The sequence below is a fragment of the Triturus cristatus genome, chromosome 8, assembly GCF_964204655.1.
Source record: "Triturus cristatus chromosome 8, aTriCri1.1, whole genome shotgun sequence".
Lineage (NCBI taxonomy): Eukaryota > Metazoa > Chordata > Amphibia > Caudata > Salamandridae > Triturus > Triturus cristatus.
Genome location: NC_140591.1, coordinates 319104948 through 319393305, shown reverse-complemented (window position 1 = coordinate 319393305; position 288358 = coordinate 319104948). Strand labels below are relative to the sequence as shown.

Here is a 288358-nt window from a genome sequence, read left to right as displayed (position 1 = left end):
AAATAACAGTTCACCATCATGATGATTTTTTAGAATGTCTGTAGGAATTGTCCCTGCAACAAGCTCCTCTAATTCTACACGTAACCTAGCCACATCAATTGCCTGTGAATCTTTATCCCTCTTTTGAAGGACTTTCATCCAATCATTCAAATCTTCAGCTGTTATTTCAGTAGTTTTTCTCACTGGAACCACTTTCTTCTGCGGTTCTAAAATCGGCATCCCTGAACAACTAGCTTCACTAGCATCCAATCTCGAATTAGATTGTACCTCTAATCCTTCACTACATGTATCATGTCTGGATTGTCTCAGATCACTACTTTCTGTCCTTTTCCCTGAATCTCCTGAGGGACCAGCCAAACTTGTTATCTTATTCCCAACATATGGAATCACCAAACCATTCTCACCTGTCCTCTGTTTATCAAAAACAGGCATAACCGGACCTATGGTTACAGGCACCGTAACAGCTTCCAGATTCTTTGTCAGCTCTCTAATCTTTTCAGTCAGCTCTGATGTAGTTCTGGCTAATTCTCTCGTATTCTCGTCACCACGTTGATTCTCTCTCTCCCTGAAAGGATTACCACTTCTTAACTCAGGTGTCACATTTTCTGTTTCAATAATACGCAATGTATCTCTTATCGGAGAAACAACTGGTGTGCTCTCCTCTGGTTCTGGTCTATATGGAGGTGGTCTCTTGTAAATCATGTCATTCAAGACCTCATCCTCATACTCATTAACTCCATATCTTCTCACTTATGCCTCAGGAACCCTTTCTGTACCTTTCCTTTCTTCCCTTTCGTCAACTGTTCTCATAGGATATAATCCCTCTGACATACTAGCATCTCGCCATCTCTTCATTCGATCATTATGAGTTTCACGATCATGCCTTCTTCCAAACATGTATCTGTAATTTCCTCCAGACCTCTGCTTTTCTCGCTCATGTACTTCCTCTTCCCATTCTACTAAAGCCTCAAACTGTGTCGGCCTTGGTCTTGGGTCGAGACACAACATCTTTTCCCGTAAATTTTTCAACATGGCCAGATTAAATGAACCATGTTCTGGGAATGCTAGAACACCATCTTCCTTTGTATACCTTACCCAATTCTCCAACCATATACAGGTATGATACCCATATCTTGCAGCCATGAAGGATGCAGGCGTTTTCGTTGGAGGTAACAATTCACCTTCTCTTGTTTTAACATCTTTATCCTTGTCAAACCATCTTTTAATTTTTCCGAACAAGGATTTCTTCTTTTTCTCTTCTTGGTAATACATTTTAGCGTTTACCAAAACTTTCTAATCCTTTCCGTAATACAACTGTACAGTACGATATTTCATCCAATAACAGCGCGACTCACACCAGCGCACCAATCCTGGAGCGTTTACGTCACTCTGTACCTCTTCCAATCCTTGCGCGGCTCACACCAACGCACGAATCACAGCGCGAGCACTGTACTGATCTAGTATCCAATCAGAGCGCGGTCTGTTTACGTCAGCAGTCGCTGCAGTCGCTCCTACTCCTGTCTCCTGTCACTCGTCTACCCCTCCTTTACAAAATTTCTCAGTAGACTTCGTGTCAAATTCTACAAAATCTATTAGTTACAACATATAAACATCTCCATTGTCTGCTTCGCTAACCATAGAATAGTAAAGAAAATCTATTTCACAAGAATCCCGTCTTTCACTCACTTCTGTTCCAGTACGGAATTAATACTCTCGTTGACACAGTAGCACATCCCTCTACTCTGCCCTTCTAACATGCATTCATTAACTGTTTCCTCTAGGACTGATCCAAAGAGTTTTACAACCAACTAAATGCTCGTACATTCACGCACATTCATACAAGAAAATGTAGTACATACACACAGAATCCTTCCCGAGAACAGCGAACAATCTGTCCCGCTACAGAATTATAATACACGTTAACCAAGCAGCTTTCCTCTGCCCAGTCCTTCAAACAAGCTCAGAGAATACCTATTACTTCTCCCGCGATAAGCTTTAACGGTGGACCTTACGGATCCCTGGGACTTAAGACCAGAGTTTCACAGATAACCTTCGCTACCATACGCACTCCTTTTATACCAGAAATATTTCTAATAGTAACATACGACGATGTCACTGATTCCGAACCCAGACAATGTGACGCGCAACTTCAATTGTCACACGTTTTTCCTGCATACGTACAGGACCAACAATCCCGTCTTTCCCGAGAGCAGTATATACTTCCCTCTGCCCTACTACGGAACTGCTACCAGCTCCCAAGTTCCAGAAGCACTACATATAACTCAATACGACAACTTCAACATATAGTATTAGTACATATACCATCATCAATCAATAATCAATAAATCAAAGCCAATGTACAAGCAATCTAATCAAATCAAGACAATAATCAATAACCATCAAATTCTGCTACCAGGAAATTGTTGCAGATTGGGGTGTACAAATTCTTCCTACTTCCACGGATAGAGTAATTTCACAGTTACACGCACATACACTCATCATACACTTGGGCCCATTTTACTAACATACACTCGAATACTCTATCAGCACTAAACCTGTGGAAGAAAAGACTCCTAAACACCCTGCATCTACACTGAGGTCGATAAGACCTAATTGTTACTGTCCTGAGTCATGATCTAAACAATCTATACAATAATAATCAAAATAGAGTACTCAATAATTGACAAGAAATAACCACCAACACTGTATTTAAAATTATGATACTTTATCTAAAATTAGTCAAAGAAATTCAATCAGAGTAAACCATTATTCTCATAATTACCTATTCTAGCTAAATGTCAGAATGGGTCAGGACAGGTCTCTCAGTAGAAGTCTCCCAAGTCGCCGTCCTTACAGCATCGATCCTCACCAACGCAGGTTCGGAAAGAAGTGGCCTCAAAATCCCGAATGCAATGAAAAACAGACCCTCTCTAGTCTAGTATATTTATAATGAAAATTACAAAATAATAGCAACATAAAATGTCCTGAATTTCCGTTGAGCCGCTGAGCAGAGCGAGCAGGAAAGGATGTAGCATCGCTACATTTGGAAAATCTCCGCTCAGAAAAATCACAAAAATAAAAAGACGGAAGAAGGAAACTCTAGGTTTACAAATGTTTCTTTTTTATTCACATTTCCTCGGAACCAGCGCTGCAATCACAAAGTTCATTGTGGCTCCCTTGTCCTCCAAGGACATTTGGACATTCGCCCAGAGCTGCTGTCCTCACGGAAATTTTTAAACCAGGCGAAGACTGTGGTCAGATGACTCTCGACCATGTTCAGCAAGGCCTTCTCATCAAAGTTCGACTACTCGAATGCAGGCTTTAAACGGCAGCCATTTTTAATAGGCCAAAACGTACCATCTTAATTAAAAGAGACAAAAACAACGTTACCACAGCATAGTGATTAAACAGTGTTAACCCCACTAATACCCTTATGTGTATGTAATTATCTAGCCTTTGCAACACAGAAAAGCATTAGTACACGACATTTCAAAAGCATTTTGTGCTTTAAAACAAACAGCACTCAGCAACATTTATTTAATAAAACATGCACATTATTATTAAGCAACATGAATGCATCCCCACGTGTAGTTTTCTCTTGTTAATTCGTATTGATTAATCAGAACATTTACACAAAACAAATAATTAATAATTACAAATTAATATTTTTAATTATCGACAAATAGACAAACCAGAGCTTAAAAACCCAATAGATTTTCAACAGAAAACTCTGCTCCAGCAGGGGCAGACTGCATTTATGGTAGTAGCGTGGCATATAATGTGGTGCAACAAAAGCAATCAACTGAACTCCCAACTCCCAGTGTTGCAGAGCAAAATCTGGCTGCCCAAACAAATAACAGTGTCACACCTAAGGGGACCTCCAAGCATCCCACCATGACCTCTGAGAGTGGTAAAAAATGGGAGTGGAGTGGCTGCGCACCAGTACAGAGATAGTACATGTGCTAGCAGAGTGACTCAAAGTAAAGAATCGGTATGACCTCCTTTTTTCCCCCATGGCTAGGAACGTGAGGATGAAGCCATCCGTGAGTGTCTCTCCAAGCACCTCACCTATGTGTGATCCCAGATGTGTAAAGTGGATAAGACATAATATATGGGGGGAAGCAGGGTGACCAAGGCCCCTCTCATGTGATGGCCCCCCAAACGTGCACCCCTCCAGGCAGCAGCTCCCCCTTCACTATGCCCCAACCCCCATCCCAAGGGTAGGTGGGGGCATACACTCAAGTCCAATTCAAATAATGTAATCTGCAGTTTGCGGCGTCACAATGGGGAGACAGTTGAGGCAGCACTGCGGTCTGAGACACTTGACCCAGACTCAGATGGCGCTACGTCTGCAGAGTTGGGGGGTCTTCTCTACCCACATATTGGTGGCCGCTGAGAGTGCTTGTCTCTGTTCCTTGCAGGCCTGAGCCTAGGAAGGTGTGCCAGATGATGAGATCCTGTAGCCCTCTCACCAGCAACCTACCCTCCCACATTGGGGGGGTGGCTGGTCTCCTGCATGTCTCAGGTGTTCTGGGTACTCGTGATTCATACCTATGTTGCTCCACCCCGTCCCAAGTGGGACTTACATCCTTTACATCATTACTGGTGTGGCTTTCTATGACTTTCAATTTGGTCGGGAATAATAGCGAGCAGGTAAGGCGGGCTGATCGCAGTTTCTTCTTCACAAGAACAAGGCCCTGGGGCGCTGAACAGCCAGTGTGAAGTCTGGAAAGGTGAGTATGCATGCATAGTCATTGACGAGGGTCCCGACTCTCCGAGCGGCCTGTAGTATGGTTTGCCTGTCTAGGAAGTTCATCAGCATGGTCACCACAGGCCTCAGTGGGGTGCCCGGGGGGGGCGCGCCTAGCTGGCACCCGGTGGGCCCATTCCAACAGAAAGAAGGGCGACAAGCCCGCAGGCAACACAACAGTGGCCAACCAGGTTTCGAAGATGATGACAGGATCCGTTCCTTTGGGAAAGCCCACAAGGCAGATATTGCTATGTCGCGAGCTCCCTTTCACGTCTTCGCCCTGTGCTTGAGAGCATGAACTCTTGCCATAAGGTCCCCGACCTTCCCCTCCAGCTCCACTGTGGCTGGCTCCAGTGTTTGTAGGGCAGGTTAGGATTGTATTACTCAGGCTGGCAGCTTCCGTTGGTTGTCACACAAACGGCTCAATTCAACTGCCACTGTGTCCACTCAGCCTCCCACATCTTGCCTGGTGGCAGAAATGGCTGCTAGGATCTTGTCAAGCTTGGCATCTGTGGGTTCCGCCGGGCCACCTATCAGTGACATGTTGGCTTGTGCTGGCTCTCAGCAGCATCCACTATCATCTCAGGTGCTCCAGGAGGTGGACTCCTGCCACCCCTTGCTGCCCCATGCACTGGGCCTGAAGTAGCCTGATTTAAGCAAGCCCCAATTCTGAGGGTAGGTGCCACAAGCACTGACAGTTTGGGCCCTCTGGCACAGTAGTTATCTGGGAAGATACGTACAACTTGGGCTCCACAGTTCGTCGAGTGAGACGACGCCTTAATTTCTCCTGGACCTGCATTGGCCCCAGGTCAAACTGCGCAAGTCTCTGGGTGACCAGGGGTGGTGGGTTGAGGGGGCAGTCCTATCAGATGAGGTGTGGAACTTGAAGGGGAGCGAGACCCCTCATTCTGTGTCACAGTCTGTCCCTGTAGCATGTCATGTCTGCCTTTCAGACTTGTTTCAGCCTGTGGGGGGGGGGGGGGATTCCCATCTCCCTACTCCATCATTCAGTGCCATTGGACCACACCCCCCAGGTCGACCAATGTGGCGGAGGAAGCAGCAGATGGACCTCAATCGCCGGGCAACCCTTGGTGGGGGGGCTGAGTGGTCCTGTCAGATCGAGTGTGGAGCTTGCTGGAAGGGCAGTCCCACTTTTCCGTATTGCAGTCTGCCCCCCTCAGTGTGCCCACCTTATAAATTTATTCCAGCACATGAAGGGTCTTCCATCCCCCCATGCTGTCCCTCGAAGCTGCTGTATTGCACCCCCAGGTGCCAATGGGGGTGGCCCATCGACCAATGCAGGGGGACCGCTATCCCTTGACAACTCCCGCCACTCACCAAGATTGTGCCTTACCTCTGTTTTGCGGCTGTCGGCGTGGTCCCTCAGTGATGTGTGCCGCTCTCCAACCAGCCAAGTGTCCGCGAGTGCTAGCCAGGCAGAGCTTTGTCCGCTGGAGTCATAGTCACCCTCCATGACTCTCGCATGGGCTATGGATTCTTCCGTTTGGCTTCTGTAGCAGTGGCAAGCCTCACTGCCTGCCTCGTCATCTGGGAGCCTCTCACTTTGGTCCCTCCACCTATCTGAAGGTGCATGGTGGGGGTGCGCTGCTTGTGCTCCCTCAGAGGGGTCTACCTTCTGAGCTCTATGCGGCGCCGAGCTAAGGCACATCTGTCATCTTGCCCACACCCCTGTAGGAATTCATTATATTCAAAGAAACTCACTGACCAACGGGATTGACTAGGCAGAAGTGGTGGAGCCCTGTGTTTCCTTCTCTTCTCCCATTCCCATTCCCATTTCTGTTTCTACCCTCATATTCCAGTATATGTGGTCATGTGTGAGGGTGGTTAGAGACGGAAAAAGGCATTGTGCTGACTGGATCCTGAGCACATGGTTGGCATAATCTGACAGATTGTAGAGCCCAGGTTATCATGCAATCTGAGATAGATTTAGGCACTACTCTGCTTCAGATCTTGAAAGCCATAACTACATTACAACAAGCAATGTGTGTAGCCACAACAGCTAATAAAATGCTTCATTCAGAATTAATCACAAGGAAGCAATTGATAAAGAAAAGAGTTTCTATTTACAACAGTAAGTCCCTTTCCCACAGATTCTAAGAACTCTGATTTCTAGGCACGGACATCTTCCTTAAGAGATAAAAAGTATTTTCAGATTCCTGTTCTGCATGGACTCCAATGAAACCCTTAGCAACTCCAAAAGAAATTATGCGGGGAGCCAAAGAAACTTGTACTAATATTTAACCAGTTATATTTTATGTGCAAGCCTATGATCTTCCTAGATGATTAAAGCAAGCTAACCTTTGTTTTATCATATCAGAGTAGAAATGCGGCCAATTGGAGTATGAGAAATGATTCTTTGCTGTGTAATGCTTTGCAAGATCAGATGTGGAAATATATGATAGAAAGTCACATGCTACTTCTTTACATAACGAGTTGCTAAACTTCAAACAAGGTTATCAAAAGCTATTGAGTTATATTACCTCATTCAATTGTTTGGTAGTTGAGGCTGATTGGCCAGAAACAAACAAGCAGCATTATTTTATTAAGGTCTTTGAAGTCATTTGTAGATGTCTAGGAACAGATGGCTACTCCGCTTGTTAAGTGTGATGAGCTCATAGAGTTAGAGGCACTGTTGGATCACTGTGTATCTCAACGTCATTCAGAAAAGACTAAACATCTAGTAGTACAGCATTAGGTAGAAGAAAACAGAATTATGGGAGCACCTAAACTAATGTAATTAGGAATTACAAGGGGTCCCATATCTAAAGAAGATATTTTTTTATTGCATCGCATATGATCAGGATATGTTGTAAATGATTGTAAAGGTAAACCACGGCATTATGGGTCAGATGTTAATAATTAACTCAGTTCCCAAATGGGTTATTCATGCCATGGAGTCAGCTTTGGCACACATGAAAATTCCCATGAAGCTGATTCTTTGAGAAGAAAAAAGTTGTTTCAGGACTTTTAAATTCTAGAAATTGTATGGTTATTAATCCTTACAGATTCCAGTCATTAAGAAAAAGATTCCTGAGGATGTTAAGGCAGTAGAAGGGTATGACATAGCTTCAGGGCAGGGAGATTTCATACACACTTGAATTATCTGGTTTGTTTAGGAAATAATCAAGAGAAAATTCCTTTGACTGATATTCCTCACTTTAAGGCGATGCTAGGTATACCATGGCTGGCCATACATAAACCTTGCACTAATTGGGCCCCCAGAACATGCAATCGAATTCCGACTGTTGTCAGAATAGTTGTATGCTGTATGTCCATAGAGAGAAATGGGTATTTTGCAGCTATTGGGTGTGCTAGCTCTTTACCTCTTTGTCATCAAGAATTCAGTGATGTTTTTGATAATGGCAAATGTGTTAACCATATACAGAAACTGAGAATAAGTGGAAGTATTCATAAGAGATAGAGCTGAATCAAAAATGTTTGGTGGCATTGGATTGGTGGTGAAAAAAAATGGAGGCTGGAACTGGAGAACACTTTTTGGAGAGTTACCGGAAAAAGAGAGAGAACCGGATGCTAACATGGAGGGCTGGTTGTAAAATGGCTGAAAGAGAGCTGAAGATGCATATAAATTATTTGGAAGTACTAACAGGCTCTTTTGCGATAAGAAGCTCATCATGACATCAGGTGAATTGTTGTATCTTACTGACGATGGACTATATGTAGAAATGTGAACAAGTTGGGGGGTATTTAAAGACCCGGGAAAATTTAGCAAGATAATTCTGGGAGTTTTGTTTGATTCTGGGAGTTTTGTTTGGAAATGAGACTTGCAGTTCAAGTACAGCATTTTCCAGGGATAAGGAATGTGGAGTTAGACTGGAATTTGAGATTTTCAAGGAACTCAAGTGAATGGATGCTGAATACAGAGTAATTTTGATGTTAGAGAAGATATGGAGTCTGTTCAACATGGACCTTTTTGTGAACAGATTGAATACTCAAGTGTGATACTGGATACTGGAGGAAGAAGCTTACCTGGTACCTTCCATGCAGGACTTTAAGATCCAGCAGTAAATCTCTTCTAACACCCTTTAAAATTTGTACCACTAGAATGGGGGGGGGGGGATCTTTCTCCTTTCTCGCACCTGCCCGCTGTAATAAATTACCATTACACCTATGTGTCATCTCAGATCACAATTGTTTCCGAAGGGAACTAAAAACCTGGTTATTCGATTCTTAGTCAGCCTCTGCCTAAACTAGCTTTTGAGCCTCCGCAAAGCGCTATGAGACTTTCAGGTGATATGTTGCACTAAATAAATACCCATGATTTGATTTGATTTATATTTGTCAGTTGGAGACCAGATCCAGAGGCAAGAGGGGTGGATGCATTTTTGTAGCATTGAAGAGAAGGGATCAATTATGCTTTCCCACCTTTTGCAATGATTCCCCGGGTTTCGTTGAAAGAAAGGAGAGAGTGAACATTGTGTTAATAGCCCCAGTTTAGCAGACCAAGGCTTAGTTTCCAGATTTGGTGTGCTTGTTAATAGAAGATCGGGTGATGTTACCTTATATTCCTGATCTATAGCAGAATGTAACTGATCAATGGCATAACCTAGTGATGAACGCTCATGGCAGGGAAGATTTTGATGGAGTCTGATGGATATCAGGTTTATCTTCAGAGCTCATCAAGGGGCCCTGGGCACTTAGTACATCGAAGATATGTAAGTTGGCTTGAAAACAATGGGTTTGTTGGTGTTCTGAGAGGGGTTTTGTTGGAAGGTGGGTTATTGGTAGGGGCAAATGTCGGTCTGCCACTAGCAATAAGGCCACCAACACATAATAGAACCCAGCATAGGTCTTAGAAAATTATTCCCATGCTCAACCCTTGGTAACGTGGCTGCGAGCAGACAGGCTTAACTTCAAAGACAGGTATGTAAAGCATTCAAAAACACCATTTCAGTAAATAATTAAGACACAACACAAAATAAAAATCCAACACCAATTTATAAAAATATGTAATATTTTTATCTTTTAAATGACACCAAAACGAAAAAAATCCCCTGTAGGGAACCAGAGTTATGAATTTTTAAAGATTAGTCACTTTCTAGTGCTTAGAAACCAACAGTGCCACTTTTAGTCATTTCGTTTTCTCTGACAGGGACACACCTTTAGAAGCAGTTATGGAGAATACCTCACCACTGTGCAGTGCTGCCTTCTCCAGCAGGCAGGTCCAGTTAGAACTCCTTCCTGAAGTTCTGTTTGCGGGTCCCAAAGTATCCAACACACAGTCCAAGGTTCTGGAATCTCCAAGAGGGTCCTTGAAAGTGTGAAACTTCAATTCCGCAATCCACTTGAACAAAACCCTTTCAAATCCACTGGTACTCCAGGCTGGGGATTTTTTGTGGGGATGTCCAGGTGAGCTCTGTTAACCTGTAGCTTGCAGGGAGTCTACTTCTTAGTCCTTTTGTAGCAAGGTAATCCACAGGGCTGCACTTTTCAGATGGCGCAGTTTTCAGAGTTCAGGCCTTAGAAGTCTTTGCACAGCAGAACTTCGCAGCAGGGCACGTCTTGCTTCAAGTAAGTTTCAAGCAGCAGATCTGGAGGGCTCGGCCCCTCTCAGATACTTATTTACAATTCTCTGGGTCAAGCCACAGGTCACTTCTGACCAATGAAAGCAGGGTAACTCCTCATAGTTATGACCACATCCGGCAGAGTGTGGCATTATGTTGTCCCAGAGTGCATCTTTCTTCCAAATCCATAATGGCTGATTTTCCAGCAAGGAGGTAAGAGCTGGCTAAACACACCCCCTGGGATGGCTTATTTCCATGGACTCTCCCCCTACCATCTGCACATACCTTCCATAAGCCTAGCCCTGACTCTGGGTCAAGAGTGTCAAAGTGAAACTGAAACCCAGGCCTCCCCTCTGCCTTTGAAGAGCATAGTTTACGACTCCACCTCCTGGCCTGGCATACATTATAGACCAGCACACTGCCCTCCCAGCAGAGTGGTTCTTTATCACCTCTTCAAAGCAGCCTGGCTAATCCACTTATCTCTGACCAATCAGGGCAGACCACTGGAAGGCTGAATTTGGACTACAAACAAGAAAGTCTTATAACTTCTTGTATGTACACGTTAGCAGAAATTCAACAATATAATATTGTTGGATTTACTACTACCATTCTGGGAAGTCTTTGAATGGTCCGGCTAGTCCTCTCCTCTCAATATTTATTAATCAATAACTTCCTACCATGTTAACCTATGGGCCATGGGGTTTGCAATGGGGAAAATGACTTGTGTCAGTTTTCTAGCACCAGGGCTTATAAAAACATATTTTATAAGTATTTCCCTAATCTCTACAGGACCCCCACCCCCTGTGCAACTAAGGGAGACTTTAGGGGTTCTGAATCTGCAGAAATATTGCAGATCTTCCTTAACCAGGTTTTTTAGCATCAAAGTCGAATTTGAGCAGCTCTTTACTTTTTAAAAGCAGTCCTGGCAACCAGGGCTGGTTTTAAACTGACCCCAGGCTTCAGCAGAGCACACATGCAAGAGCAGAAAAGCTGCTGGCCTCTAAACTGCCGTGCCCCAGGATACTGGGGACCTCTAGGTAGTTTCAATCCCCTGCCATATTATATATAAATCTAATGTGTTCCTTTCAGCTTGGCACTGGCCCTGGGCCTGGTTAGGCAGAGCCCAGGGTCAGTCAGAGTCAGTTACCACCAGTTCGAGTCAGCAAAAAGTTGGGGGGTGCCCAGGGCACAGGATGACTTTGCAACATAGCCCCCCCCCCCCCAAACGAAAGGTGATGGGTTACTAACCTACACCCTGGTAGTCATCATCAGCTAAGTGGAAAAACCTGGAAAGTCCATCTGCATTGGCATGGGCAACCCCAGGTCTGTGCTCCACTGTAAAGTCCATTCCCTGTAGGGAAATGGACCACCTTAACAGCTTGGGATTCTCCCCTCTCATCTGCATGAGCCACCTGAGAGGTCTGTGGTCAGTTTGAACACGAAAGTGAGTCCCAAACAAATAGGGTCTGAACTTTTTCAGTGACCACACCACAGCAAAAGCCTCTCTCTAAATGGCACTCCACCTCTGCTCTCTGGGAAGAAGCTTCCTACTAATAAAGGCAACTGGCTGATCAAGGCCCCCTTCATTTAGCTGTGACAACACTGCCCCAATCCCTTGCTCTGAAGCATCTGTCTGAACTACAAATTCTTTTGTATAGTCAGGGGCCAGTAACACTGGTGCTGAATACATAGCAGCTTTCAGAGTGTCAAAAGCCTTCTGACACTCTGGGGTCCAAATCACCTTTTTGGGCCTCTTTTTAAAAGTCAGTTCTGTTAGGGGCCCCACAATGGTCCCATAATTTTGAACAAACCTTCTATAGTACCCTGTCAGTCCAAGGAATGCCCTGACCTGAGTCTGGGTAACAGGAGCTGTCCAATCCAAAATAGTTTGGATTTTAGCTTGGAGAGGCTGTACATGGCCCCCACCTACCAGGTGGCCCAGGTACACCACAGAACTCTGCCCTATTTGGCACTTGCTTGCCGTAATAGTCAGGCCTGCTTGCTGCATGGCCTGAAGCACTTCCCTTAGGTGGTTTAAGTGATCCCCCCAGGTAGAACTGTATACAGCTATATCATCCAGGTAAGCTGCACTGAACTGTTCCAACCCAGACAAGACCCTGTTCACCAACCTTTGGAAGGTGGCAGGTGCATTCTTTAATCCAAAGGGCATTACCTTGAACTGATAATGTCCCTCTGGGGTGGAGAATGCTGACCTCTCCTTTGCTCCATCAGTGAGGGCAATCTGCCAGTAACCTGAAGTCAAATCAAACGTACTCAGGTACTTAGCAGCCCCTAACCTATCAATGAGCTCATCAGCTCTAGGTATAGGGTGAGCGTCAGTCTTTGTGACTGCATTCAAACCTCTGTAGTCCACACAGAACCTGAACTCCTTGGGTCCCCCCTGAGGATTAGGTTTAGGTACCAGTACCACTGGACTGGCCCATGGACTCTCAAACGGTTCAATTACCCCCAGTTCCAGCATCTTAGCAACCTCAGCTTTAATGCTGGCTCTGACATGATCAGACAACCTGTACAGTTTATTTTTGACAGGTAGGCTGTCACCAGTGTCAATGTGGTGCACACACCACTCAGTGATGCCTGGGGTCAAAGAGAACAGGCCAGCAAACTGCTCCAGCACCTGCTTACAGTCTCTGTGCTGCTGGTCTGTCAATTTGGGAGAGAGTACAACTCCCTCCACTGACCCATCTTGCACATAAGTGGAGAGGAGGTCGGGTACAGGCTCAGTTTCCTCCTCCACACCCTCATCAGTGACCAGTAACATGGTCATGTCTGCCCTGTCATGGTGGGGTTTCAATCTATTCACATGCAGGACCCTGTGAGGGTTCCTGGGGGTGCCAAGGTCAACCAAATAAGTAACCTCACCCTTCTTTTCTAAGATTGGATAGGGCCCACTCCACTTGTCATGGAGGGCCCTGGGAGCCACAGGCTCCAACACCCACACCAATTGTCCTGGACTATACTCAGGCATAGTAGCCTTTTGATCATACCAGTGCTTCATGAGCTCCTGGCTGGCCTCCAGTTTCCTGTTTGCCTTGTACATGTACTCTGCCATTCTAGATCTCAGGCCTAGCACATAATCAAGCACATTGTCCTTTGCTTCCTTAAGAGGCTTCTCCAAAGACTCTCTTAGCAGGCTCAATGGCCCCCTCACAGGGTGTCCAAACACCAACTCAAAGGGACTGAAACCAACCCCTTTCTGTGGCACCTCCCTGTAGGCAAACAGTAAGCATGGGAGGAGAACATCCCATCTCCTCCTGAGTTTCTCTGACAACCCATTTATCATGCCCTTCAGGGTTTTGTTGAATCTCTCAACAAGACCATTTCCTTGTGGGTGATAGGGGGTGGTGAACTTGTAGTTGACACCACATTCATCCCACATAGCAGTCAGATAGCTGGACAGGAAGTTCGTGCCCCTATCTGACACCACCTCTTTTGGAAAACCCACTCTGGTGAACACACCAATCAGTGCTCTAGCCACAGCAGGAGCATCAATGGTTCTAAGAGGTATGGCTTCAGGGTATCTAGTGGCGTGGTCAACTACCACTAAGATATACCTATTCCCTGATGCAGTAGGTGGGTCCAGTGGACCAACAATGTCCATCCCCACCCTTTCAAAAGGAACCCCAACCACTGGCAGTGGTATTAGGGGAGCCTTTGTCTTGCCCCCTGCCTTGCCACTGGCCTGACAGGTGACACAGGAGCTGCAAAACTCCTTTACCTTTTCAGACATAAGGGGCCAGTAGAAATGGTTCACCAACCGGTTCCATGTCTTTGTCTGTCCCAAATGTCCTGCCAAGGGGATATCGTGACTCAAAGTCAGGATGAACTCTCTGTACTTCTGGGGCACCACCAACCTCCTGGTGGCCCCCTCCTTGAGGTTTCTGGCCTCAGTATAAAGCAGTCCATCTTCCCAGTAGAGTCTATGAAACCCACTGTCATCCCCCTCCTCTTGCTTAGAAGCAATCCGCCTCAAGCTCTCAAGGGTGGGACAGTCACGCTGTCCCTGACTGAACTCCTCTCTGGAGGGTCCACCTGCTCCTGTCAGTTCTGCCAAATCTGACAGCTCTGGCAGGGATGGAGTCCCTCCCTCAGAGGCCAGATCCTCCCCATCAGGGTTAGATTCTTTCTGCACCTCTGGAGTTCCCTGGGCTGGCTCACCAGGCCCAGTGCCCTTGTCCTTGGATGCTTGGCCCTTTGTTCCAGGGTCCTAGTGTCCAGCCCCTCCCTTCTGGCTAGTCTGTGACCTAGTCACAGCACATACCCACTCAGGGAGCTCCAATATTTTCATATGGAGTCCTCTCTCCACCTCTGACCACACAGAGGCTTCAAGATCATTGCCCAGTAAACACTGGACTGGGAGCACCTTTGACACAGCTACCTTCATAGGGCCTGTCACACCTCCCCATTCCAAATCCACCACAGCCATAGGATGGAGTTTGGTAGTGCTGTCTGCATATGTCACCTGGTGAAACTCACCAGGTAACAACCTCTCTGGAGGCACCAGTTCATCCAGGACCATAGTTACACTAGCCCCAGTGTCTCTAATAGCCTCAACGTCAGCCCCATTCACTTTAGGCCTCTGCCTGTACTTGTCCATGTTTGGAGGTAAGGCAGCAAGGGTTGCAATATTCACCCCACCCAGGGACACTAAGGTTGCTTCCACCACCTGACTACCCCTCTCTGGGGCACCACTCTCCACCCCTACACTGACACTGGCAATCCCTGTGGATGGCCCCTTAGGGGGGAGCTTCTTGGCGCAGACAGCATCTCCCTGTTTGTGCCCTGGCTGGTTACAGTCAAAGCACTTACCCACCTTTGAGGGATCAAAGAACCTACCAGGCTTTCCCTGATACCCCCTCCCTTTCAATTTGGGTTGGCTCGGGGCCCCCCCTCCTTGTGCAGGTTTTTGTGGGTCTTTGGAGGACTCTTGGTTTTGACCTTCCTTTCCCTGGGCTTTCCCCTGGGGAGGGACCTGTCCTCCTTTCTTCTGGTCACCCCCCTGGTGCTGAATGGAAACCCGGGTTCTCACCCACTCATCAGCTGCTTCTCCCAGCTCTCTGGGGTCTGTCAGCTTAGAGTCCACTAGATACTGGCGTAACTTCTCTTCTGCGCAATGAGTCAAAATATGTTCTTTCAAAAACAAATTATACAATCCCTCATATGAGCCAACTGTGTTGCCAACAATCCAGCCTTCCAGTGCCTTCACTGAAATGTCCACAAAGTCTACCCAAGACTTTGAACTCAATTTCTGGGTGCCTCTAAACTTCACCCTGTACTGCTCTGGAGTCAGACCAAATCTATTGACTAAGCATGCCTTCATCTGCTGGTATGATTCTGCATCCTCTCCCTTCAGGGTCAGGAGCCTATCCCTCCCAGCTACTGGAATCAACTCCCACAGGAGTGCACCCCAATACCTAGAGTGGACCCTACTCATTTTAAGGGCCCTCTCAAAAGCTGCTAGCCACTTGTCAATGTCATCCCCCTCAGTGTACTTAGGTACTATGCCCTTGGGAAGTTTAGGTTCAAATCTACCACCCCTGGACATCTCAACATCCTCTTCACTTTCGCTACCACCATTCCTCTTCTCCTCCTCCCTCTCCCATCTTCTCTTAGCCAGTTCGAATTTCTCCTTCTCCAAGGCAATCAGCTCTAATTGAGCCTGAAGCTGTCTCTCTGCAAGGGACAGTAGTGGTACCTGAGTAAGGGACCCTTCCCCACTCCCACCACCACCTTGATTCACCTGGCTAACACTAGTCACAATGGGAAAGGTCTCATCCTCACCTCTCTCTCGGGTGAGGTTGGGGGGAACATCCTCCCACCCCCCTTGCGTCTCCTCAGCTACCCCAGCCCAGGCCATTAGGGACTTAAGCAACGCTGTCTCTTCTTAATCTTGTTGGAAGCAGGCAGCCCCCTAAGCCTACACTGTACCCTAAGATCACCCACTGCGAACTGGGACAGTTTAGCCAGGTCCAGCTCCATGGTTCCCTAGATTTGGGTCACAAAAAACTAGGCACAACAGACTTAAAACAATTTGGAAAAATCAAAACAATGGATTAAAAACAGTTTAGTCCAAATTCCAAAAATCAAACTCAAAAGTTTTGTTCTAAGACAATTTAGAGGATTTTTATAATCTTAAATCATTCACTGAAAGGTGTACTTTTTAAATGCAAGTCCACATCCACACCGCTGAACACCAAATGTTGGAAGGTGGGTTATTGGTAGAGGCAAATGTCGGTCTGCCACTAGCAATAAGGCCACCAACACATAATAGGACCCAGCATAGGTCTTAGAAAATTATTCCCATGCTCAACCCTTGGTAACGTGGCTGCGAGCAGACAGGCTTAACTTCAAAGACAGGTATGTAAAGCATTCAAAAACACCATTTCAGTAAATAATTAAGACACAACACAAAATAAAAATCCAACACCAATTTATAAAAATATGTAATATTTTTATCTTTTAAATGACACCAAAACAAAACAAAAAAAATCCCCTGTAGGGAACCAGAGTTATGAATTTTTAAAGATTAGTCACTTTCTAGTGCTTAGAAACCAACAGTGCCCCTTTTAGTCATTTCGTTTTCTCTGACAGGGACACACCTTTAGAAGTGGTTCTGGAGAATACCTCACCACTGTGCAGTGCTGCCTTCTCCAGCAGGCAGGTCCAGTTAGAACTCCTTCCTGAAGTTCTGCTTGCGGGTCCCAAAGTATCCAACACACAGTCCAAGGTTCTGGAATCTCCAAGAGGGTCCTTGAAAGTGTGAAACTTCAATTCCGCAATCCACTTGAACAAAACCCTTTCAAATCCACTGGTACTCCAGGCTGGGGATTCTTTGTGGGGATGTCCAGGTGAGCTCTGTTAACCTGTAGCTTGCAGGGAGTCTACTTCTTAGTCCTTTTGTAGCAAGGTAATCCACAGGGCTGCAGTTTTCAGATGGCGCAGTTTTCAGAGGTCAGGCCTTAGAAGTCTTTGCACAGCAGAACTTCGCAGCAGGGCACGTCTTGCTTCAAGTAAGTTTCAAGCAGCAGATCTGGAGGGCTCTGCCCCTCTCAGATACTTATTTACAATTCTCTGGGTCAAGCCACAGGTCACTTCTGACCAATGAAAGCAGGGTAACTCCTCATAGTTATGACCACATACGGCAGAGTGTGGCATTATGTTGTCCCAGAGTGCATCTTTCTTCCAAATCCATAATGGCTGATTTTCCAGCAAGGAGGTAAGAGCTGGCTAAACACACCCCCTGGGATGGCTTATTTCCATGGACTCTCCCCCTACCATCTGCACATACCTTCCTTAAGCATAGCCCTGACTCTGGGTCAAGAGTGTCAATCAAAGTGAAACTGAAACCCAGGCCTCCCCTCTGCCTTTGAAGAGCATAGTTTACGACTCCACCTCCTGGCCTGGCATACATTATAGACCAGCACACTGCCCTCCCAGCAGAGTGGTTCTTTATCACCTCTTCAAAGCAGCCTGGCTAATCCACTTATCTCTGACCAATCAGGGCAGAGCACTGGAAGGCTGAATTTGGACTACAAACAAGAAAGTCTTATAACTTCTTGTATGTACACGTTAGCAGAAATTCAACAATATAATATTGTTGGATTTACTACTACCATTCTGGGAAGTCTTTGAATGGTCCGGCTAGTCCTCTCCTCTCAATATTTATTAATCAATAACTTCCTACCATGTTAACCTATGGGCCATGGTGTTTGCAATGGGGAAAATGACTTGGGTCAGTTTTCTAGCACCAGGGCTTATAAAAACATATTTTATAAGTATTTCCCTAATCTCTACAGGACCCCCACCCCCTGTGCAACTAAGGGAGACTTTAGGGGTTCTGAATCTGCAGAAATATTGCAGATCTTCCTTAACCAGGTTTTTTAGCATCAAAGTCGAATTTGAGCAGCTCTTTACTTTTTAAAAGCAGTCCTGGCAACCAGGGCTGGTTTTAAACTGACCCCAGGCTTCAGCAGAGCACACATGCAAGTGCAGAAAAGCTGCTGGCCTCTAAACTGCCGTGCCCCAGGATACTGGGGACCTCTAGGTAGTTTCAATCCCCTGCCATATTATATATAAATCTAATGTGTTCCTTTCAGCTTGGCACTGGCCCTGGGCCTGGTTAGGCAGAGCCCAGGGTCAGTCAGAGTCAGTTACCACCAGTTCCAGTCAGCAAAAAGTTGGGGGGTGCCCAGGGCACAGGATGACTTTGCAACAGGTTTGCGTCCTGTTTGAGCTCCTGTACTTTAGAGTGTTACGTTTCTAAATGATAATTTTAAGAAATGTTTATTCTATAGCAAAGTAAACCTTTACAGATCAGCCATTTTGGCAGATCATGCTTTCCTGGATAGGATACTAGTTGGACAGAGGTCTACTTGTCTGTAACACACATTACCAACAAAACCAAGGTGACCTGGTACCAGTCTGCCTCTTTAAAAAATGAAATGAATCCTCCTAAAAAGCAGCTTCAGAATTGCTTTTCAAGCCCTCGCACTCCTATATCTGATGGTGGCAATGCCCTACTCCAGGGCCTCCCAACTCCACAATGGCCCCACTTAAGGGCATACAACATACTGCAGCACACCTCATAAAGGGCCTGAAGAAATAGAACCAGATCAATCCCACCCAGATGGAAATCTACTGGCTCCTCTTGCCAGCCTGCACCAACTTCAAAAGCAGCCGCATCATCCACAAAACCATCATGACGGACAACATCCATCCCTGAATGAATGAATGAATGAAGTGAGTCTTGTCATGCGCGGACTTAGCCCAATGGGCGTCAAGGCGCCTAAATAAAATAAAGCAGCATGCAGATCAAATCAGTAATCTCTTAATGGTAAGCCTTGGTAAAATACCACGTCTTAAGGGCCTTTTTAAACAAATCAATTGAAGGGAGTATTTTAAACTCAATTGGAAGAGAATTCCAGAGCTTCGGGGCAGCAACAGAAAAAGCTCTCGCTCCCCATCTAGCTAGTCTAGTGCGAGGCACTACCAATTGAGATAAGCTAGCAGATCGAAGAGATCTGGTGGGGATATAGCGAATGAGCAAAGACCCAAGTGCATCCTCAGAGCCAGCCACGAGGGCCCTGTATGTAAGACAAAGAATCTTAAAAGATATTCTATACTGAACAGGGAGCCAGTGAAGATCTCTCCTAGCAGTCGTGGCTGAAGATGCCAAAGGAAGGGCCAAAACAAAACGTGCTGCAGCATTCTGCACAATTTGTAGTCGATGGATAAGGCCCTTATTGGACTCCACATATAAGGAATTACAATAATCAAGCCTGGAGCCCACAAGGGCGACTGCAACCTGCTTTCGAGCATGAGGTGAGAGATAATCCCGAATCCTATTCAGAATCCTGATAACACCCCAGCAAGTGGCCATTGTCCTATTTACTTGGGGCACCATAGAGAGTGAGGTGTCAAAAACAACGCCGAGATTTCTGGCTGATTGGGAGGGGGTGGGGCAAATGCCAAGAGATGAAGGCCACCATTCACCCGACCAAACGTCTCAGTCTTTCCCAAAGACCAAGACCTCTGTTTTATCACCATTTAGCTTTAGGGAGTTGGTGATCATCCAGTCTGCTACCAGCTGCATACAGGACCTAAAGCTAATGGCGGATGTATGGACAGAGGAATGAGCCAGTGACACCATAATCTGGGTGTCGTCGGCGTAAGACACCACCTCCATCCCCTGCGATTTTACTAGTCTGGCAAGGGGGGCCACATAGATGTTAAACAGGGTCGGACTCAAAGCCGACCCCTGTGGCACCCCACATTGCAATGACTTGGCAGGGGAGAGAATGTTTCCGAGCTTCACTCTCTGTTCTCTACCCAAAAGGAAAGAGTTGAGAAGATCCAAGGCCGATCCAGTGACCCCTGCCTCCCTAAGCCGAGATGTTAAAATGGAAGGAGACAGGGTATCAAATGCGGCTGTAAGATCTAAAAGGACCAGTATTGTGGTTTGGCCACGATCTACTTTGCGTCGAATGTTATCTACCACAACAGTGAGTGCGGATTCAGTACTATGGTACTTTCTGAATCCGTGCTGTGTGTTATCGAGGTACTCACTGGTCTCAAGAAAGGTAGAGAGATAGGAGTTAAGATGGGCCTCTAGTATTTTTGCAGGGGCAGGAAGTAGAGAAATAGGCCTGAAATTTTTGAGAAGGCCAGGATCCAAAGAAGGCTTCTTAAGGAGAGGCTTTACAATAGCCCTCTTCCAAACGGAAGGAAAAGAACCCTGAACTATGGCCATATTCATAACTTCCAGCATAAGAGGAAGAATGCTATTTCTGCATTCCTTCAATATTTTTAGCGGTAGCGGGTCAGTAGGGGAGGAAGATTTAGTCCTATCAAGTAGGAGATTCAATCCTTCCAAAGACAAAGAGGGAAATTGCCTAAATAATTTGGAAGGTCCTTCACCCAAAGTTTCCAAGCCAGCTAAAACAGAAGGAATGTCCTTATCCAAAGAGTGGCATTGGATTTCTAAGGCAGTATGGATATCCGAGATTTTACTGTAGAAGAAGTCAGAGATGTTATTACATAGAACCTGTGAGCTGACTACCGGATCGGGGAGCTGAAGAGAGCAGAGTGAGTCAGCGATCTTAAAAAGTTCTCCAGATGAGGTTAAGGAACCTGTAAGACTGGAGAAGTACTTCTTCTTTTCCTCCACAACTCTCAATTTGTAGTCCCGAAGCGCAGTTTTATGCGCCTCGCGATCTTTCGGGTCCCAAGACTTCCTCCAACATCTCTCGCTACTCCTACATCTCTGCCTGAGATGTCTCAGATGTTCTGAAAACCAAGGTGCTGTGGGTTTCTGTCTAGCTACATATCGAAAGGAGGCGGGGGCAAGCTTTTCCACTACGTTAATAGTAGCGTCCATAAGTTCTGGAGCTGCCTCATCCGCATCCTTCAAGGAAAAAGACTCGGAAATCCGGATATTAGAAACAATGGTATCATCAGTGATGTTTCTAAAGTTTCTCCTAGAAATAAATGGAGTATCGATACGATTAGCTGAGGACAGAGTGGGGAGAGCAAGTTCGAATGGTACTGCAAGATGATCTGTCCAAGTCAAAGGCAGAGGCAGACCGACAGATATCCTAGAATCACTGGAGAATATTCCATCAAGAATATGGCCTGCAATATGCGTTGGGCTATTCACCAACTGCACGAGATCACACGCTCCAAGTGACTCGGTCAGTGTCAGAGTATCCTTTGCGTTAGTTTCATCAAGATGGAAATTGAAATCCCCCAAGATGGAAAGATCTGGTTTTCCAAAATAAGGTTCTAGGATTCTGATGAGATCTGATGGAAAACTAGCCCTAGGGCCGGGTGGCCTATAGATAAGTATCCCAGTAAAAGAGACAGAGGGAGTACAAAGAATGCAAAAATAAAATGCCTCAAAACAGTCTCCAGGCATTGATAGAGATTTAATAGTGCAAGTGAGAGAGGATTTAAACAAAACAGCTATTCCTCCACCTCTACGCAGAGCTCTATCCTGCCTATGGAGAGAATAGCCCTCAGGGATGGCCAAAAGTAGGTCATGTCCGGAGGAATCCGAAGCCCAAGTCTCTGTGATAAAGACCCAATCTGGCTGTCTATCTTCCACCAATTCGTGGAAGTCAATATTATGTTTAATCAACGATGAGAGTTGATTAAAAAGCCGTTTTTAGGCCGCAAAGCGGAAAGGCGCCCTGGGCACGGGTGAGATCTAGTGGCACTAAGAGCAGGGCAAGGAAAGGGAACCCTACATGTCATGCATCGCTGGGAGTATAAGATACCTTCAGGAGAAAAACGATGAGAACATCGCTGCAAAGGTGGTCTGTATGTAAAAAGTTCCAACCGGGAATATTGTCTAAGTACTCCCTGCAGAGGAAAGGAAGTTCTCACCGGGTCACGTCCGTCCTGCAGCGCGTCCTCAGAGCGGACGGGTGCAGACGGGCTGAACTCAGGCATAACTCCGGCGGAAGTCCGGCAATTCCGCTGCGCGATGACGCTGCGCGTGGGCATGGCTGCTATTTATGCTGGTCACGCCTCCTAAATGAGGACTAGACCACGGACTATCTCCCCCCTCACCCAATATGGCCACCAATCGAGACAGTGGCGAGGGACCCGCAAAATGTGGTGCTTTCAGATTACCGTGCAAGTTAGAAGGACAGCAGGCAGGTATGCGTGGCCGGCAGGATTTAAAAACAGGGGCAGAATGGTTTTAACAGAAATGAACCAAAGTGACAAAACGGGAAAATATTTAAAATCAGCAAGAGCTGGCCAATAAGCAGAGCACTGCAAAGAAATGCGCAAAGCTGAATAGGAGCTCGCGAGTGGTTTGCCTGCTATTTATGCTGGTCACGCCTCCTAAATGAGGACTAGACCACGGAGTATCTCCCCCCTCACCCAATATGGCCGCCAATCGAGACAGTGGCGAGGGACCCGCAAAATGCGGTGCTTTCAGATTACCGTGCAAGTTAGAAGGACAGCAGGCAGGTATGCGTGGCCGGCAGGATTTAAAAACAGGGGCAGAATGGTTTTAACAGAAATGAACCAAAATGACAAAACGGGAAAATATTTAAAATCAGCAAGAGCTGGCCAATAAGCAGAGCACTGCAAAGAAATGCGCAAAGCTGAATGCCTACCTGACTGACAAGCTCAACATCTCCAGTGCCTTTCATCTGGTGATACAAACGACATTCATCTTCTACCTTATGCAAGACCTTTGCCTGGGGCTCTGTCCTGTAACTTTGTGAGAGGGCAAAAAATGGCTATTATAGACCTCGATAGCAGGTTACAAGCTACATCGTCCTTCAGACCAGTAGCACAGAGTGCTAGTGCCTTGAGGGCAACCCTTCATTCCTGCACTCCCCACGAGAAAGGCTGCTGACAATCCAGGAGTTTACAACATGCTGACCCAAGCATCAGAAATTGTTATTATCCTCTTAAAATAGAGACAACGATTTTTTGAAAAGTGAGTGATCTAACCTCCTTACTCACCCAGGTTGCAAATAAATTATTTTGCTAGGGAAAGTATCCATGTGAACTTCTGCTAGCCTGGCAACCTTCAGAGCAACTTGCCAGTGAACTGGTTTTAGCATATTTTTCTGTGTGTGTTTTTTAAGTGATGAGAAAAAATGAAATCACTCCATGGATGATGCATGGAAATACAATGCTGAAAGTTAGCATTTGTGTATGAATTCAGAACATATGGTGTGTTTACTTACGAAACACTGGTCTTGCTAATAACACAATTTAAATGCATTACATGCATGACTGTATCTCCATAACATACATGTAAAAAGCTGGTAGTGCTATGAAGAACATCATCTGAATAGCTGTATGTCATGTGTGATACCTTCTCAAAATGTCAAGTGCCAAGGTCTAACTTCAGTGAGCAGAGTGTCCATTTTCATGCAAAAGCATTGGAAATCCTCTGAGTTCACTGTCATGGTGACATGTTGATGAAATCTGTGAGGCAGGTGGAGTTCCTTATTTGATTAGTCATGGTATTTTGCTTGCTCTCATTCACTGCTATTGCTGTCCTACATTTCTAGTTGCAGATTTCCAGATTAGGATTTTCTGGGAAGCTATTCATCTTTTGGTAGTGTTCTCAGCAGGGGTGTTGTATTGAACTATGTTGTTATTCTTGTCTGTAGTGGTGTTTATGTTCCTTCTTATCTATTGGATAACCTTCCATCAGATTGACTGATATAAATAGTGGTACGGAGTTCTGAGTTGGAGTATTGGTATCTTTAGATCACATCTGTTGAGGGGGGAAGTACTGACATCTTCTGTGGTCCTGTGTGAACTATGCCGTGGTTTTCTCAGGTGCCGAATTAGTGACTATTTTCTGCAGGAAGCTCAAGATGTCTGAGGTGTGTACGATGTTCGTTTTCTTTAAGGTAAGTTTGAAAATTGGTGTTCTTTGTCTAGCCTAGAACATGTAGACAAAGCTAACTTTAAACACTAGTCTCATTGTGAGAACTTAGGTTGTTGGTTGACTGGGGTGCGAGTCCTGGTCAAGCAACAGCCACAGCCCCTCTCAGGGTGAACCACAAAAAGTCACTAAATTAACCTGTGCTTAACTCTGGGTAGCTTGGCACACAGAGCAGTTAGGCTTAACTTCGAGGCAATGTAATAAGTATTTCTGCAGCACAAAAACAGTAATAAAGTATCAACACAACACAAGAAAAATCCCAAACCAATTTAGAAACCTAGAGTCAATTTTAATAAATTATTTGACACCAAAACAACAAAAATCCAATCAGTAGACCCAGAGTTATGAATTTTTTCGCTACGGAGAAGAATGTGAATAGGCAATCCGATCGGCGATGCACCTCGGGAGGATAAGCGAGCAGGTTGGTCCCAGTCTTCTCCCGGTTCTCAGAGCACACTTTTTGGCCAAATTTGGTCTAAAGCCTCAGTTTTGGAAATTGGCCACTTGAGCACCACAACTAAGGGCCCAGGTGGTTCTGGTGGGACACCTCTTGGGGATTCAGGACTCACTCAGGCTGGGTCAAGGTGCGGGTTCATGATTATGGGAGCCTTTTATGTCCCTGTGGCTCTGAACAGGAGGCCAGAAAACTAGCCCTTTGAGTCACTTCTGATAGTCCTGTGTGTAGGTGAATATGCAGGGCTCAACAGCAGGTTGGCAACTGAGGGTTCAAGGCAGGCTCCAGGCAATGAAGCAGTCCTTCCAGGTTCAGCAGGAATCTGGCATAGTGCACAGCAGGTCACAGCAGCAGGCAGTCCTCTGAGAGTCCTTCCGCAGGTCCAATAGTGAACTTAAGAGTGGGTCTGAAGGTCCTATTTTTATACCCTGGTGCCCTTTTCCTGTAAGTTGGGGGAAGCTTCAAGAAAGGTTCTTTAAAGTTCATGGAATTTTTTGACTCCCCAGCTCTTCTTCCAAGCTGCCTGCAGTGACAATACACGGTCGTTAAGCCTTTTGTGTGGAGATGGGACACAGCATATGCATGTGTAAGTAGGGCTGAGCTCAGCTCTGCCCCCCTGCCCACCTTCCTGCAAATTGTTGGCCCATTTAGGCACACCTAGTCCCTCTACTGTGTGACTGTCTGAGAGGAATTCACAAAGTATGACTGTCAGCTATACCCAGTCATGCGATCCAAGACAGGGTGCAGACACAAAAAGCTATGGGCAGGAAAATGCTAAATTTCTAAAAGTGGCATTTTCAAAATTGTAATGAAAAACATGACTTATCTACCAGCTTCCAATTGGAAATGATGTGTATTAAATGTAATAGGGAATCTCCAATATCACCATATGGGGTGGTAGGCCGTAAAGTAGTGCAAAACAAATTGAGACGTTTTTCACTACCAGGACATGTAAAACTCAATAGTACATGTCCAACATTTAATTACATAGGGCCTTGCCCTATGGGCTACCTAGGGCCTGCCTTAGGGGTGACAGATGTAAAATAAGGGAAGTTTAAGGATTGACAAGGGTGTTTAAATGCCAAGTTGACATGGCAGTTTAAAACTGCATTCAGGCTGCAGTGACAGGCCTGGGACAAGTTTTAGAGTGCTACTTAAGTGGATGGCACAATAAGTGCTGCAGGCCCACTGTTAGAATTCAATTTACAGGCCTTGGGAATATGATATACCACTCTCCAAGGGACTTACAAGTAAATTAAATATATTGAACAGGTGTAAGCCAGTTGTACCATGTTTTACGGAGGACGCACAAGCATTTCAGCACTGGTTAGCAGTGGTAAAGTGCAGAGCGCAAAAGTGAACAAAAAGGAATTCAGCAAAAATTTGAGGGTTAAAGGTGACCCTGCAGAGAGGGCCAGGTCCAACACTCGTGCATCTAAAATCCCAAATGAAGCTGTGCAATAATCAAGAGCCATGTCATAGAACATTGAAATCATCTAACTCAAAAATAATTCATGAGATTTTTCGATCTAACAAAACCCCAACATCCTTCAACATACTTGTGATCGCCAACTTAAGAAAGAGGAATAATGGGCACAAAGAGTAGCATCCATTGAGAAAACATCATTGAGAATATGATAACTTCAACAATAATGAATTTATGACTAAGACGCCACTCAAAGATAATCTGCACAGCTGCAGGTCAGCGTCTAAAAGCCAAAGTCAAATTGTTGATCTCATTAAATTGTACAGTCTAGATATTTTGCTCCTAACAGAGACTTGGCTCAATGAACCCTCCCTGCCAGAGATTCTCCTCCTAATCCCTACAAGATTCTCCATCTTGTGCCTAGATTCCATGGATAAAACAAGTGGTGCGTGGTCTTAAGCCACAAAAAACAATTACATGTAAGAAACTTAGAGCCCTATGTATAAAAGCATTTATGGGGTCGAAATGCCCGATTCATGGACTCACAGACATGGTAGTTTGCTGACCTCAGCAGGCCACCATCCCAGTGATGGCAGCAATTCAGAATGGCTTGCAAATTGCGACATACCTCATTAATATTCACATGGTAGGTCTATTTGCAAACCCATTAGGAATTGCTATTTAGGACATCTTTATTTTGTACATTAGGAATTGCGATTTCTTACTGAATCGCAATCCCTAAATCTGCACATATGGCCCCAACTAAAGAACAATCACACTCCTTCCAAAGTCTCTCTGTTGAAATTAAAAATGAGAAAAATAACTTCATTAAAATGTATATTATTTACCATTCCTAGGAAACAATGCGGAACAGTTCATCGAGATTATGACATACAAATGATCACCTCTGAGAATTATGCATTCTTAGGTGATTATAATCTGCACTAGAGAGGCGAAAACAAATGACCCAGTGGTCACACAACTATCACCTTTCCTCACGAGTAATAATTTGATTACATTACCTAAACCCCACCAATGTGAAAAGGGTCACTTTGGACCTGGTCATACCTCTAGCAGGTCTGATCAAGTCTGAATTCCTTTTTCAGTGGACTGATCTGATCATTACCTAATTTACTTCACTCTTCTATCATCCAAGATTTGTAGGAGGAGGCAATCAATGAGACCTAACACATAGGTTAAAGAACTCAACAATATAAATTGTGACACTTTAGAAAGATCTATCAGCCACTCACAAAAAAAAAACTAATTTGAGAAAGATATCAATGACATCAAGGCACAATATCTGGACACATTGTCGAACACTCAAGGCATGTCTACTCTGTTCAAATTTTAAAAAGTTTGAAAGCCAAAGATCAACAAAGTACTTCTCTATAGAAATTGATGACAACAAAAAAAATCCTGAGATTGTCGGAAGAATTATGGAAACAGAACCTCACTCTGAGTAATCTGGACGATTTGAGAACAAAAAGGAAACAGTATAAACATCTGATCTTTGAGTTTAAATCATCCATGGTAAGAAAAGTAATCCCCACAGCTAAAATCACCCCAGAAAAGAGTCTGATGTGGTAATAAGGCACTCCATGCTCTCTAACCAACTGCAGGTCTCTTCTCCCAAGCAGTGATGCAAGGTATCCACAAACTTCTTTGTTAAAAAGGTGAACAAGGGCGATCTTTCACTAGCTCCCATACTAAAACAGAAGGCTACATTCACTGACAGATAGAAAAACAAATCGGTTGACTCTTGCCTGAATTTCAGACACATCCCAGTTACGAAAATCATGCAAACCATCATGAAAACCAGACCATCTTTACATTTCTTGGAACCCATTAAAATATCCACCTTGAAATAAATCTAACATTCTACTGTTTCCTATTGGACGAGGTCGACCATTACCTCTCTCTCGCAAGGGAAAGTTCCTGACTCCTTCAAAACCAGCCAACAAGCTCCTTTACTGAAGAAAATTGGAGCGTTTACAGAGGATCTTAACAACTACCACCAGGTTTCAAATCTGCATTTTGAGGGGAATAGTGTTTAAAAGCCGTCTGGTGATATACCTCAACTTAAATCTCAAGGATACCAACGTAACGACTGATTATCATTCAGGCTTCAGGAGTCGATGCAGCATGTAATCTGCTATTTTAAATATCATACCTGATGCCCTGAGAATTATAGACTCCTGTCTTATCCTTCTTGACCTCGCCACAGTGTTTATTATAGTCAACCATGACATGCTTCTGGAAATCCTGACCATCACCATTTCTAGTGAACAGAGGCCAAATAATAAAAATGGGGAACACCCTCTGTGACACCTGCAAGTTAGGGCAAGGATCCCACGAGGCTCTGTCCTCTCCCCAGCACTTGTTTATCTTGTACATCGAGCCTCTATCTAATTACCTGAAAAACACCACTATCTCATTCCACTCCTACGCTGATGATACTCAGCTTTAGGTGAAAATTTCCTCTCTAAGTGACATTTCTTCAGTAGCCACAACACTTAAACAAATTCAAATATGGATGATATACCACAATCTCAGTCTTAAACCACTTACAACAGAATACCTGCTACTCACCCACATGAACAATGGCACAGAAATGTTGCTCCTATAGCTCACACCCCAGAAATTGTAAACAGTGCAAGTTCACTTGACTTTGTACTAGGCAGAAACGTAGACCCGAGTCCAGACCAATAGTCACTCTCTGGCAATGGGGGCACAACCTCAAGTGAAACCAATATGAGGCATTGGGCACCTCATCCCACAGACGGATCTCAATCGATAACTCAGCCACAAGAGCTGTTGAGACTGGATTATGGCAATTTCATTTTCTGCCGTATTCCCAAAATCCACATGGCACATCTTCAAGCAACTCTCCACGCAGAGGCGAGACTCATCACAACCCCACTAGCCCATCCATTTTATATCCACAGAAGGTATCCTAAATGCCCCAGTTAATGGCATAGCTTTTAATTATTACTTTTCTTCCTAAGTAAGTAATGCTTTATTGTTCTGCTAATTTCAGTTTCAGTAAACCGAGGTCTACTCTTTATTATGAAATGTACACCTTAATAGACATGATTACTTGTATTTGTTTTAATTACCTTAAACAGTAAAATTCTTGTTTTCTCAAAATAGGAGTAAAATAATTTAGGTATATGATTTCAATTTGTCAAAATGATTTAATTAACAAAGGTGTGGTGCCTCAGTGAACAAATGCACCCTGGTCTGACAACTGATTTTGACCCCAAGGTCATAGTTTCAAATGCATGGGCTCCATTCATGCTTTCATCTTTTCGATACTCATAAAACAAGTACCATGAGTTTAGATAAAAATAAACATCCTTCATCTGTCAATAGTGCCAAAAGACCTCATAGTCATTAAAAAAGATTTTTTTTTTTATGTTGACGCAATTTTCATCATGAGTTGCAGTGGTGCTATATCAGTGCCAATTATATGTATTAGCGTGCTTTTGGTGTGACTGACTGCCCTATCTACATCACACTTTCATATGCAAAACCAACTGATTTATTAAGGGTTTTTATAAAGCATGAACAAGGCCAATAAGGTGTCGAACGTTGTACAGATAGAAAGTGGACAAGTTGCACGATGCTGTGATTGAAAGAAAACTATATTTTACTCTGATTTCTGGCCTAATTAATTATTTGAATTAGAAATGTTAGCACGAGTCATGATTTATGTTAATATCTCCTTTCTTACTTGGGTACTGTGTAGGGTACTTAAGCGAGTTAAAAACTTTTATAACAAAAGAAAGACTTGTAAAAAGCTCTAGAATTTGTGGCAATTAGTGCATTACTGGAGACTACAACTACATGTATGTTCTACAATAGCTGGGGAAATTGCCTATGTGCACATAAGGGGATCTTTATCAGATATCACTTTTGAGGAAGTCTGACACATCTAGAACATGTATGAGTATGTCTGATAACCGGCCTGCTTCAGTCTTGTATTGTAAAATGCTCACTCTGTTGATAGTGACTGAATTCTGCTATTAAATGGCAGAAACGTAGCTGCAGAACCCACTTCTGAGGCCCAGAACTTGGAGGGGGCACCTCAGGCAAGGGTAGTACTCAGAAGACAGAGTCCAGCAGCACCAGAAAATCTCCACGACGTCTTTTGTGTCCCTGATTATTCAGAAACAGGAGGCAAGCTAACAAGCCCTTTGAGATCACTTTGTAGGGAAGACAGAGTCCAGGTCTCTTTCTAGTGGAGTCAAAGAGCAGCAGGGCAACAAGCAGGAGAGCAAACCAGTTGATTCCTTTGAGTAGTTCCGCAGTTCTTTTGACAGAGATTCTGTGTGAATCCAGAGGTGTCTGATTTGAGAGGGTCAGAGACCCAGTACTTATACCCAAATGTGCCTTTGATGTAGGGGAAATTTCAAAGAGTGGTTTTGAAGTGCACAAGCACCCCTTTCAAGCCGGTCCTGTCTTCCAGGTAATCTACGGTGATCACCAGCCATTTGTGTGGAGAGTCAGGTTATTACTCTTTGATGCCCCAGTGTGAGTCCCCTTTCCTTCCGTCTGCCCAGGCCGATCATCGGAATGCCGATTTATGCAGAGGGGTGTTTAGCCACCCCTGGCCTTCCTGGGTTTATGGCGGTCTGGGAGGAATGAACTAATGGGATCATCACAATCATAGCAACATTTTTTAGAACAGTCTTCCAGCTACCATCTTCCACGTCACCGGCACAATTCAGGCTGGAACTGGGCATCTGTAAACAATCACTGGGCAGAATGACGAATTTCCTAATGTGCTGCCACAAGCTGAGGTCATCAAAAGAGGGCACCTTAGCGGAACACCTATGCTCCAATCTGAATACAAAACGATGGCAAGCGGGGCATCGCTATCTGTCAAGCGGGCTAAAAACACTAGGTCGGAGCGATGTATGGGACCTACACGTTAGCCAAAAATAAGCGCAATAAAGCTCTCCTCAATGGAAGACAAGGCAAGTCTTGCAAGAAGAAGCCATGGTTGGATGACCCTCACTTCATACGATCAGCTGACACCTCAGAGCTACTTAACTTGTACTTTCAATGCACGCACTAAACGCTGTTTTTTAAAACTAAGATTGGGGGTGATCAACTTGTCCTGCCATCTTCCCAAATGGAAAAGAGAACAAGCCCTGGAGCCATGTCGATTGTGTGGCAACCATAGGGAAGACATAATTCATGTTCTGTGCCTGTGTCCAAGCCTCCTGAAAGAAAGAAGGTCCTTCCTACGGAGGGCCTGGAACAACAAGGAAGCTAGATCGTGCAGATCTGCAGTATTGGCCTGCTTCAACCCACGGAATACACACTTAAACTGCCCACTGGTGAGGTTTATGGACTGCGCAGTAAAAAAAACCTAGGGGAGTTGAGATGTTGATCTCTACCTCAGCTAGAGGCGCAGATCCATGGACCTCCACAACCACGGGAAATGTTGCCTTCCGGGCACCCTGATATACGAAAATCCGTAAGAATTGTCAAAGCACAACTGATACAAAAAAGGCTTGTGCGCACAGGCTGGACACCTTTGGGTCTCAAAACACAACCTTGGACACAATTGCCTTGAAGGGATCGTCTTCAAAGGCACCTGCGGTGCAGCGCACCAACAAGAGAGCTCGGACATGTGGAGGGCCGGGTGCTTTTTATCACTGGAACCAGGGTTCTACTTTAACCAAACCTAATAAGTGTCATATTTTTATCAATTTAATAAGTGTCATAATTTTATCTCATGTACCTTGTAAAGGTTTCTTTTTATATCATGCAATAAAGATTACTTACTTACTTAGATCTGTCACCCCGTCCAGATGGGTATTGGAGACAGGCAGGAGGTCACATGGAGCAAAGTTAAGAGTAGAAAATGCCAACTGTCTGAAAGCATTTAATTTACTGGCCCTGGGCACCTGTAGTGCATGTTCCTAGGGACTTATAAGTACATTTAATATGCCAATTGGGTATGATCCAGTGTTAGCATGTTTTAGGGTTAACAGCTCAAGCACTTTAGCACTGATTAGCAGCGCAAAGGTGTGTGGAATCCTAGAGCCAGCAAAAATGGGTAAAGAAATTGGAGGGAGGCAGGTGAAAAAAGTTGGGGGAAGACCATCCAAAGTCTGTGCGGTCTAACAGCTGTGTTTTTTAGAACATAGAGAACACTGGAGTTGTACAGAATGCCCAGCCCCTATTCATCTAATTGAGTGATGATACGCACACATTCAAGAATAAAGGCCCATTGAATGCCAGTCAGTTGATTTAACCGCAGCCGACTCAAATGTATATCACATTCATCAACGTTTTTGATTAAGAATTTAAATGCACACAATTGGGTTTCTGTCATTCACACACTGATGTCGGAAGTCGTGTAATACTCAATGAGCTAGCTATCTCAGACGTAAAACACCGCGAATTAACCTACTAATAGTTATACATAATAGATGTGTACTTCACTGGAAGTAAATCTGCTTTTTGAACAGTAGAAAGGGTCTAACTTATTACATAGCGTACGCTGCCGCATGTATCTAGTCTCGTCGCTCTGAACAGGCTTTGTTTAATTTTTACTGAAAAACGTAAGCTAAATGTTACAAAAGATGTAAATAACGAATAGTTAACTCACTGAATTTTCTAGCCAGTTGAAGCAGTCAGACCCGATTGAAATGTGCAATTCCGTGTAGCATGACATGTGTCAGGTGCGCAGATGTCTCTTCCTGACAACGACCAGGCAGGCTGTAACCATGGTGGCTTCTTTCTTAGAAGACCATGCTCCACAACAAAGACATTCTTGTGAGGGGCAGGACTGATCATAATTTATGTCCTCCCACATTCACTACTTAACGTGTTTTAGTTTTGTACTATTACCCCTTTAATAAACAGTGCGGGGTTCACACTCGTGACTAACGAAAGGGAAGCTGCAGCCTCTCCGGGTGTAAGACCACATTTTCGAGGGCACCGGACGTGCAACGCGCTGCATGCTGTGGAGGCAACCCTCCCCGCAGGGTGGGAGATACGCCACAAATGGCAGGCAACGGCCGGCTGCTTCTGTTATATAATCTCTTTAATGGGAGGGGAGAGGATGCTGCGTGATATCACGGAGCAGAGGGGCGTACGTGTGTTGTTTGTTGGCCGGGGTGCGTTTGGAGCGGCTGACAGGACCCCTTTCCCTGACGAAAGCACGCGCGCTCTTTCTGGTTTCCATGGAGACGCCCAGGAGCTCGCGCTGCAGCTTCCATTGAGCCGAGGAGCAGCATCATCATCATCAGCACCAGCAGCTGCAGCAGGGCGAGCTGTCCGCGCGCCGCTTCAACGGCCGCGCTAGGCGGCAAATAAACGGCAGCTGCGCGAGGCGCGGGCCATGGATCTGCAGGACTGCGGCCCTGAGAACTCGGAGGCGCCAACCGGCAAAATGAACCGCACCGCCTTCAAGCTCTTCGTCAAGCGCAAGTCGGGCAGCGCCATGCCAAGCATCTTCGGGGTGCGCAGCAAAGGCGAGGCGGCCAAAGGCAAAAGTCTGCCCAGAAGCCAAACGCACGACGGGCTGGCCGCTGAGGCCGCAGCGGTGTTGGAGAGCAGTAAAAAGGAGGAGAGCTCCCATACCGAGACGTCTCCTGGCGTTAGCGACGACCCCAAGCCCGTCCCTGCACCCAAAACATATGGCTTTTTCTCCCTGCTACGAAAGGGCGGCGGCGGGGGAAAGGGTGAGCCGGGCCCCCAGCAGCCGCCATCGCAGAGTAAGGATGGTAAACAAAGGCGTGGGGGGTTGCGGGGACTTCTAAGCGGCATGCAGCGCTGGCGGCGGGGCTCCGAACCGCCCCCGGTGGAGCCGCTTAGCGCTTCTCTGACCGCCAGTATGGAGCGTATCCCTGAGGAGCCCCCTCCGCCTCCCCCCGAGGAAGAGCCCCGGGAGGCTGAGGACGACGAGTCCCCGCTCTCTTCGCTGCACATTGAGGATATTATCCAGGAAGCGGAGGGCCGCGCAGGCGAGGAGGAGGATGATGAGACGCTTTGCCAGGGCCTCGAAGACGAGGAGGCGCCGCTGGAGGAGCTACCGGGCCCCACGGAGGATGAGGGCGTACTGGAGGAGCTCCCCGCGGAAGAGCCTCCGCCGCCTCCTGTGCACACCCTGGTGCCCCTGGCCGCCCTGGAGCCGCCTCACGCCGAACTGACTGTGGAGCGCGCTGGGCTACTGTTCACAGACGCGGCTTCGCTCAAAAGCTTCGACTCGCTGACTGGCTGCGGGGACATCACTGCGGAGCCCGAGGAGGAGCGGCCGGGAGAGCCCGAGGTGGAGGTCGTGGAGGAAGAAGAGCCCCCACCACAGGAGCCCGCTGCCCCTGAGCCTGCTCCGGCCGACCGGCCGCTGCCCCTGCTCATCTACCAGGGTGGCGGCGAGGAGATGGCCAGTCCCGAGGGCGTCGACGACCCCGAATTGCAGGACTTTTGGGAGGGGCTGCCCAGGCCACAGGAGCACGAGGCACCTGTCATTGACAGCCCCCCTCTTTCAACCGAGGACAGGCCGTCCCCCAGGGGCTCCCCCAGCCCTACAGAGGATCCACAAACCCCAGAGCTGGTCAGCCCTATTCGCCTGGAGGAGGAGAGGGTGTCAAGGGGGAGCTGCAGCGGGGAGGCCCTTTATGACCTCTCCCCGGAGCCCATGGAACAACGTGCGCTGCCTGAGAATACCTCCGCCCCAGTGACCCTTACCAAACCCCTGTCACCGGTCACAGCCACTTGCCCCCAAAAAGCCACAACGGGAGGGGGTGCCAAAGACTCCAGGATCCCCATCAGCCGCAAACACCTCCCCGTGCAGTGCCCGCAGCCCGGCCAACAGCCAACCAGTAAAAGTGAGATCCCCAGAACAAAAATCCCCGTATCCAAGGTGCTGGTGCGTAGGGTCAGTAATAAAGTCATAACTGGCACAACGTATAAGACTTCAACTCTCCAGGACACTGGTAAAAAGTAGACCTAAGGTCACATTTGACTGCTGTGCAGAACCATCAGATAAGAAAGAGCTACTCTTGAAAAGTATGCTCCACGAAGGGTCTGGTAACTAAAACGGAAAGCATGTTTTGGGACCCACAGATTTGTCTTGTCCTAAACTTAAATATGAGCAGCTAAGCACTTTTCTTTCTGAAAGCACTGAACCTTTTGAGATCACATTCACAGACCTATGCCAGAATGACCAATATGCTGGTTTATCTAGAACTCACCAATTGTATTCCAGTTTAAAGTTACACCAGGTCAGTTGCATAGACTTGTTCTGTTTTTTTGTTTGTTGAACCTCAACTGTTTACAGGCTCTAACAAACTCTAAAACAAGATTGTCCAGCGGACAACTGCCAAGTGTTTGCACTCTGCAAAGAGAGGTTGGGTTATCGAACCGTGTGATGTTTTTTGAGCAGGGAATAGTTGGCAAAGATTCAGATCCATAAGTTTAATATTTGTCCAGACTTCCTAATACGGATCAGGGAAGCATTACCACTTTCAAACGTATTTCGTCAGTAGTTTTATACAGACACTTTTCCAGCATAATTTGCAGTAGAAGCACTGTTTACATGTTGCCACTTTGTATGGAAAAAATATAACCTTGTACGACTGGAATCCAACTCACTTTTAAATGGTGTTCTTAAAGCTGTTTGAAAATTTGTTATAGTGTGACATCACTAATGCACTCCTCTCTGCCACACGATTTACGTTCATTTTTTTTCACTTTATTTTGTAGAGATTTGTGATCAGACCCACTCGTGTATTTTTTTAAAGTAATAATATTAATTAAAACACAGAATATGCAAGAAGGATTTTAATAAGAACAATAAACTAAGTCTGATTCATTGCTTGTGGACCACAGCAGATGTCAGCTATACTTGATAACCATTCTTTATCATTTTATTTGCACTTCACTTTAAAGCTATCCAGTATAAAGGTACATGCATGTTGTGACGGGAAGAGTATGTGATGTAAGAGGTGAGAGTTGAAGTGAACGTTTATTAGATCGTCTCTGTACTGTTCATGTCCAATATCCATAGTCTACACAAAATTATCACTTATTCCGAGGACACGGGTTTCATGGTGTATAGTGAGCCACATAGTTTTAAATCCTTGTGCAACACAATTTTTCACATTGCAACCTTTTTTATAATTTTTTTTCCCTTTCTTGTGATAGATGGCTTGTAACTCCACTTTTGTACTTTTAAAATGGGTTATATTTGTGTAACCTGATTAATGACGTGCAGCAAACGATCACCTACCAACAACTTCTTCACTGAATGTACATCAAATGGAAGAGGCACCTCAGTAGGGTAAATTGAATTAGACCCAGTCTTTACTTGTATCAACAGTCCAAAGAAGAAACAATTACTGTGTAGTCTTGGTTGTGTCAAATTAGAAAGTTTTCATTCAGTTTCCTCATAAACGTAAGTTTTTCATCAAAAATGGCTTTTAAACCAATTTATCCAAAGATTATTAAATATTGGAAAGAAACAGCCAGTGTATTTTTGTTTCTTCTTGCAGAACTCCTTCTGGGCTGTAAACCAGAATAATGTAAAATTGATACATTTGAAAACAAATTACATTAAAACATTTATTCACCACATGATAAAACACAATGTGCCGTAACCTATGATGACAGAAAAAGCTCGCCATAGGTTATGATACGTTGTGGCTCATTATGTGGTGAATACATTTTTTTTAATGTATATTTGATTTTAAAGTGATAACATTTGTAGAATTATGGTTTACAGCTCTGAAGAGGTTGAAAGTTTAGCAAGCAGTAACGAAACACGCCAGCTGTTCTTTCTTTTCTCCCCCCCCCCCCCTCCTCTTGATATTTAACAATCTAGAAGTGACAATTGGGTGTAGTTGAATTCACTCTACAGAAGTGCCTCCCATAAGATGTGTATGATTGATTTGCAAGCTTTTGGGCGGCTGGCTCATAGGGGTGGGCACTCTTTGATACACATACTGTAGACCTAGGAAATGCAGAATTTAACCTACAGCTGTCACAGTAAATTCTCTACTGAACCCATCCTTTGTCGGTTTACCTTCATGTAGGTATTGGGTATCATTTCATTTGTGTACAGTTAGACTCTTCATTGTACTCTGAAACATATGTATGCTTTGTAAGGCATAATTCAGTGTTATGGCATAGGTAGGCAGTTGGCTCTTTTCCTCAGGAAACACAATCAAGCAGCACTATTTCTCATCTAGGTTAAAGTTAGGGGTTTGTATCCTGGAATGTCCTTTTAGAAAGGGAATGTGTGTGCATTTACAGAACAGATCAATAATTCTTACAAGGTATTGTCCTATTTTGTGATTCTGATTACATGTTCATATATATTTTGGCAGTCCTGCTGCATTTGATTGAGGAAACCAGATAAAAGATTAATTCTGATTCATGTAGCTTACTGCAACCAGTTGAGTAACCATGTGTTTTATTTCGCTGTGAAGTCTTTGGTGACAATGTTCTGGAATACAACTATATTTTTCATAGAGATGCCATCAGTACATTCCATGTTTTTTCCCCTGCCATTCGTTTAGTGTTGTTTCACATCTGCACCCTACTTGCGTTCCTGTGTTGTAATTGAATATAGAGGTGTGGCGCATAGTTTCACAATTTAAAGTTATAGAACTATGGTATTACTGAAAGTGGTGGCACACAGAAAATGCTCTTGATAGCTAATAATTTGTTGAATTTTACTGCATGAAAGCACATAGCATCTGACCGAATTGAAAAAAAATAATTTGATGAAACTGTTTCAAGTGATTATACTCCTGCAAACTATGTAGATATGTCTATGGGCTTATCAGTCGTGTATTTATGACAGGCTTTGGCTATGCCAGTTGCCTAATGGCTGTTCTTTAGAAACAGTGCTTTGGGCTGGGGCTCATTTCACTTCAAGCCCACCATAAAAGTGATTGGGCAGATGCACACGGAGCAAACATTCTTAATTTGTCCTAAATCAAGCCTGCTTATTAATTTGTCATTTTATAATTTTTTCTTGGCAGTTGCTGCTCAAAAACTCGATGCTCCATATTTTATTCCATGTAAAATGTGAATATTTTAGGCAAATGGGTACATTTAAGGACATTGACTTGGACAGAGACTTTATGCTGGTAATCATCCCATGTATTACATATTTCTTTTTCAGTTCTTGTAACAATACTTTTGGACTTTGCTTTTAACTCTGATTTGATATGAACTGCTTTCATTTAGTACACATTGTAATTTCGCAGTGTTTTTGTTACTTTTTCAAGGTGTAAGATTTATTTCTTTAGGATTTGAATTTGTCAGTACAGTGTAACACTGCCACTTTTTTCACTTTCGGACTGGAAAAATAGCATTTACTGCAAAAGACGTGGTATGCGGTCAGAGATCCAAGGTATGTGTTGGAGGCACATACTATTCCTGTGCTTAAGCCTTTTGAGCAACTACGTAAGAGGAAACCCTGATGTGAAAAGAACAGAACTAGTAAAATGTGTTCATAATATTTCAGACAAGATATCCCCTGTATGAGTAACGATTTATCATGGATCCATTAAATAATCTAGGCAGGAAAACTTTGTAACAAACCAATTCTTATTACAGATTGATGTGATCTATCCAGTAACAATCTGACATACCCCACTACAGCTTTTGTAACCAAACATGTAACTCTTTACATATTTATACAATTGTGAATAGGATCATGACAAATACAATTTGTTTTTATTGTGATGATCATTTAACCCTGAATGTTTACTTTCACTAGCGAATTGGGAACAATGGAAACCATAAATGGTCTGCTCTTGAAGAGCTACTTGTAGGATAAGCAGTGATATTGTTACAAACAATTTCCCAATGAAGTCCAGAAATTGGTTCTCATGAAACATACAGTTGTCCTTTTGTCAGTAATATGAATTTCTTTTATGTTCCTTAATTGGAACATCTTACTCATCTATATCTAATGTTTGACTTGGATGTAATGTCTGAGATGATACAGATTAACCATGCATAGCATACATGATTTTGTGTATGCATAGTGTGTACACCCGTGCATGTATGTTTGTGTATGTCTATGTACATATGTTTATTATATTTATGCTTGCATGTGTGCATATTTCTGTATATAGTGTAAAAATCTATTGTAGCACAGATTGCAAAATGTTGCTTCTAGAAAATGAGGAATTCCTAGCCGAACATCAGCTCCCCTACATTTGAACGTAAGTCGGAGAAGATGGAATTGAAGAGATAAGCATGTACAATGTTCTAATGTATTTAGAGACCTTTAATTTGGTTAAATCTAGACTGTGCTGTCTGCCTCTTGAGCAGTGGATTGGAATAATTATAAAGTACTGATCTAAAGATAGTTGAATTTTACTTATGTGCCTGGCGAGACTTCTGAAAGGCATTTTGTATGGTTAATGGCTAAACAGATGTATGTAGAGTGGCAGCACTTGCCAATAATTAAATTCCTAAGTTCAAAGGCAGAACTCCTGACTGCTTTTGATTTAGTGGTAGCCTAAAATCTTTGTTTTTGTCCTACTTCAGTTTCTCCGGTACAAGCTCTCAAATCCCTAAATCAGTTTTTCTTTAACTTTTTTTTCTTTATGTACATCTATTTTCTTTAAAAATTGCTCTATCCAAGAGATGAGGTCTTGATGGGTTGTCGTCCATAAGGCTCCTCCATGGCAGATGTATGCATGTCGAGTAAGACTTAACATTTCCTGCATAGATTGACTAACCGACTGCCAGATCACATTAAAATGCATTAGTTACCTGAAATTACCCAAAGTGGTTTCACTCTTTGTATCATACATTGGGGCTGATTCATCAAATCGTGTAAGTAAGGGTTTCACTGTTACAAAAGTACAGTTTTATATATTTTTGCAAGCCATTTGAGACTTGGACCCAAAATGTCCAACTCCCCACTAGTAAAAGTACAGAGAGGTTTTAGTCCTTTACTGTTTGCACTAAATGTATATTAATATTCCCAGTATATGTTTTGGATCCAATTCACAAGGGCATGTAAAAGGACGTACAGTGGTACTATTTTATGTACTCTAAAATGCCTTTGTGAAGAGGCCCCTTTTTTGTTCTACTGGATTTCAGTATACAATATTCAAGCTAAAGTGCTACATGTATTAACTGCTGAGACTAGGATTGTCAATCATGTTGCCCCGTTTGCATTCTGTAGGGATGGTTATGAGTGACACTTTAAATTATGACCCCTGTGCAAACACCAGTTTGCGCAGGGATCGCAATTATGAGTGTTGCGATATTTATTATATCTGATAGTTAGTTACTTAGTGCTATAAAGTCCACTTCCTTAAATACCGGCAGGCCAATCCTCTCAATCTAAAGAGTAAAAAAAAAAGAGACCTGGAAAATACAGGAAGCTGTAAGCACCAAAAGCTGCATGTTCTGGTCCATTCCCAGGGCAAAATTCGAAATATGCGATTGTTATCGCACTTGATAAAATTACATTTTGAGTATTATCTGATTGTTTAATTATCCCGTTCAACCCTGGGATATCCTTAATCGAGCACTAAACATTCAGTTGTAGAGAATATGCAAACTACTTTCACACACAACTGTGACGTGCTGGAGGCAGGAGCAAAGGAGTAAATGAGGTGATCTTTTTAGTACAGTAATGTGCTAGTTCATTATTAATCTTTTGAGCCAATGAGTAATAAAACATTTTGTCCCTTTGCTTTCCCTTTACCCTAGTCTACTGCTCTGCCCATAAGTCACATGAGGGCCAATCACTAGGATTCTTGACTAGCTCCTCTGTAATAATGCCTTATTACAGAAATATATAATTTGGCACACCATAATATATAGCAAATGTGAAAATTGTGATTAACTAAGTTTTGTACGTGTAATTAAAAATATGATTATCGGAATGGGACAGGGTGAATATATATCCCTCACTAAGACAACCTTAAAGTTCCCTCACATTACAAAATTAAAATATTTAGTTACCTAAATCAACTGCAATAAACATGCATAGGCACTCCCATCCAAGCAACACAAAGACTGCCAGGCCCTCCCAGTCTACATTTCCCTCTAAATATACAACAAAGTTATGTAACTCAAATGGGTAAATACAAATGGTAATGTTAAAAAAATCCGCATAGTACATAATTCTGAAATCCAAAAGGAGGATTGCACTTGCTGTATAACAACTACCTTACAGATTCACCCGACTGTTCTTTCTCTGCTCTCTTAACAAGTCCTATTCTCAACAACCTCTCATTGGTTGCCAACATACTACCACCACAACCCCAGGCTGCTGCCTACCGCATCTTCAATCTGCTATCTTTCTGAGACATCTTGAACCATTTAACAAGCTTTGACCAGTTTTTGATATACCTTGATTAATACCTAGGGGGTCAATTGGCTCCACCATTACTGGTCTAGCAGCCAAAATAATTTGCGTTCTACTTTTATGGAGAAATAATATTTAACCCCTTCCCCGCTCATGACGGAACCGTTCCGTCATGAGCCACGGTTGCCGTGTGCTCATGACGGAACGGTTCCGTCATGACACGCCCGTTGGCGGCCGCTCCGCCTACGCGGCGCTGTTTCCCCGCCTGTGCGGGGGGACAACGCAAATGGGCGGAGTCATGACGGAACCGTTCCGTCATGAGCACAGGTCAACCGTGGCTCATGACGGAGCGGCTCCGTCATGAGCACAGGCCCGCCGCGCTGCCCCCCTGGCCCCCCCAGCGCTGCAGCGGAATGTCCGCAGCAGCGAAGGGGTTAAAGAGCAGACTTTGTTGAACTTGGGCACATTATTCATCAAACTCCTATGAAAAAGCCTCCGTTTAAGACCATTGGCGCCCCAATGTCAGATAAGATTAGAACTGGACCTTTCCCACTTACAATAATCAAATCTAATTAATTATTTCTGTGACTGTTTGGCGAGAAATACAAATACTTTGAAATGTATAATAAAAGAAGATCTAGTTTTATCACTAGGCAAAGGACACATGATGACCTACAAGGAGCTGAAAAATGTGCTAATATGTAGTAACCTCCCATTAATATTGACACTTGCAACAACTATGAAGCAGGCTTAGATATCCTTAGCAAGGAAAAATACAAAATTGTCATTCTATATTCTGTATTTAAAAATCTAATTGTATACAAAAAACACATTATATGGGAAGTTTGTATAAACTGAAATAACACAACTTTTTTGATTCGACCGTTGATCCGAAACTTCAAAAAGCATTTTTTAGGGTCTGACTATTCTACAAACCACTTCAATACAAGTGGTAGAAAGTGTCGTCTGTGTAAAATTAAGGAGGAATCTCTTGAGCACAATCTATGTCTCTGTCCTCAACTGCTGGATCGTGAGAGAAATTATTTCAGACCAATATTGTGGGAAAATGGAGTATGGACAGTTAAAGATGCCACCCTCTTGTGTTTTAGTGGCCTGACAAACAAGTTTATCATTTGTTCAGGAAAATCTTTAGCTGCCAGTTGTTTACAGAACAATTGATGTAGATATGTTAATCTGACCTGAACTACAGGGTTAGGTATATATAATGTGTTTTCAAACAATCAAACAGATGGTTTTTTTTTATCTCTCAAAGTTTTAATACTTATCTTTTATAAATGTATTTTTTGATATGGGCATTATTCTTCTACTGTACTTGGTTTCAGTTAACCTACACAATAATCTATTACTTACATATCTGTCCATACTACAATTACTAGTACCCCTTGCTTCTTCACTATCATTGTAGAAATTCAACTTCCTATCACAATGCCTACCCAGTTGAACCTTGGACGAATCACCCGATCTCACCCAGCGTTTCTCATCCAAAATCTGAACTCCACCTCTACAGTCACTTGTTGATTTAAACTCCTCAATTATTTTGAAAGTTATACATTACATTCTTGTCTACGCGTTAAATAACTACTCTTCACTGCTTCTCTCACGTCTATCTTCCTGTCAACCTCTACTTGATTAGCCCCATTAACCAACATATTTGTTTTCTGTTTGACATTAGACTGAGGATTAACTAGCAATGTAAATACATGCCTAATTTTATGCTTTGCCAAAAACCTTTCATCAAGTTGCCCATATTATATCAATCCATCATTTTTAGTTACTTAGTAATTGAATTCCTCATTACTGAAAAAACTAAATAAAGACCCATTCCTTCTTTCATCTCCACATTTTTGTTGTAACACTTCATGAGCAGTAATGTGTGCATTCTCAATAATTGTTGCCTTGTTAAATCAAACGTTTTAAGAATTGACACTCCAACAATGGGACGACTTTCACTTGCTTAAAGCCTTCCTTATGCTGGTCTTCCACAATGAACTAACACTTTCTTTCAGGAGATGTGATCTCTGAGACTCTGTTATGTTAATTTTCAACAAATGTGGCATAGTACTTGATCGGGCCCAGAAAAGAACCCAATTGGTTTATATGGACTATGTGTTACTTTGATTGCTCTTACTAGGTCTTCCTTCACTTTTATTCCCTCTTTCAAGAAGAATTATTTAGAAAATCCTCTCAATAAAAACCTACTTTTTTATTTATTCAAAATAAGAACTAATTCATTCAGTGTCTTCATGGCTGTACATAACCTGTGGTGTTCTTTGCCAACTTGTTACCATCTCTAGATACTATCTGAATGTGCCCATTGTTCTGAAAACGGCAGCATTCCTCTGTACGTTGCTCCCACACATACAATACCCATTGTAACTTTCTTTCACATTTGTTTCCTTCAGTTAACCAACTTGTTTCTTTTCCCCATTTATTTCTACCAATTTCTTTTTTCCCCTTTGGTTTTATTGGCACCTTTCACCATACTGACCTCACAGTAATGTGTACTGTCTTCCTCTTCGTGTCCATACATCTGTTGAATTAATTTATTGCTTTTGCAATAGCAACCACCCCACAGAAGTAGGATTTCATCTTGTAAATAACATTTCCAGTTCTTTTTATGGTCATTTATAACACTGAGCGATGGGTTATCTTAGTTTTTTACCATCTCCCCCAGTGTGTCTCCTTAAATAAATAAAATATATATATATATATATATATATCTCATGCAAAAAAGAAGCAGAGAACTCTGGGTACTTCCCAAGTTTAGGTGGAGAGCAGCTCCTGTATAGAGCATACTCCAACATTAGCGACGCTTAAGTCTGCTCACTTCAAATGTTGCTTTTCTTCATTCCAGGTTGGCTTGGGTTTTTTTTTCTTTTTTTTTACTAATCCAAAGCTGTAAAAGTGTACCTGGAGGGGTAAGACTTTTGCCACTTTACAGATCGGCATGGATGGCACTGTGCTAATCATATGTTTAAAAACAGACCAGTGAGGTGAGCATAATCCGATGTGCCGCTGATGTACGTTGCTCTATACTGGAGCTGCTCTTCACCTAAACTTGGGAACTACCCAGAGTTCTCTGCTTCATTTTTGCATAATATATGCAGCACTCTAAGCATGAAAGGGTAATGTTTTGATATATATATATATATATATATATATATATATATATATATCTCTATCAATCAATCAAATTTTTAGACTTTAAACATGCAGATCAGAGCATCTTACTGCTTCCTGGTACACATCTACTATAAAAACATTGGGTGCGTCTGTCTCAGCAAAAAATGCTGTGGAATATCAACCCATATTTCCCAGGGACTTGTGAAGCATGGGTTTCATCGTCATGAACGCACTAAACCTCTGCAGGTCTTTACCATTGTCAGGGCCACTAGGAATTTGCAGCAGCAGAGGACCAAAGTATGCAGCAGGGTTATCTAAATATGCTTCAAGAAAAGGCAAATTATGTGGAGAATTCTGTGGCAGTATTATTTTCCTAGATGTGAGCTTGCAACTTTTTTCTTTAAAATTTGTCAATTATCTACCAAGTGTAGCAAATCCTTGTTTAAGCAGTAAGTGCCCCAGTCACATAATTTGTATAAGTCCACTAACATTGTTCATTATTTTATCAACAATATTTTAATGAAATATAAAATCTTTATCATTGCCCTTTGTTAGCTGTACCTGGATAGACCAGCTTCCCAATCATGGACAGTGGGAGTCCCTGCAAGCACCCCACATGGTATTCCAACCACATCATTAACTGCCCGTAGCTATCACGCCAGAATCCATTGCCATCCCTGCTGAGCCAAATCCCAAGGTATTTTACCGGGTTATCAGCCCACTTAATCAGACATTCAAAAGTGAACTCCTCTGTCATATCAGTTTAGGGAAAGAGGGTAGACTGACCAATTCAATGTGACTCCAGAGTGGCCTCCAAATCTGGTGTGCTCCCTGATTGTTCGCTGTTACACCTGGCACCATTGGCGTGGGTCTGCCATTTTTTTTTTGCTGTTGTCTCTGATGTTTTTGCTGGTTTTAGATGCTTTGGGCACTGTGCCACTGCTATCCAGTGCCACAGTGCAAGTGCTTCCTATGGTAAATTGATGTATGGATTAGTGACTCCATGATTGGCTTATTTGGTTTACTTCTCAGACCCTAGTACAGTGCACTGCGGGTGCCCAGGGCTTGTAAATCAAATGCTGCTGGTGGGCTTGCAGCACTGGTTGTGCCACCCACCAAAGCAGCCTGTAAAGTACATCTCAGGCCTGCCATTGCAGAGCCTGTGTGCAGTCTGGTGCTGCCATGCTGACTGGCCAAGTGCACCCACTTGCCAGTCCCTAAACCTTCCAGTCTCTTCATATCAGACACCCCTAAGGTAGACCCACGGGCAGGGTGCATTGTAAGTAAAAGGTAGGACATGCCCTGATGTGTGTGGCATGCCCTAATAGTGAATTACAGCCATTTTCGTTTTTCACTATTGCAAGGATACCTGTTCCCCATAGGCCAGAATGGGCAGTTTGATTATAATACCGTATAATCCTAACTGACCCAGGGAACTAAGTAGAAATTCGAGTTTAGTATGCCTGAACTCAGAATGATATAATACATCTTTTAGTGAAGTTTGTTTTAACATTCTGTGTTTGAAAATGTCACTTTTAGAAAGTAGGTAATTTCTTGCCTAACTATCCAAGCCTGCCTCTGTTAGGTTGTGTATTCCATGTCTGGAGTTTGAGTGACAGGGGCTGGGGCATTCCAGGAGACAGGGTGAGTCAGCACAGGGCTGAATAGAGCTATCTGCGTGGAGAGTGGTGGGAGGAGTTGCACCTGGGCCCTGAATAGGGCTGTGCCTGCCTTCCACAATGCTGGCTCCACCTCCTGTGGTGCGTCTGATGTCCCTGGCCCACACTGTCAAAGTAAAGGAGGAGTCTTGTCAACAAACTGCTCCAGGACTGACCAGAACTGGTTTGGACTAGGCAAAGGCCTCTCTGCCTTCAGAGAACAAAGACAATATGAGTATAAATACTGGGGCCCAGACCCCAAGACTTTAGATCACTTCTGGGAAACAAGAAGAACCTTTGCTGAGGAGAGGAACCAGGGAGAGAGACTGCAGGAGGAGACTGTCCCTATCCTGTGTGCTGTTTGAGGATTGGCCTGCAGTGGTTACCTGATTGCCAAAGAAAGGAGAAAGACTTTGTGCTACTGTCATCAACTTGTAAGAAGATCTCCAAGGGCTTGAACTAGAGCTTGCCTCCTGCCTGAAGTCTCAGGGATACAAGACTTCACCAACCAGCTCCCCTGAGTTCCCTTGCTGGGAATCTGAAGTACCTGCTGTTGAGCTGGGCCTTCTGAGAGACTGCGTGTTGCTGGGAGCTGGAAGCGTGACTCAAGACGAAGAAGCGTGTCGCCTCCGCAGCAGTTGTCGTTGCATCACCGAGAAAGCGCGCCGCCAAGCATCAAACCCACAATGCACCCCTACTTGGTCTCCTGCATCTATCAATTCCTCCCTCCTTGCAGCAGATAGTACAAATGTGATTAATACCTCCACCCAGACAAGTCTGTCTGAAACTGTCCTTCATCACTACTCCATCAAAAAACAAAAAAACTGATGAACCGAAGATCTGTTGAAACTACAACCGGATCTACAACCACCTATTTCTCATCATGATCATGGAAAGGAAGATAAGGCCACTTCAAAGGTACATTGAACTAAATGGGCTCCTGCGTGACGATCATTCTATATTTGCACCCACCTGGCACCCTAAATCCATTTAGGCCAAAATAAGAGAGGGAGAGGCTGAGGTCAGCATTTCCTTGGACGAAGACAAACAGCCCCTGGACTCTTCGATGGCTCTATATCCTACACAACTGTTGTTGGCACAGTACTGGTGGAAACTAGAACAATGATTAGGAATATCTAGATCTGTACTGTTTTGGATACAGTATTTTCTTCTCCAATTATATCCAAAAATTCAGGATGGGATCAGTTGAGTTCACTTGCCCAGCGTCCTGTGGTGTTCCACAGGAGCATTCCTCTCTTGCTGATTCAGTATTTATGTTCACCCCATGGCCCAGCTTTTCGACCAACACAGCAGATCATCTTCCAAATGTACGCTGATGACCCTCAGATTCATTTCTGGCCAGCCAAACACCTGAATAACCTCATGTTATACTCCGATTGCGTCGTTTACTGGAGAAAGAAGAGTATCACATGCCTAAACAAAGTGAGATCTTTGTAAAGGGTAGAACTGAGCCTGGCCCTCTACCATTGACTGGCACCCTAAATCAACTACCTAAAACACCATGAACATACCAATGCCTGTTGACTATGTTAATCTCTCTCCTGCTCAATCACAGTTGTCAAAGGCATCAGCCTTCAGATTTCCATTCTCCATACCACTTCTTCAAACTGATCACAGAGTGGAGCTGACTGGGGCCCTTGAAATGGCACCTTGGAACTATTGCAATGTCATCTATGTGGCCTCTAAGAAATATATTGCAGATCTACAAAGGTTATAGAGGAAAGCAGCCAGACTGCCTACTCTCCTCAAGGGAGACCACCTCTTGTCTGCACTTAAGGCTCTCTATTGGAAACCTCTAAGCATCTTATGCCCATCGGATCCTGCTTCAATCATTTAAATGATTGCAATACAAGGGAAGAAAGCTAGGAGTCCAGGCCCCAGACTGGAATGCCATCAACCCTTTCTTGTGATCCGATCCCAACTGTTCACAATGCAAGAAACTCCTGAAGATCTAACTATTAAGACTTGGAGGCATATTAGCAAGGGCCTTATCGCCGCTTTAGCGGCCCTTTTTGCCGATAAAGCGGCGATATTTTTATCGCCTTATTAGCAAGCCAGTGCTAACATGCGTTAGTGCCAGCTTTCCGACGTTATCTGATGGTTTTCCAACGCCTTGCATGCCAGCGATAATTATCGCTAATGACATGCAAGGTAGACGTTCCTTACAAATAGCACACGGAAAAGGTCGCTAAAACATCTTCGCTCCATTAGCAAAGATGTCCCGCGATAACAAAAGTCGCACTAAACCCAGATCATCGCAGGAATTGAATGCCTGATACAAACCTGACTAAGGCATACTTAACATGGGAGGTGGATTATAGGGTCAAGGCCACATGCTCGTATTGGCAAGCTTATCGCCTTTTCGCTGGTCTTTCAGCGATGTCGATCCATTTCCCCGCTATCGCTGGATTTTATATCGCCATTGCGCTAAGCGTTGTTAATACAGCGCTATCATGGCGCTATAATCCAGTGATAGCCGGCGATAGTAAATAACGTGCTAAGCACGTGCAGCGATAATTATCGCTCCGTCTTGATAATATGCCCTTTGGTTTCTAAGAGAACATATCACATTTCAAGGCTTACAATCAAATGACATGGGCCGTTACCCCTTTGTTTAGACTTTATTCTGCCCTTAATTATAGCCTCTGTATTCCGCTGTGTATTGTCAGTTCTTCTGGCTGTCTGAAGTAACTGAAAGATAACACACAATATACAGCACTCGTAAATAAGTGGGAAAGCCAAAACAAGCAATTTGTTAACATACAGTGGTAACATGGGCAGATGCATCATACTATTAGTTTGGATTGCAGCCAAGAAACTTTCCATATATTAGGACACAAAGATGAAGGCTACGATGCAAGAGAATCCATCATAATGGAAAAACTATGGATATTAATACTGTAGCAAAATTAGGCAAGGGGAAGGCACTCCCATGCAGTTACATTGACTGCTATGGAGTCAGTCCACCCCAAGAAATAGCTACCTAGGAACAGTGCAGGAAATGAGGGGGGTCCAGTTAGACCTGGATCTGGCAGCTGCTATTGAGTTGGATCAGGGTTCTGGGCTGGCAACAATAAAATATGCTGAATGTGACCCAATGTAATCCCGACACAGGGACACATTCAGCTGTGCCTGCACGTTGTCTGCTTTCTGCTCCCAGCAGCAATCTGCAGGTGGTGAAGGAGCTTTCTAATTTTCATTTCCAAGTGGCCTCAAAACAAAGGACTGATAACAAGGCCATCAGTCTGCCCATTGTTCGAGTATCATCTTGGCTGGGTGATATCTGGAGCCTAGCACATAGATGCAAGTGCAATGGAGGAAACCAAAAGCACATAGCTTCTTATCACTTGGCAAGTACTTAAGAGAAACTATGATATGAAGACAGGTTTTTTACTTTGTTCAATCCCTGTATGTAAGAAATACAACTGTCAGTTGTAGCTATATGAGTCATTAAACACACATTTAAATAGAGCTTACTAATTAAATTCTAAAATACATGGGATTCTGCAGTCCCTGTATAAAAACCCATCTCTAATTTGTTTATAATTCACGACTTGTGACGCATCCAGTTGCCAATTATAAGGAAAAGACATAAGAACTCCACTGTAATAAGTTATTGCAGTCAAGTTCTGACATCAAAATGCCTGCTGCCAGACCCAGTAGCCAAGGTGAAAGGCAAGTTAGGTCATGGAGTAGCTGTTCTAAGCAATGAAAATGTGCATTGCTTTTCTTCTCTATTTTTCTGGCTTACAGTGACAAGCAGAAAGGACATGTTTATTTTTTGAACTCCTTAGATAATTATAGAAAAGTTAGAATCTTTCAATATGTGTCTACACTTTCCGAGCTACTGCAGCTTTTTTTTTTTTTTTTAAACTGACTTGTCTTGGACTGCCTCTAATATCTTTTTGCAGAAAATATCTAAAAGGTTTTTGATATGTTTAATTTTGCATTAGTTTCCGTTTTTATTCTTTATGTTTACAAACATGCTCTTTCATATGAAAGAGCTACTTACTAAGGCTTTAAGTGGTTTGTGTGAAAGGTGGTGTGACCATGTAGTACATGGGATAAAGTACCCCCTACCGTACACGATAAGGATATTACAAGTCACCTTGGAGTTCGATAACCTCATAAAGAAACTCGCCCTTTGATTTTGGTCCTCTATATGGTTATGGAACTCCTCAGTGACATGCAATATCCTTATGTACGGCAGGGGGTACTTTGTCCCTTATGTAGCACTACTCCTCCCAGTGTAGAGTGTCAGTGTGCTTAACATCACACATACATAAATCATTCAGTTGTGTAAATCAATGTACAGAAAATGTTACATAGGCTAATGAAAAACTAGGATGTTAACCTTCTGTATTGATGACCAAATGGATGCCATGTTTCCAGAATCAGAGCTGCTGAGTTTGAAATCTGTCTTAGAAAGCAGGCTGAAGTAAATAAACATTGCGAAAATAATGCAGATATGAAACCACATGTATCAAAAAGATGGTCAGGAAACTAAGGGACTTTAGTCATTAATGGCATTATACAATCTCTAAGGGGCTACCAAAATAGTTAGTGGGAGTGCCTACCTTCAACATCCCCTTTCGACATCTGTTTGCTCAGGCTATCCATCTTCTCGGTTGCTTAATACCTTCTTAATTTTTAAACAGTAGCATTTTGGTAGACCTAAATGATTTTAAAATGTGTTTTAAAGCACAGGAGTTGTTTTTTTTGGGAGGTGTAGTAAGCTATTTGAAAGATGTGTCCTCCTGTAGACAATGAGACACACTGAGTAAGTTGCTATTAATATATTTTTTACTTCTCCCACTTCCTTTTACAAGGAGTTCCACCTCCCTACATGAACATGTTTGCTTCAAAATCATTTTTTTGTAAGTAAATGATAAAAACCTGTTTAATGATAGTCATTGTTGTAGGCAAAAATACCTCCTCAATTTCAATATTCAAAGGTATTTACACAAATAATTCAGAGGTAATTTTTAGAAGCTGAGATGAAAACTATTCCCATGTACCCGTGCAGGTGCTTGCATAGGAAAGTCAACAATTCTAAATCTGTTTCTCCTGGTGCAGGCACATTCTGATGGATACATCTGCCAGTGGATTCCTCACCTTGTGAATATCCCCTGCGCCAGCATTCCACGGATTTTTTTTTCCCCAGCACTCCACGTCGACGACGTCACAATTCATCGGCTCCGCTCGCGCGCAACTCCGTATGACATCACCGGAGCCATAAGAGGCCCACGTCGGCGTGATGACGTCAGTTCCCTTTTTTCCGCGCCGTCGACGCGCAACGGTTTTTGCCAGTACTCCTGCTACTTTGTAGTTGTAAGGTGTTTCTGTGGCAAAATTCTGTAATGTCTGCGACGAGGAAGTCGGGCTTTAAGCCCTGTAGGGAATGCGGTGGACATCTGTCCATGACGGACCCACATGAGGACTGTTTGAGGTCCCTTTCGTCGGACCACGATGTCGAAGACTGTGCATGCTGTAGGAGGATGAATCCTAAAGCATTAAAGGAAAGAAAAGCCAAGCTGTTTATGGCGAAGATCGGTAAGGAGAAGAGTGGGAGAAAGAAAGAGAAATCGAGGGCGGAGTCGTCGACTTCGAGGTTGTCGAATTCAAGGAGACATCATAAAAAAAGAAAACACTCTTCACGAAGCCGGTCCCCGAAGAGCAGGAAGTCGAGGTCGACTTCACCTCGGCGTCATTGGAGTAAGGACATTTCACCTTCTCCTTCTCCCTCTAAGACTCCGGGAGGTTCTCCGTCTCCGAAGCGGGCGCCAGAGCGTTCACCGGTGCAGTCCCCGGCGCCGTCTCCGGATCGGGTGGAGTCGCATGTTTCGGATCAGGAACGGGAGGAAGAGCCGACTCCGGCGCTTGAAGAATCTATGGCTCCGGTGGAGGACACTACGGCGCCGCAGCCAAATACTCCACAGAGGGATGCAGGTTCAGTGTCTTATCCTCAGTTTCCTGCTCCAGGTACTGATTCTACTCAGTTCTTAAATGCCATGTATGGTATTTTTAATTGGGCGGCATTCCCATCCGGAGCACCAACTGGTCCCGTGGGTCCCATGGCTTATACGTTGGGGGTGCCGCAGCATTATGCTCAGGCCCCCTTCATGCCCTTTCTGCCGATGGCGCCTTCGTGGCAGTTTCCGGCGCCGTCTGGGGATCCGTCACGGCTTCGGATGGATCGACCTGCTTCAGAGCCTTCCTCGACGCTGATGCTGACTCCATCGGCGCCGCGTCCGGCGCCGCCGACTCCGTCTATGGTGCCGCCGACTCCAACACCTCTGGCTCCACCGACGCGGCATACGACGTCGTCGACGCCGGCTCCCGGATTCGATCGAGAAGGGAGGCCCAAAGGGTGTTGGAAGAAGGAAGGTACAGAGAAGAGGTAGAGGAAGGTGAGGTGGGCACATCCTCTGATGATTTTGAGGGCATACAAGAGGCTAGTGGCCTAGACACCACCCCAGAATGGGAGCACACATCGGCAAGATCCTTTCCACCACAAGAACTGACTCCCTACCATACTGTTATCAAAAAGGCTGCAGAGTTGTTAGATTTACAGTTTCCCTCGGCAGAGTATAAATCGAACTTGTTGACAGAGGTTCTGCACTCTCCTACTTCCACTTCAGAGCCTTTACTGCCCTTTAATGAGGCCATCTTGGAGCCTGTTTTGGAGGTTTGGCGGAAACCACTTTCTTCTCCGGCGGTTTCCAGACAGGTGGCAAGAAGGTATAGGGTGGCGCCTGGGGATCCGGATTTTCTATCTATACACCGGTCTCCAGAGAGCCTAGTTGTGCAGGCATCCTGCTCGAAGCATGCTTCGGGGGCTTTCCCTCAGTCTCCCGCAAATAGGGAGTCTAAGAAGGTGGACCAGGCTGCTAAAAAGACTTTCTCTTCGGGGAGTATGGCATTAAAGTCTTCCAATGCCACGTGCTTGCTGGGGCGTTACGTGCACGCATTGATGGACTCAATGAATACTTTGGCCCCTAAGCTGCCGGAGGGCGATAAGGCGTCTTTCTTGGAGGTGGTTTCGGACACTCAGGCCGCAGCCAGACAGGTGATCCAGTCGGGATTGGATACGACGGATTCGGTGGCAAGGATTATGGGCTCGTCCATAGCTGCAAGAAGGCAGGCATGGCTCCGTTCGTCGGGATTCTCCGCGGATGTTCAAGCCACATTAGTGGATTTGCCATTTGATGGACAGAAGTTGTTTGGTGAAAAGGCAGATTACTGGCAGTAACTCCTGGTAAGGATGGCCGGCCAGCTTTTCAAAAACAGGGTTTTCCTTCTCGTTACATTTACCATTTAAGTCCTGATAATGTCCCATTAGTGAGGATTAACGACGTTGGTGACAGAATTATTCCCAACGCGGACTGCAGGCCAGCACTGATCTTGGCTGCACATGAGGGGTTGGCGTCTGCCCACGCCGGTGTGTTAGCTACAATATCTCTGCTACAACAACGTTACTGGTGGTTTGGTTTATATAAACAAGCGCGTGCTTATGTTCTTGATTGTGACATTTGCCAACAGATTAAACCTTCTACTGTTGCGCGGCCACCACAGACACAGCTGTACATCTCTAATAAGCCATTTGGTTGTGTTTATTTAGATCACTGCGGTCCTTTTTCCTCTGATACTGCGTACAAGTACATCTTGGTTGCAGTGGATTCGTGCACACGTTTTCTATGGGTATGGCCACAAAGGAGTGCTGACTCGCGGACTGTCATCAGGGATTTGCGTGTCTTTGTGGGAACTTTTGCGTGTGGTACCTTCCATTCTGATCAGGGCCCTGCGTTCGCCTCTAAGGCTTACAAGGAGGCTATGAGAAATTTGGGGGTCCTAGTCAAATTTTCGTCCCCCTACCGACCTGAGGGTAATAGTGTGGTGGAGCGAATGAACCGTGACTTAAAGCAATCATTGACAGCACGTGTTTTAGGCACAGGCCGGAACTGGCTAGCCCATTTGTATAACGTGCAACGTGCACTTAATAATCTCCCTAGAAGGTCTCTGGGTGGGCGGACCCCGTACATGATGCTCTTCGGAATCAGAATGTTTGTCCCAGACCTTGATGGTCTAGACATTGCGGCGTCGACCGCACCCTTTGACGTAGATGATCACTGTGCTGTTTTGCAGACTCTACAAGAAGCCAGAGACACTCTTTCGAAGGAACATTTGCCCTCCACATCTGAAGCTGAAGTTCAGGTTCCGGTAGTCGGCTGGCTACCCCGAGTTGGAGACCTGGTCCGTGAGAAGGTGGAGAACAAGAAGGAGTTTGGCCCCTCTTATCGTGCACCAGTTCCAGTGCTTGGAGTGCAGGGTACAAGGACAGTCGTTTTACCTCCACTTCCTGGTCGCAAAGAAAACAGGTACATCTCTATTGACAATGTCAAACTTCAGCGAGTGGCCGATACTTCTTAGTATGACTCCAGCAGTTTCCTGCCAGACGATGCAAAGAAATTCAATGTTGGCTCTTGCTTCTAACACCTTGCCTGAGGTTGCCATCGAGATGCAATCTGTTACTGATCCCTTGTTGATACCATCGGCTGGTGGTTTGCCCGAAGAGACTGAGTATGCTTATCCTACACGTGGTCCCTCGCCTGTTTTACAATCTACAGCACTTGGCCAGTCCCGTTTTTCCTTTGACACTAACTCGTTACCCTCAAGCCCCCCATCAAACATTGCTGTTTTTTTCAGCTGGTTTAAGAGACATTTTTTGATTACCCCTTGGACATACATCTGGTTGATGCTTTTTACTATTTTTTTGTTTATGTCAATTGGATTTGTAATAGTTTTTTTCCGTCTTGTGGATGGCCACTATCTGAGTGAGAGATCGACAATTAGACTTATCAATGGAACTTTGGCCCCCCACTCCTCGTCCCACATCATGAAAAGGGACCAGACTTTTGTGAATATTACTGCCTGGCCCGTCTTGGATGGAATCGCATGGGATGCTGTTAAATTCCAAATTCATGGGCCTACAGAGGTCATTAATGTACCTAATGTATTTCGTGTTTCTATGGGTGATGTGGTTAGGCAGAACATACGTTCTGATGATTGGGATGTACACGCCATTGAATCACTGTTTTCTGATTTGAAATATTATGCCGCTTTTGATGCTGAAGATTTATATGAAAATGCGGCTAATTATGCGGAACAGTATTGTTTTCAACATTATGGCAATCACTTCCTGCATAAAGCAAATACATTTAGAAATTTTGTAAATTTTACCCAATGGGAACACTGTCCTACTCCCGCATTCGGAAGTTCACAAACACTAGTTAACAAGTATTCTTATTTTACCGATTTCAGTGTTTCCAACCCGGCAGCGTTTTATTTTAAGGTGCTGCCTGAGTCTGCCGCAAAGGTTCGACTGACACACACAAAGTTGCTTTATTCCAAGTCCTTTATGGACGAGTTGTCAATCAAAGGTTATGATCTATGGAAGGCTACTATTGATCTAAAATCGGTTTGGGGTTCCAGACCGTGGCAGGTTCAGGGTACAGAGGCTTTACATCGTGCCTGTCTTATACCAAATCATATTTTGTTTCTAAATTCATCTATCTTCCAGACCACCTGTTTTGGATTGGCTACTTCTAAACAATTAAAGTCCCCTTCAGTGCCGGATTTGGGCGCTTATCCCAATTGGGATAACCACACAGATCTATCCCTTACTGCTTTGCAATCCTTAGTTTCAAATACATCTTTTAATATTTCGAAATTTAATAGTGAGGGTTGGTTAGTTTGGCAAAGCAGTTCAGACACCTGTCAACGTCGTTTTCTGGGACTGAAACCGGGGTATACTCGGGAACGCGTAGACCCTCGGTTTGAGTCGTCACATACTGTAACTACATACTCTGTGGGCAAGTTATGTCAATCTTGGCTGCGACATTCCACCTTGGCGTCTGTCAAAGTTCATTTATCACAATTACATGACAAAATAGATTTGAATGATTTTGTTAAGGGTCCTGTGGGTGGCAGAACCAAAAGGTGGGCGTATGCTATTTACAACGAAGTCTGGAAGTTGTCGCAGATTGAGGCGGCTTCCAGATTGAGAGCTATTGACCAAGCAAACATGGAGAAGGTTTTAGCCGTTATAGATAATAGCATTAGCACTCTCTCTTCTAGGATTTATACATTAGATAATATTGTTTCTTCTGTTGTTGATATTGTGCATGATGATATGTCTGTGTTATATCATGGTCAAAACCAGTTGCGTTCTGTTATGCAGTTTGCATGGACATTGCAGACGTTAAAGGCAGGGAGAGTCCCTTGGGACTATCTGAACACTACATCGTTATTCCTTCCCTTTAACCTTACTGACAAGCAGCAATTTATGTCCATGAAGGATGCTACATATTCATTGTTACATATTGAAAAGTTAGAACCGTTGCCTTTTTCTGTCGCGGAGATCAATTCAGCTACGTGGTTAGTACACGGATTGATAACTCTCCCTTTCGCACTTTTTAAGTTTTCGTCTTGTATGAAACATTATGCTTTGGGTAGATATGAACCGCTGGGTACCGCTTTCATACATGAGGTTTGGTCCCTCCCCTTTACGTATAGATGTACGAGGGATGGAACTGAGGTTTATTTGAAAGGCGAGGAATGTACCACGACACCAGACCATTCCTTGGTATGTAGGCACATACAGTTACACGGCGCATGCAATGTACAAGCACCGAACTTGGCCTGCGTCCTACGAGGTATCCCAGTGCCTGTGATTACGCCTTCTTTCACGCTGCTTGCAAACGGTAGTTATTTAATTTTGAATAATGAAGCTTGCTGCGGGATGTTAGTGGGAATCCCGTACATAGTAACTGTCTCGCAGAAAGTTGTCTGCTGCAATAATGTTCTCTTTCCACCCCCGCATGGGCGGCTGGATGTTTCTATCTGGCCTTCGATTCCAACCTTGAAAGCAGAGTTCAACAAGTTGAGCAGAATAAGAGCTCTATTGTCCCAAAAAGAGGTGCCATTGACTTCCTCTCGTGAAACATTTGTCCTTCACGTTGCTAATACGCGCACTGAGGTACAGGCGCTTCTGAATACTGACCTCCCCCTACATTTCGGCACTTTGATCCAAACTATTTTTAATGCCTCGTCCACGACCGGCCTGGCTCATTTTTTTAAACTTGTGGGCTCGGGTCTCGTGACCTCTTTCAAAACTATTTTTGGTGTGATTCCGGCATTTTTTCATTCACTTTTCTCGAGCATCTTTGGAGGTGTTCCGCTGCTTCTGGCGCTGGTGGCAGGTGTGCTGCTTTTACTTTTCATACTACGGAATGGCTGCTCCTTCTGTGCCACACGAGCGCCTGTCCCGCCTGCATCTTCTTCGTGATAGGATGCTTGACTTTTATGGAACTCTGCCGTTGGCGACCTTAAGCCTGGCATATGGATTATCCTTCAGGTATTCCTACTTCACCTGCGTGCAGCCTGTATTTCACTGCCTGGATTGTCCCTTTGAATGGCCTTTGGATTTGTGCTTGACCAACCTGGTGTCTCCGGTGCCGGATTTCGATCGACTGATGAGGCCCTTAGTGTCTCACGAGTTGGCCTGTTCTGGTGTCCGGATTATGGCCTGTGGTGCGGCGCATGGTATCCTGGGTAATTGGGACATCTCAACAGCTGCCTACAACTTCTTGGCTATGAGCTATTTGGAGGAACATTCCGGGTGCCCTCTGATCGTGCTAGAGGCTCCGATGGTTGAAGAACACGTATGTTCCTTTTCGTTGATGGATTGGATGGCTGAGACTTTCAGTGGACCTGCAAACGATTTTTTGTTGGAAGCAGTGGCCACATATGCTGCCTATACATTCATGGATTAACTGGACAGTCGTCCTTTGCGCCTGTGCTACTGGACAGCACCCTAGCGCAACATTTCTTCTTTTCTTTCTCTTTTTTTCCTGATGGTCGTTTTGAGTTTTTTTTTTACTTCCATTTTTTTATTAAACAACACTGGTTTATATTTTTGTAGTTTCGGACTTTGGCGCATTCTGAAACTCTGCATTGGTTACGCCTTGTTCTGCTCTGACGACACTGAACTCTGCGTTCTCTCTTTTCTTGCCTATTAAATAGTGCTTCGATCAAGGGGGCGTGTAGTGAGTTCTTCCTGAATACGCACATACATTGTTAAGTTAGCATAACCACGTTAGATGTTAGAATGCCATCTTTCTGCTTTTGCACACGACACTGCGTTTACATGTTATTTCTTAAATAAACTGCTGACTCGAGACTTGCTTCACACGAGAGCAATCTGTTGTTACCATCCCAAGCTCTGCGCAGCGACCTTGGTCTGTACATGGTGTGACAAACAGTCTGGATTATTACACAATGCATGTTTTCCACTCTAGGTTGATCGACCCACTATTTAGCCATAACACACGCGCAGCTGCACATACCTGAAAGTTGGTGCTTTTAATATCACAGACATCATGTTTATTATTCAGACCGAAGACGAGCCTTCCTGCGAGAAGACTCCTGATGCTCCTGTGATGTGATTTCACTAAGCTGATCTTTGAGGTATGGGGTCCCCTATTCAAGCCTAAGAGACCTTCTATTAGCATAATAATAATATTAGCTTCTTAGTAAAGGGAAGGTGGTAGTATCCACTGTCATTATAATATGATTACCCCGTTTATATTCTATGGTATTGTAACTATGTTGCTGGTTTTGATAGTAATCATTTGTCTGCTTGTATTAGCCAAAGTACTGCATCTTAGGACACGTGGTCTATAAAAATAAACTCTTTTTATTTACACCGTGTCTCTGTTGATTATTGTTGTGGACTGATGTGAGAATAATATACGAACAGGTATTTCCGATTCCCACCATTCCTGAGTATGTACTGAGTCGCGTGTTCTGGGTTGTCTTTTCATTGGGACCGCCGAGCTAAATCTCGGATAACGAATGGGACACTTATGCTAGCCGGATACTGGGTTCTGGGTTCTGAGGTGAGTTTCTGGTACACCACAATTCACTGAGGTCCTGGGGTTCTAAGCATAGTTCTGTGTATAAGCAGAATCCCTGCAACACTGCTCTACAAAGATTTAAAGACAGCAGATTAACAGCAAAGTTATTGGGTCTGCAAGCTCCTGCAAAGGGTTCTGTTTTTAGAAAATTTATGGGCTTTGGAAGGTCATCTTTTCGCTCCTACCGACTGCCTCAGCAGCAACAGCAGCAGCAGCAACAACAGCAGAATCCCCTCTATAAATCCTATAGAGGGAGACAAAGGGGTCGGAGAGGTTCTGGACGCAACCCCTCTGCTTCTTCCTCCTCCTCTGCTCCAAATGAGGCTTCAGGGAAGCAGCCCTAGATCCCCCATCCCGGATCATGTAAGACCTTTGGGGGGTCAGGTGTCCTACTTTCTACGGGGTTGGAAATCTGTTACGACAGACCTTTGGGTTTTGAACCTCGTAGAGACTGGGTACGCCCTTCCCTTTCAGGAGTTTCCTCCCCCTTACCCTCCTTGCCAAGGTTACTTCTCAGAGGACCATCTGCTTCTCCTTCAGAAAGAGGTTCTAGCCTTGCTTCAAAAGGGTGCAATAGAGGTGGTTCCGGAGCAGGAGAGGGGTCAGGGATGCTACTCCCGGTATTTCCTGATTCCCAAAAAGGATGGCAGATTGCGTCAGATACTGGACCTCAGAATCTTGAACTTTTACCTGAAACAGGAGAAATTCAAGATGCTGACCCTTGCGCAGGTTCTTCCAGCGTTGCAGCAAGGAGACTGGATGGTGTCGCTCGACTTGCAGGACGTGTCCTTCCATATCCCAATCCTGAAGTCGCACAGGAAGTATCTCCGTTTTACGGTTGGGTCGCAACATTACCAGTTTGCGGTCCTCCTGGTTGGTCTTACTACCGCACCTCGAGTCTTCACAAAGGTGATGGCAGTGGTGGCTGCTCATCTCAGGAGGTCGGGGATTCCAGTTTTCCCCTACCTGGACGACTGGCTTCTGAAGGCAGAGTCCCCAGAGATAGTGCAACATCATCTGCAGGTAACATCTCAGCTGTTATTCGACTTGGGTTTTTCGATCAATGTGCCCAAGTCTCACCTGGTGCCCTCTCAACGCAACCTGTTTATAGGGGCGGTACTGGACACTACTGTGTGTCGAGCATTTCCTCCTCCACACAGAATTCTCGACATTCAGGAGATGGTCCCTTTATTCCACAATAAAGCGGTTGTTCCAGTTCTGAAGGTCCTTCGCCTGCTCGGTCTGTTCGCTTCCTGCATTCTGTTGGTCGACCATGCACGCTGGCACATGAGGGCGCTCCAGTGGTGCCTCCGCAAGCAGTGGTATCAGCACAACGGGGATCTCAGGGAGTCGATCAAGATCTCCAGAGAAGCTGCAGCGGATCTATCTTGGTGGAGCGTGGAGGGTAATCTGTCGCAAGGAAAGCCCTTCCATCTGCCTCCATCGGTGGCCACAGTAATAACGGATGCCTCCACTTTAGGGTGGGGTGCTCATCTGGGGGATCTGGAGATCAAGGGTCTTTGGTCTCCAGAGGAAAGGTTGCTTCACATCAACCTTCTGGAGTTGCGGGCGATTCATTTGGCGCTCAAGGCCTTCCTCCCTTCCCTTCGCGGTCAGTCTGTTCAAGTCCTGACGGACAACACTACCGCGATGTGGTATATAAACAAACCGGGAGGAGTGGGGTCTCTCTGTCTCTGCAGAGAGGCCCTGCGTCTATGGTCCAGGCCTCAGGACCATCAGATTTGTCTGATGGCAAATCATCTGGCCGGGGTGTTGAACGTACGTGCGGACAGTCTGTCGGCAGTTCTCCGCTGACCACGAGTGGAGGCTCCATCCGGAGGTGGTTCGTCATGTCTTTCGGACGTGGGGGACACCTCGGGTGGACCTGTTTGCCACCCACGAGAACGCGCACTGCCCGTCATTGTGCAGTCTCCAGTTTCCGTTGCAGGGGGCATTGGGGGACGCGTTTCAGTTGAGTTGGGGCTTGCGACTCCTTTACGCGTTTCCTCCCATACCCTTGATTCCTCGGGTTCTGAGGAAGATTCGCCAAGACCGGGCCCAAGTCATATTGATCGCCCCGGATTGGCCAAGAAGGGTGTGGTACACAGATCTTCTCCACCTCTCCTTATGCCCTCCGCTCCGTCTCCCTCTGAGGGCAGACCTCCTCTCGCAGTCGGAGGGGCAGGTTCTACACCCCCACCTCCAGAGCTTACACCTTCATGCCTGGAGATTGAACGGGGCAACCTGAGTTCTTTCTCTCTCCCACCTGATGTGGTGGACGTTATTTTATCGGCCAGGCGACACTCCACCAAGTCCATTTACTCCTACAGGTGGTCTAAATTTGTAAAGTGGTGTGGAGAGAGGTCCATTGACCCTTTAAAAGCCCATCTTTCTAATGTGCTCCAGTTTACTCTTTCCTTGGCTCAGCAGGTCTGTGCTGTGGCCACGGTCAAGGGCTATCTTTCGGCCTTATCGGATTTCCAATGGCTTCCCGATCAACCGTCACTGTTTAAATCTTCAGTTGTGCTGAGGTTTATCAAGGTCCTTACAAACATGTTTCCTCCTACTCCCTTTGTAATGCCACAGTGGGACCTCAATCTAGTCTTAACTTTTCTGATGGGGTCCCCATTTGAGCCTCTACATAGCTGTCCTTTGAGGCTGTTGTCCTTTAAGGTGGTTTTTCTTGTAGCCATAACCTCGGCAATGAGGGTGAGTGAGCTCCAAGCTCTTAGTTCTAGACCCCCTTTTCTTACATTACATGCTGAAAGGATGGTTCTTAGGACCAGGGCTGCCTTCCTGCCAAAAGTTGTTACTCCGTTCAATTTGGGGCAGTCTATTACTCTCCCTGTTTTTTATCCACCTCCTCATCCTTCCAAAGAGGAGGATAGACTCCATCACCTGGACCCGAAGAGGGCTGTGAGTTTTTATCTGGACAGGACTAAAGACTTTCGTCTAGATGATCAACTCTTCATTGTCTACGTTGGTCATTCGAAGGGTAGAGCGGTGCACAAGCGCACACTACCGAGATGGATCAGCCTTGCCATCAAGATCTGCTACGCCCTGGCTGGTAAGACTCCTCCTGAGGGCATTAGAGCTCATTCGACTAGAGCAAAACCATCTACATCTGCTTTGGTCCGGGGTGTTCCTGTGGCAGATATTTGTAAAGCTGCGACTTGGGCCTCCCTCCATACTTTCGCAAAGCATTATTGCTTGGACTCCGAGATGAGGAGGGAGGGCCACTTCGCGCGCTCTGTGTTGCAGGACTTTCTGGTATAGGAAGGTGGACACCCTCCTCCGGTAGTGGGGACTGCTGTGAGAATCTATTCACAAGGTGAGGAATCCACTGGCAGATGTATCCATCAGAAGAACAAGTTACTTACCTTCGGTAACGCTTTTTCTGGTAGATACAGTATCTGCCTGTGGATTCCTCACTGGCCCACCCGCCTCCCCGTTGTCCACCTTTGTATACCATGAAATAGGTCTTGTTTGAAATGCTTGTACATTTGTTGGAAATGCTTCTTTATTTAGCATCCTTTTCCTTTGTATACTGTGTATATGTGTTGGTATACTGTATACTGTGTATACTTTGAGTTTGTCGTTGGTTCACCTGTTCGCCTCGAAGGCACGGAAAAAATGGGTGGAACTGACGTCATCACGCCGACGTGGGCCTCTTATGGTTCCGGTGACGTCATACGGAGTCGCGAGCGGAGCCGATGTATTGTGACGTCGCCCACGTCAACGTGGAGTTCTGGGGAAGAAAAATTCTGTGGAATGCTGGTGCAGGGGATATTCACAAGGTGAGGAATCCACAGGCAGATGCTGTATCCACCAGAAAAAGCGTTACCGAAGGTAAGTAACTTGTTCTTCTGTGAGTAAGGTGAAAACAAGTTCTTTCTTAGAACTCCTTCATCTCCACAGGCATCTGTTAGGGGGAAGAAAGCATGTATTGATACTGTAATTAGCCTTGTCTCAGGTACTAGCCATAAATCTCTTGGGTAGATATCAGTCACTTAGGTGCTAATCAAAATGCAGCATTTTGGTAGTGTTCAATTGTCTGATTTGCAAACTGATTTATTAGTCATTCTATAGGACTTATTGACTTAATCGCTTAATTAGAACAAAGTATATAATGTATGAAACAAAATAGTCATGACAAATGTAAGTCAAAATATGCAAACAAATTAACTATTTGGGCTCTAATCATTTTGGTAAATAGGAACATGCAATACAACTGTACATCCATAACGTATAGTGATTTTTCACTAGTTCATTTTTGAAAAAGCACTGCTAGCTGGTAATTCAGTATATGGTATTTTACATTTTGTTAAAGTCTCCGAGGTGGCAAAGGCAATCAGTGCATCAGTTCAGCAGGGATGGTCAGTTCTGCCACTAAAATGAAAAACAAATATATATTCAGATGAATGTTAGTTATGGCCGTTCACGTTCATACAGTGAAACTTGCTTTTCAGTGGGCATTGGCCCTAATGGTGTATAGAGGTGTACTTGACATTTAGTCTTCTTCGGGCCATCTTCAGCCTTCGTAAGGGGTCGTTAAAGGTAGTGGCAGGATGTGCAGACCATAGATTTGATTTAGATGCTGTGGATCTCTTTGAGTCAAGAGTGACTTGTAGGTCAGGTTGACTTTTTAGTTTAACTTCTTTCCACTCATGATTCAGTGGTTGACTATATAATGGTTTTAAATTTTTATTGATGTGTAGTAGAGTTTTAGGTGTGGAGCTTATTTCACGTTGTATCTGTCCCCTTTACCCAGCTTTTTAAGACAAGCTTATAAAAAAGCCATCGGGACGGCAAAACTCAACAGATGATGGACGTTTGGATTAAATTGCTTTATGCTGGTAAACAAAAAAACTAAATCTTTCTGGGCCAAAATTAACAAACTGGCAAATGGTCGCTACGGGCACAACAACGTTGGCATTATGGACTCTGTCTGGACGTCAAACATAGTCGCAGCTTACAATCAGGCCGACCAGGACCAGCCTCTGATAATGAAAGCTGAGGCCCTCCAGCAACCCGACCAGAGCACTCAATCTATAGAGGCATTCCATCTCATGGTTAACCACACGCAGGTCACAGAGATCCTGAAAAGGCTTAGGTCCGAGGGGGCTCCTGGTTCTAATGGCTTTCTAAACATGTTGTTTAAAAAGAACCCCCCTCTGGGCAAACCAACTTACACCACTATTTAATTACGCCTTGCTACCAAATACCATCCCAGATTTTTGGCGAGGCAGCATATTTCAACCAATATGCAAATCAGGTGAACACTCAAACTCTCCTACCTACAGATTAATAACCCTGATTGACATAGAAGCCAAGATATATGCTTCCAACTTGCTCATCTGAGTCAATTAGTCAAACATCATTCTGAAAACAGAAAACGGCTTTAGTAAAGGAATGAGCACATTAACCAATCTGTTGGCTGTAACTTTATTTGCTGATCAAGTCATTTCCAAATCCAGCAAACTCTATACCTGCTTCATCGATCTAAAGGCAGCTTTCGACAAAGTCCCGAGGGCTAAGCTGTGGGAAAAAATGTCACGCTGGGTGGCGCCGGTGAAAATGCTGGCGGCCATTGTCAACCTTCACACTAACACTTGGGTACAAGTGAAGATTGGCGGTGGGCAAAGAACCACCCAGAAAATTGCAACCAAGATGGGCCTAAAACAGGTGTGTGCTGGCCCCCTCTCTATTTAACATCTACATGACTGATCTTGATAGCCACCTGGCCCAAGTGTTGAGCGACTCCCCAAGGCAGAGCTAGAAACAACTAAGAAGTCTGCAATATGCCGATGACATTGTCTTACTCAGAAAGACACCTTTTGACCTGCAGCATTTGATAGGCCAACTACTGGGGTACACAACCAACCTACGGATGGATCTCAATTTCAGCAAAACCAAGGTATTCTACTTTTTGAGCTCACACAACAAATGCAGCCCAAATCCTCCTGGCAGGCCAAGGGTAATCCCCTAGAACTGGTGAAGCCCTACAAGTATCTCGGAGTCCATCTGGACTCCCATTTAACCTTCAAAACGCCTCTTCAATGAAGAAGTGCCATTGCTAATAATCTGCTGTTTGCATTTAAAGCTATTCAACAGAAGATGCAAAACACTCCTTCAGGTCGTGGGTGCTAAATTCATGCCCTCAGTATCTTGCAGCTCGGAATAGTTCAAAGGGAAAGATGACAATCGAGTGTCTTCAAAAAACTCTTTATAATTGCACAGTATGTCTCACAAGCCCATATTGGACTATGGCCTGTACCACCAGGTCCCAGGAAGGAACGGGGCCTTAGTCTATCTGTGTTGGAGGCTGTGGTCAGCATAAGTGAACTCGCTCGCGCATCAGTGCTGGCTAGAAATAGAAAAACAAGTCCTCGAAGAGAAATCACTCTTTCCAACAATACAGCAGTCAATCAAAGCACTGCAACTAGTGAAAGCCTGGCACACCCCAATGGAATATGCTGCCTTTAAAAAGCATCACCAACAGAGCAGCCAAGCTCACATCACACATCACAGACACGGCTGCATTTGCTTGTAAACAGCCTCCGTGGTCAGTCATGCCATCATATGCGGCCTAGGACCCCCAGTTCTACTTGTCTTCCCACTTTTCCTGTGCCAGAAAACATGACTTTATGCTGATCCATCTTGGCGTCTTTCCATCTAAGGACTTTGCACCCTTGTGCAAGCAGTCCTGGCCCTGCGGATACGCCAACAAAACGCTGCTATTAAATCTCAGGCAAAAACTCTTACACCCATCTTTAAGACCCTTGTAAGTCAGGCCATGCCCTCAGCTGTCATAGCATTACTAAGAGGGGATCAGGTGCAACTACCTGCAAGGCTGTGAAGTTCCTTAATATTTCCTCATAGAAGCTAGAAGATCTTAGTTCTTGATCCCACATGCATCAGCATCTTCATTACCCATCAGAGGACCCTCTGCACCATAACCCCAACATCGCTCAGCAGCAACAGTCCACCCCTTTTGATTCCCCATCGTTGATTTGACGTGCTTCACGATTTTGATCAACTACCAGAGGTACTCCTGCACCATAACTCCAACATCGCCCACCAGCAACAGTCCACCATTTTGATTCACCATCAGAGGGTCTTCTCTACCATAATTACAATATCACCTAGCTGCAGAAGTCCACCATCTTGATTCACCATCAGAGGGCCTCCTTGGCATAATTTAATCATCGCAGCAGCAACAGCCCCTCAAAGAAGACGCCTGGCACAACCATCATACCAAGCTGCGAGTCCTCAAGCTAGCCTGAACACTGCCCAGCAGTAACAGTCCTGCAACAAGGGGTCCCTGCTTGGCAATCATGCCAAGCGGTAAGGCCCCTCAAGTTAGTCTCTGAGAGACTGAAAGACCTCCGCACTAAAAAATGCAATGCTCCACCAATTTGAACGGCCACCTGAGGGACGCTTTTCAGCAGAGCATCAGCATGAAATCGTCATCTTTTAGGTTTAACTCTCCGGAATTCTGGCTTCAACCCTTTGTCAAGGATGGAGAGTTTCACCAACTTAATTGGACATCTGCGTGCCTCTACTTGTCAGAACTTAAGCATCGCTCCGGCATCATCTCAGCCCGGCTTGAACTTGCCTTGAGATGGCACAATCTCCCAAATGCACAAAGCATCAAGCACTTTATTCTTTCAGACTGACTCTCCCAAATCCAGGCTTTTATCCTCCATCAAGGATGGAGAGTCTCTTCAACCTGATTAGCTATTTGATGGACAGTAATAGAACCAGAATGCTCAGTTGGCAGCAACTCAGCCCAGCTTCAACTCGACTTGAGACGGCTCCTCCTAAATCTCGGACTGGCAAGCACTACCACATCAATGCATAAAGCATCATGCACTTTCTTTCTTGGGACCTTTTCCCTATATCCTGGTTTTAATCCTCTATCGAGGAAGGAATTAGGTTTTCACTTTTTCTTTGTCTGCCCACAGACACAAATGTATACCCTTCTGAGAATGTTAAAATATATGTGTTGTCACTCTGGCAACTACGATATTGTTTGGTTAAGCACCAGTGTGCAATGTTTAATTCAGGTTTTTATCTCTTTATTGATAATTTGGCTATGTACCTCGAAGGTGAATTGATGCCCTTCTTTTTAGAATGGTATACTCACGTGATGTCAGACTGGCAACCGAGCTATAGTCAAACTGGACTGGCCCCAGTATCTAATGCACCACACACGCCTTTTTTTATTGATTGTTTGATAATGTACATTGAAAAGATTTTAATTAATCTACCAATAATAGGATTTACTTACGTTATCTGTCCCTTTTACCCAAGCCTATTAAGATTTGCTTTCCTTGCACTTTGACCATTTTTTTTCTATATATTTTTTTTATGGGGATACCCATGTATTGGCTCATTTTCTTTTCTTTTTTTTACCACTCACTTACCTTCTTTTAGCATTTTAATTTCTTCTCTCTTCCCCTGCTCTGTTCTCCAGTCTGTTTATCTCCAAACCTTCCTGTCTTCCTTTCAGGATGTTTGTGCCTCTTGCCCTACATGGTTTGTTGTTGCTCCTTCCATCTATGAAGTCTAATCCAGTATCAGCTTCTCCATACTAACATTTACCACTGGCCTCCTGTGTGCTAGTCTTGATGCGCTATTGCACTATTTTCCTCCTTTCGTACAACCGTTACTCCTCCTGCATTTTTGGCTTTCTTTTTTTTAACTTTGAGAAAGCACTTGCAGACCCTTGTCTTTATTTGAGCAGTTGTTGGTCCCTCACATGTTTCCTATGTTTCAAATTTATTTGTATCCCAAAACATTGTGAGGAACCTTTTTACTTATTATTTTCTTGCTTGTTTTTTGTTTACCTGTTTTCTTTTTGGTTTCAGGATTTAGCTGTGTTAATATAAGTAGTAAAGTGCGCTGAACTGCATATTCACAGAATTCATGTTATTATCATTTGTGGTTTAAGGAGTAAGTGCAGTTAAATGCTCAGGAAAATGGGCAGCATGGAGATTCATTTAGGACTCCAAACATGGCTTGACATGTTGGAGAATACGGGACCCATTCTGAGAGGTTTGGATTGACTGTAGAGGAACAGCGTGACCCAGTCAAAGTTAATGATTCCTACTACAGCAGAAAGATAAAGAAACAGGCATACCTGGAATTATGCTGGCTAAACACTATACTGACATCTGGAAGTCCCAGCAGGCATGTCTTGCTTAAGTTTCCTCGAGTGCATTTGCCCAAATTTTGAGAGTTGTTCCTGTGCTGTGCCATGGCTGGAAGCCAGGTTGCAGAATGAAGGGGTATTTGTCTTCTGCAGAATCTCCATGCAAGTGCTGTGCTTAATCTGTTTCAGTGTCAGCACCACATTTGCTTGACATGCATGCACCGTGATACTTTTGTTGAGGAGTGTTTACTCCTAATATTTGGCATCCTCATTACCCTTTTCTGATTTCTTTGTCTTTCTTGTTAAGCAGAGGTTTGGAGGGCAATCATATCATGAGGTATGATCATGTACATTTTACCTGACAACTTACTCCAGTTTCTATAGTTTCTCCAAATTTTCTTTGAGGAGGTTGTTTTATTCTTTACAGTTAAGAAGCAAAATCTTAGTTTGTCTTTCCATGTAAAATGTTTTTTAGAGATCTTGAGCCAGAAAAAAAATGTACTATGTGTACGCCAAAGCACTTGAACTGTATGCCACAACATTTTCAATTTTAGTTTTTTTCAAATGAAGTAAATTGTATTTATTTTTGTGGGTGTAAAAATAAATTGTTTCAGGTTGTATGAATGAAACTGTCATTAGATTGTATTTAGCAGATGGGGATTATAATTGCACGGCAGTAGGAATAGTAGTGTTGTCTCGAGTAGCTCACTTTTTACTAACGTCAGTATATACCCACTTGAATTATTATTGAATATAAACAAACTTGCATGTGTATCGAAGTTTGCCATTTGGATAACAGGAGAGGACACTTTGTCAACCAAATCTTTTTCTTTTTCTTGAAATTTCCGTCCACATTAGTTTCAAGCAAATTTAGTGTTGTTCTTTATTTTGAAAATCAAAACAATTTTAGCCACATGTTTGTGCTGGGTACTACCCTCTAAAGGATACCATTGGATATAGAGAGAGTGAGTTGGGGAATAGTTGCTTCATCTGTAAGGCTACCTCCTTGAGTGCAGATTTCTAGTTCATTATAAGGCTGATGATGCACATAGGTACATTTGTAGCTAATTGAGGTAGACGAAGTCAAGTGAAGTACAAAAGGTATTTAAACTGGTGTGGCAACAGTAACCACGTTCAATTTGCATAACTCCACAAATTCATGTTACATTTGTATCATAAAGAAACCCTGAGACACATTACAGCAGCATGGAATGTAGTAATACCCTTTTCTTTTATATTAGATGCTTCAGTTCTTGACCTAAGCCCAGAATGGAGATGCACATGTTCTGTACTTTTTTTGTATCTGCAAAGAGCATGTTCACATCTTGGGCTATGTTGTTGCTGACTAACCACTTTTATTGTTACCCACCTCAGTGGTACTCATTTTATCTTCATTGGAATGATGAAAGGCTGTGTTTAAATATGATTTTAGCACTTGAGAACTTACAAAGGTATTGATCTCTTTGAGAACTATAGAACCATTTGGAAAGGAAGTGGCCTATTCTTTCGTGAAGTGGCGCATTGTTAAGATGAACCTCAAGTGCAGAAACAATAGATGTGCTTTTGGTCCATTTAAACACATTAAATGCCAAATTTATGTTCTTTTTATTGCATCAGCGTTTTCAAACTGCTATTTTTCACTGAAAAGGCTTGCTTCTTTTATTATCCAGACATTTAAATGTATCAAATATATTCTACAACTTTGATGTAAGGCAAAAAAGTGCTGAGCCTTATTTGCAATTTTTTTAAAAAAATGTATGCGTGTAATTTATCTTAATTTATCAGTGTGAATCACAATTTAAAACGTTGAAGTTTCCATTGTACACATTGTGGCCAGTAGGCCATTCTTCTTCTCTTTAAAAAAAATAAATATATTGTGACAGTTAAACTTGTTCTCGTTGTAAAAAATGCACTTGCCAAACAACAGCTTAATTTTACCATTACATTGACGTGAAGATTGTGCTTTATTCTTCTATGTTGATATTTGTAGCAGAAAATTCAGAAATATTATTTTTATAACCGACCCAACATGAATCTTTAAAAATACCTAACATAGTTTCTACAGTTGACCTTTTATACAATGTTCAGCTTTATTTTCCTGGGTCTCCTGATGAAATTTACAGTATTTACCAGTCTCCGAAGTTTGTACTTGTTTATTTAGGCACTGTGTCAATTTCTTGGAGTGTGATGTATTACTCCATAGTATGCTTTTTTATTGTGAATCTTTGTGCACGCATATTGTTTGTCACCATAATCATGAACGTAAAAATAACACTTATGTTAACTTGTTCAAACTTGCAGTCATTTTGTGGCATAGATAATGTAGTATATCCAATAAATATGATTCATTCTTATTGATTGTTAACTTGACTGCATTGATTCACATGTACTTTCTCGAATATATGGGCAAGATCTAATTTTTTCTTAGCATGAACAATGGATACAAACAAAGTTTAGAAGCGTGAGCTACTTGATCCTTTGAAGAGGCTAATGATTTATTTCATGAGTTATATATGCTTATTGAAATGTACTGAATACACAAGGAATACGGCCTCTACTTTTTATGAATTTGAAAAGGTGCATAAGTACGGTTTGTGAATGTTAAAAAAAACAGATGGCGCAACCCACAACCCCCTTAGGAATTGGATTACAAACAAGACCGATACAAAGGGTGTTTCTTGGAGTATTTAATCTGGTTTAAAAAACAAACATTATGTAACTAAAAAATATGTATATATCATGGCCTAATCTTAGAGTAGAAAAAACATGGTATATCCATTGTTAAAGTTATATGATGGGACAATAGTCCACCCCATACAGGAAAAAAATAGAAATACATACAGCAAGTTGAAATAGTAGTGGGATTGATTTCAACCAGTGAGTAATCTGAATACATACAAGAATCCTTAGAGAAGAGTTTTTGTCAAGTTATACATATGAAAGTATTTATGGATAACTATAAATAAGTTGGATGATTTTTACCAAGGAGTTTTAAATTACATGAAGAAGAGTGGTCTTTGACATCACTCAGAACCCCAGTGTTGCGATATTTTGATGAATACTTCTAACAGAAGATTCCTCACCTTGCAAGACTGTATCTGGAAACAATTTCAAACGCTCATGCGCAGTGGCAACACATGCTGTGTACCTCCGTTCTGGCTCTGTACTGCCTCCAGACATGACAACAACCCTGTGCGTTAACTACAGTTTCTCTTTTTCTGTGCCAAAGATGTGAACCTGGAACTCCGCTCTCACCAATTTCAGTTTTTGCTGAATTCTCAAATTATTTTGAAAAAAAAAATATTTTTATTTGCAGTTTTTGTTTTCAGTATATACAAATGGTTGTATAACAACTGGATTATACATACAATCGTACATTGTCAATACAAATTGTATAAAACATCTCAGACTGTCATGGAACTTCCGCCATTGTAGAAGAGATTTCACCCCCTCAATCTCAGATAATCGGGTACCGCTAACAAACTTTAAACATAACCGGCTTCTAGCGACTTCTCCGTGCCCTGTATTTCACACTTAGGCACTCACCATCTGTGCCCATACCCCGGAGTGTAGATCAGGCACCTTACAGTGTAACAATCTATTCAGCTTGTATTGAGTATTATAGGTTAGCGCAAGTCAGTCAGTCAGTCATAGTACTTTATTTCGATAAATCAATATCATAAAAAGACAAGGGAACAAAATATGTACACTCAAGCAAAAAATACAATTGATACCAAATAAGTATTTGTCTTATATACATTCAATCATAATATACACATAAATAATACTAAAATAGATACATATGATAAAATTCAATCCTAAATATACGTTAAAAAGAGGTCAGTTAAGATAAAATAAACTGTACAAAGCGTTTACATAAAATCAATTAAAAGTCTTTCTTAGAGTGATCACTAACCATGGGCAAAATACAGTTCCACGCGTTTAGGGACCATAGTTCGGAGTGATGTCAATCGACATCCTTTTCTTGACTCTGATAGCCCCCACTAAAAAGTTAGCAACGTGGAAGGTTATCCTTGGTGTCTGTAATAACTGTAAAAATAGGAGTGCGGGCTTAACCTGTATGAACCCAGCCTCTTTAAGGATTGGAAGCAAGTATTTCCTTCTTAATGCCATGAAATGCTCACAGAACATCAAAAAGTGCAAAGTGTTCTGGGTCGAGAAGTTGTCACAGTTACATGGCAGTGCGTTTTCGGGAGAACACCAGGTTGGAAAGTGACCCAAAGATAAGTGGATCAGGTTTAGCCGAAAACGGGTTAAGAGAAAGCGATGATAAGGCAGGTTAACGATGGTTAAATATGGTTCCGGGCCAACGCGGGTGCTCAGAATAATGCCCGCCCTTACCATAGGTTTCTCCAATTCTGTTTGTTCCCTGTCTAATCGTAACATATCTCCCATCAGGCCTTTGATCTGGACTAGGTCTTTTGCAATTATTGTAGACGGAGATGAGTAAAGGTCTGATCTCCCTATCTTGGAGAGACTGTTTTTAATATAGGCTAGCCACGGTATTTTGTATGCTCTATCTAACTGCATGCAATCTTTTAAGATGGTGTGGTTGAGCGGAATTTCCTGGTTCAGCCAGATCCTCAACCAAGCCAGAACAGGGGCCATTTTAATCTGGTCAGAGATATGACCCATGCCAAGTTCAGAGTGTACAATGTAAGTAGGAGTTGACTGGGGGACGGAAAGGACTGATCTTAAAAATTTATTTTCAGTGATCTGAATGCTTTCCGTTGGACAATAACCCCAAATGGCACTGCCATATGTTGTGACAGCGAAACTTTTGGCTTCATAAATTTTTAACAGAGTAACTATCGGTCTTGCTCCTAATTTTTTTATAAAACTCTGGAGGGCGGAAGAAGATCTGGCAAGAGCAATATTTCTATTTTTTATATTCGGCCCCCAGGTGCCTTTCTCGTCAAACGTTATCCCTAGATATTGAAAGGTGGCTACTCTACAAAGCTCTTGTTTCCCACAGGAGAATGTTTTTGTTGGCCTGTTATTCGTACCCCTGCCCATGATCATGATTTGAGATTTTTTAACGTTGATCTTTAGGTCCAGGGAACTCATAAATGCCTCAAAAGCATTCAATAGCCTTTGGAGGCCCATACCAGTACGAGAGAGCAAAACGGCGTCATCCGCGTATAGGAGAACTGGAATACCAAGTTCACCTATACGTGGGACATCGAGAGTTGCCGCTTTGAGGGAGGGTTCCAAGGCATTTATGTAGATTGTAAACAGGAGGGGTGCCAAGATGCATCCCTGCCTCACCCCTCTTTCTGACTTAAAGTGGTTGGTACATCGCCCTTCCGAGGTTACTCTGACCGCAGCTGTTAGGTTAGAGTGGAGGTCAGCTAGAAGACAAACTAGAGCCCTGTCCAGTCCTAAGTTAAGCAGGATATTCCACAATTTGGAGCGATTAACAAGATCGAAGGCAGACGAGAGGTCCATGAACCCCAGGTACATGAGCCCCTCTCTAGCCTTCGTATATTTTTCGACCAATAGGTGTAAGTTAAGACTTTGATCGATTGTACTCCTTTTGGGTCTAAAACCGTACTGGACGATAGATAGTACCCCTTTCTCAGTTATCCATTCATTCAGCCTAGAGAGGATAACCCTACCCAAAATCTTCACCGATGAGTCGATTAAAGATATCGGTCTGTAACAGGATGGATCTTGCCTGTTACCCTTTTTAAAGACCGGTATGATGATCGATTTTTTCCATGAGTCCGGAATTTTATCGGTGTTAAGAACATTAAAGACGTTACATAGGATTTTAGACCAAAATTTAGGTGCATGTTTAAAAACACCCCCTGGAACCCCATCAGGGCCTGGGGCTTTATTTTTCGGGGACAAGTCAATTGCCCGTTCCACTTCTGCCGGTGCAAAAATCACAATTTGCTTGGCGGGACACAGAACCCCTCCTTCCACTCCTAAGGGGGCAACGATGATGTCAGTGCCAATGGGATCTGTGTAGATCTCACTAAAGTGTTTAATCCATCCCTCATCGGGGATGTTAGCCTCAAGAGGGGTATGTGGGTCCTCCGAAAAAAGTGGCTGATTTATAGTGTTCCAAAAAAGGCCACTATTTTTTAGTGTTAATGGGTCCAGTAGCTGCGCTAAAGCATTGTCTTTTAGAACCCTCTTTCTCTCTAGAATAGTTTTCTTATATATAGACCTCCGCACGAATTTTGGGAGTAGCCTTAAGGGCTTTTAATAAGTCCCCATGCGCATTAGAACATTTCTTGTCAAACCATCTTTTTCCCACGGACACCATCGGGCTAGGTTTTTTCTGGAGACTACGGTCAATTTCTATGCAAATGTTGTCAAAGGCTGCTATGACCTCATTGCATTCAATTCTATTTGTTAAACAAATTGCCACTTCGTCCTCGGTCCTATGCAACACCTCCTTTAAGAAACTTTCAGGAACTATTTTTGCCCATTTTAACCTGCGATTTTGATCTTTTGCCACAAGATTTGCTCCCCCTCTACCTTTAGCTGATTTAAGGGAGAATACGTTGGCAAACAATAACTCTAGAAGAACAGGATTATGGTCACTAAAAACTGATACCTCCGTATAATATTTAATAACATTACACAGCAAACAAGAAGTCAAAAATATATAGTCTATGATGGTACCCTTGTCATTTCCTTTAAAAGAAGGGGTTCTGTTGTTTCCATCCCCACAGGCTGATTCATATAAATTCCATCTAGCTAGAAAAACTTCTAGAAGTTCACCACGCCTGGTATGCTCAAAATGCACTAGGGAGGAGAAGGGGGGGGACATCAACATCCTGACTAGTACATGATAAAGGGCATGGATGTATGTTGAAATCCCCTAATAATATTAATTCATATGTATGGGCATTAGTACTATAGGCTGACCTAAATGTATCCAGTACATCAAGATTATGACTGGTGCAATCATTGGCATTAGAATTATAAAAATTAACGAAGAGAATCTTAGCCTTATCATTCGAAGCAAGTTCAACGATCAGACAATTTTCAGAGCCAGATAAACGTTGGGTAAGTATCCCTTTTATGTCTAGTTTAAATAAAGTTAACAGGCCCCCCTTGGGTCGTCCAGCCACGCTACTAATAGCTGGAATGCAGAAGCAGCTGTAACCATCCAGGGAAAAGCTATTCGTCAGATCCCATGTCTCTTGTAGCGCAATAATGTCAAATGCTTTAAGTGACGATAGCCATTCCGGGTTCCCCATTTTGTTCTTTATACCAGCAATGTTCCAAGTGGCAATTTTAAGAAATGGAGCTGATAACTCGGGTGGCTTCCTGGTTGCATCAGGGAGTCAATCATTTTCCTCCAATGAGGACAAAGCGGAGTAACGATTAGAAATGGGAAAAATGTGATCCCACTGCCTGTTAGCTGGCTGATGGCCATAAAAATCCCCATCATTTAAATGCATAGGAACTCTCAGTGGCATGTTAATAGGACAGCCAAGCCCTCCCCTAGTGATGTCATTTCTATGATGCTCGGGCGATTGGGGCCGTCGCTGCTGGGTGCTGGTCAGATGACTATAAAAATATCCAAGAGGTCTAACAGCAACTGAGTTATCCTGGTTGGGTAAAGAGGCGGCTCTTAAGAGGACGGTAGCCACATGTTGAGGGTATTTGAAGTTGATTATAATACAATCCCCTCTTGTGGTTTTCCTTCCACACCCAATCCAGCCTACTCTACGAGTAGATATTATATCGTTTGAAAGAGCCAGCGTAAAACCACAATTTTTATTCAGCCAGGCAAGTGATTTATTTTTTAAGGCAACGTGGGTTTCCTGCCTAGAATTCGACATACAGGAGTCAACCTCAGGGACATTGATCAGTACCACTGTGTAAGGAACACACTGTGGTGGGAGGTTAACAGCATTGTTTCTCCTGTATTTAATGAACCCCGGAGCTTCACCCTCGACTAAGTTCATCTGTGTATTCTGTGTATTCTGAGGACGTTTTTGTGCTAAATGTGGTTGTCGTGAAGTAGGTACTGAAACTAATGGGATAGCCCCTGGTGGATGTGGTGATAAAGTGGGTGGCAAGGCAATTACAGGCCGACATGTCTGACTACTACCCCCAGAGCCCCCAGGACCTCCCTCGCAGGTGTTAGCAGTGGGGTGAAAGATGGATTCCGATGAGCTGTGGCCCAAGGGGCCGGACAGGTCGGGTTGGGGGTTATCAAAGAAGGAAGTCGGGTCAGGTGGGAATCCAAAAGACCTTTCAGTCTGTTTACCTCTGACGAGACTAGGTCTAACTTCTCCAACAAAGGTCTAAGCATTGACTCTAGTTTAGACTCTAAAATAGAAGCCAAGAGATCTGTAAAGGCCGGGTGGAGAGTACTCCCCTCAGCTTTATTAGTGACCTCTGGGGTATCGTTTGGTGACTCAGATGTAACCCTCCTACTTGATTGTGCTGAGCCTTGTTTTTTGGGCTTTCGGATTACCACCCTCTTTGCTGGAGCCTTCCTACAAGCACGCACCCTTCTGTGCATGGGAGATGGAGATGGAATGTCCTTTGAACAAGATGCTAGACACTGGGAGGAAATTGAGTCATTTAAAGTTACATGCTCATTCATACTTTCAACGTTTACCAAGTCGTTTGTTATATCTATATCAACGATGTTAATATTATCGCAGCTACTTTCTAAAACAGGAGGTCTAGTGTTAGAAGTGGTAGACCTTGTTGGTGACGTTTCTGGGCTCAATCTGCCCAGAGAGAGTCTCCTGTCTTTGTTAATCTTGTTTTCCACTTTCACAAGATAATTGTCCATAGTCCTGTTATCACTTGTGGCAGGTAATTTGGTAGACCTGAGCTTCGACATCAAGGCAAGCAACTGTTAAAACTTACAAGTAAATAAAATGACAGGGTCTTCACCTGGTGTTCAGAACTATCATACAGTCAGCATACCCAACTACGAACTATCTGAACCACAACAATACCAATGTTCAATAGGGTAGCCTACTTACAAGTCCAGAACCCAGTGACCTTGGACAGGATCCGTGGCCCAGCCCGGCCTCTTCCGGCCCCGGACGGCCACAGACGGTCCCGCCCTTGTCCCGGGCTTCTCCCGGAGCTGCCCGCGCGCGGACCTGTGACGCGGAGGTTAGGCTGTGATTTTGTAGCGCCTCCAGGCGCAGGTGGCGAGTAGTGGGCGGGAACTTCCTCCCCCTGGAGCAGAGGATGCCGGGAGATGTAGTCCCCCATTCCAGCCGCGGCCGCGAGGACACCAAGCGCGGCGGCGGGAGGGAGACACCAGCAAAGGAGAGCCCACGGCAGCGATCCGCCAGCAGAGCAGGGAACAGGGAACACACGCAAGCCTCTCCACAGGCAGGTAAGTGTTTGTGAGACCCCCGCTCCACCGAGGTTAGGCTGTGATTTTGTAGCGCCTCCAGGCGCAGGTGGTGAGTAGTGGGCGGGAACTTCCTCCCCCTGGAGCAGAGGATGCCGGGAGATGTAGTCCCCCGTTCCAGCCGCGGCCGCGGTCGCGAGGACACCAAGCGCGGCAGCGGGAGGGAGACACCAGCAAAGGAGAGCCCACGGCAGCGATCCGCCAGCAGAGCAGGAAACAGGGAACACACGCAAGCCTCTCCACAGGCAGGTAAGTGTTTGTGAGACCATCAATCAGAGGGTAGTGGTCCAGCCATCCCCCCCCCTAATTCTCAAATACTTTAAACACAATTTTGGCAGTGTGTAGAGATGGTGCCCGAGAAAACAAAAGGCTTCAAATTGTGTTGTGTGTGTTGGAAGCAGATGTTGGTGATGAACCCACACAAAGTCTGCTTATAGTGCCATTGAACCAAGCATGACTCAAGTCGTGTAACTTGTGTTCCCTGATGCTCCTAAAGGCCATTAGGGACAGAAAGACCAAGCTCTACACCACAGAATACAAAAAGTGAGGCAAGTTTCAGTTGAAACCACCCTCATCAGGTAGGTCTAAAGTGTAGTTAAAAGGCATGTTTAAGGACAAGTCTAGGAAGAAACACAAGAAGTGTGACTGAAGCTCCTTGATGTTCAGGTGCTCTCAATCCAGGGGGAGACTGCGCACTCTCGGCACCTGACTGCGACCTCTGGCAGACTAGAACCCCAGTGTCCGACCCTGGTCCATTTGTGACTTTGGAGACAATTCACCCTGCTTTCCCTTGGACATCGCTGACTCACATAAGGCTATGGCCTACAAGGGAAGCCATGCTGAAGATATTTAACTTCCTTACATCTCCCTCTGGTGTGCCTTCAAGGCCCATGGAATCATTGGGGCTTCTAGTCAGACTTCCGGTGGCCAGTTCTCTCCTGGCTTTCACTGGCACCATTTGATGTAGACCACTCCACCGATGGTGCTGGGCCATGCTTCCACTTTTATGCCACAGACCCCACCCATCTTCTCCTCTATCACTGCCTGGTGCAATTCATCCAAATTTGTCACATTCTGATCTCCGATTCAAAACTGCCTTTGGCTAGAGTTCATCTGTGCTGAGGTACACATTTACCCAAAAAATGACGAGGACTATGGCTTCTGACATCTTCGAAGGCAAGCAACATGTTCCACATAATGAGGAATGCAAAAAGAACAATTGATGGACACAATGTCATACATTCACCCCAGTACAGAGATCTGGGCATAAAGCCATCGTTTTTTTGCTCCCCATGCCATTCCAGTTTGGACCCAGCCATATGCAAATCAGTCATGACCCTGTGCCCAATGGGAACAGTCCAGCCCGAACTGCCAGGCTAGGTCCTCCCTGGACTGGAAACTAGCATCCTAGGATCGGTTTCGGGGTTTCACCCCTCTTCAGCCAGGATAGCTTGATTCCAGTGACACGGAGAGCACGGGACCCACATCTGGGCATACCCGTCCCACTCGGGGTGACAAATGCAAAAAGCACAATTGATGGATAGAATGCAGAACAATGTCATACATTCACCCCAGTACAGAGATCTGGACCTAAATCCATCATTTTTTTGCTCACCATGACATTCCAGTTTGGACCCAGCCATAAGCAAACCGGTCTTGACCCTGTGCCCAATGGGAACAGTCCTCACATAATGAGGAGGCAAATGATTTGCTTCCACATTATACAGATGCTGGCCTATATCTGGATTTGCAAAATGCCATTGGCTTCGATACATTGCCAGAGTCTGGCTTCATCAGTTTTTATATTCTGGAACAGATACTACGGGCTTTGAACACTAGTGTCATCCTCAAAACACATGTATGGATGCGTTCATTTGGATTCTCAGGAGACATCCAGATTTTCCTGATGTATATGCCATTTGATGTCTTGGGCTCTTTGGTGAGAAGACTGATGTGGCCTTAGAAAAACGTACATACACCTGAGCTGTACCAGACTGAGTGGATTATATTTCCCTGCTCCCTAGTCCCTTCAATAATACATTCAGAAGATACTTGAGGGGTCTCGTGAATCACCAGTGACAACTCTCTCAGTCGGTACAGCAACCCATGCTGGCTTTTCGTGGTGGCAAAGGTTGGGGAGTTTGCAAAGGATGAGACCAGCAAAAGCATCAACTCTCTTTATCGTCCTCTTCACTTGGAACTGTAACCAAACCTCTTCAGTTCACCCTCTAATCTAACATTGAGACTGGTGGGCAGCAGAATCCAACATTTTCTGTCATTGTGCTCCTTCAAATCTGGCCAGTGGGTCCTTCAAATTATGCAAGTTGGTTGCAGCTTCCCTTTCTGAATGCACCTCCCCCACATTCCCCCAGTTTTTCTGTTCCCAAGAAGGGTGTGGGACTAAGACCGATTCCAGACCCTAGACTCTCGAACTCCTTCCTCAAGAGAACATTTTTCAAAATGATCATGCTTGCTCAAGTTCTGCAGATCTTTTACCATACGGACTGTATGGTATCCCTGGGCCTGTATGATACATATTTTTATATACCAGTCCTGCACATTTTCCCAGTTCAGGTATACACGCAGTTCTGTTACTCGCCTGCCGGCTGTGTAAGGCCGGTTGGCCACAGCTGGTTTTGAGCCACTTTAAACAGTGTCGTCTTTGTTGTCCTCCCTGAGATTATCCATCAACATGACCAAATCTCATATTCATCTTTGGTCTTGACTTTATGAATCCTCCTAATCAGTCCCTATTTTCAATCAAGAAGGCCTATGGTATTATCCTTAACCAAGTGTCAAAAAATATTCCTGAGCTTAATTAATATTCTTAAAACAAAAACAAAGGATTATTGTATTATATCAATCTAACGATCTATTTAAAAAACTCTGTTTCTTATATATGCACTAAGTAAACCTTTTCGGGAAACTTATTGATTAAAATCAAAATCATTTATTACATATTATAAAAAATCATTTATACAATGTATCTATACCTCCCAAAATGGGTTACACTCTATAATGATCACAAAAGGAAACGAATCCTCATAATTAAAAAACATCAGAGTTAAAAGTCGACGCGGCGTTTCGGTGATATTCTTAATCTTTCCACCTTCTTCAGGACTAAAACAATTTTTATCAAATCTAAAATAAAAGAAAATTTTTCTATTTTTACAGACTTATCAAAAAAAGTGCAATTATACAGTGCTATTAATATTCTATACAGTACTCATTTTCATTGGTTACATATTTCTCTACATATCAACAACATCCTCTTAGCTGCTTTCAATAACTACTCAGAAAAGACACTTGGCTTTATACTGTCTTATTGTTCTTGACAGTCTTATCTCTAATGAACGCTATTAAATTGTACGAGCATTTCTCCTGTTTAAGATAATAGTACTTTCAATATAGTAAGTAAAAACGCATACCTCGTCTTTAGATTGAATAGACATTCAATGGAGGATGACCTTCCAAATTAGAATTTTCTGCCTGCTGGTTATTCAGCCTATAGTATAAAGAGGTACCATTCTTTAATATACCATCTAATGACACTACTTTTTGTTATTTGTTACACATTAGAGGGGCAATGCCGACATACCTTGTTAAAAATTGAGGTAATATATTTAATCCGCAAAAGCCACCGTAAATGTATTCATTTATAGAGTAAAGACCACCTTTGATCATTTGAGAACTTGTTCTTCTAAAAGAAACATTGTTAGACCTGTCAGCCCTTTGGCAGTTCCCTCCTCATTTTATTATTTTTTGTCCCTTCCCCTTCTCATTTTTTTTCTGTCTTCTACCAACTTTTTGGGTGCTGATGTAGAGGTTCTGGGCGCCTCCTCCTCACTACCTGCGGGAGAGGCGCAAGTTGCTCCACTGAGGAAACTAGATAAGGGAGGTTAGATTCACAAAATGGTGGCTCCAAATGTCACCTCAGCACCTGGACCATGACTGCCATGAGAGGTTCCGGAACCTTCTGGGCCCCTCTGGCAAGTCAGGCCCAAGGTGATAAATAGAGGTGACAGGAGGGCGGCCATTTTAGAATAGAGCTGAGCGGCCGGTTAGCCAGGAGTAAGGCACCTGAGTGGGGAGGTGGCAGCACTGGTCAGGGATTGACAGGTCTCAGGGTCTGCACGGTTCCCCTCGCCAGTGACATCACCCCCAACCTTTTGACCGGTCCCTGAGTGCCGCCAGTGACTTGAGACACTCGTATTTAGAGAGGCCTCGAGGAGGAGTGAACCCCTGACCTCTTGGTTTTGGGAGAGGGCCATTGCTGGGGGCTAGTGACTTATAACTCCGCTGTCGCCTGGGATTGTCATCTTCACAGACACAGGGGAAAGATGTGTATGCCCATGCCCTGAGAGTCCCGTCAGCTTCCGCCCTGGTGCCGTGAGAGAACCGGCACCGTGTTACTTCAATCTCCCCTCCCTCCACGAGTTTTGCCTTCAAACCCTGGCCGCCACCCCTATTGCTAGGACAAGAAATTACCTGCTGGTCTTCGGCCGTAGCTGCCGACAGCGAGTGGCCTGAGGAGAGGGATCGGCCCTGGGCGTGTGGCGGCAGGAAGTGCAGGCAGGGCGGCCGTGAAGCCGCTGCCCGAGTCACCTGAGAAGGGGCCGGAGCGCCGCCCCCTGGTTGTACGAGAGCGGAGGCCGCGCCCACACCAGACGCGCTGTTCCGGGTTTGGAGCCGCAGGAGTTGTGGGCTGGCCGACAACGTAGCCTCCCGGTCAGGTGACCGGTGGGGAGGAGGAGGTTCTGCCTCTGAGGAGGGGGAGTGCCCTCCGTCGACGAAGGAGGAAGGTTTCCGTCAGGGAAGGGAAGTGCCTGTGGGGGAAACCCTTGTGTGAGGTGGCCCCGTGTAAGTGAATTTTCATCCCTATTGCTGTGTGAGGATTTCCCCGTGATACCCCCTTCCGGCTCCATGACAAAAACGAAGGAACACATCTCGCAACATCGCGAGCTTCAGGAGGAGGACATCAGATGGACAGTAAGCAGGGGATTGCAGCGCGGTAGAAGGGAGAGTGAACTGAGCGCTGGGGAACTTGTTGTCAAGGCTTATAAAGGGGAAGACCATCAGAGTTTGTTGCATTTATTGGCAGTATAGCACCACCATGTGCGTGACCAGAGTGAGGTGAAAGGTGGGACACCTGTCTGTTGCGGGTGGTGGTAGGTCAAGCTCCAGTATCAGAAAACGCTGAGGTTTAAAGTGTCACGGGGGTGGTGTAGATTCAGTGACTAAACACTCTAACAGTTACCTGGATGGAAGTAACCCCTTGATTGCCAACAGTATTTTCCATGTCCCGATAAGTTGTATATGTCAGGGGCAGAGGGGAATGGCAATCTAAGGGTCAGGAAACCTCATTCCCAGGGCAGCCAGTTAACAGATGAATCCCCTCTAGATTAAGGATTACCCTGTGGGTGAATCGGGGAGTGTTTACCGAGCGTGGACTGCAAGGGGTTAGACGTCCCTCCAGAGTCCAGGTGCTATGCACAACCCACATGGAGAGTGTTAGTGATGTGCCAAGCAAGAAGTAATATTCCAGGTCGGAAGTTGTTCAAGTAATATCTGGAAATGCTATTCTGAAATGTAACAGTGTGTTAATTTTAAAAAAAACGTTTGATGAAAAGTTTCTCTTGAACTGTAAGGTCCGGTTTTGCCTCCAGATATAGGGGAACGTTCATCTGACAATGTAATGAAATGTTTCAGGTTGTAGTGTCAAATTGAATACCCGATTTTAATAAGAAAGAAAAGGGATAACGTTTTATAGTAAACCTTACATTTAATCTGTGTAGTGTCCTTTTTGAGTGGTGCTGCGCTAGATTGTGAGCTGGGAAGGATGCAAGCATGAGATGCCAGGTGGAGATGAAAGCCTGTTGACCTGAGCCAAGCTACCCCTAGGACGTAGGTCCAACAAGTTGGTGCTCAACGGTGGGATACTGAATCTGTGCTTGCATCCGCTCATTAGCAGTTTTGCGCGCGCCACAACCTACACTTGATTGTTTTTACTGGAGTTTTCTCCAGAGTGCCTCCCTAATTGGAATTTAGTTTTTAAAATTATTCTGTCTAGTGGTGTATTTCCTCTTAAAGGAAAGTTCTCCTTTTGTAAGCTTCTGTTCTGCAGGGGTGGGTCCCACCTGGTAGGATGGAGTTTGAGTTGGGTAGGCTGGAAGAATATACAGTAACTCAACTAAAAGAATTCTGCCAGGAGAGGGAGGTGTTTTTCAAGCAAGGGGCAAAGAAAATAGAACTCCAAACTAGCTTGAGAGCCTGGGTCATGGCCCACCCTAGCGGGAAACGGGAGGAGGGACCAGAACTGGACACCACAGAGGAACCAGAATTAATTTCCCCCCTGAGAGTGGACACATGGATGCAGGACCTAGTGCCCCTTCAAGGGCAGGTAGTAGCGCCTCGGGGGCAAGCCTGTCATCAGCTGACTTAGTTGACAGGAGGGAGGAGAGGCAGTTTAAAATGGAACTGGCCCGTTTGGAGAAAGAGAGGGAGGAGAGGAGGTTTCTTCATGAGCTCCACTTAAAGGAGTTGGAACTCAAAGCCCTACAGTTTGGAACCCCCAGCAGTCCCGTTGGTGGCAGCGTACCTAGAGAGGTCCCCAGGGAGCCCAGACCCTACCTGCCAAAAGATGTAGTCGCCAGCTATGGTGTCGGGGATGACATCGTTAAATGGCTGTCTGCCTATGAGGTCTCCTTAAGAGCCCATGGGGTCCCCGAAGCTCAGTGGGGGGGTGGTCTATATAGGTATATGCCTCCGGTGGGGAGGGATGCCTTGTTAGCTTTGGAACAGCAAGATCAGACCAATTACCCCATCATGAAGGTCGCCCTAGTTAGGAAATTTGGGTTGACCCCTGAAAAATTCAGGCAGAGGTTTCGGGGCAGTCAAAAGTTGGCCACCCAGAATTGGGTAGACTTCTTGGACTACGCCAAGAAGTCCTTAGAGGGCTGGGTGCAGGGCAGTGAGGTAAAGGACTACGAGGGATTGTATAATCTGATTTTAAAGGAGCACCTCCTCGAGAAAAGTTTTCCGGAGCTGCGTCAGCACCTGGTGGACAGCAAGCTTACTAATCCTAGGAAGCTTGCAGAGGAGGCGGATATTTGGGCAAGTACCCGGGTATCCTCAAAAGGGACTGGAGGGAATTTCCAAGGGGCTGGACAGGGCGCCCCCCAGAAGAAAGAGGGGGGAGACAAAAAGAAGGAGTTTTCCAAAGGCCCCCAAAAGAGTTCACAAGGGAAGGGAGTAGGATTCCCTCCTAAGGTTGGCCCTCACAAACCCCCTTATCCTGACCGTGGTCAGCAGCCTAGGGTTGTCCGATGTTATGAGTGTGGTGAGGTTGGGCACTATAAGGGGGATGCCAAGTGTCCCAAGAGACCACACCCTCCCATTGGAGGAAAGACCCCTGGGGTGGCGAGTGTAGTGCTTGGGGAGGAGTTGCCCCTAGATAAGGGAGGTGAGTGGGCAGGGTTAACCTTAGTGTCCTTAGGGGATTGTGAGATGGTTCCTAAGACCCAGGTGCCCTCGAATACTACTAAGTACAGGCAATGGGTCACCATCAATGCCCAGAGGGTGGAGGCTCTGAGGGACACAGGAGCCAGCATGACTATGGTAAGGAGTCAGCTGGGGTCCCCAGAGCAGGTGGTTCCCAATGTAGTCCACCCGGTTGTGATGGCTGACAACCGAGAGGGTCACTATCCGGTGGCCCAGATTCCCTTTGAGTGGGGAGGGGTTGCAGGCCCTCTACGAGTTGCGATAAGCCCTGCCATGCCGGTCGACTGCCTGTTGGGAAATGACCTTGAACACTCGGCGTGGAAGGAGGTCGAGTTCAGGGCCCACATGGAAATGTTGGGGACCCCTGCGTGGACGTGTGCCAACACCCGGTCCGTGACTGCCCGAAGAGGGAGTTCACAGAGGTTGGAGCCTGGGACAAAGGCCCAACCAGCTGCCGGAAAGGGTAAACGGGGACGGGGGAAGCCTGCCCCGGCATCGGAACCTCCAAAGGCGGATGGGGTGACTGTGGTGGTCCCGGAGTCTACGGAGGGGGATGTAACTTCCCTGGAGGGCTTACCTACCCCTGCAGACTGGCAGGTGGAGGGAGGACCTACTAGGGAGGAGTTTTGTCGGGCCCAAAAGGAGTGCCCCACCCTTGAGGGTTTACGGCGGCAGGCCGAAGCCCAGGCAGCGGGTAACGATTCGGGGAACTTCCACATTTATTGGGAAGATGGACTCCTTTATAGCGAACCCAAGGCTCCGGTGCATGGTTCATCCCGGGCCTTGGTGGTTCCCCAGCGTTACCAAGCCTTCCTATTGGGATTGGCTCACAAAATACCCTTGGCAGGACACTTGGGACAAGACAAGACCTTTGCTCGACTTGTCCCTCATTTCTACTGGCCTCAGATGAGGATTACGTCCGATACTTTTTGCAGGACGTGTGTAACCTGCCAAGCTAGTGGGAAAACAGGGGTGAAGCTGAAGGCTCCCCTGGAACCACTGCCTGTCGTTGGCACCCCCTTTGAAAGGGTGGGCATCGACATTGTTGGGCCATTGGATCCACCAACGTCTGCCGGTCACAGGTTTATTCTGGTTCTGGTGGATCATGCCACTCGGTACCCAGAGGCTATTCCTCTGAGGACCATTACTGCACCTGCAGTGGCACGGGCTCTTATGGGAATTTTCACCCGGATGGGATTCCCCAAGGAAGTTGTGTCGGACAGAGGTACCAACTTCATGTCGGCATATATGCGGGCTATGTGGAAAGAGTGTGGAGTCACTTACCGGTTCTCCACCCCTTATCACCCCCAGACCAATGGTCTGGTGGAGAGGTTTAACAAAACCTTAAAGGGCATGATCAGGAGTCTGCCCGAGAGCCTGCGGAGGAAATGGGACGTCCTCCTACCTTGTTTGCTGTTCTCTTACAGAGAGGTACCACAGAAGGGAGTGGGCTTCAGCCCCTTCGAGCTGCTGTATGGACACCCTGTGCGCGGACCTCTCAGCCTGGTGAAGGATGGATGGGAAAAGACTCCCAGAAAACTTCCCCCGGATGTGGTGAGCTACATGCTGGCCTTTCGTAGCCAAATGGCTAGGTTGTGGAAGCAGGCTTCTGAAAACCTAGAAGCCAGCCAGACGGTCATGAAGGAATGGTATGACCGAAACGCTCACCCGGTGGAGCTGGAGCCTGGCCAGAAGGTGTGGGTGATGGAACCTGGAGAGCTTAGCGCCCTCCAGGATCGCTGGTCAGGCCCCTTTGAGGTGGTTGAGAAGAAGGGCAAAGTCACCTACGTGGTAGATCTTGCAGCATGTAAAGAAACTTGGGGAGGATCATCATTTTATATAAGGCGACTCTTCCTAGCGGATTCAATGGGAGGGCCTGCCACCGGAGCATATCTGATCTGGCTTTGTTTACTACTGGAGCCACATTGAGTGCCCAGCAGAGTTCCGGGAGGAGGGTGACCCAGATCCCCAGGTACTTAAAGGAGAGTCTCCGGAGGGGAATATCTGATTGCCAGTCGAAACATTCCCGCGACGGGTGTAGCGGGACTAGAACAGATTTTTTGGGGTTCAGATGGAGACCCGACGCCTGGCCAAACCGATGGAGGATCTGGCGGACCCGGGGCCCCGAGGTCGCTGGGTCAGAAAGATAGAGGAGGACATCGTCCGCGTAGAGGGCAATCTTATCGGGGGCCACAGCCGGCCATTCCCATCCGCGAAGAACGGGATCCGCGCGAATCAGCATCGCCAGGGGTTCCATGGCCAACGCAAAAAGAAGGGGCGAGAGCGGACAACCCTGGCGCGTCCCCCGACCTATGGGAAACGGGCGAGAGAGAGCCCCGTTGACCAACACCCGGGCCCGCGGGTGCGCGTACAGGACCGCTACCATGGCACGGAACCGGGGGCCGAAACCCATGCGTTCCAGGACGTCGGCCAAGTACGCCCACCCCACGGAGTCGAAGGCCTTTTCAAAGTCAACCAGGAGGAGGGCCAGATAGGGGGAAAGGCGGCCGCGGTGCGCCATCGCAAGATGCAGGCGCCGCAGGCAGTGTCTGGTCCCCCGCTCCGGCATAAAGCCGCATTGATCCGGGTGGACCAAGGAGGCAAGCGACGGGCGCAACCGCTGTGCCAGGACCGTAGCATAGATTTTGAGTTCGGTGTTAATAAGGGATATCGGCCGATAGTCGGAGCAGGACCGCGAGGGAGGCTGAGTCTTGGGGAGGGCAACTATGGTTGCCGTATCCGTCTCGGGCCGGAACGAGCCCGTTTCCACCACGGCTGCGAAGAGGTCCCGAAGCCTCGGGGCCAGCATCTCACGATAGTGAGCGTAGTACTCCTGGGGGAACCCGTCGGGACCCGGGGTCTTCCCAGGCGCCAAGCGGCCAATGGCCTCCTCGATCTCCTGCAGCTCGATCGGCGAATCAAGGGTCTCGGAAACCTCAGATTGCAACCGCGTAAGTGTCACCGAGGTCGTCCCCAGCAATTCCTCAAGGGAGAGCGTGGACGGCCTGTGGCGGTATAGCTGGGAGTAATAGTCAGCGAACGCCTGGGCTATCGCCACCGAGGCTGTGTGAGTACCACCCGCTGGGTCCGCGATGGCCGGAATGATCCTTCCCGCCCGGGGATAGGTCGCCAGTCGGTGGAGAAGAGTGCCGTTTTTGTCTCCCCACCCGTAGACCCGGGCCACCGAGGAGCGCCATAGAATCTTCGCCGCCTCCAGGGAATGGAGGCGAATCTCTTCCCGCAGGAAGGCCAATCGACGAGATCGGACGGCGTCGTCCAATTCCCCCAGACCGCGCTCTAATTCCAAGGCCTGGGCTTCGCAGTCCGCGAGCTTCTGGGATTGGGCCCTCCGTTGGCGCTGCAGATGCCCCTTAGCGGCGCCCCGGACAGTCGCCTTGCCGGCCTCCCACAAGACGGCAGGGGAGATGACAGAGCCCTCGTTATGGGAGTAGTAGTCGGCGATTTCGCCCCCGACCACCTTCCGGAAAGCCTTGTCGTGGAGGAACCAGGCGTTCAGGCGCCACATCGGACGGGCAGAGAGGGGTGGGGGACCAAGGGCGAGGAGGACAGGCGAGTGGTCCGAAAGGCCCCTCGGAAGAATGCGTACATCTCGCACCCCCGCGCAGTCGGTGGATGGTACGAAGATGAGGTCGATCCGGGCATGGGAGTGATGGGCCGCCGATGTGTGGGTGTATTGGCGTGCCTGCGGGTGCCAGATCCGCCAGACATCGCAGAGGCCTTGCGATTCAGCCCAGGTTGAGAGCTGTTTTGCGCGGGCGGCGCGGGACAGGGAGACCGGGCCCGTCGAGTCCAGGTGAGGCGAGTAGACGGCGTTGAAATCTCCGCCGAGAATGAGGGAGCCCGCCGGGAGTGTCGGGAGGAGACCCGCTGCGTGGGAGAGGGCCGACTGCAAGAGGGATGGCGCTGCATAAAGGGACATCAGGGTAAGGGGTCGCCCCTCCAGACTGCCAGAAACCACCACTACCATACCTTGAGGGTCCAAATGCACCCGGGACAGGACAAAGGGGAAGGACTTGCGGAGCAAAATGGCCACCCCTCGGGATCCCCGTGCAAAACCGGAATGCCATACCCTGTCATAACCGTAGCGGCCAAGGAAGGGGCAGTTGTTACCCAACAGGTGAGTCTCCTGGAGGAGGAGTACATCGATCTCAGCGCGTTGCGCGTATTTGAGGACCGCCATACGTTTAAAACGGTCCAGAAGACCATTGACGTTCCAGGATAGTATGCGCATGGCGGCCCTAGGGACAGGCGGGTCAACCATGGTCTAGGACAGGAGAGGGGGCCAGTAGGGGCGCGACTGAGCAGGTCCCCAGAGAGGAAGGACAACGGGACAGCGGGCAGGAGAGCAAGCCAAACAGCACATGATGCCTTAGTACAACAATTAAGAGGGAGTCATCCCCCACCAACAAAGTCTTCCCAACGGGGAAGAAACAACCCCAAACCAACCCCAAACCCCCCCCCCCACCCTACACTTCGAAAACGGAAGCATCTGTCGCCCGAACCAAATGAAAGAACCACCAAGCTAAAACGCTTGGGCGTGAGTGCTAGTGGACCCCTGATACCGATAAATTCAAACCTGAGTTACCTGCCCTGGCCAAGAGCAACACTGATAACGGAGCATCCCACCCCCGCCCAGGCATCCCCAGCCCCCCTCCCCCAAAAGAAGCAAAGAAAGTCAAATGGTGGGGCTGCGAGAGAGGTCCGAAGAGTCCACCAATTCGACAGGCTGAGTTGCAGGGCCCGTGGGCCGGGGCGGCACGGTCCGCCGTCCATCTGCCCCGGGACTGGCGTGTGCGGCCGAGGAGGCAAAGGAGGCTCTCGACCCCCGGCGTGACCTTCTCCCAGAGCGCGTGTTGATCACCTCCTCAGCTGTGCGCTCCCGGGGTAACGTGCGATGCCGCCGACGGGTCCTCGATGTCCGGGGCCTTCCTCGTCCCCCCCGCATACCCGCAGGCGAGCCGCGTCCAGAGCACTGCAGGGGGTGCTCCTCCGTCAACCAGGCCCAGGCCGCCCGCGGGGTATCGAAGAACAGAGTCTTGTGCTGGAAGACGACCCGGAGGCGGGCCGGGAACTGGAGCTGATATTGGAGTCCCAGAGAGCGCATCTTTTGTTTCACCTCCGTGTAGGAGCGGCGTTGCTCTTGGACTTCGCGGGTGTAGTCCGGAAAGATCATGATTTTGTGGTTCTGGTAATGGAGGGCGCCCTGGCAGCGGGCCTCGCGGAGGATGGCGTCCCGGTCGCGGAAGTTCAGAAGTTTGAGGATGAACGGCCGGGGGGGCGCACCAGGGGGCCTGGGGGCCAGGGAGCGGTGGGCTCTCTCCACCACGAACGAGGGAGATAGGCTGTCCGCCGGCATCCAGGACCGGAACCATCGCTCCATGAAGTCGTCCGCTCGGCCCGATTCAACTCCCTCCGGAAATCCCACTAAGCGCAGATTGTTGCGCCGGGCGCGATTTTCTGCATCTTCGACCCGGCGGTGTAATTCCTTAGAGTGGGTGGTCAACTCCCGAACCTGGTCCTGTAGGTGGCGGATGTCGTCCTCGGCGGTGGAGATCCGGGACTCGGCCTCGGAAATGCGGGCGGTGGCATTCCGCAGATCCTGTCGGAGAAGAGCAACGTCCACTTTGACCTCTCCCACCATGCCCTCGAGGGAGGCGCGGGAGGAGTTGATGGCCTGCAGGATGGCAGCAAGGTCCGTGGCAGGGGCCGGGGCCGGCGCGGCCACGGAGCCGGGCCCCCTGTCGGAGGTCGTAAATTTGTCCATCCTGGTTTGGGTGGCCCCGGACGCTGGCTTGCCGGCTTTGTCTTTACCCATATCTGCGGCGGCCGTCCGTGAATCGGGGCAACGAGCGAACGTCACACCCGCAGAGCGTCAGGGGGTGTTCGAGCGGACAGGAACCCAGCAGGGGGGCGGCGGGGGGAACCCGTGGCCGGAAAGGGCCCGACGCGGCCAGCCCCAGCGGTCAGTCCCCGGCGGGCTCCCCAGCGGGGCAGCGAGTCCGATCCCCCGCCTCAGTCGTGGCCGCGAGCCTCTCCCAGCGAAGCAAGGTCCAGCAGCGCAGCCCACAGTCTCCGGGCAGCGGGTCGTTCCTCAAGGGCACCGCCGCCGGGAATCGCCAGGGCCAGCCCCCCGGAGCATAGCCCACCTCTCCAGGGGGGACACCGCGCCCGAGCGGTCCCACCGCCACCTCCAAGGGGGGGCACGGTGTCGCCTGTTGACTTGCGTGGTCCGGGGCCCCAAACGAGGATGAGGGGGGGGGGGTAAACAGCAGCTACACCCCCCCGACCGCCGATGTGCGGCCCGAAGCAGCGAGGACCCCTCCACCCCCGGGACCGGAGGCCAGACTCTGAGCCACGGGGCCGGGGCAGCGCCGCAGCCAGGAGGAGAGGTTGTAGAGAGGGAGGGGGGGGGGAGCAGGGGTACAGGTCTCCCCGGCCGCCGACGCACGGCCCGATGGGGGGGTCTCCCCTCCGCCCCCGACCCCCGCAGCCGCCCCGGTAAAGCGATCCTCCGCCGCCGCACTCACCGCCTGTTCCTGCTCTCAGGCTCCGCTCGGGGGGGGGTCCCAGCATAACATGTCAGGGGGCCTCGGGCTGCAGCTACGAGGTAGGACAGCACCCCGTCAGTGTCTTCAGCCTCCACGGCAGCTGCGCGGCCGCCGCGTCCTCGTCACAGGCCGGATCAGGCCTGCGCCCCTCGTGGGCGCCGCGGGCTGGATTTGCTGCCCGGCCGGATCGCGGTTCCACAGTCGTCCGCGTCCGACGCCGGCCGGGCTTCACGTCGTCCAGGCAGGCCCCCGGTGGTCACAGCGTGTCAAGAGCCGGCATGGGGCAGCAGGGCAGCCTTACACACCCCAGCGCCCAGGTCGTGGCCGGCCAGGGCAGTCCAGGAGGGGATTAGGCGGATTTGCGGGGACCGGCGTCGGGAGCCTCACGAGAAGGCGTCCATGACAGGCAGGCGCCACCTAGCGCTCCCTACGTGGTAGATCTTAAGACCCCCAGGCAGCCCCATCGGGTGCTCCATGTCAACCGCCTCAAGCCTCACCAAGAAAGACCCGAGGTCACTTTAATGATGGTAACTGATGGGTCAGAGGAAGAGGAAAGTGAACCTCTTCCTGATCTTTTTGCGTCCCAAGAGAAGGATGGGTCGGTGGAGGGAGTGATCCTTTCACCATCCCTTACTCCCGAACAGCGGAGAGACTGCCGCCGAGTTTTGGAGCAGTTTGCTTCCTTGTTCTCACTTATCCCGGGAAGGACTCATCTGTGTACCCATGACGTGGACACAGGGGACAGCCCACCTGTGAAGTCCAAGTCTTACCGGTTGTCAGATAAGGTGAAGGCTAGCATCCATGGAGAAGTCACCAAGATGCTAGACCTGGGAGTGATTGAACCTTCAAACAGTCCCTGGTCCAGTCCGGTGGTACTGGTACCCAAAGCTGCCCCGCCGGGCACTACCCCAGAACTCCGGTTTTGTGTGGATTACAGGGGACTGAATTCTGTGACAAAGACAGATGCTCATCCCATCCCGAGGGCGGATGAGCTCATTGACCGGTTGGGAGCTGCCCAATATCTCAGTACCTTTGACCTTACATCCGGGTACTGGCAGATTTCTCTGACAGATGGAGCCAAGGAAAGGTCAGCCTTCTCCACACCTGAGGGTCACTACCAGCTCTGTGTGATGCCCTTTGGGCTCAAGAACGCCCCTGCTACGTTCCAGCTGTTGGTGAACCAGGTCCTCTCTGGGATGGAGGCCTTTTCGGTTGCGTACCTGGATGACATTGCTGTCTTCAGCCGCAGCTGGGAGGACCATTTGTGTCACCTTCAGGCTGTCCTTCAGGCTTTGCAGCAGGCGGGTCTGACGATCAAGGCCAGTAAGTGCCAGATCGGGCAGGGGTCGGTAGTGTACCTCGGTCACTTGGTGGGTCGGGGCAAGGTGCAACCCCTCCAAGCAAAGATCGAAACCATCATGGCCTGGGAACCCCCCAAGACTCAGACAGAGGTCCGAGCCTTCTTGGGCCTCACTGGCTACTACCGACGCTTCGTCAAGGGATACGGTACTATCGTGGCCCCCTTGACTGAGCTCACTTCTAAAAAGCACCCTCGACGGGTAATCTGGACCGAGGGATGTCAACAAGCCTTTGACACCTTGAAAAAGGCAATGTGTGTGGCACCTGTTCTCAGGGCCCCTGATTTCACCAAGGAGTTCATCGTCCAAACAGATGCGTCGGAGCATGGTATCGGGGTAGTGCTGTCGCAACTTAATGACGAGGGTCTAGACCAACCGGTGGTTTTCCTGTCTAGGAAACTACTCCCCCGGGAACAGAGGTGGAGTGCAATTGAGAGGGAGGCTTTTGCGGTGGTGTGGGCTCTGAAGAAGCTGCGGCCATACCTGTTTGGCTCGCACTGCCTGGTTCAGACCGACCACCGGCCCCTCGGGTGGCTGATGCAAATGAGGGGCATCCAATGCCAATGCTGCTCCAATACAACGCCATCTTATTCAAGACCATCAGCCAGAAAATCTCAGAATTCCAACATGAGACAATGAGAAGCCACAGACCCCTGTCATTTCAGTCCAACTTCCATTCGGTCTCACCTTGTCCAAATTCTTAAATCAGTGGTAATCCATAACTTCCGACTAATGGGTGTTAAGGGTTTTTCAGCATGCAAAACAGTGTCACTGGTGGGAGCTAAAGGACCAGCAACTGCAAAGTGTCTTCCAATCTTGGGGTTAGATTTGTTCGCTACATCCCTCAACAAAAAATGAAAATTCTTTGCTAGTAGAGTTCCTCAACTGGGATCTTGGGGAGATGCATTCAACTTCTCATGGGAAGGGATGTTTGCTTACGCATTTCCCCCATTCCATCCCACCCCAATGATTCTCCTAAAAATGAAAAGGGAGCCGAGCCAGCTCATTCTCATTGCCCCAGCATAGGCGAGACAATATTGGTACACCGAACTGCATCACCTATCAGAGTGCTCTCCCATTCGCTTTCATCCGACAGAGGATCTACTCTCCATGAACCAGGGCCAAGTGGTTCATCCACAGATTCGCACTGTTCATTTATCAGCCTGTCTCCTCACCACGCTGAGTTCCGAGCCCTAACAATCTCTGGGGAATGCAAGCCAATACTTCACAAAGCGCGAAATGGAAGAGGTTATGGGCATGGTGTGCTTCACAGTCGTATCATACGTTTTCCTGCACACCGGAGCAGCTGTTACCTTATCTACTGCATCTTGCTAAATTAATTCATAAAGGTACACTTGGCTTCCATTTCTAGATACAGATGTTATCCTGGCCACCTGTCCTTGTGGTCCAACCGACTTATTAAGTAATTTATGAAGGGTCTTTTCAGGGCTTACACATTGTTAGACCTGTCAGCCCTTTGGGTGGTCCCTCCTCAAGTCGAGTGAGGGCGCCGACGGAGGTCGTGGAGAGGCACCGGAGGTCGAGTAAGGAGTCACCCGAGGTCGAGTGAGGGCGCCGACGGAAGTCGTGGAGAGGCGCCGGAGGTCGAGTCGGGAATCACCTGAGGTCGAGGTGAGGCGTCGACGGGGGAGTGAAGTCCGCCCACCGGAGTCGCCGGAGACTGAGGTGCCCGGTTTCCAACATAAAATTGGTGTTCAGCGGTGGGATAGAGCTGTGCTTGCGTCTACTCGACAATAACTTTGGGTAGTCCATAGGCCTACACCGGGAGTTTTCTCCAAGCGGACTTCCTAATTTTGAGTTTTGTTTTTTCCAAATTTACTTCTGGTGGTGGGAGGAGGTATTACAAAAGGTACCCCCCTGCATAGCTTCTGTAAGCAACTGTCTTCTATCCTGAGTGGGCAAAATGGAGTTTGTATTGGAAGATGTGGAAACTTACACTGTGGCCCAACTCAGAGAGTTTTGTGAGCGAGAGGGGGTGTTTTGTCCCCAAGGTGCAAAGAAGGGTGAGCTCCAGACCAGCTTAAGGGCTTGGGGGGAGGCACGACGAGAAAGTAAGGTTGAGAAGGAGGACAGGAATGGAGAGCCTGACAGCGAGGGGGCTGGTTTGTACCAACCTGAGGTGGGGAACCTAGTAGAGGGGCCCAGAACACTTTCAAGGAAGGGCAGCAGTGTCTCTAGCAACGGCTTATTAGAAGCAGAATTCACTGACCGGAGGGAGAAAAGACAGCTCACATGGGAATTGGCGAAGCTGGAGAACGAAAAGGAGGAACGGAGGATGGCTCACAAGTTGAGGCTCAGGGAGATAGATCTCCAGATCCTACGGGTCGGGGCACACCCTGTTCCTAATGGTGGCAGCGAAGAAAGAGAAATCACCAGGGAACCCAAACCCTATTTGCCGAAAGACATAGTAGCCAGCTATAGTGCGGGAGATGATATCGCCAAGTGGCTAGCGGCCTATGAGATCTCATTAAGAGTCCATGGGGTTCCAGAGAAATATTGGGGAGGGGGATTGTATAAATACATGCCTCCAGCTGGCAGGGATACATTATTGGCCCTGGAGCAGGATGAGCAGACCCACTACCCCACCATGAAAGTGGCGCTCGTAAGGAAGTTTGGACTAACACCCGAGAAGTACAGACAGAAGTTCCGGGGTAGCCACAAACTGGGCACACAGAATTGGGTGGATTTCCTGGACTATGCAAAGAAGGCACTAGAGGGTTGGATTCAGGGCAGTGAGGTGAGGGACTACGAGGGGTTGTTTGATTTGATGTTGAAGGAACACCTGCTCGAAAAATGTTTCCCTGAACTGCGTCAACACCTGGTGGATAGCAAGCTGACCAATCCCCGGAAGCTTGCTGAGGAGGCGGACATTTGGGCTAGTACCCGGGTGTCCACAAGGGGGACTGGAGGGGACTCTCAAAAGACCGGACAGGGCACCCCCCAGAAGAAAGAGGGAGGGGAAAAGAAAACGGAGTTCTCTAAAGGCCCCCAAAATAGTTCCCAAGGGAAGGGAACAGGATTCACCCCTAGGGCTAACCCACCCAGAAACCCTAATCCTGGCCAGAGTCAGCAGCCAAGGGTTGTCCATTGCTACGAGTGCGGTGGTGTCGGACACTATAAGGGAGATGTGAAGTGCCCGAAAAGACCAGCCCCTCCCATTGGAGGAAAGACCCCCGGAGTAGCTAGTGTAGTGCTTGGGGAGGAGATGCCTTTAGATAAGGGAAGGGAGTGGGCGGGTGTCACTTTAGTGTCCCTGGGAGAACGGGAGATGGTTCCTAAGATCCAGGTGCCCGCAAATACCACAAAGTATGGGCAATGGGTCACCATCAATGGCCAAAGAGGGGAGGCTCTGAGAGACACAGGAGCCAGTATGACTATGGTACGCAGCCAACTGGTGTCTCCAGAGCAGGTGATTCCCCATGTACTCCACCCTGCCGCGATGGCTGACGGCAGAATGGGCCACTATCCGGTGGCCGAGGTTCCATTTGAATGGGAAGGGGTTGCAGGTTTGCTTCGAGTTGCCGTAAGCCCTGCCGTGCCAGTCGATTGTCTGCTGGGGAATGACATGGAGCATAATGCTTGGAAGGAGGTGGAATACCGGACTCATGCTGAGATGCTGGGTACACCTGACTGGGCCTGTGTCAGCACAGGGTCTGCGACTACCCGGATGGGGAGTTCGTTTAGGCGGGAGCCTGGAATAAAGGCACCGCCGGCTGCCAACCAAGGGAAGAACCGAGGGCAGGAGGAGCCTGCCTCGGCATCCGCGCCCCGTGTGACGGATAGGCCACCGGAGGTGGTGGACCAGGAGTCCGCGGAGGGGGATGTTACCGAACTGGAGAACCTACCCATCCCGGCCGAGTGGCACGTGGAGGGAGGGCCGACCATGGAGGAATTCTGCAAGGGCCAGAGGGAGTGTCCTACCATTGAGGGACTGAGGCGACAGGCCGAAGCCCAGGCAGCAGGGAACGTTGAGGGGAACTACAATATTTACTGGGAGGATGGCCTCCTCTACAGTGAACCCAAGGCACCCATGTACGGATCGTCACGGGCCTTGGTTGTCCCTCAACGTTATCGAGCCTTCCTCCTGGAATTGGCTCATGAAATCCCCTTGGCAGGACACCTGGGGCAAGACAAAACCTTTGCCCGGCTTGTCCCACACTTTTATTGGCCTCAGATGAAAGTGTCGTCCGACACCTACTGCCGGACGTGTATGTCTTGTCAAGCCAGTGGGAAAACAGGGGTGAAGCTGAAAGCTCCCCTGGAACCACTTCCTGTCGTTAGCACCCCCTTTGAGAGGGTGGGCATCGACATTGTGGGTCCGTTAGATCCGCCTACTACAGCTGGTCACAGGTTTATCCTGGTTCTGGTGGATCATGCCACACGGTACCCAGAGGCTATACCTCTGAGGAACATTACTGCACCTGTTGTGGCTAGGGCCCTGATGGGAATCTTTACCCGAGTGGGTTTTCCCAAGGAAGTTGTGTCTGACAGGGGGACCAACTTCATGTCAGCATACATGCGGGCCATGTGGAAGGAGTGTGGAGTGACCTACCGGTTCACCACTCCTTACCATCCCCAGACCAATGGTGTGGTGGAGAGGTTCAATAAAACCTTGAAAGGCATGATCAGAAGTCTGCCTGAAAGCCTGCGGAGGAAATGGGACGTCCTCCTACCCTGTCTATTGTTTTCTTACAGGGAAGTGCCACAGAAGGGAGTGGGCTTCAGCCCCTTCGAGCTTTTGTATGGGCACCCTGTGCGTGGACCTCTCGGCCTGGTGAGAGACGGATGGGAAAGAACTCCCAGAAAGCTTCCCCAGGACGTGGTGAGCTATATGCTGGCCTTCCGGAGCCAAATGGCTAAGTTGTGGAAGCAAGCTTCTGACAACTTGGAAGCCAGCCAAGCAGTGATGAAGGCGTGGTATGACCACAATGCTCACCCGGTGGAGTTGGAGCCTGGCCAGAAGGTGTGGGTGATCGAACCAGGAGAGCTTAGCGCCCTCCAGGATCGCTGGTCAGGACCCTTTGAGGTGTTGGAGAAGAAGGGTAAGGCTACCTACTTGGTGGATCTGAAGACCCCTCATCAGCCCCTACGGGTGCTGCATGCCAACCGCCTCAAACCCCACCATGAGAGGCCCGAAGTCATATTGTTAATGATGACTGATGGAGCAGAGGACGTGGAAAGCGAGCCTCTTCCCGACTTATTTGCGTCTCAAGAGAAGGATGGGTTGGTGGAGGGAGTGATTATCTCCCCGTCCCTAACTCCTGAACAGCAGGAGGACAGCCGCCAGGTCCTGGGGCAGTACTCTTCGTTGTTCTCCCTTGTTCCGGGTAGGACTCACCTGTGCATCCATGACGTGGACACAGGAGACAGCCCACCTGTGAAGTCAAAGATCTACCGGATGACAGACAAGGTGAAGGCCAGCATTCACAGTGAAGTCACCAAGATGCTGGAGCTAGGAGTGATTGAACCTTCCAGCAGCCCCTGGTCCAGTCCGGTGGTATTAGTACCAAAATCTGCACCACCGGGAGCCCAACCGGAACTGAGGTTCTGTGTAGACTACCGTGGACTGAACTCAGTAACCAAGACTGATGCTCATCCGATTCCAAGAGCGGATGAATTGATTGACCGGCTGGGAGCTGCCCAATATCTGAGTACCTTTGACCTTACTTCCGGGTACTGGCAGATCTCTCTGACTGATGGAGCTAAGGAAAGGTCAGCCTTCTCCACGCCCAAGGGCCACTACCAGTTCTGCGTGATGCCCTTTGGGCTCAAGAACGCACCTGCCACGTTTCAGCGTCTGGTGAACCAGATCCTCACTGGAATGGAGAGTTTCTCTGTTGCTTATCTGGACGACATTGCCGTCTTCAGTAACAGCTGGGAGGATCACTTGCGTCACCTGCAAGCTGTTCTCCAGGCCCTGAAACACGCTGGTTTAACGCCAGTAAATGCCAGATCGGGCAGGGGTCGGTAGTGTACCTTGGACACTTGGTGGGTAGGGGAGCGGTGCAACCCCTCCAGGCGAAAATCGAGGCTATCATGGAGTGGGAACCCCCCAAGACTCAGACTGAGGTCCGAGCTTTTCTGGGCCTCACAGGATATTACCGCCGCTTCGTGAAGGGGTACGGGACCATTGTGGCCCCCCTCACGGAGCTTACGTCCAAGAAGCAACCTCGACGGGTAGTCTGGACGGAGGCTTGTCAGCAGGCCTTTGTGAAACTGAAGCAAGCCATGTGCGAGGCCCCGGTCTTAAGGGCCCCAGACTTTTCCAAGGAGTTCATTGTCCAGACGGATGCATCGGAACATGGCATTGGGGCAGTGTTATCGCAACTCAATGAAGAGGGTCTGGATCAACCCGTGGTCTTCCTATCCCGGAGACTACTTCCCAGGGAACAGAAGTGGAGTGCAATAGAGCGTGAAGCCTTTGCCGTGGTATGGGCTCTGAAGAAGTTGCGGCCATACCTGTTTGGCTCGCACTTCCTAGTTCAGACCGACCACAGACCCCTTTGTTGGCTGATGCAGAGGAAGGGGGAGAATCCCAAGTTGTTGAGGTGGTCTATCTCCCTACAGGGAATGGACTTTCAGGTGGAACATCGGCCTGGAGTGGACCACGCCAATGCAGACGGTCTCTCAAGGTATTTCCGCCTTAGTGATGAGAACTCCCAAGGGGTTGGGTAGCTCTCCCCACTTTCAGCTGGGGGGGACGCGTGTTAGACCTGTCAGCCCTTTGGGTGGTCCCTCCTCAACATTATTTATTTTGTCCCACCTTTGCCTCAAACCCTGTTATAATTTTTCCTTTTTGGGAACCACCAGATTTTTTAGTGTTGATGCAGGGTCAGGGAGCCATTTTCCCTCCCCTGGGACTTCTGTCTGAGGGCCTGAGACACAAAATGGTGGCCACTCATTGTCACCTGTGACATCATCAGAACCCACTGGAGATTTCTAGAACCTTCTGTAACTTTCTAGAACCCTGTGACAGAGGGAGGCAGTTTAGAATGTTGGGAGGCCATCTCAGAGTGGCAGTTGGCAACTGACTGGAGAAGAGAGAGGACAGAGATAGAAGGAGGTCGGAGTAAGGCAGCAGAGGTGGAAACCAGTGCTTGGAGTGGGGTCCAGAAACCCACCCTTGATGCTAGTCTCTACTGACCAAGCCCAACCTAAAGCCCTGTGTGGGATCAAGATCAGAAGAACCATCTTAAAGGACTGAATATTTGGAACAGGCCTTAAAGAAGAAGAACAGCAAGCTCCTGACCTGTTCAGCAGTGTCCTCCTGGAGTCCTGACGTCGAGAAGCCTAGAGACCTGTGGCCTGAGGTGGAGAAGCGGCGCTGACAGAAAGCAGACGTCGTACCCGGAGCCGCCAGAGGTCGAGTGAGGGCGCCGACGGAGGTCGTGGAGAGGCACCGGAGGTCGAGTAAGGAGTCACCCGAGGTCGAGTGAGGGCGCCGACGGAAGTCGTGGAGAGGCGCCGGAGGTCGAGTCGGGAATCACCTGAGGTCGAGGTGAGGCGTCGACGGGGGAGTGAAGTCCGCCCACCGGAGCCGCCGGAGACTGAGGTGAAGCGCACCGGAGGTCGGGAGTGCAGATCACACTCCGGAGTCGCCGGAGACTGAGGTGAAGAGCGCCGGAGGTCGGGAGTGGAGATCGCACTCCGGAGACACCCGGAAGCGGGGAGACCGTGTCCCTGCGACGCCGGAAGGCAACACCGAGTCGAGACCGCCCAGCGACATCGAGTCGAGACCGTCCAGCGACACCGAGTCGAGACCGCCCAGCGACAGTGAGTCGAGGCCGCCCGACGACATCGATCCGAGGCCGCCTCACGGCATCGACACGGTGCCGAGCGGAGCCGATCATCGTGAAAAGGGCAGTAAGTGGTAGAGGGGGCGTCTAAGGCCCTGTGGAGCCCTAAAAGACCATTCTAGGGGCTAAAGGGGTGCTAGAACCAGCCTGAGAGTGCCAGGGGTGAACTGAGACTGGTACAGTGACCTACATTAAGAGCTGTGTAGTTTGGAGGGCCAGATCTTTAGGTTACTCTTGTTCTGCCTCAGCTTAGGTCCAGCCTTGACCAATCTAGGTGGGACACCCCCATGCCATCCCAATGTCCTTAAGTTGTGTATGGGCAAAGTAAGACCAAGTGACCTCATGTAAATGATTTGAATTGTCACTGTCATTGATTGTGTTACCTTATTTATTGAAGGTGCTCTATTTATTGTCATCCACTAATTTATTCCTGCACTGTATTTATTGTCTGACTGTATTTATTTGCCATCCGTATTTATTGTATCTCTATTTATTCCTTGCTTATTTATGACCTGAACCTATTTATTGAAATCCCGAAGTAGTGTTATTTATTTGACCTGCTCTTTTGAAGGAAAATCTTATTGTCTTGTATTTATGTAATGAATCCTGCAACTAAGAGAAAATAAGATAAAGACATATATACTTTCAACTTGACTTGCATTATTTTTACGGTGTAGTGTCGTTTTTGGAATGGATGAACGCATGGTTATTGTGAGGGTGTGACGTACGCTTAACACGGTGCCTGAACCCCAACCGCTCGAGCCAAGCTACCATTGTGCTGGGAACCTGGTGACTGCTAACCCGGTTGCCCGGTTTCCAACATAAAACTATTAAGCCTTTGCCAGTGCTTTGACAGTGAAACACTGTATTATCATCATGAGGTCTCCCTTTCAGCCTATTAAGTGTGGGCTGAAATTCCTTACTTGGAATATGGCGTTTCTGTTAGCCATCACATCTGCAAGACGTATTAGTGAAATTCAGGCTTTCACCATTATGGAGCCTTGCCTTCAATTCTTGGAGGGCAGAGTCTAATACTGCACACTAATCCTTCATTCATACCCTAGGTGCCTTCAACATTTCACCTTAATGAACCAGTGATTCTGCCTTTGTTCTTTCCTTCTTCAACAGCAGAAAGAGCTTTGCATTTGCTGGATGTTAAGCGTTGTTTGAAATTCTATTTACAAAGAACAAGAACTTTCCATAAGTCAAATCAGTTGCTCATATCTTTTTCTGCCCCTATAAAAGGACAGGCGTGGGCTAGGATTGCTCATTGGGTCTCCTCAGCTAACTGATGTGAAGGGAAAGGGCTGCCCCTGGTCCCTCGCTACAGGAAAGCAAGCATAGGCGGCAGAACTGTTGCTTATCTTGCCCCAAAATATTGGAACTCCTTGCCGGAGGCCCTGCGCAAATGCCCCAGCCTGCTCCTCTTCAGGAAACTCCTGACGACTGAACTATTCCGGGACTGATTTATGCATGTCCTGTACCTTCTCTGTCTTATAGCGTGGAGATACCCCTATGGGGGTGATTCCAGCGCTCTATAAATCCTATACATAAACATAAACTCTTTTGCCATGAAGTCAGGATGTCCACAGCCTGCAAAGGTAAAGGCTCTTTCTACTCGGAAAGTTGCAACCTCCTCAGCCTGGTTTGCAGGAGTGTCTTTACTGGACACCTGCAGGGTGGCGACATGGTTAAACCCCCACACCTTTGTAAAGTATTACTGCCTTAATGGATGGAGTAAAGCAGATGTAGCAGTCGGTCAGACTGCTCTACGAAGACTCTTTGCATAAGGTAGGCTACTGTTCCGTTTTATCTTCTATTATACTATTTAATAATTTGATTATGCTGAACATAAGTCTCTTTTGATTTTTTAAATGCAATTTAACAGAAATTCTACTGAATACTTGTATTCAGTGGTATGTCATGATGGGATGGTTCGCCTGTCCACCATTATTGTTGTTGGATACTGCTTGCTAGTCTGATTCAAGCATGTGAGTCTATAAAAGATACAATATTGGAGAAAAACATGTTACTTACCTGTATACTGTGGTTCTACAGTATTGATATCTTTTATAGATTCACATGTGACCCTACCTGGTCAGGCTCACCTTTTGTTAGCTCTATTGTAGTTAGTTTACACTTGTGCTTGAAATCTGAGGTATGGTGACTCTACAAGTGATGAGTGATTCAGGGTCTCAGCTCTGATTGGCTGAAGTTTGGATGTTTTAAAAGAATGTAAACAGGTTACAAAACTATATTGTCGTTCAATTAGGTCATTGCTAATGCTTTAACACTACTATTATTACTGTTACCGTGAAACGTACAACATGACGATGGGGAAGATTCAAGCATGTGAATCTATAAAAGATATCAATACTGGGGAACCACAGTGTACAGGTAAATAACTTGTTTTTTCCTTGGCATAAAGGATCTTCCAGTGTTCTTTCATGCTCAATCCACTAAAGCAAAGGCCACAACTACTAGTTTAGCTTTAGCTGTTTTGGTTTTGTACATCTGCTAAGCAGACACATGGGCACCTGTCCATACCTTTTCCAGCTCTACTGCATCAATTCACAAGTCTGCAGAGTGCACCATTTTGCTGTTCGCCCAACTTGACTCGAGTGTAAAATCCACTCTCAAGACATTGCTGGAGAGTGGCAATTGCTTTAATTTCAATGCGCGCGGTGAGGAGCATATGGTAGAATTATCCATCAGAAGAATAAGTTACTTACTTCTAACACTTTTTCTGGTAGATACCCAGTCTAACCGCTGATTTCTCACTGTCTCCTTGCCTCTCTGTAAAGTGCCTTTTCAGTTGTTAATAAAGTTCCAATTTAGCTCTTTCTCACTGCCAGTTATAAATGAATTCTCTTAACAAAACTCTACATTCGTGGGCACAGAATGTCTGTAATTAAACTGATGTCAGCACGTGGGGGAACACTTTGTGACTCTGTCTGCATGTACAGAGGTAGTAAACCGTGACAATGAAGGTCGATGGTGCTACCTAGCTGCATGCAAACGATCTCCATTCTGGCGCCTTGAGAGATTACAAGGTGAAGAATCTGCTTCTAAGTAGAGTATCCACGAGAAAAGCATTACCAAAATTAAAACATTTTGGAGCTATTGCTGCTCATCAATGGTTTTAATGACCCATCAACAAATATGGTGTTAAATTTCAATAGTCCTTGAGAGAAACCAAACGCAGCAGCTCTTGCGTTACCATAGAAACACTGCCATGAGAGACATCGGTAAAATAAAATTCAGAGATATTTACATTGTGTCACCAATTATGATTTTCAGTCGTGTACTAATCAGGAAACCTTAAAGGTGTATTTACCAGAGCATAATATTTGTCTTTTTTTTCTAAAGTATCAGCTGATTGCTTCCACATTATCAGATGGCATATCAAGTGTTCTCTGTAACTCCATGGATGTGGGCTCTAATAATAGGAGCATAACAGAACAGTACTCGTACGGTGCCTATCGGGTGCAGACCAAATTATAACAAAAGTCACTTATAATAATGTTAATCAGGTAAGGCAGTCTATTCTACTTTTTCTGATATCTGAGAATCAAAAAGTTATATTACAGAATTCTAATTTCCATCTGACTTAATTACTACCCACATAAAGGGAGAGTTTATATACCAGATTGGTCGGAACAATCATAGATACAATTTAGGACCATAACCGACCCATAGGCACCCCATTGGAAACCTTAGAGAAGCCAATCACTGCATACTGTAATAACTGAGATTCATGTGACTGCACAGTATTCTGTCATTGTCACTGCCATTACTTTGTTCATTTCAGAATTATCCTTTCTAAATCCCAAATTGCGTGGAGGATTTAACTTTAGGATTTTCAGAACAATCAGTAAATTCCTTTAAAAATGATGTTGGTAAATATTTTACCTGAGAGAGTCAGGTCAAGTCAAGAAAGCTTTATTCGACGATTGTCATAAAAGCATACAAATACCATACATTTACAAAACAATACATTTTAAAATATTTTAGGATAGTTTAAAACAATAAATAAATAGAGATATTTACAGAATAATTGAGCAATTCACGGGAAGGAAAATTAATCAAGACAACATTTTGCTCCTAATCACCCATGCCCTGCCAAGAAACTTTGCAACAGATATATAAACAAGTGAAGTTTCAGCAGACCGTAAAATACGAACTGCCACCTTGGTATTTCTAGTACCCAAGGTCCGGCACATTGGTTTAAGCCAGGTCTGTCGAGGAATTATGTAGGAAGGGCATTGGAACAGAAAGTGATTAACAGATTCAATAGATGCAGTACAACCGGGACAATTAAGCACATTTTCTGTGGACCATCTAGATGTGAACTCTCTTACTGGGAGACTACCAACTCTGAACTGAAAATAAAGCTTCCTGTCCAAAGGATTGGTAATATCATCCCAAAAGGGTGCCAAGGAGATGGTGTCCTTAAAGTCCAAGAAGATGCCTGATAGTGAAAGCGGTGCTGTAGATCTGAAAACTCGGGAAGCTACCATTTCCCAGTACAAAGCCTTCAGGACTTGTTTAGTGGGGAAGCAAGCATTTTGAGGATCCTCCCACAGGTTTTTTAGGCCCAGGTCCCGAAGCGACTCATAGATCCTACGGAGCCACTTGACCTTTCGGCAAATGTCCAGTTTGATAATGTCCATGAGGCCAAGAGCAAAAAGCCTAAGTTCGGGGGTGACCCATAAACGCCGCCAGTATAGAATAGGGCGGAATGAGGCAATTAATGCTATCGGTCTCATACCAAGGTCATAGAACAAGGGACAAAGGGGAGTACTCTGAGGTAGTCTAGTTAGATTTCGAAAGAAATTATTTTCAGAGGAAGATAATTTATGTACATTTTCAAATCCCCACAGCTCAACTCCATAAAGTGCAGCTCCAACCACTTTGGCATCATACACCCGAAGTGCAGGATCAATAGGTTTGGTCAAAGATTTAGCATGTTCTTTGCTTAAAGCACCAGAGAGTTGGGAGTGCTTAAGAGATGCCAGGTTTACCTGCTTTTTCCAACCCAGATCATGCTGAATACAAATGCCCAGATAAGTAAAATCTTGGACCTGGTCCAGTAACAAATTATTCATAAATATCTTACATTTAGTAGAGTTTGGCTGATTAAAAGACATGAATTTGGATTTTAAAACATTAATTTCGAGCCCACGGGCTAGACAGAACTCCTCGAACAAACCTAAGGACCTCTGTAGGCCGCTCGGGGTTTTAGAAATTATAAGGCAATCGTCGGCGAACATTAAAATAGGGATTTTCGCACCTGCCAGAGAAGGGGCATCCACTTTCGCGTCTATTAATAGTTTTGCTACGTCATTGATATACAGAGAAAATAAGGTTGGCGCAAGGACGCAGCCCTGCCTGACCCCCTTTTGGATAGGGAACTGCCTGGTCACTTGTCCAACACCACCCCATCTAATCTGCGCAAAATTGTCTACATGGAGTCTGGCAATTAGAGAAACTAGAACAGCTGGCATCCCCAAGTTGTCTAGGACAACCCATAGGGTTTTCCGAGGGACTAAATCAAAGGCTGCCCTAAGATCAATAAAGGCGGCATATAGGCTGCCTCCCCCCAAGTAAACCACCTTCCAATAGAGCATAGCAAAATGCAGCACCTGATCGATGGTGCTTATTCTTGCTCTAAAGCCGGCTTGTAGATGGGAAAGGATTGCATTGTCTAGGGCCCAATCCAACACTTTGTTCAGAATCAACCTGCCTAAGATCTTTTGTGTGGTATCAATCAGGCTGATTGGACGATAGTTTACAGGGAGAGACTTGTCCCCCTTCTTGAACACTGGAATAATTTCTGCTCCTTTCCAGGACGTGGGAACCGGGGCGCCTCTAGCAATCAAGTTGGCTAAAATTAAAATATAGTTACCCCATGACTCGCTTTTACAGAAAAAAAGAGAGAGTTGCCTTTGACAGGTTGATCTCAAAATGAATATAAAAGATGTAGAACAGGGGTCTCCAACCTCTTCTACAGTGTGAGCTACATTTGATCAATGAAAATCTTTCTGAGCTACTAACAAACATAACAACTATTACAGTAGATATCACATCAGACATGATCATCATATTATTATTGCCGAGTTTGCATACTTTGATTCAACTCATGCGGTCCTACACTTGAGATACCTGGTCTTTTTTCTCAGCCAGAGCTTGTGTATAAATATATATATACACACACACACTCTCACACTCTGACTAACAGTGCCAGGGCCCATCGCAGCAGGGGGCTTTGCTGCCTGGTGATTTGTTATGTAGCAGGCTTCATGCTGTCAGTCTCATTGTGTGTGTCTGAGCATTGAATCTTGCCATTGGTCAGGCTGGCATCTTCTACAAGGGTCTGCAATTCACTTGTGATCCCTCTGCACAAGGCAGCACTGTTGCTCCAGATCCTTTGAATCACATTCTAGGCTAGACTCCGTATCGAAGAGCTACTTTCTAGCAGTTGGCTAGCTACTGGTAGCGCCCGAGCTACCCATTGGAGACCCCTGATGTAGAATATTATAGTCTGATTTGTCATTTAATATTGACATCAAATGTGAAAGGTTTAATTAAATTCAATGATTCCCTTCTGAAGTTCGATGTAAGATGTTTTTAGCACTTGTTGATTCCATTTAGAAAGCGTTACAAACTCTTTCATTTCTAAGTCAGTATGTTCTTCAAGATCAATTCTGGTTTGTGTTTTAGTCATTAGCACCTGATATGAGTTTGATGGCCAAAGTGGAATTCGATTGGCGGCTTCAATCCATGCGTAATTGGTGAAAACTATTGCAAATAATCAGAGTTCGCCATTAATTGACAACTTTTGTTAACGCCATCGCCTGACAGATAAGACATAGAATATTTATCCTTGGAAGGAAGTGGTAATATGCAGAGTCACTAGATGCAAGCAATTAAAGTAGGATTTATTTTAAACAATTGGATTTCCAGCAAGATAACAGTTACGAAGACAAACCACTGTGCCTGATGTAAGAGACCTTCCTCAAGGTTGGTTTCAAGTGCACAGTCAAGTATGTTTGTTGGACATGGAATCCTCATTGTCCTAATACTATTGTAATTCCTCAGGCAACCATCATTATAATTCTGAATACAATGTATATCATAACATAAATGCGAGAAAAGGGTTTGAATCAATGCGGTATGCGATGGCGACTGCTCTTGTGTACGTAAGTGTGAGAAGGTTCTTAGTGAAATACGGTGCTACAAGCGGGGGTAAAACCCTGAACTCCTAAACAGACAAAAGGTCAACCTACTCGATATTTATTGCATACGATTTGATCATTTGTGATCAACATGAATAGAGATCAAGTAGCGGAAGAGCTCTTCCAGAATCTAGCGAAAGGCGACACAGTGGCAGCAAGTATTAAGAACACAAATCAAACACAAAACGAGGGATTGAGAGAAAAATGTATTACGTTAGAAAAACTAAAAAAGAATGAGAATAGTAAATGGTGGGACGGTATCACCCTTAAGCAGTACCTCAGACTAGACAGAATACCAAGGGTATTACGCGCTCAAATCTTCCCCACTTTTGATGAGCTGGACGAGGGGCTTTTAAAACTCTGGGAAGAAGCACTTACCTCTAATCAAAAACACTGATAGGCATACTCATTGAGAACACAGAACGCAAGGTGACAGCCCTCCAGATAGAAATCAGCAAGTTAGAGGTAGAAATCAGAGATCTTGGCCTACCAGAATCCACTGAAAAGAATTACGACATTCTCACTGAAGTGCTTGTAAAGCACCAGGAGGACATAGAACAGCGTAAAGCCCGGAAACTAAAGAGGGATGAGATCGATTACAGAAAGGGGAGGGTCTTTATATTTGCTAAAATGTACGACCAAATCCTGATAAGTGATCAGTACAAGAACAGAACAGGCAGACAGCAAACGATCTCTATCTCCGCAAGTTCCACCTCCCTGAGTTTCCCAGTATCCAGTGACAGTGAGTTTGAAAATGCAGCCTGCATATCTAACCTTGACAGGTCAGAGAACTCTTTTTTAAGAGAGGTCCAGCGCATCAAGAAAGGCAACAGGGTACAGCCCACCCATGGAGAACAACAAAGAAAACCCTTAGGGGCAAGAGAGCAGGGCACAAATGATATCAGGATGAATCTCAGGTCAGGGGACAAGAACAAGAAGAATTGATAGACACACAACGTACGGGGTGGACATTATCAATCTCTCATCACTTACACTTACAGATAATATGGTATCACTGCTAAAAAAAGGTTTAGGCTATTGCCCAATTGAGAAAGGGGATGCGTGCAAAGCAAAGATAGACCTTTTCAAGTTTACCAGGAATTGGAAATTGAAGAAAATGTTTGTAAACAATCCTATTGAGAATAAAAACCCTAAAAACATCCCTGTGTGTGGTGTATCAGATGTACTCAGTATACACAATATTTTCAGCACCCAGCTATTACTTTCCATCACCAATCAGGAGGATACACCGCAGGACATGAGCCAGCTCCTTATGGAATTAAACATAGTCACAGACTACTCCATAGCCAGCAGACTTAAATCCAAATCCAGGTGGACGCCTGTCCTACCTGGGGGTAACACCATAGACACTTTCCATAGATTGGTCTTAAGAGACATTGACAAATATGAAGCTAAGATGAGACCAGGCAGGAGACTTACCAAAGACAATCTTATACAGGGCGAACGCCAGGCCTTGTCACTCCTCTCTGCAGATAACTCCATCATCATCAGGGAAGCAGATAAGAGGGGAAACATTGTAATCATGAATAAGCAGGACTACAATAGTGAGGTGTTAAGCCAACTGGGGGACATTACATGCTATGAGGCCCTCACCTCAAACCCCATTGGGCCTCTCACCATTCTTATCAACAAGCATCTCAGGACATGGCACACAGAGGGGCTCCTTAGCGAAGATGAACACCTGTATCCGAAAGTGCAGAGACCTAGATTTCCCGTACTGTATACTCTACCAAAGGTTCATAAGAACCTTTCCTTTCCACCAGGTAGACCCATCGTGTCATGCATAGGGGGTCCTTCAGAGAGACTAGCAAAATACGTGGACATGTTCCTACAGCCCATGGTAAAAAATCTCCCTGCGTACATAAGGGACACCAAACACATCCTTAGTCTACTCACTGATCTTACCTGGCAGAATTACATCATCTTAGCTACACTAGATGTGGTCTCCCTTTACACCAACATCAATCCATAAATTGGCTTACAGGCCATGGAGTGGCATTTCAGTAAGAAACCGGCAACACAATGGCAACATACAAGAATGCTTCTATCCATACCAGAAATCATTCTGGATAACAATTGCTTCATATTTGAGGGCAAGTGGTATAAGCAAACACGAGGAGTGGCTATGGGCTCCAAATTTTCGCCTTCATTTCCTAACCTCTTTATGGGGTATTTTGAAGCTAACTGGATCTGGAGTGACAGGGGCAGACTGTTTAATGAATACATTGTATACTGGGGTCGTTACATAAACAACTGTTTACTACTCTGGTCAGGGACATAAGACACACTACAGGAATTCTATGAGTACCTGGACACCAACACAGTGGGAGTAAAATTCACCCATCACCACAGTAATACAAACATAGTCTTTTTAGACGTTGAACTATACGTCCAAGAGGGGTTCATACACAGCAAGCTCTACCGCAAATGTACAGCATGCAATGCAGTGTTTGCATGCTACTAGCGCTCACCCTCCTCATCAAATTGAGGCCATCCCTTATGGAGAGTTCACCAGAGCCAGGAGGAACTGTAGTGAGGTTAAGGTGTTTATCTCCTGCCTACACTCCATGAATACTAGGTTCAGAGCCAGAGGCTATCATCGAGCATCCCTAGACAAGGTGGAAAAACGTATCATGAAACTCCCACGAGCACAGACACTCAAAGAGAAAGAAACCAGGAACCCACCTACACAACCCTTCAGACTCATCACCAATCATAATGAAATGTCAAACATGCTCTCTAAAAGCATGCACAAGCACTGGAAGATTTTAACAGCAGACAAGTCTCTAGATGCCTTTAACACACACAGACCTCTCATCACATACAGAAGAGGTAGAACATTAAGAACCATTTTGAGTCCGACTGGCCCCACTACCACCAAAGAACATGACTGGCTCACACAACGCACATTGGGTTTCCATAAATGTGGAAGTTGCATTGTTTGTAAGTGGGCCATGCATAATGTCACGGGATTCCATGGCCCGGACAGAAGGGAATATAAGATAGAACAGAACATCAATTGCATGACACGCTACGTTGTATATATAATTGAGTGAAAATGTCAGAAGCAATACGTGGGTAGTACAATTTGCATACTCAAAGATCGCATCAGCGAACACACACGGGCAGTCAAACAAGGGGATGTGAGATACCCCATGGCAACTCATGCCATAAGTTGCAAAGCTCAATGTTCTTACAAACAGTTTTCTTTTTTTGGAATAGAACATGTCCAACCTAACCAAAGAGGTGGAGACAGGGAACTCCTACTACGCTGCGTAGAGGTCACTTGGATCATGAGACTGAAATCTGTTGAGCTCGGTCTTAACACAGACCATGAATTACAATTTTTTCTAGGGGACTGATAGAAGAGCTCAGAACCAAGATCACTGGTTAATCTTCATCATTTGTCAGTCTTCAGCCCTGGAGCTCACGAAAGGCATATCTCAATGTAATCGCACATTTGTCAACATTAGGAGCTACTGTACAATTTTGAACATACAGGTTGGGTTATTCTGATGGTAGACCCACATTACATCCCTGAGCCATTGTGTAAATAACGCGCTGACATGACTGATTTATTGACCATTACACATCAGGACATCTATGTGTTTAAATGCTGTAATGCTTGAAAACAAGAACTGCCATTTTCTCCTGGTAATTGCATATGTTAACATCGCGATTATGTATAACTTGAATTTGTATCTGTAACACATACTAATATGTTGTTTTCTCCTGACTCTAACGTAAGAGAATATTCTCACAACAGCAATTTAATACTATATACAAACATGTAGCAATCCTTGTCTTACTATTATGTCACCGTATTTTCCATCTTTTTTTCACCAGCTCTCTTGCGCATGTCACATAAGCAATAACACACATACACTTGTGTTTTTTAGGGAAACCCCCATTTTCCGTCGTACCACACTCGTGCAAACTACTCACTTCATTTCCGAACTCAGGTTTACGTTACAGCCCTTTTTAGCTGTTCTCTTTTTAAGGCGGGCCGACGACGTAACCACACTTCTGGTTATCGCCCTAGATCTCCAAAACCAGCAGCGCACTCGCTGCCTCACACAGAGTGCCAGGAGGTAAGGATAATTATCTACTGCCCTCCTTAGCCCCTTCACGCTTGCCCTACCGCATCAATTCTTATACCCACTCTCTTTTCTTTAGGATCACGTACCCTGGATAGAGCCCTTCAAAGCTCTTGTTCACTCGTACGCTGTTATTTCTGAGGCTACGTGTTCCGAGGTAAAGAATTGTTTCCTCATACTACTCTTGACGCACCATCCACCAATGCCCTGATTCTACTCACAGCCCGTAGTTAGCGGCTTTGTCTGTATTCTACTCACAGCCCATATTAAGTGGCCTTTATCTATATTCCCGATTTACTTCTAATACAAGATGCCACCTACGCCTGTCATTATTCTTGATAGATTTTAATATAGCATATATTTAATCTTGGCTTTAGCTTTTTAATACTTATGCCTGTACTAGACGACCTACATATAGCACGACTCTAGGTCAGTGACCTTCCTTATAAATCAGTTCTATTTATTTCTGTCCCAAGGGGTGGACTTACCCCCTAATCGCGGAATCTTATTTTGGTTCTATCTCCCTTTCCCAGCTGTAAGGATGCTGTAGACAGGCACCCTACTACACATCCTGTTTCCGATTTTTTTTGCTTCCTCTTTGTTAACAGTGATGCTCCACCGGACACGTAACCGGGTCCATTGATCGTTTTTTACTTACCACTTCTTGGAATACCACCCATAAACCAGCTGGGACGGAAGCACAACCGGTGGAGAAGTAAACCTCCCACTTCGTTTTTTATAACCGGGTGTTTGCGGTGTCGCAGCATTCAAGTCCACTGCTCAGATGGAAAATGTATCCACCCTTTACGTACTCTTGTCTTTACAGATCATCCGACTTTCAGCTATATTGCCTGAAAGTTATGATTACACATTCTGGAGATTAGCTTTCATGACCCTGCTGCATATCAGAGACACTCTCTTCTCTGCACTTTTGTTTGTCTTTTCTCCCTCCATTCTTTTGTTAGATAGTGTTCTGTTTTCTATTTCTGTCAGGTGTCTTCTGCTGTTTTAAAAAACATTATGAGACAAATTTTAGATGCCACTCAACATCATGTTGAGATACTGCAATTACTGTACGTTATGACCCTATGATTTTCTAACATTGTATGATGTTACTGTTTAAATGAGAACAATGTCTAGACTATGCTAGTCATGCTCCGTGGGTTTTTTCGTAGAAATTTCGTAGACGTTGTACTGTATAACCGACATCAATATAATATGCGCGCACAGAACTTATGTACTAATCCTTAATGTTTTTTGACACCCTCTCACACCATGGGATTTTACCCCACCTGTAGGACCTCCTATCTATAGTGACTAAGTACACTATTATGGGTATGTCACCTTGGGTGTTTTTGCACTAAGTCACTTGCCACCAAATATCTGCACACACTATGTAATGCTCCGTAGTGTCTGATACTATAACATTGTACATCCTTTAGCCCTGAGGAAGTCGTGGGTTTGCCACCCTGACGAAACACGTGTTGGCTTGGCAACCGATCTTCATTTAAACACAAAGAACACGCGACATCTGGAGTGTTCTTCTTATATATTATCTGTTTAACTGTATTCGTTGTGGTTTTTCCAATATTTCATGATTTCAGAGATGATTTCAGAGATTCTGAATTTGCTCTGCATATTACTACCATGTGTGCACAGGCCTTTTGTATATCATAACATAATAAGGCTCAATTTATACAGTTATATAAGAAAATATAAAATAAAGTATGTTTCATTAATGAACTCCGCAATATGAAATATCTATATACATATCAAAAATACACCAAATTTTTATACCATCTTTTCATTCATACCACTCATAACCCATACTCTTCCACAATATCAGAGCTCTGAGACATCTGTATTCTCCAATCTAGTTGATACATGTCATTTCTAAACTAGAAATATAATTACACAGACTGATCACAATTAACATAAACAAATTTAATAAAATATTCTAGATAGTGAACATGTAAGAAAATCTGTATTATTCCATTGCAGAGTCCTGATTGTCGTACCAATTAGATTGTTCCTCGGCATTAAGGAGAATTTGAAAAAATATTGTTTTAAAAAAATAAAAAATAATAATATAAATGTGCAAAATGTTCTTTTTGTTTATCTGTTCAAGTATTTTAGTTTTTAGAAAGAGTCACAGGTAGCAGCTGCAATCAGGAATTGCGCTGCCAGCCATTGAATTGAAAAGCAACATCTGTCCCTCTTGGTGTTATGTTCCGCTCATTGTAAGGTAATATGTCAGCACTAGTGGGTGATTAATTTCTTTTAGCCATCATTTGTATTACAGTAGAGGTCCTTCTGACTGTTCCATTTCCTGTACCACACTAAAGGTCCTTCTGATCGTTTACTATCTTCTCCACACACTTTTTACCTTTGTTTGTTACATATATTTTTCAGAGCTTTCAAGGAGCAGTTGCTGTTTATCGCTGAAAGCCTCTCAGAATCATAAAAGTGTCTGCCTTCTTGCTAGTTGGATGATGGCCCCATTGTCAACCCGTGCTCTAGATACAATGGAAAGATGGGTAAAGTTAGATGGGTATGTTAAATGGTGTTTGTGGATTTTTACTAGCACAGCATTATCCTTTGTCATACAGAACTTTGAAAGAGATGGTCAGTTCATCATAAAAAGAGCGTGTTCAAGGTAAAAAAACAATGAGCTCTGTTGATTTGCTTTGGTCAGTCTCACATCTCTAGCCATAACATAGAACTCAGCTGCAAACCTGGAAATCTGGTGCTTTTAATATTGCATGCATGTTAACACACTTAGAGAAACGCTTCCCAGGATAGAAGAGCTGTGCTTGTCCGGAGATGTAAATTCCTGCATCTGAACTCGGAGATATGGGGTCCCCCTGACAAAGCCTGGAGATCTTCTATAATTATAGTAAACTAGCTTCTAGCACGGGGAGGGTGGCGAGGCGCTATAGTCCTGTTCCCACCGTCATTATAATATGATTTCCCCTTTTGTTCTATATGGAATTGTAACAATACTGATTTGTTTGATCTTATGCATATTGTTGCTAGTACTGACACATGGACTGCATTATAGAGCACGTTAGTTAAAATAAAGATTTTAACCTATTCTATGGCTCTATTTACTCATGTTGTGGACAAGTACGAGAGGTTGAACGAAAGAGTGTTCTTGTTCCCACGTATCCTGAGAGGGACGGAGTAGCATGTTCTAGGATGTCTAATCATTGGTAGCTTCGCTGTAGTACGGAGAACAAATGAGACACTATAGCTAGTCGGATTGGGACACTGGGCACTGAGGTGGGTATTTTGGTACACCACTACACACTGAGGTCCTGGTTTCCTGCGCATAATTCTGTATATGTGCAGAATCCCTGCAACTTGGCGCACCTAACGTGTGGTCTGGTTCTTATAAGCGAGACACTTTAGTAGTTCTTGTGCTTGTCCATGATACCCTCGCTTCTGTTTACCGGTAAACAGCTGTGATGGCATAACCTACCCATATTGACTATTTATAGGTTAAATTTCAAGCTTGATACATTAAATGGTTTAATAGTTCTTTTTGAATTATTACCCTATTGTGCTGCCACGCTATAAGTTGTTCTTTTTTTCTACTCGATATGGCTGTGGTAGATATTGTGGCGCATAGCCGTGGGGTGCTCCGTCATTATTTGGCTACTTTTAGAGTGCCCGACGCGGGTATCTCACTCATTTTTGTGGTAGGGACTAATCCAGCTCACCACTTTGAGGTGTTTTATTCTTTGGTAACCTTTCCAGCAGTGAACGGAGATGATAATTTGTTCCATACATACACTCCTACTGCAATACCTATAGCGTATCGGCCATATACGACCCTTGAAGTTCCGGTTTCAGCATTGGCAACACCATATTTGGTTTAATGGAGCCCTACCCCACACCATGACCCCGGTCCAGTTATGCCCTTTATCGATTCCAGGGGCCACATGGCCAGTTTTGGCTGGGTACCCACCACATCCACATTATCTAGCAGTCCCTGTAGACGAGTTGCATGTCTTACACACCTCCTTGATCGAGGTGCACAGGGCTCTAGTATAATACTTCTCACGCAATCTACAGGTGGGAGCACCTGGGGTTGCTGGAACTGTGGGACTAACTATTAGTCCGGTAATGGTTAATTCAGTTATGTGCAAGCGTCCCCAGAATAAGGAAGATTTACCTTACTTTCAGAGAAATTTGACCCGCTGGAAGCAGTATTTCCGAATACAACTCCTGTGGAGAAACACAGGATTCTTACTATTAGTTTGCAGAAAGACTTAATACCCGAAGTAACTGATTGTGAAAATTGGGGTAAAGTGTTCGCGGCAGAGTATGCGAAATGTTTTTGCACACCATCGATGACTGGGCTCCCCTCCGTAATTAAGCGGGTTCAGGATGAACACGGACCAGAGGCGGCTGTGGAGTTGGGGATGAGGTTGATTGGAGGGTTTGACGTAGTTGCTGATCTAATCCTTGCTAATGTCAAGGGAGATGCAGTTAACTTTCAAGTGTCTAATGCTTTACGCCTTGTCCGGGATGAGGAGAAACCCCGTGAATTACCAAAAATTCTTGCAGAAGCTTATAGGACAATAGGGCGCAATAGTTTAGGTGTTAAGCCTTTCGCTAGAATAGCAGCGCAACAGCAAAGACAGATGGCGCAATCTGCTAAAGACGTGTGTCCGAACTTTCCTAAATAGAATTGAAAAAATAAGAAACAGGGGAAGCAACAACAAACACAAGGGTCGCGTGCAGCATCACCAGTTCCCGAAACCTCTGAGCGCACTTATGATCTGCGCGACCGCGCGAGAATTAGGTCTCCTGACAGGTTTCAGGTTCCTGATCAGCATTCTCCTCGTTCTTCATAGGCAACATCAGGCTCACAAGCCGGTGGAGGGGAACGCCAGGATCGCGGCAAAGGTTGAGGTGCCCCGCAAGGTCGTGAGCCTCGTCAGACTGAAAGCAAAGGGAAACAGGACGCTTTTCCTCGTCCGCGGCCGCCTTTTCAGAAAGAGAAAGTTGCAGCTTTAACAGCAAGATATGCCTCAGACGGTGAGAACACGGCTCCAGAACCTAACATGGGCTGTAACGCATGCTGGACAGCGCAGTGGAGGTTACAATAGTGCGGCAAGCACTGCGTCCATTTCTGGAGGCAACAGCAACTGAAACATTCATCACAGTTGAAACGGCTGACACACGAGTGGCTCCCCCTGATAGACTATATGATATAGGTCTTCTAATTGAAGGTGACATACAACGTGTAATAAAAGGGATTTTTGGGGAAAATCTGACTTCTTCGTATGACATACTGTGGCAGAGAAAGATTGGCCGCCGCCTTTTGTTCTAGCGCTCCCAGGGATGAGGAGGTTATACTCCCCAGTTTTTCACAGAACGTCTCCAAGAAGCAAGCAATGGCTTTTGCAGAAGAGTGGGCTTTGGTGCTTGCACCGGCTCAGTACTGTACTTAGGTGGACTGGGATAAAGATTCTCCCCCTCTTGAGATACCATTCCGGTCTATGCCACAGCCACAACCCCAATCTCTTCAATATCCTCTCCGGCCGGAGGCAAAAACTTCTGTTGCAAATATTCTGGATCATCTAGAGTATCAAGGAGTAATTGAGTCATCTGTGTCACCGATGAATAATCCTCTATTTACAGTATCAAAATCCAATGGGTCGTACTACTTAGTTTTGGATTACCGACATTTGAACTCACACTCGGACTTGTGCGGGGCAGAATTACCATAGTTCTGCGTTAGTCGACAGTCTTGTTCATAAAAAATATAAAACTACACTAGACATTTCGAATGGCTTTTTCACACACAATCTATCACCTGAAAGCAGTCAATGGACCGTCTTTACAGCAGGCGGAAAACAAAAAAAGTTTACGCATTTGGCAATGGGCTACAAAACTAGCCCTTGTGTTTTCGCCGCCCGTATTGTCTTTTTGTTAGACAGCATAGACGAAGACACATACTCGTACGTTGATGATATCTATCTAACTGACGATGAGTTATGGCTGCATCTTTGTCGCGTGGATCGCATCATAGTTTTGTTTGCGGACCACGGTTATAAATTTAACTTTGCAAAATCACACATTGCGGAGTACACAGCATTGTTTTTGGGCTACGAGCTCAATAATGAGGGAAGAGGCTTAGCGCCTCACTTCTTGGAAAAATACGCACGTTTGTGCCCTCCGACTACACTGAAAAAATTACAGTCTTTGCTGGGTTTTTTTAATTTCGGTCGAACATACATTCCCGATTATGCCCAGCATATCAAGCCTTTGTATGCTTTGATACAACCTACCTTTTCAAAAGCCTGCTCGCTTCCGGAATATTCCACTTTACTGCAATCTTTGCAGTCTGATCTTATTGCATCAAAGTTCTTGTTGACTGATGACAACTATACAAACCTTGTGATACGAATCGTGCCAGGTGCAGTCGGTTTCACTTACTTAACGCTTAATGAAGGAGACACAGTACCTATTGCTTACAAGTCGCATTTGTACACTTCGGCAGAATTACGTTTTTCCCCTATTGAAAAAGTTTTGACAGCAGTCCAAATGGCGATCCTAAAGGAAGGCACACTGACACAAGGGAAACAAATTTTGGTTGTAACACCATGTCCAGCACTGGAAGCGGTGACAAAGGCAAGTGTAACAAACTCTAAGGCTTTACATCCTCGATGGATACAATGGGCCACATCGTTGACATCTCTTGATGTCACGTTTATTTTTGGCTCATCATTGCGTACACAGGAGTTTTTACAGTATTAATTTGTTCATCCTCCTCCACTGTCAATGCGCCCCTTTGAGCAGTACCAATGTATCATCTATACCAACGGTTCGGCGCAACCAGCAACTGGGTCAAAGCATTCTTACTCAGCTGCTTGTGCTATAGTGGCAGGTACCGTGGTGAATGGAGAGTTTAAGTCGAATGTTGTGCATACTCAGGCACTAGGTGACGGTACCGCCCAATTAGCTGAGCTGCGCTTTGGTACTAGCTCTGGAGTTTGCAGATCCAAATGTGACTACATTAATTGTAAGCGATTCCTACTACTGTGTTCAGTCTTTTAATCACAACTTATTCTGTTGGTCTCAAAATGACTATTGTGATTCAAAAGGCAGCGCAATTAAACATAAAATGCTTTGGGGTTGAGTCGCAGATCTTAAAGACCGTCTGCCTCTCACACAGGTAATTCATACTCTTGGTCATCAGCACGTAGGAGTATATGCAGTTGGCAACAGTTTGGTGGATGAAGCTGCCAAATCAGCAGTAGCCACGTGTTCTTTAGCCGCAGTTACAGGATCCATGAATAAGGTTGATAATTACATTTTGGCAGCAATAGCTGCTACCGAGAGGGGTGATAATTACCCGCAGGGTTTCCCCTCTAAATACTCTTATCATTTAAGTCCCGATAATGTTCCTTAACAATTAACAATTAACAAAGTTGGTGACATGTTGATACCCAACGTGGACCGCAGACCTTCACTGATAACAGCCGCACACAAAGGCATGGCTTCGGCACATGCTGGAGTGTCTGCTACTGTTTCTATCTTGCAGCAGCGTTACTGGTGGCGCGGCTTATATAAACAAACCCGTAATTACGTACTATCTTGTGACATTTGTCAGCAGATTAAACCATCCACGGCAATTTGCCCACCACAAACACCGCTATGCATTTTTAATAAACCTTTCGGTTGTGTTTATTTAGATCACTGCGGTCCTTTTTCTTCAAATACTGCCTATAAATTCATCTTAGTTGCAGTTGATTCGTGCACACGGTTTCTATGGGTTTGGCCACAACGCAGTGCTGACGCCCGAACTGTCATCAGGAATTTGCGTGTCTTTGAGGAAATTTTTGCATGTGGCACCTTCCATTCAGACCAGAGTCCAGCGTTCGCCTCTAAGGCGTACAAAGATACCATGAAGTCTTTGGGGGTGCAGGTCAAATTTTCGTCTCCATAGACGCCTGAGGGCGATTCGGTTGTGGAGCGAATGAACCGTGACTTAAAGCAATCCTTGATAGTTAGGGTTATAGGGCCTGGCAGGAACTGGTTCGCCCATTTGTATAGCGTACAACGTGCACTAAATAATCTCCCTAGAAGATCTCTGGGTGGGCGGACGCCATACGAAATGCTCTTCGACATGAAAATGTTTGTGCCAGACCTTGATGGTCTAGACATGGCGGCATCAGACGCATCCTTTGACGTAGATAATCATTCTGCTGTATTACAGAAACTACACGAGACCCGTGACAGTCTTGCAAAGGAACATTTACCCACACCCACTTATGCTGCACTGCAGATTCCGATAGTCGGTGGGCTACCCAAAATCGGTGACCTGGTCCGAGAGAAGGTAGAGAACAAGAAAGAGTTTGGCCCCTCTTATCGTGCACCGGTTCCAGTGCTTGGATTGAAGGGTACTCGAACAGTCATTTTACCACCACTTCCTGGTTGAAAAGAAAACTGATACATCTCAGTGGACAATGTCAAGCTACAACATCTGGCCGACCCTGAATAGCATCACACCAGCAAACTCTGCAACAACTGTACAGAGAGATCCTGCTTTGCCCGCTACTAACAACATGCAGGAAGACACCGCCATTGAGCTGGACTCTGTTACCAATCCTTTGCTGCTCCAGCCTGCTTCAACTCAAAATGAAGAAACTGAATATGCTTATCCAATTACAGTGTCATTACCTGGTTTATGACCTGAAGCCATTAATGAATCACACTTTTCCTTTGATTCGCATTCCACATCATCAAAGGACCCTTCCAAATTTTCAATTTTTGTTGCCTGGTTTAAACAAACTTATTTGGTTCCGCCTTGGACATACATCCATCTGGTTGGTGCTCATCGCATTTTTTTGTTTATGTCCATTGGCTTTGTGACATTCTTTTTCCTTCTCATCAGTGGTCACTACCTTCCTGAACGCTTTGCTGTTAAACTGGTAGATGGAACTTTGACTCCGCACTCTTCTTCTCACATCATGAAAAGAGACCTGACTTTTGTGAACATCACTGCCTGGCCAGTTACAGACGGCATAGTTTGGGATGCTGTAGAATTTCAAATCCATGGCCCTACGGAAAACATTAATGTGCCAAATGTACTTCGTGTTTCAATGAGTGATGTAGTGAAACATAACATACGGTCTGATGATTGGGATGTGCAAGCTGTGCAATCCTTGTTTTCAGACTTGAAATACTATGCCGCTTTTAATCATTTAGAAATCGGTTTATTGAGTTTACAGGTGGAATCACACATTACATCATATTTAATCAGGGAGCATCGTTACATACATCACTCGCCAAGTGTCAGTGCACAGCGCATGTAGTCCGGTTGCGCTACATGACCTGAATAGTAAGCGGCTGCGTCCAAATATACCACCCGTGAGGTGCTGGGCAACTCTGCTCGCCATGCGTGATGCTGTGGCCGCAGCCCTGGTGGAAAGCATCCGCTCACCATCTCCTGTATCAGTTACGTGCAAATCCCGGTGCATCCCCAAACAGTTATACAAACAGTGCTAAACTCCCCGCTCAGTGGCCGGGTAGCTGTCTCCCCGACAGCCTAGCAACCAAAACAACTTCCAACAGCAGCTCGCAAGCCCTAGTCTAAACGGCCCCTCCCTTCTGATCCCCGTCCCCGTCAGATTCCAAACTCTCCAGCCCCCCCCGTCAGGACTAATTCAAGCCCTAAAATTCGGTCCGCAACATGCACTGGCCTCACTTCTAAGCCTGCCACACCCGCCAGCGCAGCATCTCCACCAGGCTGGCCGCTCCCCATTACCTAGCGCGGCTCCGACATCACCTCCCTGCCATCACCCGGGGTCACCTCCTCCGAATGCAGCAAAGTCTGCAGCATCTCCCCCCATTGGGATGCGATGGGCGTCACTCTCAGGCCCAGAGTCTCCTCCCACCGAAGTGCCACCTCCTCCGCCTTTGCCCACGCCAGTAAAGAGCTACGCCATGCTCGCACATGCGGCGCCGCGTCTGCCTTCCAGCGTTTGGTGATAAGTCGCTTAGCCACTATGATTCCCAGATCGAGAAATCGGGAGGCCACCTTAGCCGGGGATGGCCGGTGAAAGAGATGTAGCAAATAAGTGGGCCACTCAGACGGAATGTCCTGGCCCGTGCACCTGCGGAGCTCCCTATGTATCGCCTGCCAGTACCTTTGTAGTGCTGGGCAGCCCCACAGCATGTGGAGCAGATCGGCGCCAACCACTGCGCAGCGGGGGCAGCATGCGTCTACGCGATGAAAAAACTTATTTATGGCAGCCGGCGTAAGGTAGGCCCTGTGTAGGACAAAAAACTGTATTTGACGAAATCTCATGTTTCGAGGTATCCTCCTCGGCCCTTGCAGCACCCTTTCCCACTCTTTATCTACCACAGGGCGGACAAGACCTCCCTCCCACTTCTCGCGTAGTGCCTCTAGGCTGGGCGCCGCGTGTATCCGCAGGGCCGCAGCAAACCATCTGATTAGATGCCCCCCTCGGCCCATGACATGGAGGTATTGCAGCACTGAGTGCTGCTCCGGCTCTTCCCGTAAGTCCCCCCAATGGCCCGCCAGCGTCTCTATCAGAGCCCGGTGTTGGAGAAACTGGCCCTGCGCCAGCCCCGTCTCCTCCGCCAGGGTCGCGAACGGTAGAAGGCCCCCTTCCTGGAATAAGTCCGCCAGTGTGTGTATATCCGCCGCGTGCCAATCCCTAAGTTCCGCAGCACCAAGCGTGCCTCGCCCGCAGGGGGAACCCCCCAGAGGAATGGCCGGGGCGTATGGGATCCTGGCTCGTGTCAGCCGGAGGCATTGACGGTAGCATTTATACGCCACCACTAGCAACAGCGGTCCGGGCTTGTGCGCGCTAGTCGTCGGGTGGAAGATTCCGAGGAGTTCCGTCAACGCCAGCGGCGGGTTCACCACCGTCGCTGTGTCCTCACGGCATCTGTCAGCCAGCCAGCGGGCCACCCATTGCAGCTGCGCAGCCAGATAGTAGTGCTCAAGACACGGCATCCCTAGTCCGCCCTGGCCAACAGGAAGACACAGTTTCGGCAGCGCGACCCTGTGGCGCGCCGTTCCCCATATGAAGTCACGGAGGGAGCGCGTGAAGGGCGTGAAGAAAGACACCGGTATGTATACTGGGAGGTTGGCAAAATAGTACAGCAACCGGGGCAGCACTACCATTTTAACTAGCGCTATTCGGCCGGTCACCGAAAGGGCAAGTGTGCTCCAGAACGCCATCTGAGCCCGGACCGCTGTCACAGCACGCCCCAGGTTACCCTCCACCAAATCCGCAGAGCGGCGATATATCTGGACACCCAGATAGCGAAAGGTGTCCGGTTGCCATTGGACCCGCACTCCGCCAAGGTGGTAGTCTGGGTCTTGGACATCGTCCCGAAAGGCGAACAGACAGGATTTAGCGGCGTTGACTCGCAGGCCGGAGAGCTGTTCAAAGGTGCATAGGATGCAGTCCAGCCGCGCCGGGACAGCAGACACGTCCCTGACATAGACCAACAGGTCGTCCGCATAAAGGGACACCTGGTGAGTTGCGTCCCCCAGCGGGATGCCATCCGCTAGCTCCCTACGGAGTGTCGCTGCTAACGGTTCCATGGCAAGCGCAAACAGGAGGGGCGACAACGGACACCCCTGCCTGGTGCCTCGGCCGATTGTGATGGGGTCCGACACGTATGGGCCAGTGCGCACGTGCACCGTGGGTCCTTTGTACAGAAGAGCTGCCAACTGAAGAAAGCCCAGCCCCAGACCGAAGTGCGATAGCGTCGACACCAGGTATCCCCATTCCAGGCAATCAAAGGCTTTCTCCAGGTCCAAGACCAGGCAGCCTGCCCTAGGCCATTTTCGGGTGCTCTCCTCCATCACCCGAAAAAACCGCCGCAGATTAAGCGAGGTGCTGCGTTTGGGCACGAAGCCATTTTGATCACTGTGCACCAGCGAGGGCACCACCGGCGCCAGTCTCTCTGCCAGTATCTTCGCCAAAATGTTATAGTCTGTGTTGAGCAGGGCGAGCGGGCGATAGGACCCCAGCTGAGTGGCGTCCCGTCCCGGTTTCAGCAGGGAAATCAAATAGGCTTCTTTCAACGATGCTGGCAATGTGCCCTTCTCTAGTGCCGTCAGGTAGAGGCTGTGAAGCCTCGGAATCAGGGACTCTCGGCAGGTTTTGTAGTATTCCGCCGGAAGTCCGTCCGGGCCCGGCGCCTTCCCCGAAGCCAGAGAGGAAATAGCCTCCCCATCTCGTCAACTGTAGGGGGGCACTCCAGGGCCGCATGGTGCTCCTCCGGAACCATGGGCAATCCCACCGCTTCTAAGAACGCATCCAGGTCGCTCGCACCCCTCCGCCCCGTGGACCGGTACAGTGAGGCGTAGTGTGCCGTGAACGCCTGATGGATTTCCCACTGTGTGTGGACCAGCATCCCATCAGGTCCAGCAATGTTACCTACTGGGATACGTGCCATCTCCTGCCTAATGAGCCAGGCCAGGAGGCGTCCCGCCCTGTCCGACGTAGCATGTACCCGGGCTGAGTGGGCCACGTAGTTGAGGCAACGAAGCCGCTCGAGGAGGTCAGCATGGCGTGCCCGGAGCTCCAATAAGCGGCTCGAGTCTGTGCCCCCTCCTTCACCGTGCAATTCGCGGTGAGAGCACGTGCCAGCTGCTGTCGAATGTTCCAGGTCGCGCCCAGACAGTGCCCCCGAATGTATACCTTATGGGCATCCCATTCTATCAGCTCGCTATCTGTGGAGCCCTCGTTGAGATCAAAATACTGTTCGATCGCGGTGCCCAAGGAGGCCCGGAATTCCGGGTCCTCCAGTGCTGCTGTCTGGAGGCGCCATGTCGGCACCGGGGGCCGGTCGGGCCGCCATCGAAGCCCCAATATGAGGGGATTGTGGTCTGAATGCGTCCGACCCATATACTCCGCGCGGTCACCCACGGAAGCACCGAAGGGGTGCCCACCACTCTGTCCAACCGGACATGGAGGCCGTGAACCGCGGAGTAGTACGAATAGACGCGCTCGTCCGGGTGGACATTCCGCCACAGGTCAATGAGAGTCCAATGTGACAGCCAGGTGGTAAGCGCTCTGGCGTTCGACCCCACCTGCGTGCCCCGCAGGGGCGGGAACGACCGGTCCATGTGAATATCTAGCACGGAGTTAAAGTCCCCTCCCAGGAGCCAGGGGAGGCCAGCAAACGGCGCCACCACCGACGACAGGGTGGCCAGGTAGGACGACTGTTCGGCATTCGGCGCATAAAGGGACCCCAGCAGCACCTGCTGACCATCTATCCTTCCGTGTACTAAGGTGTACCTCCCACCAGGATCCACCAGCGCCTGCAGACAGACAAACGGGGTACCCGCCCTCACCCATATCAGCGTGCCTCTAGCATGTGCCGAGCATGTAGTGCCATACACCTGCCCCCTCCAGCGCGCGTGCAGCCTGTCCAACTCCCAGCCGTCATGTGCGTTTCCTGCAGGAGTGCTATCGCCACTGCGTGTCGCTGCATGTATGCATAAACGGAGTATCGCCGCGCCGGTGTATGCATGCCCCTAACATTCCATGTAATTACATTTGTTGCAGCCATGCGGAAGTCCTAAGGGTAAGTCTGTGGCGGGGGAACTAGGGGTGGCCCTCTGGGGCGGGGAGCAGCGGACCTTCACCTGACCATGTAGAGAGCTGCTACAGAAACCCTTCAACACAACAACGGACAAACACAATACCGTGTGCAAGAACAAGCCAAACTGGCCAACTAAACTGTCAGGGCGAAACCCTCTACGGGTATTCGTCCAAACCATGGAACAATGCTCACAAAGCGTAACTAAGCCCAATTGTGGCCAGGGGCCGGCTAGCGAGAATCCCTACGCGCGGGTGCACCTCCACAAAGGTGCCTGTGTATATGCGAAGCTAAGGGACCCCCAGGAGCAAATCGCAGCGCCTATCCGGGAGATGGAGAGTTCCCCCCCCCCTCCCCACATCATGCAAGGACGGAGGAGTCTCGCCCCAGGTGACCACCCCGCTGTGGCGGGGCAGGATCCCAGCACCCACCCCGGCTCACCTGTCCCGGCAGCCCCCAGAGTTCCAGCCACAAGTCCTCTCCTGTCTGCCTCTCACCCCTCGTACCACCGCTCGGGCAGGAGCCGCCAGGTGTCAATCTGTGGGTTACAGGACCCATCTCCAAGGAGTACCCCTGGCGGTGACCCCCGATGTCCCTCAGGGTCACATACTATATCACCAGATCCGCCGTTTGCGGGGTGACCAGCGGCAACAGCTGGTCTTCGGAGATCATGGTAGATGGGGAGGATGAGCCACTGGTCAACACATCACCCTGGTCCTGGGCAGGCTCTCACTCCCGCCGCCCGGCGATCCGAGGGTGGCCACCGCTGCCAGCGCATCCTGGCATTCCAGTCTACTCCTCTCCGGGCTGGGTGCCACCCCCAGGCTTCGTCCCTCTGCGCGCCGTTGCCTCCTTCCTTTACGCTGGCGGGATCTTCTACCCCGGTCTGTGGCGGCCTCCTGGCTCCGCGGTCGCTGACCATCACATCGCCCCGTGTCCTCCAGCCAGTCCCAGACCTCGGATGGCGAGTCAAAGAAGCGAGCACCGTCTGTAGTGATCACCCGCAAGCGGGAGGGGAACAGGAGAGCATACGTTATGTCCAGCTCACGCAGGCGGCGCTTCACCGCCAGATAGTTGCTGCGGCGCCTCTGCACCAGAGCGGTGTAGTCCGGGAAAAGGTGCACCTGTCCGCCCCCAATAGTGATGTCGCCTATCCTCCTGGTCTCGCAGAGCACCACATCTCTGTCCCGGTAGTTCAGGAGTTTGAACAGGAAGGGCCGCGGTCGGGACCCCGGGCTGGGCCTCTGTGCGGGGACCCTGTGTGCACGTTCCACCACGAATTGCGGAGAGAGCTTCTCGGATCCGATCAGGTTGCGCAGCCACTCCTCCACATATTGCTCCGGTTGCCTCCTCTCCTCGCCTTCCGGCAGGCCAACCACGCGCACATTGTTGCGCCGAGAGCGCCCTTCTGCATCATCCACGCGGTCCTCCAAGGTATGTACACGGTCGATGAGGTCCTGAAGGGTGGCCGTGTGTGTGGAGACCACCGGCCGCACCTCCTGGAGAGTTTGCTCCTGCTGTGTCACCCTGTCTGCCAGCTTGCGATGGTCCGCGTGGAGCAGTGTAAAGTCAACCGTGACTTTATCAATGCGGGCTTCCAGCGACGCCCTTGTCTGGTCAAGAGAGGAGCCGATCCGCTCCACCGCAGCCAGCACCGAATCCAGCTTCGCGGCCAACAGCTCAGTGCGCGGGGCCGCGCCAGCTTCTCCAGGCACTGCGACGGGACCTGGCCCGGCCGTTGGCATCCAGCTGTCTCTCTGGGCATTGCGCAGCCGGCCCATGACCAGTTGCTGTGCAGTGGGCATCCGCCCGTAGTCTGGTCGGCCAGTAGGCAGGAACGGCCCAGTCCCAGCAAGCCTCTCTGCCACCAAATTAGCCGCCTCGGCAGGGCCCCACTACGCTCACGGGTCCATCGCGCCGAAGGAGGAGGAAGCGGAATGGGGGGAAAAGGCAGAGAATGACCCAGAGCGACAGGGAGCTGTCTTCAGCTGTCTCAGGGCGCGTGATCGCCCGTCAAGGTCTCCTTCCGATCCTCCTCTTCGCGTCCGGGTCTTCTCACCGAGCGGCCCAGGCCCGGTCGGCACTCCTCCTCACCGCAAGGCGAACCCAGGCACGGCCCAGCGAACCCTGGCGCAGTCGCAGCCCCACCGCGTGGGGAGCCGTAAAGTGACCTCAGGCCGCCAACCTGGCGCGAACGTCGAGCCTCAATTCCACCTCTGCAGGCCCCGCAGGGGGCCGAGTCCCCCGGGCCGCAGGCCCCACCGGGGTCGCACCACACCTCTCGTCCGCCGACTCCTCTCCGGGCCGGTCACTCAAGTGCCGCGGACCGCCACCTGTCCCCTCCGGGCAATCGGGCACCAGCGGGCTCTGGACCACCGAGTCCTCCCAGCACAGTCTCCGGGCACGTCCTGCCCTAGTGGCGTCCAGCCAGAGGGCCCCCCGCCCGGGGGCCGACTGCCTCCAGTGTCCACACCATGAGCCCTGGCCAGCCAGCCGCCGATGCCCCCCCGCATGCACTCACGGGGCGGGCGTCGTCCCTCCGTTGGCCGATCTCCGTCGGGACTCCAGGCCACCAAATCTGACGCTCCGGCAGCCGCGGCCCAGGGAGCACTCGTCAAGCCGCGGGGCACAGTAGTGCGCGCAGCCGGTCGCGGAGCTCCAGCACCTCCGCCCGCCGCCGGTGTCACCTTTCAGGCGGTCCTGAGCCACCGCTCGGCACCCTCGCTCGTCGCTCGGCCCGGCTATGCCGTGGTGGGTGAATGGGCCACCTCCGCTCCGGTTCCCGACATCAGAAGGGGGTCCCTCGCAGGATATATTCCAGGATTGGGGCACCGATGTGCCGGAGCTCTACAGGCTTGCGGCCATCGCGGTCGCGCGCCAAGCCACGCCCCCTACTATGCCGCTTTTGATGCTGAAGATTTGTATTTGAATACTGCAAATTATGCGGATTTGTTTTGCTATCAGCACTATGGTCATCATAATCTGCATAAGAGTAACACATTTAGAAATGTTATTAATTATACACAATGGGAACATTACCCGGCTCCTTTGGAAGGCAGCTCTAAAACGTTTTTGAAAAAATTGACATATTTTACCAGTTTTGAAAAATGAAACCCCGGATTGTTATATTTCAAATTAAATGCTTCTTCAAATGATAAAATAATGCTAACCCACAATAAATTTTTATATGCTAAATCCTTTATTGATAAATTGTCAGTGGGTGGCTATGACCTGTGGAAGTCCACAATTGATCCTAAATCAGTTTGGGGTTCTAAATCCTGGCAAGTACGAGGCACAGAAGCGTTACACCGCGCGTGCCTGATCCCATCACAGATTCTATTTTTAAATGAATCGATTTATCAAACTATTTGTTTTGGATTGGCAACTTCTAAGCAAATGAATGCCCCTGCTATTCCTGCTCTGACTGCATATCAGAACTGAAGCAATTGTACTAATTATTCCTTGGCTGAATTACAATTACTTTTTAACAATGACACCTTTAATTTTTCTAGTTTGGACCCCCTAGGGTTGGTTGGTTTGGCAAACTAGTTTGGATGCTTGCCAACTTTGTTTCCATGACAAGGCTCCTGGTTACACACAGGATAGGCCTGACCCTTGTTTTGCTAACTCCCATTCAGTTACTACATATTCCGTTGGAAAGTTAAGTCAAAATTTGGTTGCAACACTCGACTCTAGATTCAGTGGAACAACATTTGTCGTTATTATCAGGTGACATTGATTTGACAGATTTTATAAAAGGTCCTGCTGGTCTAAGATCAAAACGATTTATTTATGCAACTTACAATGAAATCTGGAAGCTATACCAAATTGATGCAGCTTCACGTTTAAGGGCTATTGATCAGGTTAATCTTGAAAAAGTGCTTGCTGTTGTTGATAATAGTATTAACACACTTTCTTCAAGCATTTACACATTGGACAATATTGTTTCATCTGTTGTGGACATTGTGCTAGAGGATGTTTCTGTTTTGTATCATGGTCAAAATCAATTGCTTTCAGTCATACAATTTGCGTGGACTCTACAGACTCTTAAGATGGAGAAAGTTCCTTGGGATTACTTGAACGCCTCATCGTTATTTTTGCCCTTTAACTTGACAACAAAACAGCAGTTTATGTCCATGAAAGATGCTACTTATTCTCTTTTGCATATTGAAAAGTTAGATCCATTACCATTCTCTGTGGCGGAAACAGACTCTGCTGTCTGTCTTATCCATGGGTTAATAACTCTCCGATTTTCTCTGTTTAAATTTACCTCGTGTATGAAACACTATCCACTAGGCCGCTTCGAACACTTAGGCAGTGCATTTCTACATGAAGTTTGGTCATTACCATTTGCATACAGATGCATACGGGATGACAAATAAGTATACCTAACTGGCGAATCATGTGATACCACAATAGGTCATTCCATGGTCTGTAAGAATATCCAGTTGCATGGCACCTGTAACTTAACGGCCCAAAATCTTGCATGTGTTTTAAAAAGTATACCCGTGCCAGCTATTAAACCGACTTTCACTCTGCTTGCAAACTGTTGTTATTTGCTTTTAAATAATGAAGAATGCTGCGGCATTCTATCCGGCATCCCTTACATTGTAACGGTTTCACAGCGTGTGGTTTGTTGTAAAAATTTGCTTTTCCCACCCCCACACGGGAGGCTCGATAACTCGATTACGCCTTCCATTCCGACCTTGAAGGCAGACTTCAACAAGTTGAGCAGAATAAGAGCATTGTTATCCCAAAAAGAAGTTTCACTCACATCTGCCCGTGAGACATTCTTCCTTCACGTGGCTAACACCCGTACAGAAGCACAAGCGCTTCTTTATACTGCCCTCCCACTACATTTCGGTGCGTTGATTCACACTATCTTCAATGATTTTAACTCTACAGGCATTGCCCGTTTTTTAAAACTTTGGGCTCTGGCCTTTTGACCTCTTTTCAAACTATATTTGGTGTGATACCAGCATTTATCCATTCTATCTTTTCCAGCGTCTTCGGTGGCTTGCCACTATTACTTGCCTTGCTGCTGGGATTTTTTTTTTTTAATAATATTTTTATTGACAATTTGATATACACCAACAGTTATGCAGTACAGCAATGAATATTGGTTGGCAAGCATTAACAACAATGCTGCTGGGATTTTGCTGTTAATTTGCTTGCCCTGAAATTGATGCTCTTCCTGTGGCCCTGCAGAGCCAAGACCGGCTGCAGACGCTTCATAGCCGTATGCTTGAATGTTACGGTACTCTGCCCCTGGCCACACTCAGCGTGGCTTATGGATTATCTTTTCGCTTTACCTATTTAACTTGCGTGCAACCTGTCTTCAACTGCTTGGATTTCTCCTTTCAATGGGCATTGAATCTTTGCTTCTCCAATACGGCATTTCCTCCACCTGATTTTGAACTGCTAATGAGTCCCTTAGTGGCCCATGAGCAAGAATGTTCCGGTGTTGGAATTATGGCCTGGGCAGCAGCGCTTGGAGTTCTGGCTGAATGGGATATCTGTGCAGCGGCACAGGATTTCCTACAACAGAGTTATATGGAGCATCACGCAAGTTGCCCATTGATGGTGCTGGAAGCGCCCCTTGTTGAGGAACATATATGTTCATTCACTCTGCTTGATTGGGTGGCAACACTTTTTTCAGACGAGACCAATGACTTCCTCTTGGAAGCTATTGCAACATATTGTTCGTAGACCTTGCTGGATTAACTCAGCCACCGTATCCTTCTGGATTTATTTTTATTTTTTGTGTGACTCTTTGGACACAAACGTTTTTTCTTTCTCTTCTCGCATTCCCCGCAAATCCGAGGTACCATTGATACATATTGTTGGAAAAACACACTCCCACTCTGGAAGGGTGGTGGTGTTCTCCCAGACACACTGTGGTAGCTTGGCTCGAGTGGTCAGGAATCAGGCTCCGTGCTAAGCATACGACATACCCATACAATAACCATGCGTGCATCCGTTCCAAAAACGACTCTACACCGTAAAAATTATGAAAATATCTTTCTTTATCTTCTTTTTCTCTTAGTTGCTGATTAGATAAATAAATAACAATCACAATATACAAACTTTTTAAATAGTGCAGGTCAAATAAATACTGGCTTAATGATTCAATAAATAGGGGTGATCATAAATAATGAAGGCATAAATATAAGTGCAATACATAGAGGCAATTAAATATTCTGAGGCAATAAATACTGTAAACCAATAAATATTGTGCATCAATAAATACTGTGGACCAATAAATACAGTGAAGCAATAAATAGGTTAAATACAATAAATACAGTGCCCCTAATAAATACTTAAAAGCTGACAGTGACACTCATAGAATCAGATCACATTTGAATTCCTAAGGGCTGATTTGGCCCAGGCACAGCTTGTGGGGATGTGGAAGGCTTGAGGGTGTCTACTCCCTGGCTTGGACAAGGCTGAGGCCTAAACTGAGGTAGATCAAGGGGGGAATACCAGAGACCTGGCTCTCTCACTCCACACAACCCCTCTAGATTAGTCCCAGCTCACCCCTGGCACAGTCCAGCTGGTTCCAGCACCTCTCTAACCCCTAGAGTAGTCTCTTAGGATTCCACAGGGCCTTTGGCGCCCTCTATTCCACTTACTGCCCTTTTTCTGATGTTCCAACGCCGCTGGAGTCGTGTCGACGCCGTGAGGCGGATCCGGTTCGACGTCGGCGGCCTCGGCACAATGTCAGTTCCTGACGACGCCGGTAGGCGGCTCCGGTTCGATGTCGGCGGCCTCGGCTCGATCTCGACCTCCGATTCGATGGCGTCGGGCAGTCTTTACTCGATGTCGACTACCGGCGGCTCCGGAGTGCGATCCTCACTCCCGACCTCTGGTGCTCCTCTCCTTAGGTTTCCGGCGACTCCGGAGTGCGACCTCCACTCCTGACCTCCGGTACACTTCTCTCAGGTTCCGGCGACTCCGGAGTGCGATCTCCACTCCCGACCTCCGGCACACTTCACCTCGGTCTCCGGCGACTCCGGAGGGCGGACTTCACTCCCCCGTTGACACCGCTCACTCGACCTTGGTTAACTTCCTCCTCGACCTCTGGTACACCTCACGTCCTCCGTCGGCGCCCTCTCACGATCTCTGGCGGCTCTGGGCACGACGTCTGCTTTTTCAGTCAGCGCCGCTTCTCCACCTCAGGCTCCAGGTCTCCAGGCTACTCGACGTCCGGCTCCAGGGAAACCAGTATCCAGGTCAGGATCTTACTGTTCTTGGTTTCTAAGGCCTGTTCCTGCTGTCCAGGTCCTTAAGATGGTTTTTCTTCCTTCTTCCCACACAGGGCTCCAGGCTGGGCTCAGTCAGTAGGGACTAGTATCACGGATGGGTTTATGGACCCCACTCCAGGCACAAGTTTCTACCCCTGCTGCCTCACTCCTTCCTCCTTCAGGTTTCTGCTGCTCACTCTTCACCAGTCAGGTGCCAACTGCCAGCTCCAACTGCCAACTCTCTGTCTTAGCTTCCCAACATTCTAAACCGCCTCCAACGGTCACAGGGTTCTGGAATGTTCTGGAAGGTGCTAGTAGGTTCCAGTGGATGCTGGTGATGTCACAGGTGGCCACCATTTTGTGCTCCAGGCCCTCAGACAGAAGTTTCAGGGGTAGATAAAATGGCTCCCTGAATCTGCAGCAACACGAAAAAGTCTGGTGGTTCCCAAAAAGGAAAAATTCGAACAGGGTTTGAGGCAAAAGTGGGACAAAATAAATAATGATGAGGAGGGACCACCCAAAGGGCTGACAGGTCTAACACGCGTCCCCCCCAGCTGAAAGTGGGGAGAGCTACCCAACCCCTTGGGAGTTCTCATCACTAAGGCGGAAATACCTTGAGAGACCGTCTGCATTGACGTGGTCCACTCCAGGCCGATGTTCCACCTGAAAGTCCATTCCCTGTAGGGAAATAGACCACCTCAACAACTTGGGATTCTCCCCCTTCATTTGCATCAGCCAACGAAGGGGTCTGTGGTCGGTCTGAACCAGGAAGTGCGAGCCAAACAGGTATGGCCGCAACTTCTTCAGAGCCCATACCACTGCAAAGGCTTCACGCTCTATTGCACTCCACTTCTGTTCCCTGGGAAGTAGTCTCCGGGATAGGAAGACCACGGGTTGATCCAGACCCTCTTCATTGAGTTGCGATAACACTGCCCCAATGCCATGTTCTGATGCATCTGTCTGGACAATGAACTCCTTGGAAAAGTCTGGGGCCCTTAAGACCGGGGCCTCGCACATGGCTTTCTTCAATCTCACAAAGGCTTGCTGACAAGCCTCCGTCCAGACTACCCGTCGAGGTTGTTTCTTGGACGTGAGCTCCGTGAGGGGGGCTACGATGGTACCGTACCCCTTCACGAAGCGGCGGTAGTATCCCGTGAGGCCCAAAAATGCTCGGACCTCAGTCTGAGTCTTGGGGGGTTCCCAGGCCATGATGGCCTCGATCTTCGCCTGGAGGGGTTGCACCGCTCCCCTACCCACCAAGTGTCCAAGGTACACTACCGACCCCTGCCCGATCTGGCACTTGCTGGCCTTGATCGTCAATCCAGCTTGTCTCAGGGCCTGGAGAACAGCTTGCAGGTGACGCAAGTGATCCTCCCAGCTGTTACTGAAGACGGCTATGTCATCCAGATAAGCAGCAGAGAAACTCTCCATTCCGGTGAGAATCTGGTTTACCAGGCGCTGAAACGTGGCAGGTGCGTTCTTGAGCCCAAAGGGCATCACACAGAACTGGTAGTGGCCATTGGGCGTGGAGAAGGCTGACCTTTCCCTTGCTCCATCAGTCAAAGAGATCTGCCAGTACCCAGAAGTAAGGTCAAAGGTACTTAGATATTGGGCAGCTCCCAGCCGGTCAATCAATTCATCCGCCCTAGGGATCGGATGAGCATCAGTTTTGGTCACTGAATTCAGTCCCCGGTAGTCCACACAGAACCTCACTTCCGGTTGGGCACCCGGTGGTGCAGCTTTTGGTACTAACACCACCGGACTGGACCAGGGGCTGCTAGAAGGTTCGATCACTCCTAGCTCCAGCATCTTAGTGACTTCACTATGAATGCTGGCCTTCACCTTGTCTGACATCCGGTAGATCTTGGACTTCACAGGTGGGCTGTCTCCTGTGTCCACGTCATGGACGCACAGGTGAGTCCTACCCGGGACAAGGGAGAACAACGAAGAGTACTGCCCCAGGACCTGGCGACAGTCCTCCTGCTGTTCAGGAGTTAGAGATGGGGAGAGAATCACTCCCTCCACCGACCCATCCTTCTCGTGAGACGCAAACAGATCAGGGAGGGGCTCGCTTTCCACGTCCTCTCCTCCGTCAGTCACCATCATCAAGATGACTTCGGGCCCCTCGTGGTGGGGTTTGAGGCGGTTGGCATGCAGCACCCGCAGGGGCTGACGAGGGGTCTTCAGGTCCACCAAGTAGGTAGCCTTACCCTTCTTCTCCAACACCTCAAAGGGTCCTGACCAGCGATCCTGGAGGGCACTAAGCTCTCCTGGTTCGATCACCCACACCTTCTGGCCAGGCTCCAACTCCACCGGGTGAGCGTTGTGGTCATACCACGCCTTCATCACTGCTTGGCTGGCTTCCAAGTTGTCAGAAGCTTGCTTCCACAACTTAGCCATTTGGCTCCGGAAGGCCAGCATGTAGCTCACCACATCCTGGGGAAGCTTTCTGGGAGTTCTTTCCCATCCGTCTCTCACCAGGTTGAGAGGTCCACGTACAGGGTGCCCATACAGAAGCTCGAAGGGGCTGAAGCCCACTCCCTTCTGTGGCACTTCCCTGTAAGAAAAGAGTAAACAGGGTAGGAGGACGTCCCATTTCCTCCGCAGGCTTTCAGGCAGACTTCTGATCATGCCTTTCAAGGTTTTGTTAAACCTCTCCACCAGACCATTGGTCTGGGGGTGGTAAGGAGTGGTGAACCGGTATGTCACTCCACACTCCTTCCACATTGCCCGCATGTACGCTGACATGAAGTTGGTCCCCCTGTCGGACACAACTTCCTTGGGAAAACCCACTCGGGTAAAGATTCCCATCAGGGCCCTAGCCACAACAGGTGCTGTTATGGTCCTCAGAGGTATTGCCTCTGGGTACCGTGTGGCATGATCCACCAGAACCAGGATAAACCTGTGACCAGCTGTAGTCGGTGGATCTAACGGACCCACAATGTCGATGCCCACCCTTTCAAAGGGGGTGCTAACGACAGGAAGTGGTTCCAGGGGAGCCTTCAGCTTCACCCCTGTTTTCCCACTGGCTTGGCAAGACACACATGTCCGGCAGTAGGTATCGGACGACACTTTCATCTGAGGCCAATAAAAGTGTGGGACAAGACGGGCGAAGGTCTTGTCTTGCCCCAAGTGTCCTGCCAATGGTATCTCGTGAGCCAACTCCAGAAGGAAGGCTCGATAACGTTGAGGGACTACCAAGGCTCGTGACGATCCGTGTAGGGTTGCCTTGGGTTCACTGTAGAGGAGGCCATCCTCCCAGTAAACACTGTAGTTCCCTTCAACGTTCCCTGCTGCCTGGGCTTCGGCCTGTCGCCTCAGCCCCTCAAGCGTAGGGCACTCCCTCTGGCCCTGGCAGAATTCCTCCCTGGACGGGCCTCCCTCCACGTGCCACTCGGCCGGGATGGGTAGGTCCTCCAGGTTGGTAACGTCCCCCACCGCAGACTCCTGGTCCACCACCTCCGGTGGCCTATCCGTCCTACGGGGTGGGGACGCCGAGGCAGGCTCCTCCTGTCCTCGGTTCTTCCCTTGACTGGCAGCTGGCTGGGCCTTTGTTCCAGGCTCCAGCCGAAACGAACTCCCTCTCCGGGTAGTCGCGGACCTTGTGCTCACACAGGCCCAGTCAGGTGTACCGAGCATCTCAGTGTGAGTCCGGTATTCCACCTCCTTCCAAGCGTTGTGCTCCATGTCATTCCCCAGCAGACAATCGACTGGCACGGCAGGGCTTACGGCAACTCGAAGTGAACCTGCAACCCCCCCCCATTCAAAGGGAACCTCGGCCACTGGATAGTGGCCTGTTCTGCCGTCAGCCATCGCGGCTGGGTGGAGTACATCGGGAATTACCTGCTCTGGAGACACCAGTTGGCTACGCACCATAGTCATACTGGCTCCTGTGTCTCTCAGAGCCTCCCCTCTTTGGCCGTTGATGGTGACCCACTGCCCATACTTCGCGGTATTTGCGGGCACCTGGATCTTAGGAACCATCTCCCGTTCTCCCAGGGACACTAAAGTGACACCCGCCCACTCCCTTCCCTTAGTTAAGGGCATCTCCTCCCCGAGCACTACACTAGCTACTCCGGGGGTCTTTCCTCCAATGGGAGGGGGTGGTCGTTTCAGGCACTTCGGATCTCCTTTATAGTGTCCAACGCCACCGCACTCGTAGCAATGGACAACCCTTGGCTGCTGACTCTGGCCAGGATTAGGGTTTCTGGGTGGGTTAGCCCTAGGGGTGAATCCTGTTCCCTTTCCTTGGAAGTTATTTTGGGGGCCTTTGGAGAACTCCTTTTTCTTTTCCCCTCCCTCTTTCTTCTGGGGGGCGCCCTGTCCGGCCTTTTGAGTATCCCCTCCAGTCCCCCTTGTGGACACCCGGGTACTAGCCCAAATGTCCGCCTCCTCAGCAAGCTTCCGGGGATTGGTCAGCTTGCTATCCACCAGGTGTTGCCGCAGTTCAGGGAAACATTTCTCAAGCAGGTGTTCCTTCAGTACAAGGTCAAACAACCCCTCGTAGTTCCTCACTTCACTGCCCTGAATCCAACCCTCTAGTGCCTTCTTTGCATAGTCCAGGAAGTCCACCCAATTCTGTGTGCCCAGTTTGTGACTACCCCTGAACTTCTGTCTGTACTTTTCGGGTGTTAGTCCAAACTTTCTTATGAGCGCCAGTTTCATGGTGGGGTAGTGGGTCTGCTCATCCTCTTCGAGGGCCAATAAAGCATCCCTACCAGCTGGAGGCATGTACTTGTACAATCCCCCTCCCCAGTACTTCTCTGGAACCCCATGGGCCCTTAACGAGACCTCATAGGCCGCTAGCCACTTGGCGATATCATCACCCACCCCATAGCTAGCTACTATGTCCTTTGGCAGGTAGGGTTTGGGTTCCCTGGTGTACTCTCGTTCTTCGCTGCCACCGTTAGGTACAGGGTGTGCCCCGATTCTCAGGATCTGAAGATCTATCTCTTTCAGCCTTATCTCATGAGCCATCCTCTGTTCCTCCTTCTCCTTCTCCAGCCTTGCTAAGTCCCATGTGAGCTGTCTTTTCTCCCTCCGGTCTGTTAACTCCACTTCAGACAAGCCACCGCTAGAGGCACTGCTGCCCTTCCTGGAAAGTGTCCTGGGCCCCGCTGACAGGTTCCCCACCTCAGGTTGGTACAAACCAGCTCCCTCACTGTCGGGCTCTCTATCCCTGTCCTCCTCCTCAGCCTTGCTTTCTCGGCGTGCCTCCCCCCAAGCCCTTAAGCTGGTTTGGAGTGCACCCTTCTTTGCTCCTGGGGGACAATACACCCCCTCCCGCTGGCAAAACTCCCTGAGTTGGGCCACAGTGTACGTTTCTAAATTCTCCAGTACAAACTCCATCTTGCCCACTCAGGTCAGAGGACAGTTATTTGCAGTAACAATGCAGGGGGGTACCTTTAATAATACCTCCTCCCACCACCAGAGTAAATTTGGAAAAAACAAAAACCCACAATTAGGAAGGCCGCTTTGAGAAAACTCCCGGTTTAGGCCTATGGACTACCCACAGTTATTGTTGAGTATGCGTAGGCACAGCTCTTATCCCACCACTGAACACCAATTATGTTGGAAAAACACACTCCCACTCTGGAAGGGTGGTGGTGTTCTCCCAGACACACTGTGGTAGCTTGGCTCGAGTGGTCAGGAATCAGGCTCCGTGCTAAGCATACGACATACCCATACAATAACCATGCGTGCATCCGTTCCAAAAACGACTCTACACCGTAAAAATTATGAAAATATCTTTCTTTATCTTCTTTTTCTCTTAGTTGCTGATTAGATAAATAAATAACAATCACAATATACAAACTTTTTAAATAGTGCAGGTCAAATAAATACTGGCTTAATGATTCAATAAATAGGGGTGATCATAAATAATGAAGGCATAAATATAAGTGCAATACATACAGGCAATTAAATATTCTGAGGCAATAAATACTGTAAACCAATAAATATTGTGCATCAATAAATACTGTGGACCAATAAATACAGTGAAGCAATAAATAGGTTAAATACAATAAATACAGTGCCCCTAATAAATACTTAAAAGCTGACAGTGACACTCATAGAATCAGATCACATTTGAATTCCTAAGGGCTGATTTGGCCCAGGCACAGCTTGTGGGGATGTGGAAGGCTTGAGGGTGTCTACTCCCTGGCTTGGACAAGGCTGAGGCCTAAACTGAGGTAGATCAAGGGGGGAATACCAGAGACCTGGCTCTCTCACTCCACACAACCCCTCTAGATTAGTCCCAGCTCACCCCTGGCACAGTCCAGCTGGTTCCAGCACCTCTCTAACCCCTAGAGTAGTCTCTTAGGATTCCACAGGGCCTTTGGCGCCCTCTATTCCACTTACTGCCCTTTTTCTGATGTTCCGACGCCGCTGGAGTCGTGTCGACGCCGTGAGGCGGATCCGGTTCGACGTCGGCGGCCTCGGCACAATGTCAGTTCCTGACGACGCCGGTAGGTGGCTCCGGTTCGATGTCGGCGGCCTCGGCTCGATCTCGACCTCCGATTCGATGGCGTCGGGCAGTCTTTACTCGATGTCGACTACCGGCGGCTCCGGAGTGCGATCCTCACTCCCGACCTCTGGTGCTCCTCTCCTTAGGTTTCCGGCGACTCCGGAGTGCGACCTCCACTCCCGACCTCCGGTACACTTCTCTCAGGTTCCGGCGACTCCGGAGTGCGATCTCCACTCCCGACCTCCGGCACACTTCACCTCGGTCTCCGGCGACTCCGGAGGGCGGACTTCACTCCCCCGTTGACACCGCTCACTCGACCTTGGTTAACTTCCTCCTCGACCTCTGGTACACCTCACGTCCTCCGTCGGCGCCCTCTCACGATCTCTGGCGGCTCTGGGCACGACGTCTGCTTTTTCAGTCAGCGCCGCTTCTCCACCTCAGGCTCCAGGTCTCCAGGCTACTCGACGTCCGGCTCCAGGGAAACCAGTATCCAGGTCAGGATCTTACTGTTCTTGGTTTCTAAGGCCTGTTCCTGCTGTCCAGGTCCTTAAGATGGTTTTTCTTCCTTCTTCCCACACAGGGCTCCAGGCTGGGCTCAGTCAGTAGGGACTAGTATCACGGATGGGTTTATGGACCCCACTCCAGGCACAAGTTTCTACCCCTGCTGCCTCACTCCTTCCTCCTTCAGGTTTCTGCTGCTCACTCTTCACCAGTCAGGTGCCAACTGCCAGCTCCAACTGCCAACTCTCTGTCTTAGCTTCCCAACATTCTAAACCGCCTCCAACGGTCACAGGGTTCTGGAATGTTCTGGAAGGTGCTAGTAGGTTCCAGTGGATGCTGGTGATGTCACAGGTGGCCACCATTTTGTGCTCCAGGCCCTCAGACAGAAGTTTCAGGGGTAGATAAAATGGCTCCCTGAATCTGCAGCAACACGAAAAAGTCTGGTGGTTCCCAAAAAGGAAAAATTCAAACAGGGTTTGAGGCAAAAGTGGGACAAAATAAATAATGATGAGGAGGGACCACCCAAAGGGCTGACAGGTCTAACACATAGGCTCTTGATTCTTGCTCAGACTTGTTTGAAAGCTGTGTTCTCTTTATGACTACTGTCCGATAGACTGACCAAGGGGAGTGTGTAGTTAGGATATGGACACACCTGCGGACATTGCTAAGTTAGCATAAGTTAGATATGCTTGGCTGCCATTTTGCCGCTTTTTGCTCACGTTACTACATGCCACATTTCTCGTAAACACTTTGCCTTCTCGCTTTCACATGAGAACTGTCTGCATTTCACATATCTAGTTGAACACTCTGCTCTTCGTCTGTACAGCGTGTTCAAGGTCGAAAAACAATGAGCTCTGTTGATTTGCTTTGGTCAGTCTCCCGTCCTTAGCCATAACATGGAAGACAGCTGCAAACCTGGAAATCTGGTGCTTTTAATATTGCATGCATGTTAACTCACTTGGAGAAACGCTTTCCAGGATAGAAGAGCTGTGCTTGTCCGGAGATGTAAATTCCTGCATCTGAACTCGGGCAAAGCCTGGAGGTCTTCTATAATTATAATACACTAGCTTCTAGCACGGGGAGGGTGGCGAGGCGCTATAGTCCTGTTCCCATCATCATTATAATATGATTTCCCCTTTTGTTCTATATGGAATTGTAACAATACTGATTTGTTTGATCTTATGCATATTGTTGCTAGTATTGGCGTGTGTACTGCATTATAGAGCACGTTAGTTAAAATAAACATTTTAAACTATTCCTTGGCTCTATTTACTCATGTTGTGGACAAGTACGAGAGTTTGAACGAAAAAGTGTTCTTGTTCCCACGTATCCTGAGAGGGACAGAGTAGCATGTTCTAGGATGTCTAATCATTGGTAGCTTCGCTGTAGTACGGAGAACAAATGAGACACTATAGCTAGTCAGATTGGGACACTGGGATATGAGGTGGGTATTTTGGTACACCACTACACACTGAGGTCCTAGTTTCCTGCGCATAGTTCTGTATATGTACAGTATCCCTGCAACAACATCCAGTATTAAGACAATTAAGGTCCCCTCACCAGAGACTGGGAAGATAGGCCAAGAGAGACCAATGCTTGCCAACATACTGAAATAGGGAGGGAAAGTTTGGTCTATTAGGTTCACATTGGGAAGTTGTGCAGCCTCTTTTTTTCCTGAACATGGAATGTCCGAGACACACCCTGCTAAGACTATTTGTGTTGGATAATGTCTTTCTGGAGGTAGCACTAGCCACCTACTCACATTAATTTTTAAACCAGTCCACCATATTTATATTGGCAATGATTGCAATTATAATGTGAGGGTAGGGGGTGTGGTGTATCATCCCAGTCATTAGCTCAGTGGGAGTTGTAAATGATGAAAGAACAATATGGTCACATTGCCACTATCCACATTTTCGATTTTGTGATAGATGTATATGAGGGCCTACCTTCAACATAAATATGTGTTTACTTCTCCTTGTACGTAGATCGGAAGTAAATGCAACCACAAATGCTCATGCGAAGGTTTTTTGTTAGCCCATGGTTATAAAATGGGGACTCTAGTTGGCAGTCTGTATTCACCCTGTCCAAGTAGGAACCCTCACTCTAGTCACGGTAAGGGGATCGCGCAGCTAAGCTAACCCCTCCTCACCCCCTTGCTAGCTTGGCACGAGCAGTCAGGCTTATCTCAGAGGCAATATGTAAAGCATTTGTACATACACACAGTAATACAGTGAAAAACTCCAAAATGAGTCTATTCCAGTTTAGAAAAATAGCCAATATTTATCTGAATAAAACAAGACCAAAACGACAAAAATTCAACATACACAGGTCAAGATATCACTTTTCAAAGGTTAAGCAAGTTTAGTCCATAGAAATCATTAGATGTGTTTCTTTTAGCACAAAGTACCTTTGATGCATCAAAAATCAAACACGAAAGAGGTGCAGGGGAGGTGAGGCACCGAAAAAGCAAAGTGATGCATTGGTTCCTTACTACACATAGTAGGTGATGCCTCATTTCCTTATTGCTAGGCATGGGAGGTGATGCGTCTGTTCCTTACTTGAAGGTGAGGTGATGCGTCGATTTCCTGACACGTGGCCTTGGTTCCTTACTGCTGTGCAGCATTGATAAAGTATCGGCATAGAGGGACGATGCATCTCAAATCCAGATGCGCTGTATTGATTTGACAGTGGTGAAGCAGGCACTGCGTCAAATTTTCAGCCGCAAAGCTGGTGCTGCAGCGATTCCACAGCCGCCAACCAAGTGCTGCGCCAGAGTCAGAGTGCGGTTTTACGGTGCTCGGGAATCACACTGTGGCGATTTCTAGGTCACGGTGCAATGGCAAACTGGGGCCTGCGCTGAAAGCCACGGTCGATGCACCAATCGGGAACCACGCTCCGGTGCAGGCAGCGGGGATGCGCTGAGAAAACATGCCATGGGAGTTGATAGGTGGATTTTCTCTTTAGATCACCAGGTTACACTTTGATGTCCACCACCGATTACCTTACTGAGTGCAAGCGCCAACTCAGCGACAGGAGGTACTACACCCCGATAAAGGAGGACCCCACTATTCGCCTCACTACTTTGATCACGACCATGCAGAGACCCAGGGTTGGATAACGACAAAAGAGGCAGCGTTTCTGGTTACCAGTGAACCCAGAATCCCCTATTTCTATTGCCTCCCGAAAATACATAAGGGTACTTCTTCAGTTCCAGGGAGACCTATTGTCTCTGGAATTGGGTCCCTTTTGGAACCCCTTTCTAGGTTCGTGGATCACTTCCTCAAACCAATAGTACAGGGGACTCCCTCGTTCCTGAGGGATACCACTGACGTCCTTAGGCTGTTAGAGGGTTCTCAACACCAGGGGGAAGTTGATTTTCTCATCACCCTGGATGTTGAGGCCCTCTATACTAATATCCCACAGAGAGCTACCCTGGATGTTATTGAGGACGTATTTAGTGGGTTAGATTGGGAATCAGTCACCCCACGTCCCTTTGTCCTTGAATGTGCCTCTTTAGCCCTTACGGAGAACTTTTTTGAATTTGAGGGACAGCTTTACCATCAGATACAGGACACTTCGATGGGGAGCACCTTTGCCCCAAGTGTGGCCTGTATCTACATGGCGGCCTTTGAGGAAAGAACTATCCAGAGTGCCACTAACCCATACAGAGCCAATATTCTACTCTGGAGGCGTTTTATCGACGATATCCTGGTTCTCTGGAAGGGTGATCGAGCCCACTGCGAAGAGTTTTGCTCTTGGATTAACACTCTGAACCCCTACTTGAGGTTCACCGGTACCATTTCTGATCAACAAATCCCGTTTTTGGACCTTTTGATTCAATTAGACAATCATACGATGAGTACCACGCTTTACCGTAAGCCCACTGACAGGAATAGCCTCCTACATTTTCACAGTTACCATCCACGTGCCCTAAAACAGAACCTACCGTTTGGACAGTTCCTCCGAATTAGGAGGAATTGTAGCTCCATAACTGATTTAAAAAAGGAATCTAAAGTCCTGATGAAAAATCTCCTCGAGAGGGGTTATCACAGCCTGGATGTGAATAAATCATTCAAACGGGCCCGGAACAATGACCGGGAGGGGTTACTTGAACCTAGCGAGCGACATACGGATGACTCTATTACTTGTGTGACAACCTTTAACCCCAATTCTCACCATTTAAAAAAGATCATTAAGAAGCATTGGGGGATCTTACAGACTGGGGATCTTACAATCACTACCCCACGTGTTGCCTTCAAACGAACCACAAATTTGAAAGAGAGACTGATACATACAAGACCCCAAAAACCCAAGGGCACCACCCAGTCCACATTATGGCACCTTCCCCCTGTAATGGGACACTATCCTTGTGGCTCGTGTGTGGTTTGCCCCCTGACAAAGATCACCAAGAATATCACTTTCCCTAATGGGTTTACCTGGGAGTGCAGGACTCATACCAACTGCAATACCCCTAACTGTATTTACTTGATCACCTGTCCTTGTAACCTCGCTTACATAGGGATGACCACGAGACCAGTCAAAACCAGAATTATTGAGCACAGGAGTAACTTCCGGTGCAATAAAGTGAACACAAAAATGACCACACACTTTAATGAAAGACAACACTCCCCTGACTCGCTACAGTGAATAGTGCTGCAGTCTGGTAGGAACATTACCAGAAACAAATTATTCCAGTTGGAACAGAGGTGGTTGATGAGGCTTTCAACGCATAGGGTAGGGTTAAATGAGGAGATCCCATGGAGCAGTCTTTTAGGTTCCTAAATAACCTAAAATAGGCTATTTAACCCATGGGTCAGTTACATATGATTCAGTAATATGCGCTAATTGGGTTTTATATTTTGAGATGGACTGTGATACTCTCTCGGGTGGCCCTACACCCACCCTCGCTATATCTACCCGCAGCTACCTCCAGCTAGCGCTGTTTAACTACCTCCCACATTGTGATCGACTTGTGACCATTGGTCCCGCCCCCCCATGTCCCGTGATTGACACGTGACGTCCTCACTAACGTGACGCACCCGGAAGTGGAGCGCGTACCTGTGACTCTGTCCGAGTAACCGACTACACCGATTGGCTCTGGTTCCCTTTTTATGATTCCCTTCAGCTTTTGGCAGCGTCCCCCGAATCGGCCTGGACTGAGGGTAGGAGTCGCCGTTTCCTGCATCGAGGAAACATGTCAGTGCTCGTTTGTGCTCGGCTCTTTATTGGGGTTAAACATTAACTCCCTCTGGTAATTCTACCGCCATTGGCGTTTTAAAATGATTGGGCTCTATGAAGTTGGGTGGAAGCGTTCCATTTTATAGATTTCCTGACATACGGGACCAGTTTGCATCCCGGGAACTGTCAATCCAATTTCTCCACCCCAGCCTGTTCTTTACATGTAGTTTCCTTTGTCTGGTTCCACCTTACATTCCCTTGCGATCTCCCTTCCGTAAACGTTGTGAACCGTGGTTATTTTCCACATGATATCTAGTGTCCTTTGGCAGTTCCTACCGCCCTACGTTGAGAGCAGTCGAAATTTGTGACAAATTCGATTTAATGGGGAAACGACTTTTGAGTCCTTCTGGTCTAACTTTGAGAGCGGTTGACGTTGTTATACAAACCCAAGTATAGGTGTTAACGGTTTTGAGCTCCTCCGAACCATTTAGTATACCGAGAGCCTTGGTCTATTTTTCACCGATAATTTGAACGTCACATGGCTCCTATTCCCCGTTTACTTTTATTAATCATGTCTTACTGTTCGTCTGTTTCATGCCGGAATACCAACGCTATTATCTTGCTTGTGTAGCATGACAGAACACTGTACTATTCAGTGTTATAGTCCGGCCCTGATTCGTTGGAGCCCCTGACGCATCACTATGAGGTGAGTTTACTAGTGACCCATGGCACTTTAATCACTGAACGCTCCCCGTGGCTTTAGGAATTAGTTTTCTTAAGGAGATACTGGTTGTTTTAGAACTAATACATGTGTGCTATTTCTGCAGTAGTCTGTGTTTTTCACACTTTCTTCACTTTTTCCCTCACTTTAAGTGCATGTGTAAAGTTTTCACAGCACTTGTTCTCATCACAATTGTACTGTATTGTACCACAAGTGTTGTCTGACATCACTTCAAGGGTTTACAGAACATGAGGCTTACAACCATTAAACCTGTTATTCAATGTTGTTTTTATTATGTGCCTGTTTTTATTCTCTCTTCCAGATGCATTTAGGTTTTTCTCCAACAAAAGTAACCACTTATTAGGGTGCTGTAAGAGTGGTAAGTGCTAAATAGGTGCTATCACTACCAGTAAGTGTGTGAAGTTTTTTTGTTTGGTCCTGATGAATTGCGGTTTAACTAACCATAGCAAGAAACATGTTGACCTCTTTTAGCGCCAACCTAACTACCTTACTGCAGGGAGGCGCTTCTTTTTGGTTTTAGTCAAGAGTGGGACCCTGCTTATTAAACTTTTGTTATTTTGGGCCCCGACTACTTGTTTTAAAGTTTCATTAGAACACACTACACTTAGGGCCCTCACCCGCATTACACCAATCGGCTTAAAGGAAAAAAGATCTCCATCAAAAGGCCCCGATAAGGGCGCCGATCGGGGATTGCAGCGCCGCCCCGATTCGGAGCAGACCTGATGATGAAGCATGACATCTAGCTAGCTGGATGTGTGAGGGTCTTTTTCCTAAAGGAGGAAGTTTCTCCTGACTTCACTGACTTATAGATCATTGTAGGCCTTCTTTGTCTTATCACACCCTTTAGGAACAGCATACATCTTTATATTTAGACTTATGATTGGGCTCCGTGTGCTGGACCTCCTCAAAACAGCCCTCTGTTCCTCCTCTTATATTTTACACTTTGAAGGGTCCATGAACTAAATTTGGCACCACTTGGCAATCAGTACTCTTAGCAGTAGAGTCCAGGCACAGGTAGGTGAAGTATTTGATGGCCCTGAGACGTCTTAACAGGAGGCAAGCACACATAAGCCCTATGAGAACCTTGGAAGCAGGATACAGAAAGTAAAGGCCAGTCCTTTCACTCCCAGGGCAAAAGCAGAAAGCAGCAGGCCAGCCCAACAAAGAACCAGGCAGAATGTCAGTTCCTCCTACAGCATCCAGCTCTTCTTCCTGGCAGAATGTCCTTTATTCCAGAAGTGTTCTGATTTGAGTGTGTCAGAGATCCAATACTAATACCCCTTTCTACCTTTGAAGAAGGCAAACGTCAAAGGAAAGTCTTTGTAGTTCACAAGACCCTGCCTTTCCCTGACCTGGCTCCAGATACACTACATGGGGGGTGGAGACAGCTGTGTGTGAGGACAGGCACAGCCCTATTCAGGTTTCAATGACAACTCATCCTGTGGAAATATGGATTTTCCTGATCAGTTATGTCCCCTATCTTGGACCCCAACGGTTTCATGTACGAATCACAAGTACATGTATGTTCCCTCCAGTTCCAGTTATGAAGACGCAAACACATGTGCGTCCACCGTCAACATGTCCTCTTTCAGATCCGCCATGAATAGGCCGGATATTCCATTCCTAAGTATGAAAGGCCACCGGCTTTATATGGTTCACTTATGCCATTTTACAGTCCAGGCAAGTAGGCCCTGATTCTGTCATCAAGCTTTTCTTGCTTTCTGCCTCTGAAGCTCCAGTCTGAGCCTGCATCTGTGACCATGAACTTTGTCTCATTCCCTGCGCGGCTCACGAAGTCTGACATCAGCTTGTTGCCTGCCAAAAACTGTATTTCACCTTCGAAATTATCTGCTCCGCTCCCTATCCGATGCATTCCTGTCTAGTAGTTTAAGTAAACATTCTTCCAGCTACCGAGCAAGGGCCCGGCTTCTCTGTCTTTATGCAAGTAATTCATAGCCTTGTTACTATGGAAGATTCCTGCCCTCGCATCTAGTGTAGACACTTAGACGCTTGTACACGCACTAACAGTCAGTATAGTCAGTATAGAATAAGATTCTACTCTAAGAAGACCTCTCTTTTGGATAACATAGTTCTTTAAACATAGGATGTTAGATATGATTTGGGATTAGGTTGACTTGACCCTCCAGACTTCTGTCGCCACATGTAGAGCTAAATGTCAAGTCCCCTTCACCCCCTAGTTGCACGTCAATCACACGTCATGCTGCTGCGCGCGCATTTCTGCCAAGTATTTCTGCTGACATTGCGAAATTCTTTCATGTAACCACCCTATTATGACATCACATCTGATGACGTTCTTTAATTACACCCAGTTACGCCTATTTTTGCTACGCATGAATGTATTATCCACACTATCAATTGTTACGCCTCTCACATTTGCTTCACTGTAATGCCTATTGTATAAAAGTGATTAATTATCAATAATGTATGTACTTCACTTCCTGAACCTTCGTGGTGATGGAACTTGGAGCAACCGATTCGAATCGCCCATTGGAATAAAGCCCATTCCGAACCTCTAATACCACGGATTCTGCCTCTTATTTACTGAGCTATTTTTATTATGTTTCTGTATCAAATTAAGTCCCGGTAATTAAATTATTTACCACATGAATGGCGCCCGAACAGGGACACTTTCTCATCTCACGCGCCGGCGGTGCGTTGCAGGCCCGGTCTCCTGCCACAGCTGGACGGACAACAACGCGTACCAGCAGGATTTCCTGTATCTCCCTCCGGTCAAGCGGGGGCGACTGAGGCTGCGATCAACACCCAGACGAGGCGGTGAGAAGTGCGAAGTATCCCGACCAGAGCCTAGCTGAGAGAGCAAGATCCGAGGTATACAGAGGCCCACCAGGTTTCCGAAGTCCCGAAGTGTCCGAAGTTTTCGAGTCGAGTCCAGTCCAGTCCGGTCCAGTTCAGTTCCGTTCCGAGGCCTTCCGTTCCTAGCTACCCGGTGAGTACCATTACTGGGGAGGCGTTCTGACGTGCACACAGGTTGTGCCGGTCAAGACGGGTTTGGGTACACAAATCCGGTCTGCACTGTTTCAGCAGTGTATCTGTACTGTTTAGCAGTATATCTAGTATATCAAGTATATAAATTCAGAATAATTCAGTTAATGCCGAGTATTATGTTTAGTGATTAAGTTTTCCTTAGATCGTCATCATCATCGTTGCTCAGTTAAATGTTAAATGTTAAATGTTTTAAATACGTTCTGCATATTGTGGTGTGAATGACTGTTCATTATTGTGTTTTATTTGTATTAAGTTTGTTCAAGATCAAGTATCAGATCAGTTCTCAATATGCCGCTCTTTTCGAAATTAAGACAGATCACTACTAGAAAAGGGGTACTCGAAGAAGCTGTTCCTATTCCTCCTAGGGACACTCCAGGGTACTTCATGTACCATAAACATGGCTTAGACGCTATATTATTTCTTGATTTATGGGTAGACTACACCAAGGAATTACCGGAAAGTCAGAGGTGGCCCGCAGCTGGGACCTGGGATGCAGAGTGCATCATGAAAGTAGAGGAAGAGTTATGGAAAAGGAAAGTCAGACAGTCACAGAAAGACGCCGTTGAGTTATGGCGTAAAGAATCTCATAGACGTACAGAAAAAGCACTTCGACAGGAAGAAAAAAATAAAGAGAATTCAAATAAGGTCCGAGAAAATCTATTAATTGAAGAAGGTACACGAGTGAAATCAGAACAAATAGACAGACAAAGAAATGCCCTTATGAATGGTATGTATCCCCTCCTGGCCGAGGGATTACCTAAGGCTTCTCCGGAAATACAAAAAGACTTGCCACCCCCGTTGTTTCCAATAAAAATGCATCCTAAAGGGCATCCTAGAACCGCAGAAGATGTTTTTCTTTCCTCATATTTAGATGACGCAGCTCCCGAGTACGCTAATCCCGCCCCACATAGACCGCCTGCCAGGGAGGTTCAACGCCAAGATCCAGTATCTGTATCTCTACAGCAACAAATCCTGACACAAGTTCCGGCAAGCACATCTGTTCCCACATCTGTTCCTACAGCTACTTCTATAGCTGTGTCCACACCTATAGTTGCTGTATCGCGTTCAACGAATCCTTTCACGCCCGATACCCCAGATGGGGCTACGGGAAGTGCTACCAACACTTTTTCTACGCCACCCAGAGTAAATAAACTTACCTTTCAAGAATCAGCACATCCACGTACCCCCAAACTCATAAATGCCCGTACGCTTAAGGAACTTCTTATAGATTGTAGATATGACCCTGTGCCCGGCAAAGAGGACGAAATGATCATGGCATCATTACGTATCAGACGAGCCGCGGTGTATTTAGGGAAGTTACCAGGAATGACTATGCATCTAGATAATATATACCATTTTGTCCAAACAGGGCGAGATTCTGAATGTATTAACAGAGCTATGGAATACCAGAAAGTGGAGATACAAGGGGAACTGTTACGTTTCCTCATAAATTGTGTGATCAGAAATCAAGACCGACCGGGGGTAGACCCGGAAGCAATGCAAATTCTTACCAGATGGAGCCAGAATATATCAGAAGGGAGACATGACAAGCAAAATTGCATAATAGCCATGTGCCGAAAGATCCGTAAAGAAATAGAACGATTACACGAAGAGAGATTAGCTGTAGACCAGTTCGAACAAAGCGAGGAGGAAGGATCAGGACTGCCCACAGGACAGTCAGAAACCATAGCCTATGTTGGTAAAGGAAGATCCTGTAATAGTACTAGATGTTTTATTGACCCGATACGTCCGATATGTCCAGATAATAACAGGAATTTCCAAACACCTATAATAAATATAAGGTCTCACGAACAATCGTTCCAAGCCGCTGACAAATTACTCCGAGAACGAAGGGGTTATCATTTACTCGATTCTATGGATGAACAAGAATTAGCCAGGTCAGCCGTTCATTGGGTTGACAGTCCCGGAAAGTATGGTGATGATACAGTAGCACACACATTTTTGAACCTCACCCCAGATGAACAGCGTTTAGCTGGGATTTATATGATTCAACAACTCCTTATATTATATCAGAGTCAACATTCAGATCCTGGTCCCTTACCTGAAATACTGACTGAACTACTCACGAATAGATGGAGAGGTTCAGGTACTAAGTTAATTAAAGAAATACTAGAATCAAGAAAGCAGTACATTCTTTTTGTATGCCCAGAACATGTCTCACTACCCATCAAGGAAAGACCGATGTATTACATGGACAGACAGAATCCCTTACGAGAAGTACACCCAATAAAGGGCGAGGACAATGAGTTTAAACGTGTATTTGTATATACGCCCATATCGAAAATAGAATTGTTAGAAATGAAGAAAGTGGTACCCAGTCATGACAAAGACCCAGCGGGTTTCCACCGAGAAATTAAAGACATGTTACTCATGGGAGAGTATACCTATCCCGACATTATGACAATATTAAAGGTATTAATGCCTGCTGGCATTTATGAAAAACTCAAGGAAAAAGAATGGGAAGTGGGAGACCAAAAGATAGACTGGTCAGCATTAGAAGCAGAAGAAAAGGCCCGAACTGCAGGAGCAGGGCTTGGGGATAAAACTAAAGCACTACCAGGTTTACTAGTACAGGTACTGCCGCGTTTATTAACTACGAAAAAGGAAGACTGGGGTGCAATCTCAGCCTGTAAACAAAAGCAAGATGAAGACACTAGTGATTTCTATGCCCGATTTGAAAAATGTTTTGGTATAAATAGTGGCATAAAAGCAAGTAGCGAATCATACCCACATCTGTTTGTGACAAAATTAGTTGAAAATTCCTTACCCCAAGTGAAGAATAGAGTATTAAAATTCGAGAGTACCTGGCAAGGTAACACCCCATCACAAATGTTACAAATGTTACAGTATCATCACAATAGAATTAGAGAGGAACAAGATCATGAACAAAGACGCATGAAAGACACGAAAATGAAAATGCTAGTCTCTCAGACAGTTCCAGCTGAAGGACATAAAAAGGGTACGACACATTCCGGTGAGTCAGCAGGACCTGTAAAAGGGACATGCAACTATTGTAAACAACCAGGTCATTATATACACGATTGCCCAGTCCTGAAGCGTAATATCGCCACAGGTATTACAAAAGAAAGACCACGGCCACCTAGACAGGATCAGAATGAACAAGGAGCCCCGCAGCACGCGCAGTCCATGCCAGCTCCACCACAGTCTATACAGTTTGTGCCAGCTGCACCAGCGCTGCCTGTTGCTGCCACACAAACCACGACACGACAAATGTACCAGACCGCACAGTATGACTATCCTGATTACCAACGATACGCATGAACTAGCCTAGAGAGGGAAGTTGACTTACCCCTTATCGAGGTCCCTGTAGACCAAGAAGGACCTTATGTACATAGTGAATTATTAGGCCAAGACAGAAAATTTTTACTCGATACAGGGGCAAGTCGAACAACCATAAAACGTAGTGAAGTTCCAGGGGCACCCCTCTCAGGCTCACAGAATATTTCCCTTAGTTTTTCAGGAAAACCTATTGTTAATGAGGTATCACAGCCTCTCCCACTTACGATAGGACCTTTGACCCGAACTACAGATTTATTACTTACTAAATCATGTCCAGAAAACTTGTTAGGTATAAAAACACTGAAAGCTCTAGGAGCTATAATATGTTGTTCTCCGGAAGGAGTAAGATTGTTTTTACGTGATTTCAAAGGTCACTATGTATCTAGAGACATGGATCCCCGATTGCAGACTTTACCTACACATCTATGGGCACAAGGCCCTACTGATGTTGGGTGCATGAATATTACACCATATCGAGTTACACTAAAGGCAGGAGTGGTACTACCACGAATGCGACAATACAAGTTACCACCAGAGGCTGTAGTGGCTTTACTGCAAATCATTGACGAGCTCATTGCCCAAGGAGTGGTTGTGGAAACTGACTCCAATGTATGTAATTCACCGATAATTCCGATTCTTAAACGAACAGATCCAAAGGCCCCGCCAGTATATCGATTGGTTATTGATCTGCGCGAATTGAACAAGTGCATTGTGCCACAATTCCCTGTGGTCCCAGATATCTCGTCATTACTGACAGCTATTGATTCCGAAGCAACATTCTTTACTGTAATTGATCTCAAGAATGCCTTTTTCAGCGTCCCAATAGATCCGGAAAGCCAATACTTGTTCGGATTTAGTTTAAATGGACGTAGCTTTAAATTCACACGCGCACCTCAAGGATTTACAGAAAGCCCCAGCATCTATAGCCAAGCACTGAAACGAGAACTCGACAGTATCCACATGCCAGTCAACACTGCCCTGCTTCAATATGTCGATGATCTGCTGATCACCGCCAGAAGCGAACACGAATGTGAGAAAGCATCACTGATAGTTTTACAATTTCTAGCCGAAAAGGGGCACAAGGTGTCCCCTTCTAAGCTGCAATTCTGTGTCCAGCGAGTTGTTTATCTCGGACACTCGCTGTCCAAGGAGGGAAGGCAGCTTACACCCGACCGCATTCAGTTAATAGCTAACATGCCAATACCCAAGACACAAAAGGAAGTGCGGGCTTTCATAGGCCTCACTTCATATTGTAGGCAATGGATCCCTCAGTATGCATTTCTAGCAAAACCACTCATTCAGTTGACAACACAGGAGGCAGCCACATCGACTGTTCTCCCTTGGACTCAGGAACATACACAAGCGTTTGAAAGCTTAAAGACAGCTTTATGTCAAGCACCTGTTTTAGCAACACCATGTTACCATAAGCAGTTTACACTCTTTGTTACAGAACGCGAAGGTACTGCCTTGTCAGTACTCACACAGGAACAAGCAGGAGCACACAAACCATGTGCTTATTTTTCTAGTACATTAGACCCCGTAGCTCAGGCTTTGCCTGCATGCCTAAAATCAGTGGCAGCAACAGCTTTAGCAATCCGACAAAGCGATGCCATAGTGTTAGGACATCCATTGACAGTTCAAGTACCACATGCAGTAGAGGTTCTTGTGAATCGAACGCAAACACAACACTTGACTATAGCGCGACTTACAGGGTATGAATTAACATTGTTTCAGCCACATATAGAAATCAGACGTTGTAACACATTGAATCCTGCCACACTTTTACCCGTAATTGGAACAGACCCACTAGCTCATGATTGTATTGAAGTTATTACAATCACAACGAAACCCAGACAAGACTTGACAGATGTTCCATTGCCAGACCCAGACCTGACGTTGTATGTAGATGGTTCATGTATGAGAACAAGTATAGGAGAGTTAGTGGCCGCTTACGCAGTCACAACAGACACTGAAATCATTGAAACAAATTGCATAAATATCTTGTCAGCTCAAGCCGCAGAGCTCGTCGCTCTGACACAAGCCTGTATTCAAGCCACAAATAAAAGAGTCAACATATACACTGATTCACGTTATGCATTCGGAGTTGTACATGACTTCGGCGTGCTGTGGCGAGAGAGAGGTTATTTAACTTCTCACGGTGCCCACATTCAGCACGGACCCCTCATTCATGCCTTATTAGATGCAATACATCTACCCACTGCAATATCAATTATGAAATGTAAAGCTCATACGAAAGTTACTGATATCATTTCTCAAGGCAATGATCTAGCTGACAGAACAGCTAAACAGACTGCTCAAACTCAAACATCCGACATGACAAAGACAATAGTCCCGACGCCAACACATTGTATGACGGTTAAAGATCCTACTCTTGACGTAATTGATATACAGACACATGCTACACCAGACGAAATAAAGAAATGGACTGAATTAGGAGGGATTCAAACGGACCAAGGATGGATGACGAAGGAAAAATCTGTATGGTTCCTTCCTGATTCAATGGTCCAAGTCATTATTAACACTATACATAGTCCAGCGCATCTAGGAGAAAAAGCTATGCTAGACAGCATTCAACACATTTGGTTTAATAAACATTTACGAGCAGCAGCCAAACAAAAAGTTCGTACCTGTATGATCTGTTGTCAGTTCAACCCAGGAAAAAGCGTTCCTGTAGAACAGGGTGGATTTCAGCCTCCTGATCACCCTTTTGAAGTCCTCCAGATGGATTATATCCAGATGGAACGATGTCGAGGATTCAAATATGTTCTCGTAGTTGTCTGTGCTCTTTCCCGTTGGACAGAGGCATACCCGGTTTCAGATTACACTGCCCCGACTACTGCCAAGCAGTTGGTTCGAGAATTCTTCCCACGATACGGTTTACCACGTGTTGTCTACTCAGATAACGGCCAGCCGTTCTCATCCGAATTGATGAAACACGTTTCACTTTTGTTAGGTTATCAGTGGAAGTTTCACTGTGTCCGACACCCCGAGGCAGCAGGTCTCGTAGAAAGACATAATCAGATCCTGAAAATCAGATTGTCCAAAATATGCAGAGAGAAAGGTGTCGACTGGGTAGTAGCATTACCAGTTGCACTCTTTTACATGAGAATGGTAGCACACTCTCGAACAGGGCTATCCCCGTATGAAGTGATCTTCGGTAGACCACCAAATATGTGGGGGACGCCCATACCACGTAAAATAACTGATATTGACTGTAATATGCTGACAGATTACCTGGCTTCCTTGATGTCTGCACTACAATCTTGTCGTTCACAGGTAGCTGCAGCCTTTCCCGACAACACTGAGGTGAAACCCCATGACGTAATTCCAGGCGACCTGGTCCTAGTGAGGAACTTTGATCGAAAGACTCAACTGGATCCTAGGTGGAAGTCGCCGCAACTTGTCTTGCTCACCACAAGGACAGCCGTGAAGATCGAAGGCAGGAAAGGCTGGATACATTCAAGTCATATCAAGAAATTTTATGGACTACCATCGGATGTGAATACCACACCTCGTGTGTCTTCACCCACTGACTCAAAACTCCCTTTGGTTGAAACAAGTAATTCCGAACATTATAAACTAAAACTCAGGTCTAATCAGTCAAGCAATTTGATTGTTTAAGTCCTCTCCAAGGTGAAGCGGTTGAATTGTCTCTGACATGTATCCCTTAGACCTGAATAGAGAAAACACCCGAACAATGTTGAAACGACATGCGTACTGTAAATCACTGCGTAGTCATTGCACAGTGACGTTATTAATTTTGTTTTTCTTAAGTCTTTTAATAATTACTGCAAGTATATTGTTGCACATATATTATCCTATTTCTAGACATGTTTACAATGTTACTGCTGAACATTCTTTTAGTGAATTACCTCCGCTTGAGTTGTCTTATAGATTTGCGCTGCGCAATAACACGTTTATTAGTATGTTACATCATTCCCATCAGGTTAGCAATGCTACAAATTGTTGGATATGTGGCCGACTCCCTCCCTATCAGAATTATAAAGGAATTCTACCTCTCTTTCCATACCCGTTCACACACAACGGCTCCTGTGGAGCATGGTTTAGTTTAATTAATTCCCTAGATTCAAATTCTGCAGTTTATCAAGACAACTGGGTATGGGGAAATTTGAACTTAGTTTTACTTAAAGTCTGCTACCCTAACAAGGAGGGACTTCCCAAAAGAACAGGAACTGACCTAGAAAATGAAGTGTATGGATTAGGTAATTTTACGCTTAATCTTATGATCCTAAATGTCGAATCCGAAGCTACTCCAATTTTGCCCGCTATGTCAATATTTCCAGTAAAAGGTGAATTATGTGTAAGAAAGAATGGTTCCATACATATGGGCCATAGTAGATGCACCACTGTAGTAGAATTTAGTGATCAAGGCAAGTCTACATTTAGAGCTTCCCGCCATTCCTATTTCATATGTGGTCAGACGGCATATGTACGTTTGCCTCTAGATTGGGATGGTACCTGCTACATTGGATTCCTTTTGCCACCTGTTTTCCTAGCTCCTCCTGACTATCACAGAAATACTCATTTAGTACACAATAGAGAAAGGAGAGATCTCCCAATAGTCGATTACACTGAAACAGCATGGGAAAAATACACAGATTTCAATAAAGGTCTCTTTCCCTATATAGGTACCGTTACTAATAGTAAGCTGATACGTAGATTAACTAGAACCCTTGAAGCAGTAGTGAATGAAACTATTTCCGCCTTAGGCAATTTAACAGAAGAGCAGTCTGCTATGCGGATTGTTGTGCTTCAAAATCGTCTTGTCCTTGACGTTATCCTGGCCGATAGGGACGGAGCTTGTAGGGTCATCAAATCAAGCTGTTGCATTTTTCATACCAGAAAATTCGCCATCTGTATATAAAGCCATAACTCGCCTTCATAAGATTGTAAGCCAGATACACCAGAATCCAGGCACCTGGACTTGGTCCGGTTGGTTTTGGAGTGTATTATCTACCTTTGGATGGAGGGTCCTATCCTTCCTAGGTATTGGCTTTCTCATACTATTCAGTTGCTGCTTATGCCTACAATGTGGACCAGCGATTTGTGGTCTGTGTGCCACATCGTGTATTCCAGCACCAAGATTTCATTCATCCCAGAAGAGAAAAGAAGAACAAATGATGCTATATGAACAGATCAATGGATTGATGAAGATTGATATCTCTTGACGGGCAAGTAGGGGACAAGGAGGGAATGTGGAAATATGGATTTTCCTGATCAGTTATGTCCCCTATCTTGGACCCCAACGGTTTCATGTACGAATCACAAGTACATGTATGTTCCCTCCAGTTCCAGTTATGAAGACGCAAACACATGTGCGTCCACCGTCAACATGTCCTCTTTCAGATCCGCCATGAATAGGCCGGATATTCCATTCCTAAGTATGAAAGGCCACCGGCTTTATATGGTTCACTTATGCCATTTTACAGTCCAGGCAAGTAGGCCCTGATTCTGTCATCAAGCTTTTCTTGCTTTCTGCCTCTGAAGCTCCAGTCTGAGCCTGCATCTGTGACCATGAACTTTGTCTCATTCCCTGCGCGGCTCACGAAGTCTGACATCAGCTTGTTGCCTGCCAAAAACTGTATTTCACCTTCGAAATTATCTGCTCCGCTCCCTATCCGATGCATTCCTGTCTAGTAGTTTAAGTAAACATTCTTCCAGCTACCGAGCAAGGGCCCGGCTTCTCTGTCTTTATGCAAGTAATTCATAGCCTTGTTACTATGGAAGATTCCTGCCCTCGCATCTAGTGTAGACACTTAGACGCTTGTACACGCACTAACAGTCAGTATAGTCAGTATAGAATAAGATTCTACTCTAAGAAGACCTCTCTTTTGGATAACATAGTTCTTTAAACATAGGATGTTAGATATGATTTGGGATTAGGTTGACTTGACCCTCCAGACTTCTGTCGCCACATGTAGAGCTAAATGTCAAGTCCCCTTCACCCCCTAGTTGCACGTCAATCACACGTCATGCTGCTGCGCGCGCATTTCTGCCAAGTATTTCTGCTGACATTGCGAAATTCTTTCATGTAACCACCCTATTATGACATCACATCTGATGACGTTCTTTAATCACACCCAGTTACGCCTATTTTTGCTACGCATGAATGTATTATCCACACTATCAATTGTTACGCCTCTCACATTTGCTTCACTGTAATGCCTATTGTATAAAAGTGATTAATTATCAATAATGTATGTACTTCACTTCCTGAACCTTCGTGGTGATGGAACTTGGAGCAACCGATTCGAATCGCCCATTGGAATAAAGCCCATTCCGAACCTCTAATACCACGGATTCTGCCTCTTATTTACTGAGCTATTTTTATTATGTTTCTGTATCAAATTAAGTCCCGGTAATTAAATTATTTACCACAATCCCACCACTCTAGCTCAGGAAGGCCCATCAGCCTGGTGATGGCCCATCAGGATATGCAATGCACAACTCAGCTCCCTTTGTGTGACTGTCTAGAGTAAATGCACAAGAGCTCCACTGTCATCCTAACTCAGACATTTATTCTACAGACAGACAAAGGCACAGAATGGTTTAACAAGCAAATGCCCACTTTCTAAAAGCGGCATTTTCAAACACAACATTTTAAAACCAACTTCACCAAACGATGTACTTATAAATTGTGAGTCCAAAGACTCCAAACTCCAAATCTGCATCTACTTCCAATGGGTAATTACACTTAGAAGATATTTCAAGGCAATAGCCATGTTACCCTATGGGAGTGATAGTCCTTGCAATAGTGATAAACAAAATTAGCAGTATTTCACTATTAGGACATGTGAAACACACCAGTACATGTCCTACCTTTTAAATACACTTCACTTGCCCATGGGGCTGCCTTGGCCATACCTTAGGGGATACTTACATGTAGTAAAAGGGAAGGTTTAGGCCTGGCAAGTGGATACACTTGCCCGGTCGAAATGGCAGTCTAAAACTGCACTCACAGATACTGCAGTAGCAGATCTGAGACATGTTTGCAGAACTACTCGTGTGGGTGGTACAATCAGTACTGCAGGCCCACTAGTAGCATTTGATTTACAGGCCCTGGTCACACCTGGTGCACGTTACTAGGGACTTATTAGTGAATCAAATATGTCAGTCATGGATAAACTAATCACCTATACAAAGCAGACAGAGAGCAGATGCACTTTAGCACTGGTTAGAAGTGTTAAAGTGTCCAGTGTCAGGAAAAATAGGAGGAAGAAGGCAAAAAGTTTGGGGATAACCCTGCAAAAACAGCCAGGTCCAATACCCATTAAGGGAGTTTCCTTAATATTCATTAACATTGAATATTTCATACTAGTGTGATATCTTAATGACAGTTATCTTAAAGAGGCATTTTTATAACAACTATGTTACTCAATTTACCATTTTCTAACTAAAGACAATACATCTGTTTTTTACATAAACAGATCTTAAAGGAAAATCAACCATCAGTGGATTCCTACTTCTTCCTCCAAAAAGGAAACTGTCATTTTTCAAAGGGGTACCTGACACTGTAATTTAAGACAGTTTGCCTTTTTTCGCATTATTACTGTGTAGAAGGAATATGCCAACCATGTGTATTTTGACCTTTTGTATATTTTTTGTTTGAAAATCTGGAGCAAGTTGCTTTGCTTCACTCTGTATTCATCGTTTTACACTTTTTCTGTGACTTAATATTTCTTTTTTGTGCTTCTTCCTCCCATACCATTTACCCCTCCTATGTTCTTGTAACCTCGAAGGACAATGTTTGACCTGCCTGTGGCTAGAGAGTAATAGAGAATTTATTTTTCTGGCATTCCTCTCTGTAAGGGTTTTTATGTTTGGAAGAAATGTCTGTTTTTGTGGCTGGAGGATAGTCATTGAAATGTGTAGCCATTCCTCAGGTCTTATATGTTTCACTGGATACAAAGGATCTTCTTGAGTGGCCATATGAAGAGTTTTTTGCTGCTTTTAAAGTCCATTTTTGCTGATGCAGCAAGAACACTTGGAGGGAAAAAATTACACTACACCATACATCTGACATACAACATACATACATTCAATATTTTCCTATTTAGCTAACATCAGGTTGCTGCCAAACGTCGAGGAACAGAAGTGGAAATTGTTTGGTTCATGCTATTATGTTAGTATGAATTTGTTCACCATGCCTTATGCCACATAGAGAGTGATTCAAAGCACAACACAGGGCATCTAATGTGAATCTCCTTCTCTAATTAGCATCGTAATCAAACTGTCCTGGATAGCTGCCTTTATAGCAAATCTGTCTTGATTGAGGCAATTCATTCAAGAGAAGAGCAGGTGGAAATTGTAGTAGCTGTTAGCATAGCGTGCATTTTTTAACCCAAGAGTCTATCCTCACTTTACCCTTTCACCTCAACAACCTAGTCGGCTTGGGAGTCATAGAGTCGGCCAGCAAGACAGCAGCCCTTTTAGGTAGCTCCAGCATCACAGCAACTAATCCAAACTAGTATGTTGTTATATGGATTCCACAACATGATTGCATTTACTTACACGTGGAGTGAAACATGGTGAGCTGCCTTTGATCCTCAATGGTGGGATAGTGACTGAGATGCTGTGATCTGATTCTCCAACCTCCTGACATGGATTGCCTAACTAGGATAATTGGAGAGTTTATGTCTATCCTGAATTGTTATGCTGTGAGATAATGCTAGGAGACAGGTATTAGAGAGTGATCAGCTGAGAGCTTAGTTTAAGTTGGGCTGAGGTGATCCACCACTTTGAAGCGGGCAGGCCACCATGCTGACTGCTGCATGATGGTGTGGGCTGGTGCTGGAATTGTGCTGTACAGGCCGCCATTGAGGGAATGGGGCCTGTTGGATCTTTGTGTGGCTGCTCTGGCCCTGCATTGTGCTGCATCTCAGGCTACTTGGTTGGAGCCTGGACTCTTCTCATCCCAGAATCTGGATGGTCCTGGATGAGTGAGTGTGGTGATGCTATGCTTTGTGGTCTGGGGTAGAAGATAGGCTGACTGGGCTCTCTGTGTAACTGCTGTGCCCTGGTAGCCATTATGTTGCCCCTGTATTATGAAGAGGGGGGCTTCTGCTGCCATCCTCTGCTAATACACACATTGGATTTGCATTTAGTGGGTGAATATTGATGGGACAATTGAAGTCCAGCTTTAAACATTGTCTGGTTACTCTAAATATACTTTGCTTGATGTCTGGACCTTGGCTTTGTTGAGCAGTGGATATCTAGCACCATGGGACCTCGGTACTCCAATTGTGAGGATACACACACACACTAGTGGGTTTCTTTTTTCTCTGCTGTTTGAATCCTCCATTGTTGTCTGTGACAGGGAAGTGATCAGCAGACATGTGATATCACTGCTGATAGACATGCAACCTACACTCACTCGTTGACGTTAAGATGAATGCAATGACTGCCCGAATGGATCTCACGATGGACAAACCTGATGTTCAGGTTATTAGGATAGACATGGAGGACAATGCTAACATTTGTAACGGGATGGTACTGCACATGGGAAAAGTCTATGAGGTAAGTAGCGCAAAAAATGAAGCCCTCAAGGCTAGATCCTGCGGCAATAAGATACATATTGTGGGGATGTTAAAGTCAACAAGCACTGGGAAAATGGTGCAATTGTTGAGACTCTCTTTTTTTGATAGGCCGCAGTTCTTCCCCATTTTTATAGTAGTGTATGCACATAGATCTCTGCTCCCAGGTCCATCATTGCAAGGTTACAGGAGTCCTGATACTGTTCTTCATCTAGAGAGTGAAATGTGAGAATTGGAGCATAAAGGCATGCCCCTATCCATCTTCCTGATTTCACTGTGGCACTTCAGAAGGCAGGTAGACCTTTTGGTGCTGTTCAAAAATGGCTCCAACAGTTACCCAGCGAGTTTTCAGATTACCCACAAGGGTAGGCCATATCTTCAGTGATCCACAGTCTGTCTTCTCCTTTCTAAAGGCTGAGGTGGCAGTGGGTGCTCCTATGAGAAGAGCAGTGTGTGTACCACCTTGGTTACTCACCTCAGTGATGTTGAATTACCATTGCCATCTACACAGATAAAATGGATGAGTGCCTGATGGACCCTGCTGCAGGATGTCAGTTTATATCTTTTCTCTCTGGATAATGTTCCTGTTCATATGTTTGTGTTATGCAACGGAATGGTTACTAATGATCTACTAATGTCTACTTTAGATTTAGTATTACAGTTAACTATATAGAAAGACAGTGCTTTGGAGTGAGGATTGAGGGTGTTGGCTCTAGCCACAATATGCTTTGATGAAATGTGAAATGTAAAGCTGATGTATTTGTTGTGCGTAGCTGGCTGGTGCGAGCTGTGTTGCTTTTGACGCTGATAGATTTGTGGTCTTTGCTTTGCTGCTTCCGTATGGAGTCATGAGGCTGAAGTTCTGCGAACCCTTGCTCCCTCCAGGTTGTATTACCCATGGAGGTGAGGAGCTTTTCTTATTGATTTTGCAACAGTAGAAGTGGAATACTTTACTGAATGTATGACAATGATCAGGACACAGGAAACTGGCACTTTCCAATATGATCTGCCAGCTATGAAAGTGATGGTTACTCATTTAGTGTTGTGGTGTGTAGAAACTGCAAAATGCACTGTGTAAGAATATCTGATAGGGCACAAAGAGCAATCATTGCTTACTTTCCTGAAATGGCTGAGGATTAAATGACCCATGTAAGACCAGAAGAGTGCTAGCATACTTATTTTCAAATATTTGGTGCAATTCAAGCGTACTATCCTTCATATCTTTCTGAGCCTACACAACTTATAATCAGCCCAGCTATAAGTCACTTGATTTCCTGAATATATAACATTATAATCAATATATAACCTTGTAATCAATGCTAGACTGGCTGACGAGATATCGACTAGATGCCAATGGGATAGGGAGCTAAGTTATCATTTGTCGAATGAGCAGTGGTTGTTCTGCTGTTTGCAGACTTGGGATATATCTCTAAACAACAGCAATACATTCATACATAGATTTTACTATACTCATGTCAAATTTAACTCCTTTGGTTTGGATGCGGATGAGAGCTGAGCCCGCTGCCATCATACACGGGAAGACTTCATACACTTAGCCACAACATCCCTTGGAGTGTTTAAGTTTTTCCACTGCTGTTGTAAATTATTAAGTTCAGACTATCCCCTTACTCTCTTAAGGAACAGTTAAGATATGTCAAGAAATCACAGTCTCAGTTCGACATTATACTGCCTCAGTGCTGATACTGGCTAAGTGACGCATGACAATGTCACTGTTGACCAAACTCCAGGTGGTGCAGAACTCCGATGCCCGCCTAATCTGTTACCCCCGCGCATATTCCGCCTCTGCTCCCAATTTGTGGACCCTTCATTGCCTCCCCATCAGGAAACGGGCTATATTAAAACTGTGTTGTCTAACACACAAAGCTTTAACTACCTGACTTCCCTCATACCTGTTCACAGACTCAGCTTATACCAGCCAACGCGTTTGCTCAGATCTGCCAACCAAGCTCTCTTAAAAACCCATCGCATTCACACTGCTAAATTTGTTGACAGCTTTTTCTCCCACCTTGCCCCGTTCCACTGGAACAAGCTTCTTCTACAAATTCGTATGATTCAGGATCTTTCTACTTTAAAAAAATCAAAAAACATTGTTATTCTAATAGGTTGTTTGCACTTGCTGCCTCAGGTTGCTAGCGCCGAGATACACCTCTGGGTGTGATTCTTCAACACTGTATCAAATGGCTGCACCATAGCACACTCCTTGCCTCGGGTTTCGGATTGGATTAGGGCTTTATTCTTTTGCAGTGATATAACAATATTTACACCTTGCCTCACCCAAGAACTTCATGACCTTTGGAACAGGCATTGGCATAGCCAATAGGTCTTGCCTTTGGGACTTTATAAGTGTTTAGCCATGCAACAGTTGCATAACTAAATACTTATAAGGTCCCAAAAGTGAGACCTATTGGCTATGCCAAGCGGCCGTGCGGCCACGAAAGTGAAAGTGATCACGATCGCGATCAAACATCAAAGCAGGCGTGCGGGCGCGAAAGTGAGGCGCGCGCCCCCCAGCGCACATGCACTGTAGCTCTAGGCTGGCCTGGTAGCACTTTTTGGAGCCCTCTCAATAAGTCTTGCCAGACCAGCGCATGCGCTGGGTCAGGCGAGACCTAAAAATGGACTCACCGATGTGTGCCTCTGTCGAGGCTGGGTCAAGCTAATATGCTTGTGGGATCTGGTGTGTGCATGTGTGGAAATGTGGAAAGTTGCAAGAAGAGGAAAGCTAAATTATTAGGACTTGTTAGAGGCACTCTGGGTGGCTATTGATGGGAACTACATATTGAACATTACATCACATTAACTGTTGAAATGTGGATGCTTGTATCTTTTTTTTAATTTATTAACAGTTTTATTTAGCAAGTACTGACATGTCCGAACGCTTTAGGATCACACAGGTATCTGTTTTTTAATGATGGACAATTGTCAAGCATATGATATGAAGGCGCTAGAGAGTATAGAATATAAACACAAATATAACTGAGTAGGTGCATCTCGAACACTAAAAGAGAGATCACATTAAAAACTGCAAAGACCTTGACAAACATTAAGAACCAGAGAGGGCACTGGGGAAGCTATATATATTTTGGGTGATCTCATATATGAAGTGGGTTCTGATTGCCGAAGGGCATTCTGTCTGGACTACAAGTCCCAGAGTACACCGTGGGCAGCTCCAATGTGAGCAGGAACAGAGTGTGGCAGTGGGGTGCGTGAGGCAGGGGTTCCCTTTTGGGATTACATGACTCCTGTTAGCCACAGACTTCTGATTGTCCCAAATAAACTGTGTAGATACCTTTAACTGTGAAATTAAATTTGAATGCTATGTTTGTAGGTAGAATAAAACACTTTTCTCTTCATAAGACAAAGCACTGATTGAACACTCATGTATTACATGCTTTGTACTCTGTGCAAAGATCTCAGTTTCTGGCCTTGCACCACTGCCCTGAACAAGACTTGGACAGCTTTGCTTCACTAGCCAAAGAGTCAAGTGCTAAAGCTGTAAGCTTTATGCTCAGGTTTTAGATCTAATATTATGCCAGGCCACTGGAATTCAGGTAAAAGGTCCCAGTTGTTATGATTGCCACCCAGTAGCCGCTTCTTGCTCGAGGGCCCCCAAATCCACTATCAGTGGCAAATCCTCAATTGCGATTGATAGCTCTTTTATCAAATTACTTGCCCTGGGGTTTGAGCCTAGCCTACTGCACATTCCAGGTATCATTGCATGGCACAGGGACATTGCTAATCTGAAATGCTCTATTTTACCTTGCATTTTCTAAAAACGTATTTGTAATGCTCCTTCCTCACAGGAACAAGAATAGATCTGAATATTTTGTTAGCATAGTTGGGTCACCAACATGAGCTAGGTCAATCTGTGGACACTAGTCGCTGATTGAACTAAACTTCACCAAAACTATATAAAATGGACAGTGACATTTGTCTGTGGCTCCTGGTACAGGATCCAGACCAGGAGAATTTCACTCGATACTAGTTTTTCCATCTCTTAATGAAAACTTTGTTGGAGAAAATTATGCCCCCACCAAAAGTTAGTGAGCTTTAGGTTCCTTTACGAAATGGGGCAGACAGGTGTATGTGTCAGGATGCGGCAGAGTGCTGGTCCTTCACGGTGCACTATTTCGAGGTGCATGACTGCGTGTTTTCAGGAGTGTGGGGGGTTGGCACAGGCTGTACAGATGCCATACATCTCAGAAGGTCATCTTTCATGAAGAGCTTGAATAAGTGCAAGAAGGATGACATGTCCCATGAGTCCACAGGACTCTCGAGAGACTTACTGAAGGTAGTCGCCATCTTGAAAGCTTAAAGTAAAAATGGTCTTTAGTATGCATGGTAGGTAATCTTGAGACATAGTTGCTGCACCCGAAATGTATTGTTGGTATGCTGTCATCTGTTCTTCCACGCGGACAACGAAAGACATCTTGGAACCTGGGAAGTAGCTCTCAAGAAATAGACTTGTTGTTTTCAGTCATAAATAGGGATTATGAACCCTATAGCCCTTGTTTGATTCACAAGAGGCCATCTATAGGAGTTATGAAGCCTATTACACCTGTTGTTTCACCAGAGTTATTGTAGGATTATGAAATCTTTTGCCCCTCTTACTTCATAAGGAATTACCCATGTGGGTTACGAAGTACTTCGATGGAAGTGTATAAGCGCGTAAGTATTAGTGTATGGTATACTGATATTGTACTGTAATTGCATTTATATAGCTCTTACTAGCCCTGACGAGGCGTTGAAGAGCTTTTTCGGCGAGTAGCACGCTACTCTGGAGCCCATAAAGGATTAGTGTTGAATTAGTATAGTGAAATATGAAAGTAATTTGAGTGGCGGATAGGTTAGTCAGTTATTTGGGTTCAGAAGGATAACCAAGGAGTAGAAGAGGGAAAAGGTTTGCATATATCAAAGAGAGTGACATGTTTCAGCAAGGGTAGAATTGTGCATGCTGTATTAACAAATGCTTTTCAAGTTACAGTTCTCCACTTGTCACCTTGATGACAAAACTAGCCCGAATATGTATTTCCCAATATTGAAGGACACATTTGTTCATAAAAAACTTGTTGTAATCCACATTGCATTCAGCTACTGTATCAAAACTAAATTGCATTTCAGTTCTGAAAAAACATGGGGTTTCAAATAATAATAGTGGAAATACACAGAGTAAAGGCTGTCACGTCTCAGACAATACTTCAAGTTAAAAACCTCAAGTTGTAAACTGTAGTTCACCTTTACTTTTTAGGTGTTAATACTCCTGTAATGCAGATTAAGTCTGGCTCTGAAGCCGTGCATTTTACGATATCACGTGTCTCGGTTCCTTCCTCTCATCCCTTCCCCTCGGGCCGACTGCAGGGGGTGTCTGTGGATTTGGCAAAGTGCAGAAGCTTTTGTCAGATCTGGATTTCCAGAACAGATTGTTCTGGCAGTATGTGACTGGTCCTCAGACTGTGAAAAGATGCTTCTTCAAAGGCTTGGTTTGTACATGAAGGATTATTGAAGAACAAACGGCTTATGGGGCAGCAGCTATAGCAGCAGGGCCACAAACAAGCTGCTCAGAATCCCAGCAGCGTCAGCTCTCTAGGTCCTCTGTGCCTAAACCCTAACTATATAAGCATATAAATTCTGCCTTAATTCAAGATACAAAAACAACATTTGAAGGACAGAATGCAGAACAATGTCATACATTCACCCCAGTACAGAGATCTGGGCCTAAATCCATAGTTTTTTTGCTCACCTAAATTCAAGATACAGCACATTTCTTTTTCCGTACCCTCACTCACTTATTAACTCTCTCTCCACCTCTGGTGCTCATTCACCATCTGAAAAAGATAAACGTCCGTAAAGCAACAAACGCACACTTCCCCAAAATTCTCTACCTTCACTAATACTCAATAAATAAAGCAGACCTATCTAATCTTGTGAGCCCTATATAAAATATCACACTTATTTCTTACTCTTCTAATTAATCAGTAGTGGGCGCTTCTTAACAGGGGTGGCGGGGTGGGGGGGGGAATAGAAATTTTAAAAAACGACTTACCTGCAGACCAGCAGGCCTGCTGCCGCCTCTTAGTCCTCTTCAGCAGCTTCCAGGACTCCAGGGGCAGAAAGCAGGAAGCACACAGAATCCTAGACTCCCCTAGCCCCAGGGTCAGGAAGCACACAGGCTCCCAGACTCCCCTAGCCAATCGCGAAGCTGCCTTACAGCAGCGTTGTGATTGGTCCTAGCGCTGTCGTTCGGCACTCAGAGAGGATGTAGGAACCTGTGCGTGTTCCCCACTCAGGCTGTGAATTACAGCCAGTGGAGAACATGCAAAGTGACTGTTGGGCCGGCCCACGACGGCCAGCCAAACCATCATGCACACTTTCTAGTGTGCTCACCACTGCTCCCCCCTGGCCCCTGCTCTGGCCAGCCCAGCCCCGCCCATACATTAGTTATTATCATTTTAGTTTTCCTTTTTAAACTGGTCGCAGAGCAGTGGGGCAATGCTCCTCCGCCTTAGCGCCCCTGTGATTAACTAGTAGTTTTTCAGACACAAACCTCTGATGGATCAAGTCACATTCTCGTTCAACGACCATAGGATCACACTCCTTGTTCCCCCACTCATTACCTAATACCTTAATGGCTTTATCCTTGCCCCTTTCTACCTTCACAGGGCCCGATAATTGGATTCACGCCTCCTACAATTAATGGTATCCTTCACTTCCCTGCAATCTTCAACACACAGTGACCACATGTTAATAACGGTTTACATTTTATCGCATTTTCTTTTGAACCTACTTTCCCTAATGTCACTCTTCCTGTCTACATGCTTAACCACAATCCTTCTGTCAGTCAATAGTTCCACTATCCAGGGCATAAAACAGGAGTGGCCTTCCTTTTAATAGTTTAAATGCAGTTATCTCTGCAGTAGATGAGTTCCAGTTCTTTGCCTCCACAACATGGCCTAATGGCTTCCATCAATAAACTACTACTCTTTCTTGCCAACCGTATGCACTCTGAAATCGAGTCATTCTTTCATCTAAGTTACTAAACCTCAGTTTGAGGATGATATAAAGCCACATGTAAATGATTAGTGACACTTTCGCAACTAATTTGCATGAAATAAACTGGGCTGCACTGTCAAAAACAATCTCTTTGCAGAAGTTCTCTTGAGCAATTACATCTACCAAAACATTTACCACAACCAAGTATGCAAGTTGCAGAGCAAATATTACCTTGCAATTTATGTAGTAACCTACCCATAGCTTGCTTTTGTTGGTTGGGCATAACATTAAACAGATCTAGGAAGTGAACTGCTAATTCTTCCTCTATTCTATACAGCAAAATGCATTCCTCCAACTGAGGCAACAGCATCTATCAACGTTTATCACTGGTGCAACAAACAACACAACTCTCTACTTCGTTAATCATATGGCCACCAATAATCATCCCACAAGTGCCCCTTTGGTGGGATAAAGCATTAAATGACCTTGATGAGCCAAGTAAGCAATCTTGCTCCTACAACCAGAGGAGCTATACAAAGTTGTCACTGAATAAGGAGCAGCAATTTTTGAATGCCAACTCTTCACCCAATTTTCATATAATGTTACACCTGATTTAAATTTTGATCATGTGGTCACCCCTTCACAATACATTCTAGTGCCACTTTCAACCGTTTTTCCACCTCCAATCCAGACAACTACTCTTCTTCAGAAAAATACTCCTCGGGTTTAATGTAAACATGTGCCACTGAACAGTTCACATCTATTAGTACTGTTTCTACTCCTTTACCACACTATAGTTAAAAGCGACAAGCAGTCCACATGTATATTTCTCTCTTCTGGAATGTATTATAGATCAAGGTGGAAATGCAACAGTATAGAGACGAAACAAACTAGCTGTTGAATTGCAGTCTGCTGCCCTTTCAATTTATAAAACAAAGGTTAAAGGTCTATCCTGATAGCAGTTCGATTCACCCCACTGTTAAGTGTATCCACTGCATATACAGTCTCCTCTTCAATAGCAAAATATTGCCTTCCAGGATTAATTAATCCCTTAACTACTGGGCCTCCTCCCTCCACCGCCCTCAATTGCTGAACCCTTATTTGGCTATTTGGGGTGGTTCATGCTTAGGCCTCCATATAAGGTATCTGTTAGATCTGTCAGCCCTTTGGCAGTTCCCTCCTCATTTTATTCTTTTTCCCTTTCCCTTCTCGTTTTTTTTCCTGTCCACTAACTACTTTTGGTGTTGATGTAGAGGCTCTGGGCGCCTCATCCTTACTAACTGAGGGAGAGGCGCAAGGTGCTTCAATGAGGAAACAGGAAGAGGGAGGTTAGACTCATAAAATGGTGGCTCCAACTGTCACCTCAGCACCTGGGCCATAGACTGCCATGAGAGGTTCCGGAACCTTCTGGGCCACTCTGGCCAGTCAGGCCCCAGGTGATAAATAGAGGTGAGGGCAGGGCGGCCATTTTAGGACTTAGTTGAGCTGTGAGGTAGTCAGGAGTAAGGCACCTGAGTGGGGAGGTGGCTGCGGTAGATAGGGAATTGACAGGTCTCAGGGTCTGCACGACTTCCCTCATCAGTTGACACCACCCCATCCTTCTGACCGGTCCCTGAACACAGCCAATGACTTTGGAGGTCATCGTCACCATGGGGGCCTCCATGTAGCCAGAATCCCTGAAGGAGGACCAGGGGAGGAGTTGCCGTCTGGGACCAACCTTCTCACATTCCTGTGGTTGCATGGGGCTCTGGAAACAGAGGTTTGAGCCCTTGTAGCGACAAAGTGACTGACTACCGGATCGTGTCAGTGCGACCCTGGCACCCTTAGTTTCAGCTCCCTCTGAGTAACGGTGAGGCGCTCTGTCAGCTGAGCGTTTTTGGGCCCGAGTGACAACCACCCCAGCACTGTGCCAGAAGAGTGCGGCGTAACCCTAATATCTAACGCGCTAGGGACTTCATGGTCCTTTGTCGCTGAAGCGGAAAGTAGCCTGTACCCTGGAAGCCCCACGCGCATGAGACTCACCGCCACTGGCCGGGATTCCGTGGGCCGGCGCGTGGTCCTGGGGAGGCGCTGTGACTAGAGGCTGCCGCCGTTGACCCAAGTGGGAGGCTCGCTGGACGCTGCGGAAAAGTAGTCTGCGGTGAGCTGAGAGGATCGGAGCAGGAGTCGGGACTTCCTGGTGAGAACCGGTGTGTGAACGACGCGTCGGAGCGGCTGACGCGAGACACAGCCAGTAGGCCTGGAAGTCGCCTCCCCCGTATCGTGTGACAGGGCCCGAGGTCAAAGCGCCGCCCCTCTGACGTTGGAAGTCAGAGGAGGCCGCGCCTCTTCACCGGGTTGCCTCAGGCGAAGAGCCTTGCCGGAGCTGCGGGAAGAGGGACCCCAGTTCGGGCCGACTAGCCAGCGGAATCGAGGGTGAGAGGAAAGAGGGCCCCCTATAGCGAGACTCACGAGTTGGAGAGTCATCAAGGGAGGAAACGGGCGGGGGTGCCCCAATACTGCCCTCCTTTTGGGTTGAAAGGGTTTTTCCCCCGTGCCTGTGCAGTGAGCTGACAACGACGGAAGAGGTGAAAACTCGGCTCAAACTTCGCCGATCGACAGGGGAAGAAAACCAAGAGGTTGACAGTAAGCGGGGCTTGAGTAGAGGGGAGGAGAGAAGTAACTACCGGTGCCTTGCGAGACTGTGAACTATGTATTGGGGATGAGAGGGAGAAGCGAGATTCAATGGTGTAATTCTGGTTCTCAGTGGTTGGGATGGTTCATATGCAGATGTTCAACCAAGTTAATGTACTATTGATCAATAAGAAATTACAGGTGCAAGCTCAAGTATAACAGTGATCCCTAGAAGCCAAATAAGACATCCGTATAGCGTCTGATGTTAAGAATGATCGTAAATACTAGATCAGAGCCCAGGAAGTGAGGTGTCCAGGGTACCCAACTGTCTGTAGGGCCACCTGCGGACCCACTGTACACCTGGAGAAGGGGTTATATGAAGTGGAACATGTGGGGGATGTCATTTTAAAAATGAGAATCGAGGTGCTGGTCTGACAGATACGACAAAGGTTAGGAATGTGCTATACTGGGATATTGAAAGAAATCACACTGTTGCTCTGAAAACCTTGTAATGTTAATCCTGAGTGTAATGAAAAATGCTAATTGAGTGCACCTAAAAAGGAAAGATAAAACTTATTTTCTGAGTCTGAAACCCGTTTTGGTGTAGCGTCATTTTTAAGTGGTGTGCGTTAAGGTGTGAGATGAGTGAGGTGCAAGCACGATATGCCATAGTGGGATAAAAGCCTTTTGGCCTGAGTCAAGCTACCTCAAGGACGTTAGGTCCAACAAGTTGGTGTTCAGCGGTGGGATACTGAATCTGTGCTTGCATCCACTCATTAGCAGGCTGGCGCGTGCCACACCCTACACCTGATTGTTTTTACTGGAGTTTTCTCCAAGTTGTCTCCCTGATTGGAGTTTTTCAAAATTGTCCTCTCCTGTGGTGTACTTCCTCTTAAAGGAAAGGTCTCCTTTTGTGAAGTTCTTTTCTGCAGTGTTGGGTCCCACCTGGTAGGATGGAGTTTGAGTTGGGTAGGCTGGAAGAATATACTGTGACCCAACTGAAGGAATTCTGCCAGGAGAGGGAGGTATTTTTCAAGCAGGGGGCGAAGAAAATAGAACTCCAAACTAGCTTGAGAGCCTGGGTTATGGCCCACCCTAGCGGAAAACGGGAGGAGGGACCAGGACCGGACGTTACGGAAGAATCAGACTTACTTTTTCCCCATGGGAGCGGCAACATGGACGTAGGACCTAGTGCACCTTCAAGAGCGGGTAGTAGCGCTTCGGGGGGGAGCCTGTCATCAGCTGATTTAGTTGACAGGAGGGAGGAGAGGCAGTTCAAAATGGATCTAGCCCGCTTGGAGAAAGAAAGGGAGGAGAGGAGGTTCCTCCATGAGCTCCATTTAAAGGAACTGGAACTCAAGGCCCTACAGTTTGGAAACCCCAGCAGTCCCGTTGGTGGCAGCGTACATAGAGAGATCCCCAGGGAGCCCAGACCCTATCTGCCAAAGGACGTAGTCGCCAGCTATGGTGTCGGGGATGACATTGCTAAATGGTTGGCTGCCTATGAGGTCTCCTTACGAGCCCATGGGATCCCCGAAGCTCAGTGGGGGGGTGGTCTATATACGTATATGCCTCCGGTGGGGAGGGAAGCCCTGTTAGCCTTGGAGCAGCGAGAACAGACCAATTACCCCACCATGAAGGTCGCCCTAGTTAGAAAGTTTGGGTTGACCCCTGAGAAATACAGGCAGAGGTTTCGGGGTAGTCAAAAGCTGGCCACCCAAAATTGGGTAGATTTCCTGGACTACGCCAAGAAGGCCTTGGAGGGCTGGGTACAGGGCAGTGAGGTGAAAGACTACGAGGGGTTGTATAACCTGATTTTAAGGGAGCACCTCCTCGAGAAAAGTTTTCCGGAGCTGCGTCAACACCTGGTGGACAGCAAGCTAACTAATCCTAGGAAGCTTGCAGAGGAGGCGGATATCTGGGCAAGTACCCGGGTATCCTTAAAAGGGACTGGAGGGAATTTCCAAGGGGCTGGTCAGGGCGCCCCTCAGAAGAAAGAGGGGGGAGACAAAAAGAAGGAGTTCTCTAAAGGCCCCCAAAAGAGTCCGCAAGGAAAGGGATCAGGATTTCCTCCCAAAGTTGGCCCCCACAAACCCCCTTATCCTGACCGTGGTCAGCAGCCTAGGGTTGTCCGTTGTTATGAGTGTGGTGAGATTGGGCATTACAAGGGGGATGCCAAGTGTCCCAAGAGACCACATCCTCCCATTGGAGGAAAGACCCCTGGGGTGGCGAGCGTAGTGCTCGGGGAGGAGTTGCCCCTAGATAAGGGCGGTGAGTGGGCAGGGCTAACCTTAGTGTCCCTAGGGGATTGTGAGATGGTTCCTAAGACCCAGGTGCCCTCAAATACTACTAAGTACAGGCAATGGGTCACCATCAATGCCCAGAGAGTGGAGGCTCTGAGGGACACAGGAGCCAGCATGACTATGGTAAGGAGTCAGCTGGTGTCCCCAGAGCAGGTGATTCCCAACGTAGTCCACCCAGTTGTGATGGCTGACAACCGAGAGGGTCACTATCCGGTGGCCCAGATTCCCTTTGAGTGGGGAGGGGTTGCGGGTCCTCTACGGGTTGCGGTAAGCCCTGCCATGCCGGTCGACTGTCTGTTGGGAAATGACCTTGAACACACGGCATGGAAGGAGGTCGAGTTCAAGGCTCACATGGAGATGTTGGGGACACCCGAGTGGACTTGTGCTAACACACGGTCCGGGACTGCCCGAAGAGGGAGTTCACAGAGGTTGGAGCCTGGGACAAAGGCCCAACCAGCTGCCAAGAAGGGTAAGCGGGGTCAGGGGAAGCCTGCCCCGGCATCTGCACCTCAGAAGGTGGAGGGAGCAACTGAAGTAGTCCCGGAATCCACAGAGGGGGATGTGACTTCCCTGGAGGGCTTACCTACCCCTGCAGACTGGCAGGTGGAGGGAGGACCTACTAGAGAGGAGTTTTGTCGGGCCCAAAAGGAGTGCCCTACCCTTGAGGGTTTACGGCGGCAGGCCGAAGCCCAGGCAGCTGGTAACGAGTCGGGGAACTTCCACATATACTGGGAAGATGGTCTCCTTTATAGCGAACCCAAGGCTCCGGTGCATGGATCATCCCGGGCCTTGGTCGTTCCCCAGCGTTACCGAGCCTTCCTTTTGGGATTGGCTCACGAAATACCCTTGGCAGGACACTTGGGTCAGGACAAGACCTTTGCTCGACTTGTCCCTCATTTCTACTGGCCTCAGATGAGGATTACGTCCGACACTTTTTGTAGGACGTGTGTAACCTGCCAAGCTAGTGGGAAAACAGGGGTGAAGCTGAAGGCTTCCCTGGAACCACTGCCTGTCGTTGGCACCCCCTTTGAAAGGGTGGGCATTGACATTGTTGGGCCATTGGATCCACCAACGTCTGCCGGTCACAGGTTTATCCTGGTTCTGGTGGATCATGCCACCCGGTACCCAGAGGCTATCCCTCTGAGGACCATTACTGCACCTACGGTGGCACGGGCTCTTATGGGAATTTTCACCCGGATGGGATTCCCCAAGGAAGTTGTGTCGGACAGAGGTACCAACTTCATGTCGGCATATATGCGGGCTATGTGGAAAGAGTGTGGAGTCACTTACCGGTTCTCCACCCCTTATCACCCCCAGACCAATGGTCTGGTGGAAAGGTTTAACAAAACCTTAAAGGGCATGATCAGGAGTCTGCCCGAGAGCCTGCGGAGGAAATGGGACATCCTCCTACCTTGTTTGCTGTTTTCTTACAGAGAGGTACCACAGAAGGGAGTGGGCTTCAGCCCCTTCGAGTTGTTGTACGGACACCCTGTGCGTGGACCCCTCAGCCTGGTGAAGGATGGATGGGAAAAGACTCCCAGAAAACTTCCCCCGGATGTGGTGAGCTACATGCTGGCCTTTCGTAGCCAAATGGCTAGGTTGTGGAAGCAAGCTTCGGAAAACCTAGAAGCCAGCCAGACGGTCATGAAGGAATGGTATGATCGAAATGCTCACCCGGTGGAGCTGGAGCATGGCCAGAAGGTGTGGGTGATGGAACCTGGAGAGCTTAGCGCCCTCCAGGATCGCTGGTCAGGCCCCTTTGAGGTGATTGAGAAGAAGGGCAAGGTCACCTATGTGGTGGATCTTAAGACCCCCAGGCAGCCCCATCGGGTGCTCCATGTCAACCGCCTCAAGCCTCACCAAGAGAGACCCGAGGTCACTTTAATGATGGTGACTGATGGGTCAGAGGAAGAGGAAAGTGAACCTCTTCCTGATCTTTTTGCGTCCCAAGAGAAGGATGGGTCGGTGGAGGGAGTGATCCTCTCACCATCCCTAACTCCCGAACAGCGGAGAGACTGCCGCCAAGTTTTGGAGCAGTTTGCGTCCTTGTTCTCACTTATCCCGGGAAGGACTCATCTGTGTACCCATGACGTGGACACAGGGGACAGCCCACCTGTGAAATCCAAGTCCTACCGGTTGTCGGATAAGGTGAAGGCTAGCATCCATGGAGAAGTCACCAAGATGCTAGAGCTGGGAGTGATTGAACCTTCAAACAGTCCCTGGTCCAGTCCGGTGGTACTGGTACCCAAAGCTGCCCCGCCGGGCACTACCCCAGAACTCCGGTTCTGTGTGGATTACAGGGGACTGAACTCTGTGACAAAGACCGATGCTCATCCTATCCCGAGGGCGGATGAGCTCATTGACCGGTTGGGAGCTGCCCAATATCTCAGTACCTTTGACCTTACCTCCGGGTACTGGCAGATCTCCCTGACAGAAGGAGCAAAGGAAAGGTCAGCTTTCTCCACACCTGAGGGTCACTACCAGTTCTGTGTGATGCCCTTTGGGCTCAAGAACGCCCCTGCCACTTTCCAGCGGCTGGTGAACCATGTCCTCTCCGGGATGGAGGCCTTTTCCGTTGCGTACCTGGATGACATCGCTGTCTTCAGCAGCAGCTGGGAGGACCATTTGTGTCACCTTCAGGCTGTCCTTCAGGCTTTGCAGCAGGCGGGTCTGACGATCAAGGCCAGTAAGTGCCAGATCGGGCAGGGGTCGGTAGTGTACCTCGGTCACTTGGTGGGTCGGGGCAAGGTGCAAACCCTCCAGGCCAAGATTGAAACCATCATGGCCTGGGAACCCCCCAAGACTCAGACGGAGGTCCGAGCCTTTCTGGGCCTCACTGGTTACTACCGACGCTTCGTCAAGGGGTATGGTACTATCGTGACTCCCTTGACTGAGCTCACTTCTACAAAGCACCCTCGACGGGTAATCTGGACCGAGGGGTGTCAACAAGCCTTTGACACCTTGAAAAAGGCAATGTGTGCGGCACCTGTCCTCAGGGCCCCTGACTTCTCCAGGGAGTTCATCGTCCAAACGGATGCATCGGAGCATGGCATCGGGGCAGTGCTGTCGCAACTCAATGAAGAGGGTCTGGACCAACCGGTGGTTTTCCTGTCTAGGAGACTACTCCCCTGGGAACAGAGGTGGAGTGCGATTGAGCGGGAGGCTTTTGCGGTGGTGTGGGCTCAGAAGAAGTTGCGGCCATACCTGTTTGGCTCGCACTTCCTGGTTCAAACCGACCACCGGCCCCTCAGGTGGCTGATGCAAATGAGGGGCGAGAATCCCAAGTTATTGAGGTGGTCCATCTCCCTACAGGGAATGGACTTTAGGGTGGAACATCGCCCTGGAGTGGACCACGCCAATGCTGACGGTCTCTCCAGGTATTTCCGCCTTAGTGAAGAGAACTCCCAAGGGATTGGGTAGCTCTCCCCACTTTCAGCTGGGGGGACGCGTGTTAGACCTGTCAGCCCTTTGGCAGTTCCCTCCTCATTTTATTCTTTTTCCCTTTCCCTTCTACTTTTTTTTCCTGTCCACTAACTACTTTTGGTGTTGATGTAGAGGCTCTGGGCACCTCATCCTTACTAACTGAGGGAGAGGCGCAAGGTGCTTCAATGAGGAAACAGGAAGAGGGAGGTTAGACTCATAAAATGGTGGCTCCAACTGTCACCTCAGCACCTGGGCCATAGACTGCCATGAGAGGTTCCGGAACCTTCTGGGCCACTCTGGCCAGTCAGGCCCCAGGTGATAAATAGAGGTGAGGGCAGGGCGGCCATTTTAGGACTTAGTTGAGCTGTGAGGTAGTCAGGAGTAAGGCACCTGAGTGGGGAGGTGGCTGTGCTAGATAGGGAATTGACAGGTCTCAGGGTCTGCACGACTTCCCTCATCAGTTGACACCACCCCCAACCTTCTGACCGGTCCTTGAACACAGCCAATGACTTTGGAGGTCATCGTCACCATGGGGGCCGCCATGTAGCCAGAATCCCTGAAGGAGGACCAGGGGAGGAGTTGCCGTCTGGGACCATCCTTCTCACATTCCTGTGGTTGCCTGGGGCTCTGGAAACAGAGGTTTGAGCCCTTGTAGCGACAAAGTGACTGACTACCGGATCGTGGCAGTGCGACCCTGGCACCCTTAGTTTCAGCTCCCTCTGAGTAACGGTGAGGCGCTCTGTCAGCTGAGCGTTTTTGGGCCTGAGTGACAACCACCCCAGCACTGTGCCAGAAGAGTGCGGCGTAACCCTAATATCTAACGCGCTAGGGACTTCATGGTCCTTTGTCGCTGAAGCGGAAAGTAGCCTGTACCCTGGAAGCCCCATGCGCATGAGACTCACCGCCACTGGCCGGGATTCCGTGGGCCGGCGCGTGGTCCTGGGGAGGCGCTGTGACTAGAGGCCACCGCCGTTGACCGAAGTGGGATGTTCGCTGGACGCTGTGGAAAAGTAGTCTGCGGTGAGCTGAGAGGATCGAAGCAGGAGTCGGGACTTCCTGGTGAGAACCGGTGTGAGAACGACGCGTCGGAGCAGCTGACGCGAGACGCAGCCAGTAGGCCTGGAAGCCGCCTCCCCCGTATCGTGTGACAGGGCCCGAGGTCAAAGCGCCGCCCCTCTGACATTGGAAGTCAGAGGAGGCCGCGCCTCTTCACCGGGTTGCCTCAGGCGAAGAGCCTTGCCGGAGCTGCGGGAAGAGGGACCCCAGTTCGGGCCGACTAGCCAGCGGAATAGAGGGTGAGAGGAAAGAGGGCCCCTCATAGCGAGACTCACAAGTTGGAGAGTCATCAAGGGAGGAAACGGGCGGGGGTGCCCCAATACTGCCCTCCTTTTGGGTTGAAAGGGTTTTTCCCCCGTGCCTGTGCAGTGAGCTGACAACGACGGAAGAGGTGAAAACTCGGCTCAAACTTCGCCGATCGACAGGGGAAGAAAACCAAGAGGTTGACAGTAAGCGGGGCTTGAGTAGAGGGGAAGAGAGAAGAAACTACCGGTGCCTTGCGAGACTGTGAACTATGTATTGGGGATGAGAGGGAGAAGCGAGATTCAATGGTGTAATTCTGGTTCTCAGTGGTTGGGATGGTTCATATGCAGATGTTCAACCAAGTTAATGTACTATTGATCAATAAGAAATTACAGGTGCAAGCTCAAGTATAACAGTGATCTTTTTGTCACGATGGCCAATTTACAAAAGCTGTGTACCATTACATTAGCTAGATCTTTTGGGGATATATAGGGTTTGTAGGTTCTCCAAGAGTATAGACCAGTTCTATGGTGAAATATGTATGGACACTAAAATAAGTAGCAAGGTAACCTATTTATTTCTGAAATGGGTACAAGATATGGAATTTAGGAGCAGTGGCTATTTGTACATCTCTGAATTTGTGGGTACCCATACAAGCATATGATTTAGAGGGCATTTTTTTCAAATGTCTTCTTTCTTACATTTTTAGCGAAATCCTATTGGTAATAACAAATATGAAAATGGTACCTCACCTATGCTGTTATGCCTAGTGCCTGCGACAGAAAATGGCTCAAAAGCAGCATGGATGCCTCAAATTTTTTCACTAAAGACAGCCCTGTTTTTTGCAAAGAAGATAGCTGTGGAGTTTGGGCACTAGCACATCAGGCACCTAGGTAAACCTAGCAAACCTGTGCCTTAGTGAAAACTAGACACCAAGGGGAATCAGAATGGGGTGACTTGTGTGGCTCTCACCAGGTTGATTTACTTAGAATCCCTTACAAACCTCAAACCTTGACTAAGCAAACACATTTTCCTCACATTTTCGTGTTGGAAAGTTCTGGAATATGCAGGGAACCACAAACTTCCTTCCACCCAGCATTCCCCTAAGTATTCCAATAAGTATTCCAATAAAATGGTACCTCATTTATATGGGTAGGCCTAGAGCCAGCAACAGGAAAAGGCCCAAAACGCAACACGGATACATCACATTTTTCCACTCAAAACTGAGCCGTTTTTTGCAAAATGGGTAGCTGTGGATTTTAGGCTCTAGCTCAGCCGGCACCTAGTGATACCTAGCAAACCTTTACATTTTTGAAAACTAGACACCTAGGGAAATTTAGGATAGGATGATTTTCATAGCTCTCACCAGGTTGTGTTTGACTAAAAAACACACTTTCTTCACATTTCTGTGATGGAAAGTTCTGAAATCTGCTAGGAGCTTCAAACCTCCTCCAGTCCAGTATTCTCCCTATCTTTCAATAAAAATTCACCTCACATGTGTGGGTAGGCATAGTGCCCACGGCAGGAAACTGCCCAAAAATTAACATTGATACATCACATTTTTCCACTCAACCTGACCCGTTTTTTGCAAAGTGGGTAGCTGTGGGTTTTGGGCCCTAGCTCAGCTGGCACCTAGGGAAACTTAGCAAACCTGCAAATATTTAAAACCTAGACACAGGGGAATCCAGCATTACCCCAATTATGCTGATAAAAACTTTGCCCCACTTGTGTAATTGGGCCTTTGTGCCCAGAGCAGGAAAGGATAAAACCAAGGTCAATGGGAGCCCTTGCATGGGGACTCCTATTGACTTTGGTTTGAACTCGATTTGCATAGAGGTCATAATTCTTTGCGCCCCATGTTTCCAAACTACCTTTGTTAAAGCTGAAATTAAGAAGTCTTCAAATAACAATGGACCCAGTCATAGGGAATCTCCAGTATAATTTAGTCTGCTTCCGCTGAAGGAGTCTGTGAGCATTCACCAGAGAGTCTGTTTCAGCTTACAAATTACCTAGTTTATAGATTCATATTACGATGTCTTTATTTGAGTGCAAAAAGCAATCATAAAAGTACATTAATCCAATTAAAACCATATAAAATATCATACAATTCACAGTACATATGAAAACATGTTAATTCACATAAAGATACAGCAAATGTATTTGCAATAAAAACAGTAAAACAAGAATGTGATAAAATATATTGAAAGATCACTCAAAGTGCATGGTGCTATGTGACCATGTAGCAGATCTCATGAAAAATCCTACATAGAGACAGCAGTCAACATCTGCCAATTATGTAGGAAGGCATAGTTGGTCCTCACTGTCTAGAATTACGTGATCTGATAAATGGGATTAAACATTTGTTGGTGTTTATTATATAGAATTTACAAAAGGAAAGAAAATGTAACATTGTTTGAGCAGATTTTCCATCACAAGGACATGGCACATGCTAACACTTTTCTGAAACCCTAAAGTGAAACAAAGTAAGTACATAACAGTGGCAGCCATAAAGTGGAATAATAAGGATTTTTCCCAGCATCTGCATGCATCAAATAGATATTTCACCGGCGCACTATTTATACTCAAGTGGGAGTAAGCAAAGATATTGAGAGCCTTTAGTCTTTAATAAAAGTGTATCGGTTCATTTTGGTCAATGGGGTATAAACATAATGAATCTACTCAATTGCCATTCCTGGGTCCTCCCTCATCGAAAGAACCTTACTAGGGGCAGTGTCAGGCTGTAGAACTCTCAGTGGACCAGATGTGTCAGTAGTAGTCCTATCCCCAGACAGTGAGTTGTCTGTAACCATATGATTTGTAACATGTGTCTGATTTTGCATCTTCAATCTATTTTCCTTTAGATGTGTTTCACCTTCCTTTATCTCTTGTTTTCATTTGTTTGCCTGATCCCTCCATTCACATATCATTGGATACAATTCATCAATCAAACTCCTAGCTTCTTCCCTATCCCATCCTCCTTACCGAGCTCCACACAGGCATTTGTTACTTCAGTATCCCATGATGCTACTAATTGCTCCTTATCACTAGGGTACCGTCGAGCAAAGAAAAAAAAGCATCAGCAAGTTCTCGTATCCCAAATCTCCCATCTCATGCGCCACTCCATTCATTGTTCTTTTTTCAAATCCAACTAGTACTGAATCATCTCCACTTTGAGGCAAATGTCGGGCTAACTCCTTCCATCTCTGAATCTCTTGGGGTTTCACTCTTCGACCTGTGCCACTTGCTTTTTCCCTCATACTAACTTTACCTTTGTTGCTTTTGACAACATTCCTTGTCTCTTCATCACCTGCCTTTGTCTCCCTGTAGGAAGGAGGCCTTCTATCCAAATGTCCCTCTAGTAACAGGTCTGCCTCCTTAACCTGTTGTGGTGCCAAAGGCTGTGCCACAAAAGCCTAACTTTCTGTCAAAGCATCCTTGCTACACTACTCCTTACTTTTCTACACACTTTTGGCCTGTCTGAATTCTTGTAACTCCTGTTTCAATGTATTGTGTACTATCCCCTTCACCTGTTTGCACACCTCAGTTGTCTGACATATGTGTCCTATTCAATCAAGCAATCAAACTGTGCCAATCTCAGCTTCTTTTTCCTGTCTTTTTTCACCATGCAGTGTCTTAAATACAGTATTTTTGCTCAGTCAAAGGTTCCCTCCAAAGGGACTGCAAATAAATATTGTCCTTTATATACTCATGCCATTGATTAAAAAATAAACCTGTTGATATAGAAACCTTTGTCATTATTTCATTGGCTGGATACCCTTCGGGTGGCGAAGGCTGACTCTGGTCTAACCCATTACATTTGCTAAATGCTTGACCCATTATTAAAATTAACCTTAAGTATTCCAATAATCCTAACAAACCCTGCGAACTTCAGATAGCCTACAGTGCCCAACCTCCTGAACTGAAGAAGATACAACTTCCCCGGGGAAGCTGATCCCCTTTGTTCCCTTGTCAGTGCTTCTCTGTCTCCTTTTTCCTGTTTGCCACCCTTACTCATTGACTGACTTCTCAAAAGTTATTTGGAATGAAGCATGGGTCGCTTTCCTTGTGTCTGGGTCACTCAGCTAGTCCCCCACAAAAGCTGTCTCAGGAAACAGTCCCGTTATTTAGGTGCACACTTTATGATTTGGTACAGAGAACTGATTGAAGTGGCCCCTGTTCATCCCCGTACAGGCCACCTATTGCTAAAGCTGAAATGAAGAAGTCTTCAAATACCCAATGAGTCAGTCGTGGGGAATCTCCAGCATCATTTATTCTGCTTCCCCTGCAGCAGTGGAGTCTCTGAGCATTTGCCAGAGAGTGTGCTTCAGCTTAGAAATTACTCAGTTTGTATACATTTGTAGGCACAAAGGACATAGTGGAAAACAATGTTCTCAACAAAAATTATCATAAAACACAAAGGTCCTTGAGAAATGCAACTGTGGCAGAAAGATTTCAAACAGATTGCCATTTTTCATTAACAACAGTTGATTGTTTTCCTTTCTTTATCACAATGTCTGGCTACACTTTAAACAAACCATTATTCACTGGCATTGACAACAAATGGGGATTGTTTTGTTTTTATAACTAGTCTTATGAGAACATCTGTGTAGTGTCAGCTGCCTTACCAGCTCCTAGGCCCTCGTAACAGTTCAGAAGGCTAAGTAAGAGATACACGCTTTCCTTTAGTGATCTTTGCATGGAAATCTAAACATTCTGCAGTCAAAGCCCTCCCTTAGGCATGTAATTGAACTAACCTTCCCATGAATCATGCTGCAATCAGCTAAAATAGATAAACACGTTTATCCTGGTAATAAGTTCATGTAAAGAAAAACAATATGAAAAAGGATGATCTATCTCACCTTTTTCAAGAAAATATAATCCTTTAGCACAAACCAACTAACAAGTTCACATCTTGACAATTTATGTACACTTGAACGTATTGGTTTTCACACTTGACTTTGGTATCACTCAGTACTAACACCAGCTTTTCCTTATTAAACTCTTTCTTCTAACACCTCATTAATATTTGAATATTTTCTCCCTTGGCAGACATTGCCAACATGACCAAATCTGTCACTTGAACTACAAACAACATGTCTTATTACTTAGTTAAGCCATGAAGTCTTGAATGGTTTGTACATTCCTGGCAAGGGAGGAATGGTTTCATGTTTTGGGCCTTGTGCTCACTGATCATTAGCAGCCCTACTGCTGTTAAGAGTCCAAACATGTGTCACTGAACAATAGACACAATTATTTTAATTACTTGCATACAGAGGGTATTATATCAAGTCTTCCTAGCATAAAATGTTTTTTACTAATCGTGTCTGTGCCTGTAGTGGTTATTCTTGCACAAGGTATATCCATTCTCTGTTATTTTCCATTCTGTCTTTAATGATAGGTGAAGTTATAGTGAAAAACCTCTTGTTAATGTTGAGGACCTTCCCTAGCTAAGTAGGAGATTTTTGGCCCTGGCCCTACTCATTGTGAAGCAAATTATGGTGACTCGATGCAAGTGCCCTCTACCTACATGTATGGCCTGGCTGCAGGGCCTCATGTAATATAAAATGATATGTCAGAACCCTCGTATCTCCTCACTCCTATTTCAAATAGGCCCAGAGACATATGAAGCCTCCTGTGAACATACTTGATAACTGTTGACTGTTAATGCTGCAGATGCTGAAGATTTATTTTAGTGCTTTAATTGGCAATGCTGTGTTGTGAGCTGATCTGTTTTATAGACATAGTGAAGTCCCGATGCTTCTCTGTGGCTGCTGATGCTATAGACGACACCTTGGGCAGTATTTGTATCTTTTGTCTTTGCTTGCCCTCCATGCCTCCTTGTTTTTTTGTTACTTGTCCTCCATGCTTTTTCGTTGTGATTTTTTGTTATTATGATGCACAATACTGTTCTAATGCAAGACTTCACCCTCTACTCATTCCTAACTTTACAGCACTATGTGTTTCGTGATGCCTTGCACTATGGTCTTCCTTAGAAATTCCCTAGTTTTATTGATGCTGATCATTTGCACAGTAGGGTTGAATTTAGAAGTGAAAAATCTTAAAAATAAATAACACAAAGAAAAAAAGAACAGAACTCAACACTCCTAGCTGGGCAAGACCATTCCTTCATATAATAAGTAACATTCCTACAATTAAGGTGTATATCTTTCGCTTTAAAAATATATGATTTTTGTCAAAACTATAAGAATTCCTGTTATGAAAAGATGACACTTATTTGCTGTTTTACACACATCTTTTTGAACCATATTGCTATCCATGTTCTTGTCTAACTCTCGATCATATTCGAAACTATTTAGTGCCTTTAGCAATGTCGGTTATTTCTCCAATTGAATGATTTTTATTTTACCATAGGTAATTTTGCTTTTACCATTTTATCCATAGATCTGATCCCTGTCTTAGCTCTAATTATCTGTGTAGTAAAAGTTTCCAAATGGTATTCAGTAGCTAAGCCTTTTAATGTTTTAGCTGTGTCCATTTGTTGGACCCACATACAAAATTTGTCTTGTGGTTACCAAACATGGATTTACATCACAACCCCCTCTTCAGAAGCTATTGATGCGCATTTAATGCCTCCCTTTTGTTTGGTTGAAATGTGGAAATATGTTAAAATACCATGGAAAATGTACAATGATGAATCTTTTACTGTGTATGAATCACTGGTCAAAGTGATGATCTTTAAGATATGCCAGAAATGTGGAAATAAGCTCTGAAAAACATATATTTGTTATGAAAGAAAAATGTCACTTGGGTTTACTGAAAAAAGTCAAAAGCTGAATCTGGGTGAGTGAATCACTGTGTACAGCATCTACTGCTAGGCGAAACACTCTGAAGATAGGAACCAAAAACCTGCATATAGGTATAAGTGAGACCCACACATCAAGGCTGACAGCCAGACAAGTGGTGCAGACATGCATGCTCTGCTTGATTGCAATTCTCCCATGTGGCCTCTGTGTTGCAGCATGTATATGTGGTACTATGAGGGTGCATATTTGACCAAAATGGGCACCTGTAATGTACTGCATACAGTGAGGACCAAACCAAATGTAAATAACTCTGTTAGCGACTACAATACATCTTCTCTCACTTCACACCGGCTGTTACAATTTGACCACAGAACCTCTCTGCAGGACTACCTCCTTGAAGATCAAAAAACACAAAAAACACTAGATAGATCATATGAGCAGCATGTGAGCGGTAACCAGACGTCTTAGATTTCCTCAGACAGTCCCGGTTTTAAGAGGACTGTCCTGGTATCCTGACACTTTTTTTTAACTTTAGGTAAATGTTCCAGTTTTTGGGACAAAGGTCAGGTCATTCTGTAAAGCAGATATACGCTCCATTCACAGACACCTCTGAAGACTGAAAAGTTGTAAGTAATTTGTTTGTTTCTGTCAGGCAGCACAGGAGGGGAATTGCTGACTGCTCCCAGCAGAGATAGAGTGGGGGAGGAGGAAAGGGGGATCTCTGGGGGAGGAGGACAGAGGGAGCTCAGGGTGGAGGGTCCCTGGCATAGATATATTTATCAGTTCAGTTCAAAAGACTTTATTTCGATCACTATAAATCAAAAAAGTACAACATAACAACAAACACAATAAAAATGTAGGCATTTACAATATGCATTCATTATCCATTACAATAGCAGCACAATAAAACAATAAAAGTTACATTTTTAAATGGACCGAGAATTTATCATCAAAATAATTTAGTACCTGCTTAAAAATTCAGTAGATGTCTTGAATAGTAATAAGAGACAGTAGTCCACACAGAATAATTCCGATTACACAATACAATTTTCCAAGACCCTTCAATGGTGTAACAGCCTAGGTATTATTCAGGGAACAATTGGCACGCCTGATCTACATTGCCATTAAAAACTTGGCTGTACAGAAAACTATAATACGGGATGTATCTGTCTGCATTATTCTGTATGCCTCTTGTACTTTCTTACTCCCAAATTTCAACAGAGTAGGGTTATCCATTTGTTTCGAGACTGACTATACAAAGGGTAAAAAAATAATATATGCTCAGTTGACTCTGATCGCCCTTGGCAACAGGTACAGTTCTCATCCTCCCTATCTCCTATTTTACACCATTTTCATTTGAAGGATTTTACAGGTAGGCAGCCATACCTAAACTGTAGGTATAGTTTCCTTGCTAGAGGAGGTACAAGTTCATCTATACTATCCTCAAAGTATGGTGTCAGTTTAAAATCAATAAAAGCAGCCGAGAGCGATCCTTTGCAATTACAAATTCGGTCTCCACAAAACCCCAGTAAACCGCTTTAAGGCTAGATTATTAATCTGACACAGAGTTTCCAGTTGGTCCCAATATGCACCTAGACTTAGCCTCTTTAATGTATTCTTGAGGGTACGCAGCCACAGGATCTTACTCACACATGTTGGTGTCATCAATTCACAAATCAATGAATCAGGGGGATTATAAGTGTGAGGGTCTCAAGGCGCTGAGGGGAGTGGGGGGTCAGCAGATCTGCTCAGTCGAAGAGCCAAGTCTTGAGAGACTTCCTGAAGGTGTTCAGGGAGGGGTCATGTCTGATGTCTGTCGGAAGCTCGTTCCAGGTCTTGGCTGCGAAGACCCACTGTATAGGACTCAAGTGCTGAAGTAGACTAGAGCCGATGCCAAAACATGAGCAGTCTAAGCTCAATTTTGTGAGTAATTGTTTTCTGGGCTAGGTCTAGGTAGAGTGGAGTCAACAGGGTGCTTGCCTGGAGATTTAACAGAAATCTAAAACATTTATATTCAATTACTAAGAGGTAGCTAGATTTAGTACAGCTCCACTGCTCTGCACCGTACAAAACTGCACCTAAAGCTTTAACATTATAAATCTCTATTGCCGGTGCCACCCTTCTAGATGTGGTTTGCCTGTGGATTTTAGCTTTACTCACTGTGTGTTGTATCAGGGATAGCTGTTCCCTTTCCATCTGTGGGACCCAACTTAAATTCTTTTTGAGTTTCAAGCCCAGATAATCAAACTCAGCCACTAGCTCTAAAGGAGCTCCACCCGCGTACAACTGTTTTTTACACTTAGTTGTTGATCTGGAAGCAAAGAACAAGCATTTAGTTTTGGAGCTGTTTAGCTCCAGACCCCGTTCCAAGCAAAAGGCCTGGAAATCGTTCAACTACTGTTGGAGCCCCTGAGGCGACTTAGAAATAAGCAGTGTGTCATCTGCAAAAAGGACAAAAAGGAGAGCAGGGGCTCACATGCACGCACGTACGCACACACACACACACACACACGTGTGTGCATATATATATATATCCACCACAGCACTCCCACAAAAGGAAGAAAGGTCGCACTCCAAACAGCTTTTGCACCGTTTTTAATCCTTCATAATCGCAGAACCACAAATCCCAACGCGTTTCGGTATACCATATACCTTGTTCACGGTTGTTGTTTGCTCAATACATATGAAATTCTTTTCGAAAAATGTTCTTTTAATAAAGTAAATTGAAGGAAGTTCTCTGACATCATCTCCTGATGCCTCTCACCCATTCACCCTTTGGATTATGGGTGATGTAGTCATTTTTTTTTTTTTTGTTTTGAAAAACCTTTATTGACATTTCAATCAAGAACAGGTATGGGCCTACAACCCCCCGGGGCCGGCCGCTAAGCAATCAGAGCAACAAAGATCAAATGTAAACACAGGCAGCACCTCGGGGAGCAGAATCTTCATGCTAATACAGTGAACAGCGCAGGTAGGACACCAGGAGAAAAAAGGTTTTCATTTTATAATGGAACAAGACAGAAGGATCAGGTGCCAGACAATTTCCCAACAGCGATAAAGGCATGCAGAGTAATAGACGTAAGCAATAAACAGCAATCTATTGAATCAATGGCGCAGACACAGGAAATTCAGGATGGGGAAGAATATCATAAACAGTTGCGCCTGCAGTCCCCCGCCCGAACGCCCAGAGAACACCCCGGAAATTGTGGGACACATGGAGCGGCGACGAGTCATAACAAAGGAGGTGTATCACGCTGATCCCAGAAAAGGAAAAACAAGAAGAATCAGAGAAGAAAAAAAAAGGAGGCCATGGAAAAAGAGGTGAAAGACTAAAGAATCCCCTCCCCCCAACCCCCCACCCTGCACCTCTGCAGATGAGTACGGCCCCCCCCCCCCAGCAGTGTGCCTGTCGCCCTGGAACCAGACCCGAAATGTAGAAGAATAGGGAAAAAAAGTAGGAAAAGAACCCCACCAGACGGGGGGGTAGAGAAAGTGTTAATAAACTGGAGGAGGGCCTCCAAAACATACCCCCGGCTTCTCCCTCCCGCACGGTAAGTTTCCCCCAAAGCAAACAATAAACAGCGCAAAATCGATCGTATCAAAGAAAGATGGGGAGCATTATGCACCTATTATGCTAATAGCTATGCCATGAGAGCACGCAACCCCTGAGCCCGCCCGTCTACTAGATGACCACCCCTGAAGGAGCAGCCTTATCCCTGACCACTCTTTGCAATTCTGCCCATGCCTACCCCTCGACCCAGCGCCATGTCCGATGTTCCAAGGTAGAGGAGTGTCCGAAAACGACCGAGAAGCGACGCACACAGGTGGGGTGGAAGTCTCTGAGTACCAACACAGTCCGCATCATGGAGGGACGGGCTTCCCAGTGCTGCCCCAGGATCTGCATTGCACTCGAGGTCCAGGAAGGCGGGAGCAGCCAAAGTAGACAATTGTTGCTGGAATTGTCCCTGGGTCGCCGGAGGCCGTGTACGGGACGAGGCCACCGCCTCCCACTCAGGTCCAATACCTCCGGAACAGATCAGACCCTCAGCCAGCCGATCACACGGTAGCATACTGTCCGGAGTGTCCAGCTGTGCACTAATCTCAGGGGTAACCGCAACATTGTCCTCCTGTGCGCAGTGTGGGAAGTCCCTGAGTACCTGAGGACAGGCGGGCCGCCACTGTCCCAACGCTGATGCCACACCGTCGAGCTTACTCCCCAAGACCCCGACGCCATGAACCAAGGAGGAATGAAGAGCACCAAGGGCCTCGAGGAGGTCGCCGTACCCCAGCACAGCTCTCTGCGATCGCTCCGCCACACTCCCAAAAGTCACACACTCCCAAGCCCGCTGCGACCCAGCGGACAGGAAGGTAGGCTGCATAGCAGCAAAATGGCCGCCAAGTATGCCCGACCCGTAGTGGGGCCGGGACCCAGGGACAAGCGCCTCGAGGTCCACGTCGCTGGAGACAGGGTTCCGGGGGCAGGCAGAAAGTTATCCGTTGCGTGGTCACGGGCAACAGTCGTCCCCACCACGGACCAGCTCCCGCGAAAATCCGGGAGCGGCCCGCAAGGATCAGGGCGAGATACGGGCGGCGTCCGGGCAGCTCACCATCAAGGGCAGGGGCAATCACCGGAGGATCTGAGAATTGGACCCCCGGGCATGCACTCGGTCCGCTACGCTTAACAGTAGGAACGACCACGACGAAATGTAGGCCGAGTTTGGCACCGCTCCGGTGGACCGACTCCACCCAGTCACCACAGGCCGCTGTTGTCGAACTGCCACCCGGCCAAGGCATCCACTCGAGGTCCTGGTTCCAGGGCTGCACGGGCCGCAAAGTTCAAATGCACATTTCTCCGGCGATACCGCAGCCAGAAACCTCGGAGTCACACGATCGGGTGCCACTCTCCTTCAGAAACACAATCGCATAGCACAGGCTGAGGATCTCGTGCAGGATATCCGTGCGGGATGCGGAGGTTCACGGAGCCGGGAGTCTACGCTGCCGTCCCGGTCGCCATCTTGGCTCCTCCCCGATGTAGTCATTTTTAAACCAATTGAGTCACTCTTATTTTACATGTTCATATTCATTCCATTATCATTATATTATTTCAAATAATGTTTTCATTTCCGTTATATGACCCTCTTGTGAATTTTTTGAGTCCTGTCTAAAGCCCTCTGGTGGGCTTACGTTCATGATCTCTGATGGGTATGCGTTTTGAACGTCATGTTTCTAGCCCTCCAGTGGGCATGCCCCTTGCAATTTTTTGTGACTCTTTAAATTTATAATTTCAAACTTGATTTGAGTCTGTATATACCGGATCTGACCTTCATCAACATGGTTATTTCTGTTTCATAAGTGTATGTACAATTCTTCTGACTGATTCAACCCGAATGGAGTCATGGATCTCAAGTTCAAAATGTGCCGAGATTCTTTTTGGCGCAAAATTTTCTCCCTGTTGCCACCACGCACATTCAAAGGTACTGATTCAATACCATAAAATTTCAAAAATTTCCAATTGGCGTTGTGATGTGTTTCCATGTGCTTGGCTACTGCGTTGTTTCTATCTTTATTTTTTGTGGCCCGTACATGTTCCAGTATTCGTTTCTTTAGATCACATATGGTAGATCCCACGTATTTTAGTGGGCAAGGGCATTCTATAACATATAACGTGTATTGACTTTTGCACGTTATTAGATTTTTGATTTGCCAAGTTTTTTTATTTGCCATTGTGACTTCCGTTGTTGGCTTGGCGATCTCACAAACTTTGCAATTATGACACTTTATGAATCCCGTTGTCTGCAGCCATGTCTCTTTGGGTTTCTTGGTTTTGAAGTGGCTATGTACCAAACGATCTTTCAGATTTCTTGCTCTTCTGAACGTTGTCACAGGGTGACCACCCATTTTATCACCGATAGTTCCATCTAACTGGAGAATTTTCCAGTTTTTCTTCAAGATATGTACGATATCTTTGGATTCTTGGCTGTAGTCCATAATGAGTCTTATAGGTTCTTCTGTAATGCAATCTTTTTTGTCCTTTGTTATTAAGCACTCTGCTCTGGTTTTTTGGTTTGCTCTGCTCCAACATGTGTTTACCGTATTCCTGGGGTATTTTCTCTGCACAAATCTTTTGATCGTATTGGCACTGTGTTTTTGCCATTCTTGCTCCTCACTGCAAATTCTTCGCAGGCGGAGAAATTCTCCATATGGTATGCTGGATATTAATGATGGCTGATGAAAACTAGTTGCTTCCAAGGTGGTATTAGTTGCAGTGTTTTTGCGATGTAACGTAGTTTCCAAACAATTGTTTTGTATGTAAATTTCTGCATCCAGGAAGACAACTCGTTCTCTGCTGAGATCATATGAGAATCTTAGATTGGGTGTACTGTTATTTAAGATTGCAAAGTACTCCTCAAAAGCTTCCTCCTGTTCATTCCATATAATAAGGAGGTCGTCTATGAAACGAATCCAGCTTACAATATGTCTCGTGTATTGATGGTTTTTCGGGTTCCAAGCTACCTCTTGCTCCCACCACCCCATTACCAAGCAAGCGTAACTGGGGCTGAAAGAAAACCCCATCGCCGCTCCATTCTTTTGGCGATATAGATTGTCCCCAAAGGTGAAGACATTATTTGTTAAGCAGAGTTTAATCATGTCCAATAACATCTCATTATGTTCCTTATAATGAATATTCCTCTCTTGTAGGAATTATTCACAAGCTTTTAATCCTTGTGTGTTGTCAATTGTGGTGTATAGTGATACCACATCCATTGTGATGAGGCGATAGGAGTTTTGCCAGGTTATATCTTTCAGAATCCTAAGACAATCTGAAGTATCCTTAATGTATGATTTAAGTTTGGCTACATATGGCATTAGAAAGTGATCAATAAAGTTTGCCACTGGTTCCATGAGCGAGCCCTTTGCTGATAGGATGGGTCTCCCCGGTGGTTTTCTAGGGTCTTTATGTATTTTTGGGAGAAAGTATATGGTTGCTAAGATCGGAAAATCCACCATTAGATATTTATGTTCATCTTCATCAATCAAGTTGTTAGCTACCCATATCAATAATTTCTTATCCAAATCTCTCTTTATTGTTGTTGTGGGATTGTTTTGCAGTTTGTCATAGTATTCAGAATTATTTAGTTGTGAAAGGGCTTCTTCAATGTACATGTTTCTGTCCCATAACACAATATTGCCCCATTTGTCCGCCATTTTGATTTCAAAATCATCTGCGTTGGATAATTTTAGTAATGCATCTCTTTCTGTTTTACTCAGATTGTCCTTAATTTTTTTGTGTTTCAGTTTGTAGAGGTCTTGAATGACCGCCTCATAAAAGAGGTCAATTTTATTTCCTGGGGTTAATTGTGGGTAGAATTTTGAGCGTGGTCTTTTTTCACTTGATCCTGCGCCCAGTTGCGGGCATGCCGTATTAAGGGTGATTTCTTTTCCTTCTTCTGCATTTAAGTTGAGTAGAGTTAAGAAGTCGTCAGCCTCTTTTGCCAAGAGTGTTGAGGTTGACTTCCCAAATTTTTTCTCCAATTTGGGTTTGTTTTGATTTTCCAAAAAGTATTTAGCAAGTTGGATTTTCCGAACATAAATGTATAGATCAATTCGTATTTGTGCCAGATCCATTCTCTGTGTGGGGCAATAATTAATGCAACGTTGTAGTAATAATGTTTCTTCCAACGATAATTCTTTTTCAGTGAGATTTATAATCTGAAGTTCATCTTTTATTGATCCTTCCTCAGCCTCATGCTCCTCGTTTTTATCCCACTCCTTTCTGTTGAGGAACTTGCTTCTTCGTCCCCTTCGTTTTGTCCGTCGCGTTTTCTTTGCTGCCAGGGTTTCCCCCTGCCTCTTCCTCGTGGTTGACGTTGTGATATTTGATTTTGTTCCCATTGGCGTTGTTGTAGTACCAGACGCATGTCCCCTAAAAAAACCTTTCTTGCGCCCTCAGGGGTTGTCTCATTCTCCCCTTCACTCTGTCCAGTTGAGGCCAGAGAGGAGAAACTGCTGGAAGTGGTTGAGTAATTGCTGGCTGATGTTTGTTGTTTGAATGGATCGTATTTGCGTGCGAAGGTAAAAATTCTACCTTCCGCGTAGTCCTTGGCATCTCGTACAAATTTGCTGTGTTTCCGTTGCCTTACGATATCCTCATGTTTGTCTATTTGTCTTTCCAAGTCTTCTTTGAATTTTGACATTTCTGAGTTTAATTTTAGAGAGTCCTTTTCACTTTCATGCAATTGTTCTTTAATTTTATTCAATGCTATTTCAATGTGCTTGACTAGTATTTTGATTAAACCTAATGAAGAATTCAAAGTATATTCACCCCATTCTTGTAATAGATCATTGGATGCATCTTGTTGACTGGGCATTAACATGATTCTGAGACCACGAGGAACCCGCTGTACTTCCAAATATTTCTGCAGGGTAATTAATTCTCATGATTTGTTAATTTCTTTTCTACTTAATTTCTCCCAATTCCTTATTTTGCTCTTGATGTCCGTTTTGCCACTGGGGTTTTGTTTATCAGAATCAGTTTGTAAGTGTTCTTTGTCAAACATTGTTGTCAGTTGCTCCCTTCTTTTCGCTTCACGTTTTTCCATCATATCACTTTTAATGTTGATCGTATGCTTAAATGGTTCTGCTGCTCTCTTCGTAATTTACAATGTAGCTGTTGAGGTTTCCTTCGCAATTCGGACCATAAATTTCAGCTGCGTTTAAAGTGCTAAAACTCAGTTGAGAAAGAATTGCACATTTTGTAACTGCTTGTCCGAACATGTACCGAAACCCCATACAGTCAAGCCGAGATAGAACAGGGAAAGACTCTGTGCATTGTAAAACAGTTGTTTGATAATAATCCGGAGTTCACTAAGGTTCTACGCTCTTACCTAAAAAAACTTGGCAAGTCAAAAATCTAACAACGTGCAAAAGTCAATACACGGTATATGTTATAGAATGCCCTTGCCCACTAAAATACGTGGGATCTACCATCTGCGATCTAAAGAAACGAATACTGGAACATGTACGGGCCACAAAAAATAAAGATAGAAACAACGCAGTAGCCAAGCACATGGAAACACATCACAACGCCAATTGGAAATTTTTGAAATTTTATGGGATTGAATCAGTACCTTTGAATGTGCGTGGTGGCAACAGGGAGAAAATTTTGCGCCAAAAAGAATCTCGACACATTTTGAACTTGAGATCCATGACTCCATTCGGGTTGAATCAGTCAGAAGAATTGTACATACACTTATGAAACAGAAATAACCATGTTGATGAAGGACAGATCCGGTATATACAGACTCAAATCAAGTTTGAAATTAGAAATTTAAAGAGTCTTGCAAGGGGCATGCCCACTGGAGAGCTAGAAACATGACGTTCAAAACGCATACCCATCAGAGATCATCAACGTAAGCCCACCAGAGGGCTTTAGACAGGACTCAAAAAATTCACAAGAGAGTCATATAACAGAAATGAAAACATTATTTGAAATAATATAATGATAATGGAATGAATATGAACATGTAAAATAAGAGAATGAATCAATTGGTTTAAAAATGACTACATCACCCATAATCCAAAGGGTGAATGGGTGAGAGGCATCAGGAGATGATGTCAGAGAACTTCCTTCAATTTACTTTATTAAAAGAACATTTTTCGAAAAGAATTTCATATGTATTGAGCAAACAACAACCGTGAACAAGGTATATGGTATACCGAAACGCGTTGGGATTTGTGGTTCTGCGATTATGAAGGATTAAAAACGGTGCAAAAGCTGTTTGGAGTGCGACCTTTCTTACTTTTGTGGGAATGCTGTGGTGGATATTGGCGGTTTGGTTCAACCGCGAGGCAACGCACCCGTCGAGTAGCGCCTGAAGCCAGGTACAACTGAACCATCTTGGATTTTATATATATATATATATATATACACATATACAAACACATACATTTTCAAGCCTAGTGTGTATGTAGATATATGTATGTGCACATATTTACAAAGTAATGCAACAAATGGGACAGGCCATATATCGAAGTAAGACTAAAGGCTTTAGTCCTACTTTTCTGTCTGGCCTGTCCCGGTTTTTGATTTTCAAAATCTGGTCACCCTAGATATCCAGAAACATTGAAAAACGTATTAAATGTTGTGCAAAGTCAAGGAACAGAAGCACAAAGAAGTACATGCAAGGCTGGATAGGAGTTCAATCAAAGATCAGCATGCACTTCATAGGTTTGTTTTTGTGGTTTATTGAAGAACGAGTCAACAGCAACGGTGGGAAGGACATAACTGACCTTTTTAGAATTCCACGGCAAATAACAACAAAGTGATGGAAGTAATTTTTGAATTAATTACAGCTGCTGGTGATTGCTCTTGGTACATTCCAGCCTTCATTTTTCACCCACTGTGCCAGTCTAGACAGAGGTCAGCCATATGCAGATCTGCCCTCCGCCCGTTAGAAAGACTTCTGCAAGAACTGCCAGACCAGCTTCACTCCAGACTAGTTTTGACCTACTTTGATTTCATCAGTATGGTACAGCTTAGTCCTGTGGTGCAGCGAGCATGGGACCCAAGTCTGGGCATAGGTGTCACTCTTAGAGCATCTACTGAAACAAGCTTCAAAGCAATGCAAGAAATGTGTGTATTATATCAGCTACTGGTGGTTGCCTATTTCATTGTCCAGAGTAATTGACAGTGGCTGAGATTAATTCAAGCATTTCTCCCTAAAACTTTTTGTTTTCTTTTGAGTGACACTATGGGTGCACCCAGACGCGGGTCCCATGCCTACTGAGCCACATGATTCAAGATGCACCCCACTGATGAGGCCTAGACAGGCCACAATAGTTCCGAACGTGTTTCCTTTCTGTTCAGAGCAGACATGTCCTTGTGGTTATGGCCTGGAGTGGCACAGTGGACAAAAAATAAGGGACTTGAATGTGAGCCAGAGTAAATACCAGTGGGTGAGATTATTTCAAGCATTCCACTCGCCACCTTTTTCTTTTCCAGATATAAAATCTAAGCATCTTCATCCATCCAGGGAAAAACTCTTTAAACTTTTTAATGTCACACTCCTTGTAAAAATAATCTTATTGGGCTTCAGAATGACAAACGAGTGTTCTTATTATTATTCAATGAAATGTTAAATACTGCAAACAAACGAAATAATTCAGGCGGTTTGAGGGAAGGCACGCTCTAAAAGCTAGAATCAAAACTAGCTTGCACTTTATACTCTCTCTTGCAATCTGGGAGCTATGAACTTGTCGTCCCTAACGAGTCTGAGCCCGTCAGACTGGAAAAGGCTGGGCCACACCCCTTGGACTTCTCTTTCTCCCGGTAAAGAAACCTAAAAATGGGTAAAAAGAAAGCAGAGCCTTCAGCAGTGGGTAAGGAGATCCCTGCAACAATCAGTATAGTGACTTTCCTATCGAACGCCATGGAGTCTATTAATAAAGAAATAAGTAATGTTAAAGAAAGGTAAGTGACCAAACAGCGTATTGCCCCAGACATGGTTGTTTGTGGACATGAGTTAATTGCAAGTGCGGGGAGTAATCCTGGTACTAGAGATTCTCCACACCCTTGCATATTGAATAACTGTTTCACAGTGATAACATCAGCCTGCCACCTGCAAACAGTTCTAAACCAGCCCCAAGAAATAGGCATGAAATAAAAAATAAAAAAACACAGTGAGGTCCTTCCATTCCTAACAGGGAAAAGGAATCCCAAGGATCTTTACTTGATCCAAAAAGCACAACGTTTTTATTCCAGGAGTCTTTGGCTACCATTTTGCAACCATTGGAACCTGATTACGGAAAGTATTAATGTCATACTCAAAAGACTAAATATACTTGAGTCATTGGCTAACAACCACATGGCCACTACCAAGGACGTACGCACTGAGCTAGGTGTGAATGATTGTCTAACTGTAGGCAAGAAGGCCCACAAGAATGCTGTTTTCCGCGACCGGGATAACAATGTGATTTATTTAGATCAGAAATCACTAAAGCCAATCAACTCCTTAAGTTAATGTCCTACATCGTGCGCTGCGACTGGCATAGACCAGAAGGGTGGTCCATCAGATAGGCCAAGCAAATTGTGTAACATGAATGCGTCCACTCATAACCTTGACCGGTGCACGTTACATGGTAAAATGACGACCACCACGAGCAATATCTATCTACAACTTCCACCGCAGGCAACTCATTTGTTATTGTCCTCAAGGACATGCCACCTAAAGAAAGATCAGTATGAAGGGTTGTATGAGTTGTGGAATGGATTTAGAAATTGGCTGGGTGCCATCTGGGGAATGGCCCAGTCATTCTAAATGGTATTTATATGGTATGCCATGTTTCATGGATTAGCAACAGCCTAAAAACCAGCCAGGGTGATTATGTGGTGGCGAATTTCAAATCCGCATCCTACACTCAGAGAGTATTGTCTACCCTGGCTTCACATCCAGAATGGCTTAGCAAAATTTACGTTGTCCTACTGGGTTATTTGCCATCATTGGCCTTATAACCCCTGTCTGGCAGCTCCTACGGTTAGGTTGCGGTCAAATCCTTACAAGATAATACCGCACTCACTATCAAATCTGCTGATAAAGGGGGCGCTGTGGTCCTTATGAATACCTGCGACTATGAGGCGGAAGTTCTGAGGTTGTTGAGTGACAGGAGGAACTACCGTCCTCTGGCACGTGATCCCACGGCTGAATTGCTGCATCAGATTACCATCATTGTGGCACAGGCGCGAGAGAAGAAGTGGATCACTGCAAAAGAGGCGGAGTTCCTCGTTAACCTCAATCCTAGGACACCGGCATTTTATATTCTGCCGAAGATTCATAAGGCCCAGCGCCCACCCCCAGGCCGCCCCATTGTATCGGGCATTGGCTCGGTGTTGGAGCCACTTTCCCAGTTCTCCGACTTCTTCCTCAGGGAATCGGTAATCACCCAACGGTCCTATGTGCAGGATACGACCGATATTCTTAACATCATTAATGATATGGCCTTTGACTCATCCCAGCAGTTACTTGTGACTATTGACATCGAGTCCTTGTACACTAGCATCCCCCAGGACGCGACGCTGGTGGCAGCAGCTCGCGCCCTGGGAGCTCAGGAGTGGTTTTATGACACCCCCCAGTCCTTTGTCATGCAATGTGTGGAGTTGGCTCTCACTCGTAATTTTTTCTGTCACAAGGATGCCCTGTACTTACAGATCTCGGGGACATCGATGGGCGCTACCTTTGCGCCGAGCCTGGCGTGTATTTACGTCGGCCAATTCGAGGCAAACTACCTTGACCACCCCTCTAATCCCTTCCAGGGGCACATTTGCCTCTGGAAGAGATATATAGACGATGTTCTATGTATTTGGAGGGGCACTCAACAACATCTGTGTGAGTTCCTTGAATGGCTGAATTCTCTGGACACCTGCTTGAAATTCACCTGGCAGTTTAGTAGGGAGGGGGTGACATACCTTGATCTCGATATCACTGTGTTGGATGACAAACTTACTACCAGTGTTCATCATAAGCCCACTGATAAAAACTCCCTTTTACATTATCAGTCGTACCATCCCAGAGCTCTGAGGGATAACCTCCCAGTGGGGCAGTTTCTTAGATATCGTAGAAACTGTTCCTCTACATCAGATTACCTACATCAATCTGAGGTGTTGAGCACGAAATTAGAACAACGTGCTTACCCTAAGAGGATCATTACCAGAGCCCGTAAAAGGGCGCACAACACACCTAGGGAGGCCCTGCTGGAGAGGAACAAAAAGGAATCCAAGGAGAGTTTGCCAGTTGTCCTTACATTTGACCCGTTGTCTAATAAGATCAGACAAATAATCAGGCGACATTGGTCATTGTTATCTACCAGTGACTTTCAGATGCCTCAGCCTAGATTTGCATTTAAAAGGACCCAAAACCTGAAGGATAGACTGGTGCATACACGACCTGCCCATGCTCAGAAGAACATAAATCTACCTTCAGGTCACCATCCTTGTGGGAGCTGTTCAGTGTGCGAACTGACGGAAAAAACTACTGAGATCACACTAGGTAGCGGGAGGACCTGGTTTCTCCGTCAGTTCACCAACTGTAATACGTGCCATGTAATCTACAGGTTGACATGCCCTTGTGGACTACATTACATTGGGCTTACATCTAGAAAGGTCAAGGTACGCATTCAGGAGCATCTGAGCACCATTAGGGCTGGTAAGCTCACCACTCGACTAGTCCAACACTACAAAGAGCAGCGACACCAATTTAGATCTGTTAAGTGGGTTGTCCTGGAAAAGGTGTGGGGCGATCTGGGTGATATTGATAAGAGACTAGCTGTAAAGGAGGCCCGTTGGATTTTCACTGAGAAGGGGGACATCGTTGGCCTCAATGACCAGATCGAGTGGAATAAAGTAAGTAGATAGGTGGTTATTGATAGGCTGAGTATTTGAACAAATTATCAATACACTACCTCCACTTACCCCTGATGAAACCCTTCTTAACATCTGATATATAGTACAACTTTGATAAAGTGGTTCCGCATGTTCTGCAATGGGGTGGTCGAGATGTTCCAGCTCCGTAGGGCAAACACCAGATGACACATTGGCCATGGGTATAGTTCAATCATGGTGCCATTGGGTTGGGCGGTGTATGAAATAGGACGACGGTAACCAGATGCGTGTCTTGTTTCATCCTGGAGGTTGGCTATTAACTATCCTGATCGCCGTAATTGCGGACTTACGTCCCTGTTTTCCGATAGACCATCGCCCTTTGATAATGATGATTGACATATGGGTCGTGTGAGTGCAAGAAATTTGCCTACATACGGGCTGGGATTGCCTCATACGTGCCACCTATTGGGCCCGGCCTTATTTGTGGTGGACGTATGGTGTTTGGTTTTTTTAAAAAACAAGTGTTTTAACAAACAAGTGTTTTATGAACAGTTTGCATTAGTACCATTTTTTATTTAGAGTCAAAGGACCGAGTTCGGAGCTTGGTTCCTCTGTGTTGCAAGTCTTAGCTATGACCACTCCAAAATGGCCGCGGCATTTCTATATTGCAATTGACACACCCCCTCGACTCGCGTAATCACGCGAGATTTTGTCATAGCTTCTTGTTGAAATAGAATGCAGCCGCGCGTAGAGGTGTTCCAGTGCTGAGGTGACGCCTGGTTATACAAGAGATAGGGTAAGCCCGGGGACGGACGAGATACTGAACAAACGCCGCTCTCATTCCGGTTTTGGTTTGTGATTGTTTTGGTACGAAGAACGTGGGCTTTCGTTCTTTTGACACATTATCAAACTAGACGCTGGGGATTCCTGAAGGCAGTTGTGCTGTGAGTTCGATATCGGCACTAGGGCGTGCTCACGTGGTATAATATATTTAAAAGGGTCCTGTGCCTGTAAGAACTTTCGAATAAACGAGGTGTTAGTTCACTGGAACATCGAGGAAGAGTGATTACACAGTGTGTCTTTTAAATTGAGTCATGTATAGATGATCTATACTTGTTCCCACAGGTGCAGGCACCAACGTTGATCGTGCTTTGCTGAGCAGGACGGCGATAGTTTAAAATTTAGTACGCCCCTGCAACTGGTTGGTGGCTGGTACGTGGGCCCATAGCCAAAACCAGGTAATGAACCAAATGGTGTTACCATCCACCGCCGTTGTTTGGTTGTTAAACTCATCCCTCCCCGCTCTGACTATGCTGTTTGTTTGTCTGTGTGTGTCAGTCTTTTTTAGGGTGTGTGTCCTGAGAAGGTGATTCTTTGACCCCTTCTTGCCCTGATGAATTTGCCACAAACTATATTGGCAATGAAACATGTTGGCCGTCATTGTTAAGGTATGCAACATGCTGTGGTTTTTAACAGAGTGATAGACTCCTAACCAGAATAAAACAATCATTTGTGAGTCTAGACACTTTCACTATTTTTATATTTGTCGTTGTCTGCACAATTTATTTGTTTGTTGCGTTTCTCACATGACACTGTCTTGTGTTTTGTGTTTTCTATTGGACACCGTACACCCCCTTTTTTCTCGAGAGAGAGTGACCGATGATGAAAGAAACGTGGGCAAGCTGGTGAGAACCAACCAGTAGCTCCTCTGGTGGTGCGCACGTGAGGTACTCTCTCTCTCTCTACATATTTTCTCACCTCGTCACTATCTGAGGGTGTCTGTAGAGTGTATTTGTTTGTGGACTGACTACACACTCTCCTTTTCTGACTTTTCTATCTATTTTAATTGTTAAGTTTGTAGCATTCTGGATGGGTTGTCTCTAGATTTTATGAACGAGCATTGGAGGTCTGTGATTACGCACACTCCCTCCCACCCAGTCCAGAGTAACAAGAAAGTTTTCTGCTACAGTGTGCCAGTACTTTTTTGTTGGAGCTCCTACGGTTAAACATTTGTTGCCAGTGTTACAATGAAGATGAATATAGGTTTATTTAACTTGGATACACGTAACATGTAAAGGCCCACCAGGAGCAGCATCCTTGCTGCTCAGCCCATCTACTCCAAGTGAGCTTATTCAAACACAAACACTCTCAACATTCTAATGACCTCACACACTGGCTGAGCAGCAGGGAAGGAAACATCAGTGAACATCAATGGGGAGGATGCATCATACTCAACATAAGATTACAGCAACATTCCATTCCAACATATAATCGTTTCGATCCTTTGAGCTCATTAAATGATCAGGACTGACAGAGGTCAACAGCCAAACCACGTCATCCACCTGAGGAAAAGGATTACTTCTCACCATATTTTCCTTATAATAAATCTCATATGTGAAATTGACAAAATATTGAAAAGAAAGAATCCAAATTATGTAGGACGTAGACAAAATTTAAAAAAAGATTCAAGATTATTTCTTTCCTTTTATTTTTCCACATTATCATAGTAAACTACCAAATGGCTCCATGCCATGTACAGCACTTCCTACCAGTGCAGATATTTGAACCAAAAGCACTTTGCATATTGAAAATTTAGAGCCCATTCTTAGAATGTGAAACTGCAAATCCCAAAATGCAATTCACTCCTAGCTTAACTATCAGTACTGGCTAACAGTGTTTCACAAAAAATGGAGCCACTTCTAACATATGAACTGATTTAATAATTCAAACGTTGCTGTTATGTTTAACATCCCTTTTAAAAATGGAGTCAAATGCCCACGGTTTGATACAGTAACAGAAATAGGGTGGAGGGGTGAATCTTTGACGCCTACTCGAAGCAAATATGCCAGAACCCTATTCAGGGGGCCACGGGGCAAGCAGGAACACCTGGGCTCAAACACGGGGGTTGAGGCCTTTCTCTCACGATGTTCTGGGGCCCAGCCTACTATGGATCCTGGGCAACTGGGCCAGTTACCCATTCAGCACTTGACTCTCAGTGGTAGTGAAGGTTGAGCAGTCCAAGGCTTCTAAGGTGGGAGGTAGACAGAGGGGGTGAACACAGACTCACAACTCAAAATACGTTCAGTAGCAGCAATAAGTGATTGTTCAGTCAAATACTTACTTTTATGAAACAAGCATTGGCAAAGCCAATAGGTCTCGCCTATGCAAAAGCTATTTTATTAGCCAAGTTGTACATCAGTGTGGCTGCTGTTTAACATGACCAAAAGTTACTTGGGTAGAGGAGAGTTGCGTGTTGTGTCGCAGGGTGGAGTAGAGTGGAGTGGCATAGAGCGTTATGTATTGGTGTGGCATAGAGTGTTATGTATTGGCGTGGCATAGAGTGGAGTCTTGTAGAGTGGCGTACAGTGGACTGGTGTAGAGTAGAGTGGAATGGTGTAGAGTTCATTGGCATGGAGTGTTGCAGAGTATAATGGTGTAGAGTGCAGATGCATAGAGTGCAGTGGCATAGAATTAAGCGATGTACAATGCAGTGGCGTAGTATGCAGGGGTGTAGATTAGAATGTTGCATAGCTGAGTGCAGTTGTGTAGAGTGCAGTGGTGCAGAGTGAAGTGATACAGAGTTAATCAATCAGCCGATTTGTAAAGCGCACTACTCACCCGTTAGGGTCTCAAGGCGCTGGGAGGAGGGGGGCAACCGCTATTGCTCGAACAGCCAGGTCTTGAGTTGCTTCCTGAAAGAGAGGTGGTCCTGGTTCGTCCGTAGGTGGGTGGGGAGGGAGTTCCATGTCTTGGCTGCCAGGTAGGAGAAGGATCTTCCTCCGGCTGTGGCCTTGCGGACACATGGGACGGTGGTGAAGGCGAGGCTGGCGGAGCGGAGTTGTCTGGTGGGTGTGTAGAATGTGAGACAGCTGTTGAGGTATTTGGGTCCCATGTTGTGGAGAGCTTTGTGAGCGTGGGTGATGAGTCTGAACGTGATCCTCTTGCTGACGGGTAGCCAGTGCAGGTCTTTCAGATGGGCGAAGATGTGGCTGTGGCGGGGGTTGTCCAGGATGAGTCGTGCAGATGCGTTCTGTATGCGCTGGAGTCTCTTCTGGAGTTTGGCTGTGGTTCCCGTGTAGAGGGTGTTCCCGTAGTCCAGTCGGCTGGTGACAAGGGCCTGGGTGACCGTCTTCCTGGTTTCGATGGGGATCCACCGGAAGATCTTTCGGAGCATGCGCAGGGTGTTGAAACAGGATGATGAGACGGCATTGACTTGCTTGGTCATCGTGAGGGAAGAGTCCAGGATGAAACCCAGGTTGCGTGCGTGGTCCGTTGGCTTGGGGGCGGTGCCCAGGTCAGGGGGCCACCAGGAGTTGTCCCAGGCAGAGTGGGATGGTCCCAGAATGAGGAATTCCGTCTTGTCAGAGTTCAGTTTCAGACGGCTGAGCTTCATCTTTTCCGCTACGTCTTTCATTCCTTCCTGGAGGTTGGCTCTGGCGGTGGCGGGGTCGCTGGTGAGGGAGAGGATCAGCTGGGTGTCGTCAGCATAGGAGATGATGTTGAGGTTGTGTTGGCGTGCGATGGCTGCGAGGGGGCTCATATAGATGTTGAAGAGGGTGGGGCTGAGTGAGGATCCTTGCGGGATGCTGCAGATGACGGAGCGGAATGGGGGGAGGCGGACTCTCTGGGTTCTTCCGGTGAGGAACGAGATGATCCACTCCAGGGCTGTTCCTTGGATTCCGGTGTTGCTGAGGCGATGTATCAGGGTGCGGTGGCATATAGTGTCGAAGGCTGCTGTAAGGTCCAGTAGGATGAGGGCGGCTGTTTCCCCGTTGTCAAGCATGGCCCTGATGTCGTCGGTGGCTGCGATGAGGGCGGTCTCAGTGCTGTGGTTTGCTCGGAAGCCGTACTGCAAGGGGTCGAGGGATCCGTTAGTCTCGAGGAAGGCGGAGAGTTGTCTGTTGACGGTCTTCTCTATGACTTTGGCAGGAAAAGGGAGGAGCGAGATGGGGCGGAAGTTCTTGAGGTCGGTGGGGTCCGCGTTGGGTTTCTTCAGGAGGGCGCTGAGTTCGGCGTGTTTCCTGCTCTCCGGGAAGGTGGCGGATGCGAAGCAGCTGTTGATTATGTCCCGGAGTTGGGGTGCGATGATGGAGTCGGCTTTGTTGAAGATGTGGTGTGGACAGGGGTCGGTGGGGGAGCCGGAGTGGATGGTGTTCATCGTGCGGGTGGTGTCTCCAGTGTTGACCGGGGTCCAGGTGCAGAGGGTGGTGGTGGGGGGAGCTGGTGCGGTGGTTGGGTGCGTGGCTTGTTCGTTGAAGCTGTTGTGTATGTCGGTGATCTTGCGGTGAAAGAACGAGGCGAGTGAGTCGCAGAGGTCTTGTGAGGGTGTGATGTCATTGCTGCAGGCGCTGGGGTCGGCGAGCTCTTTGACGATTCTGAAGAGTTCCTTGCTGTGGTGGGTGTTGTTGTCCAGACGTTCTTTGAATGCTGTCCTTTTGGTGGTGCGGATCAGTTGGTGGTGGTTGCGGGTGGCGTTTTTGAGGGCTGTCATGTTTTCTGTTGTCTGGTCGCGGCGCCAGGCTTTCTCGAGTAGAGGGCAGTGGTGCAGAGTAGAGTGGCATAGAGTGCAGCGGTGTAGAGTGCTGCAAAGTGAAGTGGCAGTGATGCAGAGCAGAGTGCGTAGAGTGCAGTGGAGTAGATTGCATCAATATTGAATGCTTTGGTGCAGAGTAGAGTGACATAGAATTCAGTGGTATAGAGTACAGTGTTGCAGAGCAGAGTGTCAGTGAGTGCAATGGTGTAGAATGGTGTAAAGCACATTGGCGTAGAGTGAAGTTGCGCAGAGGAGAGTGGTGTTGAGTAGAGTGGCATAGAGTGCAATGGAGGTGAATACAGTGGCAGATAGTAGAGTGCTTTGGTGTACAGTGGTGTATGTAGAGTGCATTGACGTAGGGTGTTGCAGATCATAGTGGCTTAGAGTTCAGTGGCATAGAGTGCAGCAGCATAGTCTTCAGTGGCATACAGTGCAGCATCGTAGAATGCAGTGCCATCGATTAGAGTGGTGCATAGTAGAGTGCACTGACATAGCGTTCAGTGGGGCAGAATAGAGTGCAGTGATGTGGAGTGCAGTGTTACAGACTAGAGTGGCATAGAATGGCAGAGAGTGCAGTGGTGTACAGTGGTGCAGAGTGGTGCAAAGTGGAGTGGGAGAGAGTGAAATAGAATAGAGTGGAGTGATCCAGAGTGCACTGGCATAGAGTGCAGTAGTGCAGAGTAGAATGGCGGAGAGTGCAGTGTTGCAGACTAGAGTGGCATAGAGTGCTGTGGTGTAGACTTGCATAGATTGCATTGGCTTAAAGTTGAGTGGCATAGAGAGTAGTGGCGTAGAGTACAGTGGTGCAGAGTAGAGTGCAGTGGCATAGAGTACAGCGGCATGGAGTGCAGTTGCGTAGAGTGTATCGACCTAGAGTGCAGTGGCATAGAGTACAGTGATGTAGATAAGAGTGCCATACAGTGGAGTGATGCAGAGTGGAGTAGGTGGCATAGAGTGCGTGGCATAGAGTGCAGTGACGTAGAGTACATTGTTTCCGAGTAGAGTGAATTGGCATAGAGTGGAGGGGTGCAGGGTAGGTTGTATTGGCTTAGAGTTGAGTGGCATAGAGAGTAGTGGCATAGAGTACAGTGGCGCAGAGTAGAGTACAGTGGCGTACAGTGCAGTTGCGTAGAGTGTAGTGGCGAAGGGTGCAGTGGCGTCGAGTACAGTGGCGTAGATTAGAGTGGAATACAGTGGAGAGATGTAGAGTGGAGTAGAGTGGCATACAGTGCCGTGGCATACAGTGCAATGGCGTAGAGTACATTGTTTCAGAGTAGAGTCAATTGGCATACAGCGGAGTGGTGCAGGGTAGAGTACAATGGCATAAAGTAGAGTAACATAGACTGTAATGGCGTAGAGTAAAGTAGGGTAGAGTGCAGTGGCATAGAATGTAGTGGTAGAGATTAGATTAGAGTGGCGTACAGTGGAAAGGTGTACAATGCAGGGGCAAAGAGTTGAGTTGTACAGAGAAGTGTGCATTTGTATATAGCGCAGTGGCATTATGTGCAGTGTTGCAGGGTGACGTAGAGAAGAGTGACGTAGACTGGAGTGGTGTAGAGTGGAGTGTCTTAGCCTGGAGTGGAGTAGAGGGAATTGGCATAGAGTAGAATGGTGCAGAGTAGAGTAGAGAAGCATAGAGTGCAGTGGCATAGAGTTCAGTGGTATAGAGTGGAGTGTTGCAGAGTGGAGTAGAGTGCAGTGGGACAGGCTGCAGTAGCATGAAGTGGTGTAAAGTGGAGTGGCACAGAGTAGAGTACAGTGGCATGGAGTGGTTCAGAGCAGAGTGGAGTAGCATGGTGTGGTAGTACACTATAATTACAGACAACACATTTTCAGTTGAAATGACCATTGCATTTGCACAAACATACAGTTTTACTAATAAAACTATACAGCACACAAACGATAATGTGTGGAAATTGCATTACTTGGTGTATTGATTTTGATCATATTAAAGTTTTTGTTTCCAACTCACTTCAGAATTAGCAAAAAATATGCTTCACTTGTGCTTTCCTAATTCTGATATATTCTGAAATACTTGCACTTTTAAAAAAAAATGTTTTTGTGTGCAAGGAAAAAAACCTTTCCTGCCCTCAGGATCCAGGAACATAGTCACATAAATCCTCTCACTTTGAAGCCAGAGAAAGAAAAGTAAACACCAAGCTCCCTCGGAAGGCAGAGCTTGACATTTGACCACTGTCTTTGAATGTACAGCAAATGTAACAATATGAGAACAAGACTTGCTGGCATGTTTACAGAGAAGAGCACTCGTGAACGAATACAAGGAGAGGTAGTGGGCAAAGGCTTTGCTCCTTGATAGGGAGACACTCACGCTGGACAGCCTAAAACAAATAAAGCAAGCAAATAGAAAGCCAGTACATGTGAGTTACAAACCACAAAGCCAATGGTAAGCAACAGGTGGAATGCATTCAGAGGGAAGCTTTCTGGATGTTCCCAAGATGTCTTTAGCAAACCAGATAGCGCAGCTGTCTGGTAGGCTTCGGCCTAAAAAGGAGTATTTATTTACAAACACAAGGGCCAAAATGGCATTCACAAATAATACCCACAGCCCTACGAGGTCAGGGCTCTAGTGTTTCATAGGTGGGTTCCTGAGTTCCATCTCCCTCTTGCTAGTAGTAGTGGTTATTACCTATTCACTATAGGCAACATTTAGGTTAAGCCTCCCTAACATTACAAGTCTCATGAGTCCTACTCCGACTCTATTAAAGTCAGAAGTGTTCCATTGCCAAAGTGCTATATGTCAGGCAAGTTCCCTCGGGCCGTCTGCTCCAAATATCTGTCTTATCTGCAACAGCAGGATGCCCAGAGTTTCTGAGCCCACACCCTTTGTGGGATCAGCAACTGCCTCCAGTAAGTTCCTCGCATGCCACCCAGGAGGGGCAACAGTGGGGTGTACCTGAGTTCCTCACATGTGGTCCTGCAGAGGCAGCGGCCAGGGGGTTATCGAAGCTCCTCTGATGCTGGAAATTTTTTTGGGATCCTGCTGACAGGAGAGGGGGTGCGCCGATGCTACCCGTACTAGTCCTTAGTCAGGGCTTAGTCTCACTTGGGTCACCATGGCATTCTCCTCCTTGCGATGACTATCTCAACCAGACCACTCTCCTTGCCTTGTCCCAGTGCCCCGCGGCATACGGAGTCACCGTCCTCACTCTTACACAGGCACAGCAGCAATCTTCATGGCACCCCTGATGAATACAGGCCCCAGCTAGGCCCGCAAAGCACAAGGGTTCGCTCTCCTGTAACGGAATCTATAAGGAAGTTGGCACGGAAACTGCAAAGTACAAAGACAACGTTTATTAACCCTTAAGGGTGGTCCTACAATCCACACAACACTCTTCAGTATTGCATGGAGTAGCACACAGAACATTCGTACACAGTCCCCTTTTATACACAACAGAGGGGCTCATAAGTGGGTGGATACAACATGAGGCCGAAGAACATTACCATTTATGGTCATTCTCGATACTGAATCAATACATGGGCGGAGCTAACACACTCTTTGAGCCCGCGAAAACACATGGTTAAGCAAAGCTAATTATAACAGATGTGGTCAAGTCTGGGCATGCGCCAGACGGACAAGAGAGCTATTTATAAACTGTTACTAGGCAGATTACAGGAGCAACTAACACAGAGGTCGGACTCTCCTCGTGACGAACACGTGGCAGCATGTCAATACAAAATGGAGTCCGGACTTTGGTCAACATAACGAAGAAAACATGATCGCAAGGGAAAGCATTAATGTTTTCAGTAAATGCTTAATCACATTCTGCCTTAATTTACAACAGACGACCCTTTCAGCATTTACTGAAGACATCCGGCTTCCAAGAATAATCATCATATATATCAATTATCATCATTCCCTTAACCTCTTTAGCTAGACCCTTCTGGCGAGCAACATCGGCAATAGCTTTCTTATCTGGAATGCAGAATGAAATGCGTACGGAACAGCACAATGGTCCACATTGAATACACATACAGAAAAGGAACAGAACTGCTATAATAATGCAGAGACCAGTTAAGACCTTCCATCCCCAGGCAGTAACCAACGCCCAAAACCATCCAGAAAAGGACCAAGTGCCGTTTTCTGTGTGGATTTCAGCTGCTATTTTATGCAGCTTGTTAATGGCGTTATAAACGGATGGCGTATGATCAGGGATGAACACACAGCAGCTACTTCCAATAATTTTACAGGCTCCTCCTCGATCAGCTAGCATTACATCTAATACCATACGATTCTGCAACGCAACAATCCTAGTTATTTGTAACTCTTCCGTAAGATTCCCAAGAGCAGCGGCAGTCTGATTGGTCACAGCTTCTACCACTCTTGTCAATCTTCGGATCTTCCTACTATTCAAAGCAGCTCCAACAAAGAAAAACAGTCCTAGGTTAAAATCAATATACTGTTGCAAGCTGGTATCGGTTTGATCCACATCATCAATTGATAGAGTACGTTTATATCTATTTACAGTCACATTATTCAACAGTTTCAAATCCTTATGATATGACGCAGGTGCTAAGAATACAGGAGGTAATAGGAATGATACATAGCATACCCCAGACCACCCAGCCGGCAAACGGTAATAACCTTTATTTCCACATACAAAATAGGTATTATGGGACGCTAGGAAGGTACTGTTGTTCAACCCGTCAATGTTCAATACGGTTATGCAATCACTGACACCAACAGGGATAAAACCCACACTCTGGACACACAGGTCCGCTTGAGCTTGTGCTACTTGGATTACGAATTTGTCCTTCCCCACAGTGTCTCTGGTGTTCGTGAAGATATAGGGAATGGATTCATTGTCTGGTCGGTACTCTTCCCATTCCCAAATTGTCCCATTTGCTTGTGGATATCCATTTTTGTCCTGATGACATTCTTTATTGAGTCTGAAAAGCAATCGTCCCACTGTCGGTTTCCGAGTGGCAAACAGCAAAGTGTACCATGCTCTACAAGAGCCATTATGAGAGAAAGGAAGTGGTATGAATGGCGTACCTCCTTTCTTCTGATGGGCTGGCATCATCCCACATATCCAACAGTTCGTAGCGTTCGTAGCAACGTGGGTGTGATGCAGCATCTGAATGAAAGTGTTATTCAAATAGGATTGTCGATGCTTCAACTCTTGATATGGCAATGTATAAAAGTAGTGCTCCGCAAGCACTGGAGTCGTCAACACAAGTGTCTTTCGAGCAGGAGTCACCTCCTCCACAAACCATGCGGTTATCCCAACAATAGCTACTGTTAGCATGAACCCCAACGCACAAAGGATTTTCTTCTTCTCCATGTCAAAAGAAAACAATACCCTGATATCTTCCTGAAACTAAAAGTCTGTCAGAACTCTTCCCCTTGGGCAGCGGTTGATTTCTTCACCAGCGGGCCAAGACGGGTGTCACTACACTAATGCAGGGCTGATCCCCCCCCCTTGCCTCATCGGCTCTCCGTTTCACTAACCCAAGGGCCGTTCTGACAGTATGTCCCGGTACTGGAAACCTCACTTCCTTGGTCGCAGATGATATCGCCTTCCTCCAGAAGTCGCGTGGTCCGGAAAGAGCTCCTCAGTGTCGTTTGGCTCCGCAGCACGGCCTGTCTCTGCTGCTAGGATTTCTCGTTGATCGGTCAGCACGGCAGACTCCACCAATCCGGGCGGTACCTTTCGACAGTGTAAGGAATGGATCCAATTCTTCCTGTTCGAGACTCGCACTGCCGTCCTTGTTGCAAGGAGGACTTGCTCAGGTCCGACCCATCTCGGCTCCAAACTGTTCGTTCTGTCGAAGACCTTCACCATGACATGATCCCCAGGCCGGAGACCATGTCCTTCGCCGGTAGACCGATCAGGGAGCGCCTCTCGGACCTGTTGATGAATAGAAACCAAATTATCCGTTAACTGTGCCAGATAATCGCTCATCATTACACAAGGTACATCATACACCGCCTTAGGCCTTGGTGGACCCCAAATATTCATTGGGCGTCCAAATACGATTTCATATGGCGTAAGGCCAGTTCGAGAGTGTGGCACCGACCTAATTGACAATAACGCCAGTGGCAGGGCGTCTGGCCAAGTCAAAGATGTTGAAGCTTGGATTTTGGCGATCTTAAGCTTCAGTGTACCATTATACTTCTCGACTAGTCCTGCAGACTGGGGGTGGAATACGGCGTGGAACTTCTGGGTGATGCCTAGGCCCTTCAAGACATATTTTATAACATCCGCTACAAAGTGAGGGCCATTATCACTCCACAGAAGTCTACAGACGCCGTATCGAGGGAAAAACTCTTTCAGCAATAGCTTCGCTGTAGTCATTGCAGTATTGTCTTTCGTAGGGTACGCCTCAACCCATTTACTGAAGGCGCAGACCACTACTAGAACATACTTCAAATTGTTACAGCGCTCAAGCTGGATATAGTCCATCTGCAGAACCTCAAAGGGTGCAGTGGGCGTCGCAAATCCTCCTGCTGGAGTTCGAGTGCCTTTCCCTGGGTTATACTTCAGACAGATCATACAGGTCTGCACCACCCTCTTTGCTGTGCTAGCAATCTCTGGATGCTCCCAGACTTGGGTAAGCAATTTCACAATTGCGGAAGCTCCAACATGTGCTAGCCCATGTGCCATTTGAACCATAGGTTGTACGAAAGCCGTGGGTAACTTCCATCTATCCATCTGCTTATTTCTCCAACAGCCCTCATCATCCAACTCTCCCTCGCTAGCCCATTGCTCCCGCTCTTTATCAGAAGCGGTCCTTTGCATTTCTCGCACTTCCTCCTTCGCATCACACCATCTTTCCACCTGTGACTTTACTACATACATGGCAGTAGCGCCGGGCTGCATCGCAGTCTCCCGTGCTACCCGGTCTGCTAACGCATTCCCTTCTCCAACTTTATCAACTACTTTCCTATGGGCACTACACTTAACAATGGCAATTTTCTTCGGGTATGTCAATGCGGTTAAGAGATTGTGGACTAACTCCCCATGCATTATCTGTACCCCATGTGACGTTAAGAACCCTCTCTCCTTCCAGAGTAGGCCGAAATCGTGCGCTACTCCGAAGGCATAGCGGCTATCTGTGTAAACATTCACACACAATCCTGTACTGAGCTCACATGCTCGTGTTAAGGCTATCAGTTCCGCCGCTTGAGCTGATTTCTGCGGTATGCATGCTGTCTCCACTATCGTCTGTAACGTGGTAATTGCATACGCTGCTGAAGTCGTACCATCTGGTAGCTTCAGGCATGATCCGTCTACCCACAACTCTCCATCTACCTCTGAAAAGGGCGTATCCTGGAGATCAATACGACCCTTTGTTTGTTCCTCAGTCACAAGAATACAATCATGCGCTTTCTGCGCCTCAGGCTGGGTCTCGGGGTATGGCAACAATGTGGCCGGGTTTAATGTCACGCACCTCTTTAACGTAATATGAGGAGCCAAAAGAGTCAACTCATATCCCGTTAAACGGGCACTGGTCAAATGCTGCGTCTTTGTTTGATTAAGCAGGGCATCAACAGCGTGGGGGACTAACACCAACAGCTTATGGGACAACACAATTCCTTCACTCTGCCGTATTGACACAGCTGTCGCCGCAACCGAGCGAAAACACCCTGGCAATGCTCGGGCGACAGGATCAAGTACAGCCGAAAAGTATGCACAAGGGCGTTGCTTATCGCCGTGCATCTGCACTAAGACTGATAATGCACATCCATCTTTCTCATGCACATACAACGAAAAGGGTTTTGTATAATCAGGGGTCCCTAACACTGGTGCTGAACAAAGGGCCTGTCTCAATTGCTGAAAAGCAGCGTCACACTCATCTGACCAGGGGATCGGGATGGGCGTGTCTTTTGTCAAGAGAGCTAGTAATGGCTTAGCTATGTGTGAAAACCCCAATATCCACTGTCTACAAAAAGAAACAAGACCCAAAAATGCACGCACATCCTTCTGCGTGGATGGTCTCGGTGTGTCCAAAATTACTTGGATACGATCTGGTGTGAGTGCGCGCCCCTCCTTAGACAAAAGGTGACCTAAATAAGTCACCTTTGGTCTACAGAATTGCAATTTCTTCCTAGAGACCTTGTGATTGTGGGATGCTAAAAAGGAAAGTAAGGCTAACGTGCTTTTCTCACACAACTCCAGGGTGTCAGCCGCCAACAGGATGTCATCGACATATTGAATGAGGGCGACCCCCTCGAGTAAAACAAAGGAATCCAACTGTCGTTTCAAAGCCTGACTGTAAATACTAGGGCTTTCTGTATAGCCTTGGGGAATTCTACAAAAACGATAAGATCTATTGTTTAATGTGAACCCAAAAAGAAATCGGCTATCAGGGTGAATGGGAATAGAAAAGAAGGCATTTTTCAAATCAATCACTGAGAACGTGGTCGCCGTAGGCGGGACCAAGGTAAGCAACGTCGTGATATCGGAGACCACCGGGTACTGAGGTATCACGATCTTATTTACCTCCCTCAAATCAATTATGAACCGATAGACCCTTGCATCTGTATCCTTTTTCAGAATAGGGAGAATCGGACTGTTACAGATATTATAGGGAACTTCTTCCACTACTCCTACTGCGATCAAATCTTGCACAATCTGTATGAGAGCTTCCTCGCCCTCCTGGGAAATACGATACTGCGGGAGGCGTGGTAACACCGCCCCCTCCTGGACGCTAATGTGGACCGGAGGAATCACCATTTGTCCCACATCTGTGTCCGAAGTCGCCCATAAAGCTCGGGGGAGGGTAGCCAACAACGCATCCTCTGATATCGTACACATCCGCCCAGACCTGGGATAGTTGTCATTTAAGATCACCCTCACACCCTCAGGGGAGCAGCGGATTGTAGCCCTAAAGTACTTTAACATATCAAGGCCCATAATGTTATCCGGTGTATACGGAGCAAGCAGAAACGGACAGGGCGCAGAAAAACAATCAACTTTAAATGCAAGGGGCTGTGAAAGAGGGCTTCGGGAGAGTGTACCGTCAAACCCTACCGATGTAACCATTGAGCCGGATGGGGGAGCCCCCGGAACCAAGTACCTAGACAATGCACTACGTGTCGCTCCTGTATCCACTAGGAACTGATCAGTAGAACCTAAAACCTCAGCCGATACATAAGGACCCGTCTGATCGACCGGCACCTCAACTGATTCGGACCCCCATCCAACGCATTCCTATGCATGCTGAGAATCATGATATCCCGATTGATCGATGTCCGATACATGATACTGGTGCTGGCGATCAAAAACATTTGAGCTATCTCGGTGCTGCCCGGCAGTATCGAAACGGACATTATCGTTAGAATTCCCTCTAAAGTTCGAGAAGCCCCCTCTACCTCTCGGGCCACCCGGAGTATGCCCCTGACGTGAAGCACGCAACACTGGGCAATCCCTGGCCCAATGGCCCAATTGCTTGCAATATGCACACTGGTTCCTATTCAAATCAGATCGGCCCGGAGGGGGACCATAAGATCCGCCCCTTCCTCTATTATTATTACCCCGTCGGGGCGGGCCATATACTTGTGCTAACATCACCTTGGTTTTGAGATCTTTCGATTTCTTCTCCTCCTGGCCCTTCGCCTCGTGCTCCTGACGCTCATAATACTGAGCGATAGTCAGAAGGGCCGTCGGTGTCGCGGAGGACCAAGAACTTTCACTCGCTTTTAACCGGGCCGCAACTGCCGGTAGCAGATTAGCCACATATTTGTCCGCGAAAAGGTGGCGGCCCGTGTCGTCAGTAAGCGACTGGCCACTAAAATCATGAAACGTCTCCTCAAAGCGCGTAAAGAAGTCCGCAACTGACTCGTCAACTTTCTGTTTACATGCAGCTAACATATTCCAGTCAATCTTTTTAGGGGGGATAATCGTCTTCAACTTAGCCACAATAGCCGCAGGGAGATCTAAAATATTCTGGGGTGGTTTCTGTGCGGGCTTCCGTTCCCTATCCTCATCCTCAAGGTCAGACCACCGGGCCTTGAAGGCAACCGCATCATCTACCTTTCGGACAGAGCGCCACGTATCCGGCGGTAGGATAAGGCCAAAGAACAGGTCTATATCCGCTAAGGTCATAATGCAAGAATTCAAGGCCCCCTCAACTTCTTCATAGAAGGCCGCTGGATTCTTGCGGGGGTCAGGCAGCGCATTCTTTAATGCCATAACATCGGCCCTATGCCATGGAGTGTAAACCCAATTATATACAAAATATCCCCTTGCATCGGCGGAGTTAATATCCGAGCTAGTCCCTGCTCCCTTAGGAGGAACATACAAAGGCGCCGCCTCTCGCATTGGTTTAGCATGCACTATGTCATCCTTATCTGACTGGGAGGCGGATGGGTGGCCCCCTGCTGCAGACGAATCCGACTGCTTCTCCTCCTCCGTTTGTTGACGTGCTTTCTCTCTAAGGGCCAGCACCTCGTCCCGCAAAGCGAACAGCCGCCGAGCCGCCTCAGGAGCCTTAGGGGGAGAAAAAACACCATTACGTAATGCTCCGGCATCCGAAGACACTTCGTCAGGCTCAAGGACACTAGAATATTTTCGGAAAGCAGCAATTACTTCATCCGCGAAATGAGACAGAAAATACACCCTCTCTCTATCTTGCCACGACCCCCAAGTATGGAACAACTCCTCCTTAGACATCTTGCCCTTGAGTGCACGGAGGGAAAGTTTCCGAAGCTCAGCCATATGCTCGGCCGATAACATGGACCGTGTGTCGACCTTACCCGGAGCCGGGCCAGAATCTTGCGGCCGCGGAGCAGATGCGCCAACATAAGGGGGCGGAGAGCGATCTAATAAATAAAAATCATCATCAGAATTATTAAGGACAGGATAAAGTGGCTGACGAACAGCATATTGACCCGAGACCTGTAGCCTACGCTCTTTCTCTTGTCTGTCCGTTTGCTCTTTGTCCTCCCGACGCTTCGCTTCCTGCGCTCGCACATGATCATTCTTTCGTTGCTCCTTATCAAACAGCGCTTTCTCACGCTTCTCTCGCTCACGCACTTCCTTCACCCATAATCGCACACACTCAAACATATCCTGACGAGCACGTCGTTTACACATACACTGTTCCACATACTCAATCTTACGTATATCAAACGATCCATACAAAGACCATCGCAACTCAGGATCCTTCCTCGTGTATTTCCTCCATAGCGTGCTGTACATTATGGAAGAAAGACCATGCTTCACATACATATCCCTATTCGGAGTCCCCTCTGGGGGAGCTGGAGCAGATTCCTCGAGGTTCAACCGATTTCCAAAACAGCAGCACCACTTACGGAGTGCGCTAAAAGCAGGCATGCTAGGAATAATGCAAAATATGCAATATTAGAAAGAAAATGGCACTTAATCGTTGCGCCGTTCAAAGTTTACACAGCTCCTGGAGAAATTTCTCCACATTACCTGCCTATATGTGTTGCAACGCATATATTTTCACAAAGACAAATTCAAAATATGACTAGTCATCATCAATCAAACTCAAATAGCCAGACCCAGGCTTCAAAAACTCGGAGCAAGTACCGTACAACGGTTCTTACCAATCAAGAGTCCAGGTTCCAACTGCCAAGCTCCACAATCGCCCAAACGGCTCTCACGGCAGGACCGACAGAAGAGGTCTCAGTCGATGACCGGCGCCACCCAGACGGTCAGCTCGGAAGGGAAGGAAGAAAAACCTCGGGATGCCAGGGCTAAGACGCCGCTGGCAGTGATCACGTCCCCGGCCAAACTCCTCACCTTCGTCGCGACCAGTCCTTCGAGCATCCGAGTCGCCGATGAGCCCCACGTGACGGGCGCCAATTGATGAATACAGGCCCCAGCTAGGCCCGCAAAGCACAAGGGTTCGCTCTCCTGTAACGGAATCTATAAGGAAGTTGGCACGGAAACTGCAAAGTACAAAGACAACGTTTATTAACCCTTAAGGGTGGTCCTACAATCCACACAACACTCTTCAGTATTGCATGGAGTAGCACACAGAACATTCGTACACAGTCCCCTTTTATACACAACAGAGGGGCTCATAAGTGGGTGGATACAACATGAGGCCGAAGAACATTACCATTTATGGTCATTCTCGATACTGAATCAATACATGGGCGGAGCTAACACACTCTTTGAGCCCGCGAAAACACATGGTTAAGCAAAGCTAATTATAACAGATGTGGTCAAGTCTGGGCATGCGCCAGACGGACAAGAGAGCTATTTATAAACTGTTACTAGGCAGATTACAGGAGCAACTAACACAGAGGTCGGACTCTCCTCGTGACGAACACGTGGCAGCATGTCAATACAAAATGGAGTCCGGACTTTGGTCAACATAACGAAGAAAACATGATCGCAAGGGAAAGCATTAATGTTTTCAGTAAATGCTTAATCACATTCTGCCTTAATTTACAACACCCCCACCTTGCACACAGAGTTGCCAACTTAACTCTGCACCCGGGCTGTGACCTATTTGGTGCAGCAATGTTCATGGCTCACTTCAAGGCGGCCCTCGTCTGGCATTTGAGGCAGTGGTGGCTTGTATAGGGCATGCTGCGGGGCAGTGGGCGGGGCGAGGGAAGGGCAGGGTGGGGGGTAGTAAACTCGAACATACGACAGAACGGAGGAAAGTACTTTCCTCCGTTCTGTCGTATGTCCGAGTTTACTACCCCCCACTTTGCCCCTCCTCCACCCCGCCCGTCCTATGCGAGCCGCCACTGATATGAAGGTTGCTGACTTTTCTCTGCACACAGGCAATGATTCAATCAGTGCAGCAGCCATCTCCTCATACCTCCCTACAGGGATCCAATCGCCAGGATCCCTCACTGGACCTCGTTCCATCCAATGCTCTCATGTTGCTCACAGGGCACACTGGTCCTGGCAAGCAGGCAGGCACTGGTGCTTCAGGCTCCAGAGGCAGGTGGTCTTGGATTCCTTGAGTTATTTCCCTTCACCAAACTGGGGAAGCTGCTCCTCTCCTCCTCGCACAGTCTGACTGGATGCTTGGCATCTGACAAATTTTGGGTTCCTCGAGCTCCACTTCATATAGACACCAGATGTGATTTAGAGTCTGAGTCTTTAAAGGTTATGTTGGGGGTCTGCTTCCTTTTCAAGTGCGATCTCCTCTGCCCTGCCCTTTCTCCAGAAAGCAGTCTGTCACAGCAAGAGTGACTCCAAATCTGATAACCCCACAACACAGACCATGGGACTAGAGATTCACACCCGAATGTCAGCCACAGTGATATGTGTATCAAAAGGTTACACCAGGGCCTCAGCACTACTGTTTATGATTCCCTTATCAGCCTCATCTCCTTCATGAGATGTTCCTAGGCCCCTTCCCAATGTCTTCTCTGAATCAAAGAGCACCCTTTAAATTGTACTGAAGAGCCTGGCTCTCCCTTTCTCTTGTGTGTCCCACTCAGCTTGCAGAAATGCAGCAATCCACAAAGTTGTCTGGGAGGAATTCCTTTACTTCCTCGTGTACCTTCAATTAGTCCTCGATCTCCCAAAATGGAACCCATAGTCTTCCATGTATTATCCCATCCACAGGCACACATACACCCAGCACATGCATATAGCATACACACACTGCACAGCAGTACATCATTCATGTATTGTACCATTCACGGGCACACATACACCAGGCACATACATGTATTATACACTGCCCAGCACTGTATTGTGCCATTCACAGGCACACATACACTCAGCACACGTATAACACACAAGCTCTGTGCAGCACTCTACACCAACCCGATGTAGGCCAAGGGTGAGCTGAGCACACAGAAGCGGACCTTTAAAAATTGTGAGCCTGTGGGCTTCACTCCAGTGACACAGTTAAAAAGAACCTGTTCACTTCTACTGATCACTATAAGGTATGCTGCTACCACTGCACTTGTGCTGCTTAACTCCTGGCAAAGGTAGTGTCTTTTCACCAATATGAGGGTGGCGCTTTGGGAGCCCCTCCCAGTCCAAAAAGAACGCAATACGTGAGACAGGCCTGTTTCACTGAGCACACGCATGAGCCGTGTTTGCCCATGACAGTTGGAGCACTCAGGACAAGGATGCATGTCCATCACCATTCAAGGGACATTTCCGTCCCAGCAAAACATGACTGACAAAAAACTCACATTCTTCTTTCTTTGAGTAAAATCAGGTACTGTTTTCAGCATGATGTTTATGCTCCTAGGGGCATACAAAATGGTCCTCTTAGTCAGAGCCTGGTGCCCCATGACATCAATTCATCCCACCCCGAGGGAAAGGTGAGAACCGTGTGGAATTCCTGCACTCCTTTTAAATCCCTTTCCCTTGTGAAATGGCACAACAAATATGAAACATTAGCTGTCCTCTTTCTTTTACCATTAGAGAAAAAAATACCCCAAGAGGTACAGGGTGCAATCAGCTTCGACTGTGGAACTCAGTTTGTGCTTCAATAATTAGCACCTTCCTTAGGGGAAATGAGGCTTTGAGGCAAGCCTTTCAGAAAGCAATGCTGGCACACCCTCTATTGCCCTTAAGCTACATCCTGGTTTTGAAGCCAGTCAGACTGCAAAGACTTTTACCTATTGTGAAGACAAATAGCTACAAATGTGGATACTTGCCTATCTATACATGGCATTCTCGGAGTTGTAGCCATACATGAAATAGTCAAATCAAAAGTACATGTCACTGAATTCACTGAAAAGCTTGAACTTGCTGAAGGCCCGACATGATTTGGGGTCACATGGCACCTATGGGTCATCTCTGTATCTTGTAATTGCAGTGGGACTGATTTCCTGGGTACTGCAGTTTTTTCCTGTCTTTCTTTAATAAGCCTGTCAGTGCTAAGCCCGTTATCAAAATGTTTGAGAACAGTTTATCAAATACAGAGGGTAGTACCGGAAACATTTCCAAATATAGCTAATCCTAATTTTGCAGTGCCTTTCTTTGCTTTGTCTTATCCTGTGGAAGGAGAAAGCTTGGTGCTAATGTGTAAGAACCCGCTAAAGCAGTGGGGGATTAGGACCGGGGGGCTAAGGGGCCGATGTGGGCATACCTGCCCGCTGCCCAGATACATCAGCAAAAAAGCATTGAAAAATGCATTTGGTTTTGCCTATGTGATATATAATAATCAGTTTTTTGTTGTAAGCTGTAGCTTGCTGAGTAGTTGTACAATATAAGTTACAGAAAGTCTGTTAAAGTGTAACAACTCGTTTATGCACAAAAAGGCAGTATATTGTGCTGTTACTAGTGGTATAGTGCAGGTAAGTAATAGCAACATTTTGAGAAAAGGAAATGAAAGCGGTAAATATTGTTGTAATAGCAATATTATGTGTTTAGAGACGTTTTTGGGCCCGGTGCCACTGCACCTGCTGCCCCATTCAAATCATGATCCTATTGTCTGTAAGATAACTGCACCTGTAACTGCTTGCTTAGTAGTAAAATATTGCAATATTTGGTGTTTAGAAGGATTCTTAGAATTTTGGGCCCAGGTGTCACTGCACCTGCTGCACAATTGAAATCATGAATCTAGTGCCTGAAAGGTAACTGCACTTGTGATTGCTTATATAGCAATATTTGGTGTTTAGTGGAGTTCTGACAACTTTTGGCCCCGATGCCACTGCACCTGCAATTTCATTCAAATCATGGCCCTAGTGCCTGCTAGATAACTGCACTTGTGAATGCCTGTTTAGTAGTAAAATTAGGCAACTTTCTGCGATTAGTAGGGTCTCTAGACCTCTTGACCCCTGTGCCACTGCACCTGCTGCACCATTCAAATCAAGTCCCTTTTAACTGCAAGATAACTGCATTTGTGTCTGCTCGTATAGTAGTAAAATGTAGCAATATTAGGTGTTTAAAGGAGTTCTGACAACTTTTGGGCCCGCTGCCACTGCCTGCTGCAACATTCAATTCATGACCCTGTTGTCTGCAACTCGCACTTGTGGTTGCCGGTTTATGAATAAAATATAGCAATATTAGGTGTTTAGTTTGGTGCCTGGAGCTTTTCGTCCCGGTGCTACTGCACTTGCTGCCCCATTGAAATCATGACCCTAGTGTTTGCTAGATAACTTCACTTATGACTGCCTGTTTAGTTGTAAAATATAGCAATATTTGGTGTTTAGTGGAGTTATGGCAACTTTTGTCCCCGTTACCACTGCACCTGCTGCACCATTTAAATCAAGCCCATTTCAATTGCAAGGTAACTGCAATTGTGACTGCCTGTTTTGTAGTAAAGTCTAGCAATGTTAGGTGTTTACAGGAGTGCTGACAACTTTTTAGCCCAGTGCCACTGCACCTGCTGCACCATTCAAATCCTGACCCTAGTGCTTGAAAGATACTGCACTTGTGACTGCCTGATTAGTTGTAATATATAGCAATAATTCGTGTTTACCGGGGTGCTTGGAGCTTTTGGGCCAGGTGCCACTGCACCTGCTGGACTATTGAAATCATGACCCTAGCACTTGCTAGATAACTGCACTTGTGACTGACTGTTTAGTTGTAAAATATAACACAAATTATTGTATCACGCACTCCTTACTGTTCAAATTATACCTGTATGTTTATGCTTTCAAATGTTTATGGGCGTGCGTTGAGGTATCATTCCCTAAACCCGGGTGTCTCGAGTAATTGCAGTTGCACCTCCCCACTGGGAAGTGTCCCTCAATGCGCACTGCAGTGAATCAAAAGATAAATGTTCTACTCAAATAATCCACAAGAAGCTGTAAAATATAGCAGTATTAGGCGTTGTGACAAATGTTGGCCCCGGTGCCCCTGCACCTGCTGCTCCATTTAAATCAAGCCTCTTTTAATTGTAAGGTAACTGCAATTGTGACTGCCTGCATAGTAGTAAAATATAGCAATATTAGGTGTTTAGATGAGTTCTGACAACTTTAGGGCCCGGTGCCACTGCACCTGCTTCACCATTCAAATCATGACCCAGTTGTCTGCAAGGTAACTGCACTTGTGATTCTCTGGTTATTAGTAAAATATAGCAATTTTAGGTGTTTAGTGGGGTGTCTAGAGCTTTCGGTCCTGGTATCACTGTACCTGCTGCACCTTTGAAATCATGACCGAGTTTTCTACAAAGTAACTACCCTTGTGACTGTCTGTTTGGGTTTAAATTTTAGTAATAATCTAGGTTTAGAGGGGTCTCTAGAGCTTTTGGCCCCGGTGCCACTGCGCCTGCTGCACCACTCAAATCAAGTCCCTTTTAGCTGCAAGGCAACTGTATTTGTGACTGCCTGTTTAGTAGTCAAATATAGCAATATTATATGAATAAGGAATATAAGGAATCTCAGGAGTTCTAACACTCTACTTCTCATTCCCCCCGAAAACTCGCAGACAAAAAAAACCCTATCAAGCTCCTTCTCGGGAAATGCGCCTAAAATCTGAAACTCCATCCCAGTCACATCAGGACTAACCTCTTCACAAACTTCAAAAGCCAGCTCAAAGTCCTCTTCCTCAACCGAACTCATCCGAATGGATGGCTGCCGCCTAACGAGGAATCTTGCCCAGCGCAGTATATATTCACTTCGATAAGAAGGCTTTTTCATCACCTGCCTTTTGACTCGCTCCATTGTCCCCCCACCCCAAACAGGATTCGTCGCGAGTAAATGTTGTTTATTGAAATACTTTGTGTTCAACTGCATCACGATTAATGTTGTAAAGCGCTCTGATACCTTGGGGTTTGGCCAGTGCTATATAAAACTCTTAAATAAATAAATAAATGTGTTTAGAGGAATTCTGACAACTTCTGGGCCAGTGCTACTGCACTTGCTGCACCATTCTAATCATGACCCTGTTGTCTGCAAGGTAACTGCACTTGTGGCTGCTTGTTCAGTTGTAAAATATAGCATAGCTCTTGTATAATAATTCTATTTTTAACGTGCAAATATTACAACATTTAGAATTTGTCATAATGCCCAAACAGATTAAGTTGAAAAAATAAATCCGATAATGAATACAAAGTGCAAAGAAAGGTTCTGAGGTATGAATAGGAAATGCCACAAATGTTCTAAGGCTAAAGCATCTGCTTTACACACATAAGTAATAAAAAACAAGCATACTGTTAGAAGCTGTCTGCCTTTTCCATGGGAAGATATCTTATCTTGACAGTGAATGGGGCTTAAACAGTGTGAACAGCTTTAATAGAAATATACTAAATGTGGGCAGCCAGGGAAAGTTAACAAAAACAAAGTTCTACACAAAAGCGAATGAACACAGTAATTCGGCCATGGGAACTGATAAGAGCCACCTTCTAATATATATTAAATACAAGAGATTTCACAGGCAAAACCTAAAAAGGTGGAGGCAGCCTCCTCACAAAACACCTTATTTATGTTTGTACCTGGCCATTAGAAACAGGTACTTCTCCTGCTTGCCATCTATTACTTATATCGAGTGACGTCTTGTAATTAATTTAGATCGAAGTTGTGAGTACACAGCTGGCAAATGGCTCTATTTTAACAAAAGTGATGAAACATACACCACTCACAGTTTGCATTTGCAATTCTTTGGCTCCCAGGGGTGTCAACTCACTGTAGTTGTGAGCATTTGCAAAAAAACATTGGAAATCGGTTTAACTCTATCTCCCAACTTTGGTCCCAGTGGTGTTCTGTCAGTATTTCTCTATAAAAACAAAAAACCGACAGCTCAGGGTGCACATGATATTAATCACCCCACTCTTTTCTAATTACAACTCACTTGCGAATCATCATGACCCCGTGCTTAGATGGAGAAACCTTCCCAAGAAGCACAAGGGCCTACTATTATACCCCAATCTGCAGACGCTCCTTCTACAAGCTTGCAATTTAAGATGTTATCAATATCTTGTTATGATTTACCATGTGTAGAAATAGAGGTGTATTCGGCACCCAAAAGGCCACCAACCAAGAGTGGTCTATACAAGTAGGCATGATGTTGTAGCAAATAACTCAGATAGTAGACATCTTCCAGTTTGCAGTTGTGCACGATAAACAAGCATTTGCAATGCAATAGGTCTCGCATTATAAATTTGTGAGCAGCTGGCATTGCTAATAATAATGCAACACTAGCTATTGGCTTTGTAAATGATAAATAAATACCATTATGTGTTTGTTTTATAAAATAGATTAAAAAAGGCATTGTCATGAACAATGCCAATAGCTTAAACTTTTGCAAATGCGAGACCTATTGCATTGCAAATGCTTGTTCTGTGTGCAGCCCTAATTTCCTTTCCTCTGCGTGGGTAAAGACAAGCCAGCCATCTGTTCTGGGAACGTGGTCCTACGTAAACATGTCACCTTGCAGTCAACGTGGCGCTGGCTGGTTCCTGAAGAGCTCTTCTTAGGAAAAATAGGTTTAGGGACGTTTCGTAAGAAATACTGTTCTTGTATATTTTTCTCTTTCGAGTTATTGAACCTATTATTATTCAGAGATCTAGGCAAACGTGTACAGACTAATGGAGAATTATGTACTTGGAAGCATCAGTGCTTTAAATGGAAAAAAAAATAAATGCAGGCACTAACTAAATGTAACAGAAGGGGCGAAGCTAAGGGCGTGGCTTGGAGACAAGCAGTTAATTTGATATGTTCTTGGTGTGAAACGGTGCACAATTACGCAGCAACAGTTCTGCTATTTGTAGAGCATTCTTTTTGTCTATGTATTTGTTGTTAAATGCATATAATTGCACAAACATTGCAATGCACACACATTTTTATATTCACTGAATACCAGCGTATGCCCAGGACATTTGACAAACCATGGAAATATTTCTTGATTAAAATATTTTCCCTGATCTTTAAGGTGGAAATGTCCCTGGTTATCTCAAAAAGGCACACAAACCCACACTCTCAGATATTCACCAAGTGGTATGCAAGCAAAATAAGCATACACAGATAAAAGCACAGATACTCACCCAATTATATGCGTTTCCACACAAGCCGGTACAGAAAAACGAAAGGAACAGAGGGCAGAAAGGCACGAAAAACGAGTGGCACAGAGGGCAGAAGGACACAAAAAAACGAGTGGAACAGAGGGCAGAAAGGCACAAAAAAAAAGAGGGAAAAGAGTGGAACAGAGGACAGAAAGGCACAAAAAAAGAGTGGAAAACGAGTGGCACAGAGGGCAGAAAGGCACAAAAAAGAGTGGCGCAGAAGGGCACAAAAGACGAGAGGAGCAGAGGGCAGAAAGGCACACAAAAAACGAGTGAAACAGAGGGCAGAAGGGCACAAAAACGAGTGGAACAGAGGGCAGAAGGGCACAAAAACGAGTGGAACAGAGGGCAGAAGGGCACAAAAACGAGAGGAGCAGAGGGCAGAAAGGAACAAAAAAAGAGGGAAAACGAGTGTAACAGAGGACAGAAAGGCACAAAAAGAGGGAAAACGAGTGGAACAGAGGGCAGAAAGGCACAAAAAACGAGGAAAAACGAGTGGCACAGAACAAGAGCGCACTGAAGCTGACGAGGAGGGAGTGGGAGGGGGGAGTGGGGGCGGGCGCAGTGGTGCGGGCCGCAGTTGTAAAAGGCAGGGAGAGGGTGAGATTGAGGAAGGGAAAGATAGGGATCAAAGGAAAAAACAAGGGGGTGGCAAATGGTGTGCACTTTGATGTCCTCAGTGGCCCCGCGGCTCACTGAGGACATCAAAGCAAGTGATCAGGCAGTGCTTTTCAGGCTGCCAAATGGTGCGCGCGCCCAGGGCACATGCACTGTATTTGGAGGCCTGAAAAGCACTGTTTGCACTTCCAAAACTCGCTTACTATAAGTCTCGCCAGAGCAGCGCTAAAGCGCTGTCTCAGACGAGACCTAAAAAGGGCTAAACATAAGTAAAGTGAAAGATTACTTGGTAGTCATTTCTTCCTGTATATACTCCTTAACAAGTCTCCTTATTCAAGTTGGTTGCCAGTAGTAGCCCAGTTCTTAAAGGTCTTCAGAACAGCTTTCGTGGCCCCTAAGGTGCTTATATGAGGAGCCAGATCTTCAGCTTCTTGAGGCACTTAATTTGTGAGGAGAAGGCTATGATGTGTTGAGGGAGGTTGTTTTGATGTCTTGGGTGCGACATAGGAAAATGAGCGACCTCCAGTCTTAGTTTTGCGAATGCGGGGCATGTGTGCAAGTAAAAGTGAGGCAGAGTGTAGGTGTCCGGTGGGTTGGTGAAAGTCTATGCAGCTGCTCAGGTATTCTGATCCTGTGTTGTGTAGGGTTTGCACGTGTGCATGAGAAGTTTAAATTGGCTGCGCTTGTGAATGGAGAGCCACTGAAGCTTCTTGAGGTGCGGTATGATGTGGGTCTGGCATGGGAGATCGAGTATCAGTCTTGAGGCTGCGTTCTGGATGGTCTGGAGTCTGTGTACAAGTTGTTTGGAGAGTCTGGTGTAGAAAGTGTTGCCATAGTCTAGCCTGCTGGTCACGAGTGCTTGTGTGACATTCTGTCTGGTGTTCTGAGGCAACCATTTGAAGATCTTTTGCAGCATGTGTAGGATGTGGAAGCAGGAGCTGCATACTGTTGACTTGAGCCATCATATGATGTTCCCTAGAATTCTTGCGTGGTCTGTGGGTGTGAGATTTGGTCCTAGGTCCGAAAGGCCACCAGGTGGAATCCCATGGGGAAGTCTTGTTGCCGAAGACCAGTACTTCCGTTTCGTCAGAGGTGATCTTCAGGCAGTTGGTTCTGGTGGTGTTTGTCTTGTTCGTCAGGGTGCGAATGAGCTGGGTGTCATCAGCTTAGGAGATGATGGTGGAGTCTTGTGATTGGATGATGTTGGCGAGTGGTGGCATGTATATGTTGAAAAGAGTGGGGCTGAGGGACAATCCTTGTGGGACTCCCAATATCAGTTTCTTGGTCTCTGATGTAAAGGGTGGCAGCTTGACCCTTTGGGTTCTTCCTGTGAAGGAACAGATACTATTAAGAGCAGATCCTTGTATCCCAATCTCTGGAGTCTTCTGATGAGGGTGTTGAGGGAGACAGTGTTGAAGGCCATTGAGAAGTTGAACAAGATGAGAGCTGCTGTTTCTCCTCAGTCCAGGATGTTTTGAATGTTGTTGGTGGCCGCAATGAGTGCTGTTTCGCTGCTGTGGTTCTTTCTGACTCCTGAGTATGTGTTGCCTAGAAGATGGTGAATTTCGAGGTGAGTTGTGAGTTGCTTGGGGATGGCCTTCTCAATCACTTTGGCTAAATAAGGGAGCAGAGATATGGGTCCGAAGTTGCTCAGTTGATTCGGGTTGGCTGTGGGCTTCTTGAGGAGGGTGTTGATTTCTACAAGTTTCCATTCATCTGGGAAAGTGGTGGAGGTGATGGAGGTGTTGATTATATGAGACAGGGTGGTGCTGCATGGGCCGTTGGGGCCCCTGAGTGAATGGTCCACATAAATGATGATGTGTGGTTTCTGTTGACTGTTTTCCATTTGGTCAGGTGGCCGTCTTGGTTGGTGGTGAAGTAGGTTAGCGATGAGTTTCCTAGGGGTTGGGGTGGTGTGCGAAGTTACTGTCGATGTTTATGATTTTGCTGTGGAAGAAGTTTGATAGGTTGTCACAGCGTTGTTGTGAGGCAGCAATTTTGTTAGTGGCTGAGAGCAAAGTGAGATCCTTGATGATCAAGAAGATCTCCTGGTTGCTGTTGGAGCTTCATTCATTCGATGTGGTCCACTAGTGCTTTTTTCTAGATGTCTCTAATTTGCTGGTGATATCGTCTGAGTGCATCCTTGTAGTCAAGTCAAGTCAAGTCAGAGATATTTATATCGCGCACATATCACTCAGAGAGTCTCATGGCGCTTGCAGATACACCGGATAGAAAGGAGGACCACATATTTAATTACCGAAAAGCCAGGTCTTTAGCTTTTTTCGGAAGGAACCATGATCAGGCAAGTTACGGAGATGATAGGGCATTTTGTTCCATGAGAAAGGGGCTAAATAGGAAAAAGGCACGGAGTGGCAGACTCGCCATTTATTTTCTAGCTGCGTGGAGTGCCATTTGGTGTTGCAGAGGTCTTCTGTGTACCAGCTAGCCTGCATGCTTTATCTACTATGCTTGTTGGGTTTGATGGGTGCAAGGGTGTCTACGCAGTTCTTGATCCAGTTGTTGAAGTTGTTGATATCCTTGTTGAGGTTGTCTATGGAGTTAGGTACATCAGTGCTTGGTGTGCTGAGCCAGTCTGCTTCTGTGATTTTGCTCCAGCTGCCGCTTGGAGTGCTGGACTTGGTAGGGGTGTTGACTTGAGGTGTGTTGATTTGGAAGTAGATGATGGAGTGGTCTGATGGGGTCCAGTGTGTGTCCTGTGGTGGGTGCTGGTTCTGTGACGAGCTGGTTGAATCCGATGTTGCTCAAGCTTTCAAAGAGTGCTGTGGAGCAGGGGTCATTTCGGTCTTCTAGGTGGAAGTTGAAGTCGCCGAGGATAATGTTGGGTCTAGACAGGAGGTTGAGTGGAGTGACGAAGTCTGTGATGAAGTTAGTAAAGGTGGTTTGTGATCCGGGTGGTCGATTGGCAAGGGTTTTGGTCAGGGTTAAGTTTTTGTCGATTTGCAGCTTGAAGTGCACTTGATGGATTCCTTGTAGATGATAACGAGCCTTCCTCCTGGCTTGTAAAGTTGGTCCTGTCAAGCGATCTTGTAGTCCATTGGGATTGCTGCAGCGATGTTGGGAGCCGATGACGGATTGAGTCATTAATCAGAGTGTCCATATTTTATCTGTAAATTTTATGTGACAATGCATGAGATACATTTTTTATTACATTTTTCCTAACTCTTTTTCAACCGATTTAAATGTTTTATAACAGTTTTTTAATGTTGTTTGTAAAGCTTTTATGAGTTTATTCTCAAATAAAGCAATTTTAAATTTTAAATTTGAGTCAGGTCTCTGTGATGAAGAGGATGTCGGGTGCATTGCTGCTTAGAAGGTCCCATATTTTGGATTTGCGTTTGCTGAGGAATTGTTTCACTTAGATTGTTCAAAGTACCTTCATGGGATCTTTAAAAGGTGCTCATTTTTCTCCTAACCGCCATTCGAATGTATACATTCTTACCTTCATAAATTCCTTACATGAAAGACAGTTTTGTTGGTGATAATCATGCAACAAGAAGGGCTGTAGAGCCTCAGGCTCCTTCATTAACTTCTCTCTTCACAGTATTTTCTAAGGATAACGCAGCTTTGAGAATCAAACCTTCCTTCTTGCCAAACACAGTTTTGGAGTTTCACTTGTCTCAAGTGATTTCTTTAACACCTTTCTTTCCTCAGCCATATCCCTCCAAGAATGAGGAGACACCAAATAGATTAGATCCCATAAAATCTGTCATTCCCTACATTCATAGTTCAAATGTTCTGGAATAGATGACAATCTTTTTGTGCAATACTTTCAGAGGAAAAGCAAAATGTTTCCATGTGGCTATCTCTCCATGTTAAAGGCAATTATGAGCTAAAAATGTAATGTTCTTTTAACATGTGGTAAAGGCAGACATTTGCCCTTCTTAGGAGAGTTCCATTTCAGACCCTACCTTGGCATGTCTGCGCCCTTTTTAATACACTATGGCTTGGACTCTTACATTCAAGCACATTTTCAGGCTTCCTCTTCAAATCTACTGTACTGTGATCTGCAAACCACCTTGTTTCAGAGATTACTTTTTCTTTATATTTCTTTATTTAACAGTCTTATATGTCGCTCCTTAATCAAAGGTTATTAGGGCAATTTGAACACAATGCAAACTAATCACATTGGAATAATACAGACAAAAAATGGAACAGTCATGCCGTAAACATAAGCAATATGGAGTGAGCATGCAACATATATATACACATTACGAAACAGAATAACATTACAAAAGGGCAGTGGTAAGTTTCTAGGAGGGTAGCAGATTTAAGCTTAAGAAAAGGTGACAAGACAGATCTTTCAATTCTTTCTGAATGTCAAATAATTCCAGGCAGTAGATGTGGCTCCAGTCAAAACATGCTTCTGCACAAAACATGTCATAAACCTTGTTACTTATGATTGTAGTTTGTTTCAGCTTCTGATAGGTCATTTCCTATATGAAATGGAGAACAGTGAAGTGGGACTGTTCAGGTGAATAGCTTTGTAAATGAGAGAGCATGATCTGATTTTAACGCTTGCAATTAATGGCAACCAATGAAGGTCATAGTATGGGGGTGATATTTGACTTGTGGCTGTGATGAGAACAGCATATGGCCGGATTGCTTTGAGCTGAGTGAGTAAAGACCATGGGATGGGCATTTGTAGGAATGGCATCCTTGAAGTTCAGTCTGGAGACAACAAGAAATTGAGTTGCTGTTTTCAAATGGCCTGAGGAGATTAAGTGCATGATTGTTTTGAGTGGGTGAAGATCAGACTTAGTGATGTTATGTAGAAGTTGCATAAGGCAGGGGCTAGACTCAAGCCCTCGGAGGCACCACAAGGCATTGCAGATCTCCCTGCAATAGATTTCCGACCATTCACCAATTAGTGTCTTTTGGTGAGAAAAGGGGAGAAGCAACTCTAGACCTTGACATCAGTACCCTGTACAGTGTTGTAGAGATCAAATGAACCTGCTGTTATCACTTAAGTCGAAGAAGTGAAAAGTGTCGACATATTTGTAAAGAGGAGTCCCCTTGTCCAGTGTACCATGTACAGTACCCAGGATCTTCAATGTGGCTATTTCAGTGCTGAAACCTAGACAAAAACCACATTGGTAGTACATATGGAGATACTCCTGGGCAATGATGGTATTCAATGTATGAAACACCTCCCGGATTTCCATCCCCTGGCTGGATAGTGGCCGAACGTTTGACAACAGGTCTGGTTTGATTTTGAGTATGGGGGATTTGTTCATTCTTTAAAGGACAAGGACGATTCCTTGGGTGAAGATGTATTTATCAGATCACACCTGGTGGATTTAAAAATGCGAATGTTTTATCTAATGATGTTTGGAAGCAGATACAATAATCCTTGGCTTGAGCTGTTTTACAATTGAGAATAGGTTGTTGTTGCTGTTGGGAAGGAAAGAGTATCATATGTTTGTAGTTTTTATTGAGTATTTGTTTAAGACAGAAATGAGAGAATGTATTTTGTTGGTAAAGTAGTAGAGGGATTACACACATATATATAGCAATGGTCAAAGTATCTATTCTGGGCAGGGTGTACTGTGAGATTTCTCACCTCACATTTACAGAGCAATGATGCACAAAGTCCAGTGCATCACTTCTGTATTATTTATGCCTATTTTTGGCATCTGAAATCACACAAGCAGGATCCATGGAACATGTCACATAAAGCGACTGCTGGCTTCACTTAGTGAAGACCTGGGGGAGCCTTTGACTCTGCTCTCCTATCCACTGCATCCTACTTCTCACCCCCCCCAAACCTCTGTGTCAACAAGACTGAATTCTTTGCATGTTTTTCAACGATAGCCACTTAATTTGGCAAGACCCAAGCTATAATAGGCGGAAACTGGAATCTTGCCCTCCAGCCAGTGTCTCCCACATCAGAAGATCCTGACACTTCAGTGGTGAGGACAGGGTACTCTTAAAGGAGCTATGGCAGGACCATGCCCTAGTGCATCCCTAGAGAAATGTGAGTCCTAAAAAGAACTAGTACTCATTTTTGCTCTGTGTTCATGACAAATGCAACTGGATTGACCACTTTTTGGTGTCAGGTTTGCTGTCAGAGAAGGTGATGCTGTGCAAAATCCTGGTGGGAGGTCTAGTAGATCACTATCATGTTCAGCTTCTCCTGGATGGAGGTTGGGCAGTTCTATCAACAAGAAAATGACAGATGAATACTTCCTAATACAAACTCCCTGGAAATGTCTTCTTCATGCCAACATTACTACCCACTTTGTTGAGAATGTAAGCTCTGTGACCTCTCATCAGATGTGGTTGGTGACTGGGAAATCATACCTCACAGGTGTCAAGACAAGAGACTCACCTCTACACAGGAAAAGAGCCACGGGCAAACAAGTTACTCTTCAGAGAGGGGTCAAGCTACTCACAACAAAGTCCTGCCTCCACAATAAAGCCAATCTGAAACATGTCTAAAAACGAAGTATGACCTATATTCCCTGTTCACCAGCAAGGAAGAGTATGCACTATCTCCTCTCTGGAGGGCTCACCATGAGCACAAACAGAGGCTGATCATTTCTTGCCATTATAGCTTAAGCAACAAAAAGCTGGACCTACTATACCTGCCATTGCGTTGTCATCAGGGGAGCTGTTCTCACACCAAATACACAGTACAAAATAGTTTGCTGATTTCTGCGAATGGCTTTACAATGTAGGCCAGTCTCATTCATCTGCATACAAAATTGCCTTTTTGAGTTAATTTACGCTATCGCACACTCACTTGGAAAAAATGTGATTCCCAGGATGGAAGTATTCTTTCAGAAGAGTTATTGAAAGTGAGACAATGCTTAGCTACTGGTAAACCCCCAAGAAATCATTGCCTACCTACAGAATTCTAATACATTGATAAGGAAAGACTAGCCTCGGTCATCAGGAGAGTGTAGAAGAATGCTAAGGATAGGGGACGTTTAATGCCTGAATTCAACAAGGATGGCAACATTGTTAATACCTAAACCTATAAAAGATCCCCTTCTTTAGTCATATTCCAGACTGATTTTTTTACTTAACATTGATAAGAAGATCTTGGCCACAGTGTAAGCACGGCTGGACTGAGAACGCAAACCAGCCCTGGCAATGAAGTTGGACTGTCCCCGGAGTGGGGGGTGAGAGGGGAACACTGCTGCTGCATTTGTTATTTTGTTACAGGGGGCTGATATCGCAGCACTGCTGCCAAACCGGCCCCCAGTAACAAAAAAATGGCCCACCGCTCCAAAACCAGTCCCCACCCTTCCTGCCCACCGGGAAAATGCCTGGTGCCCGCGACGGCTGGTCGGGCACTGAGTGTATGTAGACCACTTGTGCTTATAAATATCTAAGCTCAATCATCCAGCTCAAGTGGGTTATGACTTGCCACTCTCTGAACAACAATCCATACCCACTACATCACCTCTTGTGGGAAGTAAGAAATAAAACCAATTGCAAATTAATGCTTTTCCTTAACACTAAGAAAGTATTTGATTGTGTAGAATGGAGCTCCCCTTTTAGGACACTAGAGGAAGATGTTTCCTGATGGGCACATGCTTTGGATATCTGATTCGAGATATAATCAAAAAAGACTAAGGAAGAATGTTTTGAGGTGCCACTGAGTGTATACCAACTGCTGCTGTCTTAACATTGGACACACTTTATATTTGCGCTCTGCCTCAAGAGATCTCTAGATAAACCCCTGCATTCTACCTTCTTCTCAAGTACTTTCTTGCACACTTCCTGGGCAAACTTTATAGGAGTGGTGTCAGACCTCTACACTTGATGTTGGCTTGATATTCCACCACCCCCCAACCGTTGTACATGAGAATGGAAGCCCCTTTTGATGCATGGTATGTTACTACATCAACTTCTCATCTGCTTCTATATATATATATAGCGATACTATACACTAACAATAATTCTTTTGCATGTTAGTTTCCCCTGTTTTAGATTGTTTTCCTCCTTTCTGAAGTAAAGATATGGGAAGGGTGTTTTTTCTCAGGCCATAGTGCTCATTCTAATTAATAGAAGCATGTTGCACTGACAGATATGGTTGGCTGAGTTACCAAACATTGTGTAATTGTTTCAGACATTTACAACAATCCTTCTTTTCTTTTTATGTATATTTTATTTACTCCCAGAAGTTGACAGTATACATTCTCAAGGAACACTGGCATGTAAACTTACGTACCTGTCACTATTGCTATACTATTTTTATCATATCATGCCACACTGCTCAGAAGACTGAGATATTCTGTTGTTGAACAGAAATGTTTTTGTTATTGTGCCTTTACACATTGAGCATATGAGATTTGCTGCCCACTGGGTCATTTTGTTTGTTGATTGTTTTAATTGCCTTTGAAAGATCCATAAAATAATTAATTGGAATAAAAAGATCAATGGTGAACATACGGGGCAGGGGCAGAGCGGGAACAAAATGGAATGCTGTCAGAAGTGGGATCAAGAAGAGATAGATGAGGGGTTGCTTTGTCTGGATAAAATTTAAATTAGCTAATAAAGTAACTAATCTTTGGATTGCTTAAATTTGCTATAGAAATGAAGATACTCTCCATAGCTTCATCTTCAGGGGATACGTTTGTTCACGTGTTTAGAGAACTAGGTAATCAAATCACACTCATCAACTGCTTAGCAACATAAATTGTGTCTGCTTCGCAAAATGTTTTATGATCTGTCAGTCAACCAGAAGAACTTTCATCTGATTCAGCAGTCCAAGAGACTTCAACTTACAGAGGCATGGAGAGCCTCCTCACTGAGTCTTGTGTTTACACCTCTGGAGAGGATAATCTCCTTAAATCAGACATGCTCAAATTGCAATAGGTCAAATAGGTGACACAGATTAGGGAATAGATTACATGGGTATTTGTTTTAAGATGCATGCTTTCAAAAAGCACTAACCTTGCAGTCCAGATCCAGTGATAGAAAGGAATGCTTCCACAGTTCTCCATATACAGATCAACCATGCATAGTAGCAATGTTGTGATTAACCGTAGACCCGAGGAAAGGGAACTGGTGAATAGAGAAAACGGAGACACTAGTTATCGCTACTCATACTTGCTTTCTGCAGGGTACTTGTGTCTAGTCGTAGTGAATAACTAAAGACAAGATGAATATCCTTAGTACCTGATGACTCTTTATAACCATTTATCTCTTGCTATCGAAATGATATACCTTCAAAACATCTCTATTTTGCAGACTCTCTGTGTTTCAGAATCAGGGGCATAAATGATGTCTATGCAATCAGTGTTATTCAAGCCTTTAGAATAATTTCACTATCTTTATTAGTATGGGAACTAACTTCTGTTTTCGTGAGTGCAGACTCTCAGATGCTGCTATACATTCAAGGTTGTCTTTTTGTAAAACTGGAACATAAAATATCATTCATCAGAATTACATAGATTGATGCTACTTAACAATTTCCTTTAACTCCCTTCACAACCTTAGCTGCAATATGAGCATCATGAATATTTCAATAGGCTTAAAAAGTGAAAAATGTTCTAACGAAAATACGGTCTGAGTAATATGTGACACAAATATACTTCTATACTCCTCCAAGATCTCTCATAATTAGAACTAAACTATTAAAGTTAATCCCAACATATGATTTAAATTGGCAGAATACTTCCCTGTGTTCATTCTCAACTTCCTAACACAATTTCAAGGAAAACAAAAAATCTCAGAGGCTATCAAGAGTTTTGGCATCAAGGGTCTGGATACGAGAACAAAGTATCTTGTTTGCCAATGTGAATCATGAGGAAACTTACATCTAAAGACTTCAAAATAGCTGCTGCCATTTTCAAACAATGTGGAGTTAGACTGACTCATCAGAAATGTAGTTTGCAGTCGGGCACTGATGTGTAGCTCAACCTCCAGAACCATTGTCAGTGTTTACTTCTATGGCATAAACTCAGCACATGGGAGTTTTGGATTTGCGCTCACTCACTCACCATGACCTGGAAGGTAAGCCACAGATCATGAAATATACTTTTATATTCAAATGAATGAAGAATTTTGTTGCTTTCAGGATTTCCAATCAGAGATCAAAACTGTCAATACAGATGTTTAGCCTATGACATGATCTCCCTTCCTAGTGTGTTGATTAAAGGTTTTCAGTTGCGATTTTACTTTCTTGTCTTCAAACACCTGGCGGTAATGGAACAGTTTCCCACTGTTTGTCAAAAGATTCTTATTCTAGTCTTAAACACCCTCTTTAAATTGTGATTTTCAAACAACACAAGAAGTTCCAACTGCTCCCAGGTCAGAGACTAGAAATTTAAAGATTTTAATATATCCTTGATGGGACCAGGAGGCAAATGAGTATCATCTGTATCCTCATGCATGTTATATTTTGGGTATGGCCAAAAATGAGACTTCATGATCTCATAAAATTGATGGACAAGTTAGAAGGGCTGACTATGCATGCAGTTGGTTCAAAGGGTTTGCATGGCCTCATCGTTTTGTTCGCACCAAAGTGGAACTTCACCTACTAGAGGGCAATAGAGTCTCCCATCTAGAAAAATAAGTATTTTAGGGGCAATTCCTTGACAAAACAACCCTACTGGTGATGAATACAGGCCCCAGCTAGGCCCGCAGGACACAAGGGTTCGCTCTCCTGCAATGGAATCTACAAGGAAGTTGGCACGGAAACTGCAAAGTACAAAGACAAAGTTTATTAACCCTTAAGGGTGGTCCTACAATCCATACAACACCCTTCAGTATTGCATAGAGTAGCACACAGAACTTGCGTACACAGTCCCCTTTTATACACAACAGAGGGGCTCATAAGTGGGTGGATACATCATGAGGCGAACATCTTTACCTTTTATGGACATGTTCGATGCAGAACCAATATGTGGGCGGAGTAACCAATTTCCTGAGCCCGCGAAAACATGGTCAAGCGAGGATTAACTGATAACAGATGTGGTCAAGTCCGGGCATGCGCCAGACGAACAAAGGAGCTATTTATAGACTGTTACTAGGCAGATTACAAGAGTAACTAACGAGAAGGTAGGACTCTTCTCGTGTACAGCACGTGGAAACATGACAATACAAAATGGAGTCCGGACATTAGACAATATAAGAAGAGAAACCCGTTCCGAGTAGAGGGGAGTTCATGTCTTTAGTGAATGCTTAATCACATCGTCGTTTCAATTTTCAACACTGGCACTGACTTCAGCTCAAACAGTTTGTTCTTCGCTTCCTTTTGTTTTGTTATTTTTTGATAGAAGGGCATTAATACCAGAAATGTACACGATTTCTTGAGAAGGCTTTTGCTTGAACCAATCTTAACCACAAAGATGCTTGGTGTAATATTCCATTCAGTTATTTTTCTACTTTTCTGTGCCAATACATAAAGAGGTGTGAATATAAGACTGAGTGATGTCTTTTCACTCAAATTCTCCTTTCTGTGAAACTGCCACACAAACGTATTGTATCATGTTCTCAGTGGCACAATCAGAGCATATCTGTGGTCAACAGGCATAATGTCCAATCCTTCCTATTTTGGAACCTCTCCAACCCTTCACTTTAAAAACATAATTTCAAGCTGTGGCTTGCAATCTATCAGTAAAGGCAACAGTTTTACTAAACCACATTAATAGCAGCTGTGCTCTATGTACATATATACCAGCGATAAGAACAATGTGCAATTCAGAATTGGGATCACCCCAAATAAAGCTGTCCAGATCAAATTACTAGGCCATATCTCATCTAAACAGAAATATAAGCATACCTCTCCACCTGTCAGTAGAAGACTGGATTGTTATTTGTTGGGAAAGAGGGAGGCCTACTTGTTTATAGTCAGCTTGGCCTGAGATTCTACAAAGTCCAAGTGACCTTGCTTCTAGAATGAATCCAATTCCCTCTTGCTAGTTTGTCACAGGTTTCAAGGACTTTTTCAGAGTAAAATGGATGTAATACATGCCCATTAACATCAAAAAAGCATTGCAGTAAAGAAATAAAACTCCCAAATTACCATATTTTTTAATAATGACATGCAATAATGAAAATTGACAATATGATGTAGGGCTTCGGCATTATAAACATGTTAAAAGCTTTACTAGAAAACCATTATAAACTAAAAATCTAATGTTATACCAACGGTCAGTTTACCGGAACATAGGCGTAGTCTAGCTGGTGGTGAAGTAGGGTGAAATAAGGACTTAGAGATTATTTATAGTTGAAGTTTTAAATATCATTGCCGGGTTGGTGGCTAATGTTATGCCAAATGTACTCCCAGCAATGCAGCAGGAGCAATATTGGTAAAATGTAATGCCTGCCAGCAGCCATGTCATGTCTGCCTGTCTGCATATTTTGTTTTTGTATTTTAGATACATACATCTAATGTGGTACATTTTTCTCAAATGAAGGAAAGCAGTAGCCTTCAGGTGCAAGGTATTTTATCCCTACAGCTGGGCCCATTGATGAATTTTCCTGCTAATGTCAACCATGCCTGGTATAGCAGACCCCGCCCTACATCGGGTGAGGCTTCAAATACTACAACTCACCAGCTGAGGCTCCACCATCAAAAACATTGTGCCTGTAAATGAGGCAGAGGAACTGTGGATATTGAGTAGCAGGACACCTCTAGTAAACCTCTGCAACTCAAGGGAAATAGCTTTTTAAAACGTTTACTTTGCTTACCTGCCACTGCTTCAACTTTGTTCGCCCATCGAGAGGTTGGTCTACAATATTTGGAGGACTTGCTCTTGGTTAGACCTCTGCTTCTTTGGTTCTCCATATTGTCAAAATAGGAAACCAGTTTCACTAAATCAATCATTTTAGATTGCTTAACCTTGGATAACATTTCTGGTATCGCTTGGCTGGTTTTCATAAATTCCTCTTTTAGTACTTTATTTAAATTGTCAGTGTGGTCAGAACCCCTTAAGGTCTTAGCACTCTCAAAGAAATCTATTAAAAATACTTTCTTTAAACAGAGGTCTGAATGCCGAATGGTTTCTGAGTTGATGAATATCTTGAAGAAAGTACTCAAGTAAGCAGTATACACCACCAGCCCTTCAAGACCACGATTAACTCCCAACTGACTCCTGTTCAGTTCAACCACATGGACCCTTACATCATAAGATGGCATCTATAACATCCTCTCCTAGCAACAGGTCATAACCACATCTTTCCCCTTTAATATTTACAATGAAAGAATCAATAAAGAAAAAACAATACTTAACTTCATATCCTAATAATAACAATTAGCTTAAAATCTAAATTTCCCAACCCTGCATAAAGGTAAGTTGAAAGCATGTTGAACAAAGACGTTACTCATGTATTTATGGAACAAAATCAATCAACAGTGTATTAAGTTCTTAAAGCAAAACCACATTGCATTGAATCAAAGCAAATATGGTTCTCTCCTAAAGGCATGGTTAATCATATCACAGTTTTGCACAATACTACATAACAAATTATACTAATTCCTAGTTTAAAATCCAAACATCTCTTAGTCCTTATGTCATTTAGGCTTAACTTTTGACCTTTTCACTTCCAAATCCTCAAAACACTTTAAAATCCACACGGGTATGATTCTTAGTCTGTACTCTTTGAAAAGTGGAATTTCCCACTTTTACTAATTTAGAAATACTCCACACATCTCCTGAATGTAAAATAGCAAAACTTTTCCCTAAAGAAGTTATCACAAAAGGACCCATGAATTTCAACCTGTCCTTTTTTGTTATCATTTCCGGTCTTTTTAGCAACACTCTGTCAACCACTTCCCAACTGCTTTCACATGCTCAGTTCTTTGCAGCATAATGTGCTTTATATTTGTTTTGATGTTTCAACCTGCGCAAAGCCAGATGATCACTAGAATGCTGTTCTTCTATTTCACTGCTCAACTTTTACTTCACTGCTCAACTTTAACCAAAGTAGGTTAAGTTTACAGTGAGACTTCCTACCTCTAAGTGCCGCAAAAGTTGATATTGATGTCACACCATTAGGTGTGACCCAATGTGTCCACCAGGTTTTCTCTCAACACATTTTTCAGTGACTTCTTTTTAAGAACTGCACGCTGCGCACAACTCTTCACTATCTTATTCATACTCTCTGCTAGACCATTAGCTTGTGCCAAATAAAGAACTGTCTTAAAGTGAACTACAGACAGTTCTCTCAGGTAACTTCCCATTTCCTGAGACACAAACTGTATCCCATTGTCCATGGCAAGACTTTTTGGAACATCTTCCCTTGAAAACTCCTCCTTCAAGAATTCAAAGGCACACATTTAGTGACCGTCACTTAGATGTGTAATCTATCTACCAGTAGCATGACATATCTGCCATCCTGAGCCAATAAGTCAAACGGACCAGCTATGTCCAAACCCAGTTTGGTCCAAGCTTATACTGGAATCTCAACCGGAGACAACGGAACAGTGTAAGTCTTCTTCGTCTTATCATAGTTTGCACAATGCCAACAATCCTTCACAACTTCTTCCACTTCATGATCCATTTCCGGCCACCATTGTCTTGTTCCTTCCCAAATATCCTTCATGGGCCAAATTGATTAATTTTCCTCTCAAAACTCTTGGAGACACCACGCATTTCCCCCTGAACACCTTCCCTTCAACAATGTGCAACTCATCTTTTACACAAATAAATGCTTCCAAAGTCAACAGTAATTATTTTTTTCCTGGCCATCCTTTCACAATAAACTCTTTCAATACTCCTAAATCCGAATTATTTTAGTTGGCCTCCCCCCTCTTCATCATTCAAGGCTCTTTCACATACCTAACTTACTAATGCACTCTCACAGTTTTCTTCACAATTATCAATTGGTAACCGTCCGCCATACTGTTTTTTGAGCCAGGTACATACTCCAGCATGAACTTGTAAATAGACAATTCCGCAGTCCACATTCTTAACCTAGGAGAAAAATTCTCAATTTTCTGCACATGAAAATCTTGGTAAGTGGTCTATGGTTTGACCTTACCATGAAAGGTTTTCCCCACAAGAAAAGTTTGAAGTGGAGAATAGCCCTATACAGAGCTAACACTTCTCTCTCAATAAGAGAATACTGTTCTTCATCACCTTTCAATGAACGAGAGGCAACAGCCACCACTCTTAACTCCCCATTGACCACCTGATCCAACACTGCACCTAATCCATTGATGCTGGCATCAGCAGACAAATTTGTTTTTTTATTAGCATCAAAGTGTCCCAAAGTTGGTAATTTTCCAATGTTGCCTCACACTCTTCAATCCAGCTGAACTGAGAACCTTTTTTAACAGTACTCTCAAAGACTGAGAAATACTCGCGAAATTCTGAATGAATTTTGAACAGAAGTTTGCCAACCCTACAAATAAACACATCTGATCTTTGTATTCTGGTTTAGAAGCCTGAATTATGCTGTTTGCCAAGCCGATTTTAGGACTTATGTCTTCACCAAAAATAATGTCACCGAAATAGGTCACAGTTGATACTCTGAATTTACATTTCTCTGTTTTTATTACCAAACTTGCATCTTGCAACTGCTCCAGCACATTCCACAAAACCTCATAATGCTCCTGTTGATTTTTTCCATAAACTAATATGTCATCCTGAAAGAATAACACCTTTCTAGACTATCTAGTACCTTCTTCATACATCTCTGGAAACATGCCGCAGCTGAAACAAGATTAAAAGGCATGCGAATGAGCCAGAATGTTCTCAGAGGAGTCACAAACGATGTCAAAGGTCTAGAATCAGGATGAAGCATAACCTGGTGGTAAGAGGAGGACTAGTCCATCACACTGAATATCTGTGCATCTTTAATCAGTGCCAATGTTTCTGAAATGTTTGGCAAAGGCTGCCTGTCCACCCAGATGTGTTTGTTCAATCCCCTCAAGTCTGCATTAATGCACATTTCTTTACCATCATCTTTGGGTGTCAAGAGTATGGGAGCCAACCATTTTGAGCACTCTATCTCTTCAATCACACCTCTTTCCTTTAATTTCTTAATCTCTTGTGCTAATGGAACACTCATCATCTGGGGAATCTTCCTGACTCTTGACACACATGGTACTGCACCATTTTTAACACAATTTTGTGTTCAATCTTTTTCAGTAATCCCAACTCACCGCTTGATACTTTGGGGAACTTTGAACAAATATCATCAGGTAACACCTCATTTGTCATAACTAGCACCTTCTGTCTGGAATTAGGATTAGGTGTTATCCCCATATCTCTCTGATGTCTCCATCCTAAAAGATTATCTCCCCTTCTCGCCACATACACCTTGCCCACTGTTTCCCAATTAGAAAATGGAATCTTCATTACAGAATATTCCAGCACATCTATTTTCATGCCTGCATACCCCCCTGGGTTTATTTTTGGAGTTTATTTTTTGATTTATTGATATTAAAAACAAAATAACATTACAGATCATTAACTTGTCCTATCTCCCCTCCAACACCCCCTAAACAAGGACAGAGATGTGAGTCACACCATGTGCAAATAAATATAAATCCATACATAACAGTGGATTACTTAAACAGCATAGTTGGAACTATTGCATCAAATTACAGCTGATCAGCACCACATAAATATTAAAGAGTATTAATCAACTGTCCCTTCCACATTTTGTTCCGTTTCAGGGTCTCCTATTTCCTGTTGTATCCAGACTTCTACTAAGTCCCATTTCATCCTTCTTCCCTGTTCCACTCCGTTGTAAACCAACCTGTGGCGTACCCCACATAGAGCTCATGCCCACCATAACCATTGCTTTTGTGTGGGCAGTCATCTGGACAGCCATCTTAGTGCTATACATTTCTTTACCACTGTGAGACCTAGTTCCAATACCTACTCCACATATTTAGTGTTTTTATTGCAGGTGAATAGTCTCAGTTAACACATCTGTTTCGTTTGGCTGTATTTGCAATTTGGTTATTATTCCTAAAGTCTGAATTACTTCACCTCAAAAAGCACTCACACATGGACATATCCACCACATGGGAATATAGGTTCTCTGTTTTTCTGCATTTGAGGCATTGTTCTGATCTGGAGGAATCTAGTCTGTGCAGCCACTGTGTTGTGATGTAATCTATATGAACACATTTATAATGTATACGTTTTAGCATTCCATTACGTGTAACTCTCCTGAAGTTACTCAATATAGATGTCCAGTCCCCTTCCCTTAACTCCATGCTCATATGACCTACCCACTGTGTCTTCAGTGTAGTTATATGGGTAATTTTGCGTGGTATTAACAATGAGTAAATTTGAGTGATGAGTTTGCCCTCACCTCCCATGTCTGGGAGGGTCTAGTCAACACATGTGTTTCCTGTTTTCGTGGAAACCCTGCCCAGGCTTTGTGAACAGCCACCACCACACCAGCATATATCAAAAAGCATCCACCAGCTAGCCCCCATTTGTCACAAAACTCCACATAGCCCACCATTCTGCCATCTTCAAACAGGTCTCCCATGTCACATGGGGTATCAATTTCCCCTCAATATCTCAAGAAAGATGTCACCATTGGGATAATCCCAGAGAGTCAGGGAATATGTTGCTGCATTTAGATGTACTCATCCACTTCTCTTTTAGTTGCTTGTACCCATATATATAGAGAAGGGTCTTAACCTGTTAAAGGTATAGCTGTCCGTCGCTTGTAAGGGACTAAGTGCAATGTCATTAGTGTCCATGGTTGTACCAAGCTGCCCAAAATAGGCCTTGAAGTGTTGTGCCTGTAACCCTCCACTATCCCACAGTAGTTTTAGTATCTCATATCCGGAGTTTGTAATGTGATTCCTTCACTACCAAATATTAGCTCCCAGTTTTTATCACCAATCCTAGTATATTGTGATCCATAATTAGCAAGTACCCATACACTTTTCCCATCCACCACAATTTCGCATTCTGCTATTTCAATCGGGTCAGCATCATTTCTCAACCTAAATACAAACTTCTCTTCCAACCAATTCACACCTTGTTGTTTAGACCCTCTACACACCCGAGCATAATGCCCTTACTTACCACATCTTTTGAAAAATGCAAACCTTGCAAAACTATCAGGACTGTTAGAAAGATATCCTTCACTACCACATCTAATATACTTCATTTGTCCATTTTTAGCATTACTTTAAAAATATTTGTTTTCCTCAAATTTCTTATCTTCTTCCTTGTTTTTGATTCCGATACCTCTGCCACCCTCCTTGTCTAAGCGTTAACCTGAATGTTTTACCTCATTCACTGTTCCATCCAATCCCAAGTTATTGTCCTTCCCTTTCTCACCCCGCATTTCCCGTACCCACATACTTGTGTTCTCCATGGCCTCAACAATTGTACTACATCTCTCAAATCAGGGTTCTTCGCAAGTAACTTTTCTTGAACTTTGACATTATTTGTACTTCTCAAAATTTGATCTCTCACCAAGGAATAAACCAACTGTTCTAATTCATAATTGCGGGCCACTGTCTTTAACGCTGCCTCATAACTACCCATTTTCTTTTGTTCCCTTGCAGTCTTGTAAAAAATTTGTGTCTCTCTAAAACCATATTAATTTGTGAGCCAAATAGCTTTTCTAACATCATTACAGACATGTCAAAAACATTGTTAGGTTCCCCTTCACCTTTGCCAACATCCATTTCATCTAGACTCTCGTAAACGTTCCTCCACTCAACTCCCAAGTTATGCAACAAAATGGCTTGTTTGCGAACAGCTGAAAACTTCTCACCCACCATAGCAATCAAATCAAGAATTAAAGATCTGTTTCCATCTTTTCCAGGAAAGATTAGGTTCACCTTTGTCAGAAAGAAAGTGGGGCTGTTCAGACATTGTGGCACTTGACATGATCACAAATACCCTCACTCACCACAGTAATTATGCTATACACTCCCAACACAATAACTATGAAATGTTAATATGCTGTTATACTTGTATACAAATATCACATACAACAACTGCCCAAATGTCCATCAATACGATAAATCAATTATGGCATCAATTCTATAAAACCAATACAAGTAGTAGCTTTGTTAGCAATAACAATATCATGCTGTTTAAAGCACTATTATGACAAAGCTGTGTCTCACGTGTGGATTAGTGAGTCACATTGCTGAGAAAAATGATGCCCACTGTATCAGGTGCATGCACGTGGTGTGCACATCTCTGCGTTCTGTTAAGTGTACACTTTAACTGACCTCAGTTGCTACTCACCATGGTAACCCCCATAACATTCAGAAGAATTTTTTCCGTATAACATATGGTGTGCGCGTCACCGCATGCGCATATCTCCAACTATTTACTTCAGTCAATAAAACTGCAGAATCTTATAAGAAAATATATCTTTTTTTTTCCATCACTTCAACTTTGTGCCAATGTCACAAAGCGTTCTTCATTCCTGTATGGTCTGCGCTTCAAATCATGCGCATACGTGCCCAACAGAATGCTTCAATCAGGAACTGCTGAACAATCGTCACACTGACGTCGCACCAACTTCGTGTCTACTTCCAAGATGGCCACCTCAGTTTGCAGGTTAGTTGTCACGCTGACATGCTGCTCGTCCTCGTAGATGTCCTGCGTTGTGACAAATAAACCCCACCAGATGAATCCAACTCCTGTCCCGATGTCAGCTCTTAGCATTTGCTATGCGTCATCATTTGCCCCACATCTCTGGACACGATTACAGCTCAGTCTGGAAAGTTGCTTGTGGTCGTGATAGCTATCTCTTCCACTCCCAATAAGCCTTCCACTCTGTTCCAAAGCTCCAACACTGTATCTCCACGCACTGCAACTCAGTGAGAGAGAACTCATTGGATGTAAGGTACCTTTCGATATAGAGCGGTACAAAAGGGGGTGGTGATGGACGGAGCATCAGAACCAATCAAACACTCACACCCAGTCAACAGATCTGGGTTTGATCCATCACCGTTCTTTAGCCCACTCTGCCACCCCAGTTCAGACATGGCCATATGCAAATCAGTCTGACCCTGTGCCTCATGGGAACAGTCCAGCCCAAACTGCCAAGCCATGCCTTCCCTGGACCGGAAACAAGCTTCCTAGGACCGGTTTCTGGCATTTTCTTTCGATATAGATACTTGCTACTTTGCACAATGCCTAGTTTCCCCGGTCTGCCGTGGCTTCACACCGATTGAAGCGGAGGGAGGACCACCCATACCTGGCACTTCCGGGTCCTCACTTCCGCCCCGGTTAGCGCTCTAGTCTCCAGGGCCACCTATTTAGGTGCAGGCTGGAGCGGACGCGCAGCAGTCTTCTACTGCTGCTAAGTCAAGCTTTGCTCAAAAGCCACCAGGTTGCTATTGTTTATACCGCCGGCACTTAGATACTCGCAGGTTCGTTTTTTTAAACACTTTTAGTGTTGTTACTTTTTAATATATCTTAATTGCTGCCGCACTATCGCACTTTGTACATGCCCTCACCCTGCACATTGCCTGGCTTCCCTGGTCTGCCGCGGCTTCACGCCGATTGAAGCGGAGGGAAGACCACCCATGGCCGGCACTTCCGGGTCCTCACTTCCACACCGATTAGTGCTCTAGTCTCCAGGTGGGCCTATTTAGGTGCAGGCTGGAGCAGACGCGCGCAGCGGGCACACCTTAGGCAAGGCCGTCTGCGCCCGTCAGCACCTGGACTGGGCCTAGGGCAAGAACCCCTGGCCCTAACACTAAAATCAAGCCCAGACTTAAATATTCAGGGGAGAACCTTCACGCGCTATGGCGGCCAGGGGTAAGCTGTTAAGATCAGAACACCCTCAATGCTCAGAATGTCTCATTAAAATCCCTAGGAGCATTCAGCCGACGCAGAAACCCGATAGAAACTTGGTCAATTCAGGCACGCGTAATATAGAACTCCAGTTAGCGCTTATCAAGGCTAGGTCATTGATTAAACATAAGTATGAAATTGCGGACTTTATCATTGACAATAAGTTGGATGTCTTGTTTGTGACGGAAACCTGGGGCAAAGAAACATCTGATCCTGATTTCAATATTGTGGTTCCTCATGGGCATAAAGTGTTTAGACATGACAGAAAACTAAAAAAAAGTTGGGGGGCTTGCACTAATTCACAGGAGCGAACTTATATCACATTGCTCAATACTATCCTCATCAGATTGCGAGGCCCTCCTTTTTAAAATTACTCCTCTTGAACAAGAGACATTCAAAGGATTATTGATTTATCGAAACAGAAGGGGGATGGGAGCACACTGCTACCTCCCAGCACAGTTCGCCCCTTTGCATCCTGGTACATGCAGTTCAATTTAAATGCTTACTTGAAATTTTGCAGAGTGTCTCACCAAAGTTGGTGCAGGTTAGTGCTGTTAATCTCTAGACACATGTGTTTCTTGATTTCATCCTTCTTCAGTAGAGATAAAACGAAATTCTTCTGGGGTTTGCTGAGAAAGCTGCCACAATCCTCTCAGGTCTCTGTACCTCTCCCTGGAGCACAGGTGCCTCCCATGAGCTCGTCAGCCCAGTGGCTCAAGGGAGCCTTTTTTGAAACAGAAGGGGGGTGGGAGCACACTGCTACCTCCCAGCACAGTTCGCCCCTTTGCATCCTGGTACATGCAGTTCAATTTAAATGCTTACTTGAAATTTTGCAGAGTGTCTCACCTAAGTTTGTGCAGGTTAGTGCTGTTAATCTCTAGACACATGTGTTTCTGGATTTCATCCTTCTTCAGTAGAGATAAAACGAAATTCTTCTGGGGTTTGCTGAGAAAGCTGCCACAATCCTCTCAGGTCTCTGTACCTCTCCCTGGCGCACAGGTGCCTCCCATGAGCTCGTCAGCCCAGTGGCTCAAGGGAGCCTTTTTTGAAACAGAAGGGGGATGGGAGCACACTGCTACCTCCCAGCACAGTTCGCCCCTTTGCATCCTGGTACATGCATACATTTAGGTGCAGGCTGGAGCAGACGCGCGCAGCGGGCACGCCTTAGGCAAGGCCGTCTGCGCCCGTCAGCACCTGGACTGGGCCTAGGGCAAGAACCCCTGGCCTAACACTAAAATCAAGCCCAGACTTAAATATTCAGGGGAGAACCTTCACGCGCTATGGCGGCCAGGGGTAAGCTGTTAAGATCAGAACACCCTCAATGCTCAGAATGTCTCATTAAAATCCCTAGGAGCATTCAGCCAACGCAGAAACCCGATAGAAACTTGGTCAATTCAGGCACGCGTAATATAGAACTCCAGTTAGCGCTTATCAAGGCTAGGTCATTGATTAAACATAAGTATGAAATTGCGGACTTTATCATTGACAATAAGTTGGATGTCTTGTTTGTGACGGAAACCTGGGGCAAAGAAACATCTGATCCTGATTTCAATATTGTGGTTCCTCATGGGCATAAAGTGTTTAGACATGACAGACAACTAAAAAAAGTTGGGGGGCTTGCACTAATTCACAGGAGCGAACTTATATCACTTTGCTCAATACTATCCTCATCAGATTGCGAGGCCCTCCTTTTTAAAATTACTTCTCTTGAACAAGAGACATTCAAAGGATTATTGATTTATCGTCCACCAGGCCCAAGAAGTAGCTTCTTGAATAATTTCCATCCTATATTAGAATTAGGTCTTCAATCCAAATGCTTGACTATTTTAGGTGGTATGAATTTCCATCTTCAAACATTAGCAGACAGAGCTACGCAGGAGCTTCTCGATATTATATCAGGACTAGGACTCCGACAGCTTGTACAATACCCCACGCATCAAGCAGGACACACTTTAGATGGTCTTTTTACTAATAACCCTGCCATTTCCATTACATCCATTCTCACTCTAACTTGGTCTGACCACTATGCTATTCTATTCAGATACAATCTGCCTCAATCTAATACTACTAATACGTCTAACACCAAGTCCATTGGGAGATCTTGGCATAAAATTGACCTGAGCTTGCTGGAATGCCAGTTAGTACAAAGTCAACCGGATCCGGAATTGGAAGTAGAGGTCTCAGCCAGAAATTATACTACTTGGCTAGAGTTCAACTTTGCCAAATTAGCACCTGTTACAATGATTAATACAAATAGAAAGACCCCCTCTGCCCCCTGGTTCTCTGAAGCCCTAAGGTTAGATAAACACGCCTGCAGGAGGCAAGAAAGAATTTGGCGGAAAAACTATGAAGCACTAGAAAAAGATCAGTATAAATCTATGTTGGCAGACTACAAGAAAAAGTTAATTGCTGAGAAGAGCCAATACTTTATGTTGCAAATAGAGAAGGCAGCTAATTCCAGCAAGGAACTTTTTCAGACCATAAAAACCTGACTACAGCTATAAAGGATGATTCCGCCAATTGTAACCAAGATTTTTGCAACACACTTGCCCAATCTTTTAAATCAAAGGTGGATCAAATATATGATCAGTTTGCCAACCACAAATCAAACGCTAATGCTACAGAACAGGAAACTAGAGTCAAAGCGCCTTTTTTAAACTTTACCCCTACTTCCCCGGACGATCCCTGCCCTCCCAGGATTCCTCAAAACGTAGCTATCTAGTATGTTCAATCAGTTGCTTTCGCAAGGACTCATCCCTACCATGTGGAAACAGGCCTACATAGTGCCGCTCTTAAAAAAATACAACTTGGACATAACGGACCCGGCTAACTACCGTCCTATTGCGAGGCTCCCGCTTCCCGCAAAAATTGTTGAGAAAATAATAAATGTTGAACTCTCCACCTTTATTGCAGACAATCAAATCCTAGACCATAGGCAGTTTGGATTCAGAGCGAGTCATAGTACCGAGACAGCTCTGATAAAGACCACGGAGGAAATTCGCATTGCGCTGGATGGCGGAGGGTCGGCGGCCCTTATTCTCCTCGACCTGTCCGCGGTGTTTGATACCATGGACCATACTTTTCTGGTCAAATAACTAAAGACCATAGGTATAGGAGGAAAGGCCCTTTCCCTTTTAACGTCGTTCCTATCAGATAGAACTCAAACAGTTCAACTGGGCAATTTTAAGTCAGCACCTCATTGAGCTCTACGCTTTTTAATATATATGTTTCTGAACTGGCTCCTCTGATCAGAAGTTTTGATCAAATTCCCACCTCTTATGCCGATGACAACCAGTTAGGTATCTCAACAGAAGACAAGGATGTTAATTATTCCATCAAACTTCATGACTGTAAGGTCACTCTGAGCAACTGGATGAGTAGGCAATGCTTGAAGTTGAACTCAAGCCAAACTGAGGTGGTGTTGTTTGGAAATCTCTTTCCACTGCGGTCGCCAGCTAGGTAGCCAGACCCTCCTACACCAGTAGGCAAAGCTAAAAATGTGGAGGTCATTATAGATGAGAAACTCAATTTTAAGTCTCAGCTCTCTAAGGTGGTGTCCTCCTCATTCCTTACTATTAGAACTTTACGTAAGATTATCCCATTTAGCCCTAAAAATACAAGAAAAACTGTATTGACCTCCCTGGTTTTATCAAAATTGGATTATTGTAATGGCCTATATATCAACCTACAATCCAACCTACTCAGAAGCCTGCAGGCAGTACAAAATGCCGCTGCTAGACTAGTCCTAGATGTTCCCAAATATCAGTCCATCAGGGCAGGGATTCAGGAATTGCATTGGCTGCCAGTTGGTCAGCCTGTTAAATTCAAGGCTCCCTGCATCACACATAAGGCACTTTACAGAGAAGGCCCACAATTTCTTTGGGATTCTTTCAGTTGGTATTCTCCAAATAGACCGTTACGCTCAACCAATGCCTACCTGATGCCCACCTCCAGATTTAAAAGGACGAACTCGGGGGGAGGAGTTTCAGTTACAGTACTATCAAGGAATAGAACTCCCTTCCACTTTCTCTTAGAAGGACTTACTCCCTGCTTGAGTTTAGAAATCTACTCAAGACATGGCTTTTTAGAAACTAGCTTTTCCTGACACAGCATGTAGAACCGGAAGCGCCTAGACACCCACGGGTATTCGTGCGCTATACAAATAACATAACATAACATACCTTATTACGTTCAGGTTTACACATAGGTCCTGTATACATTTTTAGAGGCTGGTGGTTAATCAATCATTCTTCAGCCAATCATCGCCAATGTTATGTTCATGAATAAAGACATTACCACTTGAAGAATTTATTAAAATAAGAAGTGCACACCACCAACCCTTCAAGACCAAGATCAACTTCCAACTGACTCCTGTTTAGTTCAAACCCCCAGAACTTTCAAATGGCATGGAACCTTACATTACAAGGTGACATGTATAACATTCCTTCCTCCTTTCCTAGCAACAGGTCATAACACAGTGACAGGCAAGAAGGCCATTATTTAGGATGGGAAATATTTGATTAGTGAGAGTGGATTATCTCTGTTGGTAGGGGCTTAGGTGTAAAAGAAAACAATAAACTGGTGAGCCACAGAGGCTCAACTCTAGGAAGCACATTAAAGCCAATCGGACAAACTAGTTTCTGAAAAGACATATCAGTTGCTCTGGAACGTGTTGTCTCCATGGATCTTAGCTCATTTTGCTGGGACTGGACCGCATTTTCCAGAGTCCATGATTCAAGCTTGCTAAGGGCCTTGTAAACTGTGGCAGATGGCTCAATGGTGACTGGGGAGGCCCAGGAGAGTGGAGTCAAAAGATTACAGAGCTCAGCACTTCAGAAGCAAAGTGGAAAGAGGTAGAACATTCTGGAAGAGTTGAAAAATTCTGCAAACAGCTGGAGTGTTCCAGACGCTTCCTGTTCGGTAGGATGTTTAAGGGAAACAATGGTTCTGATGTGGCCAAAAGGTCCAATACAAAGTGACCTTGTGGGTGACACTATGTTAGGATTGGAGACAACTAGTTTTAAAAAATTCAAGGGAGTGGTAAATATACAGAGGGACATGTAGATCAATGTATGACTGTTATTTATTTTCAAAACAATAGTATTCAGGTGCTCACACAGGTAAGTGACAAAAAAGCATGACGTGAGAAGTGAGGGTGACTTAAAAACAGAAACATCACATTGACAACAATATTGGAGACTCCTCAAGAGTTTACAGAATGTAAGGAGTTCCTGTTGTAGGGGGTCGATGGCGTTTCGATCTCAATTATTCAAGATCATCTTCAGGACATACAATAAGTGAGCAAGTAGGTCCGGTCAGGGACGGTGCAGTATGATAGGAATGAAAAGAAAGCGCGATCAATACTTCTTAATTACGCCCTCACCTCATCAGCCAGGCTAGCTTGACTCCAGTGGCAAGGCGAGCCCGGGACCCATGTCTGGGCGTAGCCAGGTGGGATGGGGATGCTCCATTAGAAAATGCTAAATGGCTTTGTTCATATGGGTTTTGGGTTCTACAATATAGCTGTTTTACCTACTAGTCCACTGGGTGCTTCCCGGCCTCTGGTTGTTTTCTGGTGCCTTTGGGACTAGATACCATTATCTCCTCTGAGGTACCCAGTAACCATTGGCATCCTCGCCAGTGTATTCTTTTTAGTGTAATTCCTGCATATATTACTAGTCATAGTGTCATTGTTCTTTCAGGGCCTTCAGCTCCAATTCTGAGATTCTTTATTACAATGCCATCAATTCCGGATGTGCAGAAGGAATCTCCTGTGACGGACGCTCACTGGCGTGGAGTGTTTCTCTTTCTTCTTCCAGTACCCTTAAACCCTCTTGCTTGGTTCAGGACTGAACCGGGAGAGATGTGTCACAGTTCTGCCTCTCAGGAATTCCTTAAGAGGAAAGACTTACTGTCTGAATTCAGAGCATGGCTCTCCCTTTCAGGAACAGGGAAATTCCTGTCAGTAGCTCATTGATAAAAAGAGGTATAAAAAGGTCAATGGGAATCCCACCTCTTACAAAAGAAATTCAATTCTACTATTGCTTTTTAAAATCAAGAACGTACAATTGGTAGAGAAGACCGAAAGTCCTTATGCTGTGACTGTCCTACTGTCCAAGCATTCTATTTTGTCCCTAAAACAAACAAATCCCTTTTAATCCCCCCAGGACCTCCTATCATTCCTGGGATTTGGCAGTCACTCAGAGAATCTTTCTAAATATCTTGCACCCTTTCTCATCCCATATGCTACAGTGCTTACATCGTTTGGGAAAGATACTGGAGAAGTGATGCAACAATGGAAAGCTTTACCTAAAGAGAATGATTGGTTATTAATCTCCCTTGATTTGTCATTTATCTACATCTACCAATCACCATGATGGTAATATTCCCTCATTATATTCTTCAAAAAGGATCTCCCTTATTATTAGCATATAGTAAGATGTTGATTGACTTGGACACATTTATGTTGGAGAATACATTTTTTTTAATGTGAAGACAAGTAGTACAATGATGGGTACAGCCTTTGCCCTTTCGTATGCCAATCTGATTTTTTTTTACTTTTCCCACTCGTGGTCCTCAGAATTATACAAATACAATGACTCTAATAAATCATGGATCAGATACATTGATGATCTTCTTACCACTTGGAGTGCCAGTAAGCCACTACTTTTGGTACATATAGGTATCCTAAATCATAAACCACGTGGACGCCAATTAACTCACGCAAATTTAATAATACTCTTGATGTTTTAGACTTACACATCTCTGTAGTCAATAAGAGTCTACCTATGTCATTTTTATTTTAGAAAAGATACCGCTTCCAGGTCTCTTCTCAGAGTAGATAGCTGTCAGACATGTAGCACTATTGATACAGTTCTCCTAGAAAAAATTGTAAAGACAATATTTACCTTATGAAACAAGCTGATGATATGATGTCTTGCTTCCAAGAACATGGCAACTCTGAAAGAAGTCTTGAGATTAGCAGAGGGAAGACTAACCTAAAGAACAGACTAAATCTGTTTACAAATACTTCTTTTAAAATTGGATTCCCAAACTCAGAATCAAATCCTGTTGTGAGGCTATTAACGCCAAGGTGGTCCAACAAAGTTGTAAGTTACATGCAATCATCATATAGTGTTGGTATCTCTTACAAGCGGACAATACATTAAAATTCTTTATTTGTCCATATTCATCTTGGTTTTTTAAGAGCAGAAAATCTTAGAGATAAATTCACAATGAATGTTTATACAACTAGTACTTCGAATAAAAAATGTTTGCCAATATAAGGATTTCTTTGTACATGTGGAAGTTGCAGTACTTGCAAAGTATCACAAAATAAATGCAACAAAATTAGTGGAATGAATGGTAAGGGATCTTTCATCATATCTTTCAAGGTTTTTTAGAGTACTTTTGTTATTAACATATTACTGTGCTCATTTGAGTTTATGTATGTAGGCAGCATGATAAGGCAACTTTAACAACGTCATATGAAACACATTTGGGTCACCAGAAAAAGATGGGAGCTCTAGTAATGTTTTCATGATATCCACATTTGAATATGTATTGTATTAATGAACTTTATAATCCTTTGTAATTTGGTTCATTTTATTTTCTGATTTCACAGATGTATTTCATTGTTGACTACGTTTCCCAGGATACATTTTTAAAATAATTGGAATTGCACTGTTGCATTTTTCTCCATTGTTGGCAACTGTGACAAAGTTGGCTGTTGTCACATAGCAATGAGCAATTCTACGTATGACCATGACAAAGCCCTCGGAGATGGAGCAACATTGGCATATGGGTGACTGCCATTACTTACTTTTATTTTTCATTTTTTAACACTTGCACTTTACGTTTTTCCAATAATAAATGCTGTATTTTTCTGCATTAATTTGAGACTTTGGGCTGTTATTTTGAGGATATGAGACAGTGAATTGACTGCACTGCATGCATGATTGTATGATAGCGCACTTGGCACTCTGCAGTCTATTGTGTGTTTTATGGTTCTGGAAACAAGTTTTCTCAACTGGAAGACAGGGCAACAAGTCTGTGAAAGATCCCAGATCAAATGCCTCTCTCAAACAAGGTCATACACATGTGAAACAGCTTGGCCTCAGCTTGGCCATTTGTGATACCATCTCTTCCTGCCCAATCCTAATTCCTTCATCTCAAATTAGGTATCAAATAATTGCCCCTTTCCACCTTCATTCTAGAAGAGCCCACTCTATTGCTCTATGACAGGAAGAAGAATACACCTCAACAGGGTGCTAATTGATGCTACTGAACAAAAGTTTCTTTCTGCCAGGCTTCCAGGCAGCTTGTTATTCTTGTAAGAAATGTACTAGCACATCTGAACTAGATTTAAAACAAACAATTAAAAAAACTTTGAATTAACTTTGTAGTATATTCCTAATCTGATTATTTAAAAAGTGACATTTTGTTGCGAGTCCCTGTAGAGGGACACTATTCTTGATATTTAGCAAGTCCCACTTAGCTAATATTTAACACGCACTATGAGAGACCTATTAGCTTTGCAATTGTGTTTTACCCATGTTGTACAGCAGTGCAGCTGCTGTCCAGCAAGGCTGAGAGTTAGGCAAAAAAGCGCTAAGACAAGGCAAGCACTGACCGCATCTTAGTGTTTTTTTTCTGCCGGGCTGGAAAGAACAAGCAACAATTTGGGATGGTGGTGGGGCAAACAACAACACAGGTGGGGGCAGAGGACAGGGCAAGCAACAAAGCTGGAAGGGGTTGGGGGAGGGGGCAAGCAATGCAGTAAGAGGCAAGAGGGATGTGGCAAGCGACAACGCAGGAGGGATGGGGTAAACAACATAGGAGGGCCGGCAGTGACAGGGCAAGCAACAACACAGCAGGGGTAGGAGGGACTTCGCAAGCTACAATGCTGGAGGGACAGGACAAGCAACAAAGCTGGAGGGACAGGATTAGCAACAACGATGAGGCAAGTAACAACAGTATGGATGAGGCAGGAAGGATGGGGCGAGCAAAAAACCAGAACGCGTTAGGAGGGGCCAGGCAAGAAATGCAGGAGGGAGCAGAAGGGATGGGACACGGAACAACACAGAGGAGATGGGGCAAACAGCAACATGGGGGGCAGGAGTGACAGGGCAAGCAACGCAGAAGGGAGGCTAGAAGGATGGGGGAAGCAACAATGCAGGAGGTTGGTGTGAGGGACTATGCAAGCAAGATGATTGGGCAAGGAGGGGCGGAAGCAACGAGACAAAAACAACACTGGGTAGGCAGAGGGACAGGGTGGGTAGTGACATGGGAATGGGTGGGATGGCTGAGGCAAGCAACAACGCAGGAGAGGGTGTGAAGGACAGGCCAAGTCACAATGGGGCAAGTAACAACGCAGGAGGGATGTGGCAGGATAGGCAGGGAAAGCAACAACAAAAGGGCAGGCAACATTGCAGGAGGGAGGCACCCAACAATGTGGGAGGGGCATGGAACAGTGTGGTGAAGGAGGAGGTAGTGTGGTGGGGAAGGGTTGGAGAAACACATATGCTCCTATGGAATGCTGCAACCAGAAGAAAAACAAGCAATAACAGACAACAAAGGAAGAAGGGTGGGTGGGGGCAAGCAACAATAGAAGGAGAGAAGGTGGGTAAGTGGGTGGGGGTAAGAAACACAGACAAGGGAGGGAGAGAGGGACACAGAGGGGGCGGTACACGAGTAAGCCAGCTGAAAAAGATACACTCTGGTAGAGAGCTAAAACACAAAGACTTAGCGCCTAAAAAAGTTAGCAGTGAAAGCACACAGGTATTGTGTCCATACTCCAGGGGAGTGAGAAAGGCACGAAGTAGAAAGAAGTTTTTATCTGCTGACCGCTAAAAAGGAAGCAAATAAGAGTGACAAGGAAGATAACCAGTGGTAAGCAATGAGCATGCTGTAAGCCCACTGACAGAAAACAAAAGGTCTCAGGTGCTGAAATCAGCGCCCTCTCTGTGTTCAGAGGTCCGTAGGTGCAGTATGTGCAGTATGTTTAGCAGACTGCTTCAGGGAGTTACACATGTAAGTGAAACACCTTCTTATAACCAAACCAAGGATACAAGTGATTACACACAACTGCATGTGTACACCCATATACACACATACGTACACACCCACACATAGCCCTCCAAATAAGCCAAAACTAAATATTACAAATGTATTTGTGTCCAAAACATGCTTTCACAGGTTTGCAGATTAAGTTATAACATTGCACATATTACTTGATGGTTGTAACCTAACCACAACAAAGCATAAGGTATGTGTAAAGTGCAAGTTCCTAGGTGGTGCCTTTGCACGGTATGATACATTTTCATTGTTAACCATGTCAATAGTAGTCAGTTTATCAACATTGGGAGGATGAAAGGCCAAGCTGCCCCACCTGCACTGGATGCATTCATTACACTAAAGCAGTAGATGTGTCTATAGAATGATCCTTAATACTTTAAAACAACTGTACCCTGAAACTTCTCAAAGAACCAATGATTACAGGAATACGCAAAAAACTATGTTAATGCATACTAATTTCACAATGTTTGTGAAGCTGCAGTAAAATGATGAAATGAAAGCTGAGTTGGATCTGACGTGGTGAAAAACATGACCAGAAGATCGCAAAGACCTATGCAGCAGGTCAATTGACACACACAGTTCATGTTACAATAGCAAATCCATGCAGGGCACCTCGTTTGCATAATGCGCTTATTGTATGTGCGCTGCACTGAAAGGATGAAAGCTTCTCCGGTATTCTGATCTGAGTGACTTAGACTAAACTTAGACTATGGGGCTCATTATGATGTCGTGCGGAATTACTTCTGCCCGACACGGTCCTTGGACCAACCGACACCCGGTCGTTGATACCGACCGCCTCATTAGGATATGACCAACCACTGTCGGTCGCCTTCCTATATTTCACTATAGAAGCATGCATTACGGTCATAAACTGGCCCTAATGCATGCTCCCATAGTGAAATGGGAGGTGCGGTTCATCCCTGCACCGCGTGGCAGGCACCTTAAGGTGCCTGCCAGAAGGAGTAGGGATCAACGAGGGGGCAACCGGAGGCTGTGCACCAAAGGGGTCCTGCTGTGGGCCCCCAAACATGCTTTCTGTTATATCCCGAGTTCAATGCTATTCATGCCCTGCCTGTAGAATCTTACTGTGATGACATGTTATAGAATGTTATGAGTCAATTTTTCACAGTTGACTGGGCTGAGCAGCATGCTGGCTGCTCCTGGTGGGGTCTGTTGTATCATCTTGAATAAAGCTACATGAAACTCATCACTTGTACCTGACTCAATCACTACACTTTCCGACATGGTTTCCATGTTGGACAACCCGGCATGGAAACCATGTCTGAAACGGTGATTGTAATCTCAAGGGCGGGGAGATCCTCCCTTGAGATTACGTGCTGTCTTTCGACTGGGGGACGGGCTCTCTGAGCCTGTCGGTAACTAGCCGAATGACCGGTCAGTTTCCTTTTTGACTGCCTCCAACATAATGAGGCGGTCGAAAAGGTAACCGACTGGCCCATTACGATGCGGCCCTAAACGCTCCGATCAAAGGCTGGAGCCTTTCCGGGCCGTATCATAATCGTCCCCTATATGTTTGGCCAAGAAGGAACTGCATTGGCACATTGACTGGTACACAGCAAACACCTGTGTGAACTTGGTCATTTGGCAACCAATATTTTACAGTTTATTATCGATTTTCACATAAACAATATAAAGAAGCACAAATGTATTTATGAGAACACAATGCACAGGAGGCGTGACTCCGCCTCTACAAAAATAGACATGTTCTTATAAACGGTGTCACCTCTTCGAAATTCTTCAATATGCCTAGTATTAGAGAGTGTTGTATCATCAGTGAGTGGCTTTTAAAACTTTCAAACTAAACAAAGAAAAAAAACACATGTTACTGATTCAGCAGGTGTATTGGAATGTGATAAACCTGCCAGAAGCGTTTTCCCCCTCTCGTTATTCCTCTCCAATCATGCTGGGCTTCCATTTGGGACAGGTGTCTAAATTAAAGCAGCAAACACAATTTTTTCTGTCTTCTGAACCCCATAGGAATTGTAAATACAGCGGGGGTTTACAATACTGTATAATATACCACAAAATGTCCAGTAGGATAGCCGGTGCGTCAATGGCTCTAGGGCAAAGAAGAGAATGGACTCCCTGGCTGCTGTTTGAATTATTTAATACAGCAATAATCGGGGTTCAGTGGGTCCCTCATGCCTCTGGGACCCTGCGCCACTGACCCAATGGCTGTTATGCCCCTAAACAGGCGTAAAAAGACCTGCGTATCAAACTGCTGAAATCAGCAATTTTTAAAAGAAATGATAAGTCGCGTTCTAAGGTGCAATGAAATAAAATGCTGGTTTATAACATTAACGTGGCTGCACTTTAGGTGCATCCAAACCATGCAATATGAATAATAAATTGCGATCTTTAAAAATTTCGCTGCATTTCTTGAGAAACGGCTTGCGTTAGAGGGAAAGTCCATTACAACATTAACATCAGGTTAGAGGTTAGGTCAGTTTTAAAGCAAAATAATAATTTGACCACCTTAATAAAGGTGGAGTTTCAGATACCCAGAGCACTAAGGGCCAGATGTATCAAAATTGGATTTCGCGAGTCTATAATAGCGAATTTTGCCAATTCGCTATTATAGACTCGCAAAATGCAATGTATGTAGGTTTCAGCAAATTTTTTGCGATTTCAACACATTCCTTATTTGCGACTCGCCTAGAGGCCCATAGGAATTAATGGGATTTGCATGTGCAATTTGCGAGTACCCAATAGGTACTCGCGCATGCAATTTCAAGGGTGCAAGGGCGAATCGGCCCATTTGCGAACGAGAAAACACTTGAGACATCTGGCCCTAAATGTAGACGTAGCGTGAGAATTTAAGCTGAGGGATTTACAGCAGCCAATAACTGCCTACACCACAAGTGGGGTAGTTACTGTGTACAATAAATGCCTTCTATTCGACTTTTCGCCAGGAAAAAGAAGCATAGCATGCAAAACTGGGTGCTTATGGCACCAAATTTGCCATTATGGGCCAGATGTACATAAAAGTTAGTTTGCGTTTTCCTAATTGCGAATTTTCATGATTTGCAATTAGGAAATCTGACACACCCATGTACAAATGTGTCTTAGACACATTTTGCGATTCCCAGTGGGTCTCCAATAGACCTACCTCATTAATATTAATTTTTTATTTTTTTTATTTCTTTATTAGCATTTTTTATATTTACTTATACTTTGTCCACATAATATGCATTACATGATACATGGTGCCTTACAGGGTTGTATGATGTTACAACGCATTCCGTTGCAACGCATGCCTTTACCACGCATGCGTTACAACGCGAATGCCATTCCCACGCATAACCTTTACCACGAATATTCCTTTACCACACATACTTTTACAACGATTTTCGTTGTAAATTCATGCATGGTAAGGGCATACTCTTGGTAAAGGTTATTCCCCCACCCCTAAACCCTTCTTACAAATACCCCTCCCCTGCCCTTAACCCTAAAATCGCACCCCTGCGGTTTTTTTTAATTCTAAAATTCCCCTTACCTCTCCACGTCGTCTCGTTTGTCGTTCCTTCTCTATGATCTCCCGAGTACACGTTGCACGTAGTAAAGAGGAAACAGAAGTGCCGTTTCCTCTAACGACGCCGATTGCCTCCACATTGCCACTTTATCAGGTGCGTTTTTTTGAGGGGGAGACCCCCCCCAAGTCCCCTTTTCTTTTCGCACCCATTTTTTTGGGAGGGGGGGAGACCCCCAAGCCCCCTGTCTTAATTTGAACCTTTACCACACATGGCTTTACTACGTATCTCGTAGTAAAGGTATGCGTGGTAAAGGCTATTCGTGTTAACCGCGCATGCGTTGTAATGCATGTGTGGTTAAGGTTATGCGTGGAAACGGTCGCGTTGTAGTGCCCGTTTCCCGCCTTAGAGCTGGCAGTCATTGCTTTACACATATCAGCATGAGGTCATGGCAACTTGGATACATTAGTCATGCTAAATGAGTGTCATAATGCCTGATGTATCTCCAACTGCTACATTAGTTCCTTGCGCCTGATGGCAGTCATGAGGAGAGTCATTTGTTATGGAGCCTAGCTATATCCAGGCAAACATGTTTGACAGCATGATCACTGCTGCCTTCTCTGGTCCTTCGTGGCCCATTTTACTCAGATTATCAAAATACATACTTAAAAGTTAAACTTCTTGCTAAAATCGAAGACACATAAACCACTCTAGTCCATTACCAGCGCCTGTGTCATAAAGGCGCCCGGCCCCAACCCCCATGTCCCCCCTCCTCAATACATTCTATATTGAGATTCTGTTGTATCCATTTCACTGAATGTACTTATTCGGTTCTCTCATATCGTGGCGTGCCAATAATGTTACATATGGGACCTGGGGTTGCAGCCTGTTTAAGGGTCTATATTTTGTCTGACCCCATCTGCGTTTTGTGAGTTGTTTCCCTCAGATTCTTGGCCGCATGGAGCAACTCCCTCAGCATTGTGTCCCAACATTGTGCAATCGGGTATTTGCGCAATCCAGCTATTTCCTCCCCGTGTAAAGCAGTGCTTTCTGCCTGTGCCCAAACCCCAAGGGAGCGTTTCCATTTGCAATAGGTGGGGGGCTGTATATTCTTCCATTGTTTAGTGATTAACCTTTTAGCGACTATAAGACCTAAATCAATGAATCTTGAAAGGGCTTTATATTTCTTGGATCTGGGGAATAATCCCAATATGCACTCTTCCCATGTGCACAATTGGGGCCGATCAGTGCAGGCGCCAATGTCACCTTCACTTCCTGCCAGTACGATTGCAGCGTAGAGCAGGACCACATCATGTGTCGGAGGTCAGCTTCCACCTGGTTACAACGGGGGCACGCCGATTGTCTTAGCTGGAAGTATTTATGTAGTGTTACAGAGGATAGGTTTGCCCTGTGTGTAATATATGTCTGTATAACCCGAAATCTGGCATTTTGTGGGATCTGCGTTGGACTGGCTAGTCCCATTCCCTGTCCTCCCACCATTCGCGCAGGGATGTCAGGGGTCGAAGTGTATGAGTTAGTAAGGCCTCAGTCAACCAGTGGATGATGTGGCTTCCGTTCCCCATCACATATAGGTATTGAATCAGCAGGTGCATTTTTGGCTCGGAACTTATGTCTCCCCAAACCAATGTTAGTGATCTTATTATTGAGTTGTATAAGAGAAATTGACCTACCGGCAAGTCATGTTCCCTATTCAGTTTGTCAAAAGGTATTAGTGTTCCATCAGCATATAGGTCACCAAGAGTATGAATCTCAGCATCGTGCCATTGTGGGAGGGCACTGTTTGATGTGCTGATTTTATTTCTTGGGGTACCCAGGAGAGGCAACGCTGGGGCCTATGGAGTTGTGTTTCTTGTGAGGTATAGGCTGCGCATGTGACATCGATAGGCTAGGGCTAAGCAGGTCAGTGTCAGAATAGGGGGTCGGGCCAATGGGTGAAACAAGTGATATATCTGGGACTACCACCATGACTGTTGTGTTGTAACTGTGTCGGCTAGATTAAGTCCGGCGAGCCACTTCGTCACCCACTGTAGCTGCGCTGCCAGGCAATAGAGCTCCACGTTTGGGACAGCCAGTCCTCCCCTGCTGGGGGGTGCATACAGTTTTCACAGCGCTATTCTGTGACAAGTTTTATTCCATATGAAGTCCCGAACCAGTTGCTCCAGCTCACATAACGTTCAGGCCGGAACATAGTGGGGAGGTTCACAAAGTAGTACAACAACTTGGGCAGTAGTACCATTTTAGTCACGGCAATTCTACCAATCACTGCTAGCGGCAGCGTTTTCTAGAATTTGACTTGTGCCCTGATGGAGGATATGGCTCTGGACAGATTGCCTTCTAGGATGTCTCTGTGACTTTGTTATATAAAAATATTGGAATGTAGTAGGCTGCCGGTGGAGGAGGGAATTATTGATTAGAAGATCTGTGTAACGGATCTCGTTCCCAAAGGGATATAGACATGACTTAGACCAGTTCACTTTCAGGCCTGACGTTGCTTCAAACTGCCTTAATATGTCCATTATGGTGCCTAGGATGCTATGTAGATCCCTAAGATATAACATGAGGTCATCTTCATATAGGGAAATCACATGCAAACCATCCCCCAGTGGTATACCCCAATTTCCGCCTCCGTCTTGTAATTTTATTGCTAGCGGTTCCATGGGCAGTGAGAACAGCAGCAGGGACAGGGGGCACCCCTGCCTGGTTCCTCTGTTAATTGTTACACTCTCCGATATTAAACTGCCTGGACGCACCATGATTGAGGGTTGTGCATAAAGTAATTGAATTAAGTTGAGAAAGGTGTCCTCAAGCCCATAGCCTCTCAACACTGCAAATAGATAAGGGCCATTTGAGAGAGTCAAAGGCCTTTTCCAGGTCCAGAACCATGCAGCCTGAGTTGGGCAAGGTGCATGTTGCATATTCTTGGAATCTAAAGAATCTACGTATGTTAAGTGAAGTGCTCCAGGCAGGGACAAACCAGTTTTGGTCGGTGGTCACCAGATTCCCTACTAGCGGTGCTAGTCTCGCAGCGATGATGAAGGCTAAGATTTTATAGTCTGTATCAAGTAGCGCCAGCGGTTTGTAGGTGCCTAAGAGGGTTGGTCCTTTGTCTGGTTTGGGGAAAGAGACCAGCAATACTTCTCGCTGTGTGCCTTTCTTCCGATAAAGAGTCGCCCGAGTACTTCAGATTTATGCTGCTGCTTGTAATGCGTTGCGCTGGTCCAGCCTCATTTGCTCCAGATTTGGGACAAAACCCCTTTGTCAGCGCTTGTTTCTTACGCCTCTTTTCCCCCCTGTGTTGTCTCGGCTCCATGGTCAAGGGCCGTTTTGCTGTTCTCTCACTGGATTGGGCACCTTCCTCAGGGTTTATGGAATCTAACTATTCCCAAGCAGCGATGGGGGTGTCAAAGAAGTGGGTCTTGCCCTTTGTAACCACTAGTAGGCGGCAGGAAATAATAGGGAGGTATTGAGGTCCAGTTTACAAAGCCTCTGTTTCACCTCCAGGAAGGAGCACCTTTGTTTGTAGACTGCTGCTGTGTAATCTGGGAAGAACATGACAGCACTGTTTGCCACCTGTATTCTCTGCAGTCTTCTGGTCTCCTGCAAAATCGCATCTCTATCTTCATAGTTCAATACTTGAAACAAGAATGGTCTTGGACCCGCGCCTGGAGGGGGTGTCTGGCCATGACTCTGTGTGCACGTTTTATAATGAAGTGTTGCGACAGACTTTGGATCCAATCCTCAGCGAAGGCTGTTGCATCTCTTCCTTCTTCACGTTCGGAAGTCCCACGACGCGCTCATTATTACACCTAGAGCGACCTTCTGAATCTTCAGCTCGATTTTCGAGGAATTTCACTCGGGTCGTGAGGTCTTTGAGGTATTTTTCTGTATCCCGTGCCTGGGGGGTGAGTTCTGCTACCGTTTCCTCCAGGGTTCATGTTCTTTCCGCTAGTTTCCGATGGTCTGCATGAGATTCGGGTCAAGTGCAACCTTATCTTATCGAGCGAAGTGCACGTCTGCTCTATTGTGTTGCTGAGCTTCTCCACTGCTTCTTATACTGCATCAAGTTTACCGGACATGAGATCCGTTGAGGTTTCGCTTGGTGGTTTATCTGGCTGGGACCGGGACGGGACGGTTGTCCATCTGTGCCTCCAGCGCCAGATCTGAGCCACCCCATGTCAGACATGAGATGTCGGTGCGTGAATTGGCAGTCCTACGATTCTGGGTGTTATAGGTGTTGCACACACCCTGGCATGCGATCATTCAGACCCAAGAACAAATTGCCTCTGTTATCTACGGATAAGGCGCTATAACTGGGAGGAGATCACAGACCTTACATTCGGCACAGCAGCCGTGACTTCTCCTGTATATCTGTGGAACCTGCACTCATTACTTTAGTCCTCTGTACCGCCCTGCCAATCCGCTATGTCGTGTACCGCTCTGCCAATCCGCTATGTCGTTGTGCGGGCGCGGATGTTTGCATCAGTGTGTGCCCACGGGGTTGGGCGATTTGTGTTAGCTGTGTACCTGGTCAATGTTCTGTCCTATCCGCCCTCGCCCCACTGCCTGGTTGCTCTGCCAGTCTGCCTCTATCTCCGTAGTTAGTGCTCACTTATGTGCCCGGGTAGGTTTTAGGAGAACTGTCTCTGAGTCCCACACACACCCTGGGTGGCTCTCAGTCACATCTGCCGCCGGGCGGCTCCTACCTCCGGTCCCGCGCCCCAGTCCAGGATCGCGGTCATGCCCGCTCCCACTGTAGTTTGGGCTCGACAGGCGGTACGTTAGATTCTTCTGGTATGGAGTTTCCCTTCACCGTCAGGCCGAGGCCCGGGCATGCCAGTCTGGCTCAACTTCGAGAGTTGGACTACATCTGCCAATGATGGAGATGTTGTTTTGGGCCGCTTCACCTATGTATTGTCACAGCGTCGCTCCCCCAGGCAGCCGTTCCCAGGGTACTTCAACCTCCTCGACGGGGTATCCTCCCGATCAGACCACCATCCGCCATGTGCTTCACTAACGTGAGGCTCCGCAACCGGGTCTCCTCTCCCAGCGGTGGGTCTCCGCACGCTTCCCGTGTGCGGCCAGTTGTCAGTGTCGCGCCAGCATCCGGTGCCTCTAGGGGGTCCCCGTAGCCGTTTCTGCTGTACTCTCGTCACTGTATAAGGGAGAGGGTCCCAGGATATACAAACTTTTTAGAAAAACAAACACAAGCTCAATCACAGAAAAATGCAAAAAGAATGCAAAGAAAAATTTACCAAAGTGTTATTTAATCACACTTTGGGAAGGTACACATTTACTAATAAATACAGTAGACTTTGATCAAATAGTGCGGGGTGCCAAGGAAGGGAAAGAGGTGGATGGTGATTTGAGTGAGGTATGGGGGGTAAGTGACATATAAATTATAAACACGTCACAATTTAATTGCAAGGCAGAACAATTTCAAGCCAAAACATCCAGATCAAATTCATTGGAATGAATAACAAAATTATTTACAACAACCATGTACAAGCAAAAGCACAGTGTGCATTACACTGTTGGCAGTACTGGCAATGAAGTATTGTCGACGTTTCGACCCCTGGACATAGGTAGGTAAGTCAGCTCCTTACTAACGGGGTCTTCTTCAGGACAAAGACAATGTGACAAGGGGAGTGGCACCTAAAAAAATATATATATATATTATTAAGAAAATTAATTCGAAATCCCAACTGGATTGAATCAAGGGGACTCAAAATGGGGCAAGTAACCATATTTACCCAAGACAAGGGTGAGCAAGTAATCGGTAACTTCTTGGCGTCAGAAGGCGCAGGGGCTGGAAAGCTCCAGAAGGGGGTAGAGTGAGTGACACCTAAAAGGAAATTATAAGGTGTCTGAGTAGAGATCCAAAAAGCACATATAGGATTCAAAAATTAATTCAGTGAAGAGAACTTACTTAATTGCCAGTCTCGAAAAAATCGGGGAATAGGATATCTCCCGAATCAGACGCCATGGCGCATTCTCAAAGGCGACAGTGGAATTAATCACAGGAGAATCCAGTCTCTAAAGGTAAAAATAGAGGAGTAATAAAACTAAAGTCTTAAAAAACCCAAGCCTAAAGGAAGTACAGCTAAAAGAGCAAAGAAACCACGCCATGTCACCAAACGACATTGCTTTACAAAGTGTGCTAATAATCGGCCCCTAACAAAAGGGTATCAGCAGAGATGATAAAAGTTTATATAAGGTATTTGGCCAGCAAGTTACATGAGTAAAGTCAGGTAGGCTAAATCCACTGTTAGATGCTAAGCAGGTCAGCGGAGGCCGGAAGAGGTTAACTCAATAAACCGCGTAAAACGGGAATTAAATTGATTTAAAATAGCCCGTACGAGCAGGCAGCCGGACAAATGAAAAGTATCTCGGCAACTCGGCATACAGTAGCAGGGGAGGGGTATGACCCTTACCGTAGGACGCGGCAACACCGACTCGCCTCGTAATTCTTCGGAGGTCACAGAGAATGCACCGTTTGTGCATGGAAATAGGCAGACGCTCCGCGTGACGCTAGACGCGGCGCAGACGCTAGATGCCTGCGGTCTTCAATGTATTAGAAGAAAGACAACGAGAGTTGCTTTCTCAGGACGATTTCAGCTAAAGTCAATATTACGGTGAACCAGGGGGAAGGACACATTATTGATGATTTGATGTTCATGTACTCATCAATATTTATATTGTACACAATTAACACCTGAAATGAACAGTGTCAAACGAATCATTGGGACATATACATGACTAACCAAGATGGGTCTGATTAAAGAAACATCGTGCCAAAACATGCATTGGTAAACTTGAATTCACAATCAATTGTCATGTCAGTGAATAAACAGCAGTAATTGAACCTTGCCGGAAAGGGTACAAGGGTAAACATGAAATCGAAAACAGTTAACATAGTCAGCAATGTAAACACCGTTAGACTGAGTATATATAGAGACACATATTTGTATTTATGGCCCTCGAACAATGCCAGAGATAGTAAAAGGAGGAAACCATGGTTAACCACAATAGACATTTGTAGGTAATTGAATTAGTTGTTGAGAACCAAAATATATACACGAATCGATCATAGGTGAAATACACAGGGTTGTACAATGAGCGAGTACACAGACCTAAAGGGAAACCTTTAAGAGGTCTAACTCAGCATCAGGCTAATTTGCAGAAACCAAAGAGGCCCAGGAACCCAAGGTACCTAAGTGTTTAAAATAGCTAGCTGAGCATTGCTAAGGTCCTGCTCATTCAGACCCGAGTTAATTGTATCAAAACGAATCATCCATTTGCATTCCCTGACCGTAAGTATAGAGGATATATCTCCTCCCCTTGGCCCCAGTCTTGTTTTTTCTAATACAGTCCACTGCATTTGGTCTGGGCGGTGTCCCACCTGTTTGTAATGTTCGACTAGAGGTGCCCCAATGACCTGGCATCTTATTCTGCTTTGGTGCTGTAATATTCTCACTTTTATCTTCTGTTGTGTCTGGCCAATATACAGTTGGCCACACGGACAGAGGATCCCATAAATAACGTCAGTAGAGTTACAGTTAGTGTGGGAATCAAGTGTGACAACATGATGTTTGTATGCAAAAGTTTTAGCTTGAATCGTTGTTGGACAGGCCTTGCAAGATCCACATTTGAAATGGCCTATAATAGGTGGCAGGTTCCACAGTGACTGTATCGTTGGTTCCACTGGGTCTTCAAGAAATGAATGGACAACATGATCTTTAATACTCATTCCTTTTTTGAAAGAATGCATAGGTAACGATGGTTGATCAATTTCAGTGGACACAAGGCTCCAGTGTTTGTTTATTATCCTCTTCACTGCGTTGCTTCTAGTTGAGAAAGTTGTAACGCAAATCATTTTTTGATGGGCTGAGGCGGCAGGTTCTTTCGCCGTTAGTAAGGTTTCCCGTGGATTGAACCACGCCCTCTTCTGGGCCTTTTTCACCAGGCGCTTTGGGTATCCCCTTGAGATAAGTCTGATGCTATGATCTTCAGATTCCATTAAGTAATCAGACCTCTTGGTGCAATTTCTACGGATCCGTAGGAATTGACCCACCGGCAAGTTGTCTCTTAAACCTCGGGGGTGGTGACTACTGTATCTTAGAAGTGAATTCCGTTCAGTGGGTTTTCGGTACAGGGTCGTACAGAGCTTGTCATCTTCACTGAAAATTTTTAGATCCAAGAATGGTATCACCAGGGGGTCCGACTGAATAGTAAACTGAATGTCCCGATCACGCTGGTTAAGCCATTCATGGAATGCATTAAGTTGAGTTATATCGCCATTCCAGATTAGTAATATATCGTCGATATATCTCTTCCATAGATCTATTTTTCGAGAGAAGGGGTTGTTGTTGTTAAAGATATGACGCTGTTCAAAATTGTCCATATACAATATCGCCAGATCTGGGGCAAATGCATCTCCCATCGCTACTCCTTTCTTTTGGATGTAGTAGTTTCCCTGGAAGTAGAAGAAATTCTTTTTCATTGCAATAGCAAGAAGTGCAATGATGAAATCCGTGGGTACCCTCATTGGTGCTGGTCTGGAATTCAAAACTTCTCTCATCACATTCAAAGCTGGTTCCTGAGGGATGCTGGTATAAAGTGATACGATGTCACAGGTGACAAGTAATTGTTCCAAGGGGTTGAAAGATTTTTGGTCAATGATGGTAATTACTTGCATGGTATCACGTAGGTAAGTCGTTGTCTGTTCAGCCAGTGGTTTTAGAAAGAAATCAATATATTTACAGAGAGGTTCTAGTAGTGAACCACAGCCGGACACAATGGGACGGCCGGGTGGATGAAGAAGGTCCTTATGTATCTTAGGGAGGGTGTATATAGTGGGTAGGCGTGGGTTCCTCTGATTGAGATAGTCAAATTCCAATTTGCTTAGAAAACCAGAGTCTAATGCCTCACGAGTGATGCGATGAATTTCCTCCGCCAAATCCTTGGTGGGATTAGACTTAAGTAAAGAATAGCTAACACCATCGTGAAGTTGTCTCATGATTTCAGACTTGTATGTCATAGTGTCCTGAACAACTATCGCCCCACCCTTGTCGGCAGACTTGATGACAATGTCCTTGTTGTTCTTGAGACTCAGAAGGGCCGCTTTCTCAACTTTGCTCGTATTGGGTATCGTATGCTTGTAGGTTGACAGTAAGTTGTTAACATCACTTAGAACCATGCTATCATAAGCCAGAATTCTGTTACTCATTGTATGAGTGGGCGGTACGAACTTAGATGGAGAACGTAGTCCAGTGATAGATTTAGGGGGAGTGTCATCGGAGTTCTTAAAGAAATATCTCAGACGGATCTTTCGAAAGAAACCATGGAGTTCGGTTTTGAGGTTAAAAGCATTGGGGTGGGCTGTAGGAACAAATGACAACCCTTTGGAAAGAACGGATTGCTCCTCTGTATTCAAAGAGTATGTGGAAATGTTGACTACTGGATTGATATTGGAATTCACCACCGATACACTTTGCGTCTCGTGGAGATCTCCCCGTGGTTCTCTGGTTGGAACCGGACCTGTTTGGGGATCGCCCCCCTGCCTCTGTCCCAGTTCGTGCTCCCTGGATTCTGTTGGCCTCTCGGTGGTCCTCTTGGCCAATTGCCTCGGCCCCGTGGTGGTCTCCATTGGCCTTCCCCTAAAAAAGGAAGATATCCTTGAGGGGGATACCAGTTATCCTTGTAGGTATAGTCGTAGCCTTGGCCCGAAGCTTCCTGTTCGCTATCCGAGCTCACCGATGAGTTAGAGAAAGTGGTGTAGTTCCTTCTTCCCCTGAAGGCTCCTCTACCTCTCCCTGTGAAACGACCTGAATTATCTTGTTTATAATAATCCTCGTTGAGGTAAGGATAAGTGATCTTTTTGTCGTAAAATCTGATGTCCTTGGAGAGTTTGTCCAATTTTTTGTTCTGAGTTGTAGTCTCAAAGTCTTTTAAGGATTTGTCAAGATTTTCCAGGGCACTTTTTGCATTGATCAAAGTGGCATCACCCGCTATTTCCTGTTTTAGGGCAGCGATCTCTCTGGACAACACTTGAACCTGTTCTGCCGCTGTTTCCACCCCTAGTACCATCCAATGTCGTGAGGCATTATTGGCAATAAAGCTAAAACCTTCTTTAAATTTGGGGATATCAACAAAGATTGCTGGTTCAATTTTAATCTGCAACCCAACAGGTATTATATTAGCCTGTAGATATTTTGTAAGTAAATGACCGTGAAGTTTAGTACGAATTAACTTCTTTTCTAAACGTTCAAGTCTCGCAATTTTATCATTAAGTGTAAAGTCAATGTTAGGTGTGTCTGATGAAAGGAATAGGTTCCTCGGGTCTTGTAGCAGCTGGTTAATGTACTCCTCAGTATAGGAAAGGGTCTCACTCTCCACCATTTTAAGAAAGGGGAAGAGTCACACAAAATACCTCGCAGGTATGCACCTGCCCATGAGTACGTTAAAGCAAAGGGTAAACCCACAAATCACTGGGACCTGGGTAATAGAGCAGTATAAGGGAGAGGGTCCCAGGATATACAAACTTTTTAGAAAAACAAACACAAGCTCAATCACAGAAAAATGCAAAAAGAATGCAAAGAAAAATTTACCAAAGTGTTATTTAATCACACTTTGGGAAGGTACACATTTACTAATAAATACAGTAGACTTTGATCAAATAGTGCGGGGTGCCAAGGAAGGGAAAGAGGTGGATGGTGATTTGAGTGAGGTATGGGGGGTAAGTGACATATAAATTATAAACACGTCACAATTTAATTGCAAGGCAGAACAATTTCAAGCCAAAACATCCAGATCAAATTCATTGGAATGAATAACAAAATTATTTACAACAACCATGTACAAGCAAAAGCACAGTGTGCATTACACTGTTGGCAGTACTGGCAATGAAGTATTGTCGACGTTTCGACCCCTGGACATAGGTAGGTAAGTCAGCTCCTTACTAACGGGGTCTTCTTCAGGACAAAGACAATGTGACAAGGGGAGTGGCACCTAAAAAAATATATATATATATTATTAAGAAAATTAATTCGAAATCCCAACTGGATTGAATCAAGGGGACTCAAAATGGGGCAAGTAACCATATTTACCCAAGACAAGGGTGAGCAAGTAATCGGTAACTTCTTGGCGTCAGAAGGCGCAGGGGCTGGAAAGCTCCAGAAGGGGGTAGAGTGAGTGACACCTAAAAGGAAATTATAAGGTGTCTGAGTAGAGATCCAAAAAGCACATATAGGATTCAAAAATTAATTCAGTGAAGAGAACTTACTTAATTGCCAGTCTCGAAAAAATCGGGGAATAGGATATCTCCCGAATCAGACGCCATGGTGCATTCTCAAAGGCGACAGTGGAATTAATCACAGGAGAATCCAGTCTCTAAAGGTAAAAATAGAGGAGTAATAAAACTAAAGTCTTAAAAAACCCAAGCCTAAAGGAAGTACAGCTAAAAGAGCAAAGAAACCACGCCATGTCACCAAACGACATTGCTTTACAAAGTGTGCTAATAATCGGCCCCTAACAAAAGGGTATCAGCAGAGATGATAAAAGTTTATATAAGGTATTTGGCCAGCAAGTTACATGAGTAAAGTCAGGTAGGCTAAATCCACTGTTAGATGCTAAGCAGGTCAGCGGAGGCCGGAAGAGGTTAACTCAATAAACCGCGTAAAACGGGAATTAAATTGATTTAAAATAGCCCGTACGAGCAGGCAGCCGGACAAATGAAAAGTATCTCGGCAACTCGGCATACAGTAGCAGGGGAGGGGTATGACCCTTACCGTAGGACGCGGCAACACCGACTCGCCTCGTAATTCTTCGGAGGTCACAGAGAATGCACCGTTTGTGCATGGAAATAGGCAGACGCTCCGCGTGACGCTAGACGCGGCGCAGACGCTAGATGCCTGCGGTCTTCAATGTATTAGAAGAAAGACAACGAGAGTTGCTTTCTCAGGACGATTTCAGCTAAAGTCAATATTACGGTGAACCAGGGGGAAGGACACATTATTGATGATTTGATGTTCATGTACTCATCAATATTTATATTGTACACAATTAACACCTGAAATGAACAGTGTCAAACGAATCATTGGGACATATACATGACTAACCAAGATGGGTCTGATTAAAGAAACATCGTGCCAAAACATGCATTGGTAAACTTGAATTCACAATCAATTGTCATGTCAGTGAATAAACAGCAGTAATTGAACCTTGCCGGAAAGGGTACAAGGGTAAACATGAAATCGAAAACAGTTAACATAGTCAGCAATGTAAACACCGTTAGACTGAGTATATATAGAGACACATATTTGTATTTATGGCCCTCGAACAATGCCAGAGATAGTAAAAGGAGGAAACCATGGTTAACCACAATAGACATTTGTAGGTAATTGAATTAGTTGTTGAGAACCAAAATATATACACGAATCGATCATAGGTGAAATACACAGGGTTGTACAATGAGCGAGTACACAGACCTAAAGGGAAACCTTTAAGAGGTCTAACTCAGCATCAGGCTAATTTGCAGAAACCAAAGAGGCCCAGGAACCCAAGGTACCTAAGTGTTTAAAATAGCTAGCTGAGCATTGCTAAGGTCCTGCTCATTCAGACCCGAGTTAATTGTATCAAAACGAATCATCCATTTGCATTCCCTGACCGTAAGTATAGAGGATATATCTCCTCCCCGCCAGAGCCCACGGGTTTCGGCGGGGCCTCGGTCTTGCGTAGCCGTAGCTGGCCACTCCCTTCATCACTGGGCCTCAGTCCACACTCCCCAAGCCCGCCGCATGTGCTCACTCCTGCACCGCAGGGTTCGTAGGGGATGGAGGCCAGCTCCGTGCTCACTGGGTCACCGCGGGAATGTTTAGCTTCCCCAGGAATGTTTTATCAGGATAATTGTCTAGATATTGGAGGATTAGTAGCGGAGCTCTAACAGGGCACGTCCACCATTATCGCCTGCGTAGACACGCCCCCCACCACATTAATATTGATGAGGTAGGTCTCGCTTTGCGAACCATTGGGAATGGCTTGCACTCACAGGGGTGGTGGCCTGCTGGGGTTAGCAGATCATCATGTCTGTGATTGCTTTTTAAATAAAGCACATTTCTTTTTTGTAACGTGGCCCGTTTTCCTTAAAGAAAACCAGGATGCATTTCAAAAATGAAAATGAAAAGCTACCTCTTCATTTTTTAAGAGTAGTCAATGGTCTGTGGGACCACTGCCTGCTCTAAAAAAATGTTGGCGCCCACATTCACAAAGGGGAATGGGTCCCTTAGGGACCCCTTCCCATTTGCAAATGGGTTACCTCCAACTTGAAGTTGGTGGTAACTGTCAATGTTTTGCGACTGCATTCCTGGTTGTAAGACATTCCTACATACCAGTGCAACTCGTTATTAGGAATGGATGCCCTTAACACGCCCCTTCCTAATAGTGTCTCGCAAACCCTTTTTGCGATTCGGGAATATAGGTTACTGAATCACAAATAGGGCTTGGTACATTAGAAAAATGCCTTTTTCTGGTCACAAACGGCCCAATTCTGCTAAGGAGGCCGTTTGCTAGGAGAATAAAGCTTTGTACATCTGGCCCTATATTTGTATCTACCATTCATTTTGCCTCTGTCAATTTCGGAGCTGTGGCCAGCTAAAATTTACCTGGGGAAATTTCAGGCAGCGCATTAACAATTGTATGCACCGTAAGAGGCATTATGGCACATACTGGAATTAAACACCCAGTCGGGGTCATCGATGGGGCTTTGACAGTGGTACGTACTGAAGAAGGGAACCCTTCCAGTCATCCCTTAATGAGGCCACAAAGAGTGTCAGTCTAGTGCAATTTCTTTAGTGGAATGATATAAGTTCCATCATACTTTAAGATCGATTTGGTTAGCACCTCCAGATACAGACCTCTTCTTTCTTGTCATAGATTGGGCCTGTTATAATGAATGTCTACTTATGAAGGCCTACTTATGTCAATGAAAGCACTAGCAGAGAGACGTGTTCAGTGTTACATATTGAAGGAGGAATACAGGCCTAAGTTTTCTTCGGTAGCAGGATGAAAACAAGTATTGGCATAGCCAATAGGTCTCGCCTTTAGAACCTTATAAGTGTTGAGGCAGAGCTATTGACTTTGGCAATGTTTTTAAGCTATGTCAGGCAAGCAGACAGATTTGCTGAAGTAGAAAAGAGAGCGTTTGATGTATCCAATGATTGTAGATCTTTTTAGTGTGGAATAAAACGATACAGAGACCCTAATGTTTTAATAAAATGTGTGGTGTTTTCAATATATCAACTTTCAATGCTGAAGGACTGAGATGGTGCTAAGAGCAATGTACACAAGGTTTGGCTGTAACAACGTACTGTGTTTTCCTTGTGTAGTTTTTAATATTTTTAATGACCCCCCTTTCACTATTCCAGTACCCGTGTGCGTTGTGTCGTCTCTGTTTTAACATATTGCTTTAGCATAAACTTTTGTTTGTTAAAGTCCTGCAATGCACACTAGTGGGCAGTTTGTGAAAGCATGTTGTTGCTGAAAACGTGAACTTTAAAACGTCGTACTGCTGGCAGGCAGGGGAAGGAGGGAAAGACTGGACGGAGAGATGTGAGCACCGAAAGTGAGAGAGAACGAGAGAGAGAGATGTAGAGGGAGGAGGGTTTCGAGAGAGGCATGTAGTTATACAAAAGCAAAGAGAGTTAATACTTCCTGTCCGAGGCTGCGAGAGTCATAGCCTGTGAGTCCAGGGTCACAGAGTGAATAGCAGGGAGAGCAATGTGACCGCACCTATCTAGTAAGGCTGTACTGCAGGGATCAGACTGGTTTCGAAGGGGAAAAGGAAGGACACATTTTAGACGTTTATCCAAATAAGGTACACAAAGAGAAACAAAGCCTTAGACGGTTTAAGATTAAATAATGCCAAAGGACGCTTGTGTTTTTAATTCCCAGCTATGGGTTGCAAATTGAATCTATTTTGAACATTTCATTTGTAGCCAAACCGGATCTCAGCATGCCTTTTCAGCGTGTCTTTTAGAACAGAGGTCAAATATCTCTCTCACACATATACATACAGTTTCACACCTTATGCAACTTTTCACCCAACTGACCATAGTTATTGTTGTGCACTCCTCAGTGCAAAAGCTCAACATGTGTTTTCATTTGCGGAGTGCCGTCTGCACTGCACAAACCCTGGCCTGACCCAACGCGTGATAAGAGCAGAAACACAAACAATTTGGTGAAGTTTATAATTAGAATGTTCTTGCAAGCTTTTTTCACGTCCAAATTATGTTTTCACTAAGCAGAGGCGAGATAATTGTTAGTTACTCCAGTATTGGATCTTTCATGGATTCACATGCTTGAATCATTCACTTTCGTCAAAATGGTAGTTCCCCAGTACAATAATAAAGCAGTGTGTATCACTATCATAGGCTATAATCGCAATGAAACAGTCAGTTTACTAGCCTATCTATGTCCTTTAAAAAAAATGACCCAACTTGAACAATAACCAATCAGACGACAGCACCCTATAGAACACTCCCAACAGAGGCCGAGTCCCTCACATTTTCTACCACAAGTCGTGTGAAGGGAGTCTCCCTGAGCTCTGCTCAGGTCCTTCAGCTATTACTTCTTTCATCCAAGATTATATTTCATGTTTCATTTCTCTGATCCTGGCATTAATATGTCAGAGTGGCAGAAAACAAGGTAATGGACTGCAAAATTTTTCTAACCTTTTCCTCAAAAACTCTCACGTTCATAGCGATGAGCCTATTATTGGAGCTACAGAAACTTCAATCTCTCACTTCTTATGAGGACAGTAAGGATTAATTCACCTCACAGGAGAGGTCAAAGGGAAAGGTTGCGCCACGGGTCTCCAGTGGGTGCGCAGAAAAGCTATAAAAAAGACTTTCCATGAGTCTTGTTAAGGCACTTCTCAGAGAGAGAGACAATTGGAAAAAATGTCCTCAGTGGCAGACCCTATAAATCCCTCTTCAGCCCTGACACTATATCAGGGTAATCCTCATGACTGGACAATGAGGCATCTAGGGCACAACTGCCATCAAAATCATTGTTAACAACCATGTCAACTATTACTGCCTCATCAATTAACTGTGTAATAAGATCCCTGATATCCGAAGTGTGTGTTTTGTAGGGTGGCAGGATGAATGGAAGTCCAGGTATTTTCCGATCGTAAACTAAAATACACAAGCATAGGGATTACGCAGTTGCAGGTATCACACATGGATCATTTTTTTGAAAGAATTCTGGCCGTATTGATGCGTTTTGTCCGGTTTTAATTACATCAGCAATAGGTAAAGCTTTGCATGTTAACCAGAATGATTGTTTCCTTATCAAAATGAATGCTGCCACTCTGTTCCCGATTTACAACGCTTTTAAAATGATTCAGCGCATTGTGGGACAGAGGTACAAACATTAGGAACACTGATTTCCTAATTGTGATTCGCTCTAAATTGCAATTAAGAAATCGGTATTCCTAATATATAAAACTCACTAAGTTTCATATAGGGATTCCTTGTAGATTGCAATTCGAACTTCCTCATGAATACTCATGAGGTAGGTCGCAGTTTGCGACCCGTTAGGGATCACAGCCATCACACGGATGGTGGCTTGCTGAGGTCAGCAGACCACCATGTCTGTGACTGCTCTTTAATAAAGTAATACTTTTTTTTTTCAATACAGCTCGGTTTCTCTAAAGGAAAGCGGATTGTGTTTTAAAAGAAAAAAACAAAACCTTAAAGTTTCATTTCTTAAGGGTAGGCAGTGGTCCGTGAGACCACTGCCTGCTCTTAAAATACATTTTTATGTGCATTCTCACAGGGGTCCCTTGGGCACTCATTCCCCTTTGCGAATGGGCCACCGCCAGTTTTAAACTGGTGGTAAAGTGTTACTCTGGTTCGCAAAACAGTGATACATATCATACTGATACGGTACTTGGAAGGGATGCCCTAAACACGCCCCTTCCAAATACTGAATCGCAAATGCAAAATACGATTCAGGGGCACCTTACCAAATCGCATTTTGTACATTTGAAAAAGCACTTTTCGGGTCGCGAATGGCCCGATTTATAAACATCCTTTGTGCATCTGGCCCTTTGTGCTCCGGTGGTGCGCTGTTTTCAGGAAGTCATTGCACTTTCAACGCGGAATGAGAGGCAGGTTGGGCCGCTGAGAGCAGAGGATTCGAGTTGCACGCACTTAAGATCTCTGCTCCACAGCCGATGAAATCTACTCAGACGTCTGAGCCCCACCCTCGAGACCGGCACAATGAAGGGGATTGATCTAGAATATATTAACTCAGGGAGGGCGGGGTGGGGGTTGCTTTGTTGTTCACTGGGTCTTGGGGGAACATGCAAGGTCCAGCACTTGGGAGACAAAGAGAGTATTGAAAACGATTGCTCTGAAGAGTGTGAGAAAGGAATATCCCCTGCTCCAGCACGAATTAATAATATAATTCAGTAATCTTCCTTTAGCTGCACAGTGAGCGCCTGGTTGTGGGGATTAACACTAGCAGCCTTACAGAGTGTTAATTGATGGGTTAACGTGTGTTGTCTGAGTAAATGATTAGGCAGCTGTAACTAAGCCTGTAAGTGCAAGCCATGATTTGTTAGAGAGCAGGAGCAGACACAGATCGGTGAAACAAAAGGCCGGAGCAAACAGTTCCTAGTCAATTTGAAGTTAAACAAAAAAAAAGAACATTGGGAACTAACTCTACAGTAAGTGACAAGCTTGACTCTTTGCAGTTGACTTTTTATCAAATTGTATTAACGGGCGGATGTGATTTTTGGGAACCCGCGGGCAATTACGCGGACATGTCGAAAGAGCCCCCTGAACGCAAGGCCTCATTAGCAAACTCCCCGAGTGCACGAAGCAAAGCAGAAGGGCAGCTGGCACGGACTGCTGTGAATAGAAACATTCATCGCCATGGTTACTGATGCCAGGCGGAAACTGCCCTCTGCCATCCGTGTAAACACCCATCCCTTAAGACCCTGTCAGGGCCGCAGCACTGTCAGCGCCAGGGTTATGCCATTTAAACACCTTTGTAATCTGCTTGCCCAAATAATCGCCTGTATGCACGCAAAAAGTATTTGCAATCTGAATTTCGGAGTTTTCGCCCGTTGCTTCTGAGCAGGTCTTGTTTTTTTGAGGCCCTTAGTAGATCGCCATATAAGTGGCTTTTATTTACACCCTCGATAGGTCCAGAAACCGTTACATTATAGGAGGAGAATGTCAAACTCTTTCAGACATTTTTAAAGGAAGCAAGGTAAAGTTGTTTGAAAGAAAGAGTTTGGCATAACCGAGAAGGAGAGATTCCAACACCAGCATTTGAAGCACTGGGTATTACAGCTACAGGTTAAGCCAGGAGAGGAAAGAGAGCTGACCGCTATGAGAACATGTGCCCGGTCCCACTTGGCAAGTAAGGGTTTGATATCAGGCATAAAAAAGGTCCTGTTAGACAAAGCACAGGGAAACAAGCGGTGGTACCAGCAAACTTGGGCTCACACATGGAACAGCCACATTACAAACAAGGAATGGGAAGCACGGAGAAGGGGCATTCCTAGAACTCATGAAAGCACCCCTTGAAGAGAATCAACATGCAAATCCAATTTCATTGGTGTGGGGCTCCGAGAAATGGAATGTTTCCGACAGTACCGGACTGCTGCTGGAGATGCAGCAAAAAGAAAGGTTTGGTGCTGCATAGTTAGGAGAAGTGCCCAATACTGTAAACCCTTTGGAAAGAAATACTGGGTCACATCAAATGGGTACTGGGCTGTGAAATGCCAGCAGGCCCAGGAGTAGTGTTATTAGGCTTACCCCACAAAGACGTTGTCTAAATAAATTTCACAGATAAAAGCAATATTTTGGCAAATGTTTGGAACAGCTGATATGCTTGTAGCTCTCTCCAGGAAACAGAAGGACCCTGTAATGGTAGGCCATTGATGTGAAAAACTCTGGCAAATCCCAGAATATGAAAAAGTGTCCCATGATCTGATTTATGCAGACAGAAACTTCACTAAAATTGGATCACCACAGATAAACTATTTCTGGGCCATATGTATAAAAGTTACTGTTTGCGATTTCCAAATAGCGATTTAATAGAAATTGCGAAATGAAATGTACGAAGAAGAGCATTTCACTATTAGCGATTCCGTCAAATTACCAGTTGCAATTAGGAAATTTCCTATTTGGAAGTTGCACTTATGCGATTTTCAAATCGGAAATTGCAATTAGGAAAAGTTGCATTTTGGATTCAGAATGATGATGTAAGATCCAGGAAGTTTAGAAATACAGGGTGTGGCCACAACTCAGAAGCCTAGGAAGGTGCTGGAAAGAAGGTGTGTTCCTGTGTGACTGCTGGCAATGACATTTACATTTCCCTACAACACTATGTCTAAGGATAAACCTTGGCAGCAGGAAGCACAAAGTGAAATGTTTTGAGGAGCTAGAGCTGTTGACTTAGGAAATTGTGGCACATATGGACCAGTTGTTTGGCAAATCATGTTTTTCTGTACTTGAGGCCTGGCAAACCAAAATTTCGAACAGCATCCTGGAAAAACAGAACTCTCTTGGTATTATCCTGGCGGCTCCTCCGCTATGCTTTTAAGCACTGCCAAGTAGAAACACAAAATGATAATAACTTAGAGTTATTATCATTTTATGCTTCCTGTCCTGCTGCTTTGTGGGCAGGCGGGCGGGGCTGCTCTGCTCTTGGAGAAGGGTAGTAGTGGTTTGCTCACTCCTAAGTGCGCAATGACTGTTTAGTCGGCCCTCTCGGGCCCCCCAAACCAGTCATGCGCACTTTCCCCGTTCTCCATGCAGGCTGCATTACAGCCTGCATGGAGAACATGCCCACCCCTCCAGCCCCTGGCTGAGCGCCGTGTCATGGCGCTTAGACCAATCACAACGCTGCACTGCAACGTTGTGATAGCTTAGGAAGGGAGCCTGGCTGCCTGCCTCCTGTGCCTGGAGACCCGGCAGCAAGGCAAGGTATTTTTTTTTAACTCCTCCCATGTGACCCCCCTCATGAACCCCGTGCCTGCCCAGCCACCCACGAGCCATGCTGGTCACCACAAGACCATACCTGAAATAAGGAGAGGAGTTGGCCTAACAGCTAGGGCGGTCGACCTCAAATCTGGGGAGCTGGGTTCGAGTCTCAGCAATGACGCTGAACATCCTGTGATTCTGGGCAAATCACGTAATCTCCCCGTGCCTAACAAAAATGAATGTGTGTCCTAATGTAACGTAACTGGTGCTCTGTAAAGCATCCTGATACCCGTATCGGGTCAAATTTGCACTATATAAAAACTCTGCAAAAAAAAGGAAATGCTGGTATGACCTAAGCTCTTGTAAGAGCAGGTGGCCAACAGGATCGCTGAGGCTCATGGCACATGTTGTGGTCTCTCCAAACATTCTCCTCCCACTCCAATGAAATCATTTATTGAGGGACACTTAGACCTGAAAGTGTGGTGGGAGTGTCAGACATTGACACCTCCAATTCAGCAGGCTCCAGCCAAGGTAAATTATTTTCTTGTATACATTTTTCCATAACATAATGTTTGTTAGTCTTCAAGTACAACATCTTAGCTACAAAAACTCAATTTCGATGTTTGCTATAATTTGACAATGCAATATGGGAGTTATAGTACAATTAAGTTATATGGTGTACTCAGTCTCAGCTGGCATTAATCGCGGGTGGCGGGCGGGGCGTCGCGCGGAGAAAGGAGGGATTAATAATATGAAAAAATGTACCTGTCCGCCGGCCTGCTCCTGCGTTTTCTCGGCGCCATTATTGCTCGGCGCAGCTCATGGTCTCCTGCCTCCAGCAGGAACAGGAAGCAGGCAGCCTCCCTCCCTTCCCCTCCCCTAAGCCAATCACTGCGCTGCAATGGCAGCTCTGTGATTGGTGGGGACGCCACCCAGCCAGGGGCTTATGTTTCTGCTTCTCACAATGCGAGAAGCAGAAACATAAAATGGTAGTTATTACCATTTTATGTTTCTGCTTCTCGCACTGCGGAAAAGCAGTGGGGCGACGCTCCACTGCCCTAGTGGAGGAGCCGCCCCTGGGTGTACTGTGCGTCGATGTATAAACTACACATATCTATATATAATCGTCATGTCAACATAAATCACATTATCAACAATATTACGCAAACTTAGTAACCATTTATTTGCAATAACTATATACATACATTTCCTCAGATCACACCCAGGACATGTCTGAAACCATTGAGGCCGATGAAGCAATTGACACACAAGTGGAAATTGAGGACAGCACAATTACTACTCCTACGCTCATAACTCAAACTCCAACTACCATGAGAGCAAATGTGGCAATTTGTGACTTTGAGGAAGGTGATGAGGAGCAAACACAAGTCAGGAACAGAAATACTTCTGTGCACAGGACACACTGATAATGTAGAGCCCAACAAAAAACAGTTCACGGTGCTGATGTCTCTGATGACATGTAAGAAAATTCTCAATTGTTTGTTGGCCTTGAAGAAGACATCGTCAGAGTACAACGCCTGCAAGACAAACAGATAAAAACAAGAAATAGGTATCTGCAAAGCATGTTGTGTTTAATGCTGCAATTGCAGAAAGGTCAAGCTCTTTGGATTGCTGCCATGGAGAAGGAGCAACGTATTCAAAGCCACAGGCACAAGCAGCACATGGCACGCTAAGACACATTTACAAAATCGATTGGAAGTAGCCACCACCACTCTTGCCAAGAGAACTATGAACATCCAAAATGACATGGGGCACTGCTGCCAAGATTTAGCATGCGGGCTGGTCCAAGTGACCACAGCTCTGGAGAACATTCAGACACATTCCCCAACATGTTACCACCACCTGAAAGCGAAGACTATTCTAGTCTCAGTGGCATATCTGTGCTAGGTGGATGCTGTACAAGGCAAACATGCCGACACACATCTGGCACAGATGTATCCCCAGTTCCACAGCCAAGTCCTGCTTAGAAGGCACACAACACCAGAGGTCATAAAAAGTAACTTTTGTATACACTCAGATGTTTGATGCAAATTGTTATGTTTGGGTTTTCAAAATTGGTTGCTTTGTTTAAACAATGACATCCTGTAAGGATACAGTTGATGATACACAGTTACAATACATTGTTACAACCTAAATAAAAGGTCATCTTTCTGTGATGAAAAAACATTGCTATCATGTGTTGGCTATTTCTTCGATCTGGTCGTCATTCTTACTTTAAAAATAGTTGTTTGCGATCTCTGTGCATCATGCTCGACCCTCTGCAGGTGTCCCTCCTGCTTAATGTGTAGTTGTAGTAGTCTGTCATCTGAGTCGGATTCTGGCTCTATGTTGATGTTGTGAAGAACCTTCCTCATGGCTATGTTGTGGAAAATAGCACATGTATCAATGAATTCGGAACAAGTCTCTGGTCTGTAGCTACCAGTCTTATGTAGGTATCTAAAACGTGATTTAAGTATTCCAAAAGTCTGTTCAATTATAGCTCGCTCTGTTTTATTTGCCCTGTTGTACTGCTTTTCACTGGTTCTTGGATTCAAGTATTGTGCCAGTATCCAAAGGCGCAAGGCATATGCACTGTCTCCTTAAATACTATGAGAAGGAGAAACTCTAAAATGATTGTTCAACAATACTATTGAACACAATGAATTGAGTTGTAATCCTCCTAACTAGTAAAAAGCCATCACCAAATTCCCTCTCAGACAGACAGTTATTTATTTCACAGAGGCAGAACATAAAGGAGCTGTGTGCTGCCTGGGAACATTGCTACAAGGTCAGTTATGATGAAGGAGGCATCACTCATGATCTGAACATTGAAGGAATGGGTGCTTTTCCTATTTTCATAAATAAATCCATTTGCAGAGGGGGGGCATATGGCAATATGTGTGCCATCAGCACAACCAATAACATTTGTAAACTGTGCTACCCAATAAAACATTTGTTTTGTCAATCAATCAATCATTATTTGAATAGCATGACTAATCACCTGAGCAGGTATCCAGGTGCTGGATAGCAGGACTCAGTTAAAAAGCCAGGTCTTGAGTCTTTTCTTAAAATCCTCCAGCGAGGGCGTTGTCCAGGGATGGAGGGGTAGGCCATTCCAGTATTTGGAGCTGAAGTAGGAGAAGGAAGGCCTCCGCTGTGGCTGTGGCTTCCGTGGATGTGCGGGGGTTTTTCCGAGGCCAAAGGTGGCAGAGCGAACGTCTCTGAACGGCTGGTGGAAGTTCAGTGAGGAATGATGCTATCCATCTGAGGACATCTTCCTGGATCCCGATCTGGTGAATTCTCTTGATGAAAGTTTGGTGGGATATGCTTTTACATGCTGCGGAGAGGTTGAGGAGGATCAGGGCTGTCGAGGGGGGTACAGATGTCATCTGTAGCGGTGAGTAAGGTGGTCTCTGTTGGTGTTGGTGCAGAAACCAGATTGTGAGGCGTTGGGCAGGTTGTTTCTCTCCACGTATTCGGTGAGCTGCTGGTTGATGTCCTTCTTGAGGACTTTGGCAAGGAAAGAGAGCAGTGAGATGGGGTGGTAGTTGTAGATTCCACTGGGGTCGGTGGAGGATTTCTTGAGGAGAGGTCTTACTTTAGTATGCTTCAATGCTTCGGGAAAAGTGGCTGTGTTGATGGATGGATTGAGGATGGTGGTGAGTTGGTGGCTGATATCCTTGCCTCTGAGGTTGAAGAGGAAGTGGGGACAGGAGTCCGTGGGTGCTCCTGAGTGGATGTAGTTCATGATGTCTTCAGTGTTCTGCCTGGTGAGCTGTTCCCAAGTGGGGAGCAGCTTCCGTTGGAAAGAGGAGGATATAGAGGTCAGTGGGTTGGGGCTCAAAGTTCTTGTAGACACTGGATATCTAGTTGTGGAAGTGGTCTGCTAGGGCATCGCAGAGTTCCTGGAAGGGAGGGATCATGTTCATGGTGGCCGTAGGGCAGAAAAACTCTGTGACAATGTGTGTTGTATATCTTGGGAAGAGTGTGCTATATATCTTGGGGAGAATTTGGGAAAACATATTGGTTCGCATTGCCAACCATGATGTCTAAAAACGTATGAAAAAACCTCGAAAATGCACTTTGTGACACTCCCTCTGCTACTTGCATCTGATTGTGCTGGTCAGTGGGCCACTGGTGACAGGGGGAATTTGGAAACTGGCAGTAGATAAAATCTGGGATTAGACAGGCCAAGAGAATAGGGATACCATGGCCCTATGTATAGAGGCAGTGCAGTCCCTGTCTGTGGTGGGGCCGGTAGACACCTGGATGTCACATAACCTTAGCTTGGGGAATTACATGCACCATTCAGCAGCACACAAATTTTAAATGCGACTAAGCATGATCTTCAAAGACCATACTCTGATGCACATGGTTACTAGGGCAGAATATAGGATTATATTGCTCTCAGACCATGCCTTGGTAGGGTGTCAATTTATATGGGGGTATAGAGGGTGGACTGGCATGGGTCACAGTGGGCTGGACATTGCTTGTCATGTTTTTTAGGAGGTGGCAAGAGGCTGCTTTATAACTGAGGGGGCACAGTTGAAGAAAATCTGGGAAGAAGTGAAGACAAAACTTCTGGAATGATTAAGAGCTGTATAAGTGCCGTATAAAAGATCCCAATCACAACGTGTATGGCATAATATCATGGGGTTACGAGGCCAACTCAGTATGCCGGACCTTAATATAATATTCCTTCTCTAGAATTGAGCAAATATGTTGCAAAGGGGTAAACAAAATTGGGTTCTGTTGGCATCAGATTAAAGGTTAATTTAATGCAGACATATGTTAGCACAACTAAGAAGAAAATGGCACCAAGGTGATGGGGTAAGAGAAGAAGCTTCATAGGTTCTGCTGGTTCTATCAATGTTAATATGCTGCTCGACCATCAATTCTAGAACTAATGAAAGCATGCATCTAGGAAGCCATTTTAGCTTACTTATCCCCAGAACAGCTGGAGAGCCTAGATTAGCCCATTGTGAAGGAAGAAGGGATACCGCCGATTAAGGGCCATAGAGTTTTTAAAGCGCCAGGTCTTTAGTCAAATTTGTGCTTGTCTGCTACAACATTTTCTGGGCTCATTAGATAGACCTATTAACTAGTGTCCAAAGAAAGGTTACTCCCTCTAAGACAAAAGTGAGAATCACATTAAAGCCTGAACTGGAGAAAGATACAGGGTAGTGTGGATCCTACAGGCCAATCAATCTCCCTAAAAATGTATATGCTAAGATGTACAGGGAAATCTTGGTGACAAGACTGAATAATATCCTTCCTCAGCTGATAGACCCAGATCAGTCTGGCTTAGTTGGTGGATCCCAGGTTAGTGATAATACCAAGAAAGTGGTGTAATGAACTGACATAGCATCCAGACTCAGAGGTGATTTGATGCTCCTTTTCCTCAATGCCGAGATAGCCTTTGATAGAATGGAGTGCTGCTTTTTTGAAGAGGGCATGAAGCTGGGAGTGTTCAATCATACATTTCTGATCAAGGTGCGTGTAGGATAAACAGAAGCAACAACAAAGATTACAATCAGTAATATAGATTCTTGGAGTGCAATGATTAGATGTGGACAAGGCAGTGCTGGCCCCTCTCCCGTTTGTGCTATATCTGGAACAGCTCGTGCAAAGAGTTTGAAACAATGCAGCAATAAAGAGGACTAAACTGGGACTCGATTAATTCAAGTAAACAATGTTTGCTGCTCATATTGCTATCTCCCTGTAGGATCTCATCTCTTAGATTTCAGCCTAACTTGGGATGTAAGACTGGTTTAGTTTAGTCTAGAGATTAAAAAAATCAATGCATCCAAATTAGAAATCTTTAGTCTTACATTCTCTCCAAGCCCACTCAGCCACCTAAGTAGGTCCCTCCCTATTACTTGGAATACAAAATCTATAAAGAACCTGGGGGCTCATCTTACCCCTAAATTTCTGTGGTTGCATCCTGCAATATATTTCAATATGCTGTAGTCTACACCTATCATAGATGGGATACATTCGGTCAATCAAGATATTGATCTTTCTGAACAATTAACATACGGAAGGGCTTGATTAGTTACCATTCTCCGTTCATCCATATCTTTGTGAACTCAGATTTACAACCAGAAAGGAATTGGGAGGAATTTTGGCACTGGGAGACTAATTGATATTAGAACATTGAAATGTTGAGAGCTCCATTGAAGACAATGGAGTTGCTCCGGGCTTATGATTGCTGGTATAAGCCGGGATCTCCGACACTCCAATGTTTGTCTTCCTTTTTTCCGGTTTTTAATTTAGAACTTTATACCCTTAGTGGGTGGAATGTTCTAATAGCCTTATAGCCCTTCTGCCTCGGGCTATACTAGTTGGTCAAGGCCTCACTTTCGTTACAGGCTCTCGCCTGCAGCTCAGCCTATAACTCAGGTTCAGAGCCTTTAACAACGGGTATAGCCTTTGGCAGAGGGCTATAAGGCTATAAAATAATGCAAAGGCAATCTGGCCGTGGAGTTGTGTACCCTCTGTAGCTTTTGTATCTCATCTTTATTAGCTCCAAGATAGAGGATGTTACCGTAGTCCAGTCTAGATGTAACAAGAGCCTGAACTACGGTTCTCTGAGTAGGGCTTGGTAGCATCTACACAATTTTTCTCAGCCATTTCAGAATGGTGAAACATGTTGCAGCAACCTTCATGGCTTGTTGACGCATAGATAGTGAATCGTCAATAATAAAGCCCAGGTTGCGCACATGATGGGAAGGTTGCGGTACTGCACCCATTTCCGAGGCCCAATATTGTGGACCCCATAGTGTGAGAAAGTGCCATATTTCTTGCATGGTATGCCCCCACTTTTTGCTGAATTGCTGAATGTACTTTGACTGAGTGTGCCCTGGACTCCTGCCAATCAGGTGCCCAGGGCCTATGTTCCTTCCCTAAACACACAAAACCCAAATTGGCAAACCCTGGCCACATGTCAGCCCCTGGTAATGTACCCTAGGTACCCAGGGCCTTGTAACCAGGGAAGGCCTCGAAGGGCTGCAGCACTCATTGTGCCACCCTTAGAGGCCCTGTACCCTGACACACACACACACTGCCCTTGCAGGCTGGGTGTCTGGGTGCAGGACAAAACAAAGAGTCGACATGGCACACATCCCTGTGTGCCATGCCCATCACCTACACTGCCATGGCATATGTCAGCCACCCCTCTAGCTGGGTGCCCTATGCCAATGGTGTGGGCACAGGAGCTGGAGCCCTGTGCCCCACAGTACCCAGGTCCATTCCTGGGCACTGTAAGTGCAGTGCTGCCATTTAAGAGTACAGGGTGCTGAGAGCTCGTCAAACATGAACTCCACAGCACCATAATGGCAACACTGAAGACTGAGAAGTTTGGTATCAAACTTCTCAGCACATTAAACCCACACTGATGCCAGTGTGGGATTTAATGTACCAAGCACCCCAGAGGGCATTTTAGAGAAGCCCCCTAAAACCTAACCTACAATCCACGTCTGTTCTGAGGCTGCCTAGGCTGCCACACAGCAGACATGTTGCTGGACCCCTGGGTAGGAGAGCACCTGCTCTCCTGGGCCTGCAACAATGCACATCCTGGGCGAGGTGCTAAATCTCCTCCCCAGGATGGGCAGGGGGAAGCTTCAAAGGCATGCCGCCTCTGTGAGCTTCCCCAGGCCACTGCAACCTCCCACTCTGGTGGGAAGCTTGGCCGGAAACCCCAAATAAGGACAGGGGATGTGCCAGCCTGCCAACCCCACCCCTCAGGTGGGGGAGGCGAGGTGAAGCACATCTCCGGGCTCTCGCTATCTTGAAGATGGGAAGCCCTACCCTATCAGGACTAGGCTACTGACCTCCTCCCACAGGAGAGAGGCAGGATAGGGGGTGTACCCACCCCAGGACAGGGACCCATTGGTCCCTGCCCTTCACCTACCTGTAGTGCCCCTAAATCTAGTATTTAGGGGCACCCTGAACCTTCCTTCCCCAGATTCCAGATTCCAAACTCCAAAGAGCTAGAAGAAAGAAGACCTGCCCTGCAGCTGCTAAGAAGAGGAAGACACCAACTGCTTTGGCCCCAGCCCTACCGGCCTGTCGACCCTCGAACCTGCTCCTGCTCCAACCCGGCATCTCTTGTGGCCAGAAACCTCACAAACCCCAGAGGGCCTGGCTACCTTTTGACTCTAAACCCCTGGGACTCCCATGAGTAGAGGCTCTACTCAAAATCTACTTCTAATTCC

At 45.7% G+C, this 288358-nt stretch overlaps 1 protein-coding gene and 1 long non-coding RNA gene across 2 annotated transcripts; one reads left to right on the top strand and one right to left on the bottom strand.

Moving 5' to 3' along the window:
• The first annotated feature begins 33198 nt into the window (after positions 1 to 33198).
• AMER2 (APC membrane recruitment protein 2) lies at positions 33199 to 41604 on the top strand. Its single transcript, XM_085621605.1, has one exon. It carries the CDS (start codon positions 33479 to 33481, stop codon positions 35084 to 35086), a length of 1608 nt encoding a protein of 535 aa, XP_085477731.1. The 5' UTR covers positions 33199 to 33478; the 3' UTR covers positions 35087 to 41604.
• A 39213-nt stretch (positions 41605 to 80817) lies between these two features.
• LOC146802045 (uncharacterized) lies at positions 80818 to 245708 on the bottom strand. The gene is made up of 4 exons (XR_014967355.1): positions 244994 to 245708; positions 234756 to 234866; positions 81187 to 81263; positions 80818 to 80899 (listed from the first exon to the last, which is right to left on the bottom strand). It is a non-coding gene; the product is annotated as an uncharacterized LOC146802045 (long non-coding RNA).
• Positions 245709 to 288358: the final 42650 nt, after the last annotated feature.

Excerpts from the sequence above, each read along its gene's own strand:
- AMER2 (XM_085621605.1), top strand. The coding sequence starts at position 33,479 with ATGGATCTGCAGGACTGCGGCCCTGAGAACTCGGAGGCGCCAACCGGC.